The sequence below is a fragment of the Hirsutella rhossiliensis genome, assembly GCF_020360975.1.
Source record: "Hirsutella rhossiliensis strain HR02 chromosome Unknown scaffold00015, whole genome shotgun sequence".
NCBI lineage: Eukaryota > Fungi > Ascomycota > Sordariomycetes > Hypocreales > Ophiocordycipitaceae > Hirsutella > Hirsutella rhossiliensis.
In genome coordinates, this window is record NW_025408681.1 from 1,259,274 (window position 1) to 1,541,693 (window position 282,420).

At 44.8% G+C, this 282,420-nt stretch overlaps 41 protein-coding genes across 41 annotated transcripts; 19 read left to right on the forward strand and 22 right to left on the reverse strand.

The window, feature by feature from the left end:
• Positions 1-221: 221 nt before the first annotated feature.
• On the forward strand, positions 222-1,320 carry HRG_10352 (ketopantoate hydroxymethyltransferase domain-containing protein; the record flags this gene model as incomplete). Its single annotated transcript, XM_044868823.1, has 2 exons — positions 222-659; positions 709-1,320. The coding sequence occupies 2 exons, from the start codon at positions 222-224 to the stop codon at positions 1,318-1,320; spliced, it is 1,050 nt and encodes a 349-aa protein (XP_044716178.1).
• A 237-nt stretch (positions 1,321-1,557) lies between these two features.
• HRG_10353 (ubiquitin-like autophagy protein apg12 domain-containing protein) lies at positions 1,558-2,138 on the reverse strand (the record flags this gene model as incomplete). The annotated part of the gene is made up of 2 exons (XM_044868824.1): positions 1,558-1,620; positions 1,683-2,138. The coding sequence occupies 2 exons, from the start codon at positions 2,136-2,138 to the stop codon at positions 1,558-1,560; spliced, it is 519 nt and encodes a 172-aa protein (XP_044716179.1).
• Positions 2,139-2,727: 589 nt separating this feature from the next.
• Positions 2,728-4,929, reverse strand: HRG_10354 (aromatic amino acid lyase domain-containing protein; the record flags this gene model as incomplete). Its single annotated transcript, XM_044868825.1, has 1 exon — positions 2,728-4,929. One exon carries the CDS (start codon positions 4,927-4,929, stop codon positions 2,728-2,730), a length of 2,202 nt encoding a protein of 733 aa, XP_044716180.1.
• A 4,571-nt stretch (positions 4,930-9,500) lies between these two features.
• Positions 9,501-11,690, reverse strand: HRG_10355 (Dfp1/Him1 domain-containing protein; the record flags this gene model as incomplete). Its single annotated transcript, XM_044868826.1, has 4 exons — positions 9,501-9,638; positions 9,694-11,055; positions 11,101-11,169; positions 11,226-11,690. 4 exons carry the CDS (start codon positions 11,688-11,690, stop codon positions 9,501-9,503), a joined length of 2,034 nt encoding a protein of 677 aa, XP_044716181.1.
• A 1,450-nt stretch (positions 11,691-13,140) lies between these two features.
• Positions 13,141-14,659, forward strand: HRG_10356 (metallopeptidase family m24 domain-containing protein; the record flags this gene model as incomplete). The annotated part of the gene is made up of 2 exons (XM_044868827.1): positions 13,141-13,345; positions 13,410-14,659. The coding sequence occupies 2 exons, from the start codon at positions 13,141-13,143 to the stop codon at positions 14,657-14,659; spliced, it is 1,455 nt and encodes a 484-aa protein (XP_044716182.1).
• Positions 14,660-15,391: 732 nt separating this feature from the next.
• On the reverse strand, positions 15,392-17,088 carry HRG_10357 (helix-loop-helix DNA-binding domain-containing protein; the record flags this gene model as incomplete). The annotated part of the gene is made up of 4 exons (XM_044868828.1): positions 15,392-15,583; positions 15,646-15,960; positions 16,030-16,519; positions 16,598-17,088. 4 exons carry the CDS (start codon positions 17,086-17,088, stop codon positions 15,392-15,394), a joined length of 1,488 nt encoding a protein of 495 aa, XP_044716183.1.
• A 4,765-nt stretch (positions 17,089-21,853) lies between these two features.
• On the forward strand, positions 21,854-23,673 carry HRG_10358 (tht1-like nuclear fusion protein; the record flags this gene model as incomplete). The annotated part of the gene is made up of 7 exons (XM_044868829.1): positions 21,854-21,953; positions 22,009-22,509; positions 22,581-22,798; positions 22,850-23,071; positions 23,125-23,181; positions 23,238-23,511; positions 23,564-23,673. 7 exons carry the CDS (start codon positions 21,854-21,856, stop codon positions 23,671-23,673), a joined length of 1,482 nt encoding a protein of 493 aa, XP_044716184.1.
• Positions 23,674-24,777: 1,104 nt separating this feature from the next.
• On the forward strand, positions 24,778-25,892 carry HRG_10359 (carbon-nitrogen hydrolase domain-containing protein; the record flags this gene model as incomplete). Its single annotated transcript, XM_044868830.1, has 3 exons — positions 24,778-24,840; positions 24,933-25,616; positions 25,677-25,892. 3 exons carry the CDS (start codon positions 24,778-24,780, stop codon positions 25,890-25,892), a joined length of 963 nt encoding a protein of 320 aa, XP_044716185.1.
• A 154-nt stretch (positions 25,893-26,046) lies between these two features.
• HRG_10360 (rap1 myb domain-containing protein) lies at positions 26,047-28,359 on the reverse strand (the record flags this gene model as incomplete). Its single annotated transcript, XM_044868831.1, has 3 exons — positions 26,047-27,807; positions 27,860-28,177; positions 28,234-28,359. The coding sequence occupies 3 exons, from the start codon at positions 28,357-28,359 to the stop codon at positions 26,047-26,049; spliced, it is 2,205 nt and encodes a 734-aa protein (XP_044716186.1).
• A 531-nt stretch (positions 28,360-28,890) lies between these two features.
• Positions 28,891-30,223, forward strand: HRG_10361 (DHHC palmitoyltransferase domain-containing protein; the record flags this gene model as incomplete). Its single annotated transcript, XM_044868832.1, has 3 exons — positions 28,891-28,979; positions 29,029-29,182; positions 29,240-30,223. 3 exons carry the CDS (start codon positions 28,891-28,893, stop codon positions 30,221-30,223), a joined length of 1,227 nt encoding a protein of 408 aa, XP_044716187.1.
• A 360-nt stretch (positions 30,224-30,583) lies between these two features.
• On the reverse strand, positions 30,584-31,834 carry HRG_10362 (activator of hsp90 ATPase-like protein; the record flags this gene model as incomplete). Its single annotated transcript, XM_044868833.1, has 4 exons — positions 30,584-30,602; positions 30,667-31,319; positions 31,468-31,550; positions 31,612-31,834. The coding sequence occupies 4 exons, from the start codon at positions 31,832-31,834 to the stop codon at positions 30,584-30,586; spliced, it is 978 nt and encodes a 325-aa protein (XP_044716188.1).
• A 3,490-nt stretch (positions 31,835-35,324) lies between these two features.
• Positions 35,325-38,924, forward strand: HRG_10363 (uncharacterized protein; the record flags this gene model as incomplete). Its single annotated transcript, XM_044868834.1, has 6 exons — positions 35,325-35,469; positions 35,530-35,585; positions 35,682-36,317; positions 36,420-36,509; positions 36,558-37,561; positions 37,610-38,924. 6 exons carry the CDS (start codon positions 35,325-35,327, stop codon positions 38,922-38,924), a joined length of 3,246 nt encoding a protein of 1,081 aa, XP_044716189.1.
• A 566-nt stretch (positions 38,925-39,490) lies between these two features.
• HRG_10364 (uncharacterized protein) lies at positions 39,491-39,841 on the reverse strand (the record flags this gene model as incomplete). The annotated part of the gene is made up of 1 exon (XM_044868835.1): positions 39,491-39,841. One exon carries the CDS (start codon positions 39,839-39,841, stop codon positions 39,491-39,493), a length of 351 nt encoding a protein of 116 aa, XP_044716190.1.
• Positions 39,842-40,369: 528 nt separating this feature from the next.
• Positions 40,370-41,464, forward strand: HRG_10365 (inositol monophosphatase family domain-containing protein; the record flags this gene model as incomplete). Its single annotated transcript, XM_044868836.1, has 1 exon — positions 40,370-41,464. The coding sequence occupies one exon, from the start codon at positions 40,370-40,372 to the stop codon at positions 41,462-41,464; it is 1,095 nt and encodes a 364-aa protein (XP_044716191.1).
• Positions 41,465-41,817: 353 nt separating this feature from the next.
• On the reverse strand, positions 41,818-42,744 carry HRG_10366 (ribosomal protein l6 domain-containing protein; the record flags this gene model as incomplete). The annotated part of the gene is made up of 3 exons (XM_044868837.1): positions 41,818-42,185; positions 42,253-42,366; positions 42,459-42,744. 3 exons carry the CDS (start codon positions 42,742-42,744, stop codon positions 41,818-41,820), a joined length of 768 nt encoding a protein of 255 aa, XP_044716192.1.
• Positions 42,745-43,586: 842 nt separating this feature from the next.
• Positions 43,587-45,306, reverse strand: HRG_10367 (beta-tubulin; the record flags this gene model as incomplete). The annotated part of the gene is made up of 5 exons (XM_044868838.1): positions 43,587-43,980; positions 44,034-44,824; positions 44,904-45,026; positions 45,086-45,109; positions 45,295-45,306. The coding sequence occupies 5 exons, from the start codon at positions 45,304-45,306 to the stop codon at positions 43,587-43,589; spliced, it is 1,344 nt and encodes a 447-aa protein (XP_044716193.1).
• Positions 45,307-45,955: 649 nt separating this feature from the next.
• HRG_10368 (ABC transporter domain-containing protein) lies at positions 45,956-48,349 on the reverse strand (the record flags this gene model as incomplete). The annotated part of the gene is made up of 3 exons (XM_044868839.1): positions 45,956-47,341; positions 47,397-47,477; positions 47,564-48,349. The coding sequence occupies 3 exons, from the start codon at positions 48,347-48,349 to the stop codon at positions 45,956-45,958; spliced, it is 2,253 nt and encodes a 750-aa protein (XP_044716194.1).
• A 5,489-nt stretch (positions 48,350-53,838) lies between these two features.
• On the forward strand, positions 53,839-57,558 carry HRG_10369 (uncharacterized protein; the record flags this gene model as incomplete). Its single annotated transcript, XM_044868840.1, has 7 exons — positions 53,839-53,856; positions 54,052-54,311; positions 54,411-55,532; positions 55,623-55,858; positions 55,919-56,915; positions 56,961-57,430; positions 57,518-57,558. 7 exons carry the CDS (start codon positions 53,839-53,841, stop codon positions 57,556-57,558), a joined length of 3,144 nt encoding a protein of 1,047 aa, XP_044716195.1.
• A 1,509-nt stretch (positions 57,559-59,067) lies between these two features.
• Positions 59,068-64,976, reverse strand: HRG_10370 (uncharacterized protein; the record flags this gene model as incomplete). The annotated part of the gene is made up of 8 exons (XM_044868841.1): positions 59,068-59,292; positions 59,350-60,668; positions 60,723-62,459; positions 62,727-62,944; positions 63,323-64,115; positions 64,173-64,260; positions 64,318-64,876; positions 64,930-64,976. The coding sequence occupies 8 exons, from the start codon at positions 64,974-64,976 to the stop codon at positions 59,068-59,070; spliced, it is 4,986 nt and encodes a 1,661-aa protein (XP_044716196.1).
• Positions 64,977-66,467: 1,491 nt separating this feature from the next.
• HRG_10371 (pyridoxamine 5'-phosphate oxidase domain-containing protein) lies at positions 66,468-67,148 on the forward strand (the record flags this gene model as incomplete). Its single annotated transcript, XM_044868842.1, has 4 exons — positions 66,468-66,531; positions 66,632-66,864; positions 66,893-66,991; positions 67,038-67,148. 4 exons carry the CDS (start codon positions 66,468-66,470, stop codon positions 67,146-67,148), a joined length of 507 nt encoding a protein of 168 aa, XP_044716197.1.
• A 219-nt stretch (positions 67,149-67,367) lies between these two features.
• Positions 67,368-69,281, reverse strand: HRG_10372 (spermine/spermidine synthase domain-containing protein; the record flags this gene model as incomplete). Its single annotated transcript, XM_044868843.1, has 3 exons — positions 67,368-67,772; positions 67,850-68,153; positions 68,251-69,281. The coding sequence occupies 3 exons, from the start codon at positions 69,279-69,281 to the stop codon at positions 67,368-67,370; spliced, it is 1,740 nt and encodes a 579-aa protein (XP_044716198.1).
• Positions 69,282-70,386: 1,105 nt separating this feature from the next.
• On the reverse strand, positions 70,387-72,756 carry HRG_10373 (fungal specific transcription factor domain-containing protein; the record flags this gene model as incomplete). The annotated part of the gene is made up of 2 exons (XM_044868844.1): positions 70,387-72,223; positions 72,404-72,756. 2 exons carry the CDS (start codon positions 72,754-72,756, stop codon positions 70,387-70,389), a joined length of 2,190 nt encoding a protein of 729 aa, XP_044716199.1.
• Positions 72,757-76,596: 3,840 nt separating this feature from the next.
• HRG_10374 (acetyltransferase (GNAT) domain-containing protein) lies at positions 76,597-77,420 on the reverse strand (the record flags this gene model as incomplete). The annotated part of the gene is made up of 2 exons (XM_044868845.1): positions 76,597-76,892; positions 77,039-77,420. The coding sequence occupies 2 exons, from the start codon at positions 77,418-77,420 to the stop codon at positions 76,597-76,599; spliced, it is 678 nt and encodes a 225-aa protein (XP_044716200.1).
• Positions 77,421-78,234: 814 nt separating this feature from the next.
• On the reverse strand, positions 78,235-80,444 carry HRG_10375 (tyrosinase; the record flags this gene model as incomplete). The annotated part of the gene is made up of 8 exons (XM_044868846.1): positions 78,235-78,378; positions 78,442-79,033; positions 79,113-79,267; positions 79,353-79,715; positions 79,784-79,831; positions 79,889-79,971; positions 80,069-80,145; positions 80,278-80,444. The coding sequence occupies 8 exons, from the start codon at positions 80,442-80,444 to the stop codon at positions 78,235-78,237; spliced, it is 1,629 nt and encodes a 542-aa protein (XP_044716201.1).
• A 3,142-nt stretch (positions 80,445-83,586) lies between these two features.
• HRG_10376 (primase zinc finger domain-containing protein) lies at positions 83,587-86,033 on the reverse strand (the record flags this gene model as incomplete). The annotated part of the gene is made up of 3 exons (XM_044868847.1): positions 83,587-85,561; positions 85,622-85,964; positions 86,024-86,033. 3 exons carry the CDS (start codon positions 86,031-86,033, stop codon positions 83,587-83,589), a joined length of 2,328 nt encoding a protein of 775 aa, XP_044716202.1.
• Positions 86,034-86,545: 512 nt separating this feature from the next.
• Positions 86,546-87,832, forward strand: HRG_10377 (RNase h2 complex component domain-containing protein; the record flags this gene model as incomplete). The annotated part of the gene is made up of 1 exon (XM_044868848.1): positions 86,546-87,832. One exon carries the CDS (start codon positions 86,546-86,548, stop codon positions 87,830-87,832), a length of 1,287 nt encoding a protein of 428 aa, XP_044716203.1.
• Positions 87,833-88,025: 193 nt separating this feature from the next.
• HRG_10378 (DASH complex subunit duo1 domain-containing protein) lies at positions 88,026-88,687 on the reverse strand (the record flags this gene model as incomplete). Its single annotated transcript, XM_044868849.1, has 3 exons — positions 88,026-88,093; positions 88,155-88,368; positions 88,439-88,687. The coding sequence occupies 3 exons, from the start codon at positions 88,685-88,687 to the stop codon at positions 88,026-88,028; spliced, it is 531 nt and encodes a 176-aa protein (XP_044716204.1).
• Positions 88,688-89,632: 945 nt separating this feature from the next.
• HRG_10379 (uncharacterized protein) lies at positions 89,633-90,951 on the forward strand (the record flags this gene model as incomplete). The annotated part of the gene is made up of 2 exons (XM_044868850.1): positions 89,633-90,408; positions 90,465-90,951. 2 exons carry the CDS (start codon positions 89,633-89,635, stop codon positions 90,949-90,951), a joined length of 1,263 nt encoding a protein of 420 aa, XP_044716205.1.
• A 1,860-nt stretch (positions 90,952-92,811) lies between these two features.
• Positions 92,812-95,424, forward strand: HRG_10380 (tubulin-tyrosine ligase family domain-containing protein; the record flags this gene model as incomplete). Its single annotated transcript, XM_044868851.1, has 4 exons — positions 92,812-92,907; positions 92,974-93,767; positions 93,819-93,887; positions 94,050-95,424. 4 exons carry the CDS (start codon positions 92,812-92,814, stop codon positions 95,422-95,424), a joined length of 2,334 nt encoding a protein of 777 aa, XP_044716206.1.
• Positions 95,425-99,562: 4,138 nt separating this feature from the next.
• On the forward strand, positions 99,563-100,078 carry HRG_10381 (uncharacterized protein; the record flags this gene model as incomplete). Its single annotated transcript, XM_044868852.1, has 2 exons — positions 99,563-99,712; positions 99,782-100,078. The coding sequence occupies 2 exons, from the start codon at positions 99,563-99,565 to the stop codon at positions 100,076-100,078; spliced, it is 447 nt and encodes a 148-aa protein (XP_044716207.1).
• A 2,296-nt stretch (positions 100,079-102,374) lies between these two features.
• HRG_10382 (e1-E2 ATPase domain-containing protein) lies at positions 102,375-106,755 on the forward strand (the record flags this gene model as incomplete). The annotated part of the gene is made up of 6 exons (XM_044868853.1): positions 102,375-102,433; positions 102,532-102,658; positions 102,713-102,828; positions 102,898-103,247; positions 103,320-105,906; positions 105,987-106,755. The coding sequence occupies 6 exons, from the start codon at positions 102,375-102,377 to the stop codon at positions 106,753-106,755; spliced, it is 4,008 nt and encodes a 1,335-aa protein (XP_044716208.1).
• A 1,696-nt stretch (positions 106,756-108,451) lies between these two features.
• On the forward strand, positions 108,452-110,133 carry HRG_10383 (sir2 family domain-containing protein; the record flags this gene model as incomplete). The annotated part of the gene is made up of 2 exons (XM_044868854.1): positions 108,452-108,683; positions 108,842-110,133. The coding sequence occupies 2 exons, from the start codon at positions 108,452-108,454 to the stop codon at positions 110,131-110,133; spliced, it is 1,524 nt and encodes a 507-aa protein (XP_044716209.1).
• Positions 110,134-110,996: 863 nt separating this feature from the next.
• HRG_10384 (kinase) lies at positions 110,997-114,069 on the reverse strand (the record flags this gene model as incomplete). Its single annotated transcript, XM_044868855.1, has 6 exons — positions 110,997-111,032; positions 111,120-111,408; positions 111,451-111,575; positions 111,627-112,519; positions 112,585-113,422; positions 113,476-114,069. The coding sequence occupies 6 exons, from the start codon at positions 114,067-114,069 to the stop codon at positions 110,997-110,999; spliced, it is 2,775 nt and encodes a 924-aa protein (XP_044716210.1).
• Positions 114,070-114,719: 650 nt separating this feature from the next.
• On the forward strand, positions 114,720-116,008 carry HRG_10385 (amino-transferase class IV domain-containing protein; the record flags this gene model as incomplete). The annotated part of the gene is made up of 2 exons (XM_044868856.1): positions 114,720-114,945; positions 114,996-116,008. 2 exons carry the CDS (start codon positions 114,720-114,722, stop codon positions 116,006-116,008), a joined length of 1,239 nt encoding a protein of 412 aa, XP_044716211.1.
• A 412-nt stretch (positions 116,009-116,420) lies between these two features.
• On the reverse strand, positions 116,421-116,958 carry HRG_10386 (ESSS subunit of NADH:ubiquinone oxidoreductase (complex i) domain-containing protein; the record flags this gene model as incomplete). Its single annotated transcript, XM_044868857.1, has 2 exons — positions 116,421-116,520; positions 116,687-116,958. The coding sequence occupies 2 exons, from the start codon at positions 116,956-116,958 to the stop codon at positions 116,421-116,423; spliced, it is 372 nt and encodes a 123-aa protein (XP_044716212.1).
• Positions 116,959-118,056: 1,098 nt separating this feature from the next.
• On the forward strand, positions 118,057-121,357 carry HRG_10387 (fusaric acid resistance protein-like domain-containing protein; the record flags this gene model as incomplete). Its single annotated transcript, XM_044868858.1, has 7 exons — positions 118,057-118,839; positions 118,892-120,196; positions 120,250-120,478; positions 120,535-120,656; positions 120,716-120,973; positions 121,057-121,274; positions 121,336-121,357. 7 exons carry the CDS (start codon positions 118,057-118,059, stop codon positions 121,355-121,357), a joined length of 2,937 nt encoding a protein of 978 aa, XP_044716213.1.
• A 135-nt stretch (positions 121,358-121,492) lies between these two features.
• On the reverse strand, positions 121,493-126,412 carry HRG_10388 (DNA replication factor dna2 domain-containing protein; the record flags this gene model as incomplete). The annotated part of the gene is made up of 6 exons (XM_044868859.1): positions 121,493-124,258; positions 124,313-124,807; positions 124,856-124,924; positions 125,007-126,104; positions 126,150-126,311; positions 126,368-126,412. 6 exons carry the CDS (start codon positions 126,410-126,412, stop codon positions 121,493-121,495), a joined length of 4,635 nt encoding a protein of 1,544 aa, XP_044716214.1.
• Positions 126,413-126,871: 459 nt separating this feature from the next.
• Positions 126,872-128,104, forward strand: HRG_10389 (uncharacterized protein; the record flags this gene model as incomplete). The annotated part of the gene is made up of 1 exon (XM_044868860.1): positions 126,872-128,104. The coding sequence occupies one exon, from the start codon at positions 126,872-126,874 to the stop codon at positions 128,102-128,104; it is 1,233 nt and encodes a 410-aa protein (XP_044716215.1).
• A 284-nt stretch (positions 128,105-128,388) lies between these two features.
• Positions 128,389-131,190, reverse strand: HRG_10390 (altered inheritance of mitochondria protein 21 domain-containing protein; the record flags this gene model as incomplete). Its single annotated transcript, XM_044868861.1, has 2 exons — positions 128,389-130,208; positions 130,263-131,190. 2 exons carry the CDS (start codon positions 131,188-131,190, stop codon positions 128,389-128,391), a joined length of 2,748 nt encoding a protein of 915 aa, XP_044716216.1.
• A 2,525-nt stretch (positions 131,191-133,715) lies between these two features.
• On the reverse strand, positions 133,716-134,424 carry HRG_10391 (golgi apparatus membrane protein TVP18; the record flags this gene model as incomplete). The annotated part of the gene is made up of 4 exons (XM_044868862.1): positions 133,716-134,016; positions 134,075-134,170; positions 134,310-134,325; positions 134,388-134,424. 4 exons carry the CDS (start codon positions 134,422-134,424, stop codon positions 133,716-133,718), a joined length of 450 nt encoding a protein of 149 aa, XP_044716217.1.
• Positions 134,425-135,495: 1,071 nt separating this feature from the next.
• On the forward strand, positions 135,496-136,577 carry HRG_10392 (short chain dehydrogenase domain-containing protein; the record flags this gene model as incomplete). Its single annotated transcript, XM_044868863.1, has 4 exons — positions 135,496-135,530; positions 135,596-135,648; positions 135,716-135,884; positions 135,944-136,577. 4 exons carry the CDS (start codon positions 135,496-135,498, stop codon positions 136,575-136,577), a joined length of 891 nt encoding a protein of 296 aa, XP_044716218.1.
• Between the last annotated feature and the right edge of the window lie 145,843 nt (positions 136,578-282,420).

Sequence of the window (282,420 nt, forward strand, 5' to 3'; positions counted from 1 at the left end):
CATTACAGGTACATGCATAACGCAGTCCTCTTGCAACTACATGAGAGCACCACGATAGAAACCTCGATTCACGCCTTGTCCACTCAATCGTACCATTCACATACCCGAACGGACATTGCATCATTCATCGCTCAACATAGTTGGACACACACGCGTACACAACAACACCAACAGCAAACGCACTCACCCCACACCCAAGTCTCCCATCTACATCCGCACCCATGGCCCTCATGTCCGCCTCCCCTGCCGCAAGGTCATGGGCCCAGTTGACACGAGTCCTGCGACCAAACGTCGTCCTCAGGCCGTGCCATGCCTCCCAGCTCACCTCCCGCCCGGCCCCGCTACCGACAGCAGCCCCCCGTCAGCAGGCCCGGCACAGCTCTCACTCCCCCATGGGCGCGGCCCCGTCCATCCCTCGCAAAAAGGTGACGCTGGGCACCCTGCGATCCCTGCATAAAAAGGGCGACCCCATCACCGTCGTCACTGCCCACGACTTCCCCAGCGCCCACGCCGCCGACCACGCCGGCATGGATGTCATCCTCGTCGGCGACAGCCTCGCCATGGTTGCCCTGGGCATGGAGGACACGAGCGAGGTTCTCCTGGAAGAGATGCTGCTGCACTGCCGCTCCGTCGCCCGCGCCACTCGGAGCGCGTTTACCGTGAGTTTGGGCCCCTAGACCAATCAGGACATGGTTGACCAGGTTTCAGATTGGCGATTTGCCCATGGGCACGTATGAGATAGCCCCGGAGCAGGCTCTCGCCACCGCCATCCGCTTCATCAAGGAGGGCAGGATGCAGGGCATCAAGCTCGAGGGCGGAAGGGAAATGGCCCCCACCATTCGCAAGATCACGACGGCTGGAATCCCCGTGCTCGGCCACGTCGGCCTGACACCCCAGCGACAAAACGCCCTGGGGGGGTTCCGCGTCCAGGGCAAGACGAGCGACGGCGCCCTGCGGGTACTCGAGGACGCCCTCGCCGTGCAGGAGGCCGGGTGTTTCGGCGTCGTCATCGAAGCGGTGCCGGCCGAGGTGGCGGCGCTCGTGACGCAGAAGCTGTCCATCCCGACCATTGGCATCGGTGCCGGGCCTGGCTGCTCGGGCCAGGTACTGGTCCAGACCGACATGACGGGCAACTTCCCGCCGGGTCGCTTCCTCCCCAAGTTTGTCAAGCAGTACGGCAACGTGTGGGGCGAGGCCACCAGGGCCCTCGAGGCTTATCGCGATGAGGTCAAGAGCCGTCAATACCCCGCGCGGGAGCACACGTATCCGATTTCCGAGGAGGAACTCGAGGTGTTTTCCAAGACCATCAAGGACCTGTAGCTTGAGAGGGGTTGGGTGGGCGGTCTGATTTCCACATGTTCCGGGAGCGAGAGCGTTGATTATTCTTCTTTTTTTATTTGCATGACAGCGGCATCCGGGAGCTAGAGAGGCGATTTGACAGTTCGCGTTAGACGGTGACAGGGAGCTAGACAAGGGAGGGACGCCTCTCACATATACACACTGAGCAAACTTTGATCCTCGAACACACAATCTCTGCCCCGACTGCTCTGCCATGATTCATCCAAAAGCGGGGGTGATGGAATAGGCCACCACGAGCTGATCTTGAGCGTTCTTGAAGCACTGCGGTTCGAGATTAGCACGTCATGACACATCAAAGCCTCTCGACCAAAAAGGAGTCGCACCTGGTGCAGGTTGCCCACGACCTCGTCAAGCGAGGGCGCAAAGGCACTGTTGACGTAGAGAAAGACGCTGTCCGTGTCGCCGCAGCGCAGCTTGCGGCGAAGGTAGCGCACCACCTCCTCGAAGCGGCGCGTCGCCGTGATCTTGCACAGGTCCTGCGCAAGCGCCGGGGCCGCGCCGACGGGCTTGAAGCGCACCACGACCTTGTCGAGGGGCCCAAAGGCGGCAACGCTGGCGAGCGCGGCGGCGGCATCGCGCGGCAGGTCGGCGAGCACGACCGACGCCGACATGGTCAGGGGCAGCTCGGGCGTGTCGTCCCCGCCGTTGTCATTTTCGCTGTCGCCGTCGCCGCCGTCGTCGTCGTCTGCTGCGGGTGCGGGCGAGGCCGGTGAGCGATGGGAGGGAAGAGGTGAAGCGGGTGGTGGATGCTTTCGCTGTTGGTTGGATCTGGAATCCATGACTTTTGCAAGGCCGTCAGACTCCTCAAGCAGCCGTGCTTTGAGGTGCTGCAAGGAGGAAGCGGGTCCGCTCAGCGGGTAGACGGTGAGGCAGACTTTTGCTGCGAGGCTGGTGAGAGCACGGAGACGGGAGGAAGTGAGGAAGCATCTTGGACGACGCGGATACAGTGCCACACTGTGTTCCACACTGGTATGCCAACGCAGCATTCATTAATCTGACGCAGCTCATCACACGCACTTGACATCTCACATACTACAGCCGCGTCTGGCGAGAAAACGACAGTCAAGATTGGAAATCATCCAGGCTCTCAAGTACCCCCTTTGCGTCACCTGTGTGACTCGCTCAATACATGGCCTGCACCTCCGCCAAACGCCCCTCTCAGATTCCCTCCTCATCTTCTCTCGCCTCCTCTCTTCTCCCTCTCACCATGCTGGTGGTATCCGAAATCACGTCTCCTCCCTCTAGTCGATCAATTTTGCGTTTTCTGCAGTCAACCGCGTATATGTTTCCTTCCTCCCCCTTCTTCCGCCCTCGCCTCGTCTTGTCAAGGCTCAAAGGCCATCGAGATTGAAGCATGCCGACGGGCAATCAATACATATCCGCCATCTCTCGGCAGAGGCTGTCGAACTCCTCGACGGTCCGCGGCGCCTCCAGCGACGACTCGACGCCGTCCATGGCCATGTCCATCAGTCCGCCCGTGAGGATGCTCTCGTACACGATAGTCACCCAGCTCCCGACCGTCTTCTTGTTGTACGTCGGCAGGCCCTTGCGCGCGTTGTACAGCGGATCGTCGTCGATGCCACAGTGCAGAGGCACGCCCAGCTTGGACCGGAGCCAGGTGTACAGCCGGGCGCTGCCGTTGCCGAGCCGCGCGGCCACGGCGGACGGCGGCAACAGCGAGCAGTGTCCAAAGTTGGAGGCGGCGGCCTTGGATAGGACGCCCTCGAAGTGCTTCTTGAAGGCGGCCAGCTGCGAGACGGAGCACTCGTGGCCCTCGACGGTGAGAAACTCGGTCACTGGAGCCATGATGGCCTCGGACACGTGAGCCGCGCGGTGCTTCCAAGTGTGGGCGTTCCAGTGATACCAGGTCGATTCGATGACGGGGAACAGCTCCTCGGCGAGCCTCTCGATGTCGGCGTACTTGAGGCCGAGGCCGTGCAGGGCACCAAAGTGCGTCGGGTCCCTCAGCTCCCTGTCGCGAAGCGTGTCGAGGAAGCGATGGTGATTGGCGCGCAGCTCGACGGCCTGGCACGAGACATAGATGTGGCAGGCGCACATGTGGGCGACAATATCGGCGGCCTCGGCGGTGCGGCGCGCGGACAGCAGGGCGAGCGAGTTGATGCCCTGGTTGTGCATCTCGGCAGACATGACGTGCGAGGAGACGGGATGAGCCAAGGCCGCGAGCTCCGACATGTAGGCCGACATGTTCACGTCAATGCCCTTCATGGTGAAGTTTTCGTGGATGCTGGCGTTGAGGTTGGCCTCAAGTCCGTTGTTGGTGGATGGGTTGATCATCTCCGTCACCTGGGAATACAGGAGGCGGCCAAGCATCTGGAGGGCCAGGCGGGTCTTGTCCATGGCCGAGGTGACGACGGTGGCCTGGAAGTTGCCTCCGGAGTAGACCTCGCCGGCGCCGGGCGCCTCGTTGCGCATCTGCTGCTGCATGGGGTCGGGAGACGCGTCGACGAGGGGGTTGTCCGAGGTGGAGTTGAGCTCGACCTCGAGCTGGCGCTGGGCCAGGAGCAGGTCCTCGAGGTAAGGGCCGATCCACTGGGGAGCGGTCCTGGTCGAGTATCTGTCCTGCCACAGGCCATGGCCCTTTCTCTTCCTCGACTCGAGGCCGACGACCATCTTGGAGCCCTTGAGGAACCGACGAATGTTTCCGGCGGCCTCGATCTGGCCGGCGTGGGGGCGGGCGGCGTGGATAAAGGGCTGGACCCACTCGACGTTGCCGCCCAGGGCCTCGGCGGTCAAGGCGGTCAGCATCTGGGACAGCAGGGCGAGATGCTGGGCGTCGTGGAGGACGAGGCTGGCGACGGCGACGGAGGGGGCGGTGCCGTTGATCAGGCCGAGGGCCTCCTTGGGGCCGAGACCCGAGGGGGCAAGACCGCTGACGCGCAGGGCCTCGGACGCGGGCATGACGCGGGCATCCGTGCCGCGGCCCGTCTGGACAAAGATGTCCGGGTTGCCGGTGACGGCGCCCGCGATGTACGACATGGGCATGAGGTCGCCCGAGGCGGAGATGGTGCCGCGCAGGGGCACGAGGGGCGTCAGGTCGTGGTGCAGCAGGTCGATAAGGCTGCGCAGGACGGAGAGGCGGACGGCGCTGTGGCCTCGCAGGTTCTGGTTGGCGCGTGCGACGATGGCGCCCCGGACCCATTCCGGGGGCATGACATGGGGGGCCTGGCGGTCCGAGTTGGCGGCCGGATCCTTGTCGGCGGTGGTGATGATGGCGCTCTGGGTGTGCTGCAGCAGATGGATCTGCAGATCGAGCAGGCCGTTGGTGCGCGAGTCGGCGCTGCCGCCGAAGCCCGTGTTGACGCCATAGACGACCCAGTCGCGGGCGAGATAGGCGGCGAGAGCCTCGACGCTGAGGTCGATCTGCTTGGCGAGGTCCGGATCGGCACTGATGACGGGCTTGACGTCGTGGCGGGCAACGGCGACGACCGAGGCAATGTCAAGGCTGTTGCCGTCGAGGACAATGGCCGTCGTCTTGGCCCTGAGGTCGCGCAGGCGCCTCCAGATCTGGAGGGTGGCGTTGGTGTGAGCCAACGACTTGGGGCCCGTCATTGTCTCTGTTATGTTTTGTTTTGCTTCTTGACAGGGCAGGGTCTCTGGTGGGAGCCAGGTGGGTGAGTGTGTGAGTTGGGGAGGACAAGGACGTTCCAAGAGGGGGCCTCGTCCTTCTTTTATCTCCTGTTCGACCCCGGCAGAAGGGGAGAGAGAGAGAACGAGTCTGACACACGAGAGAGGAGAGAATCTGACACAGAAGGACAAGAATGCGGTGACGAGCAAAGCGCGAGAGCGACAGAGGCAGAGATGGCCGGGCAATGCCAAGGTAAGGTTGTTCGGGATTCAGATGAGAGAGAGAGAGCGCGGCGCCAAGTGGCAATTAAGAAGGGGGGAAAAGAGGCCTGGTTGGACCCAGGATACAGGACGGACCGTTGTTTCCGCCCTCTCGTCTCCCAGCCGGCCCTTGCTCACTCCCCCCCCCCCCTCCGTCACACGCCGCGGTGTAACGGCTGTGGGCGGGCAGCAGGCCGAAAGGAAGAGCAAGAGAACGAGCGAGCAAGAGAGAGCTGGCTCGCGAAGCAGGAAACAGACCGAGGGGTGGTCGATCAGGCACGGCACGCGTGGGGGAGCGAGGCTGAAGGCCGTCTCGCTCGGCAAACGCCCCCGTTGGTCGATCTGCCTCTCCGGGTCAAGGTGGAGGAAAGCGTTAGGGGCCGGATGGAGAAGCAGCAGCAGAGGAAGAAGGAAAAAAAGGGACTTTGGCCTCTGGATGGCGCAGGCTGAATGAGCAATGGGGAAAAGATTGGGCCCTCCGTGCGGCGTGTGCCGTCCCCGTTCCCAAAAGGGGGTACTTTTTCTTCTACCTTATTGCTGTACTTGCCCAGGGCTTATTGCTGTACTTGCCCAGGGTATGCATAGATTGGGATTGCCCTTCTTGTCGTCGTTTTGCCTTGGTGTTGGTTGCGAGCTCGAGCTCCCCGATTGGCCTCCATCTGCGCAGCCGTCTGTGCCTTGTTGGACGCATTCCCTGGATGGAATCTTTTGCCTTCTGCCTTGTTCTTGTTTTCTCGTACAGAAACCTTAAATCCTCACTCCAGATGGCCAACTGCAACGCCGTATCCACGTAGCAGATAGATAATTATTAGTACGGGACCCTGTAGATTCTGCCAAGCAGCGATAACACGCAGCGCGAGCTTCTCGAGCCAGCGCCCAGATAAAGGCGGTCTTACTTCCGTCTCGTCGTCGCATCGCCCGCGTCGCTCTCCGACGGTTCCGGCGTCCCCGTGCCCGCCGCCGGGGACCAAGGAGTTTCCATCCCTGGCTGACGGCCCCCAAGACATGACGACGAAGAGTTGCGGCGCATTCTTGCCAGGCTGCCGAGCATACTTGGTAATACTCGGTACACACACACACACACGCCCGCCGACGCTGTTGCCTCTCGTTTCACCTACAGGCCAACGAACGGCACGGGCTCAGTCTTACTCCACAGGCACGCGCGCACTTTTGCAGGCATCACAAGGTGGCAAGGGGGCCGAATTGGCCCATTCCCGGCCCGGGGATCCCGGCCCCGGACAAGGCTCAGTAATATTCCTCCCGTCTTGCCGATCGACCGACGACCAGCTCTGAATCTTGCTCTGGGATCCTTCCCATCTTCCCATCATGGCTCCCCCATCCCAGCAGTGCCAGCGTTGCATCGAGCCTACCCAGCCCATCTCCTCCGTCGCAAAGCATCGAGATAGAACTGCCTTGTCCCTACTCCCGGGCCGCGCGTGGTTGGTCCATAGACGCGAGCAGAGATGGGCCGCCCGTCCCGGGCTGCAGATCCTCTCCATTGGATCGCGTTCCGCCGTATCATCTGCAGGGCCCCCGTCGGGTGCCTCGACATGACTTACACATCATCTCCATACACGCATGCCGTGATTCTCACTTACATACAGCCTCCGCGTACTCGCAGAGTGTCAAAGCCTCCTCCGACGCGTGCGTCTTCCCGGCTCTGCGTACTGTACAGCCTCTGCGTGCAGCACCCCCCCCTCCCCCCAGGGAGCCGAATCGGCGCTACGTGTCACAGCCCACGTCCGGAGCAAAGAGACAAGCCGGCTGACAGTTGGGCACGCGGGCGAACCCATGTGCGTCGACGAGAAAAGAAAAAAACAAACGCCCCCCGAACCTTATACCAGAGAGCAGGGGCACCATGGGCTCGCCCCGGAGTACGAATACGCCGCGCCCCATTCCCGAGCCCCCGGTATCGGGCTTCCTTGCCAGGCCTGCCGCTCGTCGTCAGCGGCTTGACCCCCGAGACTCATCCTCGCCGTTGCTTTTTTTGTCTTATCTCCAACTTCCTAGTCTTCTACACGCCGTCAACTGCGTGCCGATCGCGTCATGTGCAGGCTCCCCTGGTGGTGTAGATCAAGCACACACACCTATACCCCTATCCTCGCACCTCCCGGCACTTAGAACCGAATGCCATTTCGTACACCTGCGAATCAGTGTGTACCTGGTGTAATCCTGTATTCGGGTGCAAGCGTTGGTCCCGTCACGGCCAACGGTTTCCGTCTTTCGGACCGACTTGAGTAGAAAACCATTGCGTCCCAGTTTCCATCCTTTGCCGGGGAACACAACACCGCACACGAGTTGTGGCGGCCTCTTCTTTTCTCTCTTCCTCTGCATCATGCCGGGGTCTCGATGCCTGCCAGCCCAGCCGGCAGCTGCTCAGCAGGGCGGACAGATGTGTTTGCCCAGGGCCAATCACTCTGCGGTTCGACGCCCCTCCAGCTGGACCAGAACGTGATGCTAAACTGTATCTGCCGGCACGCAGTCAACGGCAATTGGGCAAAGCCTGCTGCATCTCGTACACGCCGGCCTCTTCTTATCAGGATCCGTCCGTCCTCGGGCGGTGGTGTCATGACTCGACCTTGATACTCGACCAGCAACAAACCTTCTCGCCTCATCATGTGCCTCCTCTAGCTTCTCCTCGTTCCTCCATCACGGGCACGCCTCTCGTTGCCGCACCCAACACGAGGTTCGACGGGCCAGACGAGCAAACCCTTCCCTCACGCACACCCTCTCTCTCTCGCTGACGTGCATGGCGTCCACGTCGATGGCGAGAAACCCCGTATTCTGTGCGACCGGGGCGTGGAAAATCCTCACTCCTTCCATCGATGCCGACGACACGGCCGTCTGCCGCTTCGACTCGTCCGTCGACGTGGCACAGCAGCATGCGGCCCAGCATGCGCTCCGGAACACCCTCCTGCTTGCATATATCGTCAGCCTGTTTGTACACCCCACCCCTTTTCCGTGTTCTCGAATTTTTGCGACCCCATGGCACCAACGAGCCGTCGTCCGCCAAGCAGACGCGCAATGACAAAACGGGAGCAGGGGGCCAGCCGTCTCTCCAGCATCCAGCGCCGCTCGTGGCCGGAGGCGTCGGGGCAGAGGCCAAAAGGAGATGCAAGGCTGCAAGGATAGAAACATGGTCCGCACCGGTGCGTGTGTATGCAAGATACTCAGCGCGCCATGCGTCGCGACGGCAAAGTCGTTGATCAGGCAAGACCAATGGTCATCGTATCATCTATCATTGACATCGACACGCCGCCGCCGCGATTTGTGCGACAGGTGCTCACACTCGACGGGGGCTGAGCTGCAATGCGAGTTATGGCGAGACAAAAGAGCAGTTCGGGCCACTTACACGCGGAGAACAGGCTCGCGTGGTCTGCAGGCAATATCCAGACGGACGGCCAGCCGTACTCCGTAAGCAGTAACACAAACAACCGTCGACTTGAAAGCCTGGCCCGTGGTGAGCGCTTCGTCCAAAACAAATGTCTCATGCGCCTACCGAGCATCCCGTATCGCTGCCATCCTCACATGACATCGACACACCTTCGCTACATCAAACCTGTTCTCGGCGCGGGCCAACGCACCCCGAGTTGCACTTCGTCATCATTGTAACATGTTAGCTACACATGCATGTGCTAATCTGTATATCTACAGTCACCGCTTTTTTCCACGGCCTTCGTGCTACGTCTGCTTCCCCAACGCTCGAGTCACTGTTCTCCTCTTATCACCCAAAACGACTTCAATCATGATGCCCCGACCATGCCACCTCCAACCCCCCGGGCCGCCCGCTGGCCGTCCGGAAGAGATGGAAAGGAGAAAGAAATGGATGAGGGAAAAAAGAAATAAGTTGTGGAGGAGGGATGGGCAAGTCCAAAGGGGCAGGTATAATAAACGCCTCAGCCATGATTCAAGGTCCCAATAAAGGCGAAACCATGGCGTTCATGCCGGAGTCTGCGCAAGATGACACAGCGAAATGCGAGAGAATAATGAAATGTGTTCAGTTAGAAAGGTAGTTAAAAAGATTAGGCTCTGTCGGTCGAGGTTGCATCGTTTCCGGGAGGTTGGGAGGGAGGGTCGTGTGCTGACGCGAGTGTTCAGGGGAACGAAGATGCAGAGTCGAGTCGCGGGATAGGCTTGCGTGAGAGCGTGCGCGCATGTCCTGGACCCCATGGCAGTGATCCAGAGGTGTCTCCTATTCCGTGACACGGCGTTGGCGAGCGCCATCGCTGGGCCTTGATGCGGGCGTCGTGCTGCCAAAGACCCCCGGTCCAAGAAGGCGTAGTCCAATTCCTGGATTACCACGTGTCCTCGGAATCAGAGTCGGGGCCCGCAAAGTGCTTCGGCGTGCGTCTCAGCTGAGCCAGTAACGAATCGAGCTCGGTCCAGTTGTCGTCGTTTTCAGCAAACTTGCGGTGCTTTCGAGATGCAATGTGCTGTCGCCACGTGTTAGTACTTGGTCCCCTCGTCTCGCATGCCATTGGAACTTGCCTCGTCAAAGTCTCGAAACTTGTCTTGGCAGTTTTCACAGTAGCCAGGCTTCAAGTCCTTCTTGCTCTTGAGGGTTTGCTGCGAGCGCAGCTTCCTCTCCTTGCCTTCCGCCGCGGCCGCCGCGGTACGCTGCGAGTGGCAGTCCTCGTCTTGCGCGTGAACCGTCCGTGACGTCTGTCGTCCCATGTTTGTCGACCGGCTAGACGCGACATCTACCGAGATCTCGGCGAGCCGACGAGAGCTGTGGTCATGAGAGGCCGGGGTCGTCGCCTTCTGCAGCACTTTCCTCTGCAGTCCATGAACCTCCTTGCTGGTCCCAGCCTTGGCGCCGTTGATGCCTGAGGTGGACGAGATCATCTGCGAGCGAATGGCCGATGTTATGTTCGAGGGCTGCATACCCGATGCCACCGGTTCGCCCGCAAGCAGCCGTCCACCCCCAGCGGCGCGGCTGATGAAGGCATTTTGCGTCGACGGTGCGTCGGCGCCTTTGGACGCGGCCGCCGCCTTGATGGGGCCGAGGTCCGCTGTCGCCGTCGGCGTGGCCGCACGCCCTGCCACCCTGTTCTTATCGCCGTCTTCCATCTCAGCCAGCGTTCGCTTACCGGTCACCGACTTCGCCAGAGAAAGGTTCTCCAGTGGCTTGGAGGTGGGCACGGCATCGTCTACTCGCTTCGCCGCTGCCGCCGCCGCGACAGCGGTAGCTCGTGCCTTTTCGCGTTCTCGGGTCTTTCGATAATCCTTGTCAGGCGCGGGATCAGCCTCCTCTACAAAAGGACAGCGTCCATTGCCCACGCTCCGAAACTGGGGCCATTCGCCGTCCGTCTTATTAGCTACCTTGGGGTAATCGCGGGCCATGATGGGCTTTTGCTTCTCGTCCATGTCCCAGACGTAGATGTAGGGCCCCTTGAAGTACACCAGCTCCCTGCTGACAGCGGTGGGGTCGCGGTCCGAGGGCCCGTTGATGCGTTCATTATGGAGGAGCTGGAGCAGGTTGGGCTCGTGTGAGCTTTTGGACGCGCCGTATTGGCTCCGCATGCTTATGGACCGGGAGGCGTAGCTGCCGCTGCCACTGTGAACTTCAGACTCCAACAGAACCGCCAGCATGGTCTGGAACTTGTCCAGAGACCAAATCTTCTTTCCCATCTCGCGGGCCTTGTGGAGCACGTCGTTGTTGCGAGGTTTGCTGCTGTTGCTGCTCCGCCTGGCGGCCTCGTCTGGCTGCTGCGAGGGCATGGGTGCGTGGCGAAACTCGAATAGCAGCTTCCGCCTCGCAGCCGTGTTCCTGTCGAGCAGAGACGGGTTGATTGTCTTAGGTTGTTCCTCGGCCGTCTGCTGCTGTCGCGCCTGCTTCTGCTGCTCGGGCTCCGTAGACATTGTTCCTGCAGGGTCCCCAGCACCAGCATCGACTCGCTCCGGGGGAATCGTCCGCGTGGTGATGACGTGCGTCACTTCAATGGAGAAGAAAGCCTCTTGACGCTATTGAGGGCCATGGTTAGAAGACAGGCCCGGTGGTAATTTCGGGAAAGACTTACAGCGCCAAAGTAGGTGACCCTTTTGGTCAACTTGGCCCGGATGTCATCGGGGATACTCTCAAAGTAAAACACCATCTTGGGAAACTTAGCCCTGTAGTGCTTCTTCCAGACCTCCTTTTCGTTGTCGACATCCTGGCCAGCTCTCCCGGCCGATTGTGCCGCCACCGCCCTCGACACACGCTCCTTGGTAGCGGCCGTCGTTAAGCGGGTGGCAGTGGCGGAGGCACGCTGCACGAGGACCTGGGTTCGGGACACGGGTACCTTGGAAGGGGAGCGGATGGAACGCTGGGAGCCATTCTCGAGAGCCTGCTTCTTCACGGGAGGAGGCTGCCCGTAGGCCTCTTCCCGCTGGATGGTGGCGTGCGAGCGCTTCTGCTTGGCGTAGCCGGCCAGGGCGGCGGCCCCGCGTAGAGGCGAGTTGACGACATTGGGATTGCTGGTGAGGGGCGCTCGCCGCGAGGACATGACCGAGATGGGAGCTGGCGTAGGCGATAGGGATACGGTTGCCATCAATGCCCTATTTTGGTTCCCCTCCCCACGTCAGTCAAGGTGGCTCCTGGGGGCTCCGGACGGGGGCTCCGGAGGGGGACGCAGGCCCGAGACGAAACACCACCGCCTGGTGTCGTGTTGTGCTTGTTGGGTGACGACGAGCTGCTGGAGGAGGGTGGGGGAGGAAAGGAGGAGGCCGACTCACTCTGGGGGTGTTGGAGGCCGAATGCCAGAGGGCCAAGCCCGTTGACGCGACGTGCAAGGGCGGGCGACACGTCGACGATGGCGGAGAGCGCGCGGGTAACGATGTTAGGCAGGCATTTGACTGAGCCTTGGGGGGCGAGAAGGCCGTCGTCGTCTTGGTCTCTCGTGAGTCTTCACGCTGAGGGCGGGGGAGGAGAGGGAACTGGTTGTCGTGACGTGCAAGAGTCGTGCTCTGTGGCCGGTTTTGGTGTTGATTGGGCGAAAGGCTTTCGCGCTTGCCAAAACAGCGCTATGCCTGGTTCGGGCGCGAGGGCCAAAAACACGCACGGGCCAGCCCGCCGCACCAGCAACCGGTTATTACGTCTCTGCCGCCGTCCAATCCCGTCCATTGTTTGGGTCCGGGGGGTTTCAAGCTGTCAGCAGATTCGGATACACAAAGAGGAGAAGTGGTGTGGCACGTTGCGTTTATTTATACATGTGCATCAGACGGGGCTATTCTTACTTTTGCCGTCTTCACTGCCCGGGCTGAGGCTAGACACCGGCCCTGTTAGCCGACTTTGGCTCTAGAAATTGTGCAGCAATCTGTGCAGCGCCTGGTTTATTTGATTTAGATTTTTTTATCATTTTGATTTTTCTTTTCCTTTCCACGGCATGGCAAAAACGGAGCTAAAAGTTGCCCGCAGCTCCGCAAATCTACCAAACCGTCAAGTCTCCGCAGCTCGTCTAAAAAGGAAATGCTCCGTGCGACAGCCGCTCTGCTATCCCAAAACGGTGGGCCCGCCACTAGCGCCCATGGACTTGTGCCGAGAATTGTGCAAACTCAGAGTTCTCTATCTGTCGGCAAGCCCAAAAAAAATCCAAGGCCAATGTGACAGTGTCCAACAGACGACCCCTTCCTCCACTATGTAGTAGGTAAAGCCTCCAGCTCCCGCTGCTGCGTCAACAATGGCCAGCAAGAGCGACGATGTACCTCCGCGATCCGGAATGTGTACAGTACCTAAGTTACCGACAGTACCGGCTGTACGGAGCACATGCCTCCGAAAGTTACCTATCCCCAGCTTGTCTGAATACCTTGTACTTCGTACCTGCCCGTCCTACGTCACAGAACAATTGTGCAGCATGCAATCTCTCCGATTCGCGTGGCCTTGCATAACAATACCCCGTCCATGCATGCCGTCTCTCCCCCAAGCCTTTCTGGAACAAACCACCACTGCCGTCCACAATGAGGCTGCCGCGGCTGTCATTCCCGCGCCCATCCTTACTTCATACCGCTCCATCACGGCCTGCCAGACCACTCCTCTTCCAAATTGCAGCCTCTTCACTGAGGAGCTGCAGAACAAGAAGCTATGCCTCGGTCTCGGCGGCCGCCCTCAAGTTCGGGCAGCCCGTCCACGAAACGCATCCCCACATACTCGGGCCCGGCCAGTGCTAGTCTCCCCCTCCATCTCTCTCTTCTTGTCCATGTTCAGCGTCGCTGACGGGCTCCTGCAGTGACGCCAGGCATCACCGCCGAGGAATATGCCAATCGCAGAGCCCATCTCGCGCGCGCCCTGCCCGACGGCGCCGTCGCCGTCCTGCCCGCCGCCGCCCTGCAGTACAAGTCGGGCGCCGTCTTCCACCCGTACCGACAAGAATCCAACTTTTTCTGGCTGACAGGCTGGAACGAGGACGACGCCGTTGCCGTCATCGAGAAGACGAGCCCCGAACGCGGTGACTACCTCTTCCACATGTTTGTCAAGCGCAAGGACCCTCGCGAGGAGCAGTGGTCCGGCTACAGAAACGGCGTCGATGCCGCCGAGGACGTCTTCAACGCCGACAAGGCGCTCCCGCTCGAGAGTGCCGCCACGGCCCTGCCCCGCATCCTCGAGTCGGCCAAGCTCGTCTACGCCGACGCCATGCCCGGCGTCCTCGCCGCCAATGATAGCTCGAGCCTCGCCGCCAATAAAATGCCCCTGTCGCCCGTCATGAACAAGCTGCGCGTGGTCAAGAGCACGGCCGAGGTGGCCAACATGCGCCGCGCCGGCCAGCTGTCCGGGCGCGCCATCACCGAGGCCATGAGGAGACCGTGGACCAGAGAAAAGGACCTGCACGCGTTCCTCGATTACCAGTTCGTCGTCAACGGCTGCGAGGGCCCGGCCTACATCCCCGTCGTGGCCGGCGGCGAGCGCGCCAACTGCATCCACTACACCGTCAACAACGACGTCTTCCGCGACGGCGACTTCATCCTCGTCGACGCCGGCGGCGAGTACGGCTCCTACATCACCGACATCTCGCGCACGTGGCCCGCTTCGGGCAGATTCACCGCTGCCCAGCGCGACTTGTACGAGGCCGTCCTCCGCGTCCAGCGCACCAGCGTCTCCCTCTGCCGCGCCTCGGCCCGCATGTCACTCGAGGACATCCACGGCGTCACCGCCCGCGGTCTCGTCGACCAGCTTCAGGGCATCGGCTTCGACGTCTCCATGGCCAACCTCGGCCAGCTGTTCCCGCACCACGTCGGCCACTACATCGGCCTCGACGTTCACGACTGCCCCGGCTACAGCCGCAGAGAGCTTCTGCAGGCCGGCCACTGCGTCACTATTGAGCCGGGCGTCTACGTTCCCGACGACGAGCGCTGGCCAAGGCACTTTCGCGGCATGGGCATCCGCATTGAGGACAGCGTATGCGTCGACGACGAGTCGCCGTTCATCCTGTCGACCGAGGCCGTCAAGGAGGTCGACGATATTGAAGCGCTGCGGCCTTGACGGCGTTGCCTTCTTCGTACTGTAATCAATATACGTAGTGGCTGTAACATATACCTAGAATACATCTCCTCTCGGGGCACATGCAAATAGAGCAAAGAAATACCCCACAGGACCGCAGCTTGGTCCCTAGCGGCCATTTCTATGAACTGGCTGAATGAGTTGATGTTAACAATATCAAGAAGCCTCGACTTCAAGTATCTACTGAGGCATGTCAAAGCACACAGAAGCTACCATGATGCCAAATTGCCCAAGTCTATGATGCGATTTACGGTTCCTTCGCTTTCCCCCCTCGAACTTGGGGAACACCATCGCTACAGGGTAAGGGGACAGGAAAAACAAATGCCATGCGCCGCCAAGTGTGACCACTCAAGGCAGGACAAAAACCCTGTACAGTACCTCGCCCTTCTTTCCTGGTGGAAACCTCGGCCGTCAAAGGGTCAACATTTCGCCGCCCGGAATTCATGTATTTCGTGAAAGTGGATCGTGCGTCTGGCTTGACCTTCAACCGCCGCGCTGCAGGTATGCTGTGGGTAGTGTGGAGATGGAGGCCTTCTCCCTCCCTTTCTGTGGGTTTCCCTTGTCCCCGTACCATCGCCCTTGATGCTCGTAGTCATACACATTCATTTCGCCAAGTAGATTCCAGGCAGAACAGAACAAGAAAGAAAAAAAAAGCCTCGACTCGTTCGTCCCAGTCTCGGATGAGCGAATAGAGGTCGCCCCGTCCGCAGGCCTCTAGCAGAAGCCCCTCGGATCGAAGAGCGTCATGCTGGGGTTGGGCATTAGATCTGGCTGCCTGCTGGCGCTGTTGAAAAGCGTCTCGAATGCCTGAAGCCGGCGCGCCAGCTGCTGGTGCTCTAGCATAATGGCCTTGTTCCGCTGCTCCAACTGCTGAATGTACTCGGTCGCCTTTGTCAAGACGGTGCCCTGTTGATGCGGGTCTTTGAGCACGGTGATCGCGGGACAAATCGTAGTTCAATTCGACTCACCTTGCTCACTTTTGGGCCGCCCTGTTGCCCGGGACCTTCGGCTGCCTCTGTTCCCGGCACCGGCGACTGCAACGCGGGCACGGCGTCTCGAAGCTCGGCAATCTTGACTTTCAGGTTGGTCCGATACTTTCGCTCGACGTCGTTGTGGGCGATTCTGTCGGCCGACCGAGGCTTACTCGTGTCCGTCGCCGCGTGCCCGGATGGCTTCTTTGACGATCCACACCTGGGTGCTGCGGGACGCCTCGGTAGGTCTTTCAGCGCAGCCGGCTCTTGGCTTTCGTCGGGTTGAGAGGAAGGCCCGGGGACCATGGCTTGCTGTGCAGTTTCCATGGTGGTGAGAGGAAGGCCGCCTGCTCTTCGCTCAAACTCGGCCGGAGAACGTGCCCCCAAGCCGGCGCCAAATCCGATGCCGAAGCCGTTGGGGGGAATAAAACTGGCTGGCATCTGGCCCGAGTTGAGCGCAATCTCAAGGAGATGCCGTTGCTCTTCGGGACTGAGGACCAGGTTCATGCCGCGAGGGATCCCCCCCCAGATGTCTCGGCGCATCTGCCTCGGAGTCTCCTCCAAAGCCGGGTTCAGCCGTAGGCCGGGCTGAGGTCTGCTGGCCCAAGCCATGGGCATCGAGCTGGGCATGCCTTTCTCAGGCTGAGGCGGCGGAAGTGGAGCGGGAGCGGAATCGGGGTGTTGGTGCCGGTTCCCCGTGTCTGGGGGTCGATCGCCGGCGTGTGCCGCGTCCAACATGTCTTCATCGTCGGAGAGAACCTGCTCGTCAAAGGCGGCATCGTCGATAAAGTCCTCTTCTCTGAAAGGGGCCATGGCCGTCGAGTAAAGGCCGCTGCCCAAGCCGGGCATCGTACTGGTTGCCGTGCCTGGCCTGCATTCGAGGCAACCAAAGTCAACTGCGCTGTTTCTTGTACGCCTGTCACGTGTCAAGGACGGGGACGAAGCTCACCCATTCTGGCCCGTGGGGTCGTTTCGCTTGGAGTAGTCGATTTCGAAGCTGCCCATCTTGTCGAAGTCGTCGTCGAATCGGATCCAGTAGTCGATGGAGTCGAGAGCCGGGGTTTCGGGGTCGACCTTGATGCGCTTTTTATCGTGCGAGCCGAGGTCTGCCCTGCGAAAGCACTGGGGCTGCCGCGACACGGGGGTAAAGGAGCCCCTGTCTTGGAGACTTGTCGAGGGCACCGAGGGTTGGGTAAAAGACATGTCGGTGAAGGCGGCAATGGTGGGGTCGAAGGAAGGCATAGAATCGTCCGAAGGGGCAGACGAGAACTCGAAGGTGGTGCTCATACGAGAACTAGAGGCAGGAGTTGATGCACTCGTGGCGGTGACATGCTGCTGGTGGACCGAGGGCTGATGGGAAGTCAAGGCGGGGGAGACCATGGATGGCGACTGGTCCATAGCTGCCGCTGATTGCTGCGTGCAGCCAGCATTGTCTTCCATGGCCAGGCGATCAGGAAGACGAAGAAGGCGTTGTCGAGTAACGTGTGCGCCGACTATGCCGTGTTGAACGATGGTGGTTAGCCGGCAGTGCAGGGAATTTCAAGCTGGGGTACCGAAGTGAGATGAAGGTGAAGAAAGTATAGGGTTGTGATGCCAAGGGGCACAGAATGGAGGCAACGAGGAGCAGTACCCAGATGGTGGAGGAGCGTACTCACCCACTCCCTTTTGCTTTCGCCCCCCCCCAGTCTCTCTTTATTCCCGGCCTCGTTTCCTCCTATCTGCTGTGCTTTCCGTCCCTCGGTACTGGGCGAACGAGGTGGACAGATGGAGACGAGCGCGTCGAGAGTTGATGGGTCACAAACTGGCGAGCGGCGGCCAATTGTGTTGCAGTGACGAGGGCGGAGAAAAACTGGAAACGAGCCGGTGCGGTTGCTCACCAAGCGCAGGGCCAGCCAGCACACTCTGACGTGATGGTGGTGGTGGTGGTGGTGGTAGTGGTGGTGGTGTGGGTGTGGGTGGAGGTGGAGGAGGAGGAGGAGGAGGAGAGGAAGAGAAAGCGGAAGAGGAAGAAGAGGAAGGGGGGGGCGGATAATGAATGGGAGTAGTAGTATGTAACGGATGTATGTACGAAGCGAGACGAGCAGGCGCAAAGTTGCAGCAGCTGGATAGAAATATGGGACTAAGGACTGATGGTGATGCTGAGCTGGCAGAGGCAGGATGAGTCGACATGTGCCCCCTTCCCCAACAACAACAAAACAGCCGGTAGTGATTTAGAGCGCCGTCAGCAGCAGCCTGCGCATTCGGGTCCGGTCGCGGAAGAGGGAGAAGAGAATGGCAAGGATTGGAAAGGCAAGGTCTGCCAAGCAATCGATCGACGCGGCCGCTCCGTCGCTGCCCGGGTCAGAGCCTCATCATACGGAGCTGGGACAAAGGGACTCTTGTCCTCTGGGATTGCTGCTTTGTGTCGGTTTATTCTGCTTCCCTTTTGTTTTCTCTCCTTACTCCGTAGAGGGGCCAAAGGGCGGGGGGATGAAAAGGTAACGGCTCCCACACAGGCTTGCCGACATGAGGGAAAATGGCCGTCTCCACCCCTTTTGCCCGCCTTATCCTCGACGCCCGCTATGACTGCTGCTGCTGATAGAACAGGCAAGGCAACAACGACATCGGCAAAGACCGTGCCCTGGCTCTCTGGCGTGGCCCTTTTCCAGCAATCCGGCTTTCCAGGCCGTCCGACGCCCAAATGGCGTGACCCGGGCTGATTAGGCCAGCCATTCCGGTCCAGGGGCGGCCGGGGGGAAAAGTCGTATGATGGGCGAGGCTGTATGTAGCCTAACCAGCGAACCGAAGTGCCAAGCGCCGCCGCTGATTGGCTGCGGCCCAATGACAGAATGCCTTGACAACGGTCCCTTTCTTTGTCTTCAGCCTTGTGGCCTTTCCCCTCCCGGTTAGTGCCACAGCAGTACAGATCAGCTTGTTTTTCTTGTCCGTCATATTTTTCTCTACAGAGTACTTGTCAACGACATGTCGTTTGCCGGGTCCGAGGCTTGAGACGGGCTTTGTGCACTTCTCGTAGCGTGTAACTTAATGACCCAGTGGCTCGTCTTCATGACTCAGGACATGTTGGCCATCAAAGCCACGCCGACACTCTGCACCAAGCCTCAGCCTCCCTCTCGAAAACAGGCCGTGTCACGCGATGCCACTACAAGGCTTCTGCTACTCACGCAGGCAACTCACGCAGGCATCGGCGCTCTGCGTACAGAATACGGAGCATCTCCATTTCCGTCTACTATTCGTACTCTGGCGAGCCGAGATGAACCGACTCGCCCTACATGCACCCGGTCTCATTGAGAGGTTCAAATTCGCTTCTCGCCCACCCTCGTCGTATCCCGCCGGCCGACCGTGGCGGGCTCCGCCGCCACCGGCTCCGAGGCTGCGTCCCGTCGCGAACCGCCAGATCCAAGATTCTACCGTGCTTTTTGCTTGCTTCTTTACCACCCCCCCACGACACCATCTGTCTTGTCGTCCTCGGCCCCACTCGACGGGAGCCAAAAAAAGGTAGGTTAATTAGTCAGGGCCAAAAGTAAAGATTGCCAGCCGGTGCCCTGAACGCAGCAGGTCCTCGGCAAAGACGGGGGTTTGCGAGGCCAGGATAAGACGGGCCTTGTTCCACGAGGGGGCGTGGCCACATATCGCATACGATTCGTACGTCCGCCACCGCATCTGACACCACGCACACACCCATTTTCCTCTTGCGATTACCAAGTGCAGTGTAAACTTGAAACGAAAAGGGTCGTCCAGCATCACTCGCACGTCCGCGCCCAGCCCCTGGCCGCCGTGTAGTTATGAATCGTAGGGGTGTCTCTGCCTGCTGTCCTGCGCAAACAATGCGTCAGTATGCTAGGACGGACTTGTGCCATTCACCAGATCGGAGCCCGTCCCGTCCTGCACGCACGCCTACAATTGCAATGCCGGTTCGACTCCCCGTTCGCTCTCCGTTGTGCCCATTCCATTCATCGTTTAGGCGTCAAGCCTTTCGGGAGAGTGTAGCGGCGCTTGCAGTCGCCGCATTGTTGGGGCTCCTCGATTATCTCGTGCTTGGCAGATGTCCCCTTGCAGCCCTTGAATTGCCGCTCGCACCATTTGATGCAGTAATAGCCAACGTGCCCGCAGGCCCATCTCTTGTCCACCTGAATGCACATGGTCCTCGCGCTGCCCGGCTATGGTCCGCTGAACGGGTTTGAGTGCCTTCAGGGGCCTCCTCGGTGTCTGCTTCCCCCGTGACGAGGAAGGTAGCGGCGATGCGGTGCTCGTTGCTCGCCGCCTTAGCCAACTCCAGGCCAACAACTGCACCGGGTTCGTCTATCGGGTGACGGTCAGCGGGAATTGCAGGCCGTAAACGACGCCGCAGCGCAGCTCTGCGAAAAGCCCCATGTATCGGGCTGTTGGCAGTTGGTGGCCAAGTGCAAGTCAGAAGTCGGTGTGGTCAATGGTGTCTCTGAGCCCAAGGCATACTTCGCTGGCAACTGTCTAATAACAGCATCTGCCTTGGGCCTGCTTAGGGGAAACGGGCGGCGAGGCAGCGACGACGTTAATACATGGCGACAGCAGACCGCGAGGGAGTTGATGATCTGGAAGAGGTGGGTGACGGCAAGCGACGGACGCGCCAGGGATGGCGGCCGTTCAAATAGCCGGTGCTTACATTACACTGTCCCAGCGTTTTCAACTTGTCAGGGTGCCTCCACTTATCATTAGGCTTTTGTCTTCCTTTTCTATTTGTTTGGCCTCGACTACGGAGTAAGGAGCCGACCACTATGCCTAACGAGCCGACCAAAAGTGGGGGGCTGTGGCGCTCGCGCCTAAAAGGGAAAGGCGACGTGCTGGGTAGTTTGTATCTAGTACTTTAAATTCCAGAGCTCTTTTTGAGCCCGGCACGATAGCATGGCATGCTCTGTGCCGGATTGGCAATTCAATTTTCGGCGCCGCAGGCCGAAGCAGAGAGTACTAGGATGATATTATAGTTTATCCTCGCGGACGTGGACTTTTGTCTCCAAGTACTCTCTACCTTGCTACGTCGCCGACATTTCCCTATCACCTACCTACCAGGTGCAGTACCCAGAATGTCGTTCCTCTCGACAGTGGTAGCCATCTCATCAGCTACAGACGCCTACATGACGCTACGAACAGCGCACCTTCTGCGGGACCACCTTTCCTCCCAGCGCCTGTGGCTCCGCCGCCGTAGTTGGCCCCCTGACTGGGCTGGTTGTTGACCCGTCGCAAGCGTGGCCACACTCATAAAGCGGCGCCCAGTGCCGACGGCTGCCGCGACATCCATGTTGCTGCATTGGAGAATATTGTCCGACCGACACCCGGCAAATGCGACACCCCCCCTAGCTGTGCCGTCTTCTCCTTGCCGGTCGGTGCCCGTCTTGGACACGCCCAGTGAATGGCTAGATGGTCAGAATCTTGCGTCAGAATCCATTGAACACGAGGGTGCGCGGAGACTCCTGAGAGGACTATTGCCGAGATACAATAAGCGACCGTGAATCGCTCCCAGTATCGAGGACTCGCCCAAGGCTTCGGTAGACGACGATACCGTCATGCCCGCGCTCGCTTTGGAGTGCCCCTTTCGACATTGCCTTGGCGTGGCGGGGTTCAGGGAGAAGGCCGAACCTCTGGATGAGCCCGGAACAGCAAAAGAATCAGCCGGTAACGAGGTAGATGAATGCAAATCAGTGACAAGATTTCTGCAAAAGGGGGGACTTCGGTGCCTGCCTGCCAGCTGCAAGGGTCTACTTGGCGACCTGCACCGAGTGCCACTTGCATGGAAAGTTCGAAGCAGAAGGCGCGATGGACCGGCTGCCCATTGCTCCTGCCCTCGAAAGCCATTATGATTCACGCCACCCGAAGCCTCGCACCCACACCGCTCTTGAACGCGAGCCTGAGGACGTCACTTGGCCCCGGGACTTGAAACCTTTCAACACACTGCTCACAAGCCTATTGACAGCCGTGAACAATAGAAACCGGGGAAGCTCCACGCTCCAACTTCAACCACCACCTCGGCACGCATCTCTCTGCGCCCTCCTCGGTTCTATAACCTCGACTTCCAACCAGCTGCAGCTTCACGGCATACCTGCTCACAACGGTTCCGTGACGGGGCGGCACAACAGCTTTTCATCGCTCTCCATCGCTCTAGGAGGTGACACTTGATCACCAGACGAAATCGCCTGCTTCTCACACCGCGCCCAAAGAATCCCCCTCGTTCGACATGGCACGGCCAGCCGGGCTTCTGCTCTGGCTGCAAGCCATCTGCCTTCTCTGCCTCTCCGGCGCCTTTGTCCAGGCGTTTTCGTGGGCTGGAAGCCGTGGTAAGTCCGTCAGTGTTGAGCATCCAGGGTCCCACTGCTAACCGCGGAGAATCAGGCGCAAAGGTCTTGACGGGTCCGCAGATCAGCCACCACGTTGTTTCTCAGCAGATCCCATCCAACGGCAGGTCTTCTTCCAACATGTACACGACGGCACTGGATGAGCTCCAGGAGCTCGAGTCTGAGCCTCTGTGTCACCGCATTGCGGCGCGTCTGCTCGTCAACAACTGTCAGCTACTGGACGGCCGGGACGAAGCGACCGTCTTGACTGACAGTGGGAGAGCCACTCGGGACTTTGTAGATTTTTTCGCCGCCAGCCTGGCCATCTGCGACCTGGAGCGAGGTAGCTTTCTCATCCCTTCGTCTTGCTTCAAGTTCCGAGAACCAGTTCTCGCCGAGATGCGCATGCCCTCCAGACCGCACCTTCACGTTTCGCCTGCAGAGATCGACGGCTGCCTCGAGGGCCTGGGTCAATCTGATTCGGCTTGGAACACTTTCATCAGCTACAGGCACAAGGCGTTGAGGTTCTGCGAGGCTGCACGCGCCGACAACGAGAAAGGTTGGACCAGACATCTCTTTCCCCCGCCCCGTTGCTGAGTCTTGGAATGGACTGCTAACAGTTGCTCACAGACCGAAACATACTCTTGTTCCAAAGAATTACCAAGGTCATGGACAGGCTGACAATGCAGGTAGAAGCGGAGCTTGAAGCCCGACTCGAAGCTCTAAACAAGATGGTTCGAGACGCCAACACCAACGTGGAGAGCATCAACCCACAGATAAACGACCTCAAGTCTGGACTATCTCAAGTCGAGCAGATGATCTCTCAAGTCTTGTCTCAAGGAACACAGGTCTTTGGCCCCCAACCCTGGCAAAGTCGGCTGCATACTGACGGTGGACAGCAGGCGGCGACTAGTGCAAACAACGGGCTGCAGAGCGCCAAGAGACTGCAACAGCTGCTGGAGAGGCTTCTTGCAACAGCACTGGAGAGCAATGAGCGTATTACGCGCTCTCACGAGTCGGCACTGCAGTTGGTCCACAAACGGGTCGGCGACGACGTCGGGGCTGTCATGACAACGCTCGGGGCAGCAATTGCGGCGACAACAGGGCTACAACGAGAAATTGTACGTTTATTCACCCCATTACGCCCTCTTCGGCCACTGTCTGACCTTTGTAGGCTGAGTCGCAGTTTCGAGTCGCCGAGATCGCCCGAGGGCAAGAGAGAATCGAGGCTGTGAGTCTGCCATGTGCCATTGAGCTCCGACAAGCTGCTGACGAAGAGAACGGCAGGACATGCAGAGGCTCTCGGAGCTCGCAAACGCCTTGACCGTGAAGCAGGAAGGACACCAAGAGCGACTCGAACAAGCTCAGCAACAAGCCTTGCAGGTTTTGAAGACCCTGGACTCAGTCTCGGCCACCGCCGTCACGTTCAAAAGCACCTTGCTTGGGGGGCTCGGCTTGACCAAATGGTGGCCTTATGTTTTCTGTCCCGTCATGTCCCTCATCGTTGGGTCATATGGTCTTCCTCCTTCGACCATCAGAAACATTGTCCTTGTTGGCATGGGTGAGTGCCCTAGTTGGACAACTTGGAGAAACATACTGACGATTGCGCGCAGGAGAAGCTGTGGGCTTTCTGATTTTCGTGGCAAATCAGTACGGCCTCGATATGTTGGAAAGGTCGATGGCTTCTGCAAACGAGAGCACCACGGTCATGACAGCGACGTAGATGAAGAGGCCATGGTCCATGCGAGCCGGAATTGAACAGGCTCCGCCACAGCGTTGCGAATGGAGCACGGTTTATTGGCTGCGCGGAGCAATGATTCTTGGGACACTGGCCCTCGATGGGAGAAATGGGTTGGGTTCGTCTTGGACCAGAAGATATCCGGAAGCTGGGTTAGGCGTTTACTCTTTTTTCGACGATTTTACGGGAATGGGCATCTCGCAGACATTGCTCCTTGAATTTGGGAAGGCTGGGAACTCAGCAGTGAGGATAGTTCTATGCGCTGAATCGAGACTTTGACGGCAACTGAAGACCATGCACCATAAGGGGCCGGAGCGTCAATAATCCCCCCTTTCCCCCGTGACCCAGAACGAATGGTGCCCGCAATTACTACGGATCTTGGATTTTTAACTTGGCTTTGCTTGGCTATCAAGCGACGCGACCGGTGCGGATGGCTCTCATGGAATGGTCAGCCTGCAATCCCTCATGGGCGGCGACAAAGTCTACCACATCGCCCCCGAACAGCGCCTAAACATACTCGCTGCAGCCATGGAGGCGGAATCCAAGATTTCCTTTTACGGCGTCAGGCACAATGACTTTGCGCCGAGAATCACCATATTGGTCCCCTCGACCACGGATACATATAGCACTTGTCGAGTACGGCTAGTCGACTGGGTCAGTACTTGGACAGGAGCGACAACAGGGAGATTCACAAGGTTTGGGATTCTTACGCGGCAGACGACCATGCCAAGGCAAGAGATATTGAAGTCTGCCGGTTTGGCTCCGCGAATCCAGAACGCCAATTCCCTCATTGAAACTCTGATACCTTGCCTCACATCCATCAAGCATCGGCTTGTCCATGGCATTCTCCTTTGGCTACCGCCCTGTGAGCCCAGCGCCTGACAATCACTGACTAAAGGAGCGTGCGGCGGCATAAAATATCCGACTGTGAACGTGAATGGTGTAGATGCTCCTCCCAAGCTGTAGAGATGCCTGGCCGCGCAACGCACCCCAGTGGGGGCTCACCCGCGGAGACGTTGCCAAGCACGAACACTTCGGATCCAGCTCGCATCCCCAAACCCAACAGCGGCCGAGGATTGCGAAGAGACCATGTCCCAACCCGACCCCATGGCCTCGCACCTCAAGATTGCGCTGATACAGCTCCACGCAGAGGTACGTTGAAGACAGCCGGCCCTTTGCCCTGGTCCCATGCGACGAAAGCCGGCATCCGTCCATCGCTCATTCGGAGGCCCTCGTGTGACCAGGTCGCCCGGCCGGCAGCCAACTTTGCGCGTGCCGCGTCCTTTGTCCGCAGGGCCGCCGCCCACGGCGCCCAGCTCGCCGTCCTGCCCGAGTATCACCTGGTCGGCTGGGATCCCGCGTCGGCGGCGTGGCGCGCTGCGGCGCGCGAGGCGGCGCGCTATCTGGAGCGGTACCGCGAGCTGGCGCGGGAGCTGTGCGTGGCCATTGTGCCGGGGACGCTGCTCGAGGAGGAGGAGGAGGCGGACGATGATGAGGGTGGCGGCCAAGGCGCGGCCGCGGCGGCAGTCCCGCGACTCGCCAACGTGGCCTACTTCATCGGCCCAGACGGCGCCCTGCTCGCGCGCTACGTCAAGAAGAACCTCTGGCACCCCGAGCGCCCACACCTGGTCGCCCCCGGCCCGCACCCGGCGCACACCGCCTTCGACACCCCCTGGGGCCGCATGGGCCTGCTCGTATGCTGGGACCTAGCCTTCCCCGAAGCCTTCCGCGAGCTCGTCGCCGCCCCCTCCGCCCTGGGAGGAGGACGAGGAGGAGGAGCACGCGTCATCATCGTGCCGGCCTTTTGGCTCGCCTCGGACGGCGGAGACGCCGGCGCCGCCATCAACCCGGCCTGTGAGCGCGTCTTCCTCGACAGCGTGTGCGTCGCCCGCGCGTTTGAGAACACCTGCGCCGTCGTGCTCGTCAACGTCGGCGCCCCCGCCGACTCCGCCACCGCTGCCGCCGCTACTGATGCGCGCGGCAACGAGTACGTTGGCCGCAGCCAGCTGGCTATGCCGCTGCAGGGCGCTCTGGGGAGGCTTGACGCGGCTGAGGGCATGAGCGTCGTTACTGTCGACTTTGGTGTCTTGGACGCGGCCGAGGATGTGTACCGGGTGCGGAGGGACATGGCCCAGGAAGGGTGGCACTATGCCAGGATGCAGCAGGTGGCGGGCCGGGGGGTGGGAGATGAGAAGACGGCGTGACGAGCATGAGGGAACCAAAGCAGACGATGCCATCAGAATCTGAATGTGTAGGTTACATGTACGCGAGCAACAAGCCTCGCCTCGCCAAGACGTTTAGCAATGCCAACGCAGTCCACCTCGAAATCCCCATTACTCCATAATCAGATTATAAGCCTCAGTCTTCACCGGCCGTATCTGCCTCCAAAAACAGCCGCCGGAGTTGAATGCCCTCCAGGCCGTGCTTCTGGGTCAGCCGCGCAAGCTCCTTGCTCGCCTTCCTCGACTCCCTGGGCGTCGAAACCACGTCCTTGACATTGACATTGTCCACCATCCGCAGGCCTTTATCATCTCGGTCGGTCCAGACGCCTTGGTGGTGAGTCGGCACGCCCTGGCCATCCTTGAGGCTCTGCATCACCAAAGGAGCGAGCCCGCCTGGTGTCATCGACGTGCGCTTCAGGGCTTCGACGACAATGTGGTTCGAGTAACCGAGGGACTCATAATATTCAACGTGCTCTGTTATTCGGCTTCTCTTGGGTCCTTCTCTTGGGGGATTCCGACTTTCGGCCGCTGGCGGTGCCTGGAATTGTCGATGAGGTCCTGCAGATTCGTCGGCAGGTCTCCCGAGAGCTCGGCTTGCGGGCGCACCGAAAGATGCTGGCAGGGATCGTCTCGAAGCCTTTGTGTTTGCCTGCGGTCCAGCAGTCAAGGCAGCAGCGTTTGCCGTGTGCCGAGGACGAGGAGTCCCCATTGCTGGTTCCAATGCGGCGTCGCTGCGTCCGTTCGCCATGTGCAGAGGGATTGGGCTTGAGTCAAACTCCTCGAAATGCAGCTGCTGTGAGGGCGTCATGTCGTCCTGGTCCTGCGGCGCCTCCGAATCTGCCGATGGTCGAGCTTGACTTTCAAAACCCGCGCCACGCTCGGTCGACATTGCGCGCTCGTCTGCATGCTGCGCGCTCGGTCGCGATGGCACTCGACGGGATGCTCCGGCGCCTCGAGCTTGTTCCACGGTTGCCACGATATTCCTTCGAATGCTCGGCGACTGTGTCTGCAAGGATTTTCGACGGTCCGTGAATCCAACCTTGTCCTCTGGAGTTGCAGGGATCTCGACATCGCGGCTGGGGCCTCGTCTTCGTTTGGTGGTACGTCCGGATGAAGACGGCCCAGAATCCAGCGACCGCTTCCTGCCAACGACCTGCGCAAGAGGCGAAGATTGCAAGTCATTCCCGAGTCCTCGGTGTGCTTGCCGCGGGGAAGCCAACTCGGATACCTGGTCAGACTCGTCGGCATCCCCGTCGAAGCTTTCCATTGCTTCGCAGAATTCCGCGAGGTTGGCCTCGAAGCACTGCCGCAGCTCGAAAGGTACTTCATGTTCCAGGTCAGGATCATAACCCAAGTCCTTTGCGACCAGGGACCAATCCACATCATCCAGTGAGACACGAGGCACGTCTTGCTTGAGGGCTGCCGCGCTAAGTTCCCAGAGGCCGACGATCTTGCGTCCAATCTTATGTTCGTCTTGGGTTTCCAAGTTGTTTTCTTCGCGAAACATGTGCAAGTTGTCGTAAAATGACTGGATTTCAACAAAAGAGCCATCGTCTTCTCGAGTCTCGGGACTCGCGGGCGGAGGTGCTTGGTTGTCAGGCGGAACCTTCTCCTTCCCGATGGGAGAGGCGGTTCTCGGGGTTCTTGTAGCAGCCTGTGCAGGTGAGGAGAGGAAGGCTCTAGGAGCTGCAGGGCCGGGTGTTCGGTCTTGGCGACTTTTGACACTGGGTTTTCCGACTCTGCTCGGTCCCTGGTTGGCCCGGGGCGCATTTCTGGACTCTTCTGGGTCACCCGCGGGCAGCTCTTGGTTTGCCAGTTTCCGTAGACTGTCCTCTCCTCTGGGCATCAGGGCCTTCATATACCTGTTCCTCCACGACTGCCACGTGTGCCGAGAGTTCTAGGTGGTATCAGTAGGCTGGGCCAAGACGGCGAAAGGCGATACGACATACCTTTCCCTCAAACTCCAGGTAGATTGCGTTTCCCGTACGATTGCCGCTGAATGAGAGCACCCATCTGGCCAGGGAAACGTCATCTGCAAGCGTAAATGGCGTTCTTGTTGACTTTGTCGAGCGTCCTGGCCTTGCTGGCCTTGGCTCGCTTCGATTGACCCCGATGCAATAACGATCCTCTAACTGGATGATGCCTTTGGCGATGGAATCGGTAATGAATTTCCACGAGTACGAGTCGGCAGGGGCGTCCTTTCTCGCGCAGTCGGCTATGAGCATGTCGGCGTCCTTTTCCAGTGGCTTGATGACGCCTCCATTGCTCTTGAGCAGAAGTTAGCCGTCTCGTCCGCGGAGCAAGTGCTGCAAGTGGAGCTTGCCGTGATATGGCCGAGAATGGCGGGTCTCTGGGGGACTCTATGAGAGACCCAAAACTTGATGTCTTTGAAAATGTTGCCGCCTTGTGCGCTGGGCACGCCGTCGTATGTGACGCCAGAAGCCGCCATGCCGATGCGCGTCAACGGTCGATTCGAAGCAGGGCGGGGCGCGGTCAGATTTCGAGAGGCTTAGATGCGCGCAGTGTCAGCATGAGTTGAAGATACGGCCTGGAAACGCCGTGCTTGTCATTTTCTCCAACCGATCAACGGGTCTATATCGAGCGCCCGCATTCCCTGAATGGTGTGCTAATTCAAAGCCAGGCCCACCGGAGACGCGTGATGTGGTCGCGCGGTCACGTGGCACCCGTGACCCCCCATTTAGGCTTCATCTCGGGGCCATGCCTCATGAGGCTCAGTAGTCACTGCAAAAGGTCACCCCCCAGAGTGGCTGGTGCTCGTGACTCTCCAAGACTCTGCGCCTCAAGGATACACTTTGCTGGCACCCCCTCGACGTTGCTCAACCATCATGTCATTGTGTCTACTGTCCAATCATCGGTAGCGTCGGCTGATGCACTCTCGTTCCATGTCCTTTAATATTTACAGGCTCGGCTTCACTCCCACCACTCTCTCCTGTGCGGCTACGTCTCCGTGGCCGCCGCCATGGCCACGCTCAAATGGGCGGTAGTCTTCGTGCTCTGTCTCTCCTTCATGGTCTTTGTCACCTTTTTCGGCAGGCTGCCCGCCCTCAGGTGAGTGACAACGGCGCCTCATGTTTTGATGCTCATGCTGCCTTCTTAGACGCACTCCTGTAGCCGCCTTGCACAGGCTGATATGGATACGCCTACCCGCCGCCCTGTATGCCCTGGACATCAGGCTCTCTTCAGGCAGGCTGTCAAGATCGCTGTTGAGGTTTGGAAACTGCGTCATGCATGACCGCCATCCAACCGTGGTAGTGAGTCTTCCCCGGCATGTCTCGTGTCTTGCAGCCCTCGCTCACGCCCCTTGCTAGGTCTTCTTTCTAGCCATCCTCATGGTTGCTCAATATCTGTACCTGCCAGAGGCTTGGCCGCTCATCGGCTGGTTCACCAAGCTGTGTGTCCTCGCCGCCGTCCTCATGCCCTATCTCTTTCTATTCCTTGCTTGTTCCAGCGACCCAGGCTACATCACCCACGAAAACTACGCCCACCACATGTCGCTCTACCCCTACGACTACGCCCTGTTTCACCCCGGAAACATCTGCCGCACGTGTCGCCTGCTCAAGCCCGCAAGGTCCAAGCATTGCAGCATCTGCAAGCGGTGTATCGCCAGGGCAGATCACCATTGCGTCTTCATCAATTCCTGTGTAGGATACGGCAACCATCATTGGTTCCTCCTGCTTCTGTTCTCAACTGCGGTCTTGACCACTTACGGCGGCCTGCTCGGCTTGTCGCTCCTGTCCTCCATGATGAAGGACCACTACCCGGACTGGTCCTTGTGGAAGCCAGCCTACATGACTGTCAACAGCTACCTGGCCGTCTGGGCCTGGGCCATACAAAGGAACGTGCGTCTGGGCGCTACGACCCTCCTCGCATTGCTCACGAGTCCTCTGGTCTGGGGGCTCCTCCTCTATACCCTTTATCAGGTCTACGCCGGCACCACCACCAACGAGTCCCTCAAGTGGTCCGTCCTCGAGGAGGATATGGACGACGGCTACGCTTTCCGCCGCCTTCTTCCGGCAGGCAGGCAGAGAGACGGGCGGATTGAGCCTCCTTGCCGAAGATGGCCGGTTGAGCCAGCCCACATACTCGTGGCGACATCCGACGGGAACCCCCCAGCGGGAGACGCAGGTCTGCCGGGGCAGGGCCCATGGGAACGTGTTCGGAAGCTGAGACACGTCGAGAACCTGTACGACATGGGCTTCCGGGACAATCTACTCGACTCATTTATCCCCAGTTATGCTTTTGGATGCAGAGTGGATGATCCGCCTTCGGAAAGAAAAAGGCGCCTCACATAGGACTGCCCATCGAGCGATTGCGGGCCAATGTCATTTACTTTCTGGCATCCTACTGCTCTGTAGACATCGTCGAGTGTGTCGAGTCATTGGCACGCCGCAATAGCTACCTATGCAGTCACTAGCACACGGCATGGATACAATCAAGTAGATGTGATGGTAATAATCACTTCAATTCGCTTCTCGTCAGCCCGTCGCTCATGTCCGTCATATCCACACGCATCTAGGCCTTGCTCAAGCCCCAACGGGGCTGGCACATTGGTTCATCCGCCGCCACAGTAGAAACAGCAACCCTTTGCAACTACCCTCGTCTAGAGCGCTTCCATGGATTCTATCTAGCCTTCTAATATATTATAAACTGCTTCACAAAAGGGTGCCGAAGCTGTAGGACGTCAAGTTAGCATTGGCCCTCTGCCCATACACACCAGGGGTACACTGGGACTCACCCAAAGGTTTGCTTGATGCTCTTAACGTAGTACTCAAGCCAGTTCCGCTTGGTCACCTCTTCTTGACCCACGGGAACACCTTCCCACGTCACGCGCATGACAGTAACGTGGTCCACGTCGTTTTGGTCGAATTCGATCTGAAGTCTCGAGTAGTGACCGGCAGGCCACTGGCTCAAGCGCCAGCTCTGCACGAGCTTGGTCGGCGACTCCAGCTCTAGATATTCGCCAGAGACATTGCCACCAAAGAGTTCGAACTTGCCACCTTTCTTGGCGCCTTCGAAGAGCTTCGGAGGTGAGCGGGTAAAGGCGGCTAGCCGTCCAGGGTCTATAAAGGTCTGGTACATCTCCTCTGCGGTTGTTCGGAACTCCTCGTTGTCGGTCACCGTGACAGTGTTGACGATGCCACTGGTGCTGGTTGGAGCGCTAGTTGGCTGCGAGGATTTGGAAGACGACGTCTCCGGATGGAGCTTGGGCGTTGAGAAGCCGCTGGACGGATTTGAACCAGAAGCGTGCTGGATATCCTTGCCATGCTCGGCAATCAAGGCCGGGGCAAGTTTTTGAAATTCTTTTCGCAGCAAAGGAACCAGCTTTGACCGGACGAGATCCTTGACTGGCTGCTTCTCTTTTGACTCGGAGAAGATGTCGACATCAAACTGGCCATACCCAGTCAGCAGCCGAGTAAAGCAGGGAGTAGCCTGGGTCAAGGGTGCGGACAATGGGGAGTAGGAGGTGCAGAGAGGCTTGCAGATGCATGCACTTGCGGTGCCAGGGCTATAAGGTACCTGAGCGCTGAAAACGTACCACGTACTCGTCTTCGTCTGTGTCATGTGCTAGTTCAGGCACGGTGATGGTTCCCGACACTTCATCCACGTCTGGGGCCGAGCCTGTGGTGGGTGTTAGCAGGGGGGCGTCTAGCTCTAGGATGCGCAGCGTTGCGTTGCTTACCTGTATACTCCAGAACCAGCTTCACATCGAAGATGGTGATGACTTTGCCTTTCCGCTGGCTGACATCGACATCGCCGTCCATGCTCTGGATCCGGCTAACCTTGGCCTCGATATCGCCATCTTGGACATCAAGCTTGGTCAGGTTGTCCTCGAACCACTGCTTCGCCCACGGAGACACATCCTTATTGACCCAATGCCAGTTGTTGGGGTTATGCAGTACCATCGTGACGGCCCGAGGTAAGCCTGCGGAAGAGGAGAGCAGAATCTGCCAAAGGTACTCAATCGTCAGCTTGTGCGTGCCACAATGCGATCAACGAGTGCGTAGGTCAGAAAGCAATTGAGATTTGCCATTTATCAGAGGCGGTCTAAGGACCACAGCAATTTGAGTCATCAATGAAAGGGAGTACAAGTCACTCTATGACTGGTGCCAGCTGGAGTCTCATCATGGTAAAGATGGCGGCGGAAAAGATGTGTCCGTTGAAAGGGCAGTAGGACTCACAGGTGTGTCGCGAGCAGAGAGACTCGATGCTTCTCGGTGGGCAAGCAATGAGGGCGGGTGGTGGTGAAAGGAGGGCAGGGAGGAGGTTGTTGAGGCGCAAAAAAATGTGATGAAGCAGAAAAGCTCAGAATCCTCTAGAATTTCGCAAGAGCTTGTGCACCCCACACTGCACCGTAGAAAAGCGGGGAGCGAGCTTCGGGCATGTGCCTAATTACCTTAGCTAGGTACCTTACGGATACGTAGGCACGGAATAGGTACCAAGTACTTTGGTACCTGCTCCTTGCCCTGTCCCACTCACGAAGCCCAGCCTTCCTTCCAAGCCGCCGCAAGAATCCTTCAAAGGACGCCTCGGTGACGCGAAGATGTTGTTGGCTCAGCACAGCGTTCGTTAAGCTTGCCTAACATGGGCAGTCATTGTTGGGGGGCTTCTCGAATGTGCATTTGACGGCCGCTCGGTGCCAGCCATGGCTCCTCCAGACCTTGACCAGCTTCCCCCAAGACTAACAATGCCAGTCTTGCCGAAGCAGATGGCGCGAGTTCAACTTAAGCTTCTATAGATCGGCAGCTTTGGGTGCTGATCGCCACAGAGTTGGCCTCCAGCCACGGAAACTACCGATGAAGCCGCCAGCTTCTGGTACCCGGCCGGATCTTGTCGCTGAACGAGATGCACCGTATCTGCGCAGGACGTTTCTCGAGACACCTGCTCTCTGTCGAGTCCCGTCGGATATTGCTGCAACACGGCTCGCAGAATGGAGACGGAGACGGAGACGCAGCCAGGATCAAGTACGGATACGGGGTTCACTGATGGCGCTTGTGCCGCCCAGAAAGACTTCTGAAAGCACCTGTACAGTAAACGCGCCGCAGTTTTGCATACTGGGCGATGCAGCCGCATATCAGACGGCAGGCGCCTCTTTCTATAAATATCCACGACCTCACCCATTGGTAAGTTGACGCCTTTGCGTGGGGGGAGTCAGTTTGCATGCTGAACCTGTGACTCTGCAGCTTGGTACGAATACAGTGATTGGAATGTCATTTTTGACAAGGCATCATGTTCTTGCTGCCCTGGCCCAAGCAAGTCATCGAGCCGTGAGCAGACAGTCGACTCTCAAGGCATCAGCGTAACCGAAATAGAACCCTTAGGGCCGCTCCAGCTAGGTCCGCCGCGGCTTGGCTCATGCGAGCCGCATGGGACTACTATGCAGAAATATGTAGCCATAGGACGTCAAAGGCAGGGTTCGGCGCGTAGCTGACGAGATGGGTGGAGCTGCAGACGCCTTGATACCCCGTCGTTATTGCGGCCAGGTGGATGGGATTGAAGCCTAGGGAGTGCATCGCGCTGACAAGAGCGGCGGCGAGACGAGGCTTCAGGTAGGCAGGGCTGCCTCAGCCCGTCTCTTCGTCTCTTGAGTTTTTGACCATTGTTCCTGTAATAATAGTACATGCTCTCGACAGCCGGACTGCAAGCAGGGTGTCTTGGACGGAGACGCTATTAAGCGCCGGCCGCCAACCTCTTTGCATGTACCCGTCAGCCAGCGGCCAATCATGCAGCTTGGCTCCCAGTCCATGAACATGGTCACCCACTTCAGGAACCAGATACACCAACGGGAGACGAGTTCTGAAACGCCTTTCCTCATCAGTCGCTGAGGGGGTTGCGGGACTTCTCACGTTATACCAAGTCCTTTGTTTTCCATTGCGAAGTCATCAGTGAATGTCCGTCGATAGGCGAGTGACTCTTCTTCTGCAGTGGCTCTCCAAGCAGCAAGTCACAGGACTATGAAGGCGCAAGAAGGCCTCGTGATACCCAATGGCGTGCAAAGAACAGACGGCCCCGAGGCGGGCCAGTTGGGCCCTTGCTTGGTCCACAGCAGTTGATGTATCCCTGCGAATCAGCCCACGTTGGAGGGAGCTACCTGACTGAAAGAAGCACTTGGCGCGCACGAACAGGGGCCGTGTTACAGCATCCCTCTTGGACGACGACGACGACATGGTGTTGCGGCTTCAAACTTCAAAGCTACCTAGGTACTGCACAGTACTGTCCTGCTCCGTACCATCCCGCCCCCTCATCAGCATTGGAGGCGGCTCTTTGAGGACATCTGCCATCGACATATGGGCATCCTTGGTCTCTCTCCTTTGCCCCATGGGTACAACGAGTAACAAGCACATGATTTGAACAGTCAAAGTTGTACGATGCATCATGCAAGCACACCGGGGGCTACCTGTCATCACCCACAGCAAGTTTATTACGAGCAGCTTACAGTACGTGAGGCACTGGGGGAAGCCTGAAAGAGCTTAGCCGCTCTTGCACAGTACGACCTTGGCCATCTTCCAAGTTGACTACCACAGTAATTACACACTACGCACCAAATTACTAGTAGCACCCGCGGCAGCTACGACCTACAGACCATTGTACCTGGCGAGGTACTAGGAGAGCTTCCCGTCTCCTGGTATCGAAATGCAAGGCGAGCTGGAAAGCGCTCTCGCTGGGTTGTACACGTGTGACCTGGACATGGTGACCTTTCCACTTACGGCAACCCAAGTCGGTACCTGGATCAAGAAGCAAGGAACCTTTGGAGGGCTACTCAGATACTCGGGACACCTTGGCCAAACAAGTCCCTCGTTGCCTAACCTTAACCCGCCCACCACCACCACCGAGACAGCTGCCGCCGTCACCTTAGTTATCTGGTTGGACCTTGCCCTCCTCTTCTTCCTCCCCGCATGCCTTCGTTTGCCCGCCGTCGCTTCAGCCGCTCTTCTCGTGCTTCATAGCCGTCGATCTGCTCGTTGGGCGCTTTGCCTGCCGACCTCCCATTCGTTACTTTTCGCCTCCGGCCATCTCATTAGCAGCAGCCACGCATGCATGCCGCGCTCCCCACCGTCCGTCGTATATACGGATAGATGGGCTCGAGATAGTTTCTCGCCCTTGATCGCCTCGGCTTGGGGCGCCTGTCTAACGACGAGGCAAGGCATCTTGTTCGCGCCTGCCGGTGCTTCATCGGCATTCTCCCCCAAAGCCTATCGTTGAACCTCTGTTGCTGCGTCGGAGAAGCGCTGCAAATGCGGGCCATCTGAGGCGCCTCCTTGACCCAAACCATGCACTATGGTGTCTCCTGTTGACCCAGCAGCACGCCTGCGTCATGGCCTCAGTCCTCTCACGACGAGCTCTTTGCCATCTCATGTCGTCAACCATCTCCACACACCCATTTCTGCCGTGTCCATGGCCTCCTCGCACATCCATTCGGCAAACACGTCGGGCGGCCTCATACAACCCTACAACCCCCAGGAATGGGTATCACCGCCGCCTGCATCGACTCCGCCGCCAAACTCGGAACGGTCGCGGCAGCTCGAACACGACTCTCAAGGTGATGATGGCTGGCCTGAGCCTCGGTTTCCATGTATCTCTCCTGCTAACTGAACCCAAGCTTCGGCCCCTCCCCCTCCTCCGTACAGCCCGCCGAGGACGCGCCGGCAGCGGCCGGTAAGCACGGCGTTCGAGCACGCCGTGGAGTCAACTTCGCCCCGGAATGTACCAACAACCGTGCCAATGCGGCCATGGCCCTCTCCCGAGCCCCAGGTCGCTCATGGGTTTCCGGCCCCTCCTGACACGGCCATGAGAGGATGCTCTCGCGAGCGCCGGTTCGGCCTGCCTCTGTTGGGCAGGCGGAGGGACCATGATGATCAGCTCGCAAGCTCGCCAGACCCGCTGCCGCCCGTGCTGCCGCTAGGGAGGACCCTGGGCACCTCGACGGTACCCCCGGACCCGGAGCGAATGGCCTCGCCCCCCATCGCCGTACAGGCCGGGCCGCCAGCAGCGCGCCGCGCCGCTTCCACCGGCGCACTTGACACTCCGCCGTCGGCCCGTTCCCGGTCCACTTCCCGGCCGGGATGGGAGCACACGATGCCGCTGCCGCCGCCGCCACCCGGTCCGCCGCCGCCGAGATCGCAGAGCGTCCAGAGCGCAAATAGAAACTCTATCCCCATCATTTCGCCTCCAACGCGCCGTCAACCACCCAGCGGGGTCTCGTCTTTGGGACCGGTCCCCCCAACGCCGGCCGATTGGGTCAACGAGGACGTGGAGCCCTGTCTGCTGGAAAGGGTCCGGGGGCGGGAACTCACTATTGACCCGCAGGCCGCCGCCAGCTACAAAGACGCCGCCGAGCCGCTGGCATCATCGCCAAGTGCATGTGGGGTGTTGAACCGAGCCGGAGCGGTACGTCACGATAAGACAATTATTCAGAGAAGAGCGGAAAGCCGACATCGGAATCCCACCTCGCCGCACGGATTGGTTGACGCCGCATCGAGGCCAAACCAGATTTCGGATATTGTGGTAACCACGGACCCAATTGTCTGCGGCCCCGCCACCACGAGATCAAACCCTCGCAGCAGCGGTGGCAAGGCTCAGGTCGCCCCTCTCCATGCTGGCGAACCGTCATCGTCCTTCAGGAAGCAGGAACCTCGCACCTTGACCCCTCGTGCTCCGGGTTCCGCTCGGCTACCTCGACTCGACACGGCAACTCCACCATTCTCCCCTTATCCAGCCAAAGCAAGTCAGCCATCGGATGGCTCCGGCTCTGTTGCACCCAGAGCGCTGCCTACGCCTCCGCCTCAGACACGATCTGCGTCAAGCTCCAGACCGCGTGATGGCGTTCGTCTGTCGTCCAACAAATCGCCTGCGTCCCGGCACCTAGTCCTGGCCCAGAGCTCCGATCAGTTTGCCGCCGCAGCCGTTGAGCGGTTCCGTGCTTTTGCCGAGAGAGAGGCGGCTGCCTCCATGGATGCCGAGCGAGTCCGCCTATTTGCAGACTTTATTGTTAGCGAGTCGAGGATTCGGCGAGAGAGATATTCCACTGCCATCGGAGCAATGGGCTCGGAGATCTTCGACTTGACGCGGGACTTGTTCCGGCCGATGTTGATCGCCCCGACGGGCCACGCGCGCGGAACCTCGCGGGGTGAATGGACCCCCGCCTCTTCAGCAGGTCCAAATCCTTCGCCAGGGGACGATCTTGCGGGTAGTTTGGAGTTTGACGCCGATGGACTATCCAACTCAGCCCCGGCGTCGGCCAACCTACCGGTCACGCCAAGTGACGACTGGGCGCCAAATAACGCCAACAGGGCGACAAACTACATGCCATCGCTCTCGCCTATTCTCAGCATGAGCGTTAGCGAGAATTACGAGAGGGGCAGCTCTCGCGGCCGGCCCCCCAGCCGTTGGTGGGAATCGGGCTCCCAAGACGATCAGAGTCGGGTGATTGAAAGATCCAAGCGCGAGTCAAAGTATATGGGAGTTCCCAAGAACCAGTGGGTGGAAGAAGAGCAGGACTCGATGGCGCAGGGGGAACAGGGGGGACAAGGGGGACAGAGTGAGTGCTGCCAACTGCCGAGCGAGTATCCGCCCGAGAAGGCAGATTGGCACGCTCGCCAAGACCAGTCCTGGGCGCCAGAGCCATTGAGGCGGTTGTCCACCGCGACGGCGAGCTCTACCATACCTCCGGCATCTAACAGGAAGCCCCAGTCACTGGACGTGTCCCGGCTGGTGACGTTGCCTCCGCCGTACCCGCGCCACCACCCTGCGGTGAACAACAATCATCCCGAGTTGGCTGCTATGCGAAGCTCTGTGCGCTCGATGAGCGACCTGGCTGAAATTGACAAGGCTAAGGAGCGATTCGCCGTGGCCAGCTCTAAGCGTCGCGAAGGCTTCTCGCAGGCTGCGTCAGAGAGACAGCAGTCCCTCCGGGCCAATCTCCAAAAGGAAATCCTTGCAGGAAATCTGGACTACGCGGACGCGGCCGCGATCGAGGCGGATTCGCAAGAGCAGGAGAGGGGCAAGAAAAAGGAGCTGGATAAGACGGAATACGAACACTTCCAGAACGAAGTCGTGTTGCCTCTGAACGACTTGCTGACCGGACGCATCTCCCGCACCACGGAATTGTTCGATGATCTGGCACGGCACCTATTCGACAATGGACAAATGGACGCCGACATGCCCCAGGAGGAAGGGGACGATAGGCCAGAGCTCCTGGAGAAGCTGACGCTGCTCAAGTGGATATTCGAGACGCGTGAGACTCTCCACCGGGCCATATATGACATCATCTCGGACCGCAACCGGCGCTATCGCGAGGTTGTCGTGGCTCCGTACAAGCTTTCGGGCAACGCTGAGAAGCTCAAGTTGGCCGAAGCATTCTTTGCCGAGGACGCGGCCAAGCGAGCTCACGCCTATGCCAACGAAATGCTGGATCGCGCGCGAGATTTGCAGACGGCGGTGGAAGAAGCCGTCGAACGTGGCGTGGCCCTGCAGCTATCTGCGTTCTGGGACATTGCCCCGCCGCTTCGACAGCTTCTGGACGGCATCCCTGATAACCTAGGGGTGTTTAGCGTCCAGATCCCCCCATCCGAACTGGCAGAAAACCCTTCATACCACGACCACCCCTTGCAGTACCTATACAGCTTGCTGCAGCACGCGGAAAAGAGCACATATCAGTTCATCGAGTCGCATACCAACCTGCTGTGCCTGCTTCATGAAGTCAAGGAGGCTGTGGTGAACGCGCACGGCAGGGTGCTAGCCACACGGGTGGAGGCGGCTGATGGAACCGCCCTGGATGCCGAGGATGGCGGAAAACAGGCCAGTGCAATGCGGCACAGCGAGAACAGGCGCCTGACAGACGACCTCAAGGAAAAAGTACGCGTGGTGCAGGAACAGTGGAACAGTGCGCTAGGCGAGGGCATCAAGAACGTCAAGGAGCGGATCGGCGCGTGTCTGCTGCAGAGTGGCGGTTGGGACGAGACGCTCGAGGAGTCGGCAGGGTTCGGGGCAATGTAGTCGGCGGGCAGCCATGACGCACAAGACAGATGAGATGGCGAGCTGAGCAGAAGGACGAGCACGGTTTTTATTATGAGTATGAACTGGTCATGTGAGATTTTAGTAGATACCCCCACAGGCACGTCTGGTACTTGCGAAGGCGAAGTGGTGTTGTCATGATTTGAAGAATACTCTCGCGCATTGTTTGAGAGTGGTAGCCATGGATGCCATGCAGAGCCACATATGAAGTGAAACGGGTGCGTGATGCGCTGGACTATGTTGACTGTTCTCAAAATTGCGCGGCGTTGGTAGATGGCCTTGTACATGGACTTGGTTGTCACTTTGGACGATAGGCCCAAGAGCAAGCGAACGGCGTGTCGGCGATGTTCGCTTTCTGTTCGAGGCAGGCCCTGCCTGCAGGGCTTCGAGGCTGTTTTCAAGCCGCAGACTTGTGGTTGCCGATAGCCAGTCTGGGTCCACGTCGTTGACGACGCCGACGAGCTTTGCGACGAAATCAAGTCTCGAATAATAGGTGTACGTCCCTCCTCTCCCCGTTGGCTCTTTCGAAAGTTGCGCAGCCGCGTCGCTCACTCGTTCCCGCCACCGGGCCTGTGCAGAACGGGCATCTCCATGCCGACGCGGCGGGCCGAGAGGCGCACGCGCTCCTCCTCGTCCATGTCCATGCCCGGATTGTAGCGCTCGAGAAGGGTGACGTACTGGCGCTGCGAGCGCAGATATGTGACGAGCTGCTCGGCCTCGGCAGCGCCGTTGCTGATGTTGCCGGCGGCAAAGGGGGCGCGTATGCGGGCGTGGAGCGGCGAGCGGGAGGTGCTGTGCAGGGGGCTGCTGGTGCCGGCCGTGGGACGAGCGGGGAGTTCGCGAAGGAGGGCGCGGTAGAGGGCGCGGAGGTGGGCGGGCGTGGAGGGCGGCGCGGGCATGGTGAAGGTGGTTCGCGATGCGTTGGGGTGGGCTGTATGTATGGCTGACGAGAGAGAAGAATGTTGAGGGGGCGAAAAGTCGGCGCCTCGGCCCGCTCGTCGGCTTGTCGGCGTCCGTACCTCCGGCGGCGGCGTGTGTGGGGGAGGGGCTCCGGAGCCCTTCTCCGGACTCGTCGACGGATGCTTCCCTCTTTCTTCGATTTCAAGCCATCTGTTTCGCAATCCTTGACCAATCAACCCATTGACCCGCGACCATCTGCGATTCTCTAGCTCGCTTGCTGCACGCTGCATTGCATGCCTGCTGCCAGTGTCCCCCGCCGTCGCCGTCATCCCGCTCCTCCCCACCGGCGCCCCTCGCAACCCTCCCCTCCTCGTCCCCAGCGCAGACTCTCTCTGGCCTCCCTCGTGCTCTCGTCTCTTCTCTGCATCCTCGCCGTGGCTCTCCTCGCCCCCCACGTCGCCGCCGTCGCCGCCTCACGTCTGCGGCAGCTTTCGAGCCACCTCCTGCTGCTACGTCCCGTCTCCTCGATGGTCTCGTCTTCATCCTCCTCGTCAGCGCCGGCCTTTGCCCGCGAGCTGCGGGTCGCGCAGCTGGCAGTGCAGCGCGCCTCGCTGCTCACCCGGCGCGTCTTCCGCGAAAAGGCAAAGGGCACCGTCGACAAGGACGACAAGTCGCCCGTCACCATTGGCGACTTTGGCGCCCAGGCCCTCATCACGGCCGCCCTGCGGCACAATTTCCCCGCCGACGAGATTGTGGCCGAGGAGGAGGCGGCGCGGCTGCGGCAGGACGCTGGGCTGCGCGAGCAGATCTGGAACCTCGTCCGTGACACCAAGCTGGATGACGACAAGGCCGAGCGCGAGGTCCTGGGCGGGCCCGTCAAGGATGCCGAGACCATGCTGGAGCTCATTGACCTGGGAAACAGCAAGGGCGGCTCGCGCGGTCGCATCTGGACCATCGATCCCATTGACGGCACAAAGGGCTTCCTGCGCGGCGGGCAGTACGCCGTCTGCCTCGGCCTCTTGGTCGACGGCGACGTCAAGGTCGGCGTCCTCGGCTGCCCCAACCTCCCCGTCGACGACGCCGCGCGCCTGACGGCCGACATCGGCGCCAACCAGACCGACGACGACAGCCACGGCGTCCTCTTCTCCGCCGTCCAAGGCCACGGCGCCTCCAGCCGGGCCCTTGCCCAGTCGGCCGGGGCGCCGACGGACAAGCCCATCGCGATGCGGCCCATCCGCGACCTGGCCGAGGCCACATTCTGCGAGAGCTTCGAGGCCGCCCACTCTGCGCACGACGACCAGGCCCTCATCTCCCAGAAGCTCGGCATCACCCGCCCCAGCGTCCGCATGGACAGCCAGGCAAAGTACGGCTCCATTGCCCGCGGCGCCGGCGACATCTACCTGCGCCTCCCCGTCAAGGCCACCTACCAGGAGAAGATCTGGGACCACGCCGCCGGCGACCTCATTGTCCGCGAGGCCGGCGGCCACGTCACCGACATCCACGGCAAGAGGCTTGACTTTGGCGCCGGGCGCACCCTCGCCAACAACAAGGGCGTCGTCGCTGCCCCCGCGGCCATTCACGCGACCGTCTTGCAGGCCGTGCAGGGGGTCCTCGAGAAATAGACGACGCCGAAGAGAGGCGTGGAGAGAAAGCGGCTTCCCTGCTGATTGATGTGTACGGGAAAATGTGGCCCGCCTAGGTGGAGAGCTTGAGGGATGGAATTACCGCCGAAGATTGGCAGCACGGTAGAGCAGCTGTCCGCAACACCTCTCTTCCCAATGCTGGCTCCCCCTTTCCCGTCTTCATTGACTCTACTTGACCATGATTTCTCCCATTGTGACACAAATGGAACGAAACAATATCGGAATTGTGCGGTAATGGCTCGTATATACTCGTACACGCAAGACTTTGCATCACCGCCGCCAGAGCCGCACCCCCATACACGCGGACCGAGTAGCTGCCTCCATCCCACCGCCTACTTAATCTTCTTCTGCTTCAGCTTAATCGTCTGGTCGTTGATGAAGATGCCCTTTCCCTTGTACGGCTCCGGCGGCCGCCACAGCCTCACGCGCCCGGCAAACGACATGATGGCCTCGCGGTCCGGGCCCTCGAGGAGGATGCGCGTGGGCGTGACCGCCGTCACCGTGACGCCCTTGGGGATGCCCTCCTCGACGGGGTGCGTGAAGCCCAGCTTGAGGCAGAGGAAGCGCTGGCCGGGGTACTCTTCCTTTGCGCCGCGCTGCTCCACGCTGGCGCGGTAGCCGACGCCGACGAGGCGCAGGATGGCCGTGTGGCCTTCGGAGACCCCCATGACGTAGTTGTTCAAGTAGGACCACGTTGTTCCTGGAGAGTAAGAGGGGGCCTGTTAGCAAACGGGCAGAGGCGCACACGTTGCAAGAGAAAAACGTACCCCACATCTCTCTTTGATGCCTTACATCTGCATCCTCGACGCTCAGCACCACCTTCCGGTCCTCTATATCCTGGCTCAAGCTGACAAAGTCGGGAACATCGAGCTCCAGCGTGGCTGCCATCGTACGCATCTCGTTAGCCCCCGTGTCTACTATCCCCGCAGTCCACTCCCTCGCGCCCAAGGAGTAATAGGGGAACCAAGCTCACCCAGCGGTCCCTTGACCGTAATCGTCTTCTTCACATCCGCTCGGTACGACGTCATGCTCTTCAGCGTCTTGGTCCCGCCCACGATAAGCTCTACCCCCGGAGGTATCGATATCGGCGTCCGCCCAAGCTTCGAGTGCTGTTGTGTCGTCGTCGAGAACTGCTGGCCTTGGCGTCGCGCGAATCCCTGCCACGCAGGCACCAGGAATCCCGGTAGCGTCACGGCCGGCGAGGCACGCAGGGCATGGCGCAATGCCTCACCCCGAGCGGGAGCAAACTTTGCGGCCATGGAGTTTGCCCCAACGGTGCCAATGGGTGCAGAGACGGATATGCTCGATATTGCAGATACTGGCCTTGGGAGTGAGAGCAGCTTCCTGTCGTTGGGTTGGAGCATTTTGGTCGCTTAGTCATCTAGTCACGTGCCTTTCTTGTGCTACCTCACTTACCTAAGCCAATGGGCGTCCCTGCGCCGGGATTGAGGGTGCCAGGTCTTTTTAGCTCTAATACGTATTAATAGTTCATATCATTTATACTCCGTAGTCCGTAAGTGAATTATAAAAGTATACTATGGATACGCGGCAGACACTTGTTCCACCAGAGCTCGGAGCGCTACTACGGCGGGAACTGCCATCACACCTTTTCGGACACCTTTTTCTCTAACGTCCCGAACGAAGACTACTTGAGTCGCTCAAAAGACCTCGCCAGCTCGAGCCATTCACGTCTCTTCTAGCTCTACCGCCTCTGTCTGTCTAAAACACCCCCCAAATTCAGTCTCATACATGCTCCAAGTGTTTTCCCCTTCTGAGCATCATGGACGGGGCCATCAGTTACAAAGAGTCCAAGTGCCGGGACTCTACACCGCTCACTGCCTCGGTGGCCATTGGCGCCATCAATTGTAATACGTACAAATTAGACTGTACGTCGAATATGTTTTGCTGGCGTACCAGGTACTAGTTTTAATCTTTCCAGGCCACGCACTGCATTAAAAGCTCTGCGGTCGGAACAAGGTATCTAGAAAACACCCTTGCACGGAACAACCTCGACACCCCGAAGCGAATTCACACTCAGCTGGCGGCCACTGTGCAATCTCGTGGTTGCGAGAGGGCGCGCCGTTGGCTAAGGAGACATGGCCTAATCCTCATTATCCGGAACATCCTCCTCACCGTACTCCTCCGGCTCGTCATCGATACCAGCATCCTGGTACTGCTGGTACTCGGAGACCAAGTCATTCATGTTGGACTCGGCCTCGGTGAACTCCATCTCGTCCATACCCTCGCCCGTGTACCAGTGCAAGAAGGCCTTGCGACGGAACATGGCAGTGAACTGCTCACCAACACGCTTGAAAAGCTCCTGGATCGAGGTCGAGTTGCCGATGAAGGTGGACGACATCTTCAGGCCACGGGGAGGGATAGCGCACAGGGCGGTCTGGATGTTGTTGGGAATCCACTCAACGAAGTAAGTTGCGTTCTTGTTCTGCACGTTGCGCATCTGGTCCTCGACCTCCTTCATGGCGACCTTGCCACGGCTGCATTTCTTGTTAGCAAAAGCTTCGAGACCGACAACGTCATGAGCACGTACAAAATGGCACAGCAAGTCAGGTAGCGGCCGTTGCGGAAGTCGGAGGCGGCCATCATGTTCTTGGGGTCGAACATTTGCTGCGTCAACTCGGGCACGCTGACAGCGCGGAAAGAGTGGGCGCCACGGCTGGTCAGGGGCGCAAAGCCGACCATGAAGAAGTGAAGACGAGGGAAGGGAACCATGTTGACGGCGAGCTTGCGGAGATCCGAGTTGAGCTGACCGGGGAATCGCAGGCAGGTCGTGACACCCGACATGACAGCCGAGACGAGGTGGTTCAGGTCACCGTACGAGGGGCTGGACAGCTTCAGGGTGCGCATGCAAATATCGTAGAGGGCCTCGTTGTCAATGCAGAACGTCTCGTCCGAGTTCTCCACAAGCTGATGGACGGACAGAGTGGCGTTGTAGGGCTCGACGACGGTGTCGGAGACCTTGGGGGAGGGGACGACCGAGAAGGTGGCCATCATGCGGTCAGGGAACTCCTCGCGAATCTTGGAAATGAGCAGGGTGCCCATGCCGGCACCGGTGCCACCACCCAGGGAGTGGGTGATTTGGAAGCCTTGGAGGCAGTCACAGCCCTCGGCCTCGCGACGAACGACATCGAGGACGTTGTCGACCAGCTCCGCGCCCTCAGTGTAGTGGCCTTTGGCCCAGTTGTTGCCAGCACCGGACTGCCCGAAAACGAAGTTATCGGGGCGGAAAAGCTGGCCGAAAGGACCAGCGCGGACGGCGTCCATGGTGCCGGGCTCGAGATCGACGAGAACGGCGCGAGGGACATATTTGTTGCCTGAGGCCTATTCACCCGCCGCCAGCGTTAGGCTTTGCTCAACGGTACTCTCAAGCGGGGCAGAAAAGACGAAAAACGCAACGCACCTCGTTGAAATAGACGCTCATGCGCTCGAGCTGAAGCTCCGAAGTGCCATTGTAGACGCCATTGCTGTCGAGTCCGTGCTCGCCAGAGATGGTCTGCCAGAACGCAGCACCGATTTGGTTGCCCTACAGACAACAGTGAGCTTCCGGGGACTGTGTGGTGCCGTGGCCGCGAATTTACTTACGCACTGGCCAGTCTGGAGATGAACCTATAGTCGTTCAAAAGGCTCGGTCAGCAGACTGGTCATCGACAGCAAGTCGCAGGTGCCTGCGTGCTTCTCGAGTTGGGCCGAAATGGGCGTGCAATGTTTTTGGTGGGGCAGAGGTAATCAGGGGCATCTTGGGCGTCGAGACGCGTCGCGCGGATAGTTCGTCGGGGCGGCAGAGGACTTACAATCTCACGCATATTTGCGGATGAAGACTATCGTCGAGAAGACGTGCTGGGCAGGACAGGAAATACGGCGAGAGTCGCAAGGGTCGAGGGCGGGCTTCACGATCCGAGGGGTGGGTGGTATGTGGTGATGAGGGAAGTGAGAGGTTGAGCGAGTGGATTTTGTTGGACACTCTTGCAGGAGGAGGTCAGGGTAGGTACCTCTTCACCGCCATGGCTCCTGACTTGGGCGGCAGGAGACAGGTGCGGGCCTCCCTCCCCTCAACCACCCTCGCTTGTTTACAGCGTGGCCCGTGCACGGCAGCAATTCATTTCCAGCGTTTGTGAATTACGTAAGGCATGCTGCTGTGCTTTGAGAATGTTTCGCGTACAGACAAAGATCAGAGTAAAAGGCTGTTACGGGCTTGGTATTCTGTCCCGCGGAGAGTTTTGTTCCTGTTGCCGCGAAAAGAAAGAGGGCATCACGATATCTACGGCGCGTTGTCGCCACAAGGGACAGAAGAGCGAGACGCGATGAAGCTCCCGCTCCTACGAGCACGCAGCTGTGAAAAGAGAAAGGATCAGATCTCTCCTTGACGAGCAGCTCATCACTCACCACCACAGTAGCCGTTTCCATTCGCTACAGGATGGATATCTTCGCCCCAGATACCTTCTCTCCGAGCTGCTAATGGGCCTTGACAACACCAGCCGCGTCTGCCTGCGCCGCGATCCTCTTCTTGTACTGCTGCACATCGCCGGGAAACTTCTCAACCATTCCGCCGTCGCATACCCACAGTGACGTACACACCATCTGCAGCATGGTGACGTCGTGAGACACCATCAGCACACCGCCCTGGAACTCGGTGAGCGCCTCCGCCAGGGCGTCCATGGCCTCAATGTCGAGATGATTCGAAGGCTCGTCGAGCACCAGAATGTGCGGATTCGTGAGGGCCAGGCAGGCAAACGCGACCCTCGACTTCTGACCACCCGAGAGCTGTCCCATCTTCTGCAGGCCCGTCGTGCCTGTGATGCCAAACGCACCGAGCTGTCGTCGGTATTCCTCGTCGGTGCGGCCAGGGTACATCTTGGCCATGAAACTCACCGAGCTCATGGTCAGATCCAGCGCGTCGACGTGGTGTTGTGCAAAGAAGCCAATCCGCAGTCGGGCATTTGCCGTGACGATTCCCTTGAGTGGCTCCAGCTTCCCAATCAGGAGCTTCAAGATTGTCGTCTTGCCCGCGCCGTTGGGTCCGACGATGCCGATCCGGGAGTCCAGCTGGACGTCTAGGTCCACATTGCTCAATAATGGCTTGTCCTTGGAGTAACCAAACGCCACCTCGGACATCTGAATGATGGGCGGCGACAGCTTCTCCACATCGGGAAAGCGGAACTTGACGTTGTACTCTGACTCTGGCGGCTCCAGCACGGGCATCTTCTCCAGCTTCTTGATGCGTGACTGGGCTTCAGACGACTTGGCCGCGTTGTACCGGAACTTGTCGATGAAAGCCTGCAGGTGGGCTCGCTGGGCCATCTGGTTCTCGTACTCCTTCTTGGCAACCTTCTTGCGCTCCTCGCGAGTCGCATAGAACGAGTCAAAATTGGCTCCACGGTAGTAGTCGAGCCGTTCCGAGTGCTGGTGGATGATGTCTGTCGCCACTTCGTTGAGGAAGGCTCTGTCGTGGGAGACGACGAGGACAGTACTCGGGTAGCTTTGCAGGTATCCGGAGAGGAAGGTGATTGAAGGAACGTCCAACATGTTGGACGGTTCGTCGAGTAGCAGGAGATCGGGCTCGCAGAACAGGGCACGCGCGAGCGCGAGTCGCATTCTCCAACCGCCGGAAAAGGTCTTGGTTGCGTCTTGTTGGCGTTCGGCCGAGAAGCCAAGACCGGCGAGGATGCTGGCCGCCCGGGACTCGGCCTTGTCTGACTCCATTTCGGCCAGCTTGGCCTGAATGTCGCCCAGCTTGCCGTCTTTGGCCTCCTTTTCTTGGTCGAGCTTGGCAGCATCGGTCGAAGTGTCGGCAAGGGGAGCTCGCCGGGCTTCCAGGTCGGCCAGGCTGGCTGTGAGTTCCTGCTTCCGAGTTAGTCTTCCCTTGCGACGTGAAAACCAGAGCTGGGCCACTTACTTCTTGCTCTTTGAGGAGAACCTTGCGCCAAACGTCTGCGTCCAGGACGGCTTGCAGAGCCGGCGTATCGTCACCTGTGATCTGCAGAGCGTCCATCAGCATTCGGTCAGATGGCCCGCGAGTAGAGAAGCGATGTCAGAGGAGCGCAGTAGGAGACGAGTGCTTACCTCTTGCTCGACGTGTAGAATCGATATGTGAGTTGGGATGGCGACATCTCTCCTCGACAACGCCCGCAGCAACGTCGACTTGCCAATACCGTTGTTGCCGACCAGACCGTATCGGTGACCGTATGCGAGTGTGAGACAGGTATCTGTGAGGATGCGTAGACCGCCGATGGAAACATCGATACTGTCGAGTTTGATGTCCTTCGTTTTACTGGCTCCGGAGCCGCCCAACTGAAGCGGGTTGACGGCCATGTAAAACTCCTCATACGACTGCGTGTTCTCGGGCTGATCGAGCAGCCTGGACGCCTCGTACTCGACCGTCTTGAACGTCTTTTTCTGCTGCTTGGCAGCGATCTTGCGCTCGGCCTTTTCAAGCTTCTTGCGATCGACCTTGGACTCGACCTTTCTCGCATTGGCGGACTCCAAGTCGACACCGCCCGACGCGACGGCCAGAGTGGACGACATGTTGCGCTGCGAGCTGACTTGAATCGTCTGGTCCAGCCTCCTGACCGTCAAGGGGCCGTTGCGCTGCCCCCCGTTGGCGGTGGTATACTTGTCAACCCATTTCTCCACCAGCTGCTTGATCTTGTCCTCGACGGCGGCGTCGACGGCGCCCGAGGCGGAGAGCAGCAGTTCGGTGACGGCGGCGGCGGCTTCGTTCAGGGGCGACAGCCCAGACGAGTCGTCATCGTCGGACCAAGCAGTAGATGCGTGGGTCAGGTAGCCAACAGAGTAGTCTGAGATGACGGGGTCGATGTTTGGGAGAACGGCTTTGATGTCGGCGTCCATTTTGCGGTGGGACTCGTCACCCGGCGAAGGACTTTTAGGTTGCTAGCAATGGAAAACTAGGGCAAATCAGGGTCGGTTGCTTGAGACGGAAGATATGCGCGAATTGACTGGCTGGCACGTATCGTGGCTACGACTGTCGGCTTAGCGAGTCTTCGATGGCCGTCCGGACACACGATGGCGATTTTGCCCCGCAATTTGGTTTTTGCCGGTTTGGCAGACACGCCGTCCCGGATCGAACCGGAACCTTTTCTCCCGTTCCGGGCGCCTAGGCCTCGGCAATTCAAAACGCCGATCCCCGACGACCCCTCCATTCAGTGAGCACTCGACAGAAGAGAATAATCGCGGCGGATGAATGCAAACGTTACAAAAGTGCCGCAGCAAACGCATCAGGTGTGCAACTTTGGATCTGTATGGTTTATGGTTGTTTCCCATCACCATGCTGCCAGAACTTGAATTACAGTACTCGGAAACTCACCCCATCCCCAGCGTGGTACAGCCCAACCTCGCTGGGTAGGTAATTCAAACGGCCTTTCAACGCCACGCAGGCGGCAGTCCTCACGCGACCCGCGTGGCTTCAGCTCAATCTGGATTTTGTTCACGAGTCAACCATGTCTCCTCTTATTAATCATATCTAGGCACAATAATCGTCTCCGAACCACCCTTGGCGATAACCCTCGTCGGTAATTTCAACTCGGCACTATTTGGCCAATCAGCCGGGCAGCGAGCCTGGGGTTACGCACAACCGTTTTCGCTCTGGCGGTGGGTTGACGATTCGTCCTCATTGGCCAATCAACGGTCAGCAGCAGCTTTCGCGCCAGCTTCGCGCCGCTTTGTCGCGTTCAAGGATAGGTCGCGCAAAGTACGGGGACGAAATGGCGGTCTCCGCAGCAAAGGCGGCCAAGAACTACCTACTTCCATACGAACAAAGTACGTAGCAGTCGGGTGTTGCCATGCAGCTGGGGTATGCCCAGGCCCCGAGGAAAGCGTGGATGTTCCTTTTGCCCAGGAACTTGGGAATAGAAAAACGTGTGAGAATAGTGGACCACTTCCAGGGTGTTTCCCATCGTGTGCATACCGACTCAGGCCTGCGCGAGAGCCGATTGATCCAATTTCCTTCCTTTCTTCCCGATTGCCTTTCTTTTTCCTCATCTTGGGGTCTCTGTCGTGTCTCTGGTTTCTCTTGCTTTTCTTGTTCTCGGGACAACGGGATAAGCATCCAGCGGGAAACCTGGGATGCTGGAGCAAATCTAGACCGTAACGGGCTGGAGCATCGACATGCAGAGCATGTCTGGTAGCTGCAGCAGCCATGACAGGCAGTAGGATTCAACCTTGTACGAATTGACGCGTTACCGAGGACCGGGTGCTGATCCAAACAGCTCGCTGGGAGAGCGACTCCAACCACATACCGTAGGAGCCCGAGGAAATGAAGATATGACCATATTTCGGTAGGGTCGAAAGATATAAAAAAGCCGGGAAAAGGAAAGGTTGGCTGAGACATCCACACGCAAGAAAGTAGTAGCCCCAGCAGGGAAGGGTACATGGACCAGGGCCTCTGGCATCGACTTGGGTAGCCGATTGTAGGCGAGCAACCGTCCTTGTATCGTTGTTGCCTGGGCCGCCGCCCTTGATCATCGCCGTGCGGTGTGGGAAAGTCAGTGCTCAAGGTCTGGATCATGGCGAGGCCAGCACGTTCGGGCTTCATCCATATCGCACTCGCAGGCGGGCACGTGCGACGCTGTACACAACCGGTTACATAGAGTACAGTATACACGCTTTGCCCATGGGCGCTGCAGTTCATGCTTGCTTTGAATGAGTACGGGAGAAGTGTACTGGAAGAGAGCCTTTTGCATGGCGTCGAATGATGGCTGCAGATGGGGTTAGAGCGAGGCGCCAACCCAATCGTCCAGACTACGATGGCTACTCCTGTCTTACCATGACTGCTCACGGCAATTGATCGCTGCGCTGGCTCAGCTGACGCGAACCTCGAGCGGGAAAGCCTGTTTTGGACAGGCAAATCGGCCGCAGCCTCGTGGGAGCGGGAAGGCGGTATCACGCCATCCGAAGGAATGACGCCCCCCACAGACAAACAAGATCTTTGATCTGGCGTTGTGGGTGCCAGGCGCAGCAACGAGCGCCAATGGGCAGAGAGGGAGTCGCCAGTCAATGGGATGAACCGCGGCCGACGAATGGCCAGATACGATAGAGGCCCCGTACAGTACGGACACGGAACCAATGGCGACGGCGAGACGATCAATTCGACGTCCAATGTTTTGACCACCTCGACGCTGGGAGGAAGAGACGAGAGGGAGAGGCGAAGCAATGGCAGGCGCACGATGATTTCACCCCCGCACGGCACCAAGAACCCCAGTTTTGTCGAGCTCGGGACCGGCGTTGGCCACAGGCAGTCGTCTCCGGGCGGGTATGCATGGACACTCGAGCCTGGCGTTCGCGGACGGGGGGCCAGGGTCAATCTTGTCATACTCGCGCCGGTCGAGATGCCTGATGCGGCCGTGCCTTGGTTTGGTTGACGTCAACATCTCGAGGCACCACAAGCATAGATGATTATTACATGTACGCGTCGGTTATTGGTACCACCGGTTTCGGCAAGCAGAGACACGGCGAAGCATGTCGTAGCGGTTTGAATAATCTCAAGGACGCGAGGGGGAGTCGATGTGGTAAAAAGTATGTCTTGGGCTGACGACTTCCTGCTACGCCGCAATTCGTTGCCACGGCTCGGGGGGTCCGTAAACGGCTGAGATTGCATCTGATGAGCCATGTGACGTAAAGAGATGATGCTGCTGCTGCTGCTAGGCTGCTGCTTGCGAGAAGATGCGGCCAGGCTTCAGCTATCCACGATGCATGTGGTACAGGGGCTTGATGAGGGCCGAACTGGCGAGTTTGCAGACTACTTGGTACACAGGACAAGGTAAGGTGCGTTATCTGGAGGCATGTCTCAAGGGATGGATGAGGAGGATGTGCGGATGATACGATAGCAGCGCTCTCACAGCCTTGTACAGTAATTGTCTTGTGGCTCACTCTTCTGTACATACATCATGTATGTGCGAAGTATGGCTGTGTGATGTTGTCATCGTCCCTGTTGTTTGTTTGTTTATTGTTGTTGTTGTTTGGCCTGTTGGCTCCCGTCGATGGTCTCCGCTCGCTGGGCCAGGCCGCCGCGCAAGGCAAGGCGCAATGTCTGGGAGGCGGTTTGAAACTGAACTGTGTCCGGGCAGGGGCATGCGACCTTTTGGCCGATCAGTGGTAAGACAGGGTTTTTTTTTTGGCGCTCTCGCCATGACTCGATCTTGTTCAGGAACACGTGGTCGATGAGGCAGATTTCTCGAGCAGCAAACGGTCTCGCCGGTACCAATTTAGATGCTGCTGTAGATGCGAAACAGGAGAGCAACTCGCAGCGCCTGCTGATGGTGGCCGCAGATTTGAGGTTTCGGGGCTGCGGCTGGATGGCGGATGATTGGTGAGCCGGGCGAGGCAGGCCTTGGAGAGGTGCAGGCATCGCCATTGGTGCCACGCGACGGCAACCTTTTCGATCAAAATTGAAGAAGAAAAAGAAAGAAAAGGCCGTCAGTACTCCATCTTAATTACATACCGTACGTATGCGGACAGAACATATTCGCCGATGCGGCTATCGAGTCGTACATGGACACAGTATTCGTACAGCACAGTACGGAGTACAAGCACCAGGCTGTACTTACCTAAGGTAGTATGTATTTGTCGTCAGCGCTTGGCAAGCGACGTTGGATGCCGGCAGCTCACTCGCTCTCCGTGAACTCTTTCTTCTTTTTCAGTACTCTCTTCAGCACCGGCCTAAGCGCTTAGGTGGAGCACAGGTGCTTTTTGCGGTCATGGAAGAATGGCAGAAATTGCCAATTCCAACATGTCTGATCGTCCAAAACATGCCCATGCCCGCGATGCCAGCAGTCGGTCGGTTAGTAGATACAGGCCTCTGGGCAAGTACCGACCTGTCCCTACAGAAGGCAGGGCGCATAAAGTACCTAATCAGCCAGTCTAGCGCTCGACTGGATAGCCGCAGCGCGACGGCGTTGCTGAGCAGCTCCACCCCCCATCCTGCCTGGGGGCGCTTCCCAGGAATCCCCCTGCCCGTGCTTTTCCAGGCTGGCGCCCCCACTGTATCTGAGCCTCTGTTCCGCGGCACAGCGCTGGCATGTGTCTAGACAGGGCTGGAGGCTCGCTTTCGGGAATCGACAAGTCTGCACATCAATGCATGCACCAAGCACACACATGTACATGGACGAGGCAGCCTGTCCATTTGTCAATGCTCCCGATGATAATCCCCAAGCGCATGGGTGACTGAATCCTTTGTTCCGTGGTTGGCCGCTGTGGCTAACTTACTTGGCGGTGGTTTTTGGAGACCCGCCCAAGTCGGACCTACACGAGGAGAGGCCGTCTTTTGCTCACCAGTCTCGCAGACACTACGGAGTACCTTGTCCTAACTGTCCGCTTCCTCGACATTCAAATGCAGGCCATGCTCGTAGCTTCCGCTCCCCGACGAAGGACTCAGCTTTAGGTGGGCCGTTTCTTAATGCCTCTCCGGGTCCTCTCCACAGCTGCATTATACAGCACAGCACAGTGCTGCATGTACTCCGTACACGAGATGGAGATGCAGATTCCGGTACGCCATGTAAGGTCGAGGCCCCCAAAAAGTACATGAACCGCCCCGGGAATCTCCACTCTGGAACAGGTACTCTCTTGAAAGCGCTACCCTGCTTCATGTTCCTCACCCGAGCAGGGCAGCGGCAACCTGGCTTGGCGCAGTTCCCGCGCTTGCGCCCGCTGTAATACAGGTAATCGCCATTGGATCTCGCCCTAGTAGTCCAGCCGCCCATCCCTGCAGCGGCGATCCGACGTCGCCCGAGTGGAATCTCAGTGCAATCTCCAAGCCTGCAGCACCCAAGTGCCAGCGTCAATGGATTCAGTAGACATGGAAGAGGGCTTTCGGTCGTGTCGCGGTCGGTCCAACCGCAGGCCCATTCATCACCAACCGCTGCTAGCCAACCCCTGGGGGGGGGGGGGGCCAGCATGTACCTATATGCAGGCATGTACCTACGGCGGCTGCCCGTAGCAGTACCTTATCGCCGCTTCGACATCATCATCGTTGTCTTCCTCTTCTCTCCTCTACCCATCTTCATGTTCACTTCTTGCACGCCTGTTGATTCCCTCTCTTTTCCCTTGTCCCCTCCCCCCTCCTCCTCTCGCTCGGCCACAGGCGCCTAGGGCTCGAGCACGGCCCGTCTCTTGACGCGGCAGCCTCATAACTGGGCGCGTTTTTCCCTCTTCCCCACAACCGATCCGTCCGCCATCGTCACGCGCATTCCTGGCACCGCAGGAGTGTGCCTGCTGCGTCGAGCCGTGGCACCCGACGATGCCAAAGCATTTCGCCTCCAGCAGCATCGCTCTTCTTCGCAACAACCACTAGAATGCCCTCCCTGCATCTGCTCGAGTAGGCAACCATGCAGACCGTCCCCAGTGTAGGTTTCTCTCCCTTGCTCCGATTCGGCCGCCTCCCTTCCTCTCGTGTCACGACAACCACATCGTCCAGATGCTTCGACTAAGCTTTGTCCTCGTTCCTCGCCCATTCTTGCTTCGATTGTCTCCTGCTCCTCCACACCTTGGTTTTGGTTTTACCGTGTAGCTTGTGCTTACTGCCCGCCATCTCTCCACAGCTCGTCGGGACCGGCACTGCTATTGCGGCAGCGGCCAGCGGTCTGGTGTTCGGCCAGCCTCCCCCCACCTCGAACACCACCAACGCCACCACCGAAGACAGCCCTGCGAGGACTCTGCGCAGATCGCACCAGCGAACCATATCTGTCGATCGCGCATTCGAGGCGAACCACCGTCCAACGAGTATCCTTTACTCTCGTCCCCTCACGACGTCCGCGGCGATTGTCGACGAGCACTCGCACCACCGCGCCGTCTCGCATCCGCAAGCAACCTCGAGGCCGCCCTTGTCCCGCCACCAACGGCCCCAGAGTTCTCAGTTCACGTCGCCGAGGTCCTTTAGCAGGAGGCTGTCTTTTGCAAGGCCGGGCGAGCTTTCGCCGTCCGCGCCCTCAGTTGGCCCGCGAGATTCCGTCTCGTCCAATGGCTCGTGGATGAGGCGGCTGTCCATCCGACCTCTGTCCCAGAACAACAGTCCCAGGTCCAGCCTTATCGCTGATTCCACATCGGTCGCCTTCTCGCACAACTCGGCGGCTCCGATACTTTTCCGTCCCAGCCCAGCGGCGCTACCTTTGCCTCCCAATAAGCTCGTCAAGCGGACCTCGAATACGCAGACCGGCAGCAGCTCGGGCGAAGTCTCTCCGCGCTGGCGACCCAGAGGACATTTTCCGAGCCTCCGTCGACCAGCCACCAGCCACCAAAGGTCCGCCACTCTTCAGCAGTTCCGTGCCGACATTGATGTGGCAGGCTCGACCGCTCATCCCAAATACTCTTTTGAGCGGCCAATTGGGCCGGAAGAGCTGCTGGGCGCCTCACCCTTCGACGAGCAGGTCTTTCCAGGGTCTCAATCGGAATCTGGATGGGCATCTTTTTTCCACTCGAGAACAACACGCATTGCCGCGAGTGCTAGTCTTCAGGGCCGCCTCGGCGATGCGACCCCCCCTCTGCGGGACCTAGCTCTAAAAAGAATCAGCCCTCAAGGTGGTAATCGGGAGAATAGGGTGCATTTAGTCAAGCCAAGAATGCTTCCCGCACCCTTGGCGTCGATTGGCGTCTCTTTGGCCGCCCCTGCGGAAATCCAGGAGACGTCCGACCAGTCGTCCAGCCAGGCTTTTGGGGTTTTGACCCTCCCTCCCGAACCCGCCCCGCCCACGCGGACGAGACGGTCGCTGTCCGAAAGCCTCTCGTCGGCGACTAATTGGGTCTCCAAACGATCAGGCAGCCTCCGTCGGCCAAAGAGGGGACTTGACCCGTCCGACGGCGCCAGTCGGCGCCACGTCTCGGAACCGACAGAACTCAGCACCTCACACTCACCTGTGGACCAGCAGGAGAAAACATCACCATCCGAGCCATCGACCAAAACCTCGGCCCCTCCAAAGGCGCTGCAAGAGCCTGTGCTCATCGATTCGGCCATGACAGTTCGTCGCCAGGTTCCCATCCACCACCGAAATCGATCATCTCCACCTCTTGGCCATTCCATCGTCGTGTATGGCGTTGGTAATTTGCCGCGTCCAGTGGGATTCTCACGCGGCGGGGCCACCACTCGCCATGCTCGGCCTAATCAACCATCGGGAAGCTCGACTAGCTCCACCGCCTTGTCGCAATTCGCCAGGGGGTCACACTATGAGAGGTCTTTCGTCATGGAAAGCTCCGACGGTGATGCTCGGGGATTTACGTCTGGGGATGACGATGACTTCGATTTCAAGAGCGATACAATGTTTGACTCCCTGCGAACGCTATCGTCTTGTCGCGCAAGGGCAGTGGAAACGCCTCTCGAGTCTGTATACGACGAGTCTCCCCCAAGCACTGCTGGTAACGGCAGAACAAAGCGCTTGTCTGTACAAGAGATGCTGGCAAGGGGCTGGGACGAAGGGAACAAAATCATGGAGGAGGACGATGAGAGCACATCAACGCCGGTTCGAGCGGCTCAATACGCCGGGGCCAAGTCGTCCCCAAGCCATCGTGGATTGGTCATCGTCGAGCCTCATTCTAGCTCCGAGTCACCACATGACGACGTCGCACGCATGACCGAAAACCTGGAGCGCTGTTCTTTGGATGGCTTCGATGACGACGAAGACTGGACAAGGGATGATGACAAGCCGTTCAGCAGCCCCCTGTCCCCTCCTTCCCAGGGCAACAGCTCTCTTGGTTCGAAGGGCATGAACCCCAACGTTCGACTTGCACTGGCCAGCATTGAGGGGGAGACTCTGCCGCGAATGGGTGACCATGACCACCGTATCGAGCGCCCTTTGAGCAACCTATTCGAGTGGAGCGAGACGTCCATACACGACAAGCACGAGGGCGGCGGGATCTCTATGCGGCCGAGGACAGCCTATGCCATGCCGGAGATGGACTCTAGGGGAGGCCGCTCGGCTATACGCAGGGGACCAACACCGACACACGTGCGAAGCCAAAGTGTTCCCATCGTCAACGATTCCGTCGCCATTGCAAAACCACCGGGACCAAAATATGGTACCTGGGGGATGGGCGCCAAGACCGTCTCCGAGGATTGGGATGAGGACTTTGAGTTCGGCGTTGGCGGGGGGGACTGCAACGGCGAAGCTGCTGGCAAGAGTCAGGAAAAGGCCTTTGCCGTTCCCGAGTCTATCCGTGCAACACAACCCAGTGTTCGCGCGCACTCGGGACAGATCCGGGAATTGTCTCTACTTGTCAACGACCTGAAACGCCTTTGCCGGCATGGCCGGGAACTGAACATGCTCAATGGCGACCAAACAGGGTTGTGGAGAGAGGCAGAAGGAATCATTGCCCTCGCCTCGCCCGACGAAGACGATGAGAAGGAAGACCACCAATCCTCGGCACCCACTGGCCCCAGCTCTCGCGACGTCAAGGGCCTGCCGCTCGAGGATAGGCATGACGCTGCGACATCGGACCAGTTCGACGCTGCATTCGACAGCCCAGAGCCGGCCATGCGGAAAACCGCAGTGGTGCGAGAGCGTCAGTCCCCGAGGCGACGGTCCGTGTTTTCCCCAGAAGACGACATTTTTGGTGGCAATTGGCCACTGGTGGAGCCGAATGGTGCACAGTCGAGCCGCGTGAAGCCGCCCCGGACGCCAGACTATCAATCAAACCCGCCCAATGACGTGAGCGGAGTGGTGCGATCGGTCATGGAGTCGATGCGCCAACATCACCGCTCTTCCACCGAGCCGCCGCGCGACTCCCGGCCGCAGGAGGGTAGCAATGGCAGAGTGCAGTTTGACACCAACAGTCTGAAGGCTTTGGTCAAGAGAGCCGGAGAATTGCGCGATGTCCTGTCGGACGCGATCCGCAGGGTCGACCAGATAACGCAAAGCCCTGCGACAACACCGCGTCGCGAGCGCCGACTTGAATCCAGCCCCGCGTTTACGCGAGTATTCGATGATCCAGGCTCGAGTCCTCTGCGACGAGCGACCAAGAGCCGCGGCACCAACTCCATGATGGAGAGCACCCCAACGCCGGAAAAGTCCCCTTCAGCGCCAATGAGCCCACAGATGCCGCTGATGACGGTCGGCTAGCCATGTCCGGCCAGGGTTTCCGGTTCCCCGTACCTGGCCTTTCTGCAGCACCTCGACGAGCCCTGCCGAAGTGGGCAGCATGTGGTCTTGTATACAACAACTAATCTCTTGCGAACATTTGCTTTCCTTTTTCTGTTTGCTTTTTCCTTTGCATAGCGACGGTCCCAGGCCTCGGCTCATCTCGGATGCGTACGGGATACTTACGGGAGAAATTCCCGATTCAGACTTTTGGCTCGGCTGGAAGGTCGGCATTGGGAGAAGGACGACGGCTTGCGTCCGGGAAACAGTCCTGCACGCCAGATCCTCGCTGTGTCCCATCTGTACCAGATGGACTCGCTCTATTCATCTTTGTCCAGCTGCCGAAGCCAAGCCGACTGTCACCAACCCCGTTTGACGACACAGGTCTGCCCTTGCACGGCATGACCAGCCTGCCTCGCCTACTTCATGCGGGGAGCCCAGGCGACGTCCAGCTTTTTGACCACTCGAGGGCCGGCGAATGGACGAGTCACCACGGGGCGACTGCTGATGGCGATGCTTTGGCGGCGATGTGACGAGCCGTGATAATAATTGCGATTTCCTTATTTTACTTGCGGTTCCCTTTGTGCGGGGCATTCTCTACAGAAGCACCCTTCGACACGTCCATGGAGGGGAATGACGGGTTCGGAACTAAAGACCGGGCGGTGATTGACTTTTAATGCACCTTGGCAATGCTCGTCCCGGACGAGGCATGACAAAAGGCACGAGAATGAGCGGCACGTTCAACGACTCCATTCAAAATTCACCCGAGTGACGGGAAGACGCAAAGAGAGCATACGAAGGCCAACCACGAAATCCTGCAAAGGGTCAGGACAGGGAGCGGTTGATGGGGGGAGGCGGGATAGAATGCGTGGGATACAGGGCACACGGGTGTGGTGGAGGAGGAAGACGAAGAAAGGGAGGGAAAAGGGGGCATTCGATGTCTGTTCTCATGGACGCATCGTGGCGTTCTGGTTCCCTTTTTTTCTCTCGTCGAGTATGTGTGCTCCTTATCCGTTGTTGTCGAGTATTTGATGATTGCATGGATAGAGCCCAAGGGGCCATGATCACCTATTACTTACACACATGGACTTACTCGCAACGCTCTCTCAGTGACATTCTCAACAACATACAGTCGCACAAACCAGGCGAGCGTGGCTACTGAACCAGCTGTCGTAAATTGTTCCGCGACTCAATATCCCACAGCCCCATGGGCGGCACGTAAATCAGTCGCACAAGAAGAAACCCGGCCAGCTACTTCTCTCTTCCAATTTGCATACAGCTAAAAAGGGTATCTCCAAGCCAACCCATAACGCCAAGCGTCCCATCCTCGCCCTCGACATTAGCCCCATTTATACCCTCACTCGCCACCTCTTCCTGCGCCCAAACTACAAAGCGGAGCAACGCAATGCAAAAACGATAACATGAAATGATCAGCCAAGGCATCTCTTCAAGATGTCACGATCGGTCGAGTCTACTTCGCCGGGCGCTGTTTTAATAGCCCAGGGCAGCGGGGTGGATATCGCCCACGCTGGTGTCGAAATCAGACGTCAGGAAGACGGGATGCATCGTCGAAGTGTCAAAGCCCCCGCCGGGCGACACAGATTCGCTCGCCGCAGCAACCTCTTCCGACGGAGCAGATACAGACACCACAGAGCCGGAGCTGCTGGCCGCGAGAGCCTCCGCGAGAGCTGCTGCCCACTCAGCCTGCGAGGCCGGCTGGGCAGGTCGAGTCGGCCACACCTGCTCTTGCATATCCGCCTCATCACCATGCACGCTCTGGCTCGAAGAGCACGAAGCCGTTTCCTCGAGATAGCCTGTAAAAAGGCTCCCACTGGCCGTAGACAGCCTGGTGATGCTCGAGTGGGTAGACGAGGCGTCGGTGAAGGGCGACCGGCTGCTCCAGGCCGAGGACATGGCCTCCGGGGTTCTCGGTCTCATGGACGACAGCGAAATCCAATCGTGGGCGAAAGAGTGTTTCGGTGGAAGGGACCAGAGGCCTGTCGACTCCAGTTTTTCCAAAGTCTGAGGCCTCGTCCTTGGATTGGGTCGCATTTCCAAAGCAGCGGGCTCCGTCGACATCTCCCCCTTCTTGTCGCAGACATGACGCATCTGGAACAACCCCCTTGACTCCTCAGCCTTGGCGGCCACAGGAGGCACCCACAGTGCAACAGTTTCACCGCTACCCGTCTCCGTCACTGCACCTCCACCTGCGCCGACTGCATATGATGGACCTGGTGCTTGAAGCAGTTCGCTTTCAACCAGGGCTTGGCTGGCTTCTTGAGGCGTAACATGGACAGGTGCGTTTTCGGGGGCGTGATGCAACTCTCCCATAGCCTGGTCTGGTTGAGCCAAGTCATCACTGGCGGGCTCGGGGAACTTCGGCTGCGACCAGCGTAGAGTGGCGTCAAGAAAGAACGGAAGAATTTCGGTAACAGTCTCTTGTTGTTTCAGGTCGACTGCATCGACAGGTCCGGCAACTCTTGAGCTCGACATTATTACGGTTGACTGCCACAAGCCCATAGCAGGCTGAGTAGGCGTCGACATGGGCTCGCCCGAATCTGCCGGCCAGAGTGTGTTGCTAGTGAGAGTGGCCGGTCGTAATACCCGGATAGGAGCACGAACAGTTCCAGCAGGACAAGTCAGATACGTCTCCCAGGTCTTGTCGGGTTGAGGCAACCCTATTGAACGCATCGTCGAGGCGTGGCTGGACTTGCCGCCCCACAAGTGGGTTTGCATGGACTGGTTTCGCGAGGACGACCTTCCATTGGAAGGGACGCGGGATGACCCAACTGGCGGCTCGCTGTCCCGAGACTCGATTGCTGAAACGCTGGCGTGGTGTCGACTAGGGCCCGATGAGGGCTCTTGTCGGCCCCCCCTTTCCTGTTCGGGGAAGAGGCTACCCCGGGACGGGACCTTGTCGGATTTGAGGAGATTCGCGATTTCCCAGAGCGTCGCTTCGTCGAAAGAATCGTCGTCGTCGTCTTCATCTTCATCGTCGTCTTCGCCATATTCATCATCCTCGCTGCTGACGCCATATTCATCGCCTGCGGCCTCGTCGTCGTCGTAGTCGTCAAAGAACGATGAGGGGTAGTCTTGCGAGTCCAACGTGCGAACCTGTGCGTCCATAGTTGGAAAAACCGGCATACCGGGTGCCATATTGACAGGCATACCCATGCCCATACTCATGTTCATGGCAGCTTGCATCTGGCTCGAGAGAGGAACGGAAGCAGAGTCTGACTTCTCGCCCCAGGGGAATTGGAAGAGTCCAAGGGTGCCTCGTTTGCCTACCATGGGCACTGGGTCCTCCAAGATGTCGGGCAACGACGACATCCGCTTGCTCCGTCGCGGGGGTCTCATTGTGCGCGGTCGTTCAGCCGGATGAGTTTCTTTCGGGGTCGAGGAAGTGCTGTGGAGCATTGGGCTTTCGATTCCAAGCAGTTCCGATGCCTTTCTCGTCACCGGCCTTTGCAGATCCCCTCGAGACGGAGATGGGGTCAGCTCCAATGACTGGATCGCGGCATCGGTACTGCGCTCGCTGAAGTCGGAGCTGGTGACGTGACGAATTCCTGGTGACGAGGTGAGCGATGTCGATACTGGCGGCCTCGCCGAGTCAATTTGGGGAGCTTGAATAGAGCCCAAGTTCTTATCGCCACCGAGTGCCCATTTCTCGAGGTCGGAGGGCGAGGAGAAAGGTTTGCTCAAGTTACCAAGATTCAGGGTCGATACATCCAGGCCAATCGGTGCTTCGAGGCCTGCAGAGTCGGCGCCAGCAGCTGCCGAGAGCATGCGCTCCAATTTTGCAGATGGAGGTTCCGTGTTAGGGGAAGATGCTAGGGTCGACATGGAAACTCGAGAATAGTCGCGACGCATCTCCTGCCAGTGATCCTCCTGCATGCCCATCTCCATCTCGAGGTCGGCCAGGAGACTCGTTCCTCGTCGGAGATTTTCTTGAGGCTGCTCCGGCTCCGGCTGCTGCTGACCCTCCTCGGTTGCCGGGGGCTCGACAAGTTCGCCGAGCCTATTAAGCTGCTCCTGAATCTTCTCCAGAGCCTGTTTGGGTGTCTCCAAGGGAGGAAGCTCAGCTGTGGCGGCTTTCCTCGTCTTTGTAGGCTTGTCAAGGGGCAGCGGCGGTGGCCGAGGTACAAGTCGCGTCCTTGTCATCCTCTTCCTGTCCGAGAATGTCGGGCATTTATCGCCCACTCGGCGATGCCAAGAGCCGCGATCCGGCACGCTGCCAGCCAGATCCTGCTTGTGAGGTTTAGCTTGCTCAACTGGCACGTCGAGCATCACGGTCATGGTCTCTTTGCCTTCGTCGTCGTCATCTGTCAACAAGGCGCTCTCTACCATATGGCGCCTATCATTGGGCTCCAGCCACATTCGCGATTCAGGCGTTGCGGTGGATGATGCGACTTGAACAGCCTGAGGTTTCGTCACAGGTTCTGGAAAGTGAACGCGCCTTGAGCCCTCGTTGGCATCCCAGTTTTGCGAGGCCAAAGAGCCTTGCCGATCGTCGGCTGGAATCACGGGTGAAGACAGTCTTTTCTTGTTTCTCTCGCCTCCTTGAGGTGATCGGTGCGATTGAGAGGCGGCTTGCGACGGTTCAAAAACCCCGTTCTGCTGCTCATCAAAGGCGCTGAATGTCGTATCCAGGCTGAACTTTGACAAGAACTTGCCTGTTGAGTGGTGTGGACGAGGGTCGCGCGCGGGAGCCTCTGGAGTGTGGGTGGTGGCAGAAGCCTCCTTTGGACGAGATGGCTTGGTGAGATCGGCTCCCTGTGCAGGCAAAGGCGGCAGCGCCGCAGCGGACATGTCAGAAACAGACGGCGATATCTGCTTCAGGCCGCGCTCATCTTTGGGTGCAGCTGGAGAAGAATCTTGCACCCCTGCGCCAAAAGTGGCGTTTCCAGGATTCTTGGAAGGGAGCAACGCCACTGTACTTTCTGATGCAGTAGACGCCTCGGCTTCGATGGATTCGGATATTCGGTTGCTGATGTTTGGAAGGGGCCTGGAGACCCCCCTGGACGGAGACGTGTGTCCAACGGCAGGCTTTCGGGGAACCGGCCTCGGCCGATTGACGACAGATTCCCTATCCTGTGCCCGGACTCGAGGAGGTTCCTCTGCAATACTTTTCAGGGCTTGATCCATGATACCCCGCATGGCACTGGAATCTTCCTTCTTAGGGCCTTTGCTGAGCTCGACTGTTTCCTGCGGGGCGACCTGGTCTTTAGGCGCAGGTTTTTGGATTCGTGCCCTGGGGTTATTTGGTATTCCGTTCATTTGTCGCAGCTGTACGGGCGTCTTGGCGATCTCGGGCTGTTCCTCCCTCGGAGGAGACGCTGGCCTCTGCCGGGATGGGCGAATATCAGCTCTGACAGAACCGTTGCGCGGGAGATTCGCCAATGTTCCTCGTGAATTATCAAGAACAGCAGAGTTCTTGTTTGACGGCTCGGGGCTTTCTCTTGGTCCTAGAGGGGGGACTGGAAGAACCAAGACTTCCATCGATTCTGTCGGGGTAGGGAATTTTCCTGGTATCTCAGGAGGCGGGGTCGGGTCAGTGAATGTCGGAGCCCCCGATCGAGACCGCCGGAGTGAAGCCGTGGTAGACAGTGTTCGCCCCCTGGGTTCATCCCCAGCCATTTGTGGCCGTGGGCCAAGCTTCTGAGGTGATTCAGGCTCCGCTGGGGCAGTCAACGTAGTTGAGGTACCGACGTCGGGAGCCGCATCACTCTTCTGCGTTGGAACTGACGGAAAGCTCGGAACAGGGACCTGAGGTGCTTGCCTGATGGGTGATCGTCGCCGCACGTTGTCTGCTGCGGGGGATATCTGAGCAGAAGATGTTTCTGCCTTTGCCAGGGGCTCCTCGGTCTGCTGTGGCGACTGCCTGGCATCGTCGACCATGGAATCAATGGACATCCCAACCTCCTTGCGCTTGAGGTTTTGGGGCTGATTTCGTATTTCCCTTGGTGACAAGGCCTTAGGCGAACCAACCAAGTCCGATGACGAAGGCTGAGGAAAAGTGTTATCCCTCCGTTCCTTCTGATCCTTGGCTGCGGTGGCTAAGTCAACGGTGGGGACTCTTCCCAGGGGCTCTGGTTCGTCGTCATTAGGCACGGGGTAAGAAATCGTGACTTTGCCTCCTTTCAGGACGGCCTTCTTGGTCGGTCGCTCGTTGAAGCTCTTGGCCGCCGCCGGTGCTGCCTGGGCCTTGATGGGGGGAAACAGCTGGCCAGTCACCGGCACGCCCCCGACCCCTGCATCTGCTTGTCCGGGGCTCGGTCGGCTGATGATGGGTAAGCCAGTTGTCCCGTCTCGAGAGGCGAACGGACGCTCCGAGTCGCTCGACGACGGTGCATCCCGAGGGGGGGCTGTGAATGGGTTCGAAGTATAAGAAGGAGAGGCATCTCGGTTGGGTAGGTTGCGAGTTACTGAGCCTCCATTGGCGGGAGGCAAGTCACTGGCGGGGCCTTCGGTCATCTGAGGCCTCTGCGATGTGTTTATAAGTGAGCTTTTTAGGGTGTTCCTGAAGACTGCGACAAGAACTAGGAGATTCCGTAAGTAAAAGGAACCCGCAATGCGGCGTCAAGGACAACACATACCGATCGCTACGAGTGAGCCAATGGCGGGAAGCACAGTCCGGACGACCAGGTCGAAGGACTCCATGCCCAAGATCATGGGGATGCTCAGCTGAAGCGTCATGTCAGAAGGAGCTCTGCATGAAGGACGGATCTTGGTTCTACTCACGGCAATCCACAAACCCAGCGCCAGCGTGATGAACAGCAGTGATCTGCTCCGAGGCCATGCCGGGGTCTTCTCCTGCATGTCTCTGAAGATTCCAACCGAAGAGGCGCGTATCAAGAGCATCACGACGATTGCAGCCTCAGTGACGAGAAGCACGACTGCGATTGGCGTGACAATGGTTGTGCCGACACAGACAGGTTTGTACTGTGGTCTCTGAAAGCCAACGAATATCCCGCCCAGAATGAATCGCAGGAGGAAGATTCCTTGAGGCAGCAGTACTCTGACAGAGGCCTGAATCTCGCACTTCATGGCCCAGAAGAGGAATTCCTCCAATAGAATGCGCGCGAGCTGATCGAAGATGGCGGCAAAGGCGACGGCGGCTTGGCATCCCGGAACAGCCGACATTTGGACAAAGGTAGCGATGAAGCCTATCAGTGCCCAGAGAAAAGAAGTCGTAAGGTAACCAACGAGGACCAGCCTCAGCGCGTCTCGAAAGAGCGACGAGGCGCCGCCTCTCAGGTGCAACGAGGCCGCCGCGACCGCTGCAATGGCAACGGTGCCACTAAATTCAACACGTTAGCATCCTCGCCCGCCGAATAGCTTCACATTACTTACAAGGCAAAGGTCGTGGCCAGGGCCTGGTCGTTGCCCGCTTCCGCCATGGTGATGTATGCCGGACGGCGGACGACGACAAGAGGCTGCTGCCCCGGGGAGAAGAGAAAGAAGCCCAATCAATGGGCCAGTTAGGAATGAGGTATAAGACGGGATGAAAGGCAAAGAAGGGCGTCAGCAAGCAAACGTGCCATGATGACGGGGTCCGTCAAGACGCCATGAGGCTTGATGAGTGCTGCCCTGCAACAGCGATTCGGCGTGGATTGGGAAAAGAAGAAGGTTGGGCGGGTGGCGTTGGGGGAGTGCGAGAAGGCGTATGTGGATAGCCAGCCAGCCTCCCACCCAGTTGGGGCTGGAAAGCAGGACCTGGAGCGTTTTGCGACGGGCAATGGCGATCAAGGCCCAGGAATCGGACAGATTTCCCCTTTGTCTGTCAAGAGGGATCCATTTGGCTGCGTCCGACTGACAAAGAGGCCGAGGGAGAAGCGGGCCTCAAACAGCAGGCCGTCCGAGCTGTCATCGCGGTCCCAGCGCAGCCAGTGGCATGATTGGGCAGTCTGCGGCACGGGTGTCTCGCATGAAACCTCGAGCGTAGGGACAAACGGCCACCCGAACCTGTGACGGCTGTTAGCCTAGCCCGGAGACGATGTTGGTGGGTAGGGGGTGTGGACCCCGTTTTTGTCCTCGCTATAGCGTTGAGAGTCGCTCAAAGACTCGGGCAACGGCAGCGAAGCCATGTGCGTGGGCGAGTTGTGAGTCCGGTTCTCCCTCTGTCAAAGAGATGCAAGGACTAATGTCACCACCCGTACTGCGTCTGCGACGGGAGAAGGCCCGGTCAAGACGACAACCAACGACGACTCGAAACGCCAGGATGAGGCCGAGTCAGGAACACAGCGCCGCTGGAGCCCGTGTCGCTCCGGGAAGTTTGCATGCTGAAGCAGGGGCCTGCCGGCACGTGGGCGTTTTAGAGTCGGAAGAGAGTTTTCCAAATAGTTGGGCTGGCTTGCCATCCGTGCGTGCGCTCGATCGCCCGGCCGTCGTCGCAGATGCCTTGTGAGGCGGCTGCCTAGGAGGGCCATGGCATGACTAATCGAGAAAAGCCCCTACCCTAGACTCGCGGATAACCTCCACTGTTTTGCCGGCCATTCTCGGAAAGCCAAGGGACACACGCCCGGCCCACCGACACAACGAGTCTCCTCTGCTCGGCATATAGATACCTTTTATAACCGTGACTTATCCAAGACTCTTTGTTTGTGCTGTCATCGAAATATCTGTCATCCTCCGAACAAACGTGCCCGTGCGCCACTAGAATGTCGATCTTCCACACCTTAAACCCCCTAGGGTTGTAAGTCGTAACAAAGCCGACTTCGCTCAGGAATCACAGCAGGTGTCACAAAGGACAAGTATTAATGTGAGGCAAGCCAAAGGAGACAAACTGGCCCACCAATCCCTCATGTTCATCGAGTGGTACAGCAAGCCCCCATTGCCTCACGAATCCAAGACTCCAAGACGCCATCGCCAATCCTCACAGGCAGACGAGAATGGGTCGATACGAGCTCGAGCATCCCAAGGACACGGTTAATCTCAAGCGTCACGGCGAACGAGGTCCGCTCCCTCAATTCTCATCCTCGCCCACTACCACCAACCGTCGACTGAGTCGCTGACCATCCCGTCCAGGCATATACGCGCTCGAAAATATTCACAGCCTCGTCAACACCTCTTAGATCCTTCATGTCTTCTTCGACAACCACCCCCGGCTCCCCCTTCCCCGTCATCCTGCCCATGATCAACCACATGGACTCCTTCGACCGCCCCAGCGCCCCCCTCGGCGGCCCGCTGGACTTCTACCTTCACGGCTGCGTCTCAGCCCGCATGTTCAACGCCTCCCGCTTTGCCGGCATGCCCGTCTGTGTTGCCGCCTCACACGTCGACGGCCTGGTCCTCGCCTGTCGCCCTTCAACTACAGCTACAGCTGCAACTACCGTTCGGCCGTGCTCTTCGGCCACGCGTCCTGGTGGAGTCGGAAGAGGAGAGGCTCTACGCCATGGAGCTCGTCATGAATAGCGTCGTGCCGGGCCGCTGGCGCAACACCAGCCAGCCGCCGACGAGAGCCGATCCCGAGCCCTCACAACAGGGTCGAGCTTCCTCAGTATGCCTCGGCGTTCTGCGACGGCTTTGCCAAGGACAACAGAGAGAATAGCATCGCGGCTACAAGAAAGTAGAGGTACAAATACCCCTTGCTTGAAATCCCACCCTAGGTATATGAAGAAGAAATGACGAATGTTCATGAGCCACGTCCTCATACACTCTCCTCTTCTTCTTAAAAAAAAGGGCGCATGACGGCAAATTTTATACATCATCAAATGCATGGAAACCTGTCCCTTGTTTGCTTCTTGATTTGGCCAAGAGAAGCAAGGTTTTCGAGACTCCGTGTAGCTGGTTCACCACCGCTCCCACACCCAGGCAGGCAGGACGGTTCTCATGATGGCCCAGTGGCCCAGGGCGCTCTGCTCGTGCCACGCGACCAGCGCGCCGGTGTCGTTCTTGCGCAGGATACTAGCATCGTCCCCAGACAGAAGCTCTGTTTGGGGGATCTCGTGTTGAAGCCGCAAAAACTCTTGCCTGATTGCGCTCTGGAGATGATCTGCTTGCGTGGGCATCCTAAAAGTGAGCGGGCTGCTGGTCTTGGTGCAGAAGATGACCATGTTGGCGAAGTCGACGCCCACTTCCTTGAGGGCCACGTCGTCTCGTGGAACCTCGCGGAAAATGCGGCATGTCGGGAAGACGTGCTTGATGGTGCGGAACACAATCCCGGGCGCCGGCAGGGCAAGGTCACCAGCATAGTTCTTGGACAAAGAAGGGCGAAGCCGTTAGAGCCAAGGGGGCTGCGTGCCGATTGAGAAAAGGTGGATATGGTACTCACAATGGCAACAACTCCGTTTGGCTTGAGCAGCGTCGCAAGCCCTTGCAGAAACTCAAGGGTAAACAGATCCACTGGCTCCGCGCCGCCAGTGAAGACGTCATGGACAATGTAGTCGAAGGTCTCGGGCGCGGTAGCTGTCAGCGCCGAGGTGTAGCCAACGGCGTCTTCCAACACAGGAGGGTTGTTCTCTTTGAGATCAAAGTACTTTGCGGCGTAGTCGTAGACGGCCGGGTCAATCTCCACGACAGTCGTGTTGATGCCGTGGGTGACGAGAGCCGAGGGCGTAGTTCCCACCCCGAGACCTCTGGGAGAAGCCCCGTGTTAGCCGAAGGGTCTCGTTCAGACTCTTCCGCTCCTGTTTCTCGCACAGGGCAAGGTGCGAGGGTAGATGGCAGACTTACACAACCAAGGCGTGAGCGTCCTTGTCCGGCACGGGGGTTTCCGTCTCGGCCAGGCGCACAGCCTCAAGCATGACGAAGACTCCGTAGATTGGCTCGGGCAGTTTGCTCTGGCGCTTGTCGATCCAGTCTCCGCCCAAGAGGCTGTGGTCGCACCGCATGACCCGAAAGCCGTCCTGCATGCTCTGCAGCACGGAAACGTAGCCCGTCACCGACTCGCGGCGGTCCAGCAGCAGCCAGCCATCCGTCATCATGGAGCTGACGAGAGACGAGGTTGCCGCGGGGGAGGGGACGTGGGTGTTGAAAAGAAGGGCGTGGAGGAGCGGGGGCACGGCGTAGGCGAGGAGCTTCGAGGGGACAAATACGGCGTACACGACGCCGAGGGCCAGCTCCAAGCCGAGCCGGGTGTAGAGGACGGCCCGGCCCATGTTGGCCCGCAGGTGGTTTGCGGCAAACTGCTCGACAAACTTGAGCCAGGCCCAGGATCCGAGGCCCGGCGCGGCGTCGGCGACAAAGGCCGGCAACATCTTGAGGCGCGTCGTCTCGAGATGGTCGGCCACAACGGCGGCGGTGAGGACGGCCAGGGGAAACAAGGTGACGGCCTCGGTCACGACGGGTCCCCACCTGGGACCGAGCAGGCTGCTGTAGCCGAGCAAAAACCACTGGACGGCGGGAATGTACAGGGCGACGAGCGGGAGGAAGAGGGCCGTCCTGACGGGCAGGAACTGGCGCAGGGCCACGTTGCCAGCCCAGCCGACGAAGCAGCTCGTCATGAGGAGCTTGGAGTGCCATATCGTGGCGGGGATGGATCCGTAGACGGGCGACAGGGCCAGAGGCGAGACGTTGGAGTAGACGGCGAGAAGGGCGAGCAGGAAGGCTGCCTTGGCGTAGGCGGACAATTGCCGAGCGGCGCGTCTGGTCCAGGTGTCGTTCCGGGCCTTTGTGGCAAGCTCCTTTAGCTCCTTCTCGAACCTCTCCGGGGTGAAACCCTCGGCCGAGGCCGCCGCCTCGCTTCTTGTGTCCTTGGCCGGCATGAGGATGAATGGAGAGGCATGCGTCGCGCGGCGCGACTGACTACTGCAAGGATTTATTGATGGGCAGACGTGCCCGGGAGAAAACAGAGATGGAATCTAATTGAGCTGATGATCGATGACCTGCAGATAAATGAGGCGATGCTGTTTCGTTTCGTTTCATCCTGGCGCGGAGGGGGCGAAGTGGGAGGGAGGGGCTCACTGCACGGGCTGCGAACAGCCTAGAGCAAGCGGCCGGCCCAGGTGGGGCCCTATTTGCGGCGATGCGGGGCTTGCTACTCCGAAATTCTGTCCGTGTCCGTGTCCGCCATCCATCTCTACCCCGTGCTCCGGCACACCGACGGCGTCAATATAATTGAGGAAGACGGGCCATAGTCATCAGCCTAGCTACTTCTTCTGCACCATGGCAGGGCACCGAGCGTATGCGGCGTTTATCCGCGCTTTGATTTTCAGGAGCAACGACGCTGCAGCACGCTCTTCAGGGGTCGGCGAGCGCTTTCCAGCCCATAAGGACAAAGTGGGTTCAAAGGCAATGCGGGCTGGTATAGAAACGTGGTGGTAGTCTGGCGTTCTTATGCTCGACCAAGTGCTCCTACATCCAGGCGTCCCCTAAGGGAAGTCTACCCTTCCGTTAGACACACCTTGTCTTCATCCACTCTTCTTTCCCAGGCGTCCTGGTGCCGTTCCCCTTTTCGAATATCATGGATACCGAGCCCTCGGCCTCGCAATTCAATTGCCGAACCGAGAGGCTCTGCAGGTGCCCAATAGCAATCGGGGCCGTGGCCCAAAAAGGAAATGGAGTCTCCATAGCAAGATAGCAATGGCGGCATCCACTTTGGCATCACTGCAATAACGCCACATCGCTCACGATGCTTCCTCGTGCCAGGCCGTCGACTGCTACGATCCCTTGTCTCTTGCTGACGTACCTTCATGGCCCATGCTCCTCCCTGCTTGGCCAAAATGAAAGCATACCTCTGGAAAATCCAACAGAATGAGTGGATATCTGCAAGTCTTACATTTTGCCCGTGGATAGTGATTGGGAGCAGCTTCGGCTTAGACGAAGAGGGCTGTCCCCTTTCTGTTCGTAAACGTCGAATCTAGCAAACCATCACGCCCGCGTCGCATATCTGTCGTCAACTTCGTCATCGCTGGTGTACTCGGCGCTCACAGGGCTCTGCGCGCCGCTGAAATCGGAACTGGCCATGATGCCAAACCGGTCCAACATACTTCTTCCGGTGCCCCCACCGCTAAACGACCCGGGAAAAGATGCGTGCAGCGGAGATGGAACAGGAGGAGCCGCCATGTCCACCTGGCTGACACTACGGCTTATAGACGGCTTCTCCGGCAGCTGCTTTAGAAGCCCAGTCGAAATGTCCAGCATGGTCATTGCGAATTCTGTAAAGCTTTTGCCGCCGCCCGGCTTGGAGCTGACCGAGAGCGTCCAGCGATACTCAGCGAGCCGCCGCCGATACCAGTCGGCCTCCTCTCGCCCGGGAGACGTCGCCCACAGCAGGGACCCAAACGTCCCGATCAGGGCGAAGTTAGCCTTGGAGGCAAAGTACCAGAACGACCGCAAGTGGCCCGGCGTCAGGCGGTTGACAAAATCCATGGCGGAGATGAGGCGGGCCTTGGCGGCGCTGCGGCAGATGTGCTGAATATACGGATCCACTGAAGACGGGTTCGACGTGAGCGCGCGAATGATGCGCCGGTGGAGGGTGATCTCGGTGGCAAAATAGGCGAGATGGAGATAGCCAATGCTCGACCACCTGCTGGGGCTTGCCTGTGTCGCCGGAGGGCTGCTCGTCGAGTACGACTCTAGCCGAAGGGAAGCCGGCAGCCCGCCATACCACTCCTTGAGCTTCAACTGGACCGGCTTCGCCATGGAAAGAACCAAGTGCGTTGCCTGCGAGCCCGCGTGCGAGATGGTGTTGGTTGACTCGAGGGTGTAAAAGGTATCGAGGATCTCGGCCAGGATCTCGGACAGCTGCACCGCGCGCGTGAAGAGCTGCCGGCCCTGCTCAATGTCCTGTCGGTCGTCCGGGTTGTTCTCGTCCCATTCGACGTCGGGAAAGTCGTTGGCCGAGAGCGCCCGAACGGCCCAGTTGGACGAGAAGATGTGCGATGGCCGCCCATGCACCAGAGCCCCCCACTTGTCTTGCATGTACAGCGCCCAGGCGAGCCTCCGCCTCAGGCCCTTTTCCCACGGGGGAATCTTCCAGCCGGAGCAGTCCAGGTGCAGCCCGAGCTCCTGGCCGACGGCGACTAACTGGGCGGTGGGAGCCCACTGGTCGCCTTCGGGACGTTGGGACAGGAGCAGGCCTGCCTGAATAGTGGATAGCTTGGGCCTATTCATAGCGTCTTGCAGCGTGCTTCGGACTAGCCTCTCCAGCTCCCGCACGTCGGGACGGGGCAGCCGGGACAGCGTCTCGCATTGCTCCCACCAGTTGATGGCCAGGATGTAGACGGCGGCAAGGATCGGCGGCGAGAACTCCCTGTGTGAGCGGTCGTGCTTTTCGAGGAAGACGTGCTTCTGGACGATGGGAAACGCCGGGTGCACCACCTCAAAGTAAATATCAATGAGCTTGCGTCCGTGTGGCGCGACAACGGCCTCTATGGCGTCGACATCCTCGATCATGTGCTCGAATCCCGGCGTTGCATGGTCCGGCAGCATGAGAAACGTCTCGTCGTCACTGACTTTGCGGAGAGTGCCCCTGGACAGGAGGCTTTCGTCCTGGGGGTCAAAGGTGGAGAGGTTGATGAGGGACGGCTCGAAATCGGTCGTGGGGCCAATGTATTGGCTGTATCGGTCGTTTTGAAGGCCCAACGTCCTCTTGAGCAGGGTTGGACCGCCGACATTTGCCATCTCCTCAAGGAAGGAACTGCTGCCGGCGGGACTGGAGAGGTTCGAGTGGTGCTGCAGTCGTCGCGCGGGCATGCCCGGAGAACTGAGGGACGGTTCGACACAGGTCAGTCCTCATGCCTCGGGCTTTGAAAAACCAGTTTCAAGTCACGCCTCAAGGCGCCAAATGCGAGCTCGCCTTCGTGCATCGACAGCTTCGCGTCCCGGACGAGGCCGAGAGCGGGTGCGAGGCACAGGAAGAAAATGGGAAGTGGGAATAGCTGACCTTCGCTTGCTCGAGCCCGCCTCGTGGACAGAAGAGTTACCGTTGAGCTTCCGCTTGCGAGGCCGAGGACTCGCGGATATGCAGCAGTCGGCGCCGTTAAGCTGACAGGGCACGCAGCCGTCGTCGTCGTCACCGGGCATGGGTGGACAAACAGTACCGAGGAAGCGATGGGGCCGGCAGGCAGAGACGGGGGACCCGGGGAAGGACTTCGGCTCCGGGGTGACGCCGGTCTGCAGATCGGCCTCGAGTCCGGCCGGCACGCCGGGTTGACGATGCGGCGCTGGCCCTGTTCGCGAGGGTTTGGGCGCGATGGCTATGGGTGCCGTGCGCTGGACAGAAGGGCTCGGAGCCATCAGACGAGACGAAGCGAGGCAAGGAAGGATGAGAACATAAATATGGGGTTTGTAGATGTACGGCGCTACAGGTGAGATGCTCAGCGCGTTATCTCGAAAGGGCGGCAGTAGCTCTGAAGCTGGTTGTGCCAGAACGCTCAGGACCGCAGATGGCCCTGGCGGGCCGGGGGACGTTAGCCTTTGATGAAACCCAACCCCCTTTGGACACGGCAGTAGCAGTCGCAATTGCCTGCGACTGGGGAGCAACAGGCGACAGGCTGCGTGAGTACAGACAGGCTGAAACCGCTCCAACCAAGAGGTGGCAGACTAGCTGACGGAATCAGTGGCTGCAGAGGGGGGTAAAGGAAGAGACGGCCGTGGGAGATCGGACAGGCAGGAGCCTCGATAAGGCAGATCGCCCGCCGGTGGTTGGCTGATTGATTGGCCGGCTGAGAGGTCATGGATGGTGCCTAGATGGTGTTGGGCGGACGGACGGGCCGCGGCCAATGGGGGGTGGACGAAGACAGGGACGGCGTCGCGGCCTGTGGAGACGGAGGCGGGCGGCGATGAACGAAGAGATGCCTTGGGCTTGGAGGATAGCTGGCCGTCGAGGTAAGATTCAGGTGACGAGGGCGGCGAGGATGAGATAGCCGTGGGTTATCGGCGTCATTGAGCCGGCGGTGTTTTGGTCCGACCAGGCGGCGAAGAAGTCTTGCTTGAAAACAGACAGGGGATGGGCGACGATGGTCAGGAGAGTGACGGTAGGGATGCGGTGTGGGCGCGCATGTGTCTTATTATCTTCGAGGCGGCGGCTGACGAGAGGAGTCGTGGGAAGGAGTAAAGGAGAGCGGATAGCAAATGGGGTGCTTGTCAGTTTCAATCGTCTCTGGGCCCGGCCCCCCTGTCTTTCCCCTCCTTTTGCTTCGTCTTTCTTCGCCTCTCGAGGGCCGTCCTAAAAAGCGCGGCCAAGTGGCAGACGAATGGAGCGTGGGCGACGGTCCGGGATGACCCTCGCTGGCCAGCGGAAGGGGTTCGAGGACGAGCTTGAAACGAGCGATACAGTGCGGAGGTGCGTGCATGGCGCGGCCGGGTATCTGCACGTAGATGGGTTTATGGCTGTCCCGTGTGTCTTTGTTTGAATTGTCCAACTCTACTGACGTACTGAATACTCGGCCCTCAGGCAGCCTATGACTAACACAAACATGCACGTGCTTGGCTCGAGATAACCCGTACAGTATGAGGCAGGTTTGTACTGTATGAAGCCCCAAGTCGCCGGGTATTATTGCTTGGAGTTTACTGCAAGTTGCATACTGTAATGAAAGTCAGCGATAATTAGGACAAAGTCTAGTTCCGAGGGGAAAATGAGTTTTGTTAGTTTGAAGCTGTGCGTGCAAGGCACATGCAGCAAGGTCCGGCCTGCCTCTGCATCCTTATCGCTGCTCGACGGCGGCCTTGATTCGTCGGCCGGCCCCTCGCCAAATCGGAGGCTACTCTCTACACATGCACTTGCTGCTCGTGGCTGACAGTGAGGGAGGGGAGGGGAGAGGGAGAGAGTTGCTCCAAGTTGGTGGGATACTCGTGCAACCACCACCGCCGGCTTATTACAGAATAATTCTGCGGAGTGCATGTACATGTTGTCGCATCGGCATGCTCATTCTTTCACTCTTTCGGCCTGCGAATGCTACATGTAGATGCCTTGGCCTTGGCCTTGGCGACTTTATTTCTGTAACCGTCCCTCCTTCGTCACATGCACGCAAACAACTAGAGTCAGACCTCGTCAGCACAGTGCAACGACGTCTCTTGGGCCCCAGGGGTCCCCGGCGAGCCATCCACGACACCACCAACCACCTTATCTCCGCTGCGGCCTGTCTCTGATCAGCAGAAAGAAATACATAATGGCAACCCAGAGGCCGCTGATAGACGGGGAGGGAGCCTCGCTCACCTGCAGAACCCTAGGGCCTTCTGTGTGCATGGTGTACAGGGTCATCAGCCCAAGGTAGCGGCTCAGGCATAGACAAGACAAGGTCAACAAAGATACCTGACGGCGTCTCGGGCCCAGGGTTAGCACTCGGTACCCTTGCTCGTGCCCGGTACCTTGCCCCGGGTACGCGATACCTCCCTTGGCGGCCTGCGCTGATAAGGCTCTTTAATAGCAGACACCGGGTACTTTGTACTTTCCGATCTCGGAAACTTGCTCCTCAACACCACGCATCTTCTGCTCCTCCTCCCCGTGGCTCATGCTCACTCGCTCGTCAGCCTCGTCCTCGTCCTCGTCCTCGTTCTCGTCCACGTCCTCTCAAACCTCTTTCCCCGTCCCGCGACCCTTACGCTCGGCCCGCCAAGACCTCAAGCCTCCGCGATGCACACGGTGCGACCCTACGAGTGCGAAACGTCTCGTCGTCCAGCACGCGAGTTGAACAGCAACTCTCTCACCTACTTTGTGCAACTACCACCTACCTTCCTAGTGCTGCTGGAGAGGAGCGAGCTAGAGCTGCAGTTTCTGCCATGGACCAAATCACACACCTTTCGTCTCGCTCACTGCATGGGCCCGCAGAAGCTCCAACGTAGTTGATACGGCGAGTCATTTGGCCGGCTCTGGTATTGTATCGACCCGACTCGTCGTTCGTGTTTCCCTCTCATTGCCATTCCATGGCACATACCTAGGTGACCTCCGACTCGTCCGGTGCTCTCCCTCTCGGGCCGTCCTCCCTTGGCACCTTCGACCATGACAAACTGATGCTGCGGCAACTCCCACCTGCCCGGAGAGGTCTACTGAAGGGACGAGCTCACGGAGAGAGACATTGGCGGCACTGCGTCAGAGCCTTGGCCTCTCCAGGCAGACGACGACGGACCAAATGCGTTCCGGCGTCGTATACGTTGCGTGCGTACAGACACACAGTCGGCTTTGCTGCTGAGGCTCCGTCTCGGCTTGTCTGGCCCCATTTTTCCGCCGGCTCCATGACTTTGCGCCTCAAACGACGTCATTGTCGACCCTTCTCCGGCCCGTCTCCAGTGCCATGACTGACCCCTGCCGCCTCACGTTGGATGTTTTGAGCCCTATCCACGGCATCTACTGTCGATGGGTATGGATCCTGGACCCCTTGTTCTCCAACCCATTCCGCCCTTGAGAGAGGGGGCCTTTCGGACATGTGCCCAGAACGGCCCTGGTCCAGGACACCAGTCGGCGCCCCCCAAGTACTTTCTCTCTCCGGCTGACAGGCGGCATCGTCTGATGAGCGTGTAGCCCGACGTGCATGCCGTTCCATGGGGCCCGAGAAATGCGGCCGACGCTGACTCTCCTGCCTTGCTCCAACGTACCGCCAGCAGCCGTTGGCGGCATGGGCCAAGGGGTGGCAGGCACATGTCATTTAGTATATAGGCGCAGGTTAACCTCACGGGCTCTTGTGGATGTAGATATATGGGGTCTACTGGTGGTGTATTACATATATGTCGAACGTGTCGGGACACACAGACGTGCATACATAGCTCGCACAGCATGCATAGGCCATCCCTTGAAGCCTTCTTCCAGGCGCCTCCCCCATCAAGGAGGCAGCTTCTGCCGCATCGGACGCCATGGAATGCCACGCGAGGGCACATGGACAGGTGAGAGACGCATGTCGGTGGGTGAGGGCGCTGAATTTACCTTGCAGATGCATCGGCGTCAGGTCGCACAGGCTCGACAGATGACAAGAAGATAGAGTGCGGCTGCAGAAAGCATATGTGCAGAGTTTCATCACAGCCTGATTCCTGCAATGTCCCTCATGCCTCGCCATCGTGTTCTCATAGCGGTCGAAAGGACGGCCGTCTTGCCGCTGTCAAATGCCGGCAGTAGCCGAGCGCTTCCTCGCGCTGCCCTGCCCGTCAGGCCTGGGCCGGTCTTTTTGAGCCAAAGTCTCCCAGGGCGTGGGGTGGCGTCCAGACCATGCAGCGCTCTTCGTAAGGCTGGGCGGGCTCGGTTGAGGCGCCAGGCGGAAGCGTCATGTTGAGCTCGCGCTCGGTGCGGAAGCCCATTTTCTGGTACAGGGGCACGCCCTCCATGGTGGACTCGAGGATGATGGCCATGCCGTCTGCCGCCGCCAGCTCCTGGACGCGCCCGAGGAGGGCCGTGGCTGCACCGCGGCCTCCCCATTGCGGATCCGTGCAGAGAAAGGTGACGTCTGGAGACAAAGGGTGCGTCAGCAGCTGAGCAAAACTTCTTTTGTGGCAGGGAGAGCCTCTGTTTGTTTGCTTTTTGATGTTGGAGAGACCCAGGCATGGCTTATGCCACGGCTCAAACCGGCGGAGCGTGTGGCCGGCGACTTACGGTAATAGGGGCTCGTCCCCAGGGCCTGCCTCCGGGCCGCCTCGGCGAGCTCTCCGTACGAGCGCAGCACGGCGGTGCCGCAGATGTCGGACCAGCCCTCGAGGTCCCGGGCCGCGACCTCGGCGCCGCCGGGGCCGTGGACGAGCCACTTGACGAAGCTGGCCACGCGGCCGCTCGCCGGGTCCCGGGCCACGAGCACGCCCTTGTCGGCGTCGCGGGCGTGCTGGAACGTGTTCCTCGTCAGCCAGCCGCGGAAGAATTCCCGCGCGGCGGGGCCGGGGAACTGGGCCTGGGTGAGCAGGTTGGCGTCCATGGCCCGGAGGTGGATGTCGGACGCCGCGGCGGCCTCGTCGGCCGAGGGGACGGCGATGTCGAAGCCCATCTTGGGGGCTGAGGCTCCTCTTTCGGCTATGCCCCCTTTCATCTCCATTGCCAATCTTGTTCCCCCCCTTTTCCTACGCTTGATCATGGGGTTTGCATGTCTGTGCGTCTGCCGCGAGAGAGTCGATCCTTGCCAGTCGCCCCTGTCAATGGAGTTTCAAGGGACAGAATAAAGGGGGGGGGGGGGGAAAGGCCACGCCACACGAACCATTCCGCAGACAAGGTCCGAACGGGCATTAATCTGGCAGCCTCCCGTTCGGCTCCCCGTGAAAAAAACACGCCCCCGCCCGACCCCTTGCCCCTGCGGCCAGAGGCTCCACCTCGGTCGGCTCCGTGCGGCGGCGCCTCGCCAATCTCGGTGACGGCTCCGCCACACGGTCCAGACCAGTTCGCCGTCTAGAAGGAACCCGAGCCTGGCGATGCTGGATGAGAGAAGGTAGTCTACAAGGATCGTGTTCAAAATGAGCCCGCAAGATGGACAAGAGTGCGCCCAACATGCCGAGTGTATTCACTGTGTAATCATGACAATTCACGCTCGCTCTCATCAATCTATAAGGTCCAAAGAAAAAGAAAGAAAAAAAGTACACTCAAAATATAGAAAGGAGTCATGAAAAATCCTTTAGAAGAATACGTACGTACAGGGGGAAACCGTCGCAAAAGCGTAGGAACCGTATTATCCACGGCCGTTCCCCGGAGCCCGTTATCAAACGATCCAAACCCTTTTCTCTACAGAGATGATTTACTTTGAAAAAATCGCCACTCTAAATTTCTGGCGCGGGTGAGCTGCTCTCTGGTCGTCATTGCGAGCACGGGGCTTAACCCGACACTTTGAGGGCGTGCTTCTGCGGGTTGGTGAACTTGGGGAGGCCCTCCTCGCCCGCGGCGGGCGTGTAGGTGATGGCCTCGAGCTCCCACTTGAAGCTGGAGACGGATTCGACGGCGACGGTTTCACCGTCGCCCTGGATCAAACAAACACGGTCAGCTTCTGATATGCAGGGAAAGGGGGGGAGGGGGCTGCGTACCTTGATAATCTTGACCTTGAGAACCTCCTTGATCTTGGCAACAGCCTCTTCCTTGCCAAGCTTGTTGAGCCCAGCCTCCTTGACGGCATTGTCGATGGGGAAACCACCCTGCATGATGCCGTGGCCAGGCTGCTGCATCACCACCATGCTGCCGGCGAACTTCTCGGAGACCAAGACCTGGACCTGGCAGGGGCGGGGCACCTGGGCCATGTCGAGCTCGAGCTGGACAAAGTAGCGCGTCTGGGGCTTCTTGACGCTGAGCATGCCGGCCGCCGAGAAGCCGCCGGGCGAGTAGAGGCGGTTGACGAGGCGGACGGCGTCGGCGCGCATCTGGCCCTCCGACTTGGACCAGTACTCGAGGCCCTCGTACGAGTAGCCAAAGTTGCGGATGCTGGAGACGGTGCGCGACGTGTGGAACTGCCCGTTTGTCTGGTAAAAGGGCTCGAGAGGCGAGTCGGGCGTGATGCGAGTGCCGCTGGGCGTCGCGAAGCGCGCGCCGCCCGTGTACGAGCTGCTGAAGATGGCGCTGCTGCGCGGGTTCATGGCCGAGTAGTACGCCCACAGACGGTCTGCGTTGCAGTGATGCATCATGCTGTTGGATGACGGGGACCCGGTCAGCTTCAGTCCGAGACTCTGCAGCAGATGCCGAGGATCAGGGGCGTGGCACGTACAAGAGGGGATCAAAGGCGGTGAAATCAAGAGCAAGGAACTGGCCTCCGCACGAGCCGTCCCAATGAACCGCGTTGTGGATCTGCTCAATGCCGACACCGCCGCCCTCGGGCGAGGCGAACTCGTCGAAGCTGCCGGAACGGGTGAGGGCATCGTACTGAAGACGAGTTGTCAGCACACACATTCGTTCACGAGGACACCAGGACAAAATAGAAATACATGTAAGAGAGGAAAGGACATACGGTCCACTGCTTATAGGGGCGCGAGCGCAGGTTGCTGTTGGCCGAGGTGGGATAGCTATACGGCGCCACGCAGTGATAGATCTGGGGACGGCGCTGCGAGTCCCACTCGCCGAACTGGCCGTTGAGGACGTTGCGGGGGAAGCGGTAGGTGGCGAGCGGGTTCTCGATCTCGGTGGACCGCAGCGCCTGGCCCGACGGCGTGTTGACGCGGACGCGGCCCGGGACGGTGGCCTGGGGGACGGACTGGTCCGAGGCCCAGTCCCAGAAGGGCACGCGGAGCTGGTCGGCCGCTCGCTGGTACTGGGCGCGGTATCGCTGCGGGTAGGTGCTGGCGATTCTCCTGGCGTGCTTGACCACCTCTTGCTGCGAGGGGGGTTAGGACGGGCTTCTACTCGGTGCTGGCTTTTTGCCGTGTCTCATATGTGACGTACCTCGTACAGAGCAAGATACGGGCGGTGCCACGGCAAGAAGTTTTTCTCCTATATGCGCCGTGTCAGTGGACAGACGACGATATCAAGGTCGTCACGAGCACTTACACCATGGGGACAGTAGCCCCCCCATCCGTCGGAGCGGCGGCCACCAGCGTCGTTCCACTGCACATAGGGCTTGCCGTGGATACCTGGAGCACGTGTCAGGAGGTCAATGGTTCAGAGCACGCAGAAGCAGCCGCGAGGATGTCGACGACGATGGCTGCTCGAGGGACGGGGCTTGCATACCGGCAATCTGAAAGAAAGAAAGTTGGTCGGTCGGGCTCATCTCATGCATTTCCTTGAGCGACAGAAGAAACAGGTCCCTGTTGGAGTCGTTGACGCGTCAGCCCCGTCTTCTGGCTTGCCTCATGGCTTGCCTCGCATATACGGATACGGGAGCTCGCGCGCATGACGATAGCCACCAACCGCAGCCACCGCCAGAGATAAAGACTCACCACACCGGACCTCCTCTAGCCTGCATGTCGTTGATGTTCAACCGGAGCGGGACAGGCGAGCCGGGGTTCGTCCTGACGCCGGTGACGGGAACGCGGGCGGCATCGGCGACGGGGCCGAGGGCGGCGCCGCCGAGGGCCGCCAGCCAGAGGGCCAACTTGGGCAGCATGGTTGCGGTGGGATCTCTGTGTTAATACGGACAACGAGTGACGACGAGCGAGAAGGAAAGAAAAAAGAGGAAGAGAGCGAGCGGCCTTCTTCTTTCTTCCTTCTTCTGACTCTGAGTGGGATAAGGGGAATAAGAATTAGGAATGGGGATATTGAATAACTCCGGCCATTGGAACAAGAGTTCTCGGGAAAGGGGGGGGAGGGAGCGGATGAGCCAACAAAGATATAATAAACGGCCTTGATGTGATCCCTTGGCTCCTTGATTAACCAGTCTAGACGCTCTTGTCTCTCTAACGCTGCTGGTCCTCCCAACTCGCTCGTGTCCTCGCCCACCCCCCTACCCCCCCGCGTCCAACCTATCCTGTTCGGACAATTTTGCCGCTAACTGGGCACCTCAAGCCAGGGGAGAGAGACGGGGGGGCGTGGCATGGCCCAGCGCACGCGGGCGTAAGGGGAGCCGCCCAGGAAGCTCGTCTGGATCGGGCTGAACACCCCTTGCACGCCGGCTTTGCTTTTTCTGCCCGCGGCCGCGCCTGCGCCACACAGCAGTGTGATGTACAGGAGAAATACACGGAGACGACCACGGTTCAAGGGGAGGAGGGGTGCTGAATGGGATTACTTTTTCGGGAGGGCCAGGGGGGGGGAAGCTCATCCCTTCCGGGACCCCTGAATTGGCGACTGGGGAGAGTGACGGGGAGAGAGAGTGAGAGAGAGTGAGAGAGAGTGAGTGTGAGTATGAGAGTGAGAGGTCAGATTGTCCCTCAATTGGACAACGGCGCGGACCGAAAGGGGAGAGAGGTCTTGTGCCTGCCGGTAGCCGTCTGTTGCACAGCGAGTGAAAAGCAACGTCTATTTTTCTTGCAATGATTTCCTTTTTGATCATCGTCATTTCAATTTCCGTTCCCTTTTCTGTCTCCCCCCCCCCTACCCCTTCCCCTTCCCCCCTCTTCACGTAGCCTTGGCCTGTCTCTGCCCGTTGTCCGTTGGGCCCAGCAAAAGGAGACCAACGACCCTTGTTGATGTTGATGGCTTTGCGTCGACCTGGACCAACACGCCGTTTGCTCTTTACTTCTTGGCTGCCTTGCTGCCGTAATTCGTGCGTCGCTTCTCAGCTTGGGCTGTCCGTCCGTACCTGAGTTACATACTGCACTGTGGTCTGTATGCATGTAGGTAAGCATGGCCATGTCACGTCGGCGCGTGCTTCTCGTGTTCGTCAAGCCCGGCGGCTCGCCCAACTGCCCGTCCACAGCATGGAGATGGTAGCGGCATGCAACCGCCTGTCAAGTCAGCCCAAAGGAACAACGGCTGAGCGGATACGAGCTTTCGACATGCTTGTTTGTGCCCTGTCGGATCTGTCTCCTGTGCCCTTGTTGACTAACAGAAATCTATTTGAATATATTTATAGCACGCGGCACGCTCGATCTCGGGACTCCGGCGCCGTAGTTTGTCGCTTCTGTGCCCATTCTATCCCTTTTCTGTGTCCCCCCTCCTCCCCCCCTTGCTCCTTCGTCTAGACGCCTTCTTCCGCTGCCCAGAATAATAAGCCCTTCGGGCGCCCGGCCGGCACCCCGCAGGCGCAGCATCACGGGTGTCCCTGTCTTCCTCTCGATCGTATCCGTCTTCCAGGCCAGGGGGACGTCGTTTGTCCACCGTCACATGGCCGCAAGCACGTATCCGCGTCCGCCTCCAACAGCCCGACAGTCTAGTAGTCAGTAGTGGTGAATGACCTACGTCAGACCCGGGCATCCCTCCTCCCCACACCTGGTCTCTGTTCCTGGCCTTGGAGGGAGAGGTCGAGTGGCGTGGTCGGTGGCGGATCCAAGCCAGGTTACACGGCATCTAAGACACTGACAGCGTGTCGCGCGGTCCCAGTTCTCCGTCCCTCCACAAGGCTCTGTTGATCCCTCGTATGGACATGAGCCTCTCAAGCTCTCTCTCTATTCACGGGTGTGTTTGTGCATGTGTGCATACACACAGACACACACACAGACACACACTCGTGCCTCTGCACATCATTCGTCTCCTCTTCACCTCACCGCCACGGTCATCACGGCAAGGCTTGAACTGTACCATGCCGCGTGGAAACACACGGCCAACCAACGTCCCCGCCGTCAACAGCATAACCTACATGCCAAGTACAGCTTGCACGGCATCCCGGGGGAGCCGAAGCAAGCATCTTCTTGGCCTGCGCTTGCCCGCCTGTCCGCCCTTCCCACAGTCTCCCCTTTTATGCGCCCCTGCCTCTCGCTTCCACTGGTTTTCTTACCTTATACACACAACGGCGATCCTTCCATGCACGTCCCATGCACGGGAGACTAGCTTCCGCGCTGTGCTGTGCTGTGCTGTGCTGTGCTGTGCTGTGCTGTGCTGTGCTTTGCTGTGCTTTGCTGTGCTTTGCTGTGCTTTGCTGTGCTGTGCTGCGCGTTTTGCTGTGCTGCATGTGGATCGGGTGTCATCATCATGCGGCCGTCCTCGCCTGGAATCCCGGACTTCGCCGCTGCTGAACCCCGTTGAACAGCAGCAGCCGCCCATTCAAGACCCACGAGCCTCGTCCGCTGTGGCCCGGTAAACGGGTAGCGAGACCTGAAACCCATGCAGCCAGGGCCCTCCGCCTCCCCGCCTCACCCCCCCACGGCCAACTTTGCTGTGACGAGAGGAAAGCTGACCGCAAGAACCTCCCTCGCGGGATAATTCAATCTGCTGATCCCGCCGCCTGCTGCAGCTTTCCAAATCTGTCGACAAATCGGATCCAACGCCTTTCCTTTTGCTCCCCCCACCACCGAGAGGAAGATCGTGTATGTCGTGAATCGTGATACGTGGGCCGGTGCCTGGCATCTTCACGACGCCATGCTGACCCGACGCTAACTTCGCTTCTCCCCGCAGCCCATCTTTGTTGGCCCGGAGTCGTCGGGACGGCTCGTCCAACCCTCATTCCCAACGCCCGGCCGGGGGATACCACGTCGTTGACAACATCCCATCCCATGACGTGAAATCAACCGCCAAGGAACCAATATCGCAAACATTTGCATTTCCTTGGCCAATCCCGCCCCCGTCTGTCCTGACGGCAAACCTCGCTAGCCTTGCGCCTCGCCCATGCATGCAAGCCTCCTATACTTCGTACATGTGCCGATATCCCGGTTGGTCTATTTAACAATAATCAGTTCATCGTCATCGTCGTCTTCGACCGACACCCGGCCGCCGGGTAGCTCCACCCCGAGGCTCTCCCGCCCAGCCTCGCGGATGCCCTTGTCCGTCACAAATCTCGTCTTCTTGCGCACCGGTGACCGCCCCCCCGGCCGCAGCTCCTCCCCCTCCTTCATTCTCGACAGCTTGTCCTTCAAGCTGCTGCCCCAGCCAAAGCCCGACGACTTGGCGCTGCCCGCCGTCGAGCCGGCCTGCGAGCTCTCCGCCCGCTTGCGCTTGATGGGGCTCAGGTGAATCCTTCGGTCTTTGCCTCTCTGCAACCCTAGGGAGATTGCGTTCGCCTTTCCCGTTTCATCCGGCTCGCCGCCGGCCCCCGAAGCCTGGTCCGAGGCGTCTGTGCCAAGGCTGTTGTGGGGAGATTTGCCGCTCGTCTTCTGCCCGGCGCGTTGCATGTACTCCTTTCCCGCGGCGTTGCCCACCCGACCGAGCTTCTTCATCATCTCGCGCTCCTTCTCCTTTGCCTCCAGGCTTCTCTTGAGAAATTCGCTCTTCTCCTTCTTGTCGGCGGGTCCTCGGTCCTTGCCGTCGATGAGCTCCGCGGCGCTATATGTCCGCGATGCAAACCACTGCGTCCCCGTCTCCCTGTCGTAGTTGTCTGGCCCGTCTTTCTTCCAGTCCTCCCAGTCTTTATTCTTGGCCCAGCCCTTTTTCTTGGACCCTTTCTTCCGACCATCCCAGCCGCCGAATCCACTCGAGTTGACCTCCAGTCGCTTCGAGCGCTGCTTGCGGACGGCCTCGTTGGAGTGAAACTCACAAAACTGTGTCCTTTTCTTGTTGACCCATGAGCCGCATGGAGCGCCGTCCTTCTTGACGGACTGGCAGAATCCCATGTCGCGGGCCGACCCAATCTCGAGAATCGTGTCGGCGTCTGAGTTGATGACCAGACTAAATCGTCCCGTGTCTTGCCGCCCCGGCGGAGGCGGCATGACACCAGGATTGAGGATCGCCACGACGGTCCCTTCGGTTAGTTTCCAGAACGCCGTGAAGCCAGAATTGAACAGGAATAGATCGAGCTCGTAGTCTAGGTCAACGAGGGTCATGACCATGTATTTGCCGCGCTCCTCTCCCTGTGATCCGTTCTTTGCGGCGGATGGCTTGTGTGCGCGTGGCTCAGACTTCTTTGCAACAATGGCAAAGACAACAATGTCCTGCTCGACGTCCGGCAGCGAGTAATCAGGCGACTTGACGTCCCTCAGGAGCTCCTTGATGCTCAGCGACTTCATGCCGGACACGTGTCGCGCCAGCACTCGGTGAGGGAGAATGCGCCGTGCGAGGTGAAAGCACGAGTAAGGTTCAAATGATGGGGATTCTTTCTCGCCGTCTTCGACTGCTGTCGGCGCTGCGACTTGTGATGCACTCTGGGCAAGGGAATAGGATTCGCCCGAGCCCGCGCGTGGCTGCGAGCGAAAAGCTGGGGTCGTCTTGCTCCTCGTCAAGTGCCCGAGCGTAGAATTGTCCTGCGACAAAATCTCATCACGGGAGAAAGTGGGCGGTTTCTTCAAGGGCTCGTCTGGGATCTCGATAGCCGTCCTCTTGAACTGCTCCATTTCTTGTTTTCCTATGCCAAAGGCATTCGTTCTCACCTGTTGGATCCTTTCCTGTCTCTGGGCCCGGATTGCTTCCTCTGTTCTCGACAGTGTCAGCCTCTCGTTGAAGCTCTGCGATTTCAGCGCTTCGGATGGTGCCGAGGAAAAGGAAGACGTGGATGGGAGGTTTGTGGACCTTGACCTCGTAAGGAACTCTCGGGGGTGTGAGCTGGCCGAACCCCTTGTGCTTCGTTGACTCGGGGCTCGCTTGAGCGAAATATCCTTGGCTTTCAAGCCCTTGTCGATACCCAGCAGGACCCTGCTAGGGGAGGTCTGCTGTTGATGCGCCTGTACGTTTCGAACAGGAGATGCGGGGACCTGCACTTGACTGCGAGGAGTCAATCCGGCGGCGCCATCTGCGCCAGGCGTGGCCCCACGAGCCCCTCGCCTTGGTTCGCTGGCGCGTGTACCCGGCGGCGGCAGAGCCCACCCGTTGACGCTGCTTTGAAGCGAGCCGCTGTCCTTGTTCTTTGCGTTCTGCAGCTTCTTCAGCCGCAAGCGGGCCTGAATCTCTTGAAGCTTCAACTGCAGAGTTTCTTCGTCCTCGTCGTCATCGCCCTCGCCCAGTTCGTCGTCGACAATGCCTCCAGCCGTCCTTCTCGATGGCGAAGGCGAAAGCGGAGGCGAGGTCCGTTGAAACGCTTGTTTGTATCGCTGTCTTCCGGCCGGAGTGCTCAGGAGAGCCTCGCGGGGAGAACGAGGCGGCCACTGGGATTCGGAAGAGTGCGGAGCTGCGTGAAAATGGTTTAGCTGAGTCTGGAGAACAGCGTTGGGGAGGCGGGAGCCCTACCTAGAGCCATGATGTTGGGCAAAGCCGGCTGGAATCAGCCGAGTACCAAGCAGCCCTGGCGGTCGAGAGTCCAAGACAGCGCATAGCCGCAAGCTCTTCCGTCGCCAAAGGGCCTACAGGGCAGGAATTGTCTCTGCGGTAATGATGATTCGAGGTCCCTCGCCAACGGTTCGGCTATTATCAGAAACGGACCCCTCGCGGATGATAAGGTGTGGACGTAGATTCGATCGCATGCACGGAGAAATCGGCGGGTGCGAGGCAAGTCGGTGGTTGGCTGGCACACTGGCGGTCAGGCGTCGGTTTAGTGGGAGGGTGGGGCCCGACGCGCTCTACGCGTCTGCACCCCGGTAGTGTCGCGTCTAAACAGCAACGGGAGGTACGTACTTTGGTATCTCGACCCTTTTCCACTGAATCTTGATGGATGGCTGACTTGGACAGTTTTGGAAATGCGGACTTGCACTCAGTCTTCTCTCCTCTTGGCGACCAATCGACGTCTCAAACACTCCAGCCTGCCAAAACACCATGGCCAGGACGAGATCGACCAAGACCGGCCCAGCCACCTCGACAGAGTCTGCCACGCCGTCCCAAATCACCCTGAGCGTCAAGCCCGGTCCGCCGCCCAGGCTTCTCATCCTGCCAAAGCATGCAAGTTCAAAGGCTCGTATCGTCTCTCTGCCTAACCCAAGGCATGGCCGGCCAAGCCGCTACCTGGTCTGTCCCGAATCTGGCGTCTACGAGTTCATAAAGGTCGCTGCTCCGCGGACCACCCCGCGCAGCTGGCTCATCGAGACGCACGACCAAGACAATGGCGCAAAGGAGGCCGGGGCCGACGTCGTCATGGATGCGGACCTGTACATGGCGACGGAAATCGACCCGTTGTTTCTCGTCTTGCCTGCGCTGGCAGACGCCAAAGCCCCCAAAGGCTCCAGAACGAAGAAGCGTCTATTTCTGACAAGCGATGACCACCTAGACAAGCTCCCCGAGGAGTCGTCTCACCTCTCCGAGATCCTTGGTTGGCGAAAAACGCGAGCTCTGTTCGAAAACAGAATGGCCGTCGTTTGCGACTCGGTCGAGGCCGGCGACGAAAGCATGCTTCGCCTAAGCGAGGACAAGCTCCTCACGGCCATACTCGACAAGGCAAAACAGATGAGCGACGGAGGTCTGCCTCCAAGCATGGAAGACAAGTTTGTCAATAGGGCCCTCGAGGCACCAACTCTCATGCCAAGTCGCAACATCGATGCTGGCGAAAGCTCAGCTTGCCGTGCAACAGCTGAATCGCAGGGAACAACACCCCGGACCGAACTGGCCGACTCCCAGTCCACGGCGGCGTCGCTTGTCATCGCCTCATCGTCAGCCTCGCAACCCTCGACTACAATCACGTCGGTTCCAGGCGAGGACGAAGCCAATGTCGTCGTTGCGAGCGCTGTGGAAGCGCCACACGCTATTGTCAACCTCCAGCGGTTACGAGTTGCTTTCGACTTCATCTGCTCGAATTATGTTTCGCCAAACCTCACAGAGCAACTGCAGCTCTTGTTGAAGGATTCAGCCCGGGTCGACTTCTCTCCTCTGGACGACTACCTCGCCAAGGTGGCCCAGCTGCGGGCGGAGGCAGTGGCTACAGGGGCATTTTCCGACTTCTCGCGCAAGCGTTCGCGAGACGAGGAGGAAGACGAGGCCAGGGCCGACAGGAAGAGAAAGTTGGAAGATGAAAAGAAGCGAAAGGCAAACGAGAGCCGGGGGGTCAGGGATCTCAAAAAGGTCAACACCAGCGGGATGAAGAAGATGAGCGATTTCTTCAAGGCAAAATGAAAGACGATTCAATTATGGGTATCTTGGACTCCAATCGGGATGTGAGATGGAAGAAGGGTGAGGGACGGGGGATGGAAAAAGAGCTATCTCGACGGCCTCGTGCGACCCCTTGCCGTCCCCAGGCCTCGGCTGCTACCCGGAATGCTACCGCGGCCGCTTGACGATCCCGCCCTGCTACTTTCCGACCGGTGGCTCAAGCTCGGGCCGCCCCTTGAGGCAGTCGCACCACGGCTAATGGTCCCTCGACCCCTGGAGGCTCCTCTGTTCCCGCGAGGGGTCGGCGCCCCTAGTCTCCTTCTCTCTTCCTCTTCTTCGCGCCGACGACGCAGCTCTTCTCGTTTCTGAATCTCCTCGGCGGCCCTGCGCTCGGAAGCTCGCTGCCTTTCCTGGGCTTCCGCCTCCTGCTCGGCGAGATCCTCTGTCGCGCCTTTCCAGCTCGGGTGAAGGACAAGCCGCTGGTTGTGTTCGGTTTGGGATAGAATGCGGGTCCAGGTATTGAGCAGCGCGGAGGCGTTGGAAACAGTCTTGGAAACGACCTGAAGGGAGGTCAGCAGAAGTCAACAATAGGAGTCGGTTGATGTGCGTTTTTCCAGCGATGGCTCATACCTCCATGTTCCCGCTGGTTCGTCCAAGGGTGGCGAGGACGCCCTCGATGGACTCATTGATGCTACGGACTCCCTCCAACTCTTTGCGGAGAGCCGCCTCGCGGTCAACGGTCTCGGACTGGCGGTCGGCAGCGGCGGGTGTTTTGGGCGTCTTCGGCGTCTTCGGCGTCTTCGGACGAGCTTCAGGAGGAGCACACTGAGTGGGCGACGCCCATATATCGGACTCGGTATTCTCCGTGTTGTCTGCCATAAGGGATTGGTGACGGCTCGAGACGTCTAGGGCAGCAGAATCGTCAACCGGCACGCAAGGCGAGGTTTGACAGCTCTGTGAGGGTCGCAGAAGGTGGTATGACGTTTTGCAACGGCCAGAGTGTCAAGGCCGGGACGCACGCAAGCGAGAGGACGGTATCGAGATCTGTTGCGACTTGACGTCGGTCCCCTCGTGGAAGACGGACGTTTGTGTGTGCCACTTTGGTGGGGTTTGGTCAACCAATGGGCGTCACAGCGCAGGTAGGCAGAGCTCAGTGTGGCCCCAGGTACTTGTGCGCAGAGGTGTTTACCGTCCAAATGGAAGTACCCGAGGTATGGAGTCATCACATACGCGTGTCCATGTCGCGAAGTGGACGCGCTCCGACGCGTTGAAGGAGCTGCTTGGCTGGTTGACTAATTATAGTGGATCGGGCAGGCATCTGCAGGGGGCTGGTGCAGGCGCCCCGGTGCATTCCTGAGTGCCCAGCCCCCCTCTTGTAGCAGCGTCGCCGGCCGAGAAGGCAGAGCTCTTTGTCTCCCATCACAACAGTATTCAATTTCCTTCATCGAATCCCATTCCTCGTGCTTGTTGTTCTATCCTGCCGTCCTGTCCGCCTGCATTCATCCTGCACACCTCCTGTCCTCCTTTGCCCAAATTCGCCAACGCTCTACGACCCCCTGCCCGACGCTGTCAAATTATATCCTGTGGCCTGCTCACCCCGTGCCTGGCAGTTGGCCGAGTTTGACTTCGGGCACGTCGACACGTCCGCGAGAAGTGACGGCTGGACAAGGTCATCTCGCCTCGCGGTAACACGCTCCCCGCGCGACATCACAGCAATCGAGTCCGGCTGGGTTACAGTACTCTGCCCTTGCGACAACACGCGCGGCATCAACCGAGGACGAGTTCGACCGGATTGAAGTAGATTGCCTCGTCGCAGTATTCACCATGGCATCGCGCGCCGTCGGCTCTGCAACGCCCTCTCCCCCTCCCAGCATCCACACCCCCCCGGCCCCCCGGCTAGGCTTTCCCGACAGCTGGGAGCCCTACTCGCCTCGCAAGTCAGCGAGAATTTCATCGCAGCGCACCGCCAACAGAACCCCTTCGCCTCGCGCCTCTCACAGCCGCATTGCATCTCCGCGCATCTCCAAACGAGCAAACGCCCAGACCAACGCCGCCATGGTTTCCCCCATCCCCTCGCCGCGCAAGAAACCCCATCCTGCACCTGGTGCCTCTCGTCAACCGTCGGGAACGTTGACGGCAGAGGGAACCGCCAACGCTGCCGCTGCTCTTGGTCTCAACGACGCCAAGGCCCCTCAAAAGGCTTCCGTCTCGCGTGCCACGGGCATGCTTCCCACTCCGTCCAAGACGCCCCAAAAGCCGCCAAACGAGAAGACTGCCGCCAACATTCAGTCCTTTGCCCGCAACCTCTTTGCGCCCGAGGAAGAAGCCATGCCGGCTCCTCGCAAGCGACGCTCGAAAAAGTACTCGGGCATGACAATGGAGAGCTTCACCGCCGAGGAAAATGAAAACTCAATCGAGATTTTCACCGACTCTCAGGATCGCGTGCCCGTCAAGGACCAGAGTGTGGAGAACCCTTTTTACGGCGACGTGCCCGCGCCAGGCACCCGCAAGAGCAAGCGCCGACTCATCAACATCCCCGGCGAGGGTGCCTTGTCCATCGAGGAGGCCTCTCGCCGAGAAGACGGCATGGTCTACGTCTTGTGAGTCTTCATCCGAGAAATCCCTTGCGATACAATTTACTAACATCGCTTTGCAGCCGTGGCAAAAAGTTCTTCCGCGAGTTCTCAAAGAACAACAGTGCTCAGGCAGAGGAGCAAGAGATGTCTGGGGCCAGTCTCGAGTACAGACTCACCCGTCCACTCACCCGATCCTCGGTCAAGCCTCGGCTGCTGTTTCCGAGGCATCAACCAGACGAGCACGACGATGACGAGGCCCTGACCGACGTGGAAGACACGAGCGTGGCGAACGAGCCCGCCAACCCGCAGACGCCCAAGAAATCCCACTCGACCTCGGCAAAGACGCCAGAAGCGCCCAGGTTTGCCCCCGTCTCGCCGCCCGACACGAAGCGGACGACGCGCTCTACCAACAAGCTGGCGCACGACGGGACCCCGTTCAAGAGCTCCTCTGGGCGAAGAAGCCCGTTCGATGCCTGGCCACGCACCAAAGAGCTCAAGTCCCCATCAGCGTCGAAGCGGCACGGCGAGAGCCTCGCATCGTCGACGACTAAGCGATCTCGTGCTTGAGCAATACCGTTGCTTGGAGAGCGAGTCTTTGCATCTTCTCTTCGCTTTCTTGTCTTAGATGATGGTTTTCGGGGGTTTGTGCCATTAGTGATAGTCTCGGCGCTGCTTTGATTCACAAGACGCTGTTTCCAGCAGGGACCTTGATACAGGTCGCCTCTTTTTTAACTTCTGGATGTTGATTTTGTGTTTTCCCGTGTTTTTCCACCTTTGCGCAGGGACAGGAACTGAAGTTGGGGCAACCACGGCGTTAGGACGGCTGCTGTACCTAGGAGACAGTCAGATTGAGGGCAATGAAATCATAAGACGACCAGTGGGCAGAGTGCTGATCGTCTCACCTTTGTGACATGGCCCTTGTTCTTTTGTCGTCAAGCTGGGCTGCCGCTACCGCCAGCGCCGATGTCGGCTCCAGACTGCCCCGTCTCATCCAGCCCGACATTGGAAGTCTGAACTGAACACCACCATTTGATACGAACGCCCATCGCTTCATTCAGTGCAACAGCCCGGGCGTATTGGGCATCCGTTTGGCAAGCCAAGTCACCGACTCTCGGCTGTTGTCATGATCAAGGCCACGACAAAACAGTGATGAAAGAAACAGCGAACGGCACTGTGGCCATGGTGGTATAATATCCTTGAAGCCTGAGTCTTCGGCCGTCCTTGTGGCATTGCAACATCGGATACGGCTCGTTTTACGTCTTTGCTGTGAGCTTATCCCACCGTATCGTCTTGGCCAATTCAGCCCGCCAAGAGTCGACGATGAAGCCGAGACAGACGAAGGACGTCCATTGTTGGTACAGCCACATTAGAGGTCAAGGCCGTCATCGACTGGGATATGCAGTGCTTTCCCCGTCGAGTTTGAACGGCTGTCCCTTCGATGTCCTGGACTATCCGTTGCGCTGGAAGGAGAGACCTACCCTGTACGTAATAGTGACTGCACTACTGAGGCTGCCGACAACTCTCCCCTGTAAAAATTCTTCCCCCGTCAGAGCTGTTAGCGGCTCGCTAGCAGGGGGCCGGATTTGCAGGCCACCCGACCGCGCTTTTGCTGCCCGGGTCCATCGTGGCCCTAACAGCACAGAGGAAGACATTAGGAGAGTTCATATTCCTCTGCAAAGCCGGTCTCGACAACACGTCCACACGGACCTCACAGCTTCCTTCGGAACCAAGGAGCTGTGGGTATTGGAAGGCCCGCCCTTCTAAACAACGGTGGCTGGTTGCGCAGGTTTTTCTCCCTGAAGGCAAGCTGCACGACAGCCTCTGATTCCTTCGAGGGTTTTCCTGCCGCCGCTCCTGCGCTATTTCCATCGCCTGGTTACCGAAGCATGGACTGCGACAGCAGCGTTAGCGAGAGCGAGAGAATTCTGACCGGACAAAACCAAGGGTTGACCATTGTGGCAATCGCCACGCGCCTGGACGACCCGCTGACGGGCACCAGGCTCCGACACTGAGCGCCTTAGAGCCGATGAAATGCTGGATGGACTTCGGGAAGGCTGGCTGCAGAGGATAGCCACGGACACTTGTATTGACGGGCTTAGCGACAACCTACCGGTGGAGGGTAGGAAAGCCGTCTCCGGGGATTGAGCCCGACAGCTCGCCCTTGCGAGGCCTTGCAAGAAGCGCTGGGTGAGGCCTACTGTGGCAGGATTTTCTCGATAGCCTAGCTCAGCACGTCCTGTGCCCCACCGGGACCTGAGCGGCCTTACGGCCGCTGGACGGAAAATACACACACACACACACACACTGAGGCTGCCGAGCCAATTGGGGGAGTCCGAGGATTTGCCGGTCGTGCCCCTCGGCCAGTCTCGAGAATCTGCTCGCCGGCCCTCTTCTCCGATCTCGCTGTCTCTCTTTCCCCTTCTCGCGATGCACATACTCGTAACCAACGACGATGGGCCTCCGTCGCCCGAATCGTCTCCCTACGTCCATTGCCTGATCAAGCATCTGCAACAGGCCGGGCATGTCGTGTCTGTCTGCTTGCCGCACACGCAGCGCTCATGGATCGGCAAGGCGCACATGATCGGCCAGACGCTGAAGCCGCTCTACTACCGCCCGGGCGCCAAGGTGCACGGAGACGACTCCGAGGACACCACGCACCACCGGCCGTCGGCGGCGGGCGATGTCGAGGAATGGATCCTGATTGACGGCACGCCCGCGTCGTGCGTGCAGATTGGCCTGCACCACTTCTTCCACGACAAGGGCCCCATCGACCTCGTCGTCAGCGGGCCCAACTACGGCAGGAACACGAGCTCCGTCTTTGCCCTGAGCTCGGGCACCCTCGGCGCTGCACTCGAGGCCGCCGTCTGCAAGAGGCGCTCCATTGCCCTGAGCTTCGCCTTTTTCTCGCGCAACCACGATCCCGTCATCATCGAGGCCGCGTGCCGACACAGCGTCAGGGTTATCGACGCCCTGTACAAGCAGTGGCCGACAGACGCCAGCGCGGACCTGTACAGCGTCAACGTGCCGCTGGTCGAGGACGTGGAGAAGCACAAGACGCTGTGGACCAACGTGCTGCAGAACTACTGGGCCGAGGGGAGCTGCTTCCAGGAGATTGACGGCGAGGCCGGGGACGCGGTCGAGGAGGAGGCTCGCATCCGCGAGGGCCCCGGCGGCGAGGTCGAAAACGATGGCGGCAGCCAAGCGCCCACCGCCCAAGTCAACAGCACCAGCGGCGGAAAAGCCGAGGTCGGCGGAGAGAGCCGCAAGACGGGACACGTGCACAAGCACTTCAAATGGGCGCCCAGGCTCACTGACGTGTACAAGAGCGTTGCTGAATCAGAGCCTGGCAATGATGGACGGACGGTCATGGAAGGCAACACAAGGTGAGTCTGATGCCTCACCAGGCCTGTCAATGCTGACCCTTTCTCGTATAGTATCACGCCGCTCAAGGCAAACTTTGCCCTCGGCACCAGCGCCTCATTCAGTAGAAAGGAGCTTGAGCTGTGAGTTGAAACCCATTGTGTGTCTTGCCTGGGCGTGTGGTTTTGTGCGAGGGCGGGATGGAGACACTGGAGACCGACAGAGGTGAACAACTTGCATGTACACTATATGCATCGTTGAGCTGCGTCGAAAATACATCACATTCTTACCGCAAGGCATCGCAGTTCAAGCCAGCAAGTGGCGGGTGTGACATCGATGGCGATCCGAGGCAAGGGGCATGGGAGAGGGGGTTCGCCCATACGGGCCATTGTCGCCTACGACGACACCTACGTTCAACCCTTGATCGTGGCCGCGCTGAAAACGTTGCTTCCCGATGATACGCTGCATCTCATCACGGAGCTACAGCCGTTGGACGGCGGCGGCCCCCCTGTATTCGAGACGCCGTCGGATCCGAACGTCCGACTCCTGCAAATTACGGCCTACGAGTCCATCGACTTTGAGTTCGCCGCGGCGCACCCGCGCTCGTGCCTCGTCAACAGCTACATGATCCGCAAGGCGCTGATACGCAAGCACTATCTGTCGGCGACGGTGGACCACTGGGTGGCCAAGCACCCGTCCTCACCGCTGGGGCGACATTTTAAGCGCAGCGAGGCCTTCGAGGTCGACTACGCCGAGTTCCTCGACGACGCGCTTGTCGAGGCGTTTGATCTCCGCGAGAGCATGGACCGCAACGCGGAGCTCGCAGACGAGGCGGCGAGGCAGTGGTGGATCCTGAAGCCGGGCATGAGTGATCGCGGGCAGGGCATTAGGCTGTTTAGCACCATGGAGGAGCTGCAGGCCATCTTTGACGGATGGGATGAGGAGCGTCCGGATAGTGATGAGGAGGAGGAGGAGGAGGATGGGCAAGGCCAAACTGGCGAAGAAAAGGGCCAAGGGATGGGCGACTTCATCACGACATCTCACCTCCGCCACTTTGTCGCCCAGCCCTACATCCACCGGCCGCTGCTCCTCGAATCCGACCCAAGGAAATTCCACATCCGCACCTACGTCCTCTGCACCGGCAGCCTCACCGTCCACGTCTACAAGCCCATGCTAGCCCTTTTCGCCGCCAAGCCCTACCTCGCGCCCTGGGCACACTCGCCCACCGACATTGACTCCTTCCTGACAAACACCTGCCTCCAGCAGCAGCGCCAGCAGCCCTCCGACGGCGCCGGCGCCAACAGCGTCCGCCGCTTCTGGGACCTGCCCCTCGCGCAGCCTATGCTCGACGACATCTTTGCCCAGATCTGCAGCGTCACGGGCGAGGCCCTCGAGGCCGCCGCGACGGCCATGCCCGTGCACTTCCAGACGCTGCCCAACGCCTTTGAGGTGTTTGGGCTCGACTTCCTCGTCGACGAGGCGGGTGTCGTGTGGCTGCTCGAGGCAAACGCCTTTCCCGACTTTAGGCAGACGGGCGCGGACCTCGAGGACGTCGTTGGCGGGTTCTGGAGGGGCGTTGTGCGCGAGGCCGTCTTGCCCTTCTTTGGGGTTGAGGCGAGTGGCGGCGAGGATAGGGGGGACATGGTGCGTGTGAAGCAGATAGACCTGGGGAGACGCTGAGCTGGCCTTTGCTCTACGTGGGCTCGACCGCTGCTCTCTACACTGGCGATGAAACAACTTGCTTCCATTGACCATAGTCGTACTTCACTGTAAGGGATGGGGAGAGACAACATGAAAAAGGATCTAAGGCAGTTGAGGCTGGGTCGTATGCCATGCCACTTTATTCACGCAGAAATGGAGCTTAAACCTGGCCCAGACTACCCTGCATTTACTGTTCTGTCGTTTCAGGAGTTTGTGAGCCCTGTCACTTTCACTACGGGCTTGACGCGGCAATCTTCGTGGCCAAAAGCGGCCTCCGCCATGCGAGTCTCTCACAGCCTCCCAAGCACAACCCAGTGTCTCGGTAAAGGCGGCATTCGGCGCGCGTCCAGACATTTGGTGGCTGAGGCACCTTAATAAGATCAAGTAGCGCGGGAGAAGATGCCCGGGGAGCGCGCTGGCGCCATCTGGGAGCCTTTGGCCGTCACGGCAGCTGTGGGATGGAGCTCAGCTGTCGCTTTGAGCCCAGCGGTTCCCGCTGCAGCCCGCCCATGTACCATCTTGCACACTGCCGAAGATGCCGAGCGTGCAGACCTGATAAGTGATGCAGAGCACTGGCCTGGGGTCCATCCTATCTGGTATCGTGAGCTGATGACGGTGGGGCTAGAATCACAGTGAGCACCTAAGCCATCAGGAGAGTTGATGGGCATGGCTTAGAAGCAAGCTTCCTCTCGACGTCGCTCCATGCGTGTGGAAACGGCCGATAATGCCGACTAGAAACGCGGCCAAGAGTTGCGCAGACTCTGCTGGTTCCGCACACCCCGTTCGTAAGATAGCGAGAACAGCTGATCAGCTCCGTCGGCGGCAGGCAAAATGGAGAGACATCGGGGCAGTCTCAGCTCGGCATCAAAGCAAAACAGCGGACGCAGGGCCCTTTGAGATGAGAGCGTGCGTTAACCTAAATCGTCGCCAAGACTTTTGCACTGCCTCCTCAACCTTCGCGCAGGCTGACGGCATAGGAAGCAATAATTCCAGCCAGGGTGTATGTCGTCCGTGCAGGTGGCCAGAAGCCATGTGCGTAGTCCGCTGGAAGGTCCATCGTCAGCTGCAGCCGGAGCACGCATCGAGGCCTCGGACCGTTGAGCAGCCGAACAAGCATGGGCAGATGCCGATGGGTCTTGGAGCGAAGAAGCGCGTTGGCGGAGGGAGGGCGACGACCTGCCGCATGTGAAGGAGGCGGAGCGCCCTGGACGTGGCCCGAAAGGGCAAGAGGCTGACAAGACAGGTTGAGCCAGGGATCTGATGACCTGAGAAACCCCTCACGCATTCATGGGGAAGATTGTCGTCAAGGTCGGGACCCGGGAGGTACTGTAACTTATCCCGTCGACGCTGAAGGTTTGAACCAGACGTGAGGGTCGGCAATGGCAAGAGGATGCGGGGGAACTATTATCCGCCAGCCGGCATACCCAATAAATGCCCTGCGGCCAAGCACGGGAAGAAATATAGAAGTTGGACGGCGGGAAAGGAGGGGACGACGAAGAGGTGTGCTGCTCCGGCTTGGCGGGCATGCGAATCAGCTTATCATACCGAATCTCGGCTTGACCAATACAACTCGAGACGACATGGCGAAAACAGATACGCGTGAGCACTGGCTCCGGATGCCCGGGACATGCACAGAGCAAGTTACCCAATGCTGGATGGAGGAGGCTGTGCTGCCTCATGACGGGCAGCCGTGACAAACAGATTTTGCCTCTGGCGGCCCATATGACTAAGAGTCTATGACAGAGGCCGTGGCCCACTAGTCCCGCCAAGGCAAATCGACGGATACTCCATGCATCTAAGTTACATATTAACAATAGAGCGGGGGTTCCGTTTCATTCCAATCCGAGGGCACGTCGAGCGGCAGCCGGCGGAAGTTCAAGGAAGTCCGTCGATCGGCAAGAGAGCAAAGCAGGATTTCCCGCAGCCCATGAAATCCTTATTCCTCTCTCCACCTATCGGCTTCCTCGTCGTCGACATGTGCTGCAGCAGTGGGTGGCCGGATGGTGTGGCGGATCCCCCGCCATTTTTTTTTTAGCGCAAGCAGAGCTTAACAACGTTAAGGTGTGCTTTGGGGTCCCAGGGAAGCAAGGGGAGAGAAAGAGGGCCAGGGCACAGGCAAACGTACGGCCCCCACTCGAGCGTGGGAGAATCCCATCCGCAGAGTCGGGCTGGCCTTTGTATTCGGAGACCTATATTCGGGGCGAGGCATTTCGGGGCCAGCAAGTCGGCGGCCTCTTTGAACCCAAAATAAAGTCGACAAAGGGCCTTTTGGCGGGTGACGGACGCCATGGACACACATTGCGTGTGATCGACCGTCTCGGTAACTCGTCCATCCCAACCTCAAGCCGCCTCCCGTGGACTAGGTTACAGCAAAGCCACGGGTGCGTTTCACGGACTATTTGCAGCCAGCATTAGTCGTGCGCATTTCCATGTACTGTACTGTATTATTCAAGGAGGACATATCCGTCCTAGTCCGGGCTCTGCTGGCCGCTGGCGGCTATCAGTCAAGCAAGACCTTGTGGTTGGTTAGGCTCACGCCCGAGCAATCAGTGCGCCACATATTGTAGCATGTATCTGTACTGCGTGTACATCCGCGGCTGCGTTCTCTACATCTGTCTGCCGCAATTCTGACAGGGTATCGTGTGTGCTCGGTTTCAGCCTCCAACTTTATCTGCATCAGCCACTGACGCCTCGACTTCGAACTCTGCGAACACTACAACTGGGTGAACGAGGCGGGATTTACCTGCCACGGCAAAGCCACTGCTCGACGGCTGATGGTGCTTGAAAGGAGTATTGCTTTCATAGACATGAATATCTGGGTATAGACACTTTTGCCCGGCTTTGGCCGTCAATTCTCCAATGTTGACACAGCGCCGCCTAAGTAAAATGGAATGAAGATGGCTAGACACTTTCTTAAAACTAAGAGCGGTTTACTCTCTTCCTCTCGTCTGTTTAAGCACCGAGGCGCCGAGATTCAACGGTTTACACATCTCTTACCCTGACGCTGGTCCCGCCTCTACCAGCGCTACGAGGCGGCCCTCAAAAGAGAAATATCAACGTGTATGAAAATAGATACGAGCTTGGATTAAAAATGTTCAAGGGGCTTGCCACTCTATTTAACTAGTTTCTTTTACTATAATATGTAATATACGCTTTAGCGTTTAGGCGTTATATAAAGATATATATACGGATGATGATGGTCTTAGCCAAGACAAGCCTAAAAACTCAAGGTGCAAAGACGTCATTAAGTAAAGTTGTGTACCTATGAAAGACAGACACAGCAAGTATGCAAATACCAGCTTTCATTCTTTCTGCAGTTGTACAAGGGGAGGATAGCGCAACGCTAATGCAGGTTAAGGGAATACTGTCCGGCAATTGGCCAGAATCGAGATACGTATTTCCTTCCGCGAGTGAAGCCGTTCGCGATGCGTGGAAAGAGGCAGCGCTAAGGCAGCTGTAGGCAAGAGACGACAACGCCGCAGGAGACGACGCCTTGCTACCTTCGCTTCTGCATGCTTGCGAACAAATGATCGGAAGACTCAACTCGTGTATGCTAGAGTTCATCTCGTCAACGCTACGTCTGCTCCCCTCCTGTTCCTATCCATGCCCTCTTACAACAGCGCAGCAACAGCTGTCTTTATGATGGCTTCACGGCACCAGCAACGCAGCACTGACGACCCCACTGCAGCCCTCTCCTCTGTTGTCAGAGACGCGCAGATCTCGAAGTTGCTGGCCGCTGCTGAACTTGAGCAGCTCCCCAAGCACACTGTCCTCCAACGCTCCCTCACCACCAAGAATGTCATCTCGACAACGTCCTCATTTGCCACAAGACATGGACATGCCGCGTCCCGGCCCGACCTCAAGCACCTTATCGAGATCGGCATCGGACTCCAGGGCGTCGTTTTTGAGCAAGTGGGCAAAGCAACTGTCCTGAAGAAGGAACTGGCACACGCCGCGTCCCTGCCCTCCCACAAAATGGGATATGCAGCACGGGCACCTCCTTCATTGCTGGGTTGTCGCCGCCTTCGATAAAACCTCTGAAGCAGTCGGGTGTATGGTCCGAGTGCCCAGAGTGCTCGATCTTATATTGTCATCGGAGGAGCAGTTCTAGGCCGACATGCCCCCCAAGTTGCCCCAAGATTTCAGACAGCGCACGACCACCATCAAGATGGAACGCGTTTTGTCACTCCCAAAGGTCCGTCGAGCACTCGTCAAAGAATTCATCCCGGACCTCGACGACGACGAGGTCAACCGTGTCGTGTCCAAGGTGCCGAATCAGCATTGCCTCGCCCGAACAAACCCTGGCACCCAAGACCGGCCGTTGGACCATGACTAGTTCACTCTGAGAAACATCCCGCTCTACCCCATCGACTTGAGGCAATACACCGAGATAGACTTATCCGAGGACGTCGACGTGATTTACCAGCGATTCAGAGGCATCGTGTGTAAGGGCACAAGCCAGGACTACATTCCATACTGCAAGAAGACGCCCGCCTTGTTTGCAGAGTTTGAGCGGGCATACGTCAAGGCGGGCAACAGGATTCTGGCGGACAAAGAGATGGGCAGTAGGTTTGACCTGGAGTGGCTCCTCAAGGACTACCAGGAGTACGCGGGGGATTTCCTAGCGCCGTAGGAAGGGCTATCGGGCAGTGCTCGGGAGGCAGCCAAGGCGTTGGGTTGGGTTGGACAAGACTGGCACCGCGGAGTCGCGGACGTTCAAACACCGAGCCACAATTTGCGAGAAAGCACGTGCGAACTCTTTGTGCGGAGCATGGGGCAGAGCAAAGGTCAAGAGGGTGTGCTCCGGTCTCCTCGAAAGGTGGTAGAACCGGTCATGAACAAGCCGCAGAACGCTGAGAAGCCGCAAGCTGCATAAGCGAAGGCCGTCAATGCCTTGCTGTGTCTCGATGCGAAGGTTCGATTTGGCATTTGCCACCTATACGGAGTAGTCACTCGTGGGTTGATATTGTTGGCGACGGGACTTTTTGACAAAGAACCCCTTGCAGGAAGCCCAACCCCCTGCCTTGGAGCACGTGCCCGTCTGCCGTCCAAGTACGGATAACGCCAGCTGAGGGTTGGAGCATCGGAGGCCTGCCTGCTGCGGACGGTTCATCTGAGATAGCCTGCGCCACATTACTTGCCACAGGCAGCTTTTGTTGTTGAGCCACAAACCTAGTCGGCGGCGCTAGGCACTCCCAGATTGAGGTGACAAGGGTGTGCAGCTAGCTCGGGCAGTACGTACCGGTACTGTACTGTGTTAGCGCGCGCTAACGGACTCTTTGTCATCTGGCAGCGTCATGGGCTGTTGTCGAATAAGTCAACATATAGCATTTCGCGGCGAGATTTTATCGGCTCAGCCTCTTTGGCAGCACGTACGACTGTGCGTGGACGGTGAGTGCCTGGTGTGTCTTGGCGTTTGCAGCGCCGACCAGGCGACGCCATCAAAGGTGGCTAACAGCCGAGAGGGCACAAGTTGGGTTACCTCGAGGTACCCGCGAAAGGAGGCGTCTTGGAGGATGCCAAGGTATCGCCGGGTGCGTTGAGAGCAGTGAGCTACTTGCCAAGAGGCAACAAAGATTATTTGGCAAGGTATTGCTACCCACAATGCCCGCCCAAATGAAACCCACCCTGGCATCCAAAGCACATCCCGTCTTGTAATCACCACCCGACTCGACAGAGCAGCGACGGGGAAGACTGTAATTACTGTACAGCCGGGCACGGGTGGAGGGGTCGCCATAGAATCCAAGGCAGGAAGATTGCTACGTGGAGAGCATCTTGGCCCGATCATCGGCCGTGCAATCCAGACATGTGGCCGGAGGCATGCAGGACAAGGACATGCAGCAGACGGGGCAAACATAACAACAAACAAAACAAAACGAAACAGGAGATGGGTGACATTGAAGAAAAACCACCGGACCGACGAACGGCCTATTTATTTTAGTGTATAACTATTTCCAACAAGATGCAGATGGGCGTAGTGCGGCGCCAGTGGCTCTCCGTAGATGTATGTAAAGCAGGGCCGTCAGATACGATGTTCCGTCGCCGTGGAAAGGTTCCAGTCCATCAGGCCGTACACTAAGTAGATGCGCCCGTGGCTACGGCACTAGCGTCATCTCCCGCCCATGTCGTAATGCGTGTTCAGAAGCAAAAAAACAATGCCTAACCAAGGAGCATGTGTCCCCGAGGCGAATCGCGAGTCGGTATTTGGAAGCCATTGCCAGCTCAGCGTGGAGGAGGCTCCTCCGCCCTGGCAAGCACTGCCGGCACCTGAAAGCATGAATTGTGCGCTGGCCATCAGATCAGGCACGGAGCAGGAGAGCCCATCTAGGTGGCGCATCGCCTCAGGTGCCTTTAGCCTTTATTAGCCCCGAGGCTTCGTACAGTACCTCTTTCTGAGGCATGGGTACCGCTACCGCCCAATAAGGACCGACCCCTGTGCAGCAGCAAGCCACCAACTGTGGAGTGCGCCCCCTTCCCCTGGAACATCTAGGCGTGTTGATATCTGAGTGGCGGCCACCAATTAACGCCCGTCGTTTGCACTGCCTCATGAGCCCATCCGTCCAAACCTCGACTGCGAGGAGGTGAGAGACCGGCCGCACACACCGCAACCACATCGTCTAGCCTTCGTCCTCGTCCTGCTCCTCCTCCCCATCTCGTGCGTGTGGCCCCGGCTCATGTTTCCCCCCCGTCCTGTAATCGTTCTGGCCATGTCTTGGCACTCTTAACTCTACAATACTGGGCCTCGACGCTCCCTTCCTTCAACCGTCTCGTCTCGCATCTCCCTCTTCAACCTTCCCACCCCCCCCCTTCGTCGACCCCCGACTTCGACGTAATCTCTTTCGGTACTCTGCTGTGTCGTCACTTGCTCGACTCGGCGCAGCCTCGCCTCAACTCCTCGCAATCCGCCTCGGGCGGCTGTGTGCCTAAACATGCCCGACGCCAACGACGCCGAGCCGCCTCCTGGCCCTGTGGCTGGGCGAAGGAGGGCGTGAGTAACTTGCCCGGCCGGTTTCCATATCTAGCCCCGGCTCGCTCTCTTACCTTTCCAGTTTCGGGCTGACCAAAAGACATGACTGTCCCTCGCAGGCCGACGATAACTATTGATACCACGGCAGTCAGCGCCAACAACAATAATAACAGAGCCGAAATGGCCCCTGAGCCGTGGTCGCGGCCGAACCCATCCGTCTCGCCCATATCGCCTCAAGACGATGCCGTCAGCCCTGCGACAATTGTCGATCCGCCTTATGGCTTCACTCCTGACCAGCAGCGCTCCGAACCGCACCAAGAGCCCCCCCTCGACAACATGGACAGCCGGCCCACGAGTCCGCACAACGTCTCGAGCCCAGTCTTGCCGCGCACCAACGATGGCGGAGCTGGCTTCCTGTCTGTCCCCAACCACCTGCGATCAAGACAAAACTCGGTCGACTCCCAGGACGCGTCGCGATCGGTTAGCTCTCACGGCGAGACGACGGTGGTCGCATCCAGCTACACACAGGTCGAAAAGATGAAGGGGTTGGGCAATAACAAGATTATGAAGGACGAAAAGGCTCTGAGTCCCGACGCCGGTACCGAGGACGACTTCAAGGTCGACAACAATCCCTTCGCCTTCACGCCCGGGCAGCTCAACAAGATGTTCAACCCCAAGAGCCTGCCAGCCTTTTACAAGCTTGGCGGTTTGCGCGGGCTAGAAAAGGGCCTGAGGGCCGATCGCAAGGCTGGTCTGAGTCCCGAGGAGACGCATCTGGAGGGGCACGTCACTTTTGAAGACGCCACTGCCAAGAGCGACAAGCGGGCGACCGAGGGTGGAAGCCCGGGCTCCATGGCCAATGTGGCCACTAACAAGTCGGACAAGGCAAGGGACAATGTTTTTGTAGATCGATACCGCGTCTTCCGGGACAATCGTCTGCCGACCAAGAAGGGCAAGAGCCTGCTTCAGCTCATGTGGATCACCTACAACGACAAGGTTCTCATCCTGCTGTCGATTGCGGCAGCCATCAGTCTTGGTGTCGGCTTATATCAGACTTTTGGCCAGGCACACGGCCCAGACGACCCCCAGGTCGAATGGGTCGAGGGTGTCGCCATCATCGTGGCCATTGTCATTGTCGTCATTGTGGGATCGCTCAACGACTACTCCAAAGAGCGACAGTTCGCCAAGCTCAACAAGAAGAAACAGGACCGCAATGTCAAGGTGATACGCGCTGGGAAGACGACCGAGATTTCCGTCTACGACATCATGGTCGGCGAGGTGATTCATTTGGAGCCGGGGGACTTGGTGCCGGCCGATGGCGTGCTCATCGAGGGCTTCAACGTCAAATGCGACGAGTCGCAGACGACTGGCGAGTCGGATATTATCCGCAAGCGACCTGCCGATGAAGTCTACGCCGCCATCGAGAACAATGAAAATCTCAAGAAAATGGACCCGCTCATCCAATCCGGCGCCCGTATCATGGAGGGTGTCGGCACCTACATGGCCACCTCGACCGGCATCTTTTCGTCGTACGGCAAGACGCTCATGGCCCTCAACGAGGACCCGGAGATGACACCCCTGCAGGCCAAGCTCAACGTCATAGCCACCTATATTGCCAAGCTTGGAGGCGCTGCCGGCCTGCTCCTGTTCATTGTCCTTTTCATCGAGTTCCTTGTTCGCCTTCCGCGCCTCGATGACACGGTTACGCCTGCGCAGAAGGGCCAGATGTTCCTCAACATCTTCATCGTGGTCGTCACCATCATCGTCGTGGCTGTTCCCGAGGGCCTCCCACTTGCCGTGACACTCGCCTTGGCTTTTGCCACGACGCGCATGCTCAAGGATGCCAACCTGGTCCGCCATCTCAAGGCCTGCGAAGTCATGGGCAATGCGACGACCATTTGCTCAGACAAAACGGGAACCTTGACGCAGAACAAGATGCAGGTTGTCTCAGGCACCGTGGGAACCAGTCATAGGTTTGGCGGGGCCCAGCAAGCGCCCGTGGATGATGATGATGATGCAGAGACGGCTCCCTTGGACACGAGCGCGGACATCTCTGCGTCGGAATTCACGTCCATGCTCAGCGCTCCCGTCAAGGACCTGCTGCTCAAGTCCATCGCCCTCAACTCGACCGCTTTCGAGGGAGAGGTTGAAGGCGAGAAGACGTTTATTGGCTCAAAGACGGAGACGGCCCTTTTGCTCTTCGCCAAGGCGCACCTCGCAATGGGGCCGGTCAGCGAGGAGCGCAACAGTGCGAAGACGCTCCAAATCATTCCCTTCGACTCTGGGCGCAAGTGCATGGGCATCGTTGTCCAGCTGCCCAAGGGAAAGGCCAGGCTGTTCGTCAAGGGCGCCTCCGAAATCGTTCTCGCCCAGTGCAGCCAGATCCTGCAGGATCCTTCCGCCGACGACTCCGTCAAGCCGCTTTCGCAGGGCAACGCGGACACGATCACGAGCCTCATTGCGAGCTACGCCACGCGCTCTCTGCGGACGATTGGCATTTGCTACCGAGACTTCGAATCGTGGCCGCCAAAGGCCGCCCGTCGTGGAGACGGCGGGAAGAACGAGGTTGAGTTTGAGGATATCTTTCAGAACATGTCTTTTATCGGAATGGTTGGCATCCAGGACCCCTTGCGCGACGGGGTTTACCACTCGGTCAAACTCTGCCAGAGGGCCGGCGTGGTGGTGCGCATGGTGACGGGCGACAACAAACTCACTGCCCAAGCCATTGCCAAGGAATGCGGCATCCTGCAGGGCAACAGCATCATCATGGAGGGTCCCGAGTTCCGCAACCTGAGCAAGCTGCAGCAAGAGGAAATCATCCCGAGGCTGCACGTCTTGGCCAGGTCCAGCCCCGACGACAAGCGGACCCTGGTCAAGAGACTCAAGGACAAGGGCGAGACGGTGGCTGTGACTGGCGACGGCACCAACGACGCGCCCGCGCTGAAGATGGCCGACGTCGGCTTCTCGATGGGCATCGCCGGTACCGAGGTGGCCAAGGAGGCATCGGCCATCATCCTCATGGACGACAACTTCTCCAGCATCGTCAAGGCGCTGAAGTGGGGTCGCGCCGTCAACGACGCCGTCAAGCGCTTTCTGCAGTTTCAGCTCACCGTCAACATCACGGCCGTCATCCTCACCTTTATCACGGCCGTCTCAAGCGAGACCGAACAGTCGGTCCTGACGGCGGTGCAGTTGCTGTGGGTCAACCTCATCATGGACACACTGGCGGCGCTGGCACTGGCGACGGATCCGCCCCAGGACAGCGTCTTGGAGAGAAAGCCCGAGCGCAAGGGCTCCTCCATCATCTCGACGACCATGTGGAAGATGATCCTGGGACAGGCCCTCTACCAGCTCGCCATCACGCTGCTCCTGTACTACGGTGTCCCCAAGGGCCTGATTGACGGCATCATTAGCAACGATCCCCTGCCCAGCGACCAGGTCAACACGTTGGTGTTCAACACGTTTGTATGGATGCAGATTTTCAACCAGTGGAAGTAAGTGAAGCTTGATATTCCTTTGATTCTTGGTGGAGGCGGGCGTGGGCTATGGAGAGATGCTAACGGACAAACGATAGTAACCGGCGCCTGGACAACAAGTTCAACATCTTTGAGGGCCTGACGAAGAACTGGTTCTTCATAGCCATTAGCGCCATTATGTGTGGTGGACAGGTCTTAATCATCTTTGTCGGAGGCGCAGCCTTCCAGATCGCCAGGGACGGGCAAGACGCTGCCTTGTGGGGTATTGCCATCATCCTGGGCGTCTTTTCGATCCCGGTGGGCGTGGTGCTCCGCCTCATCCCGGACGGGGTGATGGAGGCTCTGGTTCCCGACTTCCTCAAGCAGCGGGCGCACGGGGTGCCGGGCCTGACGGTTTCGGACGAGGAAATGGACATGTACCCGGAGCCACTGGCGGACGTGCGGGACGAGCTCAATTTCCTCAGGCGGATGAAGGGAGGACGGCTGAACAACTTGAAGTTTGCGATCCAGCACCCCAAGGAGACTCTGCGGCAACGATCGAGAAGCCCGTCGCACTCACGGTCGGGGTCGGTCAACGCGCCGCAGACGCCGACCCGGGAGGACAGCTTCGGGTCACGGGCGGCGACGCCGGACTCGCGGCAGCGGTCCAAGTCGACGCGATCACGGTCCAACTCTGCGCTAGGAGCGCCGACAGTCATGGCGGGGATCGTGGCTGCAGGCGTGGCGGCGGGATGGTCACCCATGGGCCGCGTGAGCCCGGAGGGCCAGGGGGACGGCGGCGAGTCGAGGGCGCCCGAGGGGAACAGGGGCCGAAAAAGCGAAGGGGTCGATGCACAAATCAGCAGCGAGGGGCGAAAACCGGAGTAACTAATGGGACAGACAGGGCGCTGTGCCACGCAGGATTGCTTTTGTCTAGGCCAACCTCGGGAGGGTTGAGGCCGATACGTCTTTTTTTTTACTTTACCTGGGCCTCGGCTCTTGTTTCGATTCTCTCTTGTTGCCATTCGATTCTTGTCCCTATTTTCGATAGTTGGCATCCTTGATAGACGGCGTGCCGACAGTCAGACCCGCAGGGTTTGCTGAAATGAGGTGACTGCGGAGCGTCTGTTTGTGGCGTCACGCGGAGGCGCTAATACAAGAAGTATTCTTAGCATGGAACTTGGTAGCGCTGGTAGCAGGCAAGTATGTGCCGGCGAGGGCGTGGATGGTTTCCTGGAGTTGCGGGCGTCTGTCAGCCCGAGGTTACGCATGTTGCCTATGCATTTCGCCGAGCAGAAGGTTGGGGTTGTGTTTTCCCCAGATAGCTCATGACTTGTTCATGGCTCGGCCCGCCTGTCGAGGGCGTACCGGTATTATACACGGACATGCACGCACACTGTATGTGTCCTTTGCTCGTCTCTTCCAGGCTGACTTATTTGCTGTTTCCCCACCACCCATTCTCGCACGCGGTGACGGACGGGTTGGACGCGCAAGTGACACAGGTTGAATTACGCAGTACGTATCCGACTCAGCAAGTACATAATTACAGTACACTCTATTAATTAATATACATGCTCCCCCAAGACGACCCAAGACGACCCCAAGACGACCCGAGACGACCCAAGACGACGGGGCAGGAATGGTATCCGGGAAACGGCAACAGGGTTCGCGCTGCACTGGACGGCGCCAGCGGCAAAGAGAGGCTCCAAAGTCTGACTGACTCGTTGCTTTGCGTGTGCGTGCTGCTGCGTGTGAGGAGCGTAAACAAGGCACGTATCCGTACGTATGGCCAAGTTTCTGCCTGAACTCTTGTCAAGCCTGCTTACCTACTTTCGTACTTTTTTAAACTTGGGATCGGCCACCTTTCTTCCTGCCGCCTCTTTTTTTCCCTTTTAATTAATTGTCCGCTCCAATTCCCATCGTCCTCTGTTCCCCCCTTCTTCCTCTCCACCCCCCCTCTCTCCCTCTGTCTCTCTCTTTCTCTCTCTCTCTCTCTCATATATATCAAACTCTTGCTTGCACCTTATCCTCGCCACTTTTCGCTTCATTCAACGACCCGCCGCCACCTCTCTCGACTCATTTTCCTCTCGGACAGACTCTCGTCACCACCGCCCCCTTTCGGGCTGCGGTTCCTAGACGCCGCCGTGTCCGACTCAACAAAAACCCATCAAACCCCGTCTTTCCCTGGCTCTCCTGGTTCCCTTGCAAAAAGGCCTCCCCTCGCGCCAGACCGACTATTCACCAACAACCAACTATCCTGCACCCGCCCTCCGCCATCCAACTGAAACCGCAGAGGAACGCAACCAAGTCGGCTGAGTCGTAATCGCTGCCCACCACGCAACTGGTGACTTTTCGGCGCCGGCGCGTGGCGAGTTTCGCGCACACACAAACTACATTATTTGTCTCTTGACCTTTTCGCAACCACCTTCTTCTCTCTTCTCCCTTTTTATCCTCTCTTCGCCACCGCCTCCATCTTCCCGTCTCTGGCCGCCCTCCTCCTCCCTTGCTCTCACGTTTTCGCTCTCTCTCTCTTTTTTTTCGCGGCAGCCTCGGCTATCCTCCGGCCAAGGCTCGTCAAATGACGATGAAACGGGGTGCCAAAGGCGTCACCCTCACCCGGCGGAAAGCCAACGCGGCGGCGCTCGACAAGCTGCCCAAGAACGCGAGCCTCGCCGACGTCAAAAAGGCAGAGGCCAATGTCTCGCTTGCCGAGCTCGAGGAGCGCGTCAACGATGTGCGCGAGTCGTGGGAGACGGACTCTCTCTTCGAGGATGCGTTTGAAGAGCTGAGCAACGAGAATGCCGCTCCCGCAAGCAGTACGTTTTTTGTCCTGATCCCCCCTCCCTCACGCCTTGTGTCATGTTTTCGCGGCTGTTGCCTTCTTTTCTCAGTCTTGTCAGAGACGGTGAAAAGACGAAGCGAGGTGGGCAAAGGGCGAGCGAGAGAATGTTTGCTAACACGCGGAAACCCCTAGACTCAGACAGCTGCACCCCCGAAGAGACGGGTCGTCTTCGACGGGAGCTGCGAGAGTACGGCCCGGCCATCTTCTGCCAGCGGACCGTCGACGCCGGCCGCTACACGGCCAAGAAGCTGCTCAGCGCCTTTGGCCTCCGCCCGCCGCCCTTCCTCGAGGGCGAGCCCGACGAGGCCTACTTCAGCCTCCTGTCCCTGGCCATCTCGCGCGAGCTGTCCAAGCGCGCCAAGCTGTCGTGCTACAACACCGTCGACGACGCCGTCAACCTCCTGGCCCGGTGCAGCAACATCATCGTCATCACCGGCGCCGGCATCTCCACGTCGCTCGGCATCCCCGACTTCCGCTCAAAGGGAACCGGCCTCTACTCCAAGCTCGAGCACCTGGGCCTCAACGACCCGCAGGAGGTGTTCGACATTGACGTCTTCAAGCAGGATCCCACCATCTTCTACTCGGTCGCAAAGGACATTGTCCCCGCCACGGACCGCTACACGCCCACGCACAAGTTCATCGCCATGCTGCACCAGCGCGGCAAGCTGCTCACAAACTACTCGCAGAACATCGACAACCTCGAGGTCAAGGCCGGCCTACCGCGCGACAAGCTGATCCAGTGCCACGGCTCCTTCGGCACCGCCAGCTGCGTCCAGTGCGGCTACCAGCTGCAGGGCGACAGCATCTTCCCCGACATACGCGCCGGCAACATCCCGCGCTGCCCGCGCTGCGTCCAGTCGCTGCGCGCAAACGGCGCCGGCGCCGTCAAGCGCAAGCGCTCCGCCGGCGCCGACGGCAGCAAGAAGCGCCGGCGCTGGTCCGACGACAGCTCCGGCGCCGACGACGACTCGTCCGACTTCGACATCCCCCAGGCCGGCGTCATGAAGCCCGACATTACCTTCTTCGGCGAGGCCCTGCCCGACGAGTTCTCCAGGCGCCTGACCGAGCACGACCGCGACAAGGTGGACCTGGTCGTCGTCATCGGCACCTCGCTCAAGGTGACGCCCGTCTCCGAGATTGTCAGCTGGCTCCCGCCGCACATTCCCCAGGTCTACGTCTCGCGCCAGGCCGTCAACCACATCAACTTCGACATTGACCTGCTCGGCGACTGCGACGTCGTCGTCGCCGAACTGTGCCGCCGCCTGGAGTGGCCCCTCGAGCACGAAATGGTCCCCGAGGGCCAGCGCATTGACGTGCGCGCCGAGGCCGGATACAAGAGCCGCCACGTCTTCGAGGCCGCCGAGCCCGCCAGCAACGGCGACTCCGCCGCAGCGGTCCCCAAAAAGGGCTCGGCCAAGAGTTGAAATGACTCGGAAAGTTGCCGCAACCGATCCCCTCGCTGTTGAACAACCTTCTTGAAACATGCCCGATCAAAAAGGCCCTCTTTGTTGCCCCCCATGCCCGCAATCGCCTCTGTCCAGCCTTGCTCCCCCAGCCCATGTCCGCTCTTTCGCCCAGCGCCGTGTTCTTTCGGCAAGGAGTTTTCAGCGTCAGAAACCACGGGAGTTGGGCGTCGTTTCTTTCCCTGAGGGGTGGCCAGGCGACTACCACAACCACCCCCGGTCTTTCTCAGCCCCTTCTAGGCATCTGTGCTACAGTTTCTCCTCCATGACCATTTCATCATGTTTGTGTCTTGTTTTTCTTCTTATTCTTCCTCATTTTCAGATCAGGTCTGTGCGCCGTTGGTGGACGGCACCTCCTCGCGCCACCCTGACTAGACAGGGCGAGCGAGACTGCTGGGAGGGAGGAGCAATGTGGCGAATTATTAAAAGGAACGCGACGAACAGCCTGTTTTGCTTCTTTTGCGGGGGAAAAAGGACGCTTCTGGACTGTCTACTACACAAACGGCTTCGTTCCTCTCTTGGAGAGGCATCTTCATTGGCAGACATAGAAACGACGTGAAGGAATGCTCATGTTCATGAACGACAGGCTCTACAGCAGGCCCGCGTCCCCCGTCTCTATTGAAGTGTTGTGAACCCTATTTTCCTAGCCTGCTATACGCTTTGAGGGGAGAAAAAGGAAAAGGGGGAGGCCTCCGAGGCACGATCCCCTCCGTCCATCCTGTGTTTCCAGCCCGCTCCGTACTATCCCAATGACGACCAACCGACCAGCCCAATAACCACCCTGCTTCAAATCAATAGACCGAAAAAAGGAGGAAAGGAAGTCCTCAAATCAGACTCTCGTACTTGTCCAGCCCCGACCTCTGCTGACCACCTGACGCGCTCGCGCTCGCGCCCACGCCCACGCCCACGCCCACGCCCACGCTCATGCTCATGTTGTTCATACTCACGGGGCTTTTGGCTTGATGGCTCGCCATGCCGGCGCCGGCGCCACCCATGTTCCAGCCCGTTTGCGCTACCGGTGCGGGGGCCGGCCTGATGCTCAAGCCGGGGGCGCCGTTGCTGCTTTGCGCGACGCCGCCCGGAGGAGGCGGCAGCGAAAAGGACGAGTTGGGCGAAGCGCCCGCCGCCGGCCTCTGGCCAAACGACATACTCGGGGACGCAGCCGCCGCCATGCCGCTGCCCCCAAACGCGAAGCTGCCGGGAGCCTGTATGGCATTGGGGCTGCTAGCGGTGTAACTGCTGGCGAAGTTGGACGGCGCGGGGGCTGTCGACGCCCACGGGTTGACTGTGGAGGCGGGGGTCGACGACCAGTTGATGGAGGACGAGGTGCTGCCGCTGCTGGGGACGGCGGGACGAGGCGGTGGCTGGAAGCTTGACTGTGTCGGCTGCAGTGGCTGGCTGAACTGCGTCGACGACGGCGTCAGCGTCCCCATGCGCGAGAGGTCCGGCGTCACCGTGCGGAAGCCCGGCCCCTGACCCTGTGCTCTGCTGCTCGAGCCAGCGGCGGGACTTGCCGTGCTCTGCGTGGACCAGGCAAATGCCGGTGTTTGAGGCGTGCTCGACGGCGACTTGCTGGTCGCGGGCGACGCGGCAGAAGGTGTTTCGTCCCACCCCATGAAGCCGTTGCCAGACGATCCGCCACCGCCGCTGCCATCCGCTCTGCCTTTGACGAGCGCCTCAAAGTCGTTCTCGTCAGTCCCGTTGCTCGGCTCGAAGGCGGTCCCCGTCACGCCGCCAAAGGCAAGGAAGTCCTCGTTAGGGCCCGCTGTCGACCCGTTGGACATGCCGGTTGTCTCCTGAAGTTTCCGAACTTGCTCATCCTCTACTCGCCTCGACAGGCTCTTAATGAGCTCCATGAACGCTTGAAATTGCTTAAGATCGAGCAATGGGCCCAGGCTCATGCTCCAGAGCACCGGTAGGATCTCCATGGCCACAAACTCGGCGTCAGCTATCTGTCCGACAATGCGAAGGACATTTAGAGCGGCAATCATGACTGCCGGCTCCTTTGTCCTGATTGCCTTGACCAAGGGCACAATCTTCTCCTGCATCGTGTACTTGTCCAAAGCGCTGGACGAGGAAGTCTTTTTCTCCGTTGCAAGCCCATTCAGCCCATCGTCAACTGCGGCTTCCGTCGAGCCGCCGCAGAGCACGACAAAAGCTTGCAGGCCGCGAACCTTGATGGCAAGGCTGTTGGTCTTGCTGAACACCATGGCGACGACCGGGAAGAGTTCGTTCTTGATGGTGGTAAAGTCGAGCACAGGAAGCACTGCGGGCAGGGTTCTCAGGGCAGCGTCCACGATGGCGTGAGTGGGACACTCTATCGCTGCCATGATGACGGGCAAGATGTCTGATTGAGCAAGTCAGGTCAGCCGTCATCTCGCCGAGTCGCCGTCGGCGCAGTGTTCTACTTACCATCCTTGAACTCCTTGCCAGAGCTGTTTTCTGCTGCTGCAGGGAGATGCTCGAGAAAGACCATGAGCCCGGCGTCCCTGGCCGGGTCTTTCTCCTGACCTTGCTTCGCGTTCACCACAAAGATGGTTTTCAGGGCGGGTCGAACTTTCTCACCGAAAGCCCGCCGAGCCGAAGGAAGCAGCTCGATTATCTTGAAAACGTTCTGGAGAATCAATGAAAGCAAGTCCCGGTCCTTGAGCTCCTCGAGCAACGCTGGCAGAATCTTCTTTTCCATGACAGACTTTGGGAATGACGGCAAAACCTTATTAAGGCCTCGCATAAACTGCGACTTTTCATTTGGAGTCTTGGCTGGAAATGAATCAAGAAATCGGATCGTCGACACAAGGACGTTGTCAAAGTACTCGCTCTGCTGAAACTCCCGGGCAGTCATTCGTTGAGCAGGCCGTCTGGTGATGAGCCGCGGCAAGACGTCGTTGGAGAGTTCCTTGGGCAGCGGGCGCGAGGAGAGGAAGCTGTTGGATGGCGAGGGCGTGGTAGACGAGGAGGAAAAGAGTCTCTTGTAAGAAGAGAGGCTGCTGTGGCTTTCCAGGGGCGACCGATGGGGAGAGTTGTAGAGTGCGACAGACAGCAGGCCAAGCGAGAACATGTCTGCTGAAGGCGTCAGGCTATTGTCCAGGACGAAGTCGGGAGAAGTGTAGTCGAGGTTTAGCTGGACGAAACCGGGAAGCCTCGGATCCATGTTGAGGACTTCGTGCAGGTTGATGCCTTGAATTGAGGTCGGCTTGGTCGAGTTTTCGGCGGGACTGCAAAAGGACAGCCCACTTATCTTCCAGTCAGACTGCATGGCCAGTCAGTTGGTGGAATTGGGCTTGTCATTGGGATACTGCGAACCTTTGAGTTTATGAGAATGGCTTCGGGGGTCAAATTGCCATGGACGAGCCCGGCATTGTCGTGTAAGAACTCGAGCGCCTTGCTGAGCTGCAGGAGGCCTTTCTGGATCTCGAGTTCGTCAATCTCGACTTCTCTTCGCCGCCGCACGCCGTCGGCGTCTTCGGTAACGTAGCGACTCGACCGGCCACTGGAGTTCTCGCGATCATTCTTTTCCTGCAAGACGCTCGCCAGCGACGCGGTGACGGGCTCGGTGACGAATTGCAGACCACCCCCCCTTGTCTCCTCGACGGGTTCGACGAGCTCGAGTATGCTGGGATGCCTCAGCTTGGCCAGGCTAGAGGCCTCCTTCTTGAGGCGCTCAACAACCTCTTCGGCGCTCCGCTTGAAAGACGAAGCGGCCGAGCGGCCGAGCGAGTTGCCATGGCTCTCGAGCGATCTCTTGTCAAAGACAAAGACGCTGTATGCCTTGCCCGTCGACTTCTTCTTGGCATCGTATATCTTCCACGGGCCGGCCGTCGAGGTCGGGCTCGGCGACACGGAATAGTTTGCGGTGATGTTTGTGGCGGAGATGGACTTGAGCGCGGAGGAGAACATGCTGCGATTATGCTGAGCGAGGCCGCCAAGTCTTGCATATCATGTCGTCGTCTGGCGGCTTGACGTGGGAGAGGAGCTCGGCAGCGGTCGGTAGAGATGTGCCGTCTGGCTTGACAGTTGAAGAGTTAAAGAGATGAGTTGGCGGCGTCTCCTCGCCCAAGCCCTGAAGCTGTCCAATGATGGATGGCAACCAAGGGCCCCTTTTGCTCAGACGTCGACGTCGACTATGACTAAGGTCTGTAGGCTGGTACTCGCTGTGGAGGGCGTGGTGTCGTTGGCACGAGGTACTGGATACGTCCCTGTTTCGCAACTGGCCAGGTTGCTGCACAATCCGTACTGTGTACAGACCAGATGGCGTCGAGATGGGGGGCTGAGAACGTATCCAGTACATGCGAGTCGCGTGTATGCCTTCCTTTCGAGACGCTTATCTTCGGCCCCCAAAAGCTGCGCCTCCGTCCTCCGGTACCGGGGCCGTCAAGACTCTTTTTCACCCTCGAGAGAGACGTCCGCGCCTCTCGAGGTCCGCGCCAGCTTCAACATAAGGTCGCTACTCTGAAGACCCGCCTTGTTTTACACCCGTCCTGCTTCAATCACTCTCCCCGACTTGCGCACAATTGGCCGTCGTCGCACCGGGCGCCGAAATCGTCGCAATGCGCGTCTCCGCCGGTCTGGTGCGGAGCGCCTTCTGGGCCACTGCCAGGTGCTCACGCTCACTCCCTGTGCGCCAGCCGGCTCGGCTATACAGCATAAAGGCTGAAGCTGCGTCGGTATCGAAGCTGCACATCCTCGACCCCTCCAGACTCACCATCACCAAGACTAAGACCCCCAAGCCATTGAGCAAACCCGAAGACCTCGTGTTTGGCAGGGAGTTCACTGGTGCGTCCCGGGACTGCCTGTCATCTTCTTTCCTCTAACATTTCCTGTAGATCATATGCTAGCCATTGAGTGGAATCAGGAGCAAGGCTGGATGGAACCTCACATCACTCCCTATCAGAACCTCTCCCTGGACCCGGCGACGTGTGTCTTCCACTATGCCTTCGAGTGCTTCGAGGGGATGAAGGCGTACAAGGACAAGCATGGCAAGATTCGGCTCTTCCGGCCTGACAGAAACATGGCCCGTCTGAACAAGTCTGCCGCCCGTATCGCTCTGCCTACCTTTGAGCCGACCAGCCTCATCCAACTCATCAGCAAGCTCACCAATCTCGACTCTCGCTTTATCCCGGACCAAAAAGGCTACTCTCTCTACCTGCGTCCCACCCTGATCGGGACGCAAAAGACGCTGGGTGTTGGCCCCCCTGGCTCAGCCCTACTGTACGTCATTGCCTCACCCGTCGGCCCCTACTACCCAACCGGCTTCAAGGCAGTCTCGCTCGAGGCGACCGACTACGCTGTCCGCGCATGGCCCGGCGGCGTCGGCGACAAGAAGCTTGGGGCCAACTACGCGCCATGCATCGTTCCCCAACTGCAGGCCGCCAGCCGTGGCTACCAGCAGAACCTATGGCTCTTTGGCGAGGAGGAGTATGTCACCGAGGTTGGCACCATGAACATGTTTGTCGCCATGAAAGACCGGGAGACTGGCCAGAGGGAGCTCATCACTGCTCCGCTTGACGGGACCATCCTCGAGGGTGTGACGAGGGACTCGGTTCTGGCGCTGGCGAGGGAGCGCCTTGGCCCCGAGGGCTGGAAAATCACCGAGCGCAAATTCACAATGAAGGAGATTTACGAGGCGTCCATCGAGGGCCGCTTGTTGGAAGCTTTTGGCTCCGGCACGGCAGCCATCGTCAGCCCGGTGCGGACCATTGCATGGAAGGGCAAGCAAGTAGATTGTGGGTTGAAGGAAAACGAAGAGTCTGGTGAGATTGCACTGAAGATCAAGGCGTGGATGGAGGCCATCCAATACGGCGATGAGGAGCATGAGTGGAGCGTCAAACTCGAATAAACAGGGCGTGCGAGACGGATAGATGGTACTCCGGGGTGTTGCGGCCATGCAGTCATTTACAAAGATATAGTACCGAGGCTCCTGTCTGCGCAGCAGGTGGTTGCGCCGGGGAAGTGTACGCACCACAGGGCGTATGTCTCGGCAGCAACCCCTTTTGAGGTTGGTGCAAGGCATGTCAAGCTGTGACCCGAGAGTTAACCTCTCGGGAGAAGAGAGGGAGACCTCGCCATCGATTGCGTGCAATGTCAAGTCTAGTGATTCGTGTCCTGAAGAAATCTGCACTCGTTGCCCAAGATGGAAAGAAAAGAGAACGAACGAAAACATGTACAAGTGTGTGCAACTCGCAACCCAGTCGTCTGGTTCACCACCGGCGGCTCACCACGTCTATCCGTCGCAGAAGTGCACGACTTCCTTACTCCTTCTTGTCTTGAGGCTGGTTCGGCGAGGGATCGGGCAGGATGCCCTCAGCTTCTAACCTCCGGCGGGCTTCTTCGAGAGCCCAAGTAGAGACACTGGAAAAGGATGAGTACTGATCAGTATGGCGTTGCCCGTAATTGTCGGGGAGCGGAGGCATGCGGCCAAGCAACGCCACCAAGGATGCGGTAGATAAGAGGGCATGAGGCCAATGCGATGGCTGCAAGCCGTACGCCGGCAAGACTAAGGGAGGGTAAGACTCACGTTGTGTCAGGCTTGAAGGCGAATGCGATGCCGGTAGCCACGATTGTGGCGAAAAACAGAGCCATGGGCCACTCCCAGCCCTCGGGTTCGGGTTTCTCGCCGGGCTTGACGCCCCAGAGCCAGCCGGTGGGAGGGTCGAACTGGGACTCGTTGCTGTGGCCGCCGCCTTGCCGTGTCGAAGACATGGAGAAAGAGGAGCGCAGGGCGACGGAAGATTGGCGGGCGCATCGCATCGCTCGCAGCGGCGCGACGGGGCGTGGGAAGAGGGCCATCGGGGCGCGATATGCGTGTTTGGAGGCGGCTCGGCCGAGTGGGGAGGTTGTACGTTGCCTCGATGGCTGGGACTTGGTTGATAGGTGTGATGTTGGTGGAGGAGCAACCGTCATGGGGAAGTCGGAGGAGACCGGACCGGGGGGGACATCGGACCAGATCACGTGATATGCCGTTGCAGGTTCCGGGTTGGCTCGCAGCCCCACTTTTGCATTTCGCACGGCTGAACTACCAATACCAAGAGCAACGGAATGAAGCCAGAGTGAATGACTCTGCTTTATTACACGTCGAAAGCATATTCGCTACGGAAGACCTCTGCCGAGTCGATAAGGTGTAGCGGCAGACGGCGATACCGCTCTTGCCTCCCATCGCCGCCTTTTCGGAAAAGAGCCTCAAAGCCCGGCTATGAATTCACGATGTTTGCTGTGTGCCAACGCCATCCGCGGAAAGCGTGCTGGCCATGGCCACTTCCCGTCTAGCATTCATGGTGTACTAGTGCTGGATTCCGCCTTACTTGGGTAGGCAAGTAGGCCCCGGAATGCGCGCAGAGGCGCTGTGGGGTATCGCCGACTAAATTTCCTAAATTTCCAGACCCTCCCTACAACTAGCCCGTCTCGGGATGCCTTTCTTCCTCGACGTCAATCATCACTCGGAAACCCTCCCCATGGATCACATTTGCATGGCCCTACTTGTCTGTGCTGAATCATCCATCGGCCGTTCGATCAGCAGAACCCTGTCGCCAGGGTGTCCAAGTCTGGTTTCAAAGAACCCCTGGGGGCAAATCTCCATCCGAGAGCGGCCCGTCTGTTTGTCTTACTCTTGCCTTGCCATCACCAGCCCGCGCCCGCTCTCCAACTCGATGAAGCGTTGCTCAGCGGGTGAATGGGAGCGTCGGCACCATGTCTAGTGCTGGGTCAAACCAAGCGGCGCCTCCTCTAGATGGCTCAAGTCCACCCCAGATCCGTCGGCGGCGCCAGCGGCAAGACGAGCTGCAACGCCCACCGCTCCCAGAACCTTCAGATGGGGTCTACCTGGCAGATCCTGCATCTTGCACTTGGAGCAGGCGTAGCTCCGCCATCAGCATCGCCCAAATTGACCAGATGATCTCAGATGACCAGATAGACACGGAGACCTACGGTGTGTCAGACCTTCGAGATGGCTTTTTCGATGCCATGTACGTCAAGTCGTCGCCCTTGTCTGCCCTGGAGCTCCTGGAACATTGCGAGGATACGCTTCCCGCCGAGTTTGACAAGCCTTCCATCTTCGCCACCGGACACTTTCTTCCCAGGCAATGGCACGAGCTACGGTCCATCTTTAAGCGGGTAACGACCACGCGAGCGGGCATCTCGCTTCTCAAGTCATTCACTGCATTCTACGTGGCCTACGTGCTGTGTCTTGTACCCTTGGTCCGCTCATGGCTTGGTCCGTATCATTACATGATGGCTCTCTCCATCATCGTCAACCATCCGGCCAGGCCGTTTGGAGCTCAAGTGGACGGCACGGCTCTCACTATCTTGGGCGTTGCATGCGGGCTCGGATGGGGCGCCATAGGCCTGCTGCTGTCTACGTCGACGTTGGCAGCGCAAGCAGGGTACGCGGGCATCCTGGCGCTATTTCTCGCCCTGTTCACGGCTACCATGGCCTTGATTCGAGCCTTCTTCATCAGATTCCATCAGGCAGTTCTGTCTGCCGGCATTGCCGTCATCTTCACCACCTTGGCCCAGACAAGCAGCCGCGAAATCAGTTGGCCGAAGTTGCTCGACTATGGTATCCCTTGGCTGCTCGGGCAGGCCATCGCCCTGGTCACCAACTGCCTTGTCTTCCCTGACGCCGGTTCAAGAGCCATAGCTTCCACGCTGCACGCGTCTTTCCAGGTTATGCAGGTTCGTCTTGCTCACCGACTGGAGCGTTTGCTGGCTGACTGTATGTCCGCAGGAAGCTCTTGTCATACCAAAACCTCGAGACAACAGGCTTCGGCGGCGCCTGGCGCGGGCTTTCGTGGACTTATCGCAAGCATGCCGTGACATGGCATTAGACATGACAATTACCCGATTTCGGCCAGCCGACATCGTGGAGCTGCGCAATCTCACGCAAGCTGTCATCCGGGCCCTCTTAACCCTCAAGACAGATACCTGTCTGTTCGAGGAGCCAGTGGCTGAGCGTGACATCATCATCACCGTGGATGGGCCTGCCTCGGGCGCTTTCGAAGATGCCAAGAGTGCAGACTTGGGCCCGAGCGAGGACAACGCCAGCCGCAGAGCGATCGAGGAGCTGCGCGATCCGACAAAGCGCATGCTGTCCTGCATGACGGAAGCCTTGCAGGGGTGTGATGCCGCATTAATGGACCAGTCTGGTCATCGCAAATATTTGGGTCCGTTGCCAGACGTTTCATCGTCCCTGCTACCGCTTCTTACGAGTCTTGACCAGGCAAAGAGTGCGTTCGATGCCGTCGAGTCCAAGCTCCTCGGCTCTGGGCAACGGCTCCCCGACTCTTCCATGCAAGACAGTGACGTCGTACAGCTCTTTGTGTTCGCTCGCCATGTTCGCGAAGCTGCTGCCGCCATCGAGAGCATGGTGTTCAAGGTGCAGGCCATGCAAGAGTCGTCCGATTGGCCGCGGCTGTGCCTCCCGTCTTATCCGTTTTGGAAAGCCGTTTATCGAACAAATGCCCAGGTGAGACATGATCGCGGAGGCGTGACTGCTGGGTCTTATCACGTTACCTTTGCAGAGATAGCACACCTCCTGGACAAGATCAAGTCTGTGGAGCACAAGCCCATACCTCGAGGAGACGACGAGGACAAGGATGTCGGCTTGGAGGTTCAAGGCTCCCACGCGACCATGGATGCCGAAGCCGACGTTGCAGTGACACCAAAGAAGAATCGTCTACGATATAGGATTTGGCGCGTCCTGTACCGTCTCCAAGGATTCGAAAGCAGATATGCGTTCAAAGTCTGCCTTGTCACCACCTTGCTCTCCGTGCCGGGATACTTGGATCAAAGCAAGGGCTGGTGGGACGAGTACGAAGCTTGGTGGGCAGTTGCCGTCGGCTGGCTTGCACTGCACCCCAGGGTCGGAGGAAACGTGCAGGATCTCGTCACCAGAGGACTCCTGGCTATTCTTGGTGCCGCTTGGAGCGGCGCCGCATACGCTGCCGGCAACGGAAACCCGTACGTCATGGGCGCGTTTGCTGCCGTGTACATGCTCCCTATGCTGTACCGCTTTACGCAGAGCTCACATCCGGTATTGCACACCTCCAAGTCACGGCGCGGAGGCATGAGCTGACGATTCGATAGCGATCGGGCTTGATCGGGTGCTTGTCGTTTACTGTCATTTCTCTCAGGCTCCAAGCCAACGGCGGCGGCACTTCCCCAGCACTCTTTGCCTTGCTGAAAGGTATTGCGTTTTTTGTAGGAGTTACGGCTCCCGGAGTCGTCAACTGGGTTTTATGGCCGTTTGTGGCGAGGCACGAGCTGAGACACGCCATCTCATCCATGATGTTCTTCATGAGCATCATCTATCGCAGTAGGCCTTTCACGTGTCTTTGCTCACCCAAGCCACCCTCTGCTAATGTGCAACAGGTGTGGTGGCCCGATACGTGTACTTCAATGAGGGCAAAGAGCCTACCCCTAGCGAAGTCCAAAGATCCGAAATGCTTGAGGGGCGCCTTAGAGAGGGCTTTGTTCGGATCAGGCAGCTTCTGGTGAGTCAAGGGCGTGCGTCAAGTCGAGTCGTAGCACGTCGTCGCTCACGCTTTGCCAGGCCATGACGCAGAAGGAGATGCGTCTGCGCGCCCCATTCGACCCCGTCCCTTACTCGGCGCTGGCCGATGCTTGCGAGCGTTTCTTCGACTATCTCGTGGCCGTACGCCAGTCGACCCTCTTCTACAACCCAGACTACATCCGCGACAACCCCGTCGCGGCGGAGCAGCTCCTGAGCTTCCGGCGAGATGCCGTGGCCACCATCCTGGGCAACCTCTACATCCTTGCCGGTGCGCTGCGATCGCAGCGCAAAGTGCCTGTGAGTTGGCCAGACTGTTTGTTGCCAGGGAGCTGCAACTTTTTATTCCAATCGCATTTTGCTGATTGCCATGGGGTTTGCAGCGCTATCTGCCGAGCGCGGCTGCGGCGAGGAAGAGGCTCCTCATCAAGTCGGCCGAGGTCGAGGAGGAAATGTCGAAGCACGCCCGCGAGACGGACGCCGAGTGGCACAAGCGGTGGAGCGACATGTACAGGTACTCGTACAACGCCAGCCTGACGGGCTGCGTCGCACAGATGGAGGAGCTTGAGAAGTACACCAAGCTCATTGTCGGCGAGCAGGGGTAAGTCGACGGGCCGCCTTGTGTGCGCATGTGTGCTCTTCGCTGACTGGCGCCGCCAAAGCTACGACTTATTGAAGAAATAGAATAGGGCTCACGGTCGAGAAATCACGGGGTGGAGGGGGGGAGGGGACGTGGGGAGATGAAGCTTCTATTCACCTATTGATACCCAAACAGATAAAACGCCCGATTCTCACGCTTGGTACCCCATGTTGGCATCCCTAAATATCCTGATATGCGCCGTTTGTCATTTCGTTGAGAATGTCCCTCGTTATCAGCTTGCCCTTGAGCAGCGGCTTCTCTCCAATGCGCGCCTTCCTCGGCGACGGCCGCCGGTTCTCCTTGCCCCACTGGGTGGCAGCCGCTTTCTTGGGCGACTTTTTGGCCGGGCTGATCCTTTGGGTCGCCGCCGTCGCCGGCGTGCACAGCTCCTCAAAGTGGTGGTTGTTGATGGCGTCGGCGGGCAGGTTGTACACCCAGTCGCGGCTCTCCATGAGGGCGATGAACCTGCTCAGCATGTTGTCCTCGCGGCCGTGCTTGAGCGTGCTCTTGCTGCCCACGACGAGGAGCTTAGTCTTCGCCCGCGTAAACGCCACGTTGATCCTGCGCCAGTCCTTGAGCAGGTCACCAATGTTGCAGGCCTCGTTGCTGCGCACGAGGCTGAGCACAATCACTTCTTTGTCGCGGCCCTGGAACCGGTCCGTCGTGTGCATCTCGACGCTGGCGTGGCCCCTGAGCCGGTCCTTGAGGAGAACCAGCTGCGCGCGATAGTGCGTCATGACGCCCACCTCGCCGGTCGGCACCCCGACGGCGAGCAGGCTCTCGACCAGCTGCGCCACGATGCGCACCTCTGCCGAGTTGACGATGCGCTTGCCCTGGGCCTCTTCGCGGACCATGGGCCGGATCGTGTCCGTGTTGACGAAGCGCACCCGCGCCTCGCTGTCGACAAGGTCGTACAGCCAGCATCGTGACGGCGCGGGCCCCGTGCAAATGGACCGAGGCGTCCCCGGCCCGGACAGGGATGCTGCGTCGTAGTGGACGTGCCTGAGGGCACCCAGGCTTGGGACGTGCAGCTTGCGATGACGCAGCGCGTCATATCCGCAGCGGAGTTTTCCTTCGTAGATCAAGGTGTTGCTCAGCGTCATGATGTCTTCGCACATGCGATACTGGTGCGCGAGGTTCACGACAGACTCGGGATGTGTGTCTGATAGGAGCTTGAACAAGCTCACGTCGAGACCCCCTTCTCGAGCCTCCTCGTTTCTCACTACCGGGGGCAGTTGGTTATGGTCGCCCACGAGAACAAACGAGCTCGCCATCCGGATAGGCCCGGCGCAGATCGGCAAAGTAATTTGCGACGCCTCGTCCACGATGCAGTAGTCGAACGTGCGCTCCAAAAATACCGGATGGTTGATGCCGAGGCAGGTTGTCGCGACAATGGGCGTGCCGTGCCAGGCCTCCTTGATGGCCTCAAACGTCTTCTTCGGCTCCCCTGCAAGGTGGACAAAGTCCTTCACCTCGGGATGGACCTTGGCGGGTGCCCCCAGACGGAGAATAGGGATCTTAGCCGACTTGAGCTTGATGAGGATATTGTCCACGGCGGTGTGCGTGTGAGACGTGAGCAGCACACTCTTGCCCTGGGACGTCAGCGCGCGAATGATGTGCGCGATGGTTGTCGTCTTTCCAGTGCCCGGCATGCCCAGCACCAGCGCATAGTCCTGCGCGCTCATGACTTTCTCGATGGCTTTTTGCTGGTCAATGTTAAGGCTCTCGCGATCCGCGATTGTGTACTGCGAGGGCACCGCCTTGAATCGAGGGGGAGCCAGGTCGACGACCAAGCGCCGCATCTGCGCCGCGGCAGGCACTTCGTTGGCCATCAGTTGCAACAGGTTGTTCCTGACCGTGGCCATGCCGTTGCTGAACTCGTCCTTGTCCAAACGGTATCGCACCGGCGGCTCCTTGATCTTTCCCTGGGTTTGATCTGTCGACGCCCCTTTGTGCGCCACCTCCATAATGCTCGCAAAGACCTGGTTGTCGGCCTCGTCGAAGCCAGGCTGCCGAATCCGAGCGTTGTGAAGCCGTCTGTCGACTGCGACGCTTATCCTCTGCTTCCGGACCGAAGTCACGTAACCGATGGCGAGAGCAAAATGTCCCTCTTCATCCGAAACCACGATCGGCTCGCCCACCGACAATTCGGATTCTAAAAAGGAAAATCCAGGCTGGTGGATCCGCTTGATGAAAGTGTAATGGTAGCGATTGATCCGGGGGTTGAGACTGTCGACCGAGGCGGATCCCTCTTCGATGACCACGTCGGCAAAGCATCGAGACTTCTTTTCCCGCTCAACGCTCGTCATTGTCCACAGTTCCCTCTTCATCTTCTGGTTGTCCTTTTCTTCCTTAGTGAGGAGGTTCTCCCATTTGACGAAGAACTCTTGATGCGTTGGTGTGAGATGCTTGACAAGCTCATCGAATTTTTCGTGCATGCCGCTCGACTCCCCATCACCGTCATCCGCCAGCCGGTGGTAAGTGAAGCAGGACGCCTTGGCGTAGCACCTCCCGCACAATTGTTTATTCTTGAGCATCGGAGGCAGCTGGACGCTTCGTTCTCGGATGTAGCAGGCCAGCTGGTTCCGCTGCATGATCATGTGTCGCAGTTCATGGCGCACGGCGGGGATTCGCATCGTCTTAGATGTCTCCATGTAGTAGAGGATTCCACAGACAATATCGATATCGTATCGATCCGAGAGAAGCAGGGTATACAGCGCCGTCTGCGCCATGTGACTGCTGCTCACGAACCTCCCTGTTTTCACTTCAAAGGGGACTGTCACGGTTCGGCGCTGCTTGCCGTCCAGCATGACAGCCTCGACCGTCGCGTCAATGTTCCCCTTTAGTCCGTACATTGGAGACCATACATGCTCTTCGACGTCGAGCAGTTTCGTGATGGCCACATTCGCCGATTTCCCGTTCCGGTCCTCGATGATCGCGTCCGCCTAATCGAGTGTCAGCATTCAGAATGCAAGGTTTCGGGTCGAGGCAGACAGTACCTTGGGCACAGAAGACACAAAGGCTGTGGCCCAGTACTTCAGCTCCGTCATCTTCGACTGAAGATGCTCTATCGCGGTGGCCATTCCGACTTTGATGGTGTACAAGTCCTCGACGTGCTTCTCGGCTATTCTCTCAATCACCTGGGCGAGAAAGTCCAGGTCCCACTTGTTAGCGAGAAGGGCTTCCTGGAAAATCTCGTGAAGCATAGTGCCATATACAAGAGGGGGCGAAGCCTCGACCGTGGCTTTGACTCTGTCCTGGAGGACGGCTCGACGCGTACAGCTAAACGAGTCTGCGACAACAGTTGCCGAGACCAGCTGGTCTGGATGCAGGATCAGAAGGTTCTGCGCGTCATCGACGATGCACTGCCCCTTTGCGGAAAAGGCGCCGATGACATGGACGTAGGACTCCGCGTGAGCCGGCGTGTCGAACCAAGAGCCTCTCAGTTGCACTGTCCTGACGATTTTCGAGCCGTCGGCTTGGATGACGAGAACCTAGGCGAGGTTAGACAAGGCACCGCAAAGGAGGGTGGCCTGCGTTACCTTTTCGGGGCGAGCCTGGCCGTGCTGGTCGACGTATTCGCCCTCTAGAACAGTCGTCACTAAGTATCGCTGAATTGTTTTGGCCTTTGGGTTCGTCTACCTTTGCTTAGCATATGGAGTAATAGGAAGACCCTGCAGCGTTGTCACGTACTTTTGTCGTCGAGGTCGAGGCCGAACGAGGCCGCTGTTGCACTGACTGGGTCGCTGCGAGCTCGACAGCGTCAAAGTCGATATCGCCATCGAAATCATCCTCGAACTCATCGCTTGGATCTCCTTGAACATTGTTCTTCGATTCTGGAGCTGTTGGGCCGCCTCGCAATAGATCGAGCTTTAGTTTAGGGGGGTCCGAATTGTTCGCAAGCCCATTGGCTTGGTCGAAGATGCTGTCGTCGAGGTCTTTGAATTCGTCTATTTCCGCCCGTGAGAGTCGCCCCGTCTCGCTCGATTCTCGCCCTGTCTGAGTCACCGTGGTCGACGATTTCGGCGGGTCCGCGATCTGGATGGTTGCCTCGAGTTCCATGAAAGTATCATCATCAAAGTCATCGTCGCCGTAATCCGAATACGCAATGTTTTCGGCGCCACCGCCACTTGCAGCCCGGCATGGAGAGCTAGAATTTGTCTGGCGCGGGCGTCTTTTCTTCGGCGACGGAGACGCGTTATGCTGGGGGCTTTCCGTGGGCAGGTTATACGTCGCCGTGTCAAGCAACGCCGTGACCAGCGAAGACTTTGAGGCAGCCTCCAATTCTCTTTGCTCGCCTTGACTCCCCACCTTGGACATCTTTCGCCGTTTGGGCCAGACCAAGCCACAACTCATGGCTCGCCGCAGGTTCCCTTCGGTCCGCGGTGCCGATATGTCTTTGAGAGGCTTCGGGGATGATATCATCAGCTGCTCCAATACCGGATTCACAGCACCCGCCGGCGAGACGGCATTTTCGGGTCCGTTGAGAGAGTAGCGATCCCACAGTTCCAGAGTTGGATCGGCGCGGGACGACTTCAAAGCCTCTTTGAGCATTCCAACATCGATTGCCGGCGTTTCCGGCTTGTCCGCAGACGGGGACGAAATCGGAGACGAGCTTCTTGCACGCTTCCTTTTGCGAGCCATCATGGGGGAGAGTGCCGAGACGTAGAGCGAGTCTTGCTTGTTGTTCCACATGATCTTATCATTTGGAGATGTGTTCGTCTCGTCCTCAGCAGGGGCGTCCGGCTCCACGAGATCCCGCCAGTTCAGTCGAGTCAGGGGCGTGGCAGCCTTGAAGTCCTTGTTTGAAGTTACGGGCGACTCTTTACTCGGCACCGCCAAGTCGGCATCTTCGCCTGTCGATTCATCCGGACGCGGTTGATACTGAAACTTGCTCAGCTTCTTCTTAGTCACCTCTGACACGGGCTGTAGAGGCCTTGGCCTCAGCGTTGTCGAGCTGACGGGGTGGCTATGGGATCGATGCCATGGCTGTCGGTTCTGTTCGCGGGAGTTAATCAGGAGTAACACGCACCGAGCCGCAGAGGCTCGCTCACTGTGGCTGTCCCGACGCGTTCAGAGAACGACTTCTGTAGCGGCATGATTCGCAGTGGTCATGACCGGACTTGGCGCGTTGTCGAGCTCATCCGTGCAAGATTGGTCATGCGGGACCAGAGGACGGATATATGTTGAGGGATGGAAGGGAGACGCGTTGAGTTGACTTTGAGGCGCGTCTCCACTGCCGTGCGAGTAGTGTAAATGTGTCTATCGATAGTAGACAGGTCGCTTCTGCGTACCTGCATGAGTGGATCATGCACCAGACAGGCGGAGAAAGGAGGGGCAAGCGACCTCTCCGGATTGGAAAGGTACTTGTAGCTACTGGAAACTAGTCGGAAGAATACATGGGCGAAATCCTCCCGCTTGCCTCGGCCACCAACCTGGAATCACGTGGCTGTCTTATCGATTAAGCTCGCCCCGACTCTTCGCCCACGCTCCGCTCCTGCGTCACAGCTAATGAGCCCTTTACACAATCCTCCCATTCCCAAGCAGCACGTCACATCATGGAGAACCCAAACAATGGGGTCCCAGGTGGCCCCAGAGGCCCCAATGACCCCAACAGCAGCCCCGCCTGGTTCGGCCGCGACGAACTGGCCAACGCTGCGCCTCCCGCAAACGAGGAGAGGCGAAACCGAGCATTCAGACACCGATACGAGGACCCCGTGGTCCACGCACAGGTCCAGCGCCTTTTCCCCTTCTACAACCCTCCTCTCTACGTGCGCATGCGTGGCTACAGCCGCGAGCGGTCCCTTGCCACCGCAGAGGGCGTGGCCGGGTCCTTTGTCGGGCCCCTCGGCCGCCACTTCACCGACACGGAGATGCGGGCCTTTACCGAACACCTCTTGTCCAGCATCAACACCGGCCTAGCCTACAGATGGGGAATCACCGGCTTGGCGGCTTTGCTGACGTTCCGGGGTCGCAAAACCTTTCGGTTTCCCTTCTTCAAGCCCCGGACGGGCGGCGCGCTCGACCCCTTTACCGGCGGTGCGCAGGTCCGGGCCATGTGGCACCTGGCGCGCTTCGGCGCATACTATACGGCGTGCCTCTTGACCCTAACTCCAATCGCCGAGGCCTACAACAGCATGAGTTGGCTTGCCTCGATGAAAAAGGATCCTCGACTGGCTGATGTAATGCGCGAGAGCGCGGCCAAGGGGTCCCATATATTCGGCAACAATGCTGCTACCCCCCAACCTGCCAATCCCACCGACGAGCAAGCACCATCATGGCCTTCCCAGCGGTCGCCTGGTGGCACCACAGATCAGTCTTCGTATGGGACAGAGAACAATGTGTCTGCCCAGGCCCAAGCTGCGTGGAGCGCACCCCGTCAAGCACAGCCGCCACAGGAAGCAGCTCCTCCCGAACGAAGTGACAAATGGGACACGTTTTCGGATGACCTCGATGACGCTTCGCCAGTCGCCCCATCCATGCGCGCCAGCCCAGACGACTCCCAAGGCGGCATCTCTGCTTGGGACCGCATCCGGCAGCAGTCCCAACAACCGCAGTCTAAGCAAAATCCCCAGCGGCCTCAACAGTCCTGGCAGGCCCCTCAAGGAATGGGAGCGGGTGACGACAATGCCAGCCCGCAGTCCCGCGGACTCCGGGACAGCTACTCCTTCTCGAGCGCCGACGAAGAAAAGGCTGTGGCAAAGGGCCAGGCGCAGAAAGAGTTCGACGAGATGCTTGACAGGGAACGGCGTGGTGTGGAACACGAACAAAGGCCATGGGGGAGGAAATAGGATCTAGGAATTGTGCAAGGTGCCCAGTGAACCTCGTATTCTGTCAATATTAATAGCTTGCTTAAGAGCTATCTGTACACTCCAACAGTTTGCCAAAATAACCCCGTGAGGGAGGAGACTTCACGGCAACAGCGAGGTTAAGCATGTCACGACGACTACAATGGTCCCTACAACTACAGCATCATTACGCATCCTTGTTCAAGGACTCATGGGACGCCCGAAACCAGGCAGGTGAATGCAACAACTACAAACTGGCTCATCCAGACAGCCCAGCCCGCCGTGCTTTAAGCCTTGACATCGTCGTGTACCTCCACCGGCTCAACCTCGTTCCCATCCTTGGCCTTCTCCACGGTCGTCTCCAACACGCTCTCTCCAGCCATGTTTGCGACCAGCGTCTTCTCCTCCATCACCGGCTCCTCTTTCGCCTTTGATTCAGCGTTCTTCTCGCCCTCGGCGTGACTTGACTGTGTGAGTGTTTCCCGCTCGCCCCCCTGCTCGACCTTCGTTGTGCCATGGGAGAGGTCTATAGTTTGGGGCTCTTCCACGAGGACGGGCTGTGATCGGCTACCACCGGATACTTGCGCCCCGTCCACATGAGCTGGCTCCGGGCATTCTTCAGCCTCCGTGCTCGTGTCCGGTGTTGCTTCATTCTCCGTTCCGACGGCGATGTCGCCATCGTCAGGGTCAAGGGACCAAGATGTCTGCGGTATAGAGAGAGTCAAAGCAATGACGGGTGCCTGCACCGCGGACGATGTGGCTGCTGCGGCGGGTGTCTTGGCCGCTGGCGCTCTACGCTGCGGGCCCCTGGCCCGCCCCTTGCGTGCGTCAGACAGAGGTGCCTTCTCCTTCTCCTCGCCTACCTCGTCTTCGGCGGTCTCCTCTTTCTTAGGGGCTTGAGGACCCAACTGCAGTCTCTTGTTCAGGTCGCTCATGAAGCCTGCCTGAAGCGCGGCAATTTTACTGCCGACGGGTCGGCTAGGTACCGCGGGCTTCGACTTGGAGACGGACGTGTCCCTAGGATCTCCCGGTGAGGTCTTGGTCGGCCGTGGGGGGATGTTGGGCTTCGGCTTGTCAGATACCGGGGGCCTCGGCTTGGCCGAGTTGTCGCCACTACTTTGCCTTGGCCTGGGACGGTCTGGTACGGCTGGCGATTCAGACGGGTCGGAAGGCTTTTTCGTCAGGCGGGCAGCGGAGTCTGGATTGTCTCCTTCCGTGGGCGAGGCGGACACGACGGCCTCCTGGAGCTGACTCTCTGGAGTCTCCTCCCAGATGTCTCGGCTGGGGAACCTATGTGCCAGCGGAGGCCTGCCAACCTTTTTAGGCGACAGATGCGGTTGGTGGCTAATCCATGTGGGCTTCTCCTCGGAGAGGGGCAACGAGTTGGTGCGGCCGGTGGCTTCTTTCTCCGCCAGCTGTTCTTGATACTGGGCAAAAGCCTGCGCCGGAGTGATTGGCCGATCTTCGTGCTGTGTCGAGGGTCTTCTCATGACTTGCTCGGGTTGCTCAGGCGTTGACACTTCAGCGGTGTAGTGAACGCTGCTGGGAGCATCTTCCCAGACATCACGGCTGGGGAAGTGATGGCGAAGCTGGTTTTCATCCGCAGGCTCCTGCTTTTGTTTTTCCTCCTTGATCTCCTCGGAGAAAAGCGGCTCATACTCTTCGACGTCTTCTAACGGCGTTGAGCCGAATTCGGGCCGCTGGTAGCTGGGGGCGCGGTTGTGGCCTGAGCGGCTAGTAGGTCGACTTGATGGCTCCTCGGCCTCCAGGCTGTCACGACGTTCCTGGTGAGGGTGAATGGCCGGGTGCTGGAGCTGGGCGCTGGGATCCTTGCTGACTTGATCCGGAGCGAGAATCGGAGCACTGTACTCATGTTCTTCCTCGGCGACGACATTGTCTTCGTCGCCACATGAGTAAAGCTCAGGATGCCTAGCGTCGTCGACGTGAATGGGCATTTCGGCGTCGGGAGAAGTGGCATCGGCATGTGCTGCAGCCTTTTGGGAAGGGGCTGCTGATGCCGGGCGGGACGAGGAAATGCGAGACGTGTACTCCTCGCTCGCTTGAAAAGCGACTTCTTCGGTTGGGGTTCCACGGAGCTCAGCATTGCCTGACCGCCACTTAGCAACATGCGTCTTCTGAGGCCAATTGGTCTCGTCCTTACCCGGAGCAGACTGACGGCTGGCCGTGTCTCTGACCAACTTGTTCAAGTCGGAACTGCTCATTGCAAAGTCGTTTTGGCGGTCGTGCAGCGGCGTGTGCTGCTCCCTCTCAAGTACTTCCGGGTGCTTCTGGTAGTAAGCCTTGTCAAGTTTGTCCTGTGGAGCGACGCCATGGCCATGCAGGCCATAGCTCCCCGGAGGAAGGCCGCGGGCGCTGAGCTTGCGGCCGTGGTGCCTCTTGTTGGCGCCCTCTGAGGTGGCGCCGGGGCCAGGCGATGGGGCCTGCACGTCCCCCAGGTGCGGGTTCATGGGTACCCGCTGCCCGATTTCGGGGATGCCTTGCTCGTCGTCCGTGTGGTGATCGCTGTGGGCCGAGTAACTGCTGCCAGGCCTCTTCCTGTTGCTGTTGCGGGAAGCGGAGCGCTCGCCTGCGGTGCTCCCGGGCCTGCCAATGCCAAACGAGGCGGCCCGGTCCGAGTCGGTACGGGTGACGGCCATGACCTGCTGCTTGGCGCTGGCGGCCGGAAGCGACGGCTTCGGGGCATGCAGCTTGAGGTCCTCGCCAACGGTGCGGGTCTGTTCGGGTGACGACGATCGGCGCTCCTCGTAATTCATTTCGTCGGCAACGGCGCTGTACTCGACGCCCTCCTCGCCCACCGACGGCATGGGAACGCTGCCGGATCGGTCGATGGCCTCGTCGGCTCGTTCTCTCGGGCCAAGCAACTGGGCGCGGTTGGCCGGCTTGACGGTGACGCCGCCGCTGAGCGGCGAGGGAGCGAAGCGATCGGGATTGGGCGAAACGGAGCGATCGATGTGCTTATGGGCCGGGCGCGGCGGGATCTTGGGCATTGTGCCCGTGCCCTCCTTGTCCATGGTCCTGGACGGACGGGGCGGCACGGCGGGCGTCTGCTGCGTGGCTGCGGCTGACATTGTTTCCGAGTAGAGAGAGAAATTCTGGATAGTGGAAGAAGAATCGAAGGCCAAGACGTTGAGTATGGATGAGAAGCTTGGCGAGGGAGATGTAGTAAAGCGTGTCTAATCGCGCAGGGTGGGTTAGCGATTGGCGCATGTTGGCAGTTGTGCGGTTAACACAAGCCTCTTGGTCAATGACAATCAAAGGACATGAAGCACGATAGGACGCCGTCGCAGGTGGCTGCAGGGCGGCAGCTTGCCGAGGACTAGCTGCTTATTGCTGAAGCGTTGACCGCAACTCAGGTCCGGGCGATAAGGGCAGCAAGGCAAGAAGCCGGCGTCTGCAGGGCGGGAGAGGAGTCGGGAGGGAGAAGGCGGAACTTACATGAAATGCTTGCGTTGGTATTGAATACCCGACAAGGCGGCGGTTGTTACAGCATGTAAGCTGAGGGCTAAGATGATGCTCTCTCGAGGCACAGAAGGGCGGAGGCGGCGGAAGCAGGATTCGAGCAGCAACGCTGCCTCTTGTATCATCGATTGAGGCCCGTCGCCTGGCTCCCGATGCCGCTCCACATGACCTACCGTGCAGGCCCTAGCGACGCGCACTGGGCTGCACGGGTGACTGAGAGGATTTCCAAGGCCGCTGATTGGGAGGTACCTGGCCTCTACTGTGCTGTACGCCTTGCTGTTTCAAGACGACGATGGAGCCGCTTGGGCCACAATGCTTCCAAAGATAGACCCGACTGTTGGACAGCCAGACCTCGCTGGCACTAGCAAACTGAATTCCGGGCATGCCAAAGTCTCTACACGGTCCTCTTATCCTGGGTGACGAGCACTACGCAGAGGAAGAAATTCATTCAGTATAGAGAAAAAAGAAACCAAAGGCACTTGAGTAGTACCTATGCAATAACCTCGTAAAGTGGCATCCGCCTAGGTATCCCATGCTCGTGCTGCTGGTCAGTGCTGGTTCCCTGGCAACGCACCCTGGTATCCATCCACGACCTGGCCCGTTGGAAAATACCCGAGCCTCGGTCACCGTGTCAAAATGGTACCTCGGCGGCCAGGCAGCGGTACCTTTCTCTGGCCGCCCCGCATACTAACCCCACACCGCCTGCATCTCTGCGGCGGCTGCAAGCGGAAGTCCGTCTCAGGTCGTTTGTGTGCTGTTTCAATGCGCACCGCCTGCTTGGCTGACTCTGGCAGTGGTTTGAGGGAACAGTCCCGGCACAGAGCTCGGCTTGGGAAAAAAGGGAGGGAGAAAAGACAGTCCAGGAGGGGCAGAAATATATAGTTCAGAGAGAAAGAGAGCCCCCTTGAGCGCAGACTTCTACAGCCACCGCCATTGCGGGGAATCCCCGCCCATGCAGCGGGCCATAGGCGGTCCGAGAAATGGCGATTACGCCGCACACCGTGTGCGACTTTCTCTTCCCCCCTCGGCTTCGATGCTGCGTCATGGGGCGTCAGACAATCGCAACGGACAGCGATCAGACAGAGGTTGTCCCGATCACATCGATACAATAACGCATTAATGATGAATGGCTCCACAGTGTGTGTGGGTTGGTCGCAACCTTGACGAGGAAAAAAAAAGGAAATCCCTCTCCCCGATGAAGAAGTGCTAGAGACGGGAAGCTCTTTATCGAGCGATCGACGACGCGTGACGATTGTTGCCAACCTCGATCCGTCAGAACTCGTTCAGGAACGGATCTGCTAGGAACAACCACGTTGCAATTCAACCAGAAGCCTGCCGGCACTCCAATAGCGCTGCCATGCATACGCATAATATTTGCTTTGCTGTTTTGAGCAAACCCCGAAGCCATGATGCAGTAACAGTCACCCACCAAATCATGTCTTCCCCGTCAACAAGCACCACATCACCACTCCTGGCCACTGCTGCGCTGCAACAGCTCTCTTGCTGGATGGGCCAAGCTTCTAGATTCAATACTCGCTACAAGCTCAATGTCCGTGGCTTCGCCTTGGAAAGCCGCTGACAAACCTCGAATCGAGACAACGCGTCAACGGCTCTCACACACATATCGACCCGGCTCGCCAACTTGAACCCGCCAGAACGTTCAACGTTTCATCAGGACCAAGCTCTGACAAGCTGCAGAGCACAGCATACCCTCTATCAATTCTGCGACACCAAGCAGTAGGCACTTACTCCACGTAGGCTGATAGAACAAAAGCTGGTATAGTCACAAAGACTCGGCCTCGCGACCGAGCAATCCGCATACCCTCCTCCCCGCAAGCAACTGAGCACGCCAAGTGGCCACGCAACGCAACTGTAAGCATTTCTCATTCCAGACGCCGAAATCCTGCTGAAACATGCGGCCCATCACCCACTCAAGCCTCCAAGCCAGGAACTGAGCAGGCCAAATGATCAGCCCTCCCTCCACTTCGCCCTGCTGATGCCTCCGTCCCAGCTCACGCCTCGAGCCGGGATCCTCCATGCTTCAAACTCCTGAACCATCGCATCCAGCTCCACCTGGTTCCGGCAGCGCTTGGTCGTCGTCCTGGCGCGCAGTGTCGGAGTCTCGGCCGCGTCCTTAGACAATCATTTGAGCGACGCCCTGACCACCAAGCGTCTTGCTTCCGACAAAGGCCTGTCCCTTGATGCCGGCGAGGAGGTAGCAGATGGCGGTAAGCAGGAGGAAGACGCCGGCGGCGATCAAGGCGCTCCGTCCAAAAGCAGTGCTGACGAACTGGATAACGGACATGACGAGGTACGCGGCGGCGCGCATGTAGTTGGTCGAGATCTTGCGAACAAACTCGTCAAACTTGCCAGAGGTCGGGCAGATGCGGAGGAGGAGAGGGACTTCGATGAAGAGGATAAGAAAGGACGAAGCGCTAGAGTGCCCATGTCAGTCGCAGATGGCCAGGCGCCGGACGCATGCCTAAAACCTACATGGCAAAAGCGCAAAAGACGATGAGGGCAATGCTAAAGGTAAAGATGGTCGAGATGCCCGTTGCGAGGCAGATGATCATGGACAAGATGCCGAGCCTGTGGAGCAAGAATCAGCCACCACGGCTCTCGAGACGTGTTATTCTTCCAAAGCGATGCATATCGAGCCGTCGTAATGGAGTTTGATCTAGGGGCTGTTCGGAAAGCACCTCGCTGGCGCATCGGGTCGCAAGCTTACCATTGTCCGTAGATGCCTGTTGAAGGGGTCAGCACCGCAGTGGCAAAGCATCAGCTGCAACGGACGAGAAGCACGTACTAAAGTTCCTCGTCTGGAACTCTTCCTTGAGCGTCATCGCGAGGGTTCCGTGGTGGCACTCGGTCGGACGAGGTGTTTATTTGTTGAAGACGGTCGCAGGCGCGCGGCGCACCGAAGCGGAGTCGCAAACGTAAGCGGAGGGGTGAAGCAAGCTGTGCGTAAAATGGACAAGCAAGATGCAGCAAGGCGATCGATCGTGCTTGTGTTACGAGAGTAGTGGCAGGTGTTGGATGGAGGACTGCGAGAGGTGGCCGAAGAGACACGGTCGGGTTTGATGCAGGTAGCTCTTTTTCGCCAGAGCGGATAGAAGGGTCCCATCGAACGCCTCGTTGGGGGAAAAAAGGGCGCGAGAGAGGCTGGTGCAGGGGCCTGGCGGGGGGGGAGGCCAGCCGCTCACACCGCGAGGCTGGTGGGCGCTGATTGGGTCGGGAATGCGCTGACGTTGCCTGCAGGCTGCCACCAGGGGACGGGACCTGCCTCACTGTGCAGGACCTCCAGGCTCCTCCAGGTGGTGCTTCAGCCTGCAAGACGGCGGCTTGGTACTCCTATTCTCGGGCTCTGCCTTTTGCAGTTCATATCCTCTTCCGAGCGCTTTCAGAGGATAGTCTTTGACAGACGCTTTTATGAATCAACAGCCCTTTCTTTGCATGTAGTCTAGGTGACGCGGCAACACAAGGTACAGCACAAAGCTGCGCCTTCTGCATCGCCGCCACAATGGGTGCTCGTGTTCTTAGTGTCACCATGTAATGCGTGTTTGAAGTCTGCGCCCCCCGTTTTTTCGTCTTGCTCCCATTGCCTGTCACGTGCCGTGGTCGCAACAACTCGTTCGACCCAGATTTAAATTGCAGAGGTCACAGGATTAGTCACAAGAGACCAAAGGAAATTACATAACTTTCCCCCTGCACGTGCCGGGTGGCTTATTAGTGAGCCTCGGCAGCTGGACCTGCCAGTTCTGGCTGGCTCCAGCGCTGTGAACTATATAATTCGTGATTTTACCCGACTTTCATCCTTAAAGGTGCTTCAAAAGTCCCAAAGTCGATTGACTCTCGCAACCAAGCTCCAGCTCCATAATCGTTGGTTGCTAACCGGTCTCCGGCAGCTGCACAACATGGCACCTGCAAAGAAGACAGTCCTGATTACAGGGTATGGCTACCGCAATCACCCAGCGTCCTCCACCATGCAATGCGCTCGCTCACACGTCCCCGTAGCTGCACCCCTGGAGGCATTGGGCACGCTCTGGCTCTGGAATTTCACAGAAGAGGTACGCATGTCTTGCAGTCGGTATTGAATTCCTCAATTCAGGTACGTAGCTGACTTGGGAGTCCCAGGTTGCCATGTCATCGCCACTGCTCGTCGCCTTGAGGTCATCAAGGGGCTTGAGGCACAGGGTCTGAGCATTCTGGCGCTCGACGTCACCAGCAAGGAAAGCGTTGCTTCGTGCAAGGCCGCAGTGACTAAACTCACTGGTGGCCAGCTCGATATTTTAGTCAACAATGCGTGAGTATCATCCGGATTGCTTCTCTGACTGACTTTCCCGTGGCTTACTTTGGTTTTAGCGGGCGCCCCCATGTAATCCCTGCGTTGGATGTTGACCTTGACGATGCACGAGCAACCTACGAGACCAATGTCTTTGGTCCGATGCGTATGATACAGTCATTCATCGACCTCCTCATTCCCGCCCGCGGACTCATCGTCAATATCTCGTCCGCCTCTTCCGAGATACCTTACCTGTTTAGTTCCGTATACTCGGCGACCAAAGCCGCGCTCGCGCAATACTCGCGTGTGCTTCGCATGGAATTGAAACCATTCAATGTCCGCGTCATGACCTGCATGGCTGGCACTGTTCGCTCCAACTTTGCCAGCGGACCCGGGCGCACGCTGCCCAGCAACTCACTATATCAGCCCGTGGTAGACTTTTACGAGAGAAGGCTTACTTTCAGCCAAACGACCAGCACGATGCCGCACGACGTGTTTGCCAAGAAGCTGGTTTCGCAGGCTCTCCTGGGTGAGGGTTGGTTGGGAGGTTGGGTCGGGAGAAGCCCGGACTACATTTGGGCCGGCGGCATGTCGACTGTTGTCTTCCTGGGAACATTATTACCCAGGTGGATGTCTGAAGGCCTCACTGCCGGCTATTTTCAGATGCGGCGCATGGGCGACAAAATCAAGGCGGCCCGGCAAAAGACTGATTAGATAGATAGAAGCTAGTCTTGCGCATATTGCTGCAATGACTGGACCCTATCCCGTTTGTACAAAGATATTAACATCTGCCATAACTCTCATCTTCGGGCTACCAGCAGTTTGTTAGTGGGGAATGTTATTATAATAGACTACCCGGTTCCTTAGGCGAAGACCGAGCTAGCGGTATGGGCCGAACTGCGAGGAAATCTTGACAAGCTAAAACAAGGGTTGACTTCGCTATTTATCCCATAAACCCGAGTTCTTCCCCAAAAAAAACCACCAAAAAACCGATACTGCTTATTGTTAGAACTTCGGTTCTGCGGCCTGCCTTATTTATAAGTAAAAGAGAGCTCCGTTAAGAGGCTTAAAAGGATATATTGTTAGTACATTAAAAAAGGTGCAAGTTAACGCAAAATAACCCGGTCAGGCGTACCGCCTATAGATCGGAGCTGGTGCCTTAAAACGGTAAGGTAAGTGTCCGTAGTGGTGGCATCCGTAGCATCTCGCTGGTTGAAATTCTTAATGAACAACTAGTCGGTGGGCTGCTGCGCCGGCTTTATTAGGCCAACTAAGAGACGAAGACATTAGTTAGGCAGTACCTACTAGTAAGCAACAAGTAGTTTAGCAAGCTCTAAACCCTATTTATTAACCTATTTTCGTGTCTTAGTAACTGTTAGTAGGATAAAGACTTATAAACTATACTAATAACACCTTTAATAAGGTGCCTCTTAAGTAGGGGCTTAAGAGTATAGTAGAAGAAATAGGGGTATAGAAAGGTAAATTTAGTAATATATATCTTAGTCTATCTATTAGGATAAGGGAGGGGCTTATATAGGTATAGTAATTATATATAGCTAGCTAAAAGAGGGCATTAAGATATTCCTATACCTAAGTTAGGCCTATATAATATCCTTAGGCTAAGGGAGTTATATTAATTAAGCAGGCTTCTTTATATATAACTATTAGGTCTACTAGGTATAACTATAGCCTCTTATACTTACTCTCCTTAATATACCCCCTTACTACCCTAGCTTCTAGATAGTAGGGTAATAGGTAGAGGAGCGTTTAGTCTAATAAATATAAGGCTATTTTAATATTAAATTTAGCTACTTTATTATTTATTTAAGGAGGTTATCTAAAAATAAAGGGGGCTTTTAATTATATCCTATAAAAAAGGGAAGGTAAATATAGTAAAAGGAAAGTTTATTTAGCGGCTAGTACTCTATACTATATAAGTACGTTATACTAGCTGCCCCCTCTTACCTAAGAAGGGTTTAAATATTAGTTAATTAAGGTTATATAACCTACTCTTACTATATAACTTAGTAGTTAAAGGTTATTATTATTAACCGCTCTTATAAAGGATATATTTACTATAGGGCTAGGTAAAAAAAGAATAATATATATTAAAAGGTAAAAGCTAAAAAACTTCTCGCGAAACTAATATACGCCTATAGCGGGTACGCATTGCGACTAAAACACTAACTAATACTAGGAATTAATTTAGCAGCATTAATTACCCTTAGTAACGATACTACGCCGAGGCCGAGGGGTAGGTAGACGTAGTAGCGGCCCTCGACGTACCGGGCTCGATTAGAGCGCGTAGCGCGAAGAAACGCTACCCGAATTTATATACCCCGATAGAGCGAGTTAATAAACCTAAAGCAGCGATGCGACACCGGCCCGGGCGCCGAGCGACCCCGTAGAAAAAGCAGCATACGACGAACTCGCGGGCTTTATCTTAAGCGTATAGTTTAGTAGGGTATAGGCAGTAGTCGAACGGCTCTTTAGGGCGAAGAGCCGCGCCGGTAGCGCGTTATCGGCGGTGCTCCGCGCGGACGAGAGCTTTAAGACGATAATCCGGGATATAATTAAGGAGGCAGTTGAGGAAGAACTCCGCCTAGGCATTGCTTCGGGCCCGGGGGGCCCTAAGCGAACCTAGGCCGCGGTCGTGGCCGAGACTAAGGGACCGACCTAATATAAAGCTATAATAAAATAGGTCCTACCGCGCTATAAATACGAGATTATCGTAGTCCCTACTAGGGCACCGCCTAAAATCCTAAGCCGCGAACCGAAGGATATAGTAAAGGCGGTAAATATAGCCCTAAAAGCTATAAGCGCTATAGCGGCGAGGCGCCTTTAAAGTAGAGATATCGCGGTTATATTTAATACCGCGGCGAGAGCCTATTAAAGGGACTAAGGCTAGGTTAAGGCCGTGTTTAGACTAGAGGCTATAATCTTTTACCGCGCGTATATAGTAGTCGCAAAGAACGTCCCCTTAAGGGTAGCGACGGTAGATAGGGAGCGATTACTTTATAAGATTATAGAGGCGAATAAAGTTAAGGTCCTCTAGGCCTAGGCGCTATACCCCCGATCTAAGATATCGATAGTAATAACTATACTTATTAAGGTCGGTAGCTTAAAGGAGGCTAATAAGCTCTATAACTTAGGCCTAGTCCTTAAAGTATAGATCTTCCGATATAAACCCTATAATAAGTCGGTCTAACTATAGAGGTACTATAACTACTATAGATATAGCTATATCGCTAAGTAATATATATCGATATAACTCTATAGCCGATATAGGAGTATAGTATATAATAGAGGTAAGGATAAATATAGGGCTAAGAAGGGCGAAATCCCTTATAACTATATCTTATATTAAGGGGACTACTTATCGTAGACCTAGACCTACCCTATAGCGAATAAAGCCTAGGAAAAGATAAGGGAAAACTACTTACGTCGACCTTAATAGTTTGCGAATACCTAGACGTACGCTAAGTAATAAGTACTCCTTACCGTCGAAACCTAGGGCGTTCTTAAATCGACTATAGTCTAGAAGCGGGGACTAAGTAGACCGCGCTAGGATAAGAGGTCGAGCTTAAGACACCTACCGGCTAGTAAGGCTAGGGAGGCCGAACTAAGTACGAATAATATTTATAGGTATAGTAAATAGAAAAGCGCTAAGAGATATAGCGCTTCCCTCTTTATATAAACGACCTCTTTTACCTTAACCTTACCTATATATAACTAAAAGTATTATTCTAGAATATATAAAAGAAATATAAGCTAGCTCGGTTAGCGCTTTACTATTAGGCCGGCTTTAACCTAATAGTATTATAGGAAGTAGAAGCTATACTAGGAGGCGGCCCCCCCCCCCCTAGAGCGGCGCCCTATAGCCTAGTCTATAAGGAGGGGAGGTACGCGCTATATATATATAAAAGGCTCGGGCTAGGGACTTAGTTGCCCTAGTCTAGACTAGACTAAAGCGAGGTAATTTTCGGGGATAGTACTAAACTATAGGTAATTTACTTACTACTAAGGGCTACGAGGGTAAGAGCGCTACGTAACCTAAGCGTAATCGAACTAAAGTACCCTATAGTAATAGTAGGGGACTTTAATATCTATTACCTACTCTAGGACGGATATAATAGAACCTTAGATAGCGCGATATAACTTATATAGGAGGCGATAAGGCTATAACTTAAACTCGCTACCCTAAGAGGGGAGTATATAAGATTCTTCTATAGCTAAAGGGATAGTACTATCGACCTAGCTTAGGCAACGCCGGAGACTAAAATATAGTATACTAGGCCCGACCTAGACCTAACTAAGTTAGACTATATCCCTTAAACTATTATACTATAGGTTAATACCTAGGCCTAGGTACCTAAACTAGCCCTAAGGTAAAAAGAAGTAAAAGTAAAGCTAGTTAAAGCCGAGACTATATCCTAGCTAGGACTATACTAGCTAATGCTCTAGACGCTTAAGGATATCGATAAGGACTTAGACTATATCTTTACTACTTTAGCGTAGATCGCGATAGCTATAGTTCCGCGCTAAAGGGTAAGTATTACCTAAGGGCAATATATAGTTTACCCTAGAGGTAGGGAGGGCGATAAGGGAGGCTAAGAGGGCAAGGAGGAAGTATACGTAGGAAAGGAATAAGGCGAACTAAGAAGACCTATATAAGGCGTCTATAGCTTAGAAGCGGACCGTCTATAAGGCGAGGAGGGCCTACTAGCGCGAGTTCTTAAAGGAATTTAGCGCTAATAATACTAAGCTTTAAAACGTAAAGAGGTAGGTAAGACTCTATAATAAGCTACTACTAAAACTAACCTATATCTTACTACTAGTTAAAGAAGGTAAGGACTAACTAATAGAAACCTTTAAAGGGAAGGCCTAGCTACTAGCCGCTAAGTTCTTCCTATTAAAGGAGGGTATAACTTAAGGGCTACCTTAGCCTATAGCTAAGGCGACCCTTATAGTTAACTAATAGATCTAGCTAGCCGACGTTATAAGGGCGCTAGGTAAGATAGTAAGCTAGAAAGCGGCGGGTTTAAATAGCGTTCCCTTAAGGTTTATTAAGAAGTATAGCCTAGCCTTAGTCTAGCGACTAGCTATAATCTTTAACGCCTATACCTAACTCTTATATTTCCTAGGTTAGTTCTATAGCGCGAACGTAGTAGTTATCCGGAAGCTAAGTAAGAGGCTAGACGCCTACTATATAGTAAGGGGTTAGAGACTAATCTCCCTCCTACCTATAGTAGGAAAAGTACTTAAGTAGATACTAGCCTAAAGGATCGCGGGAGTAGCGGAGGCGAACGGCATCCTACTAAACGGATAAATAGGGAATAAGAGGGAACGCTCTATAAAAGCAGCGATCCTACTAGTAACGGAACTAGTATACGCGATATAGGCCTAAAAGGGCATCGTATTATTCCTATAGCTAGATATTAAGGGCGTATTTAACACGGTTAACTATAATAAGCTTATAAGGGAACTAAAGCTTAAGGGATACCCTAGGTAGCTTATAAGCTTAATATAGAGCTTTATAAGTAATAGGAGATCGACCCTTTACTTTAATAAGAGGACCTTAGAGCTAACTTAAGTGCTAATAGGAGTCCCTTAAGGCTCCCCCTTATCCTTAATCCTATTTCTATACTATATAACCCCCTTATATAAAAGGCTTAGCGCGATATATAGTATTTATACCGTTAGCTTTACTAACGATATAAATATAGTTAGTATTAGACCTAACGAGGCTACTATAGTAGTACGCCTAGAGGAAGCCTAGAGGGTATACGCGGAATAAGCGACTAAGTTTACGGTTACTTTTAAACTATCGAAGAGCGAATTACTATACTTTATATAAAAGAGATAAGTAATAATAACGCTAGTCCGCCTTAGGGCCGACGTAGTAACCCCGGTCTAAGAGGCCCGCCTACTAAGGGTTTAGGTATACCGGAAACTATACTAGAAAGCGCACTTAAAATAACTCTAAGCGAAGTTAAAGCGCTAAACTATAGCCCTAACTAAGCTCGCGGTGTCTATATAGGGCTATACCCTACTACGCGCTAGGGAAGTCTATAGTAAGGTAATCCGGTCTTTAATCTCTTACGCTATAGTTATATTCTACGAGATAACGCCTATAAAGGGGAAACTACGCGGAATCGCGCGGGACCTTACCTGGGACTAGTTAGCTTACCTTTAGGTAGTAACGGGTGCCTACTACGCGACCTTAGTCTACTAAGTCGAAGTAAAGGCGTAGGTGCCCTTAATCGACCTCTACTTAAACTAAAGAATAACGGATACCCTTTAAAGGCTAGAGGACTTAAGGCTCCTAGGCTAAATCTAACGCGCGTTTAACGCGGTCGCGGGTATATTTAAAAGGAAGCGACGCTAAAGAAAAGGTAGACCCTTAGCGGCACTACCTTAGGGCAGACCCCCCCTTACGGAGGAGATAAGGGGGGTCTAGAGCTAGATAGGAACGGACGACGTTTTAGATAAAGCTAAGTCGCTTAAAAGGCTAAATAAGGAATAGGCCGCCTAATAGAACGCTAGGGAAGACGCGATCTAATAATACCGGACTACCCTCTACCCCGCTAACTTCCTACCTTAGTTCGATAAGGCAATAACGCTAAACTATTACGAGGGCCTCCCTAAGTATATTAGCACGGTAATTACTTAGATATATATAGGAAAGATCGGGCTTAATAACTTCCTCTTTAACCGATAGGTCCTTAGTATAGTTTCGCTAATATATACCTATAGATAAAGATAGGATACTATCTACTATATAATAATTAACTATCTATTAATAGTAGAGGTAAGGGAGTCCCTCTTAATATAGGCCCGGGATATAGGTAACGTAAGAGCGGGCCTTTAAGGGAAAAGGATAGCGGCGCCGTTAGTATAATAGTTCCTTTACTTAAGTAGGCTCCGCTAGTTCGACCTAGCTTAGAGGCTATATATAGATATACTAGATAATAGAACCGGGGTCGTGCTAGGGACGGAGCGGCCCCGACTAAGACTACCTTAGCTAACTACTTCCCTTATTAGGGCGACCTAGAAAGGGAGAGGACTTATAATTATAGGACTATAGCTTTGACTAAACTAGACCTAGACTAAGCGTAAACCTCGCTAATTAAACTATAGACTAAATAGAACTAATATAACTTAACTAAACTAACCTTAATAGCTATAGAATAAGACCTACTACTAAAAGACCGTAACTAAATAAAACCTAACCTAGAACCGAACTAAGATAGAGCTAATAACTAGCCCCCCTTAAACTATAACCCTAGCCTAGCTCGTTAGTAGTAACGTCCGCCTCGTTATCGCGGCGAGAACGATAAGACCCCCTTAGGGTAGCACGCGGAGTATAAAAGGGAGTAACCTAAGGCTTATAAGGAGTATAGGGACTACTACCGCTATAAGAACCCCGACGATAACTAAACGGACCTAACCTTAAACCTAAACCGGAGCTAGCCTAGGCGGCTAGCTTATAAGATAGAGTAACGACTAAGGTCTATACTAAGGTAAGACCTATACTAGCGGCGGTATAGAGGCGTTCGCTATAGCCTATACTATAACTATAGATTTAATCGAGGTTAAGACTAGTAATAATCTTAGCTAAGACCGAACCACGATAGCTATAAAGACGCTACTAAATAAAGTTAAGAGCATTAATAGGATCGGTAGGCGACGTAAGACGGGGACGCTTTAGGGCGGGCTCGGCGCTAAGAGAACTACCGGGCTATAGCTTAGCGTCGAAGGGAGACGCGGTTAGCTCCTAAGCTAGCTCTACGATAGCCGCGGGTATAGATACCTTAGCCTTAGCCTTAAATAGGGCCTTAAACGCGGCTACCGCCTTACCCTTACCTTTACCCTTCCTTTTATTAATAGGGATTAAGGCTAAAACGGGCTTAGTAAGACTAATAAGATTAAAGCTACTATCCTTTATATTAAGGCTATCGCTAGTAATAGGATAGAAATAGTTAGCGAGATTATTAACTACTATAAGAGTCTTTTAAGTAACTAAGAGCGACTTAGGCCCGACCTAAGCTAGGGTCTTAATAGCGTCGCTAAACTTACCTAAGTACTTCTCTAAGGACTTATATATATAGCGGGTATTATCTATAAAATAAGTAAAAGCTAACGTAAGCGTCTTTATATTCTTAGCGACTATAGCTAGACTAAGGGCGGACTCGCTTAACGCGCCCTTACCCTTAGTAGTAAGGGCCTTCCGACTAGCGCGAATATAAGTTTCTAGAGTAGTATAATAAAGGCGCTCCTATACTAAACCCTTAATAAGGGAAGGGCTATCGACTTTAGACTATGCTTAATAAAGGGTACTAGCGGCCTCCTTACTTTTAGAGGCAATCTAAAATATAGATTAGTACTAAACTTAGATAGTACTATAGCGGGAAGGGGTTACTTACTTAGTAATAAGACTAGTTAAAGTCGGCGTAAGTAATATATACTTTAGCCTTTATAGCTATTAAAGTTAGTAAAAACACTAAAGGTAAGACTAACCTAAGATAAAGCTAGGATTAATATATATAAGACTAGTTCTAATAGCTAGCGAAGGACTTATAAGTAAGCTTACTAGTAAGACGCCCGATATATATAAAATATAGGATAGAGCGCTCCGATCCCGCTACTATAGCGACTTTCTTATAAAGAGGGGGTTTTAAAGGAAGCGAGCCGCTACTACCTAAGTCGGCTTCTTAGTTAGATATTATAACGCGACGACGAGCGAACTAGATATAGTATTAAGGAGACCTAGAGTTATAGAAACGAGGCGGGTAAGGTAGGGGTTAGGCCTATAAAAGAGATAGATAATAGAGGGATAGGAAGAGGTATATATAGAACTAAGGGGGGAGGGTAGGTATATATAAGCGCGAGCCGGGCGCGCGTAATTAGTAACTACGAGATAGAGGGTAAATATAGGCCGCCGCGCCCCCGATCGGGAAGTCGCGTAGCCGGACGGGAACCGATTTACGATTAGCGGAGCCGGCTAACCGAATTTCGATTAGCCGGCCCTACCTAGGAGCGACCTATACTAGCGCCCGGCCCGGTAACCGGATATTACCTACCCTACTAACTAACGGACCGATAAGCCGACGCAACCGCGGCTACGTAGCTGCGACGCGGGAGCTAAGGTAAATAGAGGCGCCCGCGAGTTAGGCCCCCGGAAAGAGACTACTGCCTATAACCCTAGGCCCGGGCTAGCGAGCCCGGGCCGCGGCCGCTTAGGATAGTAGCGGCTATAGCCCGAGAGGGCCCGCGCCGAGACGCGATTTCGCGGGAGGAGCCCGCGGTAGCCGGCGTAAATTTCCTATATACTACTACTACGACCTCGTTTAAGGCGGACCCGTACTAAAAGAGGTTTTCCCTAGGTACTTTAGTTTTTCCCTCTTATTTAATATTAAAGTTCTAGATACCTTTAGCTAGGTCCCTAGCGTAATCTTAATAATAATAATAAAGGTAAAAGCTAGGACCTAACGGAGAAGATATAAGGAGAAGCCCCTTATTTCCTCTCCCCTTAAGTCCCTAAGTTTATTACCCGCGCCCCCCTTAAGGCATAGTTATATAACTTACTCTTTTACCTTAAGGGGAGTTAAACTTACGATTAATAAGGTTATATAACTTACTCTTACCGTTTAACTAGTAGTTATAAGTTATATTTATAACCTTTATAAAAAGGCATATGGCGGGGCATTCCTTTAAGTAGCCTAGGTACTATTCTCGTAAAGAGAGATATAAGAAGTATATAAAAATATATAAAGGTAAAATTAAAAGTAAGGGGTCGGATAGGTAAGGCAAAGAGATTTAATTCTTATAGGAGTAGTAATAAAGGTAGGGGAGTAATTATTATATTACCTTAATTATCCTTCTTTCCTCTATCTAACGCCCCTATTTATACCTATCTAGTATCTTAATTAATAAAGAAGATCCTACTTAAAGAAGCTACTAATATCCTTTTAACTACCGAGCTTTTTACTAGGTTTTCCCCTCTTTTCTAGCTATTGCTAGTATATCCGTCTTATCTTTCGCTACCTCTATAGGAAGCTATTACTACTTCTACTTCCCTTTATACCCCTACCCTCCTTTTTATACCTCTTTTTAGCTCCTTCTTCCTTCTTCTATACTAGGTGTTTTTAGCTTCCTAGGTCCCTTATACTAAGGGATATCTCTAAGAACTACGAAATTAGGCCACGCTTTATAATATACCCCCTTAGCTATAGCCTGCCCCTATAGTAAGGGCATAGCTAATATAGCTTCGGGCTAGTAAGCGTATAGAGGAGGTTCTTAGCTCTATACTTCTCCCTTTACTCGAGGAAAGCAGGGGCCCTTTCGGGTCCCTAGGCTCTTTTAGACCTACTTAAGGAATAAGGGCCTAAAGAGGGGAAAGTCCTATAAGAAAGGGGGCCTTCTTAGAAGGGAAAAACCCAATTAAATAAGGGGCCCTCTAAAAGGAAAAACCTCTTCCTTTTCTTTAGCTATAGATATTACCTTCTCGTATATACTATTAGCTCCTCTCGTAGACTCTTAAGGCGGGCCTCTAAGGATAGCTTTTCTCGAACGTCTTCTAGCCTAATTTACTATAAAAAGACAGCTAGCTTTTACTTTAGTAGGGGCTTCGTAAGACTATTAGCTTTTATTAATACTATTAGAACCTAATAGACGGAAATTAGTCCCTTTTAGACCTCTTAGCGTAACTAATACTAGTAGATATCGATATACTATAGCTAGGTCGATAGCTTTACGTTTTCCGTTAGAATTTATATAGTCTATATATTATCGTATTCTATAGCTAATAGGGTCGGAATTTATAGTCGTAACGATATTAGTAGCCGGCTAAGGAAAATCGCTTCTTTTAACGCTTCTAAAAGAGCTAGTAGCTCTGCCTTTATACTAGATATAGTAATAGTAGCTTACTTTAAAGCTCTCTAAGTAATAGTTCCTCTAAAAAGGGATATAATATACCCCTATAAGCTCTTTCTATCTAATAAATTATCCTTAAAGGACGAATCGCTCTAATAGAGGAAGATTTTAGTAGCTTATTTCCTTCCCTGCCCTCCTAGGCGTAGACTATATAATCTTATTAAATAAAGATAAAGGATAGCTCGGTCTACTACTTCTTAGTGCCTAGGGCTAGGATTTTAGTTATGCCTAGCTAGCTAGGAGACCGTAAAAGAGATATCCGGTCTAGTAGAAATAGCTAAAAAAAGCAGGGAGCTTACCCTTTATTAATATTAGTATTTCTCTTACTCCTTAGCTTAAAAGGACGGATTCGGTAAAAGCTCTTTATTTAATATAGGCGTAGAGGGAAGCTTCTTATTAAGGGAATTAAGGAGGAATTTATAAGCGACCTTATCGATATAGGCGTCTTAAGTAAGCTAGATAGTCCGTTAGTACCTATTTTAAAGGATTTATATCCCTAGGAACTACTTTAGCTCCCTAAGCTTAGTTATCTTATACCTTTATTATAGGCCTTATATAGCCTCCCTAGTAGTAGCTTCTTCTTCTTTTAGGTAGGCCTAGATAATATCGTCGACGTAAAAGAAGACTGTGATTTTACCCTTCTATATTATACACGGTTCCTAAGGGACTTTCTTAAAGCCTAGGGCTTTAAGAGAACCTATTAAATGCTATTACTAAAGAAAGGGTAATCTTCGTAGTCTATATAGAGCTTTCCTAAGCTATAGAACCTTTCCTAGTTATTAGAAACTAAGAGGAAGTCGTATATAGATAACTTCTTCTTCCTTAAGTAAGTAGTTAATAAAGGCGTTAACTATATCTATCTATTTAAGCTTAAGGTCGAATTCTACTACTATAGCTATAAGGGTCCGAAAAGATATCCCTACTAAGGTAGTTACCTTAGTAGGAAGATCCCCCTTTTCCTATTAATATCCTATAGATAACTAGCTAGGCTTTATACTTTTAAAAGAAGCTATGTTTATTAGTTTTATAGATAAAGACCTACTTATAGCTAAGGACCTATTTTCCTCTTACTTTTTCCTTAAGGACCTCTTTAAAAGACCCTATCTCTTTATATAAGGCTAGGTAGTCTTTCTAGGCCTAGAAAAACTAGTCTTTAAAGGGGTGTTTTTCTAGCTACTTTTAGTTTACTAGTAGGTCCGGGAGGTCTCTTTTATATACCTTCCTTACTAATAGCTATAGCCTAAAAAGCCGGCTTATTATAAACGCTCTATAGGAACTGTCTTCTATTAGCGTTTAATAGAAGTCGGAAAAACGATCGAAATAGGGGAGAGGTTAGTCTTCTTTAGTATCTATATCGGGCCCTATACCTTCCTTTACTTCTCGAAGCAAGGATAAAAAGGTAGCCGGGTAATCCTTTAAGAGAGGTGCCTTTCCTACCCTATTAAGGGTCGAGATAGGAAGACTAACTAAAAAAGCTGCTTTTAGATCTTCTTCTTATATAAGAGGAGGCGTAGGTAGGTAGGCGTATTCTAGCTCTACCGCTTTCCTATAGTCTCCTTCTTCGTTTAGATTATCTAATCTAGTAGCTTCCTTTTCTTCTTCGAAGTTAGCGTTATCTTTAACTACTTTAACGTCGGTTTCTTCTTTTATTTCCTCGTCTAGGACCTCTTCTTAAGACTATTAGGAAGGGGGGATTTAAATCTTTTAAATTAGCTAACGTTATAAGAGTAAGAGGGGCTATTAATCCCTCTTTCCGTCGAAGAAGCTAAATTCGTCGAAAATTATATTCCTAGTTAAAATAACCTTCTATAAAAAAGGAATCTAGATCCGGAAGATATTTATAGAATTATAACTAACGAGGTAACTAATAAAGGCTCTAAGATTAAGCTTTCTTTTCTTCTTCCTTTTTAGCTATATATCGGTAGTTATTACGTATGCCTTATAGCCGTAGGTATAAAGGTAGGCTAGTAAGGCCCTCTTCTTCGTAAAGAGCTTAAGGAGGAATTTCTAGTCTATTCCTTAGTTTAGTTCCCTAGGGTCCTTAGGGTCCCTCGGGGTCCGGTTCTATAGGTAATAGGCGGTCTTAACGACTTCCCTTTAAAGGTCGTAGGGAAGCCTCGTAGTAAGTTTTATTATACGGGCCCTTTTTATTATAGCACCCCTTAATCTTTCTGCCCCTCCGTTCTAGGCCTAGGTATTCGGTGCTAACGGGAGGGGTATAATGCCCCTTTTTCGAAGCTAATTTAAGATATCCTTTATAAATAGCTCTCTATTAGACCGTATCTTCTTTACCTCGTAGCTAAAGTAGGATTTTATCTAGTTAACGAAGTCCTAAAGGGTAGACTAGTTATACTTACTTAGGTAGGTCCGTAAGAAATAAGGGAAAACTATCCCTAAAAAAGCGTCTATATAAAATATTACCCTAATAAAGCTTTCCTAGTTCTTAGAGACGTCGGTCTAGTCGACTTAAATTTCTTTATACGGCTAGTCCGGCCGTAAAGGGGTTCGTCTAGAAATTCGTCTCCTAGTCTTTCCTTAGCCATAGTATTCGTATTCGACGGTCTTTAGTCCCCTTATTCGTACGCCCTATTATTATCCTAGCTTATATAAAGCTAGGGGGCCTAGGTAACTAAGTCGTGCGTACTAAAGAATGCTGTCTCCTTAGGCTGCTAGAAGAGGGTCCTTTATAGTAGACCTATTCCTCTTAGTAGGGAAAGCTAACTTCTTAAGAGATTCCTTCCTAAGGATAGGTCGGAATTCGAGAATAAATTAACCGAATTTTTCCTCGATAAGCCTAATAGTCTAATTCTTCTAGACTAGCCTCGTAGGTTTAAACGTCGTATCCTAAAAGATTCCTTCCTCTTAAAGAAGGCGGAAGGAAATTAAGCTCGTTAAAAACTAAGGGTAAAAAGCTACCCTTTTTTATCGAAGAATTTATATAGACCTATTAAGTAATTTTATCGTAAAATTCACCCTTTTATATCCCTCTATTTATATAGTTAATTCCCCGGTAATAAGGTATTCCCTCCGTGCTTTCTTAAAGGACTAGAATTATAAGAGTATATTATAGATATTAAGGGAAGTACTAGAGTTAAGGATAGCTAATTTTCGTAGGGGATAATCGGAGGGTCCTAATAGGTAGTCTTACTAATCCGTAGTAAAGACGAATACTAGATTTACTATACTAACGATTTTTCCTCGAATTTATAGTAGCGGCGTTAGTTACTATTTCCTAGTAACCTAAATCTCGTCTATCTTCTTTTATAACGAGGGGTCCTCCTTAAGAGACTATTATACTATTTCTTATAGCCTCTTTAAAGGGTTAATTCCTTTAGGTCGGTATAAGAATATACCCTTATATTCCTATTTTACTATTATAAAGAAATAATAGGCATAGGGAGGCTCTATAGAATAAGCTAGTAAAAAGAGGCTCTATAATATAGTCTAAGGGAATAACCCTTAAAAGACAAAGACCTCTACTAGACATCTATACCTTCCTCTAGGAAAGGCGGGTTAGGATAAGCCTATCCTTATAAACAAAAATATATATAAAATACATAAGTTAGTTACGAGTAGAACGGATACCCTATTGCCTATTTTGGCCTAGCGGTTCCGAAGATATCCGCGATACAAGAATAGGTAGGGCATAGAACATTCTAGTTAAATCCACTACTTATGCTAGAACCCATAGTCTTACGTTAACCATTACGCTATAATTAGACCACCTACTAAGTTAGGAAGATATACTATAGATAGAGCTTTTTAAGCACTATAGAATGTGCTAGAAAGCTAACTAATTAGTCTACTAGTAGGCGAGCAATAGTCTATAAAAGACGAAGGATTTCCCTAGGAGTAGTAGATAAAATAAGTAAGTTCGTATATATCTTTTAAAACGCTATTCTTTTAATATATTATTTAGCCCCTTATATACTCGTTATAAATTCCGGATAAAATCCTACCCTATACTCCTTCGACCGATCTTTCCGCTTACGTTATCGATTACCCGATTCTACGCTTATTACTTATACCTTCTAATAGTCGGTTTTCCTCGAAAACCTACTAATAGTCTTCTAGCCGATAAGGCTTTTTATATACTTAGTAGGTAGGTTAATTCCTCCTCGTACGTTATCTCTTTAAGGAATCCTCGTCTTAGTCTAGAAGGTCTACTTAAAAACCCCCCCTTTTTGCCCCTTATTACTAAGTTTAACGAAGAGGTTCGATTTCGACTAGTTCCTTAATTTTTTAACTAACGGACTAAAAGGTCTATTAAGGGACTAGTCGGGCCGGTCTAACTAACGGGACCGGGGCCGGGCCTAGAGTAAGAGGCGGAGCCGGGGCCGGTCCTAGGGCAGCCGTTAAAGACGGTGTTAATGCTCTCGAGGGAGGAGGAGCCGGAGGAGCAATAGTAGTAGCAGCAGCGGGAGCCGTAGCAATAGGGGCTATAGCAGCTATAAGGGCAGCAGGTCGAGCCGTCTAGGTCGAGTACTAGCTACGAAGGAATAAGACTACTTACTATTATACTCTAGTAGCCTCTTTATCTAGTTCTCGGCTAGCTTCTTAAAAGATAGTTAAGTAACCGTTACTAATAGGCTTTATTAGCAGAGATATATCCTATAGCTACTAGCTAGAAAGAGCTTTTATTAGGAAGTATTAGTTAGCTTCCTTAAGGATTTCTTCCTACTTAGCTAGCTACGAAGAAGCTAGTAGGTTCTTAGTAGAAAAGGCTCCTAGGTATACTATATAGGTCTTCTTAATACGGTTAGTTATATAGCCCTTCGAGGGAGCTATTAAGGTCTCGAGCTTTAAAAGCTACTACCTAAGAGTCTCTTTCTCTTAAAGAGAGATTAGCTTTATAGTACTAATAGATTCTATTATCGCCGTACGTATAGTAGTTAGTAGCTTTATCTCGTAGAGTTACTCCTTTTAGTAACTCTCGTAGTTGCCTAGGGTAGTAGAAAAAGCTCTCTACTATATAGAGGTTAGCTCGGAGAAGAGGGTAGCTCCCTCTATAAAGTCCGTTGCCCTAGGATAAAGAGGGGGGTCGAGAGGGTCCTACTTATTAAAGAAGACTAAATTATAGATAGTTCTATTTATATAAGCCCGTAGCTTCTTTACCTACTTATCTTAATCTTAGGGCTCTATAAGAATCGTCCTATAGACTATAAAGGTAGTAGAGTCGGATTTTATTATTATTATAGGGAAGGGTAGAAAAGTTAAGTAAAAATCGGCTTTTTTAGTAAGAGGGGTAAAAGGAAGTTATAAAGGATATAAGAAAGGTGCCTTTTATAGTAGCTAGAAGGTATAGGAATTCTATTCCTCCTAGGCTTATAACTCTCGCGAAGAGAGATACGAGAAGTATATAAAAATATATAAAGGTAAAATTAAAAGTAAGGGGTCGGATAGGTAGGGTAGAAAGATTTAATTCTTATAGGAGTAGTAATAAAGGTAGGGGAGTAATTATTATATTGCCTTAATTATCCCTCTTTCCTCTATCTAACGCCCCTCTTTATACCTATCTAGTATCTTAATTAATAAAGAAGATCCTACTTAAAGAAGCTACTAATATCCTTTTAACTACTAAGCTTTTTATTAGTTTTTCCCCTCTTTTCTAGCCGTTGCCGGCATATCCGTCTTATCTTTCGCTACCTCTATATAAAGCTATTACTACTTTTACTTCCCTTTATACCCTTACCTTCCTTTCTATACCTCTTTTTAGCTCCTTCTTCCTTCTTTTATACCGGGTGGTTTTAGCTTCCTAGGTCCCTTATACTAAGGGATATCTCCGAGAACTACGAAATTAGGCTATGCTTCGCGATAACTATAGTGCCTTTACCGGCAATATTATCTTTTAAGATAAAAGTAATCTTAAAGGTAGGGTTTTTAATAATATATTCCTTATATTAATTAGTCTTAATTTAGTAAAGCTATTATAATTATTATAAGTTTAAGCGCTATAGTATTATACTATTTAAGGGGTAGTTTAGTAATAGCTTTACTTTTTAATAATAAATAAGGCTTACCTTTACTCTTTAGATCTTTATAGTTTCTTAACTAAATTAAGATTTAACTATACTATTAAAATCCCTTAATCTTAGTATATATAGTAGTGCTCTTATTATTAAGATCTAGTAATTATTAAGTTTACTATAGTAAGGAGATATTATACTATAATATAGTAGTTAAGTATATTATATCTTAATATATCTTTTAGCTATATTACTAGTCTTAATTACTTAATAAAGCTTTAATACTTTTAGTATATAAGCGCCTTTATTATATTATTAGCTAGGTTATCTATTAATACGATTTAGCTAACTTATATTTAATCTTACTTTACCTCTTAGTAAAGCTAGTATCTATAAACGTTAACGTTCTTTAAGGTTTATTTTAAGCTTTACGCTTAATTTAGTTAAAAGCTTAATAGTTTAAAGGTTATTATACTAAAGCTCTATAGTCCCTTTAATACTAATACTAAGCTCCTTAATTAGCTAGCTAAATACTACTTATTCCTTAGCTATCTATAAAAGTACTAATAATTTAGCTTCTATAAAGGATATTATTATAGTAGCTTACTTAGTAGCTTTCTAGTTAATTAGCTTACTAAGGAATAGGAATATATATCTTTATAAGGACTTCTTAGTTTTTAGGTTATCGGCGTATAAAGAGTTAGATATATATATTAGCCGCCTTATTAAGTTTATCGCTATAAAGTAAATATAGCGGTTTCTTATATAATAAAGGTAAGCTAGGCACTTATATACTTTATACTTATAGCGCGGCCTAGGGTTATAATTATATTAGGCTAGCTTTCTAGCTATAAATATAATATCTAGTTTAGTATAAATTACTAGATAAATAAGCGACCTAATTAAAGAGATATATTTATATATCTCTTCCTTTTAAGCTTACTTTTTATAAGGGACGAGCTCTTTTATTATTAGCGGGATCTTAGGCTTATAGAGGATATTATTATTAAGGATATAATATTTCTTTACGGCCTTAAAGATATAAGAAGCTTATAAGAGCTATATTTTTTTAAGAGCCCTATCCTTAATAATCTTAATATTAAGGAACTAGTATAGCTCTCTTATATATATAACGGTATATTTCTTTATAATAGCTTTATATAGCTTTTCTTAACCTTCTTTTTACCCTTTAAGATATATTATAACGATATTATCTATAAAGATTATTAAGAGGTATAAGTAATAAGCGTAGGATTAGGTAATTAATAACGTAAGTAGAAGGATCGATTAAAGGAGTATAGGGTAGGATTTCGTCCGGAATTTATAATAAGTATATAAGGGGCTAAATAATATATTAAAAGAATAGCGTTATAAAAGATACTTATAAACTTACTTTTTATATTTACTACTCCTAGAGAAATCCTTTGTCTTTTATAGACTATTGCTTGCCTACTAGTAAACTAATTAGTTAGCTTTCTAATATATTCTATAGTACTTAAAAAGCTCTATCTATAGTATATCTTATTAACTTAGTAGGTAGTCTAATTATAACGTAATAGTTAACGTAAGACTATAGGTTCTAGTATAAGTAGTAGATTTAACTAAAATATTCTATGCTCTACCTATTCTTATATCGCGGATATCTTCGGCACCGCTAGGCTAAAATAAGTAATAGGGTATCTATTCTACTCCTAATTAACTTATATATTTTATATATATTTTTATTTATTAAGATAGGCTTATCTTAACCTACGTTTCTTAAAGGAAGGTATAAACGTTTAGGAGAGGTCTTTTATCTTTAAGGGTTATTCCCTTAGACTATATTATAGAGCTTCTTTTTAGTAGCTTATTCTATAGAGCCTCCCTATACCTATTATTTCTTTATAATAGTAAAATAAGAATATAAGGGTATATTCTTATTAAGATAAAGATAATAACGCTCTTATAGACTACTATATAGGTATTTTTTACTAGCTACTAAGCTCTTAGTTTAGTAAAGAAACTAAATATCTCTTTAAACTATAGCTTTAAGGAGATATAGAGCCTATATAATACTTTTAATAGCTTTAGGTATAGCCTAGGTATTAAGAGTCTTAGTAAAGGCTAGTAATAGACTTCTTAGTATAAGGTTATATATAGAAATACTATTTTAATATTATATTATTCTATCTTAAAGTCCTTAAAGTAATAGAAGGCTATTAATAGTTAAATTATTAATACTTATAGTATAGCTATATATATATCCTTATTATCTTTAGGTTATAAGTCTTTATAAACTATAATATATACTTTAACGTATATAATATACCCTTATTTATCGGTCTTATATATAAAGACCTAATATAAGGGGATTAGGAAGTAACCTTTTTATTTAATAATAGCCTTTAAGATAGTCTTTTATATACCCCTAGCTAGGTTTTCCTTTATTTTATAGTTTATAGCTTCCTTTTACTTATATATAGATTCTAAAGCTATTACTACGTTAATAGAGGTAGGGGCGGTATATCTTTAATATAAAGCTTATACTTACTTACCGCTAGGTTAAAGGTAAGGGGTTTAGACTAAGGGTTATCTTCTTAAACCTATACTATAATCGTTCCTTTACCCTTTAAGTTAAGAGGTATATTATTACTTTTATCTTAAAGAGATAAGTTAATTAATATAGGTATTATATCTTTAAGCTATCCCCTTAATAGGATATAGGAGGGGTTACTAGCTATAGTATCTATTATAAGTATAAGAGGTATAGAGCTTAGTAACTCTATATTAAATATAGTATTAAGTAAAAGAGGTAATATTAAAATCTCTATCTTTAAGCTTATTATTTCTAGAAGGGAAAGATATATATATCTATATAATCCCTATAAAGGTATCTTTAATCCTTAATCTTCTAGAGTATATAAAAGTAATAAGTCTTATAAGAAGGTAGTTACTTCTTTTAGCGTTTAACTATTATTTATATTATTATTAGATAAACTTAGTACCTTAAAGGTTTTAGGTTCCTTACTATTTATAATATTAACTATAGCTATATCTCTAAGAATATTATAGCTATATATTTATACTAGCTAGGCTTACTCCTCTTTTTTTATATTATAGCTTATAGACTTTTTAAACTATATATTAGCTAATACTATTAGTTTATTTTATTTAATTAATAGTATTTATATAATATATTATTAAGTAAACCTATAGCTTACTAGGTAGCTAATATAAGCTCTTTACTTAAGGGGTAACTATATCTTATATAACTTAATATATTTTAATACTATAATTATTATTAAGAGCGTTATATAGCTAAAGACCTTTAAATATTTAATATCTAGTTTAATATCTTTAATATAATAATATAGTAGATTATTTTCTTTTAAGTTCCTTCTTAGAAATAAGTTAGAATTTAAAAATAAATTAACCGAATTTCTCCTTAATAAGCTAAATCGCTTAATTCTTTTAAACTAGCCTTATAAGCTTAAAAGATATATCTTAAAAGATTCCTTCCTTTTAAAAAAGATAAAAAGAAATTAAGCTTATTAAAAATTAAGGGTAAAAAGCTACCCTTTTTTTATTAAAGAATTTATATAGTCTTATTAAGTAACTTTATTATAAAGTTTACCTTTCTATATCCCTTTATTTATATATTTAATTCCCTAGTAGTAAGGTATACCCTTTATACCTTTTTAAAGGACTAGAATTAAAAGAGGGTATTATAGATATTAAGGGAAGTACTAAAATTAAGGATAGCTAATTTTTATAAGGGATAATTTAATAGTTCTAATAGTTAGTTTTAGCTTAGTTAATCTATAAGGAAGATAAAGGCTGGATTTACTATACTAATAATCTTCTATTAAATATATAGGTCGAATAAGAGTAATAACATTAATTATTATTTCTTTATAACCTAAATCTTATCTATCTTTTTTTATAATTAAGGGTTATAAAAGAATATATATTATAGTATAATTAGTTAAGTAATAGAGATAGCTAGAGGTACTATACTATATATATTATATTTTCTTTATTATAAAACTAAAGCTTACTAAAAAAGGGATTTTTCCTTTTTAGTTAAAGTAGTAAGTAATCTATAACTTATAAGTAAGGTATATATAATTCTATACTAATACCCTATTAATATATTAGTACTATATACCTAAGTACTTTATTAGCTTATACCTCTTAATAGCGCTCTTATAATTATCTCCCCTTTTATATAAGCGTCTTAACTATATTTATAATATATATTACTTTTACTATACTATATATATTTAGTTAGGAAGAGAGGTACTTTTAGTTATATATTATATATATACGCTTATATAAGTATATATTAGTTTATACTTTATAACGTTAATAGTTATTATACTAATAGTTACTACTAAGTAACTATTATAGTATCGCTTATATATTAGCTATATAACTTTAATATAAAGAGCGTATATATATATCTCTTACTTTTTCTATTTTCTTTTCTTCTTTAACTCTTTTACTTATAATTACTATAGAGTTTTATACCTTTTTTTATTACTTTTTATTAACGATTTATTAATAATAATACCTCTTACGCTAAAGAAGATAAAGAACTATAACGCTAATTTCTTATATTATATATAGGAGTAAGTAGCGGCGGGTTTACTTTTAAAGTATAAGCGATTAGCTTAAAAGTCTTATAGTAATACTAATTCCCTTTTAGTAAAGAAAGCTAAGAAAGGTATAAGGGAATCTTAGTTTTAAGAGAGTCTTAGTCTAAGACCTAATATTAGCGAGGGTTATACCTTTATTACCTTACTAAATACCTTAACTTTAACTATTAATAAGCCTACCTTTATAAGCTAGGAAACTTATAAGTTTATTACCCTTATTAGTAATATTAATATTAATAAGGAGACTATACTTAAGAGCTCTTAAGTAAGTACTAATAACCTAGCTACTTTATCTTAATAAAGCGGCTCTAGCTAGTAAGAGATTATTACTTAGGCTACTCTTTAAAATAAGTAAGCTAATATTAATAATAAGGCCTAGCTAAATAAGGGCTAAAACGATCTTAATACTTAGCTAGATAAAGGGTAAGATAATAATAGTAATAATAATAATAGTAATAATAAAAATAGCTATAATTTAACTCTTTTTACTAGTAAACTTAAGAATAACGGCGCTAAAGATAAGGGTACCTAGGCAGCGGTATAAGGTAGTCGCGCTCTTATAAAAAAGTATACTTAATTTAAAGCTAAAGCTCGCTTAGTTAAGGCTTAAAGGGTTATCCCTTATAAGCTTTAGTATATATATTATTTTAGGACGGTCGTTAAGAAGTATAATATAACCGAGCCTAAGCCTATTAAAGTACTTTCGATTAGCTATATTTTCTTAAGGGTTTTCTTAATACGCTATAAGTAGTACTATAAGCGTATTATAACTTATAACTAAGTAAGTTTCCCCTTAACTTTAAATATTATAATTAATAAGCTAATCCTTTTTAAGGCCGCTACTTCTATATTTAATAACTAAGCTAATATAGTCGCTATTATTAAGTACCTATATAAGCTTAATAAGCTAAAGACTAGTAACGTAAATACTAAGGATAATAGCTTAGATATAAGTATCTTTATTTTTAAAAAGGGTAATCGGCGCTATCTTACTATTATAATATAGTATTTAGCTAAGGCTTTTAATATTACTAAGATAGCTTATTATAAGTCCTTTAAGACTATAAGTATATAAAAGTTTATAGTTATAAGTTTTATCTAACCTTTTTATTAGTAACCGCTTAATAATATACTAGGTTAAGTATACTAACTATTATATACTAATTAATAAGTACTATAAGCTTATTATCTACCTTAACCCTACGCCCTTATTTAATATCGCTTATATAAGCTAAGAGTATTAAGCTTAGGAATCTTAGTTAAAACTTTACTTTATTAATAGCGATATAAGCTTTACTTCTTAGTTATACGCCTTACTATTTACTAAGGCTAAGGTAAGTACTATATTAATAAAGATAGGTCTTAATATAAAAGATAAAGAAAAAGTAAAGGATAAGGTAGTTTTAGTATTTCTAAAGGTATTTAGTATAATAAAAGGGGTGCCTTAGTTAGTTCTTACTATATATAACGACCGGTGTTATTCCTAAGGGATAAACCTATTAAGGGGTTTATATTAGCAGATATAATAGGGCGTGGTCTAAGCAATAATAAGTATATTACGTTAGTAATAAGTTAGAGGTCGTAGACTATAGACTATAACTAGGTAATTAGAATTAGAGATAGAATTATAATAAAGATCTATATTAAAAGCTAGAGAGCTATCTATTTAAAGGAGTAAAAGTAGGTAGCTATATATACCTATAGAAACTATCCTTAGATTACGGTCCTAGCTATAATCCCTTTTATAGCTTACTATAGCTTACTCGTAAGCTATACTCCTAAATAGTAATCTATCTATATAAGGCTTACTTAGCTTACGTACGCTCTAGGTAAGCTAAGCCTAAGTGACTTCTCGTCCTAACTATTATTCCGAGCCGCCTTATTATATAAACGTGGCCGGCTCTCCTACGGTCCGCTAACCGTAGTTATAATACAATATCTCCCCTCCTTTTAGTCTTATCCGTAAGACCTACTACTGCCTTAGCCGCCGTATATAAATATACCCTTATCGCGCGTATATATATTCCCTATTTCGTCCTTTCTATCCCTTAGGATATACTACTAATAGTATATCTAGTCGCGTATCGAAGGATCGTTCTTATAAGACCCTTAAGCGTATTCGTTTAGCTAAGTCTATTAACCGTCTTAGTTTCGACGTTATACTATATTCTTTCTATTCGTCGCGCGGCTTCCTATTATGCACTAGTCCCTTAGTACGGGGCTGGTACGTTAACCTTGCCGTCTGCCCGGATCCGGTGCGGGTCTGACGGGTAATTAAACGGACTGGCTACCGTACGTAGGTTTTAAACGTGTTATACGGACTGGCTACCGTACGTTGTTACGCGCGTTGAATACGGACTGGCTACCGGTCTTGCGAGTTAAAGTAAGAGTAGTAATGACTGTCTGTATTCTTCTCTGCCCGCCTAAAATCTAGCGGGTTCTCTATCCTCTATATATACCATAGCGAGCGTAAGACCTTACTCGGGGCTTTAACCGAGTAATGTCTTAACCTTGTGATCGTGCGACAGTGGTGCGGTGTCTTAGCGGTATTTCCCGGTGTTTTCCCTGGGTAGGCACGGGTATTTCTCTATAATTTCCCCGCTATATTCTCGTGGTAACTTCTTAGGGAAATATCGGTGCAGTCCCTAAGGAACTTATTATTACTCGGGAAATCATAGTGCATTCCCCGTGCAATGTGTCCCTAGGGGAAATCTCCGTGAAATGTCCGTGCAATCCGCTTGGTTGTCGTTTCCGGGAATTCCGGGTGATTTCCCGGAGTTTGCCCGGTGGCTTCCGGGTTCCTTCTTCCGCGGGGAACCTTAGGGAGTTAGGGGTGTCTTCCTTAGGGGAAGCAGATGTCGTTCCGGGTACCTGGATTGTCGACTGTAAGGTGTCCCGTAACACTTCCGCTATAAAATACTAGAGAAATCTTCTAAGTATACCGAATATATATAGCGGGGTCGTTCCTATAATACGTTAGGCGTAGCGATTAGCTCTTATAGGTAACTTCGTTATCCTACCTATTATTTATAGCTAATATATTTCCTAGTATCCTAAATAAATCTAAAGTCCGATCGATTAGATAAAGAAGAAGAAATTACTAAGGAGCGAATATTAAAAGCTTAAGCCGACCTAAATAAAGCCTTAGCTCGTTTAGCGTAGCTTTACCGTTAAAAGTACTAGCTAAAGATAAAGGGTACTAAGATAGTCCGTTAAGGCCTTCGTTCCTTAGATAACCTTAATAAGGCTAAGCGCTAAGAATCTAAAGCGGTGGTTAATATTTAGTCTATAGGTAGATTTAATATAATTAATTAGAATGCTATTAGTTTATTAGGCGATTTTACGATACCTAGGGTAGATTTTACTAGTAGAACTATCGAAGTAGAGAACTATAGTAGGTTAAGTACTTAAGTAGTTCCTAGGTATTTTCCTTTAGTCTATATCCCTTTTACTTAATAAGGTATTCTTATTACTAACTTTATTTTCTTATATTTAGTATTTATTCTACTTTATATTCTTAATCGTTATCGACTTCGATTTTTTCCTATAGTTTAGCGTTTTATAGCGTTAGTTCTAATAATAAGATATAAAATATTAGGTATATCTATATTATTATTAGTAGCGAAAGTTCGTAGTTAACTTTTAAAATAGTTTTCTTAACTTTAAACGGTCTAAGTTTTTTAAAATCTAATTTATTACTTAGTCGTTTTATTTTAATATTTCGTTATATAAGGTAGACTATATCTCCCTCTTAAAAGATTAGTCCCTATAATCTTTTCCGATTATAGTATATAGATATTCGTCTATTAACGAATTAAAGTTCTTATTATATTTCTTTATATAATTTTTATAGCTAATCTACTTATAGTATCGCTCGTTCCGCTTATAGTCCTTATCGAGTAACCTTAAATACTTCTAGGTTATATCCGTAATTAGCGTATACTAGTAAGAGCTTAGTTATTTCCGTAACTAAGCTATTATAAGCTAGTTACGCCGTTAATAGCTATTTAACTTAATCGTTTTATTTATAGCTAATATAGTATTATAAATATTATTTAAGCGTTTAGTTAAGTCGTTCTATTTATCTATCTATTTATAGGTAATAAGCTATACTAAGCTTATATTTCGTCCTTAATTATACTATAAGAGCTTACTAAAATTTAGCTATAAATATACTTCTTTTATTAAAGATAATCTCGTTTAGTAGTCCGTAATTACTAATAATTATTCGTAGGAATATATATACTAGCTCTTCTATATTACTTACTTCTTTATATAGTAAAAAGTATCTATACTTTATTAATCTATCGGTAATAATAAATATACTATTATACTTAACGTTAGTTATAGGTTCTTTTAATAGTAGTAGCTTTATAATATAGTCGAAAGCTATTAAATCCTATAGTTTCTCTAGTACTAATAGCGGTTATAATTCTCTATATAGTTTATATTATTTAGCTTTACTTTATATATAAAGTTTATATTCTTTAATAACTTATCGTATTACTTCTTTAAGCTATAAAAAGTTATATTATTATCTAATCCGTTTTATTATTCTTTAGATTCCTTAGTATCTATATATTAGATATTTATATATATCTTATATAACTTTATCTTATAATTCTAGTAGTATCTAGATTTTATTTTTATATATTAGAACTTTTAAATATCCTATATTATATCCGTTTAGTACTTTATATTCTTTTATTTATTTTAGGATCTTTTAGTAAGTCGAGTCGTTAGGTTATACTTTAAATATTATATTTAGCTATCGTTACTAGTAGTTCCCGTTTTCGTTAATTTCTAGGAGCTATCCTTCTACTATAGGTGCCCTTATATCGTAGTTACTTCGTCGACTAAGGGCATTAGCTCGACCGTTTTCTATTCCTTTTCTATAAATTATTTCGTAGTCGAATTTTAATAAGTATTCGGCCTATTAGATCTATCGTCCGTTTAACTATTATATCGTTATAAAATATAAGATATTCTTATAGTCTATATAGACCTTAACTTTATATTTACTTTTAAGAAGGTAGTATCGAAATTCCTTAAAAGCTTAAATAATTATAAGGAATTCTTTATTATAGATAGGGTAATTAAGTTCTATACTATATAGCTTCTTTAAGTAGAATATAATTAGTTATAGTCTTCCTTCCTTATCTTTTTATTTAATTTATACTCTTAGAGTAAAGTTTAATATATTAGTTTTAAGTTCGATTTATCGTTTTAAATCGAAGGTAGTTAAGACTAGTTCTTATATAATTATAGTTTTAATATATTCGAAAGCTTCGTTAGCTTTATCGTCCTATATAAATTCTTTTTCCTTTTTTATTAAGTCGTATAGTAGTATTATAATCTTTCCGAAATCTTTAATAAATCGTCGGTAGTAATTTATAAATCCTAGGAAACTTTATATATCCTTAACGTTCTTTAGCGTTAGCTATTCTTTAACTAAGTTAATTTTATCTTATTATATTTATATCTCTCTTAGTAAGATCGTATATCTAAGGAAGTTTACTTCCTATATATAGAACTTACTTTTCTTTAGTTTAACTAATAACTTTATATTTTAAAGTACGCGGAGTACCTTATAGATATATTCCTTATATTCTTCTAAGGTATCCGAGAAGATTAAGATATTATCTAGGTATACTATTATAAAGATATCTAAGTATTCGCATAGGATATTATTAATTATCCGTTAAAGGGTAGCTAGTATATTTATAAGTCTAAATAGTATTACTAGATATTTAAATAGTCCGAATTTCGTTCTAAAGGCTATTATTTATTTATATCCCTTTTTTATACGTATTAAGTTATAGGCGCTTTTAAGGTTAAGGGCTATAAACTATTTTTTACTATATAGTCGATCTTATAGTTCCGATATAAGCGGTAATAGTATTTAGTCCTTTATTATAATATCGTTTAAGCGTCTATAGTTAATAACTAGTTATAGCTTACTGTTTTTCTTTAAAATAAATATAACTAGATAGCCTACTTTAGATATTAATATTTATATATATCCCTTTTATAGATTTTCGTCGAGGTAGTCGTATAGCGTTTATAGTTGCTTTTTATTTAGGTTATAGATCTTATAGAACGTTAGCGTTATTCTATCTTTAAGATAAATTTCGTAGTCCTATTAACTATATTTAGGTAACCCTATCTTAAGTTCTTCCTTAAAGAGTTTATTATATTTCCGGTATTCTTAAGAGATATTCTTTATTCTATCTTATAGGCTTTATTCTTTCTTTTAAGAGCTAGGTTCTCTTAACTTAAGCTCTTTATTAATTTATTTAAGGTCTTTCCTTAAAGTAGTAATAACTCTTTAAATCTTTATATTATATCCTTTATTCTATCTATATCGGATACTAGGTTATATAGCTATATTAGTTAGTACGTAGGTCTTATTAGTTGATTTTATATCCGCTAGTTTAGTTACTATTTTCGTTTATATCGCTAAAGCCCGTAATAATTTACTTAAACGGTTATCCTTTTTATTCTATTTAGTAGTTAAATTATCGTAAAATTTTACTTTCTTTTAAATCTATTAGTCCTAGAAACTTACGTCTTCGTTCTAATATAGCTAGCTAGTTTTCTAGTTAATTAGTAGGTTGCTCTCTTATAGCTATAGAAGTCTTAATATAAGGTCGTATTCTTTAATATCTATAATATCGAAGTTAACTTATTCGTCGTAGCCCTAGATATTAATATCGAGGTAATTAATCTCTATATTAATAATTCCGTTATTATAGTTAAAGGCCTCTCCTTCGATATTCGTAAGTTTATATAGATCTATCTTATATCTTTATATAAGTCGGTAACGATTAATAACTCTAGGTAAAACGTAATTACCTATCGCGCTATAGTCTAAAAGTATATATATATAATATCCCGCGATTTAAATATCTAATACTATTTAGTCGCTATAGCTTACCGTTACTATATATAGGGTCCTTAGATCTTATTATATCGTGCTAGTCTATAGCCCTTTTATAGATAGCGTACCTTGTTTTTTACTTAGTCCTTATTTATTTTATTTAGGTATTCTTCTTTAATTTATTATTAATATCGTTTCTTTATATTTTCGTCGCGTAGTATTATATCGGGGCTTAAGAGACTAATTTCTTATAGCTAATTAAAGATTTCTTATTTCTTAATGCTATATCGTTTATATTATACTACTTTATAGTTAATTATATACTATACTTTATAATTTTATTTATTTTTATACTAAAGGTTAAGTTTTCGTTTAACGTCTTTTTATTTTTCGCGTAGTATTTTTATATTAATTCTTCCTTAGTTAAATACGGCCTATAGCCTTTATATATATTACTAATAATCTTTTAGTATACCGTTATATCGTTTATACTATACTTATGCTTTTTCGTATTTATAAACTCTATAGTTTAAGTATATATATTTATTATAATCTTCTTTATTATATTTAATTTATTATATAAGTCTTTAAAAGATTAATAGTTCGGATACCTTAAAGTAAGTAGCGCTATACTATTCTTTTATTTTAGCGTATTTATAGATTTTATATATCTCTAAAAGATATCTTATTAATAAGCCGTAATTATCGCGGTATTTAAGTAGCGTGCTATAATTAGGTTCTAATAATATAACTTAGTCGTTTAGGTAGCGTTAATCGATTTTCTAGTAGTCTAGTTCTATACTTAAGTAGGGTTTCGAAAGTACTTATCCTTTAAATCTAACTAAGAAGGTATCGTATTATGCCTTTATCTAGAAGTATATTATATAGTCTAGGTAAATATATAATATCTATAAAATATACTTATAGTACTTATAAGTAAGTAGTATTTATAGATCGTTTTTAAATTCTCCTTATAGTTACTATTCTTATTATATAGCTATAAAGGTATCGATTATAGTAATAGCTATAGTATAGTCTCCTCTATATAGTGCCGGTTAATACTAAATTAATATAGCTTATTAGTTTTCTATAAGAATTTAAGGTATTTATTAGGTTTTAATTTTAAGTATTTCTTTAAATTCTTCGAAGTATAGAGCGTGTTCTCTAATTATAGCGTTTTCCCTTAGTAGCGAGGGTAGTAGTATAAGTTCGTTCTCGTCTTCTATTTCTCTAAGTATTTCTTATTCTTTAAAGCTTATATCGTCGATACTTTATTATTCCTCTTTAAGTAGTTATCTAAGTTTCGTAAGTATAAGGGCTATATTTATATCTTCTTTATTATATTACTTATAGACTACCTATCGTTATTATTAATCTTTATTTTATATATCCTCTTAGAATTATTTACCGTTCTTCTTAATTTAGTCTTAGGAGACTCCTTTAAGATAGGGGTGTTTTAGTTCTATAAATTTAACTTATTTCTATATTTTAGGATCCCTTTATTATACTATTATAAGGGTCTTCTTTAAGGGCTTTAAGAACTATCCGGTACCGTTCTTATTACTTAAGTATACCGTATACTTATCGTCGTAGTATATAGTCTAACTAAGGAGTTTATACTTTAGTTCCTATCTATTAGTAGCGTTTAGGTATTTCTTACCTTCTAGGGCTAGTGCCTAGTAGGTTTTCTTCTCCTTACGAGGTTATCTATATTCTTTAAAGTAATATCTAAGTTTCCTATAGTTAAAATACTTTCCTTTACTTTTCTATATTATATCTAGATCTATCCTACCTAGGTTAGTTATATAGGCGTAGGTAATAGGACTTTCGCGCTTCTTTTTATAGTTAGCGCGTCGGTTAAAGTTATTCTTATAAGAAGGGTTCTAGTTTCCTCTTCCTTATTTCTTTTCTTAGCGTTACGCGTACTATCTATCGTCGATTTATACTACTATAGTAATATAGTCTAAGAGGTTATTAAGTCGATTTTCCTTATAGAGCTCGTCCTTAACTTCTTCTTTAAGCCCGTCGTAAAATCATAATATAAGAGGTTCGTTATCCTAATTAAGCTTTAAGGTAACTTAATAGAACTTCGTAGCGTAATCTAATACTAAGATCCTTTATCGGAGTTCTCGAAGTTTTTATTTAGCTTCTTATTCCTTATTAGTTATTCCGAATACCTTTATAATAGCTTCTTTAAATCCTTAGAAACTAGTAAAGACTTTATCTATCTCGTTATCTCATTGCGCTAGTTAGTTATTAAGAAAGTCCCTTATAATAGGTCTAAACTAAGCGAGTACTATTTTAGATAAATAATTTCCTATATAGAGTACCTTTTTAACTAGGTCCGAGAGTTTAGTAGGATAAAACTAGTAGTAGGCCTTAAGTTAGGTAAGAAAGTCTCGAAGTATACCGTAAGTACCGTCGAATAGTCCTAGCTATTTTAGTTTAACTACTTCTCTAAGGTCCTTAACTTATCCGTTGCCTCTTCTATTCCTAAGTAACTATACCTTATATCGAAGGGCGATAATTTCGCGTATTATTTATATCTTAAGGCGATATAGTAGCTCTAGAGTTAGTTAATCTAGTTTACTATATAGGTATATTAATAGTTACGATATTACTTAAAGTAACGCGGTATTATACTAAATAAGAGCTTTTAATATATAACGACCGGTATTATTTCTAAGGGATAAACCTATCGAGGGGTTTATATTAATAGATATAATAGGGCGTAGTCTAAGTAATAATAAGTATATTACGTTAGTAATAAGTCGGAGGTTATAGACCGTAGACTATAACTAAGTAATTAAAATTAAAGATAGAATTATAATAAAGATCTATATTAAAAGCTAGAGAGCTATCTATTTAAAGGAGTAAAAATAGGTAGCTATATATACTTATAGAGACTATCCTTAGATTACGGTCCTAGCTATAATCCCCTTCGTAGCTTACTATAGCTTACTCGTAAGCTATGCTCCTAAATAGTAATCTATTTATATAAGGCTTACTTAGCTTACGTACGCTTTAGGTAAGCTAAGCCTAAGTAACTTCTTATCCCGACTATTATTCTAAGCTGCCTTATTACGTAAACGTAGCTAGCTCTCCTACGGTCCGCTAACTATAGTCGTAATACTATACTAATAAAGAAAAAAAGTAGTTAAAAGTAATAGATAGGCCTTATCTTTCTTTTATTTAATTATAATTATCTTTCTCTTTTTTATTATTAAGGTCTTAATAAAGTTATAGTTTAGTTTTATTTTCCTTAATAATATTTAATAAGTAATATAAATAGTTTTCCTTTATTCTCTTATTTTACTATTTTATATATAGTTATAAGACGTTTAAGTATACTAATATATTAGTAAGTTAGTAGCGATTTAGTAAGGATTTATTATTAATTTAGTAGTATATACCTATTTAATAAGTTTCCTTACTTTACTTAGTTTTACGCCTCTTTTTCCTAGTTAAGCTAATAGTATATTTTTTAATAAAGTCTTAGCTATCTACTATATCTTTAGTATTAACCTATTAATTATACTTAGCTAGCTATCCTTTTTATTTAATAAGGAAAAAGGTATTGCTCTTAGATCTCTTTTAGTTTTTAATCTCTTAGACTTTTTATTTACTTTTATTATCCTTTAAGTTTAGTATTAATAAGGTTTCGCTATCTTTATAAATACTTTTACGCTCCTTTTATAGCTTTAAGAAACTAATATAGAAAATATTATAGAGGCGTAAGTACTTCTTAAGGAGTATAAAATAATATACTTACTTTTTAATAGTTTATAAGACCTAAAATAGTTTTATATACTTAAGTAAGAGTTTTCTTTTTTCGTCCTTAAGGTATAAGTTCTTTATTAATAATTATCGCGAAGCGTAGCCTAATTTCGTAGTTCTTAGAGATATCCCTTAGTATAAGGGACTAAGGAAGCTAAAAATACCTAGTATAGAAGAAGGAAGAAGGAGCTAAAAAGAGGTATAGAAAGGAGGGTAGGGGCATAAGGGGAAGTAGAAGTAGCGATAGCTTCCTATAGAGGTAGCGAAAGATAAGACGGATATGCCGGCAACGGCTAGAAAAGAGGGGAAAAACCAGCAAAAAAGCTCGGTAGTTAAAAGGACATTAGTAGCTTCTTTAAGTAAGATCTTCTTTATTAATTAAGGTGCTAGATAGGTATAAAAGGGGGCGTTAAATAGAGGAAAGAAGGATAATTAAGGAAATATAATAATTACTCCCTTACCGTAATTACTACTCCCGTAAGAATTAAATCTCTCTGCCCTACCTATCCGACCCCTTACTTTTAATTTTACCTTTATATATTTTTATATACTTCTTATATCTCTCTTCGCGAGAGTTATAAGCCCGGGAGGAATAGAATTCCTATATCTTCTAGCTACTATAAAAGGCACCTTTTTTATATCCCTCGTAGCTCCCTTTTACCCCTCTTACTAGAAAAGCCGATTTTTACTTAACTTTTCTACCCTTCCCTATAATAATATCGAAAAACGACTCCTCTACCGTCCCTACGGTCTATAGGACGATTATTATAGAGCCCTAAGATTAAGATAAGTAGGTAAAGGAGCTACGGGCTCGTATAAATAGAACTATCTATAATCTAGTCTTCTCTAATAAGTAGGACCCTCTTAAGCCCCCTCTTTATCTTAGGGCAACGGACTTTATAGAGGGAGCTACCCTCTTCTCCGAGCTAACCTCTATATAGTAGAGAGCGTTTTCTACTACCTTAGGTAACTACGAAAGTTATCGAAAGGAATACCTCTATAAGACAAAGCTACTAACTACTACTCGTATAGCGATAACGGAATCCGTTAGTACTATAAAGCTAATCTCTCTTTAAGAGGAAGAGACTCTTAGGCAATAGCTTTTAAAGCTCGAGACCTCGATAGCTCCCTCGAGGGGCTATATAACTAACCGTATTAAGAAGACTTATACGGTATACCTCGGAGCCTTTTTTGCTAGGAACCTACTAGCTTCTTTATAGCTAGCTAAGTAGGAAGAAATCCTCGAGGAAGCTAACTAATACTTCTTAATAGAAGCTCTTTCTAGCTAGTAGCTATAGGATATATCTCTACTAATAAAGCTTATTAGTAATAGTTACTCGACTATCTTTTAAGAGGCTAGCCGGGAACTAAACGAAGAGGCTGCTAGAGTATAATAGTAAGCAGTCTTATTCCTTCGTAGCTAGCACTCGACCTAGATAGCTCGACCTATAGCTGCTGCAGCCCCTATTGCTGCGGCCCCCGCTGCTGCTGCTACGGCTATTGCTCCTTTAGCTCCTCCTCCCTCGAGAGCCTTAACCCCGTCTTTAACGGCTGCCCTAGTCCCGGCCCCAGCTCCGCCTTTTACTCTAGGCCCGGTCCCGTTTATTAGACCGGCCCGACTAGTCCCCTAATAGACCTTTTAGTCCGTTAGTCGAAAAATTAAGGAACTAGTCGAAATCGAACCTCGTTAATATTAGTAATAAGGGGTAAAAAGGGGGGGTTTTTAAGTAGACCTTCCGGACTAGGATAAGGATTCCTTAAAGAGACAACGTATAAGGAGGAATTGACCTACCTACTAAGTATATAAAAAGCCCTATCGGCTAGAAGACTACTAGTAGGTCTTCGAGGAAAACCGACCTAAAGGAGTTAACCCTTTAAAGAGACTACGAGAAATAGTATAATAGTCTCTTAAGGAGGACCCCTTATTATAAAAGAAGATAGATAAGATTCGGGTTACTAAGAAATAGCAACGAACGCCGCTGCCCTTATTCGAGCCGTAAATTTAAGGAAAAATCGTTAGTATAGTAAATCCGGCCTTTATCTTCCTTATAGATTAATAAGGCTAAAACCAACCGTTAGAGCCCTCTAATTATCCCCTACGAAAATCAGCTATCTTCGACTTTAGTACTTCCCTCGATATCTATAATATACTCTTACGATTCCGGTCCTTTAAGAAGGCATAAAGGGAATATCTTATTGCTAGGGAATTAACCGTATAGATAGAGGGATATAGAAGGGTAAATTTTATAATAAAATTACCTAAAAGGTTTATACGAATTCTTCGAAGGAAAAGGGTAGCTTTTTACCCTTAATTATTAACGAGCCTAATTTCCTTCCGCCTTCTTTAAGATAAAGGAATCTTCTAGGATATAACGTCTAAGCCTATAAGGCTAGTCTAAAAGAATTAGACTATTAGGCTTATCGAGGAGAAATTTAGTTAATTTATTCTCGAATTCCGACCTATCCTTAGGAAGGAATCTCTCGAGAAGTTAGCTTTCCCTACTAAGAGGGTAGGATCTAAGGACCCTCTTCTAGCAGCCTAAGGAGACAGCATTCTTTAGCACGTCGGACTTAGTTACCCGGGCCCCCTAACTTTATATAAGCTAGGATAATAATAAGGCGTATAAATAAGGGGCTTAAAGACCGTCGAATATAAATACTATAGCTAAGGAAAAACTAAGAGACGAATTTCTAGACGAACGCCTTTACGGCCGGACTAGCCGTATAAGGAAATTTAAGTCGACTAGACTAACGTTTCTAGGGATTAAGAAAGCTTCTTTAAGGTAATGTTTTTTATAGACGCCTTTTTAAGGATAGTTTTCCCTTATTTCTTACGGACCTACCTAAGTAAGTATAACTAGTCTACCCTCTAGGACTTCGTTAACTAAATAAAATCCTACTTTAGCTATAAGGTAAAGAAGATACGGTCTAATAGAGAGTTATTTACGAAGGATATATTAAATTAGCTTCGAAAAAGAGGCATTCTACCCGTCCCGTTAGTACTAAATACCTAGGCCTAGACCGGAGGGGTAGAAAGATTAGGGGGTGCTATAATAGAAAGGGCCCGTACGATAAGACTTACTATAAGGCTTCTATACGACCTTTAGAGGGAAGTCGTTAAGACCGCCTATTACCTTCGGAACCGGACCCTTAGAGGGACTACCTAAGGAATAGACTAGAAATCCCCCCTCGAGCTCTTTATAAAGAAGAGGGCCTCGCTAGCCTACCTTCGTGCCTATAGCTATAAGGCATACGCAATAACTACCGATATATAGCTAAAAAGGAAGAAGAAAAGAAAGCTTAATCCTAGAGCATTTATTAGTTACCTCGTTAGTTATAATTCTATAAATATCTTCCGGATCTAGATTCCTCTTCTATAAAAGGTTATTTCGACTAGGGATATGATTTTCGACGAATCTAGCTTCTTCGACGGAAAGAGGGATTAATAGCCCCTCTTACTCTCTTAACGTTAGCTAATTTAGAAGATTTAAATCCCCCCTTCCTAATAGTCTTAAGAAGAGGTCCTAGATAAGGAAACGGAAGAAGAAACCAACGTTAAAGTAGTCGAGGATAACGCCGACTTCGAAGAAGAGGAAGCTACTAGATTAGATAATCTAGACGAAGAAGGTAACTATAGGAAAGCGGTAGAGCTAGAATACGCCTGCCTCCCTACGCCTTCTCTAACGGAATAAGAAGAAGATCTAGAAGTAGCTTTCTCTATTAGTCTTCCCGTCTCGACCCCTAAGGGGGTAGGAAAGGCACCTCTCTTAAAGGATTACCTAGCTGCCTTTTTATCCTTACTTCGAGAAGCAAAGGAAGGTATAGGGCCCGATACGGATACTAAAGAAGATAAATTACTCCCTTATTTCGATCGTTTTTCCGACTTCTATTTAACGCCTATAGAAGACGGTTCCTACGGAGCATTTATAGCAGGCCGGCGTTTTAAGCCTCTATTAGTAAGGAAGGTATATAAAAGAGACCTCCCGGACCTACTAGTAAACTAAAAGCAGCTAGAGAGATATCCTTTTAAAGACTAGTTTTTCTAGGCCTAGAAAGACTACCTAGCCTTATATAAAGAGATAGGGTCTTTTAAAGAGGTCCTTAAGGAAAAGGCAAGAGGAAAATAGGTCCTTAGCTATAAGTAGGTCTTTATCTATAAGACTAATAAACACGGCTTCCTTTAAAAGTATAAAGCCCGGCTATTTATCTATAGGAATTAATAGGAAAAGGGGGATCTACCTACTAGGGCAACTACCTTAGTAGGGATGCCTTTTCGGACCCTTATAGCTATAGTAGTAGAATTCGACCTCGAGCTCGATTAGATAGATATAGTTAACGCCTTCGTTAACTGCCCTCTTAAGGAAGAAGAAGTTATCTATATACGACTTCCTCCTAGTTTCTAATAACTAGGAAAGGTTTTATAGCTTAGGAAAGCTCTATACGGACTACGAAGATTACCCCTTCTTTAGTAATAGTATTTAATAGGTTCCCTTAAAGCCCTAGGCTTTACGAAAGTTATAAGAATATACCCTTATATTCCTATTTTACTATTATAAAGAAATAATAGGCATAGGGAGGCTTTATAGAATAAGCTAGTAAAAAGAGGCTCTATAATATAGTCTAAGGGAATAACCCTTAAAAGACAAAGACCTCTATTAGACATCTATACCTTCCTCTAGGAAAGGTGGGTTAGGATAAGCCTATCCTTATAAATATAAATATGCATAATATGCATAAGTTAATTACGAGCAGAACGAATACCCTATTGCCTATTTTGGCCTAGCGGTTCCGAAGATATCCGCGATACGAGAATAGGTAGGGCGTAGAACATTCTAGTTAAATCCACTACTTATACTAGAACCTATAGTCTTACGTTAACCATCACGCTACATTGAGACCACCTACTAAGTTAGGAAGATATACTATAGATAGAACCTTTTAAGCACTATAGAATATGCTAGAAAGCTAACTAATTAGTCTACTAGTAGGCGAGCAATAGTCTATAAAAGACGAAGGATTTCCCTAGGAGTAGTAGATAGAATAAGTAAGTTCGTAAGTATCTTTTACAACGCTATTCTTTTAATATATTCAGCCCCTTATATGCTCGTTATAAAATCCGGACGAAATCCTACCCTATACTCTTTCGACCGATCTTTCCGCTTACGTTATCGATTACCTAATTCTACGCTTATTGCTTATACCTTCTTATAGGTTATAAGCCTAGCTTCTCTATAAGTTAGGTAATAACTTCGAAAAATCTTCGAAATTCTAATACGACCTCGAATTCTCTAAAATAGGCTCTAGGGATAAGTTCGAATTTGCTAAACTTAAGGGTAGTTCTAACTATACCTTCTAGGCTATTCGAATATAGGCTCTTTTAGTTAGAGAGAAGCTTTCTACTACTATATAGCTAGAAAATTACTCGAAAATAGAAGAAGCACTTACTTTAATTTTTCTTTGTATTAAAGATAGTCCTTAACCTAAATAAAGCATATAATAAATGCTAAAGAGGCGTAGGATAGGTTAAAAAACCTATATAACCCTATTTCCTTTACCTCGAATTACCTACTTATAAAGGAGCTTTTTAATACTTTAGTAGGGGATTTCGAATCCCTAGAAGGCTACCTAAATAAGGTAAAAGAGGTATTCGAAGAGCTAAAAGCACGGAATATTATAATTCCGGAAGTAGTTATTATAGCTTGGATTTTAAATAGCCTTTCGGGCTCGTTTTCTAGCTATATAACTAATATAACGTAAGCTCTTTAAAATAACTTAGAAGCTTTTAATCTAGAGTCTCTCTCTAGTAGTCTTATAGACGAATTTAAGAGGACTAAGTCTTTAGAAAATCCTCCTAAGTAGGCTTTCTTTACTAAGAAGCCCTAGAAAAAGATAAAAATTATATTATAATGCACTTACTATAAGAAGAAAGGGCATCTAGTTAAAGATTGCTACTATCTTTACCCGGAAAAGGCCCTTAAACGCTTTTCTAAAAATTTAAAAAATTAAAAGAAAGGAATACCTTCTAAGAGGCCTAGAAAACCTTCTATAGAAGGAAATCCTATCGAATTAGACTCTTACGTCGATAAGAAGACGAAAAAACCCTCTTCTTTATATATATCGGAAGTAGAAAAAATAGAAATCGATAATTAAACGGACGAAGAACCGGAAATCGATTTTTCTATTCCTCCTCCTACCCCTAAAGGCTATAAAAGCTCGAAGAAGAAGCAGAGGTATATATCTCTTCGAATATCCTTAAAAAGCCGTATTTAATAATAGGCAAATAGGACCTTTAAATTCCTCTCGAATTAAAGACCTTATATATAAGGTAAAAGGAAATCCCTTATAAAACCTTAGAGAATAGAAATTTCTATAATTTTATATATAATACCGGTGCTACTAAGTATATAGTATTAGAAAAGAAATTCCTTATTAATTTTCGAACTATCTCTACTAAGGTTAATTAGGGAAAGGCATCCTATATAATTATTAAAGGCTGCGGAGATCTTCTTTTTAGATTTCCGAAAAGTAAAAGGCTATTTATCTTAAGAAACTGCCTTTTTATACCCGAATTAAGGGTAAATATTATAAGCCAATCGTATTTTAAAAATACTTATGCCTTTATTAATAGCAAGGAAATTTTCCTGCTAGATAACTAGGCTAATATTATATCTAAAGGAGAATAGTAAGATAACCTTTATATCTTCTCTTTAGAAATTCCTTTCTTAAAGAAGAAGACATTCCTATATAATATTAATAATATTAGGAATAATATAAAGGACCTTAACTTTTATTTATAGTATTTAAGGCTAGGATATATAAGTCTTAAAGCCTTACTAGAAACCTTTAAAAGATATAATAAAGATATAACTATCCCTAAGAAGGATATTATAAAAATTAAAGAATACGAGGCTTATATTAAATAAAAGGCAACTAATAAGAGGAGTAAATCCCTATCTAATAAGGTATATAATTACCTTAATAGAGTTACTATTAATATTTAGGGTACTTATAATAAATATACCTCCTTTATATCCTTTTTAGATATAGGGATAAGATATTTAGAAATATCTTTAATAAAATCTAAGGTAGAAGCCCTAGATAAATTCTTAGAATATAAAGCCTTAGTTAAAAATAACCGGGATAATATTACTATAAAGGAAGTCTTTTCGGATAACGTAAAAGAATTCCTATATAAAATAAAACCCTACTACTTAAGAAAGGGAATAAAATATTATACTAGCCCTCCTAGGACTCCCGAAATAAACGGAGTAATAGAGAGGATTAATAGGACTATTTTAAATAAAGTCCGAGCTATTTTATTTACGGCAAAACTGCCTAAATATCTATAGGGAGAAGCTGTTTTAATAGTAGCCTATCTATATAATAGGACCCCTTACTTACGAATAGGCTTCTAAACTCCTATAGAGAAGAAGGAAAATAAATCTCTAGCCTTAAAAGACTTAAAGAAAATTAAGACCTTCGGAAGTACTATTTATTATAAAAATAAAGACCCCTTAGATAAGCTAAAGATAAGAGCTTATAAGGGTATTATTATAGGCTATACTAAAAACGCTTATAAAATATATAACTTTTCGAAAAGAAAGGTAATAATTTCTAGAGATATTATTATCCTAGAAAATAAATTTATAGAAAATTAAAAGGAAGAAGACCTTAAGGACTTCGATTTTAATACCTTACCTTCTATAAATAAGGTCCCGGATAATTATTTATAAAGGGAACCTATATATAAAGAAGGCAATAACTCTTCTTTAAAAGACGAGAAAAATAACCCTCCTATAGAGAAGGAAGATAACCCTCCTATAGAGAAGGAAGATAACCCTCCTATAGAGAGGGAAGATAACCCTCCTATAGAGAAGGAAGATAACCCTTTTATAAAAAAGGGAAATAATCCTCTTTTAGAAAAGGGATTAAATAAGGATCTAAAAATCCGTATTAATATACTTAAGAAGCTAAACGGATTTTATAAAGACTATATCGCATACCCTAAAATAAACACTATATTAAATAGTAAAAGTAAAGAGATTATTCTATCTTTACTAGAAAATAAGGATCCTATAGAGCCTAAAACATTTAAATAGGCTATAAATAGCTTAGAAGCTATAGAATAGAAAAGAGCTATATTTCTAGAAATAAAAGAGCTCTTAAACTAAAATACCTAGGAATTAAAGCCTCTTCCTAGGGATAGGGAGGCCCTAGGCGGCCGTTAGGTCTATAAAATAAAGCGGGATAATAATAATAATATTATTAAATATAAAGCCCGCTATATAGTATAAGGATTTAATTAGGTCTATAGCCTAGATTATTTAGAAACCTTTTCTACGATAGTAAGACCTAAATCTATTAGAATGCTACTTATAATAGCTATTTCTAATAATTATACTTTACTATAATACGATATAAAGAATGCCTTTATATATACCGAAATAGATACGGATATTTATATAAAAATCCCTATAGGCTATAAAGAGCTAATACTTAAAGACTAGTTTAATAAAAACTAGTATAAGTATAATATTAGCTATTTATAGTTTCTAGAGCTATATAAAAAGAAAAGGCTAGTAGCAAAATTAAAGAAAGTATTATACGGCCTTAAATAAAGCCTAAAGCTCTAGTATAACTATCTTAGCTCTATATTAGCTAAGATAGGATTTTCGGCCCTTCTTATAGATAAAGGGGTATTTATAAATACGTAATATAAAATTACGATAGCAATCTACGTAGATAACCTCCTAATAATAGGGCCTAATAGAGGTATAATAAATAGTCTGCTTAAATAACTAGTAGATTATATAAAGGTTTAGCCTCTAGGCGAACTAAAAGACTTCTTAGGAATATATATAATTATAAACTAAAGTAGAAAGGTAATATTTATATCCTAGGAAAAATATACTTATAATAAAATACGAGAATATAATAAAGAAGACTTAGGGACTTTTAATACGCCTACTATAGTAGGAGTAAAGCTTAAAAAGGCTACTATAACGCCTTCGTAAAAAGAAATCCTTATTTACTAAAGGGAAATAAGGGCTCTATTATATCTAGCTATAATAAGTAGGCTAGACATTTTATATACTGTTATTTCCTACGCTAGATTTACTTCTAAACTAGATAATACGTATTTTAAAGCGTTAAATACTATCTAGAAATATCCTAACCTAGGGATAATTTATTATTATAATATCCCTTATACTTATAATTTTATAAAAGGTTATTCCGACGCTAGCTAGGCGTCTAACCTTATAGATAGAAAATCCGTTTCCGGATACTATTTCTATATTTATAAAAATATTATAAGTTAGGCCTACTAAAAGCAAAAATCTATAGCCCTATTAACCTACGAAGCTGAATTTATTGCCCTTAGGGAGGCTAATAAAGAAGCTTTATATCTAAATCGGCTATTTTATATAATAAATAATAGCTTATCTATTAGAATTCCTAATACTATACCTCCTATCTTAACGGATAACGAGGCAGCTATTAAATTAGCTGAAAAAGGTTTCCTATTAGTAAAAAACAACTTATAAAAATAGGGTTTTTCCTTATTAAAAGGTTTCCTATAATAATAACTCTATAAGGCTTTTCCCTTATAAAGGTTTACCTAAAAAGAGAAGAAATAATTATAACTAGGATTTTTCCTACTAAGGTTTTTCCTAGAAAGGGTTTTAAAATTTTTCCCTTATATTCCTATTATACACCTTATTCTTAATAAGGATAATTCTACTATAAAAGAAATAACCAGTAAAGAGCACTATTTACCTAGTACTCTTTAAGGGAGGCTATAAGAATATACCCTTATATTCCTATTTTACTATTATAAAGAAATAATAGGCATAGGGAGGCTTTATAGAATAAGCTAGTAAAAAGAGGCTCTATAATATAGTCTAAGGGAATAACCCTTAAAAGATAAAGACCTCTACTAGACATTAATACCTTCCTCTAGGAAAAGCGGGTTAGGATAAGCCTATCCTTACAAACAAAAATATGCATAAGATGCATAGGTCAATTACGAGCAGAACGGATACCCTATTGCCTATTTCGGCCTAGCGGTTCCAAAGATATCCGCGATACGAGAATAGGTAGGGCATAGAACATTCTAGTTAAATCTACTACTTATGCTAGAACCTATAGTCTTACGTTAACCATCACGCTATAATTAGAGCACCTACTAAGTTAGGAAGATATACTATAGATAGAGCTTTTTAAGCACTATAGAATGTGCTAGAAAGCTAACTAATTAGTCTACTAGTAGGCGAGCAATGGTCTATAAAAGACGAAGGATTTCCCTAGGAGTAGTAGATAGAATAAGTAAGTTCGTAAGTATCTTTTATAACGCTATTCTTTTAATATATTCAGCCCCTTATATGCTCGTTATAAAATCCGGACGAAATCCTACCCTATACTCCTTCGACCGATCTTTCCGCTTACGTTATCGATTACCCGATTCTACGCTTATTACTTATACCTTCTTATAAAAGTCCCTTAGGAACTATATATAATATAGAAGGGTAAAATTATAGTTTTCTTTTACGTTAACGATATTATCTAGGCCTACCTAAAAGAGGAAGAAGCTACTACTAGGGAGGCTATATAAGGCCTATAATAAAGGTATAAGATAACTAGGCTAAGGGAGCTAAAGTAGTTCCTAGGGATACGAATCCTTTAGAATAGGTCCTAATAGACTATCTAGCTTACCTAGGACGCCTATATCGATAAGGTCGCTTATAAATTCCTCCCTACTTCCCTCGATAAGAAGCTTCCTTCTACGCCTATATTAAACGAAGAGCTTTTACCTAATCCGTCCTTTTAAGCTAGGGAGTAAGAGAAACACTAATATTAATAGAAGGTAGGCTCCTTACTTTTTTTAGCTATTTCTACTAGACCGGATATCTCTTTTACGGTCTCTAGGCTAGCTAGGCATAACTAGAATCCTAGCCCTAGGCATTAAGAAGCAGTAGATAAAGCTATCCTTTATCTCTATTTAACGAGATTATACGGTCTATGCTTAGGAGGGTAGGGAAGGAAACTAGCTGCCGAAATCTTTCTTTATTCGAGCGATTCGTCCTTTACGGACAATTCCTTAAATAGAAAGAGCTTATAAGGGTATATTATATCCCTTTTTAGAGGAACTATTGCTTAGAAAGCTTTAAATTAAGCTACCGTTATAACTTTTAGTATAGAGGTAGAGCTACTAGCTCTTTTAGAAGCGTTAAAAGAAGCGATTTTCCTAAGCTAGCTACTAATATCTCTATAACTATAAATTCCGACCTTATTAGCTATAGAATATAGTAATATATAGACTATACGAATTCTTATAGAAAATAATAAGTTATCGACCTAGCTATAGTATATCGATATTTACTAGTATTAGTTACGCTAAGAGGTCTAAAGGGGACTTATTTCCGTCCGTTAGGTTCTAACGGTATTAATAAAAGCCGACGGTCTTATAAAGCCCCTACCGAAGTAGAAGCTAGCTATCTTTTTATAGTAAATTAAGCTAGAAGACGTTTAAGAGAAGCTATCCTTAGAGGCCCGCCTTAAGAGTCTATAAGAGGAGCTAATAGCCCGTATAAGAAGGTAACGTCTATAGCTAAAGAAAAGGAAGAGGTTTTTCTCTTTAGAGGGCCCCCTATTTAATTAGGTTTTTCCCTTCTAAGAAGGCCCCCTTTCTTATAGGACTTTCCCCTCTTTAGGCTCCTATTCCTTAAGTAGGTCTAAAAGAGCCTAGGGACCGAAAAGGGCCCTTACTTTCCTCGAGTAAAGGGAGAAGTATAGAGCTAAGAACCTCCTCTATACGCTTACTAGCCCGAAGCCGTATTAGCTATGCCCTTACTATAAGGGCAGGCTATAGCTAAGGGGGTGTATTGCGAAGCGTGGCCTGATTTTATAGTTCTCGGAGAAATCCCTTAGTATAAGGGACCTAGGAAGCTAAAAACACCCGGTATAGAAGAAGGAAGAAGGAGCTAAAAAGAGGTAAAGAAAGGAGGGTAGGGGTATAAGGGGAAGTAGAAGTAGCGATAGCTTCCTATAGAGGTAGCGAAAGATAAGATAGATATGCCGGCAACGGCTAGAAAAGAGGGGAAAACCCGGTAAAAAGCTTAGTAGTTAAAAGGATATTAATAGCTTCTTTATATAGGATCTTCTTTATTAATTAAGATACTAGATAGGTATAAAGAGGGGCGTTAGATAGAGGAAAGAAGGATAATTAAGGCAATATAATAATTACTCCCTTACCGTAATTACTACTCCTATAAGAATTAAATCTCTCTGCCCTACTTATCCGACCCCTTACTTTTAATTTTACCTTTATATATTTTTATATACTTCTTATATCTCTCTTCGCGAGAATAATACTATAAGATCTCTTACTTTTAATATAAGCGGTTAGTACCTTAAATTATAGTATTTTACTTACGATTTAATAGCCTTTCCTTAATATTCCTTAAGCTACTTTTATAGCTCTTATAGCTTAATAACTTTTGCTTTTACTTTAAGTACCCCCTTTTAAATAATATCGTCCTTAATATTAATATAAAAGTTTAGTTAATAACCTATTAATACTTAATAAAGTAATAACCTAGTTATTATATTCTTTATATTATTATATATAAATTAAGTAATATATAGGAATAACGCTTAGTTAGTTTATTTTAAGTTAGTAAAGTATCTTAAGTAGTACTATTATAAGAGCGCTAATTAAAAGTATAAGCTAATAAAGTACTTAGGTATATAGTACTAATATATTAGTAGGGTATTAGTAGGGAATTATACCTACCCCGCTTATATATTATAGACTACTTACTATTTTAATAAAAGAGGAGAAATCCCTTTTTTTATAAGCTTTAGTCTCATAATAAGGAGAATATAATATATATAGTATAGTACCTCTAGCTATCTCTACTACCTAGCTAATTATACTATAATATATATTCCCTTATAATTTTTAATACTTCCCTTTTTAGTTACTTAATAAAGATAGCTACTTAGAAAAGACTATATAACGCTCTTATAGCGTAACGTAGTAATTAACTAGTTAAAGCCTCTTTATTATATATATTAAGTATCTACTTAAGAGATAAAGAATAAAAAGATATATCCTTAAAATAGACCGTTACTATAGATAGCGTTATAACTATATCGAAGATATCGCTACCTATAAGTATAAGATAACCGTCTTATAAAGAAAAGCTTATAGCTTTATAAGTATAGGTTAAGGAGCTAAAGGAGATAAAACGCTTATAAGATTATATTATATAATTAAAGGAGGAAATTACTAAACCTATTAGTACTATCGCTATCTATTTAAGGAAGCGTTAATAGTCCTACTCCCTTAAATCGGATAGTAGTTATATAGGTAAGGTTAAGATTAAAAATATCGCTTAATTATCTTAACCTACTAATATATAGAAACATTTAAACTAAACTTATAATTTAGAGGATGCCTTTAAGGTAGCGCTTAGACGTTTTCGTTATAATAAAATAAAGATCCTTTATATAGTAGATTATATATATAGCGACTATAAAGCGAGATAGCGCTAATACCTTAAAGAATAAACGCTAATCGACTAAAATAAATATAGTATAGATTAAGTATACTTTAAAGAATAAAAACTTATTTTAATTAAGGATACTATAAATAAAGAGATACTATTAGCGATATAATTAAAGGAGGCTCGTTAATAAGAAGGCTAGTCCCCCTTAAAGTTTAGCTTATACCTTAACTTCTTAGATAAGTACTTTAAACGCCTATTAAAAAAGGCACGTGCTTTTACGTTTTTCGCTTAGCTAGAGCTATAACTTTAAGACTAAATTAACCTCTACTTAATACTTATTTATACCTATTAATAGGAAGAGCTTATATAAGTCGCTTAACGATATTAAGATACTACTATTAATAAGAGGCAACGTACTAATATTACTTTTACCCTTAAAGGAACTAGGAATAGAAATAGTATAGTACCTTAACGTAGTATATATAAGGGAAGGAATTAAAGAGGCCGATAAGCTAGGCTAAATCGTTAAGGAAATACTATTAATTTAACTAATAATTAGTAAGCTAGCGATATACTTACTAAGGGCTAAACTAAGGGATATTATTAAGAAAGAAGATCTTTTACTTAATTAGGAATTATATATTTTTAATATAATAAGCTAGGATGCCTATTTATAGAATATACTAATTCTTTAAAAGTAAAAACCCTAGTAAAGACTCTTAGACTTAATACTATAAAATAAGAAAAGGGTAAGATATTAAAGTAAACGCCTCTCCCTTAATAAACTTAATACTTATAGGATAGTTACTTAAAACTCCTATAATAATATTAAGGCGAAACCCTACTAAAGTCCTTATATACTTAGATACTTATAGTACCGTTAACCTTATAAATATATACTTTACTTAATAGTAAGGATTACTATAAGTAGCGTTATTATACCTTAAGTTATTAGGGCTTAATAATAGTAAGGTAAAGGAGTATAGAGTATAGTTAGTACCGCTCTAAATAATAAATATAAAAGGCACTAAAAAGATAATTACTTATTTCTATATTAGTACCGATAAGTTAATACTAAATAATTAAGTATTAATCCTTTTATTAGTTACTACCTTAAAGGATAAATATATCTATATTATCTTATAGAAACGATAGTAGTAGTTTAAGTATTAACTAAGTAGTAAAACCCTATAAAACCCTTATAGATTCCTTTAAGAATATAAGAATAAAGTAAGGGTATATATATTAGCACTTAATCCTAAGCTAATCTCTTTATTAAATAAAGATAAAGATAAAGGGATTTTATAATAAGAATAGGCTAAAATCCTACTAACTCTTTACTAGTTTAAAGATACTTTCTTAGCTAATAAATCTAACTTACTACTAGCTAAAAAGGGAATAGATTACTTAATTAATTTAGTCCTTAATATAAAACCCTTTTATAGACTAATTTACCTTTTATTATAAAGGGAACTCTAAGTATTACGCGACTAGATCTAAGATATAATAAAAAGGAAAATAATCTAAGAGTTAAAGAGCTTAGCTAGGGCGCCTATCCTTTTTATTTTAAAAAAGGATAGTACCTTATAGCTATATATAGACTACTAAGGACTTAACTAGGTTATATAAAAGAATTAGTACCCTTTACCTTTTATTTTAGAGATTATTAACTACTATTAAGGAGCTAAGTATTTTTCTAAGATTAATATATAGAATATATATTAAAATATTTAAATTTAAGAAGGAGATAAATAAAAGACCGCTTTTTAAACGTATTATAAATATTTCGAATACTTAATAATGCCCTTTAAACTTATTAATATACTAGCTATATTTTAAAGCTATATCTATTAAGCGCTTAAGGGGCTTATAGATATAATCTATATAATCTCCCTTAATAATATCTTTATATACTTTAAGATAAATAAAGAATATACTAAATACTTAAGATAAGTAATAGAAAGGCTAAGGGCTATAAAGCTCTATATAAAACTATTAAAGTATATCTTCTATTAATAGTTAGTTAAGTTCCTTAGGTTTATTTTATCTATTAATAGGGTATTAATAGACCCTTAATAAGTAAAGGTAATAGCTTAATAGCCTAAACTTATAACCTACTATAATATTTAGGTTTTCCTTAGGTTCTATAATTTTTATTAATAATATATATATAAGTACTCTAGAGTTATAGCGCCCTTAACTATATTATTAAAGGGGAGTAAGAATAAAAAGAAGCTAGGGAGTATAGAGCTAAACCTTACTAAATAAGTAGCGTTTTAAGCTCTTAAGGATGCTTTTTAAAGAGCCTTACTCTTTTAATATTATAATCTAAAAAGATATATTTATATTAAAATAGATATATTATAATTCGCGATAGTAAGAATTATCTCTTAACTTAATAATAAAGGGCGTTATTATTTAATTATATTTTAGTTAAGGAAGTTTACTAAAGCTAAACTTAATTATAGTATTTTAAACTAAGAACTATTTACTATTATTAAGTTATTTAAATACTAGTAATAATATATTAAAGGGGTAGCGTATAAAGTAAAGGTATTATTAGATTACTATAACCTTTAAACGTTTATATACTAAACCTCCTTAAATAAGAGGTAAGTAAGATAGTATATATAATTAATACTATTTAACTTTATAATTAAGTATTATATAAATAAATTAAACTTAGCGGACGCGCTATCGAGAATACTTAGATATAAGGGTAAGAAGCCATTATCTATAAAACTATTACTAGAGCTATAAGTAAAGCTAGCTCCTAGTAATACTATATCTATATAGAGAAATAATAAGGCGTTTTTATAGGTAAAGAGATACTTAACCTTAAGTTAATATAAGCGTAGTAAAGTGCTTTTATATAAGGAAAATATATAAGCTTATTTATAGCGAAACTATAATAATTTAAGCGCGAGACCTAAATAATTAGCTAATTAAGTTAAAGAGAGAGCTAGTTATAAATAGTTACTTTTAAGGAAGACCGCTAAAGAAGTAGCTTACTATATAAAGGTTTATATAGTAAAAGTTCTAAAACTACTATTAAAGTTACTAAAATAGACTTAGTTAGATAATATAGCGATTAGTAAGCTAAAGGAGACTAAAGACTTCTTAAAAGGGAAGGGTTTCTAGTTAATATACTTAGATAAACTACTACTATAAAAGGGTTATATTATAGTACCTTTAAAGGTAGCCTTATAATAAGAGCTAATATAGCTCTTTTTTAATAATCTATTAGTAAGATACTTTAGCTCTTAATATACTAGCGAACTACTAGTAAGGAACTTTTACTAAGATAAAATAATAAAAGATATAAATAAATATATCTAGTTATACTTAGTATATTAAGGTATAGTATCTAAGAGGCATCGCCCTTATAATACTATATAATCGTTATTATATCCTATATAACTATAAAAAGAATTATTAATAAACTTTATTATAGGTCTACCTAAAGTATAGTATAATAAATAAGACGTTAATATAATCTTAGTAGTTAGAGACCGATATACTAAGTATTACCTCTTCTTTCCTATCTTTAAGATAATAATAGCTCTAAAGCTAGTAGAATTATTCTATTATTAAGTTAAATTAGTATATAGACCTCTAAAAAGTATTATCTTAGATAAAGGGTCCTTATTTATAAGTAAGTTTTAGTTAGATCTTTATTTTATCTTATAAGTAAAACGTAGGCTATTAATAGTATTTTACTTATAAACTAATAAGTAAATAAAATAAATAAACTAAGCTATATAGTACTACTTAAGATACTTTACTAACTTAAAATAAACTAACTAAGCGTTACTCCTATATATTACTTAATTTATATATAATAATATAAAGAACGCGATAACTAAGTTATTACTTAATAAAGCGTTAATAGGTTACTATAAAAAGGTATAAGCAATAAGTATAGAATCGGGTAATCGATAATATAAGCGGAAAGGTCGGTCGAAGGAGTATAGGGTAGGATTTCGTCTAGAATTTATAACGAGCATATAAGGGGCTAAATAATATATTAAAAGAAAAGCGTTGTAAAGGATACTTATAAACTTACTTATTATATCTACTACTCCTAGGGAAATCCTTTGTCTTTTATAGACTATTGCTCGCCTACTAGTAGACTAATTAGTTAGCTTTCTAGCACTTTCTATAATACTTAAATAGCTCTATTTATAGTATATCTTCCTAACTTAGTAGGTGGTCTAATTATAACGTAATAGTTAACGTAAGACTATAGGTTCTAGTATAAGTAGTAGATTTAACTAGAATATTCTATGCCCTACCTATTCTCGTATCGCGGATATCTTTAGAACCGCTAGGCTAAAATAGGTAATAGGGTATCCGCTTTACTCGTAATTAACTTATATATTTTATATATATTTTATTTTATTAGGATAGGCTTATCTTAACCTACTTTTCTTAAAGGAAGGTATAGATATTTAGTAAAGGTCTTTATCTTTAAGGGTTATTGCCTTAGACTATATTATAGAGCCTCTTTTTACTAGCTTATTTTATAGAGCCTCCCTATAGTTATTATTTCTTTATAATAATAAAATAGGAATATAAGGGTATATTCTTATAATTACTAACTAAACTTCTATATTAATACTAAGGACGATATTATTTAAAGGGGGATACCTAAAGTAAAAGTAAGAGTTACTAAGCTATAAGAGCTATAAAAGAGGCTTAAGGTATACTAAGGAAAGGCTATTAAATTATAAGTAAAATACTATAATTTAAGGTACTAACCGCTTATACTAAAAGTAAGAGACCTTATAGTACTATTAATAAAGAACTTATACTTTAAGGACGAAAAAAGAAAACTCTTACCTAAGTATATTAGACTATTTTAGGTCTTATAAGCTATTAAAAAGTAAGTATATTATTTTATACTCCCTAAAAAGTACTTATACCTTTATAACGTTTTCTATATTAGTCTCTTAAAACTATAAAAAGAGTAAAAAGGTACCTATAAAGATAGCGAAACCCTACTAATATTAAACTTAAAGGATAACGAAGGTAAATAAGAAGTCTAAGAGATTAAAGACTAAAAGAGATCTAAGGGTAATACCTTTTTCCTTATTAAATAAAAAGGATAGCTAGCTAAGTATAACTAATAAGTTAATACTAAAGATATAGTAAATAGCTAAGACCTTATTAAAGAATATACTACTTACTTAACTAAGAAAAAGAAGTATAAGACTAAGTAAGGTAAGGGAAACCTACTAGCGTAGGAAGACGCTATTAAATCGGTATTAAATCCTTACTAAATCGCTACTAACCTATTAATATATTAGCACGCTTAAATATCCTATAACTATATATAAAATAGTAAAATAAGAGAGTAAAAGTAAACTATTTATACTACCTATTAAATATTATTAAGGAAAAATAAAACTAAACTATAACTTTATCGAGACCTTAATAATAAAAGAGAGAAGGATAGTTATAACTAAATAAAAGAAAGATAAGACCTATCTATTAATTTTAACTACCCCTTTTCTTTACTAGTATAGCGGGAACTAACTAAGGCGCCCCCTTTACTATACTAAATACCTTTAGAAATACTAGAACTACCTTATCCTCCGCTCCTTCTTTATCTATTATATTAAGACCTATCTCTATTAATATAGTACTTACCTTAGCCTTAGTAAATAGTAAGGTATATTACTATAAAGTATAGCTTATATTACTATCGATAAAGTAAAGCTTTAACTAAGATTCCTAGGCTTAGTACTTTAAGCTTATATAAGCTATATTAAATAAGAGCGTAGGGTTAAGGTAAATAATAAGCTTATAGCGCTTATTAATTAGCGTATAATAGTTAGTATACTTAACCTAGTATATCGTTAAGCGGTTACTAATAAAAAGGTTAGATAAAACTTATAATAATAGACTTTTATATACCTATAGTCTTAAAGGACTTATAATAAGCTATCTTAGCGGTATTAAAAGCCTAAGCTAAATACTATACTATAATAGTAAGATAGCGCTAATTAGCCTCCTTAAAAATAAGTATACTTACGTTTAAGCTATTATCCTTAGTATCCTTATTACTAGTCTTTAGCTTATTAAGCTTATATAAGTACTTAATAATAGTAATTATATCGGCCTAGTTATTAAATATAAAAGTAGCGGCCTTAAGAAAGATTAGCTTATTAATCGTAATATTTAAAGTTAAAGGGAAACTTACTTAATTATAAGTCGCGGTATATTTATAGTACTACTTATAGCGCGTTAAGGAAACCCTTAAGAAAATATAGCTAATTAAGAGCACCTTAATAAGCTTAAGCTTAGTTATACTATACTCCTAAATAACGGTCCTAAAATAATATATATACTAGAGCTTATAAGGGATAACCCCCTAGGCCTTAACTAAGCGGGCTTTAGCCTTAGATTAAGTATACCTTTTTATAAGAGCGCGACCGCCTTATACCGCTACTTAGGTACCTTTATTTCTAGCGCCGCTATTCTTAGGTTTATTAGTAGGAGGAGTTAAATTATAGCTATCTTTATTATTACTATTATCGTTATCTTAGCCCTTATTTAGCTAGGTATTAAAATAGTCTTAGCCCTTATTTAGCTAGGCCTTATTATTAATATTAGCTTACGTATTTTAAAGAGCGGCCTAGGTAATAATCTCTTATTAGCTAGAGCCGCTTTATTAGGATAGAGTAGTATTATAAACTAACTAAGTATTAGTTACGTAAGACCGTACTATTAGCGGAAAGGTATAAGACGGACGAATAATAAGCCGGTCTTATTATATAACCTATAAGGTAATTATTTAGATAACTAAGTAATTAAGGTAATTAAGGTAAGTAAGGTAATTATTAATTATTAAGGATAATTAACAATCTATAAATAGGATTATTACGCTCGCTATATAATCTATAAAGGACTACTAGGTATATAAGGACACCTAATTCTACTCCTTTAAACTAGATAGCTCTTTAGCTTTTAATATATTATAATTATTACGATCTCTATTATAATCTTATTTTTAATTCCGATTACTTAATTACTTAGTTATAGTCTATAGTCTATAACCTCTAACTTATTACTAACGTAATATACTTATTATTACTTAGACTATACCCTATTATATCTATTAATATAAACCCCTTAATAGGTTTATCTCTTAAGAATAATACCGGTTATTATATATTAAAAGCTCTTATTAAATATAATACTATATTACTTTAAGTAATATCGTAACTATTAATATACTTATATAGTAAGCTAGATTAACTAACTTTAGAGCTAATATATCGCCTTAAGATATAATATACGAAATTATCGCCCTTCGATATAAGGTATAGTTACTTAAAAATAAAAGAGGTAACGAATAAGTTAAAGACCTTAGAAAAGTAGTTAAACTAAAATAGCTAGGACTATTCGATAGTACTTATAGTATACTTTAAGACTTTCTTACTTAACTTAAGGCCTACTACTAGTTTTACCTTATTAAACTTTTAGACCTAGTCGAAAAGGTACTCTATATAGGAAATTATTTATCTAAAATAGTACTTACTTAGTTTAGACCTATTATAAGGGACTTTCTTAATAACTAACTAACGTAATAAGATAATAAGATAGATAAAGTCTTTATTAGTTTCTAAGGATTTAAAGAGCCTATTATAAAGGTATTTAAAATAACTAATAAAGAATAAGAAGCTAAATAGAAACTTTAAGAACTTTAATAAAAGATCTTAGTATTAAATTATACTATAAAGTTCCTATTAAGTTACCTTAAAGCTTAATTAAGATAATAAACCTCTTATATTAACCCTCGTAGTATAATAGTTATATACCTAGGAAGCCTACTAGCTATAACGCTAGAGTTAGTTCGAATCCGGCTAAGGGCACGATTAATTTTTAGTCGGACTAGTAGACTACGCTAACCTACTTATTAATTAGCTAATTAGCGCTTCTAGAAGCGCTTATAAATATACTAGTAGTCTAGCCCCGCTATAAGTAGGCCGGCCTAGACCTCGCCTACCTAGACCTAGCGACGAATTCGTTAAGACCTCCCCTTAACCCTAGTCCGGGCCCCCCGACCGGGAAAATAAAAACCTAGGGCCGATACTAGCAACTCGATAAGTACGGCGCGAAGCCGGTGCGATAACCCGACTACCGGCCCGGCTAAAGGCCGGTATTAATAAAAAATAGCCCGCTAAGCCTTACGGCGGAAAAATAAGGCAGAGCCCGGGAAGATATCGTTATAGGATAAGGTCGGAGATAATTATATAATTAACTATTAAACCGTTAACTAAAAAAACGCTCGTACTACCGATTAACGCTATATACCCTACGTATATAAAGGAGTTACTTTCTAAGGTTACTTTATAGCGGGGCTAATACGATTCCGACTAACTATAACGATACCTAAGATAGCCGGCGTAAGATTCCTATATATTATAACCGCGACCCGGTATAAGGGCGGACTAGCTATAAAAGAGGGGAGGGTTTTCCTCTAAGTACTTTAGTTTTTCCCTCCTATTTAACGTCGAAGTTCTAGATACCTTTAGATAGGTTACTAGTATAATCTTAATAATAACCTCTTATATTATAATTCTATAATAAGCTTAAAAAAGAAGTTAAGGACGAGCTTTATAAGGAAAATCGAACTAATAACCTCTTAGACTATATTACTATAGTAGTATAAATCGATAATAGATAGTATACGTAATACTAAGAAAAGAAATAAGGAAGAGGAAACTAAAACCCTTTTTATAAGAATAACTTTAACTAATACGCTAACTATAAAAAGAAGCGTAAAACTCTTATTACCTACGCTTATATAACTAACCTAGGTAGGATAGATCTAAATATAATATAGAAAAGTAAAAGAAAGGATTTTAATTATAAGAAACTTAGATATTACTTTAAAAAATATAGATAACCTTATAAGGAGAAGAAAACCTACTAAGTACTAGCCTTAAAAAGTAAAAAATACTTAAACGCTACTAATAGATAGGAACTAAAGTATAAACTCCTTAGTTAAACTATATACTATAATAATAAATATATAGTATACTTAAGTAATAAGAATAGTATTAGATAGTTAATAAAGCTATTAAAGAAGACCCTTATAATAATATAATAAAGGGATCTTAAAATATAAAAATAAGTTAAATTTATAAAACTAGAATACCCTTATCTTAAAAAAGTCTCTTAAGACTAGATTAAAAAGAATAGTAAATAATTCTAGGAAGATATATAAAATAAAAATAAATAATAATAATAAGTAGTCTATAAATAATATAATAAAGAAGATATAAACATAGCCCTTATACTTATAAAACTTAGATAATAACTTAAGGAGGAATAATAAAGTATCGATAATATAAGCTTTAAAGAATAAGAAATACCTAGAGAAATAAAAGATAAGAACGAACTTATACTACTACCCTTATTACTAAGGGAAAATACTATAATTAAAGAATACGCTTTATACTTTAAAGAATTTAAAGAAATACTTAAAATTAAAACCTAATAAATACCTTAAATTATTATAGAAAACTAATAAGCTATATTAATTTAATATTAACTAGTACTACGTAGAGGAGACTATACTATAGCTATTACTATAGTTAATACCTTTATAGCTTTATAATAAGAATAATAACTATAAGGAGAATTTAAAAATGATCTATAAATACTACTTACTTATAAGTACTATAAGTATATTTTATAGATATTATATATTTACTTAGATTATATAATATACTTTTAGATAAAGATATAATATAACGCCTTCTTAGTTAGGTTTAAGGGATAAGTACTTTTAAAACCCTACCTAAGTATAAAACTAAACTACTAGAAAGTTAATTAATACTACTTAAACGACTAAGTTATATTATTAGAACCTAATTATAGTATACTACTTAAATACCGCGATAATTATAGTTCGCTAATAAGATATCTTTTAAAGATATATAAAATATATAAATACGCTAAAATAAAGGAATAGTATAACGCTACTCGCTTTAAGGTATTTAAACCCTTAATCTTTTAAAGACTTATATAATAAGTTAAATATAATAAAGAAGATTATAATAAATATATATACTTAAACTATAGAGTTTATAAATATAAAAAAGTATAAGTATAGTATAAACGATATAATAGTATATTAAAAGATTATTAGTAATATATATAAAGGCTATAAGATATATTTAACTAAGGAAAAATCGATATAGAAATACTATATAGAAAATAAAAAGATACTAAATAAAGACTTAACCTTTAGTATAAAAACGAATAAAATTATAAAGTATAGTATATAATTAACTAGAAAGTAGTATAATATAAATAATATAGTATTAGGAAATAAGAAATCTTCGATTAGCTATAAGAAATTAGTCTCTTAAGCCCTAATATAATACTATACGATAAAAATATAAAGAAATAATATTAATAATTAATTAAAGAAGAATACTTAAATAAAATAAATAAGGACTAAGTAAAAAATAAGGTATACTATCTATAAAAGGGCTATAGACTAGTACGATATAATAAGATTTAAGGACCCTATATATAGTAATAGTAAGCTATAGTAACTAAATAATATTAGATATTTAAATCGCGGGATATTACGCGTATATACTTTTTAAACTATAGCGCGATAGGTAATTATATTTTACCTAAAGTTATTAATTATTACCGACTTATATAAAGATATAAGAAAGATCTATATAAACTTATAAATATTAAAGGAGAGGCCTTTAACTATAATAACGGAATTATTAATATAGAGATTAATTACCTTAATATTAGTATTTAGGGCTATAATAAATAAGTTAACTTTAATATTATAAATATTAAAGAATATAACCTTATATTAAGACTTTTATAGCTATAAGATAGTAACCTATTAGTTAATAAGAAAACTAGCTAGCTATATTAAAATAAAGATATAAGTTTCTAAGACTAGTAGATTTAAAAGAAAGTAAAATTTTATAATAATTTAGCTATTAAATAAGATAAAAAGGATAACTATTTAAGTAAATTAGTATAGGCTTTAATAATATAAACGAAAATAGTAACTAAACTAGCGGATACAATAAAATCGACTAATAGGACCTATATACTAGCTAATATAGCTATATAACCTAATATCTAATATAAATAAAATAAAGGATATAATATAAAGATCTAAAGAGTTATTACTACTTTAAGGAAAGACCTTAAATAAATTAATAAAGAGCTTAAGTTAAGAGAAACTAGCTCTTAAAAGAAAGAATAAAGCCTATAAGATAAAATAAAGAATATCCCCTAGGAATACTAAAAATATAATAAACTTTTTAAGGAAGAACTTAGGATAAGGTTACTTAAATATAGCTAATAAGACTATAAAATTTATCTTAAGGATAGAATAACGCTAACGTTCTATAAGATTTATAACTTAAACAAAAAGTAACTATAAACGCTATATAACTACCTTAATAAGAATCTATAAAAGGGATATATATAAACGTTAATATCTAAAGTAAGCTACCTAGTTATATTTATTTTAAAGAGAAATAGTAAGCTATAACTAGTTATTAACTATAGATACTTAAACGATATTATAATAAAAGACTAAATACTATTATCGCTTATATTAGAACTATAAGATTAACTATATAGTAAAAAGTAGTTTATAGCCTTTAATCTTAAAAGCGCTTATAACTTAATATATTTAAAAAAGGGATATAAATAAATAATAGCCTTTAAAACGAAATTTAAACTATTTAAATATCTAGTAATACTATTTAGACTTATAAATATACTAGCTATATTTTAATAGATAATTAATAATATCCTACGCGAATACTTAGATATCTTTATAGTAGTAAACCTAGATAATATCTTAATCTTCTTAGATACCCTAAAAGAATATAAGGAATATATTTATAAGGTACTCTATATACTTTAAAATATAAAGTTACTAGTTAAACTAAAGAAAAGTAAGTTCTATATATAGGAAGTAAACTTCCTTAGATATACGATCTTACTAAGAGAGATATAAATATAATAAGATAAGATTAACTTAGTTAAAGAATAGCTAACGCTAAAGAATATTAAGGATATATAAAGTTTCCTAGGATTTATAAATTACTATTAATAATTTATTAAAGATTTTAGATAGATTATAGTACTACTTTATAACTTAATAAAAAAGGAAAAAGGATTTATATAGGACGATAAAGCTAACGAAGCTTTTAAATATATTAAGGTTACGATTATATAAGAACTAGCCTTAACTACCTTTAATTTAGAATAATAAATCGAACTTAAAACTAATATATTAGACTTTACTATAAGAGTATAAATCGGATAAAAAGATAATAAAGGAAGACTATAACCCATTATATTTTATTTAAAGAAGCTATATAGCGTAGAACTTAATTACCTTATCTATAATAAAGAATTCCTTATAATTATTTAAGCTTTTAAGGAATTTTAATACTACCTTCTTAAAAGTAAGTATAAAGTTAATATAACGACTAGTATTACTTCTAAGGGATAAACCTATTAAGGGGTTTATATTAGTAGATATAATAGGGCGTGGTCTAAGTAATAATAAGTATATTATATTAGTAATAAGTTAGAGGTTATAGACCGTAGACTATAACTAGGTAATTAAAATTAGAGATAGAATCGTAATAAAGATCTATATTAAAAGCTATCGAGCTATTTATCTAAAGGAGTAAAAGTAGGTAGCTATATATACCTATAGAGACTGTCCTTAGATTATAGGCCTAGCTATAATCCCTAAGGTTAGATCGTATAAAGCGTAGTAATCTCGTTAATCCTAGATTACTTAGATCTTTATAATCCCCTTAATCCTATATCTATTAAATAGTCGTGCCGACTATTTATCCGTTAGACTATATTATATACTTAACGCGGTCGACCGTTAGCGGCCTAGTAGCTATAGTCGTAATACGATATCTCCCCTCCTTTTAGTCTTATCTATAAGACCTACTATTCTCGCGTAGAGAGATACGAGAAGTATATATAAAATGCACGAAGGTAAAATTAGAAGTAAGGGGTCGGACAGGCAGGGCAGAGGGATTTGATTCTTATAAGAGCAGCAATAAAGGTAGGGGAGTGATTATTATATTGCCTTAATTGTCCTTCTTTCCTCTATCCAACGCCCCTCTTTATACCCGTCTAGCATCCTAATTAATAAAGAAGATCCTGCTTAAAGAAGCTACTAATGTCCCTTTAACTACCGAGCTTTTTGCCGGTTTTTCCCCTCCTTTCTAGCCGTTGCCGGCATATCCGTCTTATCTCTCGCTACTACTATAGGAAGCTATCGCTACTTATGCCCCCACCCTCCTTTCTATACCTCTTTTTAGCTCCTTCTTCCTTTTTCTATACCGGGTGTTTTTTAGCTTCCTTAGTCCCTCTTACTAAGGGATATCTCCGAGAACTACGAAATCAAGCTACGCTTCGCGATACACCCCCTTAGCTATAGCCTGCCCTTATAGTAAGGGCATAGCTAATACGGCTTCGGGCTAGTAAGCGTATAGAGGAGGTTCTTAGCTCTATACTTCTCCCTTTACTCGAGGAAAGCAGGGGCCCTTCAGGTCCCTAGGCTCTTTAGACCTACTTAAGGAAAAGGGGCTAAAGAGGAAAGTCCTATAAGAAAGGGGGCCTTCTTAGAAGGGAAAAACCTAATTAAAATAGGGGGCCCTCTAAAGGGAAAAACCTCTTCCTTTTCTTCGGCTATAGACGTTACCTTCTCGTACGGGCTATTAGCTCCTCTTATAGACTCTTAAGGCGGGCTTCTAAGGATAGCTTTTCTTAAACGTCTTCTAGCCTAATTTGCTATAAAAAGATAGCTAGCTTCTACTTTAGTAGGGGCTTTATAAGACCGTCGGCTTTTATTAATACCGTTAGAACCTAATGGACGGAAATAAGTCCCCTTTAGACCTCTTAGCGTAACTAATACTAGTAGATATCGATATACCGTAGCTAGGTCGATAACTTACTATTTTCTATAAGAATTTATATAGTTTGCGTGTTATCGTATTCTATAGCTAATAGGGTCGGAATTTATAGTCGTAGAGATATTAATAGCTAGCTAAGGAAAATCGCTTCTTTTAACGCTTCTAAAAGAGCTAGTAGCTTTGCCTCTATACTAGAAGTCGTAACGGTAGCTTGCTTCGAAGCTCTTTAAGCAATAGTTCCTCTAAAAAGGGATATAATATACCCTTATAAGCTCTTTCTATCTAAGGAATTATCCGTAAAGGACGAATCGCTCTAATAAAGAAAGATTTCGGTAGCTTATTTCCTTCCCTATCCTCCTAGGCGCAGACTATATAATCTCGTTAAATAGAGATAAAGGATAGCTCTATCTACTACTTCTTAATGCCTAGGGCTAGGATTCTAGTTATACCTAGCTAGCTAGGAGACTATAAACTTTCCTAAGCCGTAGAACCTTTCCTAGTTATTAGAAACTAAGAGGAAGTCGTATATAGATAACTTCTTCTTCCTTAAGAGGGCAGTTAATAAAGGCGTTAACTATATCTATCTAATCGAGCTCGCGGTCGAATTCTACTACTATAGCTATAAGGGTCCGAAAAGACATCCCTACTAATATAGTTGCCTTAGTAGGTAGATCCCCTTTTTCCTATTAATTCCTATAGATAACTAGCCGGGCTTTATACTTTTAAAGGAAGCTATATTTATTAGTCTTATAGATAAAGACCTACTTATAGCTAAGGACCTATTTTCCTCTTGCTTTTTCCTTAAGGACCTCTTTAAAAGACCTTATTTCTTTATATAAGGCTAGGTAGTCTTTCTAGGCCTAGAAAAACTAGTCTTTAAGGGGGTGTCTTTCTAGCTGCTTTTAGTTTACTAGTAGGTCCGGGAGGTCTCTTTTATATACCTTCCTTGCTAATACTACCTTAAAAAGCCAGCCTATTATAAACGCTTCGTAGGAGCCTTCTTCTATTAGCGTCGGGTAGAAGTCGGAAAATCGGTCGAAATAAGGGAAAGGTTAGTCTTCTTTAGTATCCGTATCGGGCCCTATACCTTCCTTTACTTCTCGAAGCAGGGATAAAAAGGCAGCCGGGTAATCCTTTAAGAGTAGTGCCTTTCCTACCCCCTTAAGGGTTAAGACGGGAAGACTAATAAAGAAAGCTACTTCTAGATCTTCTTCTTATTCCGTAAGGGGAGGCGTAGGTAGGTAGGCGTATTCTAGCTCTACCGCTTTCCTATAGTCTCCTTCTTTATCTAGATTATTTAATCTAGTAGCTTCCTCTTCTTCCTCTTCCTCGAAGTTAGCGTTATCCTCGACTACTTCGACGTCGGTTTCTTCTTCCGTTTCCTTATCTAGGACCTCTTCTTAAGATTATTAGGAAGGAGGGATTTAAATCTTTTAAATTAGCTAACGTTATAAGAGTAAGAGGGGCTATTAATCCCTCTTTCCGTCGAAGAAGCTAGATTCGTCGAAAATTATATCCCTAGTCGAAATAACCTTCTATAGAAGAGGAATCTAGATCCGGAAGATATTCGTAGAATTATAACTAACGAGGTAACTAATAAAGGCTCTAGGATTAAGCTTTCTTTTCTACTTCCTTTTTAGCTTTATATCGGTAGTTATTACGTATGCCTTATAGCTATAAGCACGAAGGTAGGCTAGCGAGGCCCTCTTCTTCGTAAAGAGCTTAAGTAGGGATTTCTAGTTTATTCCTTAGGTCTTAAAAAGGGTCTCTAGGTCCCTATAGTCCCTTAGTCCCCTAGGGTCCCTTAGGGTCCGGTTCTAAAGGTAATAGGCGGTCTTAACGACTTCCCTCTAAAGGTCGTATAGAAGCCTTATAGTAAGTCTTATTATACGGGCCCTTTCTATTATAGTACCCCTTAATCTTTCTGCCCCTCCGTTTTAGGCCTAGGTATTCGGTGCTAATAGGAGGGGTAAAATGCCCCTTTTTCGAAGCTAATTTAAGATATCCTTCGTAAATAGCTCTCTATTAGACCGTATCTTCTTTACCTCGTAGCTAAAGTAGGTTTTTATCTAGTTAACGAAGTCCTAGAGGGTAGACTAGTTATACTTACTTAGGTAGGTCCGTAAGAAATAGGGGTAAACTATCCCTAAAAAAGCGTCTATAAAGAACATTACCCTAACGAAGCTTTCCTAATCCCTAGAGACGTCGGTCTAGTCGACCTAAATTTCCTTATACGGCTAGTCCGGCCGTATTAGGGTCCGTCTAGAAATTCGTCTCCTAGTCTTCCCTTAGCCGTAGTATTCGTATTCGACGGTCTTTAGGCCCCTTATTCGTACGCCCTATTATTAGCCTAGCTTATATAAAGCTAGGGGGCCCGGGTAACTAAGTCGTGTATGCTAAACAATGCTGTCTCCTTAGGCTGCTAGAAGAGGGTCCTTTATAGTAGACCTATTCCTCCTTTAAGCAAGGAAAGCTAACTTCTTAAGTAGTTCCTTCCTAAGGATAGGTCGGAATTCGAGAATAAATTAACCGAATTTCTCCTCGATAAGCCTAATAGTTTGATTCTTCTAGACTAGCCTTATAGGCTTAGACGTCGTATCCTAAAAGATTCCTTCCTCTCGAAGAAAGCGGAAGGAAATTAAGCTCGTTAAAAATCGAGGGTAAAAAGCTACCCTTTTTCTTCGAAGAATTCGTATAGATCCGTTAGGTAATTTTATCGTAAAATTTACCCTTCCGTATCCCTCTATCTATACGGTTAATTCCCCGGCAATAAGATATTCCTTTTATGCCTTCTTAAAGGACCGGAATCTTAAGAGTATATTATACATATCGAGGGAAGTACTAGAGTTAAGGATAGCTGATTTTCGTAGGGGATAATTAGAGGGCTCTAACAGTTAGTCTTAGCCTTATTAATCCGTAGGGAAGACGAATGCCGGATTTACTATACCAACGATTTTTCCTCGAATTTACGGCTCGAATAAGGGCAGAGGCGTTATTAGTTACTATTTCTTAGTAACCCGAATATCGTCTATCTTCTTCTATAACGAGGGGTCCTCCTTAAGAGACTATTATACTATTTCTCGTAGCTACTTTAAAGGGTTAATTCCTTTAGGTCGGTTTTCCTCGAAGACCTACTAGTAGTCTTCTAGCCGATAGGGCTTTTTATATGCTTAGTAGGTAGGTCGATTCCTCCTCGTACGTTATCTCTTCGAGGAATCCTCGTCCCGGTCCGGAAGGTCTACTTAAAAACCCCCCCTTTTTACCCCTTATTGCTGATTTTAACGAGGTTCGATTTCGACTAGTTCCCTGATTTTTCGACTAACGGACTAAAAGGTCTATTAGGGGACTAGTCGGGCCGGTCTAACTAACGGGACCGGTGCCGGGCCCGGGGCAAGAGTCGGAGCCGGGTCCGGGCCTAGGGCTACTGCTATAGTTAACGACGGCGTTAAGGCTCTCGAGGGAGGAGGAGCCGAAGGAGCAACAGCCGCAGCAGCAGCAGCGGGGGCCGTAGTAATAAGGGCTGCAGCAGCTATAGGTCGAGCCGTCTAGGTCGAGTGCTAGCTACGAAGGAATAAGACTGCTTATTATTATACTCGAGCAGCCTCTTCGTTTAGTTCTCGGCTAGCTTCTCGAAAGATAGTTAAGTAACCGTTACTAATAGGCTTTATTAGTAGAGATATATCCCATAGCTACTAGCCGGAAAGAGCTTCTATAAAGAAGTATTAGTTAGCTTCCTCGAGGATTTCTTCCTACTTAGCTAGCTACGAAGAAGCTAGCAGGTTCCTAGTAGAAAAGGCTCCTAGGTAGGCCGTATAGGTCTTCCTAATACGGTTAGTTATATAACCTCTCGAGGGAGCTATCGAGGTCTCGAGCTTTAAAAGCTACTACCTAGGAGTCTCTTCCTCTTAAAGAGAGATTAGCTTTACGGCACTAACGGATTCCGTTATTACCGTACGAGTAGTAGTTAGCAACTTCGTCTTATAAAGGTATTCCTTTCGGTGACTCTCGTAGTCGCCTAAGGTAGCAGAAAAAGCTCTCTACTATATAGAGGTTAGCTTAGAGAAGAGGGAAGCTCCCTCTATAAAGTCCGTTGCCCTAGGACGAAGAGGGGGCTTAAGAGGGTCCTACTTATTAGAGAAGACTAAATTATAGATAGTTCTATCTATACGAGCCCGTAGCTCCTTTACCTACTTATCCTAATCTTAGGGCTCTATAAGAATCGTCCTACGGACCGTAGGGGCGGTAGAGGAGTCGTTTTTCGATATCGTTAAGGAGAGAGGGGGCAGAAACGTCGGTTTAAAATCGGCTTTTCTAGTAAGAGGGGTAAAAGAGAGCTACGAGGGATATAAGAAGGGTGCCTTTTATAGTAGCCGGAAGGTATAGGAATACTATTCCTCCCGGGCTTATAACTCTTACGTAGAGAGATATAAGAAGTATATATAAAATACACGAAGGTAAAATTAAAAGTAAGGGGTCGGATAGGCAGGGCAGAGGGATTTAATTCTTATAAGAGCAGCAATAAAGGTAGGGGAGTAATTATTATATTGCCTTAATTATCCTTCTTTCCTATATCTAACGCCCCTCTTTATACCCGTCTAGTATCCTAATTAATAAAGAAGATCCTACTTAAAGAAGCTACTAATATCCCTTTAACTACTAGGCTTTTTACCGGTTTTTCCCCTCCTTTCTAGCCGTTGCCGGTATATCCGTCTTATCTCTCGCTACTACTATAGGAAGCTATCGCTACTTATGCCCCTACCCTCCTTTCTATACCTCTTTTTAGCTCCTTCTTCCTTTTTCTATACCGGGTGTTTTTTAGCTTCCTTAGTCCCTCTTACTAAGGGATATCTCCGAGAACTACGAAATTAGGCTACGCTTCGCGATAACTATAGCTGCCTTAGCCGCTATATATAAATATATCCTTATCGCGTTATATATAAGTATATCGTTCCTTATCTCTTTATCCTTTTAGGATATACTACTAATAGTATATCTAGTTATATACTAAAAAATCGTTCCTAAAAAGCCTCTAAGCGCGCTACTCTTACTAAATATATCGACTTAAGTAGAGATCCTATTAATATACTATATACTTAATGCTTTAAAGTAAAGAAGATAAATTATTAGATACCCGAAAATTCTTTACGCTATAATAATTAAATTACTAGTAGTCGTCCCTATTATAATAGTATTTTAGTAGCCTCTTCTTATAAGTATCTTTTAATTCTTTCTATACGTAGTAGCTAATATATTTCTTTTAGTAACTAAATTATTAGCGGAGTAGTATAAGCTATATTCTAAAGAGGAGGAAGCTAAGGAAGCCTTATTAGAGCTTTAAGTATAGCTTACGAATCTTTAGTTATAAATATCTATCGCCGTTAATTATTTAGCTCGTATTTAGAAGATTCGGAATTATATAAAGGAAAAGAGTTCTAAGTTATTTCGTCGTAGTATCTAAGAAGTAAATACTAAGGATAGCGTTTTACCTACGCTTAATACGTATAAGTATTAGGTAGTAAATAACTTATAATCGTTAGGCGTTCCTAACGAGGCAAATTAGTCCTTATTTAGTATTAGCGAGGAATTTATAGATCTTAGTCCTTTAATCCCTCTTAAACCTTTTAGTAAAATTATCGAAGTAAAGAGCTATAGTAGGTTAAGTGCTTAAGTAGTTCCTAGGTATTTTCCTTTAGTCTATATCCTTTCTACTTAATAAGGTATTCTTATTACTAACCTTATTTTCTTATATCTAGTATTTATTTTACTTTATATTCTTAATTGTCGTTAACTTCGATTCTTTCTTATAGTTTAGCGTTTTATAGCGCTAGTTCTAATAATAAGATATAAAATATTAGGTATATCTATATTATTATTAATAGCGAAGGTTCGTAGTTAACCTTTAAAATAGTTTTCTTAACCTTAAACGGTCTAAGTTTCTTAAAATCTAATTTATTACTTAGTTGTTTTATTTTAATATTTTATTATATAAGGTAGACTATATCTCCCTCTTAAAAGATTAGTCCCTATAATCTTTTCCGATTATAGGAAGTAGATATTTATTCTTTAATAAATTAAAGTTCTTATTATATTTCTTTATATAATATTTATAGCTAATCTACTTATAATATCGCTTATTCTACTTATAGTCCTTATTAAGTAACCTTAAATACTTCTAGGTTATATTTATAATTAGCGTATACTAGTAAGAGCTTAGTTATTTCCGTAAACTAAGCTATTATAAGCTAGTTACGCTATTAGTAGCTATTTAACTTAATCGTTTTATTTATAACTAATATAGTATTATAAATATTATTTAAGCGTTTAGTTAAGTCGTTCTATTTATCTATTTATTTATAGGTAATAAGCTATACTAAGCTTATATTTCGTCCTTAATTATACTATAAGAGCTTACTAAAATTTAGCTATAAATATACTTCCTCTATTAAAGATAATCTCGTTTAGTAGTCTATAATTACTAATAATTATTTATAGGAATATATATACTAGCTCTTTTATATTACTTACTTCTTTATATAGTAAAAAGTATTTATATTTCGTTAATCTATTAGTAATAATAAATATACTATTATACTTAACGTTAGTTATAAGTTCTTTTAATAGTAATAGCTTTATAATATAGTTAAAAGCTATTAAATCCTATGGTTTCTTTAGTACTAGTAGCGGTTATAATTCTCTTTATAGTTTATATTATTTAGCTTTACTTTATATATAAAGTTTATATTCTTTAATAACTTATTATACTATTTCTTTAAGCTATAAGAAGTTATATTATCGTTTAATCCGTTTTATTATTCTTTAGATTCCTTAGTATCTATATATTAAATATTTATATATATCTTATATAACTTTATCTTATAATTCTAGTAGTATCTAGATTTTATTTTTATATATTAAAACTTTTAAATATCCTATATTATATCTATTTAGTACTTTATATTCTTTTATCTATTTTAGGATCTTTTAATAAGTCGAGTTATTAGGATATACTTTAAATATTATATTTAGCTATCGTTACTAGTAGTTCCCGTTTTCGTTAATTTCTAAGAGCTATCCTTTTGCTATAGGTGCCCTTATATTATAGTCGCTTCGTCGACTAAGGGTATTAGCTCGACCGTTTTCTATTCCTTTTTTATAGATTATTTTATAGTTAAATTCTAATAAGTATTTAGCTTATTAAATCTATTATCCGTTTAACTATTATATTATTATAAAATATAAGATATTCTTATAGTCTATATAGACCTTAACTTTATATTTACTTCTAAGAAAGTAGTATTAAAACTCCTTAAAAGCTTAAATAATTATAAGGAATTCTTTATTATAGATAAGGTAATTAAGTTCTACGCTATATAGCTTCTTTAAGTAAAATATAATTAGTTATAGTCTTCCTTTATTATCTTTTTATCCGATTTATACTCTTAGAGTAAAGTCTAATATATCGGTTTTAAGTTCGATTTATCGTTTTAAATTAAAGGTAGTTAAGACTAGTTCTTATATAATTATAGTCTTAATATATTCGAAAGCTTTATTAGCTTTATCGTCCTATATAAATTCTTTTTCCTTCTTTATTAAGTTATATAGTAGTACTACGATCTTTCCGAAATCTTTAATAAATCGTTAGTAGTAATTTATAAATTATAGGAAACTTTATATATCCTTAACGTTCTTTAGCGTTAGCTATTCTTTAACTAAGTTAATTTTATCTTATTATATTTATATCTCTTTTAGTAAGATTATATATTTAAGGAAGTCTACTTCCTATATATAGAACTTACTTTTCTTTAGTTAAACTAGTAACTTTATATTCTAAAATACGCGGAGTACCTTATAGATATATTCCTTATATTCTTTTAAGGTATCTAAGAAGATTAAGATATTATCTAAGTATACTACTATAAAGATATCTAAGTATTTATATAGGATATTATTAATTATCTATTAAAAGGTAGCTAGTATATTTATAAGTCTAAATAGTATTACTAAATATTTAAATAGTTTAAATTTCGTTTTAAAGGCTATTATCTATTTATATCCCTTTTTATACGTATTAAGTTATAAGCGCCTTTAAGATCGAGGGCTATAACCTATTTTTTATTATATAGTCGATCTTATAGTTCTAATATAAGTAGTAATAGTATTCGGTCCTTTCTAATAATATTATTTAAGCGTCTATAGTTAATAATAAGTTATAGCTTACTGTTTTTCTTTAAAATAAATATAACTAGGTAGCTTACTTTAAATATTAATATTTATATATATCCCTTTTATAGATTCTTATTAAGGTAGTCGCGTAGTGTTTATAGTTACTTTTCGTTTAAGTTATAAATCTTATAAAACGTTAGCGTTATTCTATCCTTAAGATAAATTTCGTAGTCCTATTAGCTATATTTAGGTAACCCTATCTTAAGTTCTTCCTTAAAGAGTTTATTATATTTCCGGTATTCTTAGGGGATATTCTTTATTCTATCTTATAGGCTTTATTCTTTCTTTTAAGAGCTAGTTTCTTTTAACTTAAGCTCTTTATTAATTTATTTAAGGTCTTTCCTTAAAGGAATAATAACTCTTTAAATCTTTATATTATATCCTTTATTCTATTTATATTAGATACTAGGTTATATAGCCGTATTAGTTAGTATATAGGTCTTATTAATCGATTTTATTATATTTATTAGTTTAGTTACTACTTTTATTTATATTACTAAAGCCTATAATAATTTACTTAAACGGTTATCCCTTTTATCTTATTTAAGAGCTAAATTATCGTAAATTTTTACTTTCTTTTAAATCTACTAATCTTAGAAACTTATATCTTTATCTTAATATAGCTAGCTAGTTTTCTAGTTAATTAGTAGGTTGCTCTCCTATAGCTATAAAAGCCTTAATATAAGGTCGTATTCTTTAATATCTATAATATTAAAGTTAACTTATTTATTATAGCCCTAGATATTAATATTAAGGTAATTAATCTCTATATTAATAATTCCGTTATTATAGTTAAAGGCCTCTCCTTTAATATTTATAAGTTTATATAGATCTTTCTTATATCTCTATATAAGTTAGTAATAATTAACGACTTTAGGTAAAATATAATTACTTATTACGCTATAATCTAAAAGTATATATATATAATATCCCGCGATTTAAATATCTAATACTATTTAGTTACTATAGCTTACTATTACTATATATAAGGTCCTTAGATTTTATTATATTATACTAGTTTATAGCCCTTTTATAAATAGTATACCTCGTTTTTTACTTAGTCCTTATTTATTTCGTTTATATATTCTTCTTTAATTTATTACTAGTATTATTTCTTTATTCTTTTATCGCGTTAAGTTATTATTTAACTTAAGAGGCTAACCTCTTATAACTAGTTAAAGATTTCTTATTTCTTAACGCTATATCGTTTATACTAAGTTACTTTATAGTTAATTATATAGTTTATATTATAATTCTATTTATTTTTATACTAAAGATTAAGTTTTCGTTTTATATCTTTCTATTTTATATATAGTTTATCTATATTAATTTTTCCTTAGTTAAATATAGCTTATAGCCTTTATATATATTACTAGTAATCTTTTAGTATACTATTATATCGTTTATACTATACTTATACTTTTTTATATTTATAAACTCTATAGTTTAGGTATATATATTTATTATAATCTTCTTTATTATATTTAATTCGTTATATAAGTCTTTAAAAGATTAATAGTTTAGATACTTTAAAGTAAGTAGCGCTATACTATTCCTTTATTTTAGCGTATTTATAGATTCTATATATCTCCGAAAGATATCTTATTAATAAACTATAATTATTGCGGTATTTAAGTAGTATACTATAATTAGGTTCTAATAATATAACTTAGTTATTTAGGTAGTATTAATCGATTTTCTAGTAGTTTAGTTTTATACTTAAGTAGGGTTTTAAAAGTACTTATCCCTTAAACCTAACTAAGAAGGCATTATATTATACCTTTATCTAGAAGTATATTATATAATCTAGATAGACGTATAATATCTATAAAATATACTTATAGTACTTATAAGTAAGTAGTATTTATAAATCGTCTTTAAATTCTCCTTATAGTTACTATTCTTATTATAAAGCTATAAAGGTATTAACCGCGGTAATAGCTATAGTATAGTCTCCTTTATATAGTACCGGTTAATACCGAATTAATATAGCTTATTAGTTTTCTATAAGAATTTAAGGTATTTATTAAGTTTTAATTTTAAGTATTTCTTTAAATTCTTCGAAGTATAAAGCGTATTCTTTAATCGTAGTATTTTCCCTTAATAGTAAAGGTAGTAGTATAAGTTCGTTCTTATCTTTTATTTCTCTAGGTATTTCTTATTCTTTAAAGCTTATATTATCGATACTTTATTATTCCTCTTTAAGTTATTATCTAAGTTTTATTAGTATAAGGGCTATATCTATATCTTCTTTATTATATTATTTATAAACTACCTATTATTATTATCGATTTTTATTTTATATATCTTCTTAGAATTATTTACCGTTCTTCTTAATCTAGTCTTAAAAGACTCTTTTAAGATAAGGGTATTTTAGTTCTATAAATTTAACTTATTTTTATATTTTAAGATCCCTTTATTATATTATTATAAGGGTCTTCTTTAATAGCTTTAAGAACTATCTAATACTATTCTTATCGCTTAAGTATACTATATATTTATTATTATAGTATATAGTCTTACTAAGGAGTTTATACTTTAGTTCCTATCTATTAATAGCGTTTAGGTATTTCTTACCTTTTAGGGCTAGTACCTAGTAGGTTTTCTTCTCCTTATAAGGTTATTTATATTCTTTAAAGTAATATCTAAGTTTCCTATAATTAAAATACTTTCCTTTACTTTTCTATATTACGTTTAAGTTTATCTTACCTAGGTTAGTTATATAAGCGTAGGTAATAGGAGTTTCGCGCTTCTTTTTATAGTTAGCGCGTCGGTTAAAGTTATTCTTATAAAAAGGGTTCTAGTTTCCTCTTCTTTATTTCTTTTCTTAGCGTTATATATACTATCTATTATCGATTTATACTACTATAGTAATATAGTCTAAAAGGTTATTAGGTCGATTTTCCTTATAAAGCTTATCCTTAACTTCTTTTTTAAGCCTATTATAGAATTATAATATAAGAGGTTCGTTATCCTAATTAAGCTCTAAGGTAACTTAATAGAACTTTATAATATAATTTAATACTAAGATCCTTTATTAAAGTTCTTAAAGTTTTTATTTAGCTTCTTATTCCTTATTAGTTATTTTAAATACCTTTATAATAGCTTCTTTAAATCCTTAGAAACTAGTAAAGACTTTATCTATTTTATTATCTTATTATACTAGTTAGTTATCGAGAAAGTCCCTTATAATAGGTCTAAACTAAGCGAGTACTATTCTAAATAAATAATTTCCTACGTAGAGTACCTTTTTAACTAGGTCTAACAGTTTAGTAGGGTAAAACTAGTAGTAGGCCTTAAGTTAGGTAAGAAGGTCTCGAAGCGTGCTATAAGTACTATCGAATAGTCCTAGCTATTTTAGTTTAACTACTTCTCTAAGGTCCCTAACTTATTTATTACCTCTTTTATTCCTAAGTAACTATACCTTATATCGAAGGGTAATAATCTCGCGTATTATATCCTAAGGCGATATAGTAGCTCTAAAGTTAGTTAATCTAGCTTACTATATAGGTATATTAATAGTTACGATATTACTTAAAGTAACGCGGTATTATACTAAATAAGAGCTTTTAATATATAACGACCGGTATTATTCCTAAGGGATAAACCTATTAAGGGGTTTATATTAATAGATATAATAGGGCGTAGTCTAAGTAATAATAAGTATATTATATTAGTAATAAGTTAGAGGTCGTAGACTATAGACTATAACTAAGTAATTAAAATTAAAGATAGAATCGTAATAAAGATTTATATTAAAAGCTATTAAGCTATTTATCTAAAGGAGTAAAAGTAGGTAGCTATATATACTTATAGAGACTATCCTTAGATTATAGGCCTAGCTATAATCCCTAACGTTAGATTATATAGAGCGTAGTAATCTCGTTAATCCTATATTACTTAGATCTCTACGATCCCCTTAATCTTATATCTATTAGATAGTCGTACTAACTATTTATTTATTAAACCGTATTATATACTTAACGTAGTCGACCGTTAGCGGCCTAGTAGCTATAGTCGTAATAGTTAAGGTCTATATAGATTATAAGAGTATCTTATACTTTATAATAATATAATAGTTAAATAGATAATAGATCTAATAGGCTAAATATTTATTAGAATTCGACTATAAAATAATCTATAAAAAAAGAATAGAAAACAGTTAAGCTAATACCTTTAGTTAATAAAGTAACTATAATATAGGACTACTTATAGCAAAAGGATAGCTCTTAGAAATTAACGAAAACGGGAACTACTAATAACGATAGCTAAATATAATATTTAAAGTATAACCTAATAACTTAATATACTAAAAGATCCTAAAATAGATAAAAGAATATAAAGTACTAAATAGATATAATATAGAATATTTAAAAGTTCTAATATATAAAAATAAAATCTAGATATTACTAGAATTATAAGATAAAGTTATATAAGATATATATAAATATTTAATATATAGATACTAAGGAATCTAAAAAATAATAAAATAGATTAAACGATAATATAACTTCTTATAGCTTAAAGAAGTAGTATAATAAGTTATTAAAGAATATAAACTTTATATATAAAGTAAAGCTAAACAATATAAACTATATAAAGAATTATAACCGCTACTAGTACTAAAGAAACTATAGGATTTAATAGCTTTTAATTATATTATAAAGCTACTACTATTAAAAGAACTTATAATTAACGTTAAGTATAATTATATATTCGTTATTACTAATAGACTAACGAAGTATAAATACTTCTTACTATATAAAGAAGTAAGTAATATAAAGGAGCTAGTATATATATTCCTATAAACTATTATTAGTAACTTTAGACTATTAAATAAGATTATCTTTAATAAAGGAAGTATATTTATAGCTAAGTTCTAGTAAGCTCTTATAGTATAATTAAGGACGAAATATAAGCTTAGTATAGCTTATTGCCTATAAATAGATAGATAAATAAAAAAACTTAACTAAATACTTAAATAATACTTATAATACTATATTAGCTACGAATAAAATAATTAGGTTAAATAGCTACTAATAGTATAACTAGCTTATAATAGCTTAGTTATAAAAATAACTAAGCTCTTACTAATATACGCTAATTATAGATATAACCTAGAAGTATTTAAGGTTACTTAATAAGAACTATAAGCGGAATAAGTAATACTATAAGTAGATTTATCGCGAAGACTATTACGCTACGTAGGTAAAAGTAGAACGCGCTCCGATAGGTGCGCTATAATTAATATATATAACTAATAACCGCGTCTTCCGACACACCCCCTTAGGGATCGCGGCTCCGCCGGGAGCCCTAGACCTTATAGCCTAAGACGCGGGAGTCGAATACTAAGCGCCACGCTAATAACCTAAGGAAATCTAAGAGAGGTAGTCGTCTATAGGGGATTAAACCCTATACCGCGCGCAGTTACCGGAAGTTATAGGGGTAGTATGCTATCCCCTCCCGGGCTTATAACTATCGCGAAGACTATTGCGCTACGTAGGCAAAAGTAAAACACACTCTAATAGGTACGCTATAATTAATATATATAACTAATAACCGCGTCTTCTAATAAGATTAGCTATAAAAATTATATAAAGAAATATAATAAGAACTTTAATTTATTAAAGAACGAATATCTACTTACTATAATTAGAAAAGATTATAAGGACTAATCTTTTAAAAAAGAGATATAGTTTACCTTATATAACGAAATATTAAGATAAAACGACTAAGTAATAAATTAGATTTTAAGAAACTTAGACTATTTAAGGTTAAGAAAGCTATTTTAAAAGTTAACTACGAACTTTCGCTACTAATAATAATATAGATATACTTAATATTTTATATCTTATTATTAGAACTAGCGCTACGAAACGCTAAACTATAAGAAAAGATTAAAGTTAATAATAATTAAGAATATAAAGCTAAATAAATCCTAGATATCCGAAAATAAGGTTAGTAATAGGAATACCTAGTAAAATAGAAAGGATATAGACTAAAGGAAAATATATAGGAACCTACTAAATATCTAAGCTATTATAGTTCGCTCCTTTAATAATTTAATTAATAAAGATTAACCTCCTAATAAAATAGGACTTTCCGGTACTAATAGATCCCTAAGTAACCTAAATTAGGCTAGAATAAAAAGAGATAACGATACCTAGGAGTATAAGGAATCCTAATCCTCGACGAAGTCTAAAGGTAACCGATTATCGTAAGGGGTAAGCGGTAGCGCCTCCTCTACTTATTACCGCTCTTTCTCCGCCTCCTCTTTCTCGATACGCTTTAACTCCTTAATGTTATCGATACCGCGGGAGATCGCTCGTATTATTTTCTCGAACTATAGTTTCTTTTATTTTTAGAGATAAAGGACCTTTATCTCTACCTCCTCTAGCTCTCGTTTAAACTTTATATATTAGTTAGCGATATTATATAGCTAAGTAGATAACACGCCCCCGATATTATAGTAAGATAAATTTTAGCGCACGTACGTAATATATCGTTCGGAATTTAGCGCTACCTAATAATTATTAAAGCCGCGGCTTCTATAAGTAGAGTATACGGGAAAAGTTATAATCGTAGGATTTAAGAGGATCGCGTATAATAAAGCGTTACGACGTTTAGTAGAATAAGCTTTCGGTTTCTATTTAAGAACTTAGTTAAGCGATATAACGGGCTATAGTATAAAGGAAGGAGAAGAATATACTTACGTAAGGAAGTCTAGTTAAAAGGCAGTAAGGCGGCTAAAGTAGGTCTTAAGGATAAGACTAAAAGGAGGGGAGACCTTATATTACGAACCGACTAAGTATTAGTTACGTAAGACTATACTATTAGCGGAAAGGTATAGGACGGACGTATAACGGGCTAGTCCTATTACGTAACCTATAAGGTAATTATTTAGATTACTAAGTAATTAAGGTAATTAAGGTAAGTAAGGTAATTATTAATTATTAAGGATAATTAATAATCTATAAATAGGATTATTACGCTTACTATATAATCTATAAAGGACTATTAAGTATATAAGGATACTTAATTCTACTCCTTTAGACTAGATAGCTCTTTAGCTTTTAATATATTATAATTATTACGATCTTTATTATAATCTTATCTTTAATTTTAATTACTTAATTACCTAGTTATAGTCTATAGTCTATAACCTCTAACTTATTACTAACGTAATATACTTATTATTACTTAGACTATGCCCTATTATATCTATTAATATAAACCCCTTAATAGATTTATCTCTTAGGAATAATACTAGTCGTTATAAGTAGCTAGGTTATTAGTACTTACTTAAGAGCGCCTAAGTACGATCTCCTTACTAGTATTAATATTACTAATAAGGGTAATAGACTTATAAGTTTCCTAGCTTACTAAGGTAAGCTTATCGATAGTTAAAGTTAAGGTATTTAGTAGGGTAATAAGGGCACGACCCTCGCTAACGTTAGGTCCTAGACTAAAAGTCTCTTAGGACTAGGATTCCTTTATACCTTTCTTAGCTTTCTTTACTAAAGGGGAACTAGTATTACTATAAGACTTTTAAGCTAATCGCTTACGCTTTAAGGGTAAACCCGCCGCTACCTACTCTTATATATAGTATAGGAAATTAGTATTATAGTTCTTTATCTTTTTTAGCGTAGAAGGTATTATTATTAATAAATCGTTAATAAAAAGTAATATAAAAAGGTATAAGGGATTAATAAAAAAGGCGTAAAACTCTATAGTAATTATAAGTAGAAGAGTTAAAGAAGAAAATAAAATAAAAAAAGTAAGAGATATATACGCACGCTCTTTATATTATAGTAGCGCGGCCGATATATAAGCGATACTATAATAGTTACTTAGCGGTAACTATTAATATAATAACTATTAACGTTATAAAGTATAGACTAATATATACTTATATAAGCGTATATATATAATATATAACCGAAACTACCTCTCTTTTTAACTAAATATATATAGTATAGTAAAAGTAATATATATTAAAGATATAGCTAAGACGTTTATATAAAAAGGGAGATAATTATAAGAGCGCTACTAAGAGGTATAAGCTAATAAAGTACTTAGGTATATAGTATTAGTATATTAGTAAGGTATTAGTAAGGAAGTATACTTACCCTGCTTATATATTATAAACTACTTATTATTTTAATAGAAAAGGAGAAATCCCTCTTCTTATAAGCTTTAGTCTTATAATAAGGAGAATATAATATATATAGTATTATCGCGAAGACTATTACGCTATATAGGCAAAAGTAAAACGCGCTCTAATAAGTACGCTATAATTAATATATATAACTAATAACCGCGTCTTCCGATATACCCCCTTAAGGATCGCGGCTCCGCTAAGAGCCCTAGACCTTATAGCCTAAGACGCGGGAGTCGAACACTAAGCGCCACGCTAATAACCTAAGGAAATCTAAGAGAGGTAGTCGTCTACGGGGGATTAAACCCCGCACCGCGCGTAGTTACCGGAAGTTATAGGGGTAGTATGCTATCCCTTCCCGGGCTTATAACTATCGCGAAGACTATTACGCTACGTAGGCAAAAGTAGAACGCGCTCCGATAGGTGCGCTGCAATTAATATATATAACTAATAACCGCGTCTTCCGATAAGTATAGTACCTTTAGCCATCTTTACTACCTAGCTAATTATACTATAATATATATTCCCTTATAACTATATAGCTTAGTTTATTCGTTTTATTTATTTATTAGTTTATAAGTAAAATACTATTAATACCTTATATTTTACTTATAAGATAAAATAAAGATTTAACTAAAACTTACTTATAAATAAAGACTTTTTATCTAAGATAATACCTTTTAAAAGTCTATATACTAATTTAACTTAGTAATAAAATAATTATACTAGCTTTAAAGCTATTATTATCTTAAAGATAAGAAAGAAAAGGTAATACTTAGTATATTAGTTTATAATTATTAAGATTATATTAACGTTTTACTTATTATACTATACTTTAAGTAAACTTATAGTAAAGTCTATTAATAACTTTTCTTATAGTTATATAAGATATAATAATAATTATATTATACTATAAAGGTAATACCTCTTAAATACTATACCTTAATATACTAAGTATAACTAAATATTTTTATTTTTAATTTTTATTATTTTATCTTAATAAAAGTTCCTTATTAATAGTTTACTAATATATTAATAGCTAAAGTATCTTATTAATAAATCGTTATAAAAAAGCTATATTAGCTCTTATTATAAAGCTACCTTTAAAGGTACTATAATATAACCCTTTTATAATAGTAGTTTATTTAAGTATATTAACTAAAAACCCTTTCTATTTAAGAAGTCTTTAGTCTCTTTTAACTTACTAATTACTATATTAACTAACTAAGTATATTTTAATAACTTTAGTAGCGGTTCTAAAACTTTTATTATATAGACCTTTATATAGTAGGCCGCTTCTTTAACGGTCTTTCTTAAAAGTAACTATTTATAACTAGCTCTTTCTTTAGCTTAATCGGCTAATTATTTAAGTCTCGCGCTTAGATTATTATAGTTTCGCTATAAATAAGGTTATATATTTTCCTTATATAAAGGTACTTTATTATACTTATATTAACTTAAGGTTAAGTATTTCTTTACCTATAAAAACGCTTTATTATCCTTTTATATAAATATAGTATTAATAATAGCTAGCTTTACTTATAGCTTTAGTAATAGTTTTATAAGTAAGGGCTTCTTACCTTTATATCTAAGTATTTTTTAATAGCGCGTTTACTAGCTTTAATTTACTTATATAATACTTAATTATAAAGTTAAATAGTACTAAATATATATACTATCTTACTTACTTTTTTATTTAAGGAAGTTTAGTATATAAACGTTTAAAGGTTATAGTAGTTTAATAATACCTTTACTTTATATATTACCCCTTTAACGTAATATTACTAGTATTTAAATAGCTTAATAATAGTAAATAGTTCTTAGTTTAAAGTATTATAATTAAGTTTAGCTTTAATAAACTTCTTTAACTAAAATATAATTAAATAGTAACGCCCTTTATTATTAAGTTAGGAGATAATCCCTACTATCGCGAATTATAATATATCTATTTTAATATAAATACGTTTTTTTAGATTATAATATTAAAGGAGTAAGGCTCCTTAAAAGGTATCCTTAAAAGACTAGAACGCTACCCTTTTAATAAGGTTTAGCTTTATACTCCTTAGCTTTTTTTTATTTTTACTCCCTTTTAGTAATATACTTAAGGGTACTATAACTTTTAAGTACTTATATATAAATCGTTAGCAAAAACTATAGAACTTAAGGAAAACCTAAATATTATAGTAAGTTATAGGTTTAGGCTATTAAGCTATTACCTTTACTTATTAAAGGTCTATTAATACTTTATTAATAGATAAAATAAACCTAAGGAACTTAACTAACTATTAATAGAAGATATACTTTAATAGTTTTATATAAAGCTTTATAGCCCTTAGCTTTTCTATTACTTATCTTAAGTATTTAGTATATTCTTCTCTTATTTTAGAGTATATAAGGATATCGTTAAGGTAAACTATATAGATTATATCTATAAGCCCTTTAAGCGCTTAATAAATATAGCTTTAAAATATAACTAGTATATAAGTAAGTCTATAAGGTATTACTAGGTATTTAAAATATCTATAATACGTTTAAAAAGCAGTCTTTTATTTATTTCTTTTTTAAGTTTAAATACGTTAATATATATTCTATATATTAATCTTAAAAAAATACTTAGCTCCTTAATAGCGGTTAATAATCTCTAAATAAAATATAAAAGGTACTACTTCTTTTAAATAACTTAGTTAAGTCTTTAATAGTTTATATATAGCTTTAAGGTACTATTCTTTTTTAAAATAAAAAAGATAAGTACTTTAGCTAAGCTCTTTAACTCTTAAATTATTTTTCTTTCTATTATATCTTAAATCTAGTTATATAATACTTAGAGTTCTCTTTATAATAAAAAGTATTATTATTATTATTATTATTAAGATTATACTAGTAACCTATTTAAAAGTATTTAAAACTTTAGCGTTAAATAAAAAGGAAAAACTAAAGTACTTAAAGGAAAACCCTCCCTTCTTTTATAGCTAGTCTACCCTTATACTAGGTCGCGGTTATAATATATAGGAATCTTATACTAGCTATCTTAAGTATCGTTATAGTTAGTTAGAATTATATTAGCCTTACTATAAAGTAACCTTAGAAAGTAACTCCTTTATATATATAGGGTATATAGCGTTAATTAGTAGTATAAGTATTTTTAGTTAATAGTTAATAGTTAATTATATAATTATCTCCGACCTTATCCTATAATAATATCTTCTTAAGCTTTACTTTATTTTTCCGCTATAAGGCTTAGTAGGCTATTTTTTATTAATACCGGCCTTTAGCTAGGCCGGTAGTTAGGTTACTATACTAGCTTTATACTATACTTATTAAGTTACTAGTATTAGCCCTCGGTTTTTATTTTCTTAGTTAAGGGGCCTAGACCGGGGTTAAGGGGAGATCCTAATAAATTTATTACTAGGTCTAGGTAAGTAAGGTCTAGGCTAGCTTACCTATAGCGGGGCTAGATTACTAGTATATTTATAAGCGCTTTTAAAAGTACTAATTAGCTAATTAATAAGTAAGTTAGTATAGTCTACTAGTTTAACTAAAAATTAATTATACCCTTAGCTAGATTTAAACCGATTCTAGTATTATAGCTAGTAAGCTTCTTAGGTATATAACTACTATACTATAAGGGTTATAATAAAGGGTAAATTAGTCTATAAAAGGGTTTTATATTAAGGATTAAATTAATTAAGTAATTTATTCCTTTTTTAACTAATAGTAAGTTAGATCTATTAGCTAAGAAAGTATCTTTAAACTAATAAAGAGTTAGTAGGATTTTAGCTTATTCTTTTTATAAAATCCCTTTATCTTTATCTTTATTTAGTAGTAGGATTAGGTTAGGATTAAGCGCTATTATATATACCCTTACCTTATTCTTATATTCCTAAAAGAATCTATAAGGATTTTATAGGGTTTTACTACTTAGTTAATATTTAAGCTACTATTATTATTTTTATAAGATAATATAAATATATTTATTCTTTAAAGTAGTAACTAATAAAAGGATTAATACTTAATCGTTTAGTATTAACTTATTAGTACTAATATAAAAATAAGTAACTATCTTTTTAATACCCTTTATATTTATTATTTAAAGTAGTATTAATTATACTTTATACTCCCTTACCTTACTATTACTTAGCCTTAATAACTTAAGGTATAATAGCGCTACTTATAATAATCCTTATTATTAAGTAAAGTATATATTTATAAGGTTAATAGTACTATAAGTATCTAAGTATATAAGGACTTTAGTAAGGTTTCGCCTTAATATTATTATAGGAGTTTTAAGTAACTATCTTATAAGTATTAAGTTTATTAAAAGAGAGGTATTTACCTTAATATCTTACCTTTTCCTTAATATATAGTATTAAGTTTAAGAGTCTTTACTAAGGTTTTTACCTTTAAAGAATTAATATATTCTATAAATAGGTATCTTAGCTTATTATATTAGAAATATATAATTCTTAATTAAGTAATAGATCCTTTCCTTTAATAATATCCTTTTATTTACCCTTTAGTAAGTATATTACTAGCTTACTTATTATTAGTCGAATTAATAGTATTTCCTTAATAATTTAGATTAGCTTATTAGCTTCTTTAATTCCTCCTTTTATATATACTACCTTAAGGTATAGTACTATTTTTATTCTTAGTTCCTTTAAAGGTAAAATTAGTATTAGTATACTACTTTTTATTAATAGTAGTATCTTAATATTATTAAGCGACTAATATAAGCTCTTCTTACTAGTAAGTATAAATAGGTATTAAATAAAGGTTAATTTAGTCTTAAAGTTATAGCTCTAGCTTAGTAAAAAATATAAGAGTATATACCTTTTTTAATAAGCGTTTAAAATACCTTTTTAAGGAGTTAAGGTATAAGCTAAACTTTAAAAGGGACTAGCTTTCTTATTAGTAAGCCTCCTTTAATTATATTACTAATAGTATCTCCTTATTAGTAGTATCTATAATTAAGATAAGTATTTATTTCTTAAAGTATACTTAATTTATACTATATTTAATTTAGTTAATTAGCGTTTATTATTTAAGGTATTAGCGCTATCTCGCTTTATTATCGCTATATATAGAATCTTTTATATAAAGGATCTTTATTTTATTATAATAAAAACGTTTAAGCGCTACCCTAAAAGAGTTTTTTAAATTATAAATATACTAGTAGTCTAGCCCTACTATAAGTAAGCCGGCTAAGACCTCGCCTACCTAGACCTAGCGACGAATTCTTTAGGACCTCCCCTTAACCTTAGTCTTGTCGCGAAGCGTGGCCTGATTTCGCAGTTCTCGGAGATATCCCTTAGCACGAGGGACCTAGGAAGCTGAAAAACAGGTTTTAAGGAAGGAGCTAAAAGGAGGTGCAGAGAGGAGGGTGGGGGCATGAGGGGAAGCAGAAGTGGCGATGGCTTCCTATAGAGGTAGCGAGAGATAAGACGGATGTGCCGGCAACGGCTAGAAAGGAGGAGAAAAACCGGCAAAAAGCTCGGTAGTTAAAGGGACATTAGTAGCTTCTTTAAGCAGGATCTTCTTTATTAATTAAGATGCTAGACAGGTATAAAGAGGGGCGTTAGATAGAGGAAAGAAGGATAATAAAGGCAATATAACAATCACTCCCCTACTGCAATTGCTGCCCCCGTAAGATTTAAATATCTCTGCCCTGCCTATCCGACCCCTTACTTCTACTTTTACCTTCGTGTATTTTATATGCACTTCTCGTATCTCTCTTCGCGAGAAGTCTAGGCCCCTTAACTAGGAAAATAAAAGCCTAAGGCTAATACTAGTAACTTAATAAGTATAGTATAAAGCTAGTATAGTAACCTAACTACTAGCTTAGCTAAAGGCTAGTAGTTATAAAAAATAGCCCGCTAAGCCTTATAGCGGAAAAATAAAGTAAAGCTTAAGAAGATATTATTATAAGATAAGGTTAGAGATAATTATATAATTAACTATTAACTATTAACTAAAAACGCTTATTATACCGATTAACGCTATATACCCTATATATATAAAGGAGTTACTTTCTAAGGTTACTTTATAGTAGGGCTAATATAATTCCGACTAACTATAATAATACCTAAGATAGCTAGTATAAGATTCCTATATATTATAACCGCGACCTAGTATAAGGGCGGAGTAGCTATTATAAGAATATACCCTTATATTCCTATTTTACTATTATAAAGAAATAATAGGTATAGGGAGGCTCTATAGAATAAGCTAGTAAAAAGAGGGTCTATAATATAGTCTAAGGCAATAACCCTTAAAGATAAAGACCTTTACTAAATATCTATACCTTCCTTTAAGAAAAGCGGGTTAAGATAAGCCTATCCTAATAAAATAAAATATATATAAAATACATAAGTTAATTACGAGTAGAACGGATACCCTATTACCTATTTTAGCCTAGCGGTTCCGAAGATATCCGCGATACGAGAATAGGTAGGGCATAGAACATTCTAGTTAAATCTACTACTTATACTAGAACCTATAGTCTTACGTTAACTATTACGTTATAATTAGACTACCTACTAAGTTAGAGAGATATACTATAGATAGAGCTTTTTAAGTACTATAGAATATACTAGAAAGCTAACTAATTAGTCTACTAGTAGGCGAGCAATAGTCTATAAAAGATAAAGGATTTCCCTAGGAGTAGTAGATAAAATAAGTAAGTTTATAAGTATCCTTTATAACGCTATTCTTTTAATATATTATTTAGCCCCTTATATACTCGTTATAAATTCTAGACGAAATCTAACCCTATACTCTATCGACCGATCTTTCCGCTTACGTTATTAATTACTTAATTCTACGCTTATTACTTATACCTTTTAATAGGTTATAAGCCCGGCTTCTCTATAAGTTAGGTAATAACTTCGAAATTCTAATACTAACTATACGACCTTAAATTCTCTAAAATAAGCTCTAAGGATAAGTTTAAATTTACTAAACTTAAGGGTAGTTTTAACTATACCTTCTAGGCTATTTAAATATAGGCTCTTTTAGTTAAGGAGAAGCTTTCTACTACTATATAGTAAGAAAATTACTTTAAGATAAAAGAAGCACTTACTTTAATTTTTCTTTATATTAAAGATAATCCTTTAACCTAAATAAAGTATATAATAAATGCTAAAGAGGCGTAGGATAGGTTAAAAAACTTATATAACCTTATTTCCTTTCCTTTAAATTACCTACTTATAAAGGAGCTTTTTAATACTTTAGTAGGGGATTTCGAATCCTTAAAAGGCTACCTAAATAAGGTAAAAGATATATTTAAGGAGCTAAAAGCACGGAATATTATAATTCTAGAAGTAGTTATTATAGCTTAGATTTTAAATAGCCTTTTAAGCTCGTTTTCTAGCTATATAACTAATATAACGTAAGCTCTTTAAAATAACTTAGAGGCTTTTAATCTAAAGTCTCTCTCTAGTAGTCTTATAGACGAATTTAAGATAACTAAGTCTTTAAAAAATCCTCCTAAGTAGGCTTTCTTTACTAAGAAGCCCTAGAAAAAGATAAAAATTATATTATAATATACTTACTATAAGAAGAAAGGGTATCTAGTTAAAGATTGCTACTATCTTTACCTAGAAAAGGCCCCTAAAGGCTTTTCTAAAAATTTAAAAAATTAAAATAAAGGAATACCTTCTAAGAGGCCTAGAAAACCTTCTATAGAAGGAAATCCTATCGAATTAGACTCTTACGTCGATAAGAAGACGAAAAAACCCTCTTCTCTATATATATCGGAAGCAGAAAAAATAGAAATCGATAATTAAACGGATAAAGAACCGGAAATCGATTTTTCTATTCTTCCTCCTACCCCTAAAGGCTATAAAAGCTCCGAAGAAGAAGCAGAGGTATATATCTCTTCGAATATCCTTAAAAAAGCCGTATTTAATAATAGGCAAATAGGACCTTTAAATTCCTCTCGAATTAAAGACCTTATATATAAGGTAAAAGAGAAGGAAATCCCTTATAAAACCTTAGAGAATAGAAATTTCTATAATTTTATATATAATACCGGTGCTACTAGGCATATAGTATCGGAAAAGAAATTCCTTATTAATTTTCGAACTATCTCTACTAAGGTTAATTAGGGAAAGGCATCCTATATAATTATTAAAGGCTACGGAGATCTTCTTTTTAAATTTCCGAAAAATAAAAGGCTATTTATCTTAAGAAACTGCCTTTTTATACCTAAATTAAGGGTAAATATTATAAGCTAATCGTATTTTAAAAATACTTATGCCTTTATTAATAGCAAGGAAATTTTCCTACTAGATAACTAGGCTAATATTATATCTAAAGGAAAATAGTAAGATAACCTTTATATCTTCTCTTTAGAAATTCCTTTCTTAAAGAAGAAGACATTCCTATATAATATTAATAATATAAGGAATAATATAAAGGACCTTAACTTTTATTTATAGTATTTAAAGCTAGGATATATAAGTCTTAAAGCCTTACTAGAAACCTTTAAAAGATATAATAAAGATATAACTATCCCTAAGAAGGATATTATAAAAATCAAAGAATATAAAGCTTATATTAAAGTAAAGGCAACTAATAAAAGGAATAAATCCCTATCTAATAAGGTACATAATTACCTTAATAGAGTTACTATTAATATTTAGGGACTTATAAAGACCCCTACTTATAATAAATACACCTCCTTTATATCCTTTTTAGATATAGGGATAAGATATTTAGAAATATCTTTAATAAAATCTAAGGCAAAAGCCCTAGATAAATTCTTAGAATATAAAGCCTTAGTTAAAAATAACTAGGATAATATTACTATAAAGGAAGTCTTTTTAGATAACGTAAAAGAATTCCTATATAAAATAAAACCCTACTACTTAAGAAAGGGAATAAAATATTATACTAGCCCTCCTAGGACTCTAAATTAAACGGAGTAATAAAGAGGATTAATAGGACTATTTTAAATAAAGTCCGAGCTATTTTATTTACGGCAAACTACCTAAATATCTATAGGAGAAGCTATTCTAATAGCAGCCTATTTATATAATAGGACCCTTACTTACGAATAGGCTTCTAAACTCCTATAGAAGAAGGAAAATAAATCTCTAGCCTTAAAAGACTTAGAGAAAATTAAGACCTTCGGAAGTACTATTTATTATAAAAATAAAGACCCCTTAGATAAGCTAGAGATAAGAGCTTATAAGGGTATTATTATAGGCTATACTAAAAATGCTTATAAAATATATAACTTTTCGAAAAGAAAGGTAATAATTTCTAGAGATATTATTATCCTAGAAAATAAATTTATAGAAAATTAAAAGGAAGAAGATCTTAAGGACTTTAACTTTAATACCTTACCTTCTATAAATAAGGTCCTAGATAATTATTTATAAAGGGAACCTATATATAAAGAAGGCAATAACTCTTCTTTAAAAGAAGAGGAAAATAACCCTCCTATAAAAAAGGAAGATAACCCTCTTATAAAGAAAGAAGATAACCCTCTTATAGAGAAGGAAGATAACCCTCTTATAGAGAAGGAAGATAACCCTTTTATAAAAAAGGGAAATAATCCTCTTTTAGAAAAGGGATTAAATAAGATCTAAAATCCGTATTAATATACCTAAAAAGCTAAACGGATTTTATAAAGACTATATCGTATACCCCGAAATAAACACTATATTAAATAGTAAAAGTAAAGAGATTATTCTATCTTTACTAGAAAATAAGGATCCTATAGAGCCTAAAATATTTAAACAGGCTATAAATAGCTTAGAAGCTATAGAATAGAAAAGAGCTATGTTTCTAGAAATAGAAGAGCTCTTAAACTAAAATACCTAGGAATTAAAGCCTCTTCCTAGTAATAAGGAGGCCCTAAGCGGCCGTTAGGTCTATAAAATAAAGCGGGATAATAATAATATTATTATTAAATATAAAGCCCGCTATATAGTATAAGGATTTAATTAAGTCTATAGCTTAGATTATTTAGAAACCTTTTCTATAATAGTAAGACTAGAATCTATTAAAATACTACTTATAATAGCTATTTTTAATAATTATACTTTACTATAATATAATATAAAAAATGCCTTTATATATACCGAAATAGATATAGATATTTATATAAAATTCTATATAAGCTATAAAAAGCTAAAACTTAAAGACTAGTTTAATAAAAACTAGTATAAGTATAATATTAGCTATTTATAGTTTCTAGAGCTATATAAAAAGAAAAGGCTAGTAGTAAAATTAAAGAAAGTATTATATAGCCTTAAATAAAGCCTAAAGCTTTAGTATAACTATCTTAGCTCTATATTAGCTAAGATAGGATTTTCGGCCCTTCTTATAAATAAAGGGGTATTTATAAATATATAATATAAAATTACGATAGTAATCTATATAGATAACTATCGCGTATACTATATACGTTAATTAACGCTATCGCTTATATCTAATAGGCGGCTATATCTTTTTCGTGATAGTTATAAGCCTAGGCGGAGGGGTTACCCCTCCGGGAACTTCCCGGTGACTGCGCACGTACTTCTTCTAGCTAGCCTAGCGCGTACTACCCGAAAGGCCCGTAGTTTAAGTCCCGCTAGCGCAATTAAGCGCGGTTTTAGCATAGGGCCTACCTATATAAAAATTCCCGCTATAGTCTAGGATATCTAGGTATCCCGGGACGAATTAACCCGATATCCCTAAGGGGGTATATCGCGTATACTATATACGTTAATTAACGCTGTCGCTTATATCTAATAAGCGGCTATATCTTTTTCGTAATAATAACCTCCTAATAATAAGGCCTAATAAAGGTATAATAAATAGTCTACTTAAAAAAGTAGTAGATTATATAAAGGTTTAGCCTTTAGGCAAACTAAAAGACTTCTTAGGAATATATATAATTATAAACTAAAGTAGAAAGGAGATATTTATATCCTAGGAAATATATACTTATAATAAAATACGAGAATATAATAAAGAAGACTTAGGGACTTTTAATACGCCTACTATAGTAAGAGTAAAGCTTAAAAAGGCTACTATAACGCGTTTATAAAAGGAAATCCTTATTTACTAAAGGGAAATAAGGGCTCTATTATATCTAGCTATAATAAGTAAGCTAGATATTTTATATACTATTATTTCCTATACTTATCGCGAAGCGTAGCTTGATTTCGTAGTTCTTAGAGATATCCCTTAGTATAAGGGACCTAGGAAGCTAAAAACACCTAGTATAAAAAACAGGTTTTAAAGAAGGAGCTAAAAAGAGGTATAGAAAGAAGGGTAGGGGTATAAGGGGAAGCAGAAGTAGCGATAGCTTCCTATAGAGGTAGCGAGAGATAAGACGGATATACCGGTAACGGCTAAAAAGGAGGGGAAAAACCGGTAAAAAGCTTAATAGTTAAAGGGATATTAATAGCTTCTTTAAGTAAGATCTTCTTTATTAATTAAGATGCTAGACGGGTATAAAGAAGGGCGTTAGATAAAGGAAAGAAGGATAATTAAGGCAATATAATAATTACTCCCCTACCGTAATTACTACTCCTATAAGAATTAAATATCTCTGCCCTACCTATCCGACCCCTTACTTTTACTTTTACCTTTATATATTTTATATATACTTCTTATATCTCTCTTCGCGAGAGTTATAAGCCCGGGAGGAATAGAATTCCTATACCTTCTAGCTACTATAAAAGGCACCTTTCTTATATCCCTCGTAGCTTCCTTTTACCCCTCTTACTAGAAAAGCCGATTTTTACTTAACCTTTCTACCCTTCCCTATAATAATAACGAAAACCGACTCCTTTACTATCCCTACGGTCCGTAGGACGATTCTTATAGAGCCCTAAGATTAGGATAAGTAGGTAATAGAGCTACGGGCTTATATAGATAGAACTATCTATAATTTAATCTTCTCTAATAAGTAGGACCCTCTTAAGCCCCTTCTTCGTCCTAGGGTAATAGAATTTATAGAAGGAGCTTCCCTCTTCTCCGAGCTAACCTCCGTATAATAGAGAGCTTTTTCTACTACCTTAGGTAACTACGAGAGTTACCGTAAGGAATACCTTTACGAGACGAAGCTACTAACTACTATACGTATAGTAATAACGGAATCTATTAGTGCCGTAAAGCTAATTACTCTTCGAGAGGAAGAGACTCCTAGGTAGTAGCTTTTAAAGCTTAAGACCTTAATAGCTCCCTTAAGGGGCTATATAACTAACCGTATTAAGAAGACCTATATAGTATATCTAAGAGCCTTCTTTACTAGAAACCTACTAGCTTTATCGTAGCTAGCTATATAGGAAGAAATCCTCGAGGAAGCTAACTAATACTTCTATATAGAAGCTCTTTCCGGCTAGTAGCTATAGGATATATCTCTACTAATAAAGCCTATTAGTAATAGTTACTCGACTATCTTTTAAGAAGCTAGCTAGGAACTAAACGAAGAGGCTGCTAGAGTATAATAGTAAGTAGTCTTATTCCTTTATAGCTAGCACTTAACCTAGACGGCTTAACCTACTACCCCTATAGCTGCTATAGCCCCTATTACTACGGCTCCCGCTACTACTACGGCTATTACTCCTTTAGCTCCTCCTCCCTTAAGAGTATTAACCCTGTCTTTAACGGCTGCCCCGGTCCCGGCTCCGCCTCTTACTCTAGGCCTAGCCCCGGTCCCGGCTCCGCCTCTTACTCCGGGCCCGCCCCCGGTCCCGTTAGTTAGACCGGCCCGACTAGTCCCCTAATAGACCTTTTAGTCTATTAGTCGAAAGATTAAGGAACTAGTCGAAATCGAACCTCTTTATTAAAATTAGTAATAAGGGGTAAAAAGGGGGGGTTTTTAAGCAAACCTTTTAGATCGGGATAAGGATTCCTCGAAGAAACGAAAGACTAAGCGAAATAGCTACCTAGCCTATAAATCCCTAGGCTATCGATTATTATAATACTAGTAGGTCTTCGAGGAAAACCGACCTAAAGGATTTAACCCTTTAAAGAGGCTATAAGAAACGATATAATAGTCTCTTAAGGAGGACCCCTCGTTATAGAAGAAGATAGATAAGATTCGGGTTACTAAGAAATAGTAACTAACGCCGCTGGCCTTATTCGAGCCGTAAATTCGAGGAAAAATCGTTAGTATAGTAAATCCGGCCTTCGTCTTCCCTACGGATTAATAAAGCTAAGACTAACCGTTAGAGCCCTCCGATTATCCCCTACGAAAATCAGCTATCCTTAACTTTAGTGCTTCCCTTAATATCTATAATATACTCTTACGATTCCGGTCCTTTAAGAAGGCACGAAGGGAATACCTTATTGCCGGGGAATTAACCGTATAGATAGAGGGATATAGAAGGGTGAATTTTACAATGAAATTACCTAACGGGTCTATATAAATTCTTTAAAGAAAAAGGGTAGCTTTTTGCCCTTAATTTTTAACGAGCTTAATTTCCTTCCGCTTTCTTTAAGAGGAAGGAATCTTCTAGGATATAACGTCTAAGCCTATAAGGCTAGTCTAGAAGAATCAGACTATTAAGCTTATCGAGGAGAAATTCGGTTAATTTATTCTTAAATTCCGACCTATCCTTAGGAAGGAATCTCTTAAGAAGTTAGCTTTCCCTACTTAAAGGAGGGTAGGTTTAAAGGACCCTCTTTTAGCAGCCTAAGGAGACGGCATTCTTTAGCACGTATAACTTAGTTACCCGGGCCCCCTAGCTTTATATAAGCTAGGCTAATAATAGGGCGTACGAATAAGGGGCTTAAAGACCGTCGAATATAAATACTACGGCTAAGGAAAGACTAAGAGACGAATTTCTAGACGAACGCCTTTATAGCCGGACTAGCCGTATAAGGAAATTTAGGTCGACTAGACCAACGTTTCTAGGGACTAGGAAAGCTTCGTTAGGGTAATGTTTTTTATAGACGCTTTTTTAAGGATAGTTTTCCCTTATTTCTTATAGACCTACCTAAGTAAGTATAACTAGTTTGCCCTCTAGGACTTCGTTAACTAGATAAATTCCTACTTTAGCTACGAGGTAAAGAAGATACGGTTTAACGGAGAGCTATTTACGAAGGATATCTTAAATTAGCTTCGAAAAAGGGGCATTTTACCCCTCCTATTAGCACCGAATACCTAGGCCTAGAACGGAGGGGCAGAAAGATTAAGGGTTGCTATAATAAAAAGGGCCCGTACGATAAGACTTACTATAAAGCTTCTATACGACCTTTAGAAGGAAGTCGTTAAGACCGCCTATTACCTTTAGAACCGGACCCTAAGGACCTAAGGAATAGACTAGAAATCTCCCCTTAAGCTCTTTATAGAAAAGGGGGCCTCGCTAGCCTACCTTTATACCTATAGCTATAAGGTATACGTATAACTACCGATACGCAGCTAAAAAGGAAGAATAAAAGAAAGCTTAATCCTAGAGCCTTTATTAGTTACCTCGTTAGTTATAATTCTACGAATATCTTCCGGATCTAGATTCCTCTTCTACGAAAGGTTATTTCGACTTAGGATATAATTTTCTATAAATCTAGCTTCTTCGATAGAAAGAGGGATTAATAGCCCCTCTTACTCTTATAACGTTAGCTAATATAGAAGATTTAAATCCCCCCTTCTTAATAGTCTTAAGAAGAGGTCTTAGATAAGGAAACGGAGGAAGAAACCGACGTCGAAGTAGTCGAGGATAACGCTAACTTTAAAGAAGAAGAGGAAGCTACTAGATTAAATAATCTAGATAAAGAAGGAGACTATAGGAAAGCGGTAGAGCTAGAATACGCCTACCTTCCTACGCCTCCTCTTATAGAATAAGAAGAAGATCTAGAAGCAGCTTTTTCGGTTAGTCTTTCTATCTCGACCCCTAAGGGGGTAGGAAAGGCACCTCTCTTAAAGGATTACTAGGCTGCCTTTATATCCCTACTTCGAGAAGCAAAGGAAGGTATAGGGCCTAATATAGTTATAAAAGAAGACTAATCTCTCCCTTATTTTAATCGTTTTTCTAACTTCTATCTAACGCCTATAAAAGACGGTTCTTATAGAGCATTTATAGTAGGCTAGCTTTTTAAGCCTCTATTAGTAAGGAGGGTATATAAAAGAGACCTCCTAGACCTACTAGTAAACTAAAAGCAGCTAGAAAAATACCCCTTTAAAGACTAGTTTTTCTAGGCCTAGAAAGACTACCTAGCCTTATATAAGGAGATAGGGTCTTTTAAAGAGGTCCTTAAGGAAAAAGTAAGAGGAAAATAGGTCCTTAGCTATAAGTAGGTCTTTATCTATAAGACTAATAAATATAGCTTCCTTTAAAAGTATAAAGCCTAGCTAGTTATCTATAGGAATTAATAGGAAAAGGGGGATCTACCTACTAGGGCAACTACCCTAGTAGGGATATCTTTTTAGACCCTTATAGCTATAATAGTAGAATTTAACCTCGAGCTCGATTAGATAGATATAGTTAACGCCTTTATTAACTGCCTACTTAAGGAAGAAGAAGTTATCTATATACGACTTCCTCTTAGTTTTTAATAACTAGGAAAGGTTCTATAGCTTAAGAAAGCTCTATACGGACTATAAAGACTACCCCTTCTTTAGCAATAGCATTTAATAGGTTCCCTTAAAGCCCTAGGCTTTAAGAAAGTCCCTTTAAAACCGTATATAATATAGAAGGGTAAAATCACGGTCTTCTTTTACGTCGACGATATTATCTAGGCCTACCTAAAAGAGAAAGAAGCTACTACTAGGGAGGCTATACGAGGCCTATAATAAAGGTATAAGATAACTAAGCTAGGAGAGCTAAAGTAGTTCCTAGGGATATAAATCCTTTAGAATAAGTCCTAATAGACTATCTAGCTTACCTAAGACGCCTATATCGATAAGGTCGCTTATAAATTCCTTCTTAATTCCCTCGATAAGAAGCTTCCCTCTACGCCTATATTAGATAAAGAGCTTTTACCTAATCCGTCCTTTTAAGCTAGGGAGTAAGAGAAATACTAATATTAATAGAAGGTAGGCTCCTTGCTTTTTTAGCTATTTCTACTAGACCGAATATCTCTTTTATAGTCTCCTAGCTAGCTAGGTATAACTAGAATCCTAGCCCTAGGCATTAAGAAGTAGTAGATAGAGCTATCCTTTATCTCTATTTAACGAGATTAAATAGTCTACGCTTAGGAGGGTAGGGAAGGAAATAAGCTACCGAAATCTTCCTTTATATCAGCGATTCGTCCTTTACGGATAATTCCTTAGATAGAAAGAGCTTATAAGGGTATATTATATCCCTTTTTAAAGGAACTATTGCTTAGAGAGCTTCGAAGTAAGCTACCGTTATAACTTCTAGTACGGAGATAGAGCTACTAGCTCTTTTAGAAGCGTTAAAAGAAGCGATTTTCCTTAGCTAGCTATTAATATCTCTACGACTATAAATTCCGACCCTATTAGCTATAGAATACGATAATATATAGACTATATAAATTCTTATAGAAAATAGTAAGTTATTAACCTAGCTATAGTATATCGATATCTACTAGTATTAGTTACGCTAAGAAGTCTAAAGGGGACTTATTTCTATCTATTAGGTTCTAACGGTATCGATAAAAGCCGATAGTCTTATAAAGCCCTTACTAAAGTAAAAGCTAGCTATCTTTTTATAGTAAATTAGGCTAGAAGACGTTTAAAAGAAGCTATCCTTAGAGGCCCGCCTTAAGAGTCTATAAGAGGAGCTAATAGTATATAGGAGGAAGGAGACGTCTATAGCCGAAGAGAGGAATTAGGACTTATCTTAAAGGAGGGCCCCTAGCTTAATTAGGACTTATTCTTCTTAAAGGCCCCCTTTTTAAGGACTTATCCTTAGAGAAGCCCCCCTTTCTTATAGGACTTAATTTCCTCCTTAGGCCCCTTTTTCCTAAAGTAGGTCTAAAAGAGCCTAGGGCTAAAACCCGGATTTCTTAAGTAGTGGATAAGTATAGACTAAGACCTCCTCTATACGCTTACCGGCCTAGGTATTTAGCTTTACCCTTTCTATAAGGGCAGGCTATAGCTAAGGGGGTGTATCGCGAAGCGTAGCCTAATTTCGTAGTTCTCGGAGATATCCCTTAGTACGAGGGACCTAGGAAGCTAAAAACACCCGGTATAAAAAATAGGTTTTAAAGAAGGAGCTAAAAAGAGGTATAGAAAGAAGGGTAGGGGTATAAGGGGAAGTAGAAGTAGCGATAGCTTCCTATAGAGGTAGCGAGAGATAAAACGGATATACTAGTAACGGCTAGAAAGGAGGGGAAAAACCGGTAAAAGGCTCGGTAGTTAAAGGGACATTAGTAGCTTCTTTAAGTAGGATCTTCTTTATTAATTAAGATGCTAGACGGGTATAAAAAGGAGCGTTAGATAGAGGAAAGTAGGATAATTAAGGTAATATAATAATTACTCCCCTACCGTAATTACTACTCCTATAAGAATTAAATATCTCTACCCTACCTATCTAACCCCTTACTTTTACTTTTACCTTTATATATTTTATATATACTTCTTATATCTTTCTTTACGAGAATACTAGATTTACTTTTAAACTAAATAATACGTATTTTAAAGAGTTAAATACTATCTAGAAATATTTAAATAAATACGCTAACCTAGGGATAATTTATTACTATAATATCCCTTATACGTATAATTTTATAAAAGGGTATTCCGACGCTAGCTAGGCGTCTAACCTTATAGATAGAAAATCCGTTTTTAGATACTATTTCTATATTTATAAAAATATTATAAGTTAGGCTAGCTAAAAGTAAAGTTCTATAGCCTTATTAACCTACGAAGCTAAATTTATTACCCTTAGGGAGGCTAATAAAGAAGCTTTATATCTAAATCGGCTATTTTATTCGATAAATAATAGCTTATTTATTAGAATTCCTAATACTATACCTCCTATCTTAACGGATAACGAGGCAGCTATTAAATTAGCTAAAAATCCGGAATCTTATAAAAAGACAAAGTATATAGATATTGCTTACTTCTATACCTAAGAAAATATTAGGGAAAAGAGGATCCGGATTTTCTATATTAAATCCGAAGATAATATTACTAATATATTTACTAAGGAACTAAAAAGAGAAAAGTTCTTTAAGTTCTAAGAGCTTCTTTTACTTAGGGAATTAAAAGAGCCTTAAAAAGAAAAGCTTATATACCTTTAATAGAGGTTTTTTAGCTATCTTTCGCTTTCTTAGCTTTTCTTTTATATATAACTAAAAGGTTTTTTCCTTTAAAAAGGTTTCTTATTAGTAAAAAACAACTTATAAAAATAGGGTTTTTCCTTATTAAAGGTTTCCTATAATAACTTTATAAGGCTTTTTCCTTATAAAGGTTTACCTAAAAAAAAGAGAAAAAGTTATAATTATAACTAGGATTTTTCCTACTTAGGTTTTTTCCTAGAAAGGGTTTTAAAATCTTCCCTTATATTCCTATTATATACCTTATTCTTAATAAGGATAATTCTACTATATAAGAAATAACTAATAAAGAGCACTATTTACTTAGTACTATTTAAAGGAGGCTATAAAAATATACCCTTATACTCCTATTTTACTATTATAAAGAAATAATAATTATAAGGAGGCTTTATAGAATAAGCTAGTAAAAAGAGGCTCTATAATATAGTCTAAGGGAATAACCCTTAAAGATAAAGACCTCTATTAGATATCTATACCTTCCTTTAAGAAACGTAGGTTAAGATAAGCCTATACTAATAAAATAAAATATATATAAATTATATAAGTTAATTACGAGTAGAATAGATACCCTATTGCCTATTCTAGCCTAGCGGTCTTAAAGATATCCGCGATATAAGAATAGGTAGGGTATAGAATATTCTAGTTAAATCTACTACTTATACTAGAACCTATAGTCTTACGTTAACTATCACGTTATAATTAGACTACCTACTAAGTTAAGAAGACATACTATAGATAGAGCTTTTTAAGTACTATAGAGTATACTAGAAAGCTAACTAATTAGTCTACTAATAGGCGAGCAATAGTCTATAAAAGATAAAGGATTTCCCTATAAGTTATAGATAGAATAAGTAAGTTTATAAGTATCCTTTATAATACTATTCTTTTAATATATTATTCTCTTATAAAGAAAGATATAAGAAGTATATAAAAATATATAAAGGTAAAATTAAAAGTAAGGGGTTAAATAGGTAGGGTAGAGAGATTTAATTTTTATAAGGGCAGTAATTATAGTAAGGGAATAATTATTATATTACCTTAATTATCTTTCTTTCCTCTATCTAACGCCCTTCTTTATACCTATCTAGTATCTTAATTAATAAAGAAGATCTTACTTAAAGAAGCTACTAATATCCTTTTAACTACCGAGCTTTTTACTGGTTTTTCCCCTCTTTTCTAGCCGTTACTAGTATATCCGTCTTATTTTTCGCTACCTCTATAGGAAGCTATCGCTACTTTTGCTTCCCCTTATACCCCTACCCTCCTTTCTATACTTCTTTTTAGCTCCTTCTTCCTTCTTTTATACTAAATATTTTTAGCTTCCTTAGTCCCTTATACTAAGGGATATCTCTAAGAACTATAAAATTAAGCTACGCTTCGCGATATACCCCCTTAGCTATAGCCTGCCCCTTAAGGGCATAGCTAATATAGCTTTAGGCTAGTAAGCGTATAGAGGAGGTTCTTAACTTTATACTTCTCCCTTTACTTAAGGAAAGTAAGGGCCCTTTTAGGTCCCTAGGCTCTTTTAGACCTACTTAAGGAATAGGGGCCTAAAGAGGGGAAAGTCCTATAAGAAAGGGGGGCCTTCTTAAAAGGGAAAAAACCTAATTAAAATAGGGGGCCCTTTAAAGGGAAAAACCTCTTCCTTTTCTTTAGCTATAGATATTACCTTCTTATATATACTATTAGCTCCTCTTATAGACTCGTAAGGCGGGCCTCTAAGGATAGCTTTTCTTAAACGTCTTTTAGCCTAATTTACTATAAAAAGATAGCTAGCTTCTACTTTAGTAAGGGCTTTATAAGACCATTAGCTTTTATCGATACTATTAGAACTTAATAAACGGAAATAAGTCCCTATTAGACTTCTTAGCGTAACTAATACTAGTAGATATCGATATACTATTATTACGAAAAAAGATATAGCCGCCTATTAAATATAAGCGATAGCGTTAATTAACGTATATAGTATACGCGATATACCCCCTTAGGGATATCGGGTTAATTCGTCCTAGGATACCTAGATATCCTAGACTATAGCGGGAATTTTTATATAGGTAGGCCCTATACTAAAACCGCGCTTAATTACGCTAGCGGGACTTAAACTACGGGCCTTTAGGTAATACGCGCTAGGCTAGCTAGAAGTACGTACGTAGTTACCGAGAAGTTCCTAGAGGGGTAACCCCTCCGCCTAAGCTTATAACTATTATAAAAAAAGATATAGCCGCCTATTAAATATAAGCGATAGCGTTAATTAATATATATAGTATACGCGATAACTATAGCTAGGTTAATAGCTTACTATTTTCCTTTATAAGAATTCGTATAGTCTATATATTATCGTATTCTATAGCTAATAAGGACGGAATTTATAGTTATAAAGATATAAGTAGCTAGCTAAGGAAAATCGCTTCCTTTAATGCTTTTAAAAGAGCTAGTAGCTCTACCTCCGTGCTTAATATAGTAACGGTAGCTTACTTTAAAGCTCTCTAAGTAATAGTTCCTTTAAAAAGGGATATAATATTCCCTTATAAGCTCTTTCTATTTAAGGAATTATCTATAAAGGACGAATCGCTTAAATAAAGGAAGATTTTAGTAGCTAGTTTCCTTCCCTACCCTCCTAGGCGTAGACTATATAATCTCGCTAAATAGAGATAAAGGATAGCTCGGTCTACTACTTTTTAATACCTAGGGCTAGGACTTTAGTTATACTTAGCTAGCCGGGAGACCGTAAAAGAGATATCCGGTTTAGTAAAAGTAGCTAAAAGAAAGTAAGGAGCCTAACTTCTATTAATATTAGTATTTCTCTTACTCCTTAGCTTAAAAGAACGGATTAAGTAAAAGCTCTTTATTTAATATAGGTATAGAGGGAAGCTTCTTATCGAGGGATTTAAGGAGGAATTTATAAGCGACCTTATTAATATAGGCGTCCTAGGTAAGCTAGATAGTCTATTAAGACCTATTCTAAAGGATTTATATCCCTAGGAACTACTTTAGCTCCCCTAGCTTAGTTATCTTATACCTTTATTATAGGCCTTATATAGCCTCCCTAGTAGTAGCCTCTTCCTCTTTTAAGTAGGCTTAGATAATATCGTTAACGTAAAAGAAGACTATAATTTTACCCTTTTATATTATATATAGTTCTAAAGGGACTTTCTTAAAGCCTAGGACTTTAAGGGAACCGGTTAAATACTATTACTAAAGAAAGGGTAATCTTTATAGTCTATATAGAGCTTTCCTAAGCCGTTAAACCTTTCCTAGCTATTAGAAGCTTAGTAGAAAGCGTATATAAATAACTTCTTTTTCCTTAAGTAGGTAGTTAATAAAGGCGTTAACTATATCTATTTAATCGAGCTCGAGGTTAAATTCTACTACTATAGCTATAAGGGTCTAAAAAGACATCCCTATTAATATAGTTGCCTTAGTAAGAAGATCCCCCTTTTCCTACTAGTTCTTATAAATAACTAGCCGGGCCTTATACTTTTAAAGGAAGCTATATTTATTAGTCTTATAAATAACGACTTATTTATAGCTAAGGACCTATTTTCCTCTTACCTTTTCCTTAAGGACCTCTTCGAAAGACCCTATTTCTTTATATAAGGCTAGGTAGTCTTTCTAAGCCTAGAAAAACTAGTTTCTAAAAGGGTATCTTTCTAGCTGCTTTTAGTTTACTAATAGGTCCGGGAGGTCTCTTTTATATACCTTCCTTACTAATACTAGCTTAAAAAGCTAGCCTACTATAATCGCTCTATAGGAACCGTCTTTTATTAGTATTAGATAGAAGTCGGAAAAACTATTAAAATAAAGGAGAGGTTAGTCTTCTTTAGTATCGGCCCTTATACCTTCCTTTACTTCTTAAGGCAGGGATAAAAAAGCAGCCGGGTAATCCTTTAAGAGAGGTGCCTTTCTTACCCCCTTAAGAGTTAAGATAGGAAGACTAACTAAAAAAACTATTTCTAGATCTTCTTCTTATTCTATAAGAGGAGGCGTAGGAAGGTAGGCGTATTCTAGCTCTACTACTATCCTATAGTCTCCTTCTTCGTCTAGATTATTTAATCTAGTAGCTTCCTCTTCTCCTTTAAAGTTAGCGTTTTCCTTAACTACTTCGACGTTAGTTTCTTCTTTTATTTCCTTATCTAAGACCTCTTCTTAAGACTATTAGGAAGGAGGAATTTAAATCTTTTAAATTAGCTAACGTTATAAGAGTAAGAGGGGCTATTAATCCCTCTTTCTATTAAAGAAGCTAGATTCGTCGAAAATTATATCCCTAGTTAAAATAACCTTCTATAAAAGAGGAATCTAGATCTAGAAGATATTTATTAAATTATAACTAACGAGGTAACTAATAAAGGCTCTAGGATTAAGCTTTCTTTTCTTCTTTCTTTTTAGCTATATATCGGTAGTTATAGTATATACTTTATAGCTATAGGCATAAAGGTAAGCTAGTAAGGCCCTCTTCTTTATAAAGAGCTTAAGGGGGGATTTTTAGTTTATTCCTTAGTTTAGTTCCCTAGGGTCCTTAAGGTCCCTAAGGGTCTAGTTCTAAAGGTAATAGGCGGTCTTAACGACTTCCTTTTAAAGGTCGTAGGGAAGCTTTATAGTAAGTCTTATTATATAGGCCCTTTCTATTATAGTACCCCTTAATATTTCTACCCTTCCGTTCTAGGCCTAGGTATTTAGTACTAATAGGAGGGGTAAAATGCCCCTTTTTTAAAGCTATTTTAATATATCCTTTATAAATAGCTCTCTATTAAACTATATCTTCTTTACCTTATAGCTAAAGTAGGATTTTATTTAGTTAACGAAGTCTTAGAAGGCAAACTAGTTATACTTACTTAGGTAGGTCTATAAGAAATAAGGGAAAACTATCCCTAAAAAAGCGTTTATAAAAAACATTACCTTAATAAAGCTTTCCTAATCCTTAAAGACGTCGGTTTAGTTAACCTAAATTTCCTTATATAGCTAGTCCAGCTATATAAGGGTCCGTCTAGAAATTCGTCTCTTAGTCTTTCCTTAGCTATAGTATTTATATTTAACGGTCTTTAGGCCCCTTATTTATACGCCTTATTATTAGCTTAGTTTATATAAAGCTAAGGGGCCCGGGTAACTAAGTCGTACGTACTAAAGAAGGCCGTTTCCTTAAGCTACTAAAAGAAGGTCCTTTATAGTAGACCTATTCCTCCTAGTAAGGAAAGCTAACTTCTTAAGTAGTTCCTTCCTATAAATAGGTTAGAATTCGAGAATAAATTAACCGAATTTCTCCTTAATAAGCTTAATAGTCTAATTATTTTAGACTAGCCTTATAGGCTTAGACGTAGTATCCTAGAATATTCCTTCCTATTAAAGAAGGCGGAAGGAAATTAAGCTCGTTAAAAATTAAGGGCAAAAAGATACCCTTTTTTATCGAAGAATTCGTATAAATCTATTAAGTAATTTTATCGTGAAATATACCCTTCTATATCCCTCTATCTATACGGTTAATTCCCTGGTAATAAGATATTCCCTCTATACCTTCTTAAAGGACTAGAATCGTAAGAGTATATTATATATATTAAGGGAAGTACTAAAGCTAAGGATAGCTAATTTTCGTAAGGGATAATCGGAGGGCTCTAATAGTTAGTCTTAGCCTTATTAATCTATAGGGAAGACAAAGGCCGGATTTACTATACTAACGACTTTTCCTTAAATTTACGGCTTAAATAAAGGCAGCGGCGTTATTCGTTACTATTTCTTAGTAACCTAAATCTCGTTTATCTTCTTCTATAATAATAGGTCCTCCTTAAAGGACTATTATACTATTTCTTATAGCCTCTTTAAAGGGTTAACTCCTTTAAGTTAGTTTTCCTCGAAGACTTACTAGTAGTCTTTTAGCCGATAGGGCTTTTTATATACTTAGTAGGTAGGTCGATTCCTCCTTATATATTATTTCTTCGAGGAATCCTTATCCTAGTCTAGAAGGTTTACTTAAAAACCCCCCCTTTTTACCCCTTATTACTAATTTTAATAAAGAGGTTCGATTTCGACTAGTTCCTTAATTTTTCGACTAACGGACTAAAAGGTCTATTATAGGACTAGTTAGGCCGGTCTAACTAACGGGACCGGGCCTAGAGTAGTAGGCGGAGCTAGGGCCGGGACTAGGGCTACTATTAAAGACAGGGTTAAGGCTCTTAAAGGAAGAGGAGCTAAAGGAGTAATAGCTATAGTAGTAGTAGCTAGGGCTATAGTAATAGGGGCTATAGCAGCTATAAGGGTAGTAGGTCGAGCTATTTAGGTTAAGGGCTAGCTATAAAAGAATAAGACTGCTTACTATTATACTCTAGTAGCCTCTTTATTTAGTTCTTAGCTAGCCTCTTAAAAGATAGTTAAGTAACCGTTATTAATAGGCTTTATTAGTAGAGATATATCCTATAGCTATTAGCTAGAAAGAGCTTTTATAAGTAAGTATTAGTTAGCTTCCTTAAGGATTTATTCTTACTTAGCTAGCTATAAAAAAGCTAGTAAGTTCCTAGTAGAAAAAGCTCCTAGGTATATTATATAGGTCTTCTTAATACGGTTAGTTATATAGCCCCTTAAGGAAGCTATTAAGGTCTTAAGCTTTAAAAGCTATTACCTAGGAGTCTTTTCCTCTTAAAGAGAGATTAACTTTATATAACTAACGGATTCTATTATCGCTATATAAGTAGTAGTATAACAACCGGTATTATTCCTAAGGGATAAACCTATTAAGGGGTTTATATTAATAGATATAATAGGGCGTAGTCTAAGTAATAATAAGTATATTATATTAGTAATAAGTTAGAGGTTATAGACTATAGACTATAACTAAGTAATTAAGTAATCGGAATTAAAGATAAAATTATAATAAAGATCGTAATAATTATAATATATTAAAAGCTATCGAGCTATCTATTTAAAGGAGTAAAAGTAGGTAGCTATATATACCTATAAAGACTATCTTTAAATTACGGTCCTAGCTATAATCCCCTTTATAGCTTACTATAGCTTACTTATAAGCTATACTCCTAAGTAGTAATCTACTTATATTAGGCTTACTTAGCTTATATATACTTTAGGTAAGCTAAGCCTAAGTAACTTCTCGTCCTAACTATTATTCTAAGCCGCTTTATTATATAAACGTAGCTAGCTCTCTTATAGCCCGCTAACTATAGTCGTAATATAATATCTCCCCTCCTTTTAGTCTTATCTATAAGACCTACTACTGCCTTAGCCGCTATATATAAATATACCCTTATCGCGTATATATATATTCCCTATTCGTCCTTTCTATCCTTAAGGATATACTACTAATAGTATATCTAGTCGCGTATTAAAGGATCGTTCTCGTAAGACCCTTAAGCGTATTCGTTTAGCTAAGTTTATTAGTCGTCTTAGTTTTAACGTTATACTATATTCTTTTTATTCGTTACGCGGCTTCTACTATAAAATACTAGAGAAATCTTCTAAGTATACTAAATATATATAATAGGGTCGTTCCTATAATACGTCGGGCGTAGCGATTAGCTCTTATAGGTAACTTTATTATCCTACTTATTATTTATAGCTAATATATTTCTTAGTATCCCGAATAAATCTAGAGTCTAATCGATTAAATAAAGAAGAAGAAATTACTAAGGAGTAAATATTAAAAGCTTAAGCCGACCTAAATAAAGCCTTAGCTCGTTTAGCGCGGCTTTACTATTAAAAGCGCTAGCTAAAGGTAAAGGGTACTAAGATAGTCTATTAGGGCCTTTATTCCTTAAATAACCTTAACGAGGCTAAGCGCTAAGAATCTAAAGCGGTAGTTAATATTTAGTTTATAGGTAGATTTAATATAATTAATTAAAATACTATTAGTTTATTAAGCGATTTTATAATACTTAAGGTAGATTTTACTAGTAGAACTATTAAAGTAGAGAACTATAGTAGGTTAAGTACTTAAGTAGTTCCTAGGTATTTTCTTTTAGTTTATATCCCTTTTACTTAACTAGGTATTCTTATTACTAACCTTATTTTCTTATATTTAGTATTTATTTAGCTTTATATTCTTAATTATCGTTAACTTCGATTTTATCTTATAGTTTAGCGTTTTATAGTACTAGTTTTAATAATAAGATATAAAATATTAAGTATATCTATATTATCGTTAGTAGCGAAAGTTTATAGTTAACTTTTAAAATACCTTTCTTAACCTTAAATAGTCTAAGTTTCTTAAAATCTAATTTATTACTTAGTTATTTTATTTTAATATTTCGTTATATAAGGTAGACTATATCTCCCTCTTAAAAGATTAGTCCCTATAATCTTTTTCGATTATAGTAAGTAAATATTCGTTCTTTAATAAATTAAAGTTCTTATTATATTTCTTTATATAATTTTTATAGCTAATCTACTTATAGTATCGCTCGTTCTACTTATAGTCCTTATTAAGTAACCTTAAATACTTCTAGGTTATATCTATAATTAGTATATACTAGTAAGAGTTTAGTTATCTTAGTAACTAAGCTATTATAAGCTAGTTATACTATTAGTAGCTATTTAACTTAATTGTTTTATTTATAGCTAATATAGTATCGTAAGTATTACTTAAGCGTCTAGTTAAGTCGTTCTATTTATCTATCTATTTATAAGTAATAAGCTATACTAAGCTTATATTTTATTCTTAATTATACTATTAAGGCCTACTAGAATTTTACTATAAATATACTTCCTTTATTAAAGATAATCTTACTTAGTAGTCTATAATTAATAATAATAGTTCGTAGAAAGATATAGGCTAGTTCTTTAGTATTATTAGCTTCTTTATATAATAAAAAGTAGCTATACTTCGTTAATTTATCGGTAATAATAAATATACTATTATACTTAATATTAGTTATAAGTTCTTTTAATAGTAGTAGCTTTATAATATAATTAAAAGCTATTAAATCCTATAGTTTTTCTAGTACTAGTAGCGGTTATAATTCTCTATATAGCTTATATTATTTTACTTTACTTTATATATAAAGTTCGTATTTTCTAATAGTTTCGCTAATTTAATTCTTTATTTATAGAAAGTTATAGACTTATCGAATTCTTTCTATTGTCTTTTAGATTCCTTAGTATCTATATATTAAGTATCTATAGATTTCGCGTATAACTTTATCTTAAAGTTCTTTTAGTATAAAGATCGTTCCTTAATACTTTACTAAGCTACCTTCCTAGATAACTAATAGTAGTTCTTAATTAATTTTATTATAGGTTTATTAGATCTTTTTCGTTAGGCTTTCGTTTAGATTAACCTTAAAGATTACGTTAAGCTATCGTTATTATATATTTCCTTTATCGTTAAGCTTAAGGAGTTATCCTTTTATAATAGGTACTCTTATATTATAGTTAGATCGTTAGCTAAGGGTATTAGCTCGACCGTTTTCTATTCCTTTTCTATAAATTATTTTATAGTTAAATTCTAATAGATATTCGGCCTATTAGATTTATTATCTATTTAATTATTGCGTTATTATAAAATATAAGATATTCTTATAATCTATATAAACCTTAACTTTATATTTACTTTTAAGAAGGTAGTATCGAAATTCCTTAAAAGCTTAGATAATTATAAGGAATTCTTTATCGTAAATAAGGTAGTTAAGTTTTACGCTATATAGCTTTTTCGAGTAAAATATAATTAATCGTAGTCTTCCTTTATTATCTTTCTATTTAATTTATACTCTTAAAGTAAAGTTTAATATATCGGTTTCGAGCTCGATTTATCGTTTTAAATCGAAGGTAGTTAAGACTAGTTCTTATATAATTATAGTTTTAATATATTTAAAAGCTTCGTTAGCTTTATCGTCCTATATAAATTCTTTTCCCTTTTTTATTTAGTTATATAATAGTACTATAATCTTTCTAAAATCTTTAATAAATTATTAGTAGTAATTTATAAATCTTAGGAAACTTTATATATCCTTAACGTTTTTTAGCGTTAGCTATTCTTTAACTAAGTTAATCTTATCTTATTATATTTATATCTCTCTTAGTAAGATTATATATTTAAGGAAGTTTACTTCTTATATATAGAACTTACTTTTCTTTAGTTTAACTAGTAACTTTATATTCTAAGGTACGCGGAGTACCTTATAGATATATTCTTTATATTCTTTTAAGGTATCTAAGAAAATTAGGATATTTTTTAGGTATACTACTATAAAAATATCTAAGTATTCGCATAGGATATTATTAATTATCCGTTAAAAGGTAGCTAGTATATTTATAAGTTTAAATAGTATTACTAGATATTTAAATAGTCTTAATTTTATTTTAAAGGCTATTATCTATTTACGTTCCTTTTTTATATATATTAAGTTATAAGCGCCTTTAAAGTTAAGGGCTATAAACTATTTTTTACTATATAATCGATCTTATAGTTCCGATATAAGTAGTAATAGTATTTAGTCCTTTATTATAATATCGTTTAAGCGTTTATAGTTAATAACTAGTTATAGCTTACTGTTTTTCTTTAAAATAAATATAACTAGGTAGCTTACTTTAGATATTAATATTTATATATATCCCTTTTATAGATCCTCGTTAAGGTAGTTATATAGCGTTTATAGTTACTTTTTATTTAGCTTATAGATCTTATAAAACGTCGGCGTTATTCTATCCTTAAGATAAATTTCGTAGTCCTATTAGCTATATTTAAGTAACCCTATCTTAAGTTCTTCCTTAAAGAGTTTATTATATTTCCGGTATTCTTAAGGGATATTCTTTATTCTATCTTATAGGCTTTATTCTTTCTTTTAAGAGCTAGGTTCTCTTAACTTAAGCTCTTTATTAATTTATTTAAGGTCTTTCCTTAAAGTAATAATAACTCTTTAGATCTTTATATTATATCCTTTATTTTATTTATATTAAATACTAAGTTATATAGCTATATTAGTTAATATATAGGTCTTATTAGTCGATTATATTATATTTATTAGTTCGGTTATTATTTTCGTTTATATTACTAAAGCCTATAATAATTTACTTAAATAGCTATCCCTTTTATCCTATTTAATAGCTAAATTATTATAAAATTTTACTTTCTCTTAAATCTATTAGTCCTAGAAACTTATATCTTCGTTTTAATATAGCTAACTAGTTTTCTAGTTAATTAATAGGTTCCTCTCTTATAGCTATAGAAGTCTTAATATAAAGTCGTATTCTTTAATATCTATAATATTAAAGTTAACTTATTTATTATAGCCTTAGATATTAATATTAAGGTAATTAATCTCTATATTAATAATTCCGTTATTATAGTTAAAGGCCTCTCCTTTAATATTTATAAGTTTATATAGATCTTTCTTATATCTTTATATAAGTTAATAATAATTAACGACTTTAAGTAAAACGTAATTACCTATTATACTATAATCTAAAAGTATATATATATAATATCCTACGATTTAAATATCTAATACTATTTAGTTATTATAGCTTACTATTACTATATATAGGGTCCTTAGATTTTATTATATTATGCTAGTTTCTAGCCCTTTTATAGATAGTATACCTTGTTTTTTACTTAGTCCTTATTTATTTTATTTAGGTATTCTTCTTTAATTTATTATTAATATCGTTTTTATATATTTTCGTCGTATAGTATTATATCAGGGCTTAAGAGACTAATTTCCTATAGCTAATTAAAGATTTCTTATTTCTTAACGCTATATTATTTATATTATATTACTTTATAGTTAACTATATATTATACTTTATAATTTTATTTATTTTTATATTAAAAGTTAAGTTTTCGTTTAGCGTCTTTTTATTTTTCGCGTAGTATTTCTATATTGATTTTTCCTTAGTTAAATATAGCTTATAGCCTTTATACGTATTACTAATAATCTTTTAGTATACCGTTATATTATATATACTATACTTATACTTTTTATATTTAACTTATTATATAAGTCTTTAAAAGATTAAGGGTTTAAATACTTTAAAGTAAGTAGCGTTATACTATTCCTTTATTTTACTATATTTATAGATTTTATATATCTTTAAAAGATATCTTATTAATAAACCGTAAGTATCGCGGTATTTAAGTAGTATACTATAATTAGGTTCTAATAATATAACTTAGTCGTTTAGGTAGCGTTAATTAATTTTCTAGTAGTTTAATTTTATACTTAAGTAGGGTTTTAAAAGTACTTATCCTTTAAACCTAACTAGGAAGGCGTTATATTATGCCTTTATCTAAAAGTATATTATATAATCTAGGTAGATATATAATATCTATAAAATATACTTATAGTACTTATAAGTAAGAAGTATTTATATATTATCTTTAAATTCTCCTTATAGTTACTATTCTTATTATAAAGCTATAAAGGTATTAACTATAGTAATAACTATAGCGTAGTCTCCTATATATAGTACCGGTTAATATCGAATTAATATAGCTTATTAGTTTTCTATAAGAATTTAAGGTATTTATTAGGTTTTAATTTTAAGTATTTCTTTAAATTCTTTAAAGTATAAAGCGTATTCTTTAATTATAGTATTTTCCTTTAATAGCGAGGGTAGTAGTATAAGTTCGTTCTTATCTTCTATTTCTCTAAGTATTTCTTATTCTTTAAAGCTTATATCGTTAATACTTTATTATTCCTCTTTAAGTTACTATTTAAGTTTTATAAGTATAAGGGCTATATCTATATCTTCTTTATTATATTATTTATAGACTACCTATTATTATTATTAATTTTATTTTATATATCTTCCTAAAATCGTTTACTATTCTTCTTAATTTAGTCTTAAGAGACTCCTTTAAAATAAAGGTATTTTAGTTCTATAAATTTAACTTATTTTTATATTTTAGGATCCCTTTATTATATTATTATAAAGGTTTTCTTTAGTTACTTTAAGAACTATTTAGTATTATTCTTATCGCTTAAGTATACTATATATTTATCGTTATAGTATATAGTTTAACTAAGGAGTTTATACTTTAGTTCCTATCTATTAATAGCGTTTAGGTATTTCTTACCTTTTAGGGCTAGTACTTAATAGGTTTTCTTCTCCTTATAAGGTTATTTATATTCTTTAAAGTAATATCTAAGTTTCTTATAGTTAAAATTCTCGCGTAGAGAGATGCGAGAAGTGCATAAAAATGCACGAAGGTGAAATTAGGAGTAAGGGGTCGGACAGGCAGGGCAGAGATGTTTGAATCTTGCGGGGGCAGCAATTGCAGTAGGGGAGTGATTGTTATATTGCCTTGATTGTCCTTCTTTCCTCTATCCAACGCCCCTCTTTATACCCTTCTAGCATCTCAATTAACAAAGAAGATCCTGCTTAAAGAAGCTACTAATGTCCTTTCGACTACCGAGCTTTTTGCCGGTTTTTCCCCTCCTTTCTAGCCGTTGCCGGCATATCCGTCTTATCTCTCGCCACCTCTATAGGAAGCCATCGCCACTTCTGCTTCCCCTTATACCCCTACCCTCCTTTCTATACCTCTTTTTAGCTCCTTCTTCCTTCTTCCACACCGGGTGTTTTTTAGCTTCCTTGGTCCCTCTTGCTAAGGGATATCTCCGAGAACTGCGAAATCAGGCCACGCTTCGCGATAAAAATACTTTCCTTTACTTTTCTATATTATATTTAGATCTATCTTACCTAAGTTAGTTATATAAGTATAGGTAATAAGAGTTTCGCGCTTTTTTTTATAGTTAGCGTATTAGTTAAAGTTATTTTTATAAGAAGGGTTTTAGTTTCCTCTTCCTTATTTCTTTTCTTAATATTATATATACTATCTATCGTTAATTTATATTACTATAGTAATATAGTCTAAAAGGTTATTAGGTCGATTTTCCTTATAAAGCTTATACTTAACTTCCTTTTTAAGCCTATTATAGAATTATAATATAAGGGATTTATTATCTTAATTAAGTTTTAAGGTAACTTAACGGAACTTTATAGTATAATTTAATATTAAGATCCTCTATTAAAGTTCTTAAAGTTTCTATTTAGCTTCTTATTCCTTATTAGTTATTCTAAATACCTTTATAATAGCTTCTTAAAATCCTTAGAAACTAGTTAAGACTTTATCTATCTTATTATCTTATCGCGCTAGTTAGTTATCGAGAAAATCCCTTATAATAGGTCTAAACTAAGTAAGTACTATTCTAGATAAATAATTTCCTATATAGTATACCTTTTTAACTAAGTCCGAGAGTTTAATAGGGTAGAACTAGTAATAGGCCTTAAGTTAAGTAAGAAAGTCTCGAAGTATACTATAAGTACTATCGAATAGTCCTAGCTATTTTATTTTAACTACTTCTTTAAGGTCCTTAACTTATTTATTACTTCCTTTATTCCTAAGTAACTATACCTTATATTAAAAGGTAATAATCTTATATATTATATCCTAAGGCGATATAGTATCTCTAGAGTTAGTTAATCTAGTTTACTATATAGGTATATTAATAGTTATAATATTACTTAGAATAACGCGGTATTATACTAAATAAGAGCTTTTAATATATAATAACTAATATTATTCTTAAGGGATAAACCTATTAAGGGGTTTATATTAGTAAATATAATAGGGCGTAGTCTAAGTAATAATAAGTATATTACGTTAGTAATAAGTTAGAGGTCGTAGACTATAGACTATAACTATATAATTAAGTAATTAAAATTAAAGATAAAATCGTAATAAAGATTATAATAATAATAATATATTAAAAGCTATCGAGCTATCTATTTAAAGGAGTAAAAGTAGGTAGCTATATATACCTATAGAGACTATCTATAGATTATAGTCTTAGCCGTAATCCCCTTTATAGCTTACTATAGCTTACTTATAAGCTATACTCCTAAGTAGTAATCTATTTATATAAGGCTTACTTAGCTTACGTACGCTCTAGGTAAGCTAAGCTTAAGTAACTTCTCGTCCTAACTATTATTCTAAGCCGCCTTATTACGTAAACGTAGCTAGCTCTCCTATAGCCCGCTAACTATAGTTATAATTATTACGAAAAAGATATAGCCGCTTATTAGATATAAGCGATAGCGTTAATTAACGCATATAGTATACGCGATAATAATAAGTAGTTAGTAGCTTCGTCTTATAAAGGTATTCCTTTTAGTAACTCTTATAGTCGCCTAAGGTAGTAGAAAAAGCTCTCTACTATATAGAGGTTAGCTTAGAGAAGAGGGTAGCCCCCTCTATAAAGTCCGTTACCCTTAGATAAAGAAGGGGCTTAAGAGGGTCCTACTTATTAAAGAAGACTAAATTATAGATAGTCCTATCTATACGAGCCCGTAGCTCCTTTACTTACTTATCCTAATCTTAGGGCTTTATAAGAATCGTTTTATAGACCGTAGGGATAGTAAAGGAGTCGGTTTTCGTTATTATTATAGGGAAGGGTAGAAAAATCAGTTAAAAATCGGCTTTTCTAGTAAGAGGGGTAAAAGGAAGCTATAAAGGATATAAGAAAGGTGCCTTTTATAGTAGCTAGAAGGTATAGGAATACTATTCCTCCTAGGCTTATAACTCTTATAAAGAAAGATATAAGAAGTATATAAAAATATATAAAGGTAAAATTAAAAGTAAGGGGTCGGATAGGTAGGGCAGAGAGATTTAATTCTTATAAGGGTAGTAATTACGGTAGGGGAATAATTATTATATTGCCTTAATTATCCTTCTTTCCTTTATTTATCGCCCCTCTTTATACTTATCTAGCATCTTAATTAATAAAGAAGATCCTACTTAAAGAAGCTATTAATATTCTTTTAACTACTAAGCTTTTTATTAGTTTTTCCCTTCTTTTCTAGCCGTTACCGGTATATCCGTCTTATCTTTTACTACCTTTATAAGAAGCTATCGCTACTTTTACTTCCCTTTATACCCCTACCCTCCTTTCTATACCTCTTTTTAGCTCCTTCTTCCTTCTTCTATACTAGGTGTTTTTAGCTTCCTTAGTCCCTTATACTAAAGGGTATCTCTAAGAACTACGAAATTAAGCTATGCTTTGCGATATATTTAGCCCCTTATATACTTATTATAAGCTCCGGACGAAATCCTACCCTATACTCCTTCGACCGATCTTTCCGCTTACGTTATTAATTACCCGATTCTACGCTTATTACTTATACCTTTTAATAGCTATAAAAGAAGGGAGGGTTTTCTTTTAAGTACTTTAGTTTTTCCCTCTTATTTAAAGCTAAAGTTCTAAATACCTCTAGATAGGTTACTAGTATAATCTTAATAATATATATAATAAGGAGGCCTTATATATATATTATATTCTCTTTATTATAAGACTAAAGCTTATTAAAAAAGGGATTTTTCCTTTTTAATTAAAGTAATAAGTAATTTATAACTTATAAGTAAGGTATATATAATTCCCTATTAATACCGTACTAATATATTAAAGCTATATACCTAAGTACTTTATTAGCTTATACCTCTTAGTAGCGCTCTTATAAGGGTCCTTTTTAAGAGGCTATTAAATTGTTTCTTATAGCTTCTTTAAAAGGTTAAATCCTTTAAGTCGGTTTTCCTTAAAGACCTATTAGTACTATAATAACCTATAGCTTAGGGATTTATAGGCTAGGTAGCTGTTTTATCTTTTAGTCTTTTATTTCTTTAAGGAATCCTTATCTTAGTTTAAAAGGTTTACTTAAAAACCCTTACTTTTTATACCTTATTATTAATTTTAATAAGGTTCTAATTTAACTAGCTCCTTAATTATTTAACTAATAGACTAATAAGTTTATTAAGGGACTAGTTAAGTAAGCGAACTACTAGGGCCGGGCCTAGAGTAGTAAGCGGAGCTAGGGCTAGGATAAGGGTAGCTATTAAAGATAAGGTCGAGGCTCTTTAAGGAGGAAGAGCTAGAGGGGTAGTAATAGTAGTAGTAATAGTAAGAGCTATAGTAAGAAGGGCTATAGTAGCTATAAAGGTAGTAGGTTAAGCCGTTTAAGTTAAATACTAGCTATAAAAGAATAAGACTACTTATTATTTTACTTAAGTAGCCTCTTTATTTAGTTCTTAGCTAGCTTCTTAAAAAATAGTTAAGTAACTATTATTATTAAAAGGTATAAGTAATAAGTATAAGATTAAGTAATTAATAATATAAGTAGAATATTATAACTATAGTTAGTAGGCTATAAAAGAGCTAGCTATAGTTATATAATAAGATAGCTTAAAATAATAGTTAAAATAAAAAGTTACTTAAGCTTAGCTTACTTAAAGTATATATAAGCTAAGTAAGCCTTATATATATAGATTACTACTTAAGAGTATAGCTTATAAGTAAGCTATAATAAGCTATAAAGGGGATTATAGCTAGGTTTATAATTTAAAGATAGTCTTTATAAGTATATATAGCTACTTACTTTTACTCCTTTAAATAAATAGCTCTCTAGCTTTTAATATAGATTTTTATTATAATTCTATCTTTAATTTTAATTACTTAGTTATAGTCTATAGTTAATAACCTCTAACTTATTATTAATATAATATACTTATTATTACTTAGACCACGCCCTATTATATCTATTAATATAAACCCCTTAATAGGTTTATATCTTAAGAATAATACTAATTATTATATATTAAAAGCTCTTATTTAGTATAATACTATATTACTTTAAGTAATATTATAACTATTAATTATAATAACTAGTATTATTCTTAAGGGATAAACCTTTAAGGGGTTTATATTAATAGATATAATAGGGCGTAGTCTAAGTAATAATAAGTATATTACGTTAGTTATAAGTTAAAGGTTATAGACTATAAACTATAACTAGGTAATTAAGTAATTAGAATTAAAGATAAGATCGTAATAAAGATCGTAATAATTATAATATTAAAAGCTATTAAGCTATCTATTTAAAGGAGTATTCTATTCCTTCCTTATATATCTTAAGAGCTTCCTTAGATCGCCGAGAGTACTAAGTAATCCTAGCTATAAAGTATTAAAGCGCTAAAGTAACCTATTACTTTAAACTTAATTAGCTTATTAGTCCGTTTAATATTCCTTGCTCCCCATATTATATATCCTTATAATATACGCTAGTCCCCGCGGTTTACTAAACTATAGTTATAATAAGATACCTCCCCTCCTTTTAATCTTACCCTTAAGACTTACTACCTTAGCCGCTATATATAAATATACCCTTATTATATTATATATAAGTATATTATTCCTTATTCCTTTATCCTTTTAAGATATACTACTAATAGTATATTTAGTTATATTTAAAAACCCTATTTTTATAATTCTAATAAATTATATTAATAATCGGCGCTAGTATCTTAGACTAAGATCTATAGTATTAAACTTATACCTTACTTTTATTATTTTTAGTTAAGCCTAACTTATAAGGTCGGCGAGCGTTTTAATCGGTGTTTTAAATATACCTTTATAGGCCGTTCTTATAATAGTTATAATATAGCGTCTACTTATTTATTTTATCCCTTTCCTTCCTTATTATTCTTTTTACTAATATTCCTTCTTTCTTTATTCGTTATATTATAAATTAATAGTAAAAGATTAATTTAGACGAATAAAAAGTAAAAAAAGCGTTAAAGGAAGTAATAGCTTACCTAGCTTAAATTAAGAAATAAAAGCGTTTCTTAAAAGATTAAGGTAGTAAGTTATTTTAGTAGGGTATATAAGCTATTAATAAAGAAGATAGTATAATACGTTCTTTTTAAAATAAATCGGTTTATTTATTAAATAAGAAAACTATTACTATTAGCGAGGTTTAATTATTTAGTACCTTAAATATATTAAACTAAGATAGTATTCTTAGTAACTTTATATTTCTAAGTAAAGGTTTACTTAGTAAAACTATTAAAGTAAAGAACTATAATAAGTTAAATACTTAGGTAGTTCCTAGGTATTTTCCTTTAGTTTATATCCTTTTTATTTAATAAGGTATTCTTATTATTAACCTTATTTTCTTATATCTAGTATTTATTTTATTTTATATTCTTAATTATTATTAACTTCGATTTTTTCCTATAGTTTAGTATTTTATAGTATTAGTTTTAATAATAAGATAAGAAATATTAAGTATATCTATATTATTATTAGTAGTATAAGTTTATAGTTAAATTTTAAAATAGTTTTCTTAACCTTAAATAGTCTAAGTTTCTTAAAATCTAATTTATTACTTAGTTATTTTATTTTAATATTTTATTAATTAAGGTAAACTATATCTCCCTCTTAAAAGATTAGTCCTTATAATCTTTTCTAATTATAGTAAGTAGATATTCGTTCTTTAATAAATTAAAGTTCTTATTATATATATTTATATAATTTTATAGCTAATCTACTTATAATATTACTTATTTTACTTATAGTCTTTATTAAGTAACCTTAAATACTTCTAGGTTATATCTATAATTAGCGTATACTAATAAGAGCTTAATTATTTCTATAACTAAGCTATTATAAGCTAGTTACGCTATTAGTAGCTATTTAACTTAATTGTTTTATTTATAATTAATATAGTATTATAAATATTATTTAAGCGTTTAGTTAAGTCGTTTTATTTATCTATTTAATTATAAGTAATAAGCTATACTAAGCTTATATTTCGTCTTTAATTATACTATAAGAGCTTACTAAAACTTAGCTATAAATATACTTCTTTTATTAAAGATAATCTTATCTAGTAGTCTATAATTACTAATAATTATTTATAGGAATATATATACTAGCTTTTCCATATTACTTACTTCTTTATATAGTAAGAAGTATCTATACTTTATTAATCTATTAATAGTAATAAATATACTATTATACTTAACGTTAGTTATAAGTTCTTTTAATAGTAATAGCTTTATAATATAGTTAAAAGCTATTAAATCCTATAGTTTCTTTAGTACTAATAGTAGTTATAATTCTTTATATAGCTTATATTATTTAGCCTTACTTTATATATAAAGTTTATATTTTTAATAACTTATTATACTACTTCCTTAAACTATAAGAAGTTATATTATCGTTTAATCCGTTTTATTATTTTTTAGACTCCTTAGTATCTATATATTAAATATTTATATATATCTTATATAACTTTATCTTATAATTCTAATAGTATCTAGATTTTATTTTTCTATATTAAAACTTCTAAATATTCTATATTATATCTATTTAGTACTTTATATTCTTTTATTTATTTTAAGATCTTTTAGTAAATCGAGTTATTAAGTTATACTTTAAATATTATATTTAGCTATTATTACTAATAGTTCCTATTTTCGTTAATTTCTAAGAGCTATCCTTTTACTATAAGTGCCTATATATTATAGTTACTTTATCGATTAATAGTATTAGCTTAACTATTTTTTATTCCTTTTCTATAAATTATTTTATAGTTAAATTCTAATAAGTATTTAGCCTATTAGATCTATTATCCGTTTAACTATTAAATTATTATAAAGTATAAGATATTTTTATAATTTATATAAACCTTAACTTTATACTTACTTTTAAGAAGGTAGTATTAAAATTCCTTAAAAGCTTAAATAATTATAAGGAATTCTTTATTATAAATAAGGTAATTAAGTTCTATACTATAAAGCTTCTTTAAATAGAATATAATCGGTCGTAGTCTTCTTTTATTATCTTTTTATTTAATTTATACTCTTAAAGTAAAGTTTAATATATTAGTTTTAAGTTCTATTTATTATTTTAGATTAAAGGTAGTTAAGACTAGTTCTTATATAATTATAGTTTTAATATATTTAAAAGCTTTATTAGCTTTATTATCCTATATAAATTCTTTTTCCTTTTTTATTAAGTTATATAGTAGTACTATAATCTTTCTAAAATCTTTAATAAATCGTTAGTAGTAATTTATAAATCCTAGGAAACTTTATATATCCTTAAGATTCTTTAGTATTAGCTATTTTTTAACTAAGTTAATCTTATTTTATTATATCTATATCTCTTTTATAAGATTATATATTTAAGGAAGTTTACTTCTTATATATAGAACTTACTCTTCTTTAGTTTAACTAGTAACTTTATATTTTAAAGTATATAGAGTACCTTATAAATATATTCCTTATATTCTTTTAAGGTATTTAAAAAGATTAAGATATTATTTAAGTATACTACTATATAGATATCTAAGTATTTATATAGGATATATTATTAATTATCTATTAAAAGGTAGCTAGTATATTAATAAGTTTAAATAGTATTACTAGATATTTAAATAGTTTAAATTTCGTTTTAACGGCTATTATTTATTTATATCCCTTTTTTATATATATTAAGTTATAAGCGCCTTTAAGGTTAAGGGCTATAAACTATTTTTTACTATATAGTTAATCTTATAGTTCTAATATAAGTAGTAATAGTATTCGGTCTTTTATTATAATATTCTTTAAGCGTTTATAGTTAATAACTAGTTATAGGTTACTATTTTTCTTTAAAATAAATATTACTAAGTAGCTTACTTTAAATATTGACGTTTATATATATCCCTTTTATAGATTCTTATTAAGGTAGTCGTATAGCGTTTATAGTTACTTTTCGTTTAAGTTATAAATCTTATAAAACGTCGGCGTTATTCTATCCTAAAGGTAAATTTTATAGTCTTATTAACTATATTTAAGTAACCTTATCTTAAGTTCTTCCTTAAAGAATTTATTATATTTCCGGTATTTCTAAGGGATATTCTTTATTTTATCTTATAAGCTTTATTCTTTCTTTTAAGAGCTAGTTTCTCTTAACTTAAGCTTTTTATTAATTTATTTAAGGTCTTTCCTTAAAGTAGTAATAACTCTTTAAATCTTTATATTACATCCTTTATTCTATTTATATTAGATACTAAGTTATATAGCTATATTAGTTAGTATATAAATCTTATTAGTTAATTTTATTATATCTACTAGTTTAGTTATTATTTTCGTTTATATTACTAAAGCCTATAATAATTTACTTAAATAGTTATCCCGTTTTTCTTATTTAGTAGGTAAATCATTATAAAATTTTACTTTCTTTTAAATATATTAGTCTTAGAAACTTATATCTTTATCTTAATATAGCTAGCTAGTTTTCTAGTTAATTAGTAGGTTCCTTTACTATAGCTATAAAAGTCTTAATATAAGGTTATATTCTTTAATATTTATAATATTAAAATTAACTTATTTATTATTATCGTAAAGCGTAGCTTAATTTCGTAGTTCTTAGAGATATCCCTTAGTACGAGGGACCTAGGAAGCTAAAAAACAGGTTTTAAGGAAGGAGCTAAAAGGAGGTATAAAGAGGAGGGTAGGGGTAAGAGGGGAAGTAAAAGTAGCGATAGCCTCTTATAGAGGTAGCGAAAGATAAGACGGATATACTAGTAACGGCTAAAAAAGAGGGGGAAAACCGGTAAAAAAGCTCGGTAGTTAAAAGGATATTAGTAGCTTCTTTAAGTAGGATTTATATTATTAATTAAGATGCTAGATTGGTATAAAGAGGGGCGTTAGATAGAGGAAAGAAGGATAATTAAGGCAATATAATAATTACTCCCCTACCTTTATTAATGCCCCTATAAGAATTAAATCTCTCTGCCCTGCCTATCCGACCCTTTACTTTTAATTTTACCTTTATATATTTTTATATACTTCTTATATCTCTCTTTGCGAGAATTATAGCCTTAAATATTAATATTAAGGTAATTATTCTCTATATTAATAATTCTATTATTATAGTTAAAGGCCTCTCCTTTAATATTTATAAGTTTATATAGATCTTTTTTATATCTCTATATAAGTTAGTAATAATTAATAACTTTAAGTAAAACGTAATTACTTATTATACTATAATCTAAAAGTATATATATATAATATCCTACGATTTAAATATCTAATACTATTTAGTTACTATAGCTTACTATTATTATATATAAGGTCCTTAGATCTTATTATATCGTGCTAGTTTATAGCCCTTTTATAAATAGTATACTTTATTTTTTACTTAGTCCTTATTTATTTTATTTAAGTATTCTTCTTTAATTTATTATTAATATTATTTCTTTATATTTTTATTATATAGTATTATATTAAGGCTTAAGAGACTAATTTCTTATAGTAAATTAAAGATTTCTTATTTCTTAACGCTATATCGTTTATATTATACTACTTTATAGTTAATTACTTACTATACTTTATAATTCTATTTATTTTTATATTAAATATTAAGTTTTCGTTTTATATCCTTTTAATTTTTATATAGTATTTCTATATTAATTTTTCCTTAGTTAAATATAGCTTATAGCTGTCGCGAAGCGTAGCCTGATTTCGTAGTTCTCGGAGATATCCCTTAGCACGAGGGACTAAGGAAGCTAAAAACACCCGGTATAGAAGAAGGAAGAAGGAGCTAAAAGGAGGTATAGAAAGGAGGGTGGGGGCATAAGGGGACGTAGAAGTAGCGATAGCTTCCTATAGAGGTAGTAAGAGATAAGACGGATAAGCCGGCAACGGCTAGAAAGGAGGGGAAAAACCGGCAAAAAGCTCGGTAGTCGAAAGGATATTAATAGCTTCTTTAAGTAAGATCTTCTTTATTAATCGAGATGCTAGACGGGTATAAAGAGGGGCGTTATATAGAGGAAAGAAGGAAAATCAAGGCAATATAATAATTACTCCCCTACCTTTATTACTGCTCCTATAAGAATTAAACCCCTCTGCCCTACCTATCCGACCCCTTACTTTTAATTTTACCTTTATATATTTTATATATACTTCTCGTATCTCTCTTCGCGAAAGTTCTAAGCCTAGGAGGAATAGAATTCCTATACCTTCCGGCTACTATAAAAGGCACCTTTCTTATATCCCTCGTAGCTTCCTTTTACCCCTCTTATTAGAAAAGCCGATTTTTAACCGACTTTTCTACCTTTCCCCGCAATAATAACGAAAATCGACTCCTCTACCGTCCCTACGGTCTATAGGACGATTCTTATAGAGCCCTAAGATTAGGATAAGTAGGTAAAGGAGCTACGGGCTCGGGTAGATAGAACTATCTATAATTTAGTCTTCTTTAATAAGTAGGACCCTCTTAAGCCCCCTCTTCGTCCTAAGGCAACGGACTTTATAGAGGGAGCTACCCTCTTCTCTAAGCTAACCTCTATATAATAGAGAGCTTTTTCTGCTACCTTAGGCGACTACGAGAGTTACCGAAAGGAATACCTCTATAAAACGAAGCTACTAACGGCTGCTCGTACGGCGATAACGGAATCCGTTAGTGCCGTAAAGCTAATCTCTCTTCGAGAGGAAGAGACTCCTAGGCAGTGGCTTTTAAAGCTCGAGACCTCGATAGCTCCCTTAAGAGGTTATATAACTAACCGTATTAGGAAGACCTATACGGCCCACCTAGGAGCTTTTTCTGCTAGGAACCTACTAGCTTCTTCGTGGCTAGCTAAGTAGGAAGAGATCCTTAAGGAAGCTAACTAATACTTCCTTATAGAAGCTCTTTCCGGCTAGTAGCTATAGGATATATCTCTACTAATAAAGCCTATTAGTAACGGTTACTCGACTATCTTTCGAGAAGCTAGCCGGGAACTAGACGAAGAGGCTACTAGAGTATAATAGCAAGTAGTCTTATTCCTTCGTGGCTAGCACTCGACCTAGACGGCTCGACCTGCTGCCCCTATAGCTGCTGCAGCCCCTGTTACTGCGGCTCCCGCTGCTGCTGCTGCGGCTGTTGCCCCTCTAGCTCCTCCTCCCTCGAGAGCCTCAACGCCGTCGTTAACTGCAGCTGCGGCCCTAGGCCCGGCCCCGGCTCCGTATCTTACTCCGGGCCCGGCCCCGGTCCCGTTAGTTAGACCGGCCCGACTAGTCCCCTAATAGACCTTTTAGTCCGTTAGTCGAAAAATTAGGGAACTAGTCGAAATCGAACCTCTTCGTTAAAATTAGCAATAAGGGGTAAAAAGGGGGGGTTTTTAAGTAGACCTTCCGGACTAAGACAAGGATTCCTCGAAGAAACAACGTATAAGGAGGAATCGACCTACCTACTAAGCATGCAAAAAGCCCTATCGGCTAGAAGACTACTAGTAGATCTTCGAGGAAAACCGACCTAAAGGAATTAACCCTTTAAAGAGGCTATGAGAAATAGTATAATAGTCTTTTAAGGAGGACCCCTTATTATAGAAGAAGATAGACGAGATTCGGGTTGCTAAGAAATAGTAACTAACGCCGCTGCCCTTATTCGAGCTAAAAATTCGAGGAAAAATCGTTAGTATAGTAAATCCGGCCTTCGTCTTCCCTATAGATTAATAAGGCTAAAACCAGCCGTTAGAACCCTCTAATTATCCCCTACGAAAATCAGCTATCCTTAACTCTAGTGCTTCTATCGATATTTATAATATACTCTTATAATTCCGGTCCTTTAAGAAGGCACGAAAGGAATATCTTATTGCCGGGGAATTAACCGTATAGATAGAGGGATATAGAAGGGTAAATTTTACGATGAAATTACCTAACGGGTCTATATAAATTCTTCGACGAAAAAGGGTAGCTTTTTGCCCTCGATTTTTAACGAGCCTAATTTCCTTCCGCCTTCTTCGAGAGGAAGGAATCTTCTAGGATACGACGTCTAAGCCTATAAGGCTAGTCTAGAAGAATTAGACTATTAGGCTTATCGAGGAGAAATTCGGTTAATTTATTCTCGAATTCCGACCTATCCTTAGGAAGGAATCTCTTAAGAAGTTAGCTTTCCCTACTTAAAGGAGGGTAGGTTTAAAGGACCCTCTTCCGGCAGCCTAAGGAGACGGTCTTCTTTAGCACGCACGACTTAGTTACCCGGGCCCCCTAGCTTTGCATAAGCTAGGCTAATAATAGGGCATACGAATAAGGGGCCTAAAGACCGTCGAATACGAATACTACGGCTAAGGGAAGACTAAGAGACGAATTTCTAGACGAACGCCTTTACGGCCGGACCAGCCGTATAAGGAAATTTAGGTCGACTAGACCGACGTCTCTAGGGATTAAGAAAGCTTCGTTAGGGTAATGTTTTTTATAGACGCTTTTTTAGGGATAGTTTTCCCTTATTTCTTATAGACCTACCTAAGTAAGTATAATTAGTCTACCCTCCGGGACTTCGTTAACTAGATAAAATCCTACTTTAGCTACGAGGTAAAGAAGATATAGTCTAACGGAGAGCTATTTACGAAGGATATCTTAAATTAGCTTCGAAAAAGGGGAATTTTACCCCTCCCGTTAGTACCGAATACCTAGGCCTAGAACGGAGGGGCAGAAAGATTAGGGGGTGCTATAATAGAAAGGGCCTATACGATAAGACTTACTATAAGGCTTCCCCACGACCTTTAGAGGGAAGTCGTTAAGACCGCCTATTACCTATAGAACTAGACCCCTAGAGGGGCTACCTAAGGAATAGACTAGAAATCCCCCCTCGAGCTCTTTACGAAGAAGAGGGCCTCGCTAGCCTACCTTCGTGCCTACGGCTATAAGGTATACGCTATAACTACCGATATATAGCTAAAAAGGAAGAAGAAAAGAAAGCTTAATCCTAGAGCCTTTATTAGTTACCTTGTCGGGTATAATTCTACGAATATCTTCTAGATTTAGATTCCTCTTCTACGAAAGGTTATTTCGACTAAGGATATAATTTTCGACGAATCTAGCTTCTTCGACGGAAAGAGGGATTAATAGCCCCTCTTACTCTCTTAACGTTAGCTAATTTAGAAGATTTAAATCCCCCCTTCCTAATAGTCTTAAGAAGAGGTCCTAGATAAGGAAATAGAAGAAGAAACCGACGTTAAAGTAGTTAAGGATAACGCCGACTTCGAAGAAGAAGAAGAGGAAGCTGCTAGATTAGATAATCTAGACGAAGAAGGAGACTATAGGAAAGCGGTAGAGCTAAAATACGCCTACCTCCCTACGCCTCCTCTTATAGAATAAGAAGAAGATCTAGAAGCAGCTTTTTTAGTTAGTCTTCCTGTCTTAGCCCCTAAGGGGGTAGGAAAGGCACCTCTCTCGAAGGATTATCCGGCTGCCTTTTTATCCCTACTTTAAGAAGCAAAGGAAGGTATAGGGCCCGATACGAAAGAAGACTAACCTCTCCCCTATTTCGATCGTTTTTCCGACTTCTACCTAACGCTAATAGAAGACGGTTCCCACGGAGCGTTTATAGCAGGCCGGCTCTTTAAGCCATAGCTATCAGCAAGGAAAGTATATAAAAGAGACCTCCTAGACCTACTAGCAAACTAGAAGCAGCCAGAAAAACACCCCTTTAGAGACTAGTTTTTCTAGGCCTAGAAAGACCACCTAGCCTTATACGAAGAGATAGGGTCTTTCGAAGAGGTCCTTAAGGAAAAGGTAAGAGGAAAACAGGTCATTAGCTATAAGTAGGTCTTTATCTATAAGACTAATAAACATAGCTTCCTTTAAAAGTGCAAAGCCCGGCTAGTTATCTATAGGAATTAATAGGAAAAAGGGGATCTACCTACTAGGGCAACTACCTTAGTAGGGATGTCTTTTCGGACCCTTATAGCTATAGTAGCAGAATTCGACCTCGAGCTCGAATAGATAGATACAGTTAACGCCTTTATTAACTATCTACTCGAGGAAGAAGAAGAAGTTATCTATATACGCCTTCTACTAGGCTTCTAATAGCTAGGAAAGGTTCTACGGCTTAGGAAAGCTCTATACGGACTACGAAGATTACCCCTTCTTTAGTAATAGTATTTAATAGGTTCCCTCGAAGCCCTAGGCTTTAAGAAAGTCCCTTAGGAACCATATATAATATAGAAGGAAAAAATCACGCTCTTCTTTTACGTCGATAACCTTATCTAGGCCTACCTAAAAGAGGAAGAAGCTAATGCTAGGGAGGCTATACGAGGCCTATAATAAAGGTATAAGATAACTAGGCTAGGGGAGCTAAAGTGGTTCCTAGGGATACGAATCCTTCGGAATAGGTCCTAACGGACTATCTAGCTTACCTAAGACGCCTATATCGATAAGGTCGCTTATAAATTCCTCCCTAATTCCCTCGATAAGAAGCTTCCTCTACGCCTATATTAGACGAAGAGCTTTGCCTAATCCGTCCTTTTAAGCTAGGGAGCAAGAGAAACACTAATATTAATAGAAGGTAGGCTCCTTGCTTTTTTTAGCTATTTCTACTAGACCGGATATCTCTTTTACGGTCTCCCGGCTAGCTAGGCATAACTAGAATCCTAGCCCTAGGTATTAAGAAGTAGTAGATAGAGCTATCCTTTATCTCTATTTAACGAGATTATATAGTCTGCGCCTAGGAGGGCAGGGAAGGAAATTAGCTACCGAAATCTTCCTTTATTTAAGCGATTCGTCCTTTACGGACAATTCCTTAGATAGAAAGAGCTTATAAGGGTATATTAAATCCCTTTTTAAAGGAACTATTGCTTAGAGAGCTTCGAAGTAAGCTACCGTTACGACTTCTAGTACGGAGGCAGAGCTACTAGCTCTTTTAGAAGCGTTAAAAGAAGCGATTTTCCTTAGCCGGCTACTAATATTATTACGACTATAAATTCCGTCCCCGTTAGCTATAGAATGCGATAACACGTAGACTATACGAATTCTTATAAAGGAAAATAGTAAGCTATTAACCCGGCTACGGTATATCGATATCTACTAGCATTAGTTACGCTAAGAGGTCTAAAGGGGACTTATTTCCGTCCGTTAGGTTCTAACGGCATCGATAAAAGCCGACGGTCTTACGAAGCCCCTACTAAAGTAGAAGCTAGCTGTCTTTTTATAGCAAATTAGGCTAAAAGACGTTCGAGAAAAGCTATCCTTAGAAGCCCGCCTTAAGAGTCTATAAGAGGAGCTAATAGTACGTAGGAGGAAGGAGACGTCTATAGCTAAAGAGAGGAATTAGGACTTATCTTAAAGGAGGGCCCCTAGCTTAATTAGGACTTATTCTTCTTAAAGGCCCCCTTTTTAGGGACTTGTCCTTAGAGAAGCCCCCCTTTCTTATAGGACTTAAATTCCTCCTTAGGCCCCTTTCCTAAAGTAGGTCTAAAAGAGCCCGGGGCTAAAACCCGGATTTCTCGAGTAGGGGATAAGTGCAGACTAAAACCTCCTCTATACGCTCACCAGCCCGAAGCCGTATTAGCTATGCCCTTAAGGGGCAGGCCATAGCTAAGGGGGTGTATCGCGAAGCGTGGCCTGATTTCGCAGTTCTCGGAGATATCCCTTAGCACGAGGGACCAAGGAAGCTAAAAACACCCGGTATAGAAGAAGGAAGAAGGAGCTAAAAAGAGGTGCAGAAAGGAGGGTAGGGGCATAAGGGGAAGTAGAAGTAGCGATGGCTTCCTATAGAGGTAGCGAAAGATAAGACGGATATGCCGGCAACGGCTAGAAAAGAGGGGGAAAACCGGCAAAAAGCTCGGTAGTCGAAAGGACATTAGTAGCTTCTTTAAGCAGGATCTTCTTTGTTAATTGAGATGCTAGATGGGTATAAAGAGGGGCGTTAGATAGAGGAAAGAAGGACAATTAAGGCAATACAATAATTACTCCCCTGCCGTAATTGCTGCTCACGCAAGAATCAAATCTCTCTGCCCTGCCTGTCCGACCCCTTACTTCCAATTTCACCTTCGTGCATTTTTATGCACTTCTCGCATCTCTCTTCGCGAGAAATTTACCTACTAACGCCTAGCGACGACGAATTCCTCGTAGGCCGCGCTAGTAGTATATAAGGAAGAGTAAATTTTCCTCCTAACGCCGCTTAACGCCGTTATCGCCGTCAACGCCTTCGTAATAGATCTTTAAGCTTTATTTAATTCTAAGCCTAACGAGCAGCCCGACGAGGAGCCCGACGAGTAGCTAGACGAGGAGCCTAATAGGGATTAGCTAATTCCGCCGCTACCGCCCTCTAACGCCTTTAACTCCTTTAACGAGCTCTTTAGCTTTATATAGACGTTCTATCGTAATAACGGCGCCGCCCTCGTTAAGCGCAATAGCTAGGGCAAGCGCGTAGTTAATAGAACGGCATAGCCTATAACTCGTATCTTAATCTACGATCGTGGGCGCTGCCGGCCCTCTAAGGGCATTAGGCTTCGTAAGGCATCTACCTAGAAGACCGACTGCCTATTTAAGGTAACGGCTTTAATAAAGGAAAGCTCTAACTAGAAGTAGACTTTCCGCTATAAAGGCCGTTATAACTACGGGCAGTTAATCGATCTATCGGCTTATAATATTTATCGCCGCTATACCTAACTATAATAAGAGCTCGAGAAGAGCCTCTTAAAGCATCGTGCCCTCCTAGCTCGCGAGATAGCCTCGATTATTAGGGACTCTACTAAGGAAAGCTTCTTCTAGTAGCGAGATATCTATAACGACCGCTAGAAGATCTATACTATAGCCCTTAGTAGTAAGACTATGACCTAGACCTTTATCGATTACCTCTAGCGTTGCGGCCTTAAGTATATAGTTAAATATAGCGACGATAACGATAAGTAGAAGGTTAAGGCTATCTTCTAGATATATTATTAGTATAAGTAAATATAGAAGCGGTTTCCGGAAGTCTTAGGACTTAATAATATATATAAAACGAACCGCTCTAAGATATACCTCTTCTAGGCTATTAGAGTTACTAATTAACGGTCTATAGCTAACTTCGCGTTCGGCCTTATTAATATAGAGAAGGAAGAAGGGTTCTAGTAGCTTTATAACCGCCTTAACGAGCTTCGCCTCGAGGTTAGGGCCGCGGCGCTATCTATAGTTATTATAGATAAGGAAAAAGCCCTTAAAAACGTACTCTTATGCGTTTTCCCTTCCTTATAGTAGTAACTTTACGTCTATTATATTAACGCTAATATTAACGCGAGAATTAAGTTATATTAAAAGGAGCCTAGTAGCGTTAACGACGATAAGGCTAACGGCGCTAACGGCGCTAACGATCCTACTAATAACCCTACCGATATCTTCCTCGGCTAAGTCGCTATATAAGAAGAAGCTAAAGGCGAGATCTTAAGCGTATAACCTAAAGACTATAGCCGTAAGGGCATATTTACTACTTAGAAGGCTATTATCTACGCCCTAACTAAGGCAGGCTTCTAGTTAGCTTAGCGGGCGCTTAATTATAAGTACGGACAATACTAAGGCTATATCGTAAGATATATTTCTAAGGAATATATACCGTAGCGCGAGCAGTAGGCATATTACTATATTAGCCGCTATTATAACTTCGGCTAGAGGGTTAATAGCCCGGTCGAGACTATATATAAGGATATAAAGTTATATTTACTTATAGGCACCGGCGATCTCTTCTACCTATATAATGTATTACTATAAATAATCGCGAATAAAGAACGCTCCTACCTCTAAGAGGCGGCCCGCTAAAAGGCGCGGCAGCGGCTTCTTTATCTCGGCTAAAAATAGCTAGGCAAGCTAAACGTAGAGCTTACCTACTAAGCGGTTAACCTCCTTGCTAAGCAACACCGGCTTGCCTTAGCCGCGATGCCCTTAGAGCCGGGGCAAGGGCAAGAGCGAGAGCCACAGCCGCTGCCCTCTTACACGGGGCGATTTATATAGCAGTAAGGGCTTCCTTATACCTATATAATCTTCTAACGCCTCTAAGCTAAGAGCCCGCTTACGAAGTATAATATTTACCCTCGGTAGTAGCTTAAGAAGCCCTTAGTAGAGACCCCCCCCCCTTTATATACGAATTATACTAATTCTTTACCCCTAGGACCTCGACGAGCCACTCCTTCGAATCTGGGACCCTAACGTGGTTTAAAGCCTTCGTGGCCGGCCTCGCGCAGCCAAGAACACTAGCCTGCCCGTGCCTCGAGACTTAGAGCCACAGCGAGACCGACCTAACGATGCCCTCGAGCCAGCCGCACAGCCGGCATCACAGCCGGCATCACAGCCAAGAGGCACGCAAAGGCGGCTGCCGCGGTCGAGTCAGGCTAGCACCCGCCGGCTCAACGCCAGCGTGCGCCGCACACGCACACAAGCCGAGATCGACGAACTACAAGGAGCAGGAGGCAGTCGGGGCTTTAGCCGGCCGTCACGAGGAAGATCGCGTGCGCGCGCAAATACACGGGCAAGGGGATCTCGAGGGAGACAAGGCAGGGGTAGAAGGGCTACGCCGGCCTCGTCGGTGGAGGAGGTCATCCCAGCTACGCAGCCTACGTAGCCTAGGCCGGACTAATAGCCGGGCCGTAACGTGCGTAATATGAGCATATCGCGAAGATGTGTTATTTAAACGAATTAAGCCGTGTACGCGTTGCACGATTGAAGAGAACGCGTAGGGAAGTGGTCTAAAGCGTACTAGGCGTGCGCAGCTAATTTAGGTGTGCGGGTGTAGGTGCGGGGAGATTTGGGGCCGCACGGTCCTCCGGGCCGAATAGAGATTTGCTACGGGGCGAATAGTAATAATCACAATTATTATGCCCCTTGCTCTGCTCTCTTCGCGAGAATTAGATTATTGCGATATAACTTAACATACGGCAAAATTGCTCCCACACCAACGCACCTTAGCTAAATATGCCTACCGATCGCATAAACCCCGCACCCGAAGCTACGTCTGGCCGAAGGGCCCCGGGTTTGACGGACAACAGGGTAAGCAGGCTCGACCCGAAGCTCTCGAACAACATTTCACCCTGAGAAACCAAGGCTCGATTTTCGTATGTTGCGAGTGCTTTAGTAGCCACCGCTCCCACATTACCCGCCTCTTCCCCGAGACACGGACACGCCCACCTTTACCGCTATTAGTAGCGCAGATCGTGGTTACATGCTTCCCTCCCCAGACACCAGCACACGCAACGTCTAATAAAGAAAGGAGGAGGAGCGGGTATAAACGCATAGTGTAGCTTAGACCGTTTACTAAAATTACTAGGTCCGATATAGAATTTAATCGGCGGCTAGTAGTATGGTCCCGATGGTATATATATAAAAAATAGACGCTTGTGTTAAGTTTATAGTTATTAATTTGCCTATTCTTCTTTGCTGGAAAAGAAGGTGTCTTAGAGCTAAGGCTTTAAAGTATTAAGGCAGGAATTTTTTCGAATTTTTATATTGCTTGAATATATTAGAAGTGAATATTCTAAAGCTGGATGATAGCGGGGTGACCCCTCCTTATATAGACAATTTCGGATTAAAGAACTAAGTGACATATATACTTGTACCTAGTACTATATTAAACCATATTAAATGACAAATACAGATTAAAAATTCCTGACCTTGTAAGTCAACCCGTTCCGAAGATATTTAGTTTCAAAGGTGGTTGGCTGTGTTTAAGGTTGTTGGCATTTAAGGTCTTCCATCTTGTTTTACTTAATTGATCGGGGGTTTTCGATTCCCGATCTCTGCTTAATTAGTATCCGATAATTGCATAAGATATGCACTGAAACCGGCTCTTTTCTGGCTATCTAATAGCATTTTTAATATGTTTTATTTAGCCGAAGGCTGTTGCAGCGACTGGACAGCGGCCCTAGGGTCGTCGGTGTGAAAGGGTTGGTCTTAGTTAGAATTAAGTGGCAAGGTGCCCGACTGCACGCAACGGGATATGTGGTCGTCGCCGATGCCATGCTAGTTGAGGAGCTCCTAGAGCAGCTTGTTCTCCTCGGCTACTCTTCTCGCGGCTATCTGGACCTCGGTAGAGGCCTCGATTCCCTGAATCTCGTATACTCTGAGTCGCCGTTTGAGGTCCTAGTCAATACTCTCTCCGTTGGGCTCGCGATCTCCACTAGTTGTCTCGAATTCGGGCTAATTATTTCCCGCGCTAGAGGAGAGAAATAGAAAGGGGCTCCGCTATTAGTTAAAGCCTTTACCGTCTACGGTATCCCCTAAGTTAATTTTACTTACTTCGAGGGTCGACTTTTAGCGTAATATTTATTTGTTTTAGGCTGCTCTATTTAACTAATAAAGGGGGGAAGGGTTATAGCAGTTCTTGCTATCGTCCTAGAGCTCGGGCTTTAGAGCAGCTGTCGTGGCTTCGGCGTATAGGTTAGGTTGTTACTAGAGGGCCGGAGAGCCTTTCGTATATATATAGGTGTCGAAAAGAGGACGCTAAGCTTATAATATTATCTCGATTAGATTCGCTACTATAAGCTCTCGCCTATGCCCGTAGGTAGCGTATAAGACGTTAGTGCCGTAAGATACCTAGCCGTAAGATACCTATAACCTAGAAGTCGAGTATTAAGTTAAGATATAGATAGAAAACGGAGTTAGTAGTAGAACTAGGAAATATAACGTAAAAGCCGGACAGGTTAGTATATAAACTAGCAGTCTATAGTAGCGTCTAATAAGTAGAGCGTGTAAGTATTACAATGTCTCGTATTCCTACCTTAAGGGGTGTCCCTAAGGGCTCTCTAGAGCTACTCTTTTAGAGCCCTAGCTAATCTTTATATACTACGAAGTATTGCTATCTTATTAGCCGTAAATATAGGTCTTATAAAGGTCGCCGTTATCTTCCTAAAGTTAATGCCGACGTAGGTAGCCCTCCCTTTATTACGAGGCTCCTTCTACTATAAGCTTCGCCTCCCTTAATACTTCCTAGGTATATATATATATATTGCCTATAATTTAGACTAAGATTAGGGAAGAGAAATTAATAGATAGAGTCCTGCCTTATATCCTCTTCCTAAACCTAGCGTAGAGAGGCTATAGACTAGTTAGTCTATATAATTTAGTTCGCCCCCCTTATACTTATAGAGAAGCTAGCTTATTATATAATAAGGGGCACGGATAGTATAGATAACTAAGTAATAATTAAGAAGAAGATCCCTTATAAATTAGGCAATAAAAGACTCTTAATTTTCTATTAAAATAATAGTAAAAGATTAGCTTCTTATAGTTATAATTTAAAGCTAAGTAGTAATATTACTACTTTAGTTATATAAATAACGTTATTATTTAGGAGGTTTAAATCTATTACTAATATAGTATTATAAACTACTAACTACCTATTAAGTAGTATAGTAAAGTAGTACCTTAGTCTTAATATAGCTACTTATAACTTTAAAGTATTAACGAATATAATTAGTATATAAATAAAGAAGCTAATATTTCTAAGTTAAAGATATATAAACTATTATAAGGGTAGCTAGTAAGTATTAATAAAGTAATAATAAAATATAGCTTAAAAGTAAAAGTAAGTATAATCCTACTTAATAATATATATAAGATAGCTAAAGCTATTCTTAAAAAGAGAAATATAAGAAGTATATATAGAATATATAAAGGTAAAATTAAAGGTAAGGGGTCGGATAGGTAGGGAAAAGTTATTTAATTCTTATAAGAGAAATAATTATAGTAAGGGAAAGATTTTTTATTGCCTTAATTATCCTTCTTTCCTTTATCTAACGCCCTTATTTATATCCTTTTAATATCTTAATTAATAAAGAAGATCCTACTTAAAGAAGCTATTAATATCTTCTTAACTACTAAGCCTTTTACTTATTTTCCCTTCCTTTTTAGCCGTTTCTAGTATATCTATTTTATTTCTCGCTACCTTTATAAGAAGCTATTACTACTTTTACTTCCCCTCTCTCCCTTACCTTCTTCTCTATATCTCCTTTTAGCTCCTTCTTCCTTTTCTTTTACTAGTGTTTTTAGCTTCCTAGGGCCCTCTTATTAAGGGATTCCTCTAAGACCTATAAAATTAAGCTACGTTTCGCGATATACCCCGTTAGCTATAGCTTGCCCTTTAAGAGTATAGCTAATATAGCTTTAAGCTAGTAAGCGTATAAAAGAGGTACTTAGCTCTATACTTATCCCTTTACTTAAGGAATATAAGGGCCCTTTTAGGTCTTAAGGCTCTTTTAGACCTACTTAAGGAATAAGGGCTTAAATAAGAGAAAGTCCTATAAAAAAAGGGGGCCTTCTTAAAAGGGAAAACCCTAATTAAAATAAAGGGCCCTTTAAAGGGAAAACCTATTCCTTTTCTTTAGCTATAAACGTTAGCTTCTTATATATATTATTAGCTTTACTTATAAACTCTTAAAGTAAGCTTTTAAGGATAGCTTCTCTTAGACGTTTTTTAGCCTTATTTACTATAGAAAGATAGCTAGATTTTAATTTAGTAAGGGCTTTATAAGACTATTTACTTTTATTAATACTATTAAAACTTAAAATAAAATAGAAATTAGTCCCTTTTAAATCTCTTAGTATAGCTAATACTAATATATATTAATATACTATAGCTAGGTTAATAGCTTTACGTTTTTTATAAGAACTTATATAGTTTATATATTATTATATTTTATAGCTAATAAGGATAGAATTTATAGTTATAAAGATATAAGTAGCTAGCTAAGGAAAATAGCTTCCTTTAAAGCTTTTAAAAGAGCTAGTAGCTTTACCTTTATACTTAAAGTTCTAATAGTAGCTTACTTCGAATCTTTTTAAGTAGTAGATCCTTTAAAAAGGGAAATAATATACCTTTATAAGCTCTTTCTATCTAAGGAATTATTTATAAAGAATAAATCGCTTAAAGAAAAAAAGCTTTTAATAGCTAGTTTCTTTCTTCCTTACCCTCTTAAGTATAAACTATATAATCTTATTAAGTAAAGATAAAGAATAGCTTTATTTATTACTTTTTAGTACCTAAGGCTAGGATTCTAGTTATACTTAGCTAGCTAAGAGACTATAAAAGAGATATTTAGTTTAGTAAAAATAGCTAAAGAAAAGTAAGGAGCCTACCTTATATTAATATAAGTCTTTATCTTACTCCTTAGCGTAATATAATAGGTTAAATTAAATGCTTTTAATTTAATATAAGTATAAATAAAAGCTTCTTATTAAAGGGGAATTTATAAGTAAACTTATTAATATAGGTATCTTAGGTAAGCTAGATAGGTTATTAAGACTTATTCTATAAGATTTAAATCCCTAAAAACTACTTTAGCTTCCTTAGCTAGGTTATCTTATACTTTTATTATAAGCCTTTTATAGCCTTTTTAATAGTTACTTCTTTCTCTTTTAAGTAAAGTTAAATAATATTATTAATATAAAAAAAGATAGTAATTTTAACTCTTTATAATATATATAGTTCTTAAAGGACTTTCTTAAAGCCTAGGGCTTTAAAAGATCCTATTAAATATTATTACTATAAAAAGGGTAATCTTTATAGTTTATATAAAGCTTTCTTAAGCTATAAAACCTTTCTTAGCTATTAAAAGCTTAGTAGAAAGTATATATTATTACGAAGTATACCTTATTTTATATTCTTAGAGATTTCCTTTAGTAAGAGGGACCTAGGGAGCTAAAAGCACTTAGTATAAAAAAAGGAAGAAGGAGCTAAAAGGAGGTATAAAAAGGAAGGTAAGGGTTTCTTAAGGTATATAAGTAAAAGTAGAATTTTAGGAAATTAAGGAATTACGTAAGACTATATAATAAAAGGGAAGAAGGAGTATAAGGTAGGATTTTTAATAGAATTTATTAGTAGTATATTAGTATATAAGAGAGGCGTTAAAGTTAATAATTTTCTATCTATTTACTAGCGGACATACTATCTTATATAGATAATTATAGCTAAACGAAAGAACCTTTTAAGACTAGATTTAGGCTGCCGTATAGCCTTAAGACTAAGGAATTCTATAATACCTCGAGTATATCTAGAAGTATCTTAGTTCTACTAATATTCGTATTTAAAGGAGGTTAGTTATACTCTCGCGTAGAGAGATACGAGAAGTATATAAAAATGCACGAAGGTAAAATTAAAAGTAAGGGGTCGGGTAGGTAGGGCAGAGAGATTTAATTCTTACGGGAGTAGCAATTATAGTAGGGGAGTAATTATTATATTGCCTTTATTATCCTTCTTTCCTCTATCTAACGCCCCTCTTTATACCTATCTAGCATCTTAATTAATAAAGAAGATCTTGCTTAAAGAAGCTATTAATATCCTTTCGACTACCGAGCTTTTTGCCGGTTTTTTCCCCTCCTTTCTAGCCGTTGCCGGCCTATCTATCTTATCTCTCGCTACCTTTATAGGAAGCTATCGCTACTTTTACTTCCCCTCTTACCCCTACCCTCCTCTCTATACCTCCTTTTAGCTCCTTCCTTAAAACCTATTTTTTAGCTTCCTAGGTCCCTTATACTAAGGGATATCTCCGAGAACTATAAAATTAAGCCACGCTTCGCGATACACCCCCTTAGCTATAGCCTGCCCTTATAGAAAGGGTAAAGCTAAATACCTAGGCCGGTAAGCGTATAGAGGAGGTCTTAGTCTATACTTATCCCCTACTCGAGAAATCCGGGTTTTAGCCTAGGCTCTTTTAGACCTACTTTAGGAAAAGGGGCCTTAAGGAGGAAATTAAGTCCTATAAGAAAGGGGGGCTTCTCTAAGGATAAGTCCCTAAAAAGGGGGCCTTTAAGAAGAATAAGTCCTAATTAAGCTAGGGGCCCTCTTCTAGGATAAGTCCTAATTCCTCTCTTTAGCTATAGACGTCTCCTTCCTCCTACGTGCTATTAGCTCCTCTTATAGACTCTTAAGGCGGGCTTCTAAGGATAGCTTTTCTCGAACGTCTTCTAGCCTAATTTACTATAAAAAGATAGCTAGCTTCTACTTTAGTAGGGGCTTCGTAAGACCGTTGGCTTTTATTAATACTATTAGAACCTAACGGACGGAAATAAGTCCCCTTTAGACCTCTTAGCGTAACTAATGCTAGTAGATATCGATATACCGTAGCCGGGTTAATAGCTTACTATTTTCCTCCGTAAGAATTTATATAGTCTATATATTATGGCATTCTATAGCTAACGGGGACGGAATTTATAGTCGTAACGATATTAGTAGCCGGCTAAGGAAAATCGCTTCTTTTAACGCTTTTAAAAGAGCTAGTAGCTCTGCCTCTATACTCGAAGTTATAACGGTAGCTTATTTCGAAGCTCTCTAAGCAATAGTTCCTTTAAAAAGGGATATAATATACCCTTATAAGCTCTTTCTATCTAAGGAATTGTCCGTAAAGGACGAATCGCTCGAATAAAGGAAGATTTCGGTAGCTTATTTCCTTCCCTACCCTCCTAGGCGTAGACTATATAATCTCGTTAAATAGAGATAAAGGATAGCTCTGTTTACTACTTCTTAATGCCTAGGGCTAGGATTCTAGTTATGCCTAGCTAGCCGGGAGACCGTAAAAGAGATATCCGGTCTAGTAGAAATAGCTAAAAAAAGCAGGGAGCTTACCTTTTATTAATATTAGTGTTTCTCTTACTCCCTAGCTTAAAAGGACGGATTAGGTAAAAGCTCTTAGTCTAATATAGGCGTAGAGGGAAGCTTCCTATCGAGGGAATTAGGGAGGAATTTATAAGCGACCTTATCGATATAGGCGTCTTAGGTAAGCTAGATAGTCCGTTAGGACCTATTCCGAAGGATTCGTATCCCTAGGAACCACTTTAGCTCCCCTAGCCTAGTTATCTTATACCTTTATTATAGGCCTTATATAGCCTCCCTAGTAGTTACTTCTTCCTCTTTTAGGTAGGCCTAGATAATATTATCGACGTAAAAGAAGACTATGATTTTACCCTTCTATATTATACACGGTTCCTTAGGGACTTTTATAAAGCCTAGGGCTTCGAGGGAACCTATTAAATGCTATTGCTAAAGAAGGGGTAATCTTCGTAGTCCGTATAAAGCTTTCCTAAGCCGTAGAACCTTTCCTAGTTATTAAAAACTAAGAGGAAGTCGTATATAGATAACTTCTTCTTCCTTAAGAGGGCAGTTAACGAAGGCGTTAACTATATCTATTTAATCGAGCTCGAGGTCGAATTCTGCTACTATAGCTATAAGGGTCCGAAAAGATATCCCTACTAAGGTAGTTGCCCTAGTAGGTAAATCCCCCTTTTCCTATTAATTCCTATAGATAACTAGCCGGGCTTTATACTTTTAAAGGAAGCCGTATTTATTAGTCTTATAGATAAAGACCTACTTATAGCTAAGGACCTATTTTCCTCTTGCATTTTCCTTAAGGACCTCTTTAAAAGACCCTATCTCCTCGTATAAGGCTAGGTAGTCTTTCTAGGCCTAGAAAAACTAGTCTCTAAAGGGGTGTTTTTCTAGCTGCTTCTAGTTTACTAGTAGGTCCGGGAGGTCTCTTTTATATACCTTCCTTGCTAATAACTATAGCTTAAAGAGCCGGCCTACTATAAACGCTCCGTGGGAACTATCTTCTATTAGCGTTAGGTAGAAGTCGGAAAAACGATCGAAATAGGGGAAAGGTTAGTCTTCTTTTATATCGGGCCCTATACCTTCCTTTGCTTCTCGAAGCAGGGATAAAAAGGCAGCCGGGTAATCCTTTAAGAGAGGTACCTTTCCTACCCCCTTAGGGGTCGAGACGGGAAGACTAACTAAAAAAGCTACTTTTAGATCTTCTTTTTATTCCGTAAGAGGAGGCGTAGGGAGGTAGGCGTATTCTAGCTCTACCGCTTTCCTATAGTCTCCTTCTTCGTTTAGATTATCTAATCTAGTAGCTTCCTCTTCGAAGTTAGCGTTATCCTCGACTACTTCGACGTCGGTTTCTTCTTCCGTTTCTTTATTTAGGACCTCTTCTTAAGACTATTAGGAAGGGGGGATTTAAATCTTCTAAATTAGCTAACGTTAAGAGAGTAAGATAGGCTATTAATCCCTCTTTCCGTCGAAGAATCTAGATTCGTCGAAAATTATATCCCTAGTCGAAATAACCTTCTATAGAAGAGGAATCTAGATCCGGAAGATATTTATAGAATTATAACTAACGAGGTAACTAATAAAGGCTCTCGGATTAAGCTTTCTTTTCTTCTTTCTTTTTAGCTATATATCGGTAGTTATTACGTATGCCTTATAGCTATAGGGACGAAGGTAGGCTAGCGAGGCCCTCTTCTTTATAAAGAGCTTAAGGGGGGATTTCTAGTCTATTCCTTAGGTAGTCCCTCTAGGGGTCCGGTTCTAAAGGTAATAGGCGGTCTTAACGACTTCCCTTTAAAGGTCGTATAGAAGCCTTATAGTAAGTCTTATCGTACGGGCCCTTTCTATTATAGCACCCCCTAATCTTTCTATCCCTCTAGGGGTCCGGTTCTAAAGGTAATAGGCGGTCTTAACGACTTCCCTTTAAAGGTCGTATAGAAGCCTTATAGTAAGTCTTATCGTATGGGCCCTTTCTATTATAGCACCCCCTAATCTTTCTGCCCCTCCGTTCTAGGCCTAGGTATTCGGTGCTAACTAGAGGGGTAAAATGCCCCTTTTTTAATGCTAATTAAAGATATCCTTCGTAAATAGCTCTCTATTAGACTATATCTTCTTTACCTTATAGCTAAAGTAGGATTTTATCTAGTTAACTAAGTCCTAGAGGGCAGACTAGTTATACTTACTTAGGTAGGTCCGTAAGAAATAGGGGAAAACCATCCCTAAAAAGACGTCTACAAAAAACATTACCTTAACGAAGCTTTCCTAATCCCTAGAGACGTCGGTCTAGTCGACCTAAATTTCCTTATACGGCTAGTCCGGCCGTATTAGGGTCCGTCTAGAAATTCGTCTCTTAGTCTTCCCTTAGCCGTAGTATTTATATTCAACGGTCTTTAGGCCCCTTATTCGTACGCCCTATTATTATCCTAGCTTATATAAAGCTAGGGGGCCCGGGTAACTAAGTTATGCGTGCTAAAGAAGACCGTCTCCTTAGGCTGCCGGAAGAGGGTCCTTTAAACCTACCCTCCTTCGAGCAGGGAAAGCTAACTTCTCGAGAGATTCCTTCCTAAGGATAGGTCGGAATTCGAGAATAAATTAACCGAATTTCTCCTCGATAAGCCTAATAGTCTAATTCTTCTAGACTAGCCTCGTAGGCTTAGACGTTATATCCTAGAAGATTCCTTCTTCTCGAAGAAGGTAGAAGGAAATTAGGCTCGTTAAAAATCGAGGGTAAAAAGCTACCCTTTTTCGTCGAAGAATTTATATAGTCCCGTTAGGTAATTTTATCGTAAAATTCACCCTTCCGTACCCCTTTATCCGTACGGTTAATTCCCCGGCAATAAGGTATTCCCTCTATACCTTCTTAAAGGACCGGAATCGTAAGAGTATATTATATATATCGAGGGAAGTACCGGAGTCGAGGATAGCTGATTTTCGTAGGGGATAGTCGGAGGATCTTAACGGTTGGTCTTGCTAATCCGTAGGGAAGACAAATGCCGGATTTACTATACTAACGATTTTTCCTCGAATTTACGGCTTAAATAAGGGCAGCGGCGTTAGCTACTATTTCTTAGTAACCTAAATCTCGTCTATCTTCTTTTATAGCGAGGGGTCCTCCTTAAGAGACTATTATATCGTTTCTTATAGCCTCTTTAAAGGGTTAAATCCTTTAGGTCGGTTTTCCTTGAAGACCTACTAGTATTATAATAATCGATAACCTAGGGATTTATATACTAGGCAGCTGTTTCGTCGTTTAGTCTTTTATTTCTTCGAGGAATCCTCGTCCCGATCTAGAAGGTCTGCTTAAAAACCTCCCCTTTTTACCCCTTATTGCTAATTTTAACGAAGAGGTTCGATTTCGACTAGTTCCCTGATTTTTCGACTAACGGACTAAAAGGTCTATTAGGGGACTAGTCGGGCCTGTCTAACTAACGGGACCGTGGCCGGGCCTAGAGTAAGAGGCGGAGCTAGGGCCGGGACCGGGGCAGCCGTTAATAATAGTGTTAAGGCTCTCGAGGGAGGAGGAGCCAAAGGAGCAACAGCCGCAATAGCAGCAGCGGGGGCCGCAGTAATAGGGGCTGCAGCAGCTATAGGTCGAGCCGTCTAGGTCGAGTGCTAGCCACGAAGGAATAAGACTGCTTACTATTATACTCTAGCAGCCTCTTCGTCTAGTTCCCGGCTAGCTTCTCGAAAGATAGTTAAGTAACCGTTACTAATAGGCTTTATTAGTAGAGATATATCCCGTAGCTACTAGCCGGAAAGAGCTTCTATAAGGAAGTATTAGTTAGCTTCCTCGAGGATTTCTTCCTACTTAGCTAGCTACGAAGAAGCTAGTAGGTTCCTAGTAGAAAAAGCTCCTAGGTAGGCCGTATAGGTCTTCTTAATACGGTTAGTTATATAACCTCTCGAGGGAGCTATTAAGGTCTCGAGCTTTAAAAGCTACTGCCTAGGAGTCTCTTCCTCTCGAAGAGTAATTAGCTTTACGGCACTAACGGATTCTATTATTGCCGTGCGTATAGTAGTTAGTAGCTTCGTCTTATAAAGGTATTCCTTACGGTAACTCTTATAGTTACCTAAGGTAGTAAAAAAAGCTCTCTACTATACGGAGGTTAGCTCGGAGAAGAGGGATGCTCCCTTTATAAATTCCGTTGCCCTAGGATAAAGAGGGGGTTTAAGAGGGTCCTACTTATTAGAGAAGACTAAATTATAGATAGTTCTATTTATACGAGCCCGTAGCTCCTTTACCTACTTATCCTAATCTTAGGGCTCTATAAGAATCGTCCTATAGACCGTAGGGATAGTAGAGGAGTCGGTTTTCGTTATCGTTATAAAAGAGAGGGGGTAGAAAAGTTAGGTAAAAATCGGCTTTTCTAATAAGAGGGGTAAAAGGAAGCTACGAGGGATATAAGAAAGGTGCCTTTTATAGTAGCCGGAAGGTATAGGAATTCTATTCCTCCTAGGCTTATAACTCTTATATAGAGAGATATAAGAAGTATATAAAAATATACGAAGGTAAAATTAAAAGTAAGGGGTCGGGTAGGTAGGGCAGAGAGATTTAATTCTTATAGGAGTAGTAATTATAGTAGGGGAGTAATTATTATATTGCCTTTATTATCCTTCTTTCCTCTATCTAACGCCCCTCTTTATACCTATCTAGTATCTTAATTAATAAAGAAGATCCTACTTAAAGAAGCTACTAATGTCCTTTCGACTACCGAGCTTTTTACCGGTTTTTTCCCCTCCTTTCTAGCCGTTACCGGCCTATCCGTCTTATCTCTCGCTACCTTTATAGGAAGCTATCGCTACTTTTACTTCCCCTCTTACCCCTACCCTCCTCTCTGTACCTCCTTTTAGCTCCTTCCTTAAAACCTGTTTTTTAGCTTCCTAGGTCCCTTATGCTAAGGGATATCTCCGAGAACTACGAAATCAGGCTACGCTTCGCGATATATACCGGTATTCTTAAGAAGTCTTAAGAGGTCTTAGCTAGTATTTTAAGCTAGCTCTATTCCTTCGCTTCCCGATTATACGATAACCGGCAACCCGTTTAATATATAATAATATATATAATAACGAGCTATTCTTACTCTATAATATAGATCTTTATCTATAATTAATATACTACTTATTAGCTTATATAATCGGGAGAGTATATTATAGCTGCTTTATTTATAGTAGGAACACCGTTCCTTATAGGGTATAAAGGGAAGTAAAAGTAGGAATAGCTTCTTATAAAGGTAGTAAGAGATAAGATAGATATACTATTAACGACTAGAAAAGAAAGAAAAACCTAATAAAAAGCTTAGTAGTTAAGAGGATATTAGTAGCTTCTTTAAGTAAGATCTTCTTTATTAATTAAGATACTAAATAGGTATAAAGAGGAGCGTTAAATAAAGGAAAGCAAGATAATTAAGGTAATATAATAATTACTCCCTTATTATAATTACTACCCTTATAAGAATTAAATATCTTTGCCCTACCTATCTAGCCCTTTACTTTTAATTTTACCTTTATATATTTTTATATACTTATATCTCTCTTTATAAGAGTTATAAGCTATAAAGGAAAGAAATTCCTATACCTTTTAGCTACTATAAAAGGTACTTTTCTTATATTACTTATAGCTTATATATACATACCCCTTTTATTAAAAAAGCCGACTTTTAACCGACTCTTTTACCTTTTTTTATAATAATATTAAAAAATAACTTTAATACTCTTATAGTTTATAAGATAATTATTATAGATCCTTAAAATTAAAATAAGTAAGTAAAGGAGCTATAAGCCTATATAAATAGAACTATTTATAATTTAGTTTTCTTTAATAAGTAGGACCCTCTTAAGCACCCTCTTTATCTTAAGGTAATAGAATTTATAAAAGTAGCTTCTTTCTTTTCTAAGCTAACCTTTATATAGTAAAAAACTTTTTCTACTACCTTAGGTAACTATAAGAGTTACTATAAGGAATACCTCTATAAAATAAAGCTACTAATTACTATATATATAGTAATAATAAAATCTATTAATACTATAAAGCTAATCTTTTTTAAGAGAAAGAGACCCTTAAATAATAGCTTTTAAAGCTTAAGACCTTAATAGCTCCCTTAAGGGGCTATATAACTAACCGTATTAAGAAGACTTATATAGTATACTTAAGAGCCTTTTTTAATAAGAACCTTTTAGCCTCTTTATAGCTAGCTAAGTAAGAAGAAATCCTTAAAAAAGCTAACTAATACTTCCTTATAAAAGCTCTTTTTAGCTAGTAGCTATAAGATATATCTTTACTAATAAAGCTTATTAGTAATAGTTACTTAACTATCTTTTAAGAAGGTAGCTATAAACTAAATAAAAAGGCTATTAAAGTATAATAATAAGTAGCCTTATTCCTTTATAGCTAGCACTTAACCTAGATAGCTTAACCTACTACCCTTATAGTAGCTATAGCCCTTACTATTATAGCCCTTACTACTACTACTACTACTAACCTTTTAGCTCCTCTTTCTTTAAGAGCCTTAACGCTATCTTTAACTATAGCTATTACCTTAGTCCTAGCTCTGCCTTTAACTCTAGGCCTAGCCCCGGTCTTATTAGTCTAACTAGCTTAACTAGTCTTTTAATAGACCTTTTAGTCTATTAGTTAAAAAATTTTAAGGAACTAGTCGAATTAAAACCTAGTTAAAATTAGTAATAAAGGGTAAAAAAGGGGGGTTTTTAAGTAAACCTTTTAAACTAAAATAAAGATTCCTTAAAAAAAGAAAAAGCTAAAAGACGAAATAGCTACCTAGCTTATAAATCCTTAGGCTATAGGTTATTATAGTATTAATAGGTCTTTAAGAAAAACTAACTTAAAAGATTTAACCTTTTAAAAAGGCTATAAGAAATAATATAATAGTCTTTTAAAGAGGACCCCTTATTATAAAAGAAGATAAATAAGATTTAAGCTACTAAGAAATAATAACTAACGCCGCTACCTTTATTTAAGCTATAAACTTTAAAAAGAATTATTAGTATAGTAAATCTAGCTTTTATCTTCCTTATAAATTAGTAAGACTACGTATTAAGCCCTTTAATTATCCCTTATAAAAATTAGCTATCCTTAATTCTAGTACTTCCCTTAATACTTATAATACCTTCCTATAATTCTAGTCTTTTAAGAAGGTATAAATAAAATACCTTATTACTAAGGAATTAACTATATAAGTAAAGGGATATAAAAGGGTAAATTCTATAATAAAATTACTTAATAGGTCTATATAAATTCTTTACTAAAAAAGGGTAGCTTTTTACCCTTAAATTTTAATAAGCTTAATTTCCTTTTACTTTCTTTAAAAGGAAGGAATCTTTTAAGATATAACTTCTAAGCTTATAAGGCTAGTTTAAAAGAATTAAACGATTAAGCTTATTAAGAAGAAATTTAGTTAATTTATTCTTAAGTTCTAACCTATCTTTAAGAAGGAACCTTTAAAGAAGTTAGCTTTTCCTATTAAGAGGGTAAGCTTTAAGGACTTACTTTTAATAGCTTAAAGAGATAGTCTTCTTTAATATATATAACTAATATACCTAGGCCCCCTAGCTTTATATAAGCTAAGCTAATAATAAGGCATATAAATAAAGGGCTTAAAGACTATCGAATATAAGTACTATAGCTAAGGGAAGACTAAGATATAAATTTTTAAACGAACCCCTATATAGCTAAACTAGCTATATAAGGAAATTTAGGTCGACTAAACTAACGTCTCTAAGGACTAAGAAAGCTTTATTAAGGTTATTATATTTATAAACGTTTTTTTAAGGATAGTTTTCCTTTATCTTTTATAGACCTACCTAAGTAAGTATAATTAGTTTACCTTTTAAGACTTTATTAACTAAATAAAATCCTACTTTAGCTATAAGGTAAAAAAGATATAGTTTAATAAAGAGCTATTTATAGAGGATATCTTAAATTAGCTTTAAAAAAGGGGTATTTTACCCCTCTTATTAATACTAAATACCTAGGCTTAAAATAAAAAGGTAGAAAGATTAAGAGGTACTATAATAAAAAGGGCTTATATAATAAGACTTATTATAAGGCTTCCCTATAACCTTTAAAGAGAAGTTATTAAGACCGCTTATTACTTATAGGCCTAGACCCTTAAAAGGACTACTTAAGGAATAAACTAAAAATCCCCTTTTAAGCTCTTTATAAAAAAGAAGGCCTTACTAGCTTACTTTTATATTTATAGCTATAAGGTATATACTATAATTATTAATATATAGCTAAAAAGGGAAAAAAAAGAAAGCTTAATCTTAGAGCCTTTATTAGTTACCTTATTAGTTATAATTCTATAAATATCTTTTAGATCTAGATTCCTTTTTTATAAAAGGTTATTTTAACTAGGGATATAATTTTTAATAAATCTAGCTTCTTTAATAAAGAAAGGGATTAATAGCCCTTCTTACTCTTTTAACGTTAGCTAATTTAAATAATCTAAATCCCGCCTTCTTAATAGTTTTAAGAGGAGGTCTTAAATAAGGAAATAAAAAAAGAAATTAATATTAAAGTAGTTAAGGATAACGCTAACTTAAAAAAGAAAAAAAGAAGCTACTAAGTTAAATAATCTAAATAAAGAAGGAGACTATAAGAAAGTAATAAAGATAAAATACGCTTACTATCTTATACCTCTTCTTATAGAATAAAAAGAAGATCTAAAAGTAGCTTTATTTATTAGTCTTTTTATTTTAACCTTTAAAGGGGTAGGAAAGGTACCTCTCTCTTTTTTAAAAGATTACCTAGCTACCTTTTTATCCTTACTTTAAAAAGTAAAGGAAGATATAGGGCCTAATATAGTTATTAAAGAAGACTAACTACTCCCTTATTTCGATTATTTTTCCGACTTTTATTTAATACTTATAAAAGACGGTTCCTATAAAGTATTTATAGTAGGCTAGCTCTTTAAGCTATAGCTATTAGTAAGGAAGGTATATAAAAGAGAACCTTTAAGCTTACTAGTAAACTAAAAGTAGCTAGAAGAATACCCTTTTAAAGACTAGTTTTTCTAAGCCTAAAAAAACTACCTAGCTTTATATAAAAAGATAGGGTCTTTTAAAGAGGTCCTTAATAAAAAGGTAAAAGGAAAAAAGGTCCTTAGCTATTAAGAAGACTTTATTTATAAGACTAATAAAAATAGCTTTCTTTAAAAGTATAAGGCCTAGCTAGTTATTTATAGGAACTAATAAGAAATAAGGGATATTCTTACTAAGGTAGCTAACTTAATAAGGATATCTTTTTAAATCCTTATAGCTATAATAGTAGAATTTAACCTTAAACTTAATTAAATAGATACTATTAACGCTTTTATTAACTACCTTTTTAAAGAAAAAGAAATTATTTATATATACTATCTACTAAGCTTTTAATAGCTAGGAAAGGTTCTATAGCTTAAAAGGGCTCTATATAGACTATAAAGATTACCCTTTCTTTAGTAATAGTATTTAATAGCTTCCTTTTAAGCTCTAAGCTTTAAGAAAGTCTATTAAGAACTATATATAATATAGAAAGGGGAAATTATTATCTTCTTTTATATTAACGATATTATTTAAGCTTACTTAAAAGAGAAAGAAGTAACTACTAAGAAGGCTATAAAAAGCGTATAATAAAGGTATAAGATAATTAATTTAAGGGAGCTAAATTAGTTCCTAAGGATATAAATCCTTTAAAATAGGTCCTAATAAACTATCTAGCTTACTTAAGACGCTTATATTAATAAAGTTACTTATAAACTCCTCTTTAATCCGCTTTTAAAAAAGCTTTCCTTAATACTTATATTAAATAAAGAGCTTTTACTTAATCTATCTTTTTAAGCTAAGGAGTAAAAGAAATACTAATAGTAATAAAAGGTAAGCTCCTTACTCTTTTTAGCTATTTTTACTAAACTAGATATCTCTTTTACGGTCTCTTAGCTAGCTAGGTATAACTAAAGTCCTAGCCTTAAGTACTAAGAAGTAATAAATAGAGCTATCCTTTATCTTTATTTAATAAAGATATATAGTTTATACTTAAGAAGCTAAGAAAAAAAGAATTAGCTATTAAAATCTTCTTCTATTTAAGCGATTTATCCTTTATAAATAATTCCTTAGATAGAAAGAGCTTATAAAGGTATATTATATCCTTTTTTAAAGGAATAATTATATAAAGAGCTTTAAAGTAAGCTATCTTTATAATATTAAGTATAAGGGTAAAGCTACTAGCTCTTTTAAAAGTATTAAAAGAAGCGATTATCCTTAGCTAGCTACTTATATCTTTATAACTATAAATTCTATCCTTATTAGCTATAAAATAAAATAATATATAGACTATATAGACTCTTATAAAGGAAAATAGTAAGCTATTAACCTAGCTAAAGTATATTAATATTTACTAGTATTAGTTATATTAAGAGGTTTAAAAGAGACTTATTTCTTTTTATTAAGTTTTAATAGTAATAATAAAAGCTAATAATTTTATAAAGCCCTTACTAAAGTAAAAGCTAGCTATCTTTTTATAGTAAATTAAGCTAAAAGACGTTTAAGAGAAGCTATCCTTAAAAGCCTGCCTTAAGAGTCTATAAAAAGAGCTAACTATATATATAAGAAAGGAGACGTCTATAGCTAAAGAAAGGAACTAGGACCTATCTTAAATAAAGGCCCCTAGCTTAATTAAGACTTATTTTTATTAAAGGCCCTTTTTTAAGGACTTTATCCTTAGAAAAGACCCCCTTTCTTATAAGGCTTAATTCCTTCTTAAGCCCCTTTTCCTAAAGTAAGCTTAAAAGAGCTTAAAGCTAATCCTTAGATTTCTTAAGTAAGGGATAAGTATAGACTAAGACCTCTTTTATATACTTACTAGCTTAATTATTTAGCTTTACCCTTTCTATAAAGGTAAGCTATAGCTAAAAGGGTATATTATAAAGTATAGCTTAATTTTATAGTTCTTAGAGATATCTCTTAGTAAGAGGGACCTAGGAAGCTAAAAAAAAACTAGTTTAAAAATAAGAGCTAAAAAGAAGTATAAAAAGGAAGGTAGGTATATAAAAGGAAGTAAAAGTAGTAATAGCTTTTAATAAAGGTAGTAAGAAATAAAATAGATATACTAATAATAGCTAGAAAGAAAGGGAAAACTAATAAAAAGCTTAGTAGTTAAAAGGATATTATTATTATTATTATTATTATTATTAAGATTATACTAATAACCTATCTAAAGGTATCTAAAACTTCGACGTTAAATAAGAGGGAAAAACTAAAGTGCTTAAAAGAAAACCCTCCCTTCTTTTATAGCTAGTCCGCCCTTATACTAGGTCGCGGTTATAATATATAGGAATCTTACGCCGGCTATCTTAGGTATCGTTATAGTTAGTCGGAATCGTATTAGCCCCGCTATAAAGTAACCTTAGAAAGTAACTCCTTTATATATATAGGGTATATAGCGTTAATCGGTAGTATAAGCGTTTTCTAGTTAACGGTTAATAGTTAATTATATAATTATCTCCGACCTTATCTTATAATAATATCCTCCTAGGCTCTACCTTATTTTTCCGCCGTAAGGCTTAGCGGGCTATTTTTATTAATGTCGGCCTTTAGCCGGGCCGGTAGTTAGGTTATCGCACCGGCTTCGCGCCGTACTTATCGAGTTACTAGTATTAGCCCTAGGTTTTTATTTTCCCGGTTAGGGGGCCCGGACCAGGGTTAAGGGGGAGGTCCTAATAAATTCGTCGCTAGGTCTAGGTAGGCGAGGTCCGGGCCGGCCTACTTATAGCGGGGCTAGACTGCTAGTATATTTATAAGCGCTTCTAGAAGCGCTAATTAGCTAATTAATAAGTAGGTTAGCGTAGTCTGCTAGTCCGACTAAAAATTAATCGTGCCCCTAGCTAGATTCGAACTAACTTTAGCGTTATAGCTAGTAGGCTTCCTAGGTATATAACTACTATACTATAAGGGTTTAAAAGGATATTAATAGCTTCTTTAAGTAGGATCTTCTTTATTAATAAAGATACTAAATAAGTATAAAAAAGGGCCTTAAATAAAAGAAAGTAAGATAATTAAGGTAATATAATAATTACTACTTTATTATAATTACTACCTTTATAAGAATTAAATATCTTTACTTAACCTTTTTAACCCCTTACTTTTAATTTTACCTTTATATATTTTATATATACTTTTTATATCCCCTTTTATAAGAATTATAGTCGATACCTTTATAGCTTTATAATAAGAATAATAACTATAAGGAGGATTTAAAGATAATTTATAAATACTACTTACTTATAAGTACTATAGATATATTTTCTAGATATTATATATCTACTTAGATTATATAATATACTCTTAGATAAAAGTATAATATAATACTTTCTTTATTAAGTTTAAAAGATAAATACTTTTAAAACCTTACTTAAGTATAAAACTAAACTATTAAAATATTAATTAATACTACTTAAATAACTAAGTTATATTACGAAAATTATAGTAGCCGCTTATTAAATATAGGCGATAGCGTTAATTAATATATATAAAGTATATAATATACCCTTTTAAGGATACTAGGTTAATTTATCTTAAGATACTTAAATAACTCCTTTCTTATAAAGGGATAATAGGTTCTTATACTAAAACCACGCTTAATTATACTAATAAGACTTAAACTATAAGCCTTTAAGTAATACTCGTTATACTAGCTGAAAGAAGTATATATATAGTTACTAGGAAGTTCTTAAAGGGATAACCCTCCTACCTAAGCTTATAACTATTACGAAAAAAGTAATAGCTACTTATTAAATAAAAGTAATAGCGTTAATTAATATATATAAAGTACGCGATAAGTTATATTATTAAAGCTTAATTATAGTATACTACTTATATCCTATAATAATTATAGTTTATTATTAAGATATTTTTTAAAAGTATATAAAATCTATAAATATACTAAAATAAAGAAATAGTATAGCGCTACTTACTTTAAGATATCTATACTATTAATCTTTTAAAGACTTATATAATAAGTTATATATAATAAAGAGGATTATAAGAAATAAATATACTAAAACTATAAAATATATAAATATAAAAAGCTATAAGTATAGTATAAATAATATATTACTATAATAAAATATTACTAGTAATATATATATAAGCTACTATAATAGGTCGGCCTTATAAAAGCTAAAATAGTAGTTATACTATTATTTATTAGTAAAAGGTAGCTATTTAATTAAACTACTATATTATAATA